Here is a 243,623-nt window from a genome sequence, read left to right as displayed (position 1 = left end):
TTTGCTTTTCCTGTCGCTGTGTCCTGGCATATCATGGCAACCTTCTGAGCCACGGTTTGGCGCAAGAACTTAACGTGGTTGCCTGTTAACAATTAACATGTGTGTAGTGTGATCCTGCTCTTTACGTCTGGCACATTCTGGATGCGGGGGAGTTGGACAAGAGCATGGGACTGATGTTTGTGTGGTGCCCCGTTGACTGTGAATGGTGTAATTCCTCCCGTGGCCAGAGTAAGTCAGTGTAAAACCTAGAGACTTCAGGGGAGAAGCACTCAACCCAGATGGAAATGTCATCTGCCTTGGGGTAAGACACCAGTCCCAGCAGTGGAAAAGATAACATGGAATTTCAGAAAAGAGGAAATCAGGCATTAGGAATATGCAATTTGTGCCAGTCATCAAGGAGTTGCCAAGCAAACTAAATTATTCTTCTGACAAAATTAAAATTTAATTGATAGCAGTAACTGCACGGCTATAACACAGACTATGGAAATGTTTGTTACGTACAGCTTCAGGATGTAAGAGTGGTTCATCTAAAGTATAAAATTAAGTAAAGCACATACTGAGTGGCCATGGTGGATCTTGAGGAGCAGCTGTTAGTGAAAAACTGCAATGGGACATAGATATTCCTACAGGTATGAAAGGATCTGTGATGTGATTGATACTTCAGTATTTCTGCCATTGCTCTGGAAGCAATCATTGAGATAAAATCTGTGAGATAGCAAACAATGATGCCAAATAATTTGGATTGTTTGATAAACAAGTACTGAAACATATTTTAAGACTGTCAATGCAGAGCCTTCTAGGTAGAAGCAAGTATTGTTGGTTCTACCCTTAGGACAGAACTGTGGATGTAGTGGAAACATTGACTGGACAGGTGGTCTCTAATATTGACCAGGGGTTCAGAGATCATGAATTTTAAACCATAAAGGAGCTCGTGTTGTCCTTGGATGCACACGTGAGGGGTCAAAGCAGCAGCTGACAGTGGCTTGAACCTCTGTACAAAGCACTGGGGAATCCTGGCTGGGAAAGCTGCCCGCAGATCTGGGGATCACATGCTTTACAAAGAGGCTGAAAAAGCAGAGAAAATGTCCACTGAGAATATTTGGAGAAAAACTCCTGATGAGCTGCTACAGAGAGGTGAGAGTGGCTGAAGTCGAAGCGTGCTGCTTGCGGTGTGGGGCGTTGTCTCCAGGAGCAATGACAGACGGGTGCCTCCACGGGGATGCTTTCTCCAGGGGCTCTCCGCACTGGGGAAGCTGTTTGCAGAGTCAGTGCAAGCCAGCTCCAGCACAGCTGGGGTAGGAAGGGCGGTGAATTTGGAAGAAGGCAGCCCTCTCGTCCTTGCATTATCTCCATGCCAGGACCAGAGCCTCCTGCCCAGTTTCATCACATCTCCTGTTCCTGCTGCTTGGGTATCTGGACACCTCTCGGGAGACTCCCTTGCCCTGGATACCCTGCAGGCAGAGGAAACCAGCCTGTGGTGGTCTCTGCCATGCGACCAACACAAGGATGGCCTGGGACAGGGATGAAGAAGGGCACTAAACCCCAGTCTGAGGTGGAGGTGGGCAGCGGGTGGTGGCAGACAGCAGTCAGGGACAATGAAGAAGGAAGGGGGTGCAGGGCATCCCCCACAGCTCCTCACCACCTGCCTGCAGACTGGTGCAGTGCGTTCCCCACTGTCAGTCCCGTGGAGGATGTGATTTGTGTGAGCAGCTGGGACACAGCGGGGGACACCCTTGTCACAGTGTCAGCTATCCAGCCAGACTGACAGGCAATGGTTAGTGTCTGCAGAGAGTAAGGTGCCCAAGGGCATTATTTCTAAGGTGCAGGAGCTGCAGGGAGGAACGGGGTGGAGAACAAGGTGAAAGTGTCTGAGCAGCCGTTTGGCCCAAGCTGTTGCCGTTGTATAATATGTTCTGGCCCTGTCTCCACCTCTTCTCCCGATGACACCCAGGATGGACTGCAGTTGCGCAGCAGGTCTGTGCTGTCCCTAAATGCTATCTCAGCTGAGAGAGACTCAACTGACCCTACTGTGCAACTCAGATGTGTCTGTTGGAGTCAGCAGGCAGCACAGCTTCCTGCTCCAGCGCTGTGCAGCACAAAGCTGCCATGATATGGGCATCTGTGTTGTCATTACTCAGCTCTCCTCACAGGACATGAGATCTAGGGCTCTAAGGGCCTTTGTCACCTGTTGTGGTAAGGCATTAGCTGTCTTTTTCTATCTGCCAGTCCACAGACATGCGGCTCTCAGATCACAGCTAACCCTTGCAGGAGGTTAAAACCTTTGTGGGAACAAAAGCACAAACACCAATATGGTGGTTGCTATTTGCTCGATTTATTAACTGCGCGATTGCTTTATATACACCTTTCTGTACATCACGAGATCTTTAGTTCCTTGTTCTTTCCATACATTGCGAGGTCTTTTGTGCGCCTCTATTCTTTCCATACGTGGCAAGATCTTCCGAGCGCCTCTCCCTACAGTCACCCTCCCAAGCACAGTGTACATCACCTCTGGAGTCCCCATCATCAAAGAAAGAACCTGCAGCATCATTCTATGCCAAGTGATGAGCACTGAGGTGTCTCTCCCACTCTGCTGCAAGGTTACTGCATCCCTGCATCATCCATGCACAGGAGCATTCCCACCATCCACCAGGGATTTGCCTTTGTCCAAGGCACAGGGCTGGGGGGAGTTAAAACAAGAAGACATCAGTTACACTGGCTTTTGGATACCAAGAGGTTCCTGAGCAGGCAGGGAGATATTCAGGTGACCGGTAAGAGATGGGACATGAAACATCAATGGCCAGAGGCAAAGATGGTGACAAATGCAAAAATAGCTTCTGTAAAATCGGAAAGAGTGGAATGCACAGAAACACAGTCAGATGTGACATAGGAGTGGGTGGGAAGTTCCACCAGAATAATTTTCTAAGGGAAAACCAGCAATCACATGTTTGAAATGTTCTGTAGGGAAACTTTCATTTTGACAAAAATCCAATTTTCTTTTGGAAAACCAGCCAAGAGGTGGCTGGGCTTCAGCTGCCTGCACATCGTGTCCCAGGAGATGGGAAACCTTGTCCTCAGGGACTTCCAGCCCACTGGGACTGCTGCATAGCAGAGGCTGGAAAGGAGCTCAGAGAGACTGGTCACTGCTTGGGGGTTTCCTGCACATCTTCACCTCAGAGGACGCTGGAGCGTGGACACAAGTAATACGGTGATGCATCACTGGTGCAGAGTGGCTGGAGATGAAGCATGCTGGGGAGCATTGGCCCCTGTGCAGCGCTTGGTGCTTCCCAGCACGTGCTCCTACCATGCTGGTGTTCAGTTCAACAGCTTGGGTGTCCATGGGAAAGCTTGCTGAGGGGATGTGGCCGTCTTCCTTCACAAGATAGAGCTGACATCCAGGGCTGTCAGAGGGCTGCCTTTATCTCTGGCAGCTCTCTGGAGTCACTGGGTCACCAGAGTCTGCTCTTGCACCAATAATCTGCAGCCCTGGGCATTGAAAGGTGTGGTGGCTTGTGCCTGTGCAGCATCTTGCTCAAGCAGAAATGGTCTCACCATTTGAAGAGGCTGGAGGTGTGCGGGGGGGGGGCGGAAATTCCCTGGCAAAAGGGCCATATAAGCTTCTCCAGGTGGCTGTGTCTCCTCAGCAGAGTCCAGGTGGTGACAGGCTTCACTGGTAGGCAGAGGTGCCCTATCAAGGGGAGAGTAAGAGCTCTGGGCTTGTCCAACATCTTTGAGCTGGTATGAAGCTAAAAAGAGGGAAGGAAAAAGGGCTCAATGACAAATGAGGCACTCTGGAACTTCCAGAGTCAGGTCTTCTCAAAACCAGGACATTGTCTTCACAGTGATGGGTGCAGAAACATGCAAGAGTTTCCATCTCTGAAACCTGCTTTTCAGAGGCAGCAAACATCTCCTTGGCAGACCACCCTTGTGTGCGTGCCCAAGCCTCCCGTCCCCCACCCAGGAGCCCACCAGAGTGCTCAGAGCTCCCCTTGCATCCTGCAGCCCAGCTCTGCATTGCCCCAGCCAGACGTGGATGGTGCCTGGGACACCTCAGTACTCAGTTCTTCATGCTGTTGCTGAGAAATGTTCATGTCTTTGCAAATGTTGAACTAGCTCCAGGGCGTCTCCAGCCCATGCAGCTCCCATGTGAACGCTCCCGTCTCTGGGAGAACAGAAAACTTAGAGGGCTGCTTTCCAACCTGCCAGATGTGGCTTTCAAAGACATCAAACATGATAAATGGAGGTGTATGGCCTCGGGAGTAGCATTGAAGGATGCTGAGCAAGCCAAACAAAGCCAGAGCTGGCCCAGTTGTGTCAAAATGGCATGTAGGGGCAAGAGCTGAATGGCACCAGACTTTCTGCTGGATTTGATGTACCTCACCATAGGAGCCAGCTGGCAGGATGGAGTGTGGAGCCTGGGTGTGCTCCGATGTGCACCAGAACAGATAATTGGTGGGTTAGGGTTCAAACACAAAATCCAGAGCACAGGAATATGACAGAAAACCTGCCCCTTTGAGAGCTGTGCTCTCCTGTCATGTGTGATGGATATTTGCTTAGATAAAAACCTTGATGCCGAAGGACAAGATTGATTGCACAAGTTCTATTATGAAACCAGCCTAAAAACAAATAACTACATGATGAGACAAGACTAAACAGCACTGCTTTTGAAAAAACCCTAGTTTTATCTCATCTCCTTCCCAGAAAGTATTGATAATGTACTTACAAATGAACACATCTGGAAAACAAGACACACAGTCTCAAGGTGGGCTTCATGGAAAGACGAACACACAGGTAGGGTTATCTGGTGAAAAATGTCATTGAGAGTCTTTGTGGCCAACAATCCAGTTCTCCAAGGCTTCATTCTCCTTCTGTAATCCTGCAAATTGCCCTTTACTTTCCATTTCAGTTGCCATGTCAAATCCCACCCCTGATCTAATGCAGAGATGTGCTAGAAAATTCCAGACAGTCTAAAGATTTCTAATATTAACTAAACACCACATTTCTCCTTTATTTGTTTTTCTATAAAATTAAATTTTGTGTTTTCAACTTCTTGAAGCAGATGAATCCTCTCTACCATGACCACTGCTCTTGCATGTGTCAAACCTGGGGAGAGAAGCATTTCAGCCTTAGATGGTTAATTTAGCAAATTCAGGAGTGTTTGAAATTGGGATTTTGTATACCGTGAAGGGAGTTCAGCACTACTTCAACCCCCAGACAAATACTTTAGTGTAGCTAAGGTTGCTATGTACCAGTTGAAAGACTCTCGGTATATCCTAAAACCAAATAGAGATAATAACCTACAGAAGCCAGTTACTTCACCAATGCTTAATTATACTCAGTTTACATAGTTTAAATAAATATTTACTGCTTCTTGGACTCAAATGTCCTGGCTTCCTCCTCTTCTGTTTCGCAGTTGCTTTGGGACGGTCCCCTGCAGGTCATTGCCCAGCTTTGCCTGAGAAGTTAAGAATGAGAAGGAAATCTCTGCATTGGACCTGATTTTCCCTTCTCGCATGTGGTGCGCTTCACCCCAGTACTGCCCATGCCCAGCACCCTTGAGCCAGGTACCCCAGAGAGCAGGAGGACACAAGGTAGAGCCACGTGCCCTGTGCGTCTGTGCAGGCTCTGCAGCACTCAACAAGTCCCCAGGTGCTCCTGCCATGCCCTCACTCGGGAGCTCCCAGCGCCCTGTCCTGGGCCCATTAGATCCATCTGTAAATGCCTCTTGCACTCAGTCTCTAGCACCCAAGGTTTCTGGGCCTCTTTCATACATCAAGGGCTGTTTCACTTCTCTTCCTTGCTCCAACCCATGCCCAGGGGATCAGAGTTCCCACAGTGCCATGCCAGATGTGCCTGAGTGACCCTTGATGCTTCACCAGTGGAAGATGCTTCACCATGGGATGCACACGGGTGTCCCACCAGGGATTCTGTGGGTGCCCTGGCCCTCCTGTTTGCACCTGTAAGATGTCTTGGAAGAAAGATATCTGAGGAAAAAGAGCAGAGCAAAGGTGGTGAGTGTTCATAAAGGAGCCAAACAGTTCTTGGATGGAGCCCTTCCTTGCCATGGAGGTAGCTATTGCTGCTGGGTTTATGCAGCAACACCCCAGGGCACCCCTTGTCTCCCATTTGTTATTCTTTCATTTTCCCTCCTGTCTGACCAAGCTCTGCCCCCTCATAAATTTCTTCAAACTTGGAAAAGGGGTTAAATACAAGCTTAAAAGAGAAGTGCTAGATTGAGACCCATCTAGTTCAGTGACTGGTAATGGATTGGTAAAGTCACCTGATATTCAGGACTTCAGGTCTACTCTATTCATGCCACCCCCTGCTCCCGATCACTCTCCTCCTTTATTTGTATCTTCTCTAGGTTTATTCCATGCAAGGTGAAGTGGTCACCATTACCTGCCCCTTGCGGTAGATCAAACTTGTGCAGATGTTTTTTTGCTCTGTTCCAAATTACACTGCTAATTATTCTTGAAGGAGAGCTATTATGCCTGCAAGCTTGTCAACTTTTTTCCAACTGTATCAGTTCATCTAATAGAAAATTCTATTGTCCTCTATGGACCTTGCTTCTTTCATATGCTTAGATCATCATGCCTACAAAAGCGTTAATAGTAATTATTCTTAACATTGCATTTGTCTATTAATTAGTACTAATTAATCCTAACATTGCATTTGTCTTTTTGAGCAGCATGGAGCCGTGAGCAGATGTATTCACAGACCAAGTCAAGATCTCTTTCCGAGTGCCAATTAACAGCTAACGCTCTCCTGTGGGTCTTCACCACGTGCATTCCATTTCACTGGCAGACCCTGCCGTTTGCCTGCTGGTCACTGAGAGATCTGTAAGGTTTCTTTTGCAGTAGTTCACAGTCAACTTTATATTTTAGCATAGTGAATAATTTAGAATCATCTTAATCAGATGATTTAGACATCTGTTCATGCCATTTTCCAGGTTCTGCGTAAATAAATGCATGCTACTCCCCATTGTAACAGCTGAGCATCTATTCTTTTTCCTTAGTTCCTATTTTCTCTCCAATTACAAAAGCAGAGAGGTTCCCCCTGTTATTTCAGAGTTATTTAAGGACCTTTTGGAACTTACCTTAGAGGAAGTGTCTTGAGAAGCCAAGTGAACAAAGTATGAACTTGTTCACCTGTTTGCTGGTGCCTCAGCTCTTGGTTCTGAGAATTGACTTCTCTGTGCAAAAGGGTGCTGACCCTTCCCCAACAGAGCACGCTCATTCCTGTGGCTCTCAGCCCCTTCACTGCAGTGTCTAATGGCTTTGCTGATCCTCAAAGCACCCATCTGGTTTTGTGCAATGGATGTATTGATTATGTGCTTCTGTGCTTATATTTCTTCGACCTGCCTTGTTTGGACTTCACTTGCCAGAGTCACCGCTTTCCTCCTTCTCCCTGTTCAGACAGGACTCGCAGCCTGTCCTGCTCTGAGGGACATCTGTTTGCTTCCAACTGTTGTGTTCGATCTCCTGTGTAACTACACTGCCATGCTTCTGGAACAGGTTTCCAATAGGTCACATATATATTTACCTGAACCTTTCATGTGAGGTCTTCAGGCAAGTCACCCTCTCTGAATTCACTCTTTTAGTTTCACCTTTTGCTTCAGCCAGATGCTCCATTTCTTTGCACTTTTCCCTTTTCAATTACTCAGTACTACAGTGGGTATTTTGGGTTGCTGCTTCTCCTGGAAATCTCTAACTGTATCTACATGACAGGTGCCTTTTCTACAGTTACCTCTTGAACCTGTGCAGTTCTTCAGACTAAATCAAGTGTTGCTTTTATGCCTCACTTTTCCACCCAGCTGGCGTGCTGAAATAGCCCAACCTGGCTTTGTCCTGATTTATCCTCCCTGCACGGAGGGGATCCATGTCCCTCGTTACCCTGTTTTCTGTGCTGGCACCTCTCCGAGCTGCTGGTGAACGCAGAGTCCTGTCAGGTACCCGATGTCAAAGCCAGCCCCAACTCCGGGGTCCCCCTTTCTCAGCTCAGGAGGACGCTGGGGTATTTATTGATCTAATTAATGTAGCTGCTGGATTTAAGATCCCTCTTTAGAGGAGCATTATTTTTACTTATGTGCCCATGAGTTCCTTTTGCTGCAGCTTGAGCTTGTTGCCTCCTTGCTGTGGCGGGGGGATCCGCCCGCGCTCCCGCCGCCGCGGACCGGGAGCCAGCCGGGGGTGCTCGGGGGGTTCCCGGGGTGCGGAGTCCTGTGCCCCCCCTCCCTGTCCCCCCGCTCCCTGTCCCCCCCCGTCCACTGAGCGCCTCCCCGGGCGGGCGCGGCCGCGCTATAAGGGGCGGTGGCGGCGGGGCCGGGCGCGCTATGGGGAGCGAGTGGAGCGGCGCGGCGGGGCCGGGGCGCGGGGCTCTGCTCTTCCTCCTCCTCTTCCTCCTCCTCCTCCTCCTCCTCGTCCTGCTGCTGCTGGGCTGCTCCCGGCCGCTGGTGCTGCGGCGCGGCCCCGGGCAGGTGGGCTACCTGCCGGCCCCCGAGCTGGTCCGGAGGCGAACTGCCCGCCGCGCCCGCCGTCCCGGCGCCCTCCCGCCGCCCTACCCCAACGGCTGGTACCGCCTGCTCGACTCCGCGCAGCTGCCCCGCGGGGCCGTCCGCAGCCTCGCCCTGCTCGGTGAGTGCCAGCCGCCGCATCCCCGACCGGCGTCCCCGACCCCCGCCCGGGCAACGGGGAAGACGAGGCTCGGGATCCTGGCCGACGTGCAGGGCATCCCTGCCCGGGCACCCCCGCTGGGGACCGGGGAATCCTGCACAACGTCCCTGCCAGGCAAACTGGGCATCCCTGCCCGGGCACCCCCGCTGGGGCACAGGGACATCCCTGCCCATGCACCCGCACTGAGGCACCGGGACATCCTCACACAGACATCCTCCTCAGGGCGCTGGAGCACCCCAGCATGGGCACCCTGCTGGGGCACAGGGGTATCCAAACCAGCACCTATGCTGGGGCACTGAGGAGCCCAGGCTCCTCGCTAGTGTGCAGCGCATCCCTGCCTGGGGGCTCTGCTGCTATGGCACTGACACTACTCTGCCTGCACACCCCTTCCAGGGCAACCAGGCCAGCACCCACATAGGGGCACCAAGGGTGTCACAGCCTGGGATTTTGCATGGGCATTGAGCAGCCCTCTGGGACACTGGGGACATCATGGCACAGGTTCCTTGAGAGTGTGCAGGGCTCCACTCTCTGGGCTCCTTGCTAGGACATTGCTCTCCTCCCAGGCATTGCCACCTGCAGCTCCTCATGTCCTGGGGAGATCAGGATGAGGCTTCACAGCCACATCCAGAGGGGTGTGGTGCTTTTCTAGGGTCCTTTCACCTTGAAGATGGTTTTGGACTTGTACTGGTGCCTTTGTCATCAGAAGGGATGTTTCTGCATTGAAACCTCTCAGATTCAGTGGTGAAAGTGTGGGGAGGTTTCTGTTTTCAAGAGCCATCCTCTTCTCTGAAGCTGTTTGGGTTTGTTTTCTTTTTGTATAATGGGGCCTAAGTAATTCAATATACACGTCCTAGAGAGGCCCCACCAGCCTCTTACGACTCCCTTGTCTGCCTGAAGCCTGGTTCCTGGCACTCAGTCCTCTGGGTCTGGCTGAAATGTGCAGGTAAAATCACTTCTGGTGGCAGAGTGACAGTAGTGTACTGGTGCCAGGAAGATTATCAGTAAATAAGACAGTTAAACAACCTGTAGCCTCCAGGTTTGTGGATGTGTAATTTAGCTTGGAGTCTGTGAGCATAGCCTGGAGATGCAGCCCTGCTCCAGAGGCAGTGAGCCAGAGGAGAAGAAAGATTAAAAATCACTTGACTCAGTGCCTGCAAGACTCATCCTCTGGGATGGGACACCTTCCAAAACACGGCACTGAGCATGCAGGAAAGCCTCATTCTCTCCCGAGATTTTGGAAGTGGGGTAAGAGCTGGGGGGCACCATGCAGCACTGCTGTCCAGGTGCTTGCTGTGGGGAAGATGCAGACCCCGGTGAGGGTCCTGTGCAGGAAAGCCCAGAGGGGTCCTCTGAGCCAGGTGCTTGGAACTGCACAATGGCCTTGGGGTTCTTTATGTCCCATGTGCTGTTCTTGCTACATTCGCTGTTTGTTTTCCATAAAATAGTGTAATTAATAGGAAAACATCAGCATGTGGCTGTTAACACTCTAATAGTCACCTGCAACAGAGGTTTTCAGTATATCTCAGGCCAGGATACTGTCCTCCCAAGTGAAGAGACATCAGATTTGATGCACAAGCCAGAGCAAAGATCAGCATCTCCTCTGGCTCTGCTAGCTCCAGAGTGCAAAGGCTGGAGGCAAAAGCAGCCTCCTCAGGAGCCCACAGTGAGGTTTTTGGGCAACTCATCAGGGTCTTGTCATGGGCACTGATTCAGATCTTCAAGGCAGAATTCCTCCAGACTGCTTGTATGAAGGAAAGGCGGGGCCTTCTTGGGGTAAAACCATCTTAAAACTTTGATGGGCAAAGCACCAGGCTGCAGGGCTGCTCTGTGGGGCATGTGGCTGGGATTCCGCTGGGCTCCAAGTGCTCTGGTCTGACCCATCCAACACTGCTCCTGTGTTTCCATACGGCTCCTGCTTCTGGTGAACCTGCAACACTTCCAACAACAGGCAGAAACCCTTTCTCTGCCTTCCCCCTTTCCTCACATTGCTTCAGGGAGCACAAGGGATCAGGCCCAGCGATGGAGAATAGCAAGTCTGAGTGCCAGGGCAACACGGCCACAGCCACTCCGGAGCCGACTCTCCACTCCTTGCAACGGGCACACCAGAGTCAGGGACTTCCCTGCGCTTCACCAGAAAACTCCCTTTTGCCGAGGAGGTGTCAGTGCTCTGGCTCACAGCACCTGTCCATCCCTGCCCGAGGAAGGATTTGCTGCTGAGCTGTAGTGTGGACAGCTCTTGGAGTTCAAAAGCAAATAGATGAAGTGTTTCTCTTTCCAGCTACCATTACCAGAGATCCCTGAAATGTATGTGCCTGTGTGCTCTGCTCTTACACCTCTCGGGCAAAGGGACAGCAACAGAGCACTCTTTACATGCAGCTCTCACTCTTCTCTGTGTATCTCTCCCTTAGCAGGGGAAGCATCCTAAGTATTTAAACACCTTTGTGAAGGCACCTTTTATCCTGCAGCTGAAATGGTCTCTGAGAACTCAAAAACCAGGGCTGAGGGTCAAAGTCATAACGGTTTAGAGATGACCAGGAGAGATTACACCCTCCCCTGCCTGGAGCAAGGCAGTGCCCCCCAGCAGGGACGTTTCTGTGCTCTAGCAGCCCCCCGGGACTCTGGGCAGCTGCCTGGCTCTGCACGGTGCCAACGTGCTGCATGTGGAACCCAGGGTGCCCTGGGACAGCTTTTAAACCCGGGCAGGGAGCTGACAGCCACCACACCGTGTGCGTTTGCTATAGCAGCTGCCATCCCAATTTTGCAAGGCCCTTTCTGCAGTCAGCATAAGCCTCCTGCCCGCAGCCCTGGGCAGCAGCACCGGCCCCGGCGCTGGCAGCTGCCTGGTGCCATCTCGTGGTTAAATAACTTCTCCAGAACAACCCTATTCCTGTCCTGCCACCGGTCTTCCACTAGAAAGGCAAGAATACTTCCAGTATTAATTTTTAGCAGGATATTCCTGCATGTCTTTGCACGGGCCGATGCCTTCCAGGTTGGGTAAGAGCACCAGTTGGTGCTGCCTGTGCAGGACGGGCTGAGCAATGTACCTGACCCTCCCTCATCTGGGGATGTTCTTACAACTTCATAATCCTGTATGTCTGCAGGGGAACAGCTCGCCGCGTTTCGCACCCAGGATGGCCAGGCCTATGTGGTCGACGCTTACTGCCCTCACCTCGGGGCCAACCTCAGCGCCGGCGGGCGCGTCGTGGGCAATTGCATTGAATGCCCCTTTCACGGCTGGCAGTTTCAAGGAGAAGATGGAAAATGCACCCACATCCCCTATGCTGAAAAAGGTGAAACATGCCCCAGATCCACAGAAAGCATCTGTGTCCTCATTAAAAGCTACTTCATTAAGGAAAAGTGGTCTTTATAATAATTCACCCTCCTTCCTGCTCCCCTATTTCATGCAGCACCCTAATTCTCCTCCTGGGTTGTCCATATTGGGGCTTAATTAAGTTCCAGATGATAACTGGGACTTTAGTCTAGTTAAATAACCTCCCTTCTTTCTTTTAATAGTCCTGCAACTCCTGCATTCAGCAGGTAGGGCATAAAAGATTTGTCCACTGCACCAGCAGGGATGGATCTGAGGTGCTACTGGATTTCAGGAATGATTCTGTCCTCTTATAGTGACAGTTTACACCATGTCAGTGCTTAAAACTGTTGCATTAGCATGATAGAATAATCCCTCAATCGCAAATTTTTCCCCTTTTAAAGCCTGAAGGGAACTTTTGGTTGGAATCCAGGAGAGCTCTAGACATGGATTGCATTGACTGTGAAGGAAGGGGATCTTACTTAAAGTTCACATGTAACAATAACTTGATCTGGCTGCACTAAATAGTTTAAATCACCAATTCTAGATGTAGCTGAAACCAGTAAACAGACTTACCTTTTGCTTGGGTGTGTGCTTAGTTATTTTCCTGAAAAGTTCAACTTTGGAATTGATTGGGTTAGCAATGAAAACTTTGATTAGCAGCAAAAGTCAATCTTTCTACTAACAGATTATTTTTCCCGAAGTGAAAGAAACATTCCATCTATATGGGATAAGATAAAAAATTTATAGATCTCACCAAACAGCAATTCCTTTTTGTGTGTGTGTGTTGTTTTCAGAAAAAAAAGACTAATACTGTCTTTTTTTTCCCATACACACTCAGTCAAGGAGCTGCGCTCAAGTGAACACAAAAATGAGCATGAATATTCTGGACATATGCAAATGCCTGCCAGAGTGCCTTGTTTCATCTGAAATGTCTGTATTCAGAGTCATTATTATCCATAGTTATTAAAAGAATGAAACTGCAGGCAGCTGCTCTGCTCCTATACAGCCCAAATGGGTCAGGCTGATTTAAACAGATTTAAAAGCCATCTGTGCTCATGCAGGTCACTTTGACAGAGAGGGATTTTGGAGAATTTGGATGAGCAGCTCCTCCAGCTTGCAGTGGGGACCGACAGCCAAGCCGAGCCACAGAGCCCAACGTGGTGTTAGGTGAAGCTGGGGCAGGGTCTGGAGCACAGGTCTGCTGAGGGAACTGGGGGGGTTCAGTCTGGAGAAGAGGAGGCTGAGGGGAGACCTCCTGGCCCTCTACAGCTCCCTGCCAGGAGGGGGCAGAGAGGGGGGATGAGTCTCTGGAGCCAAGGAACCAGCACCAGGCCCCGAGGGAATGGCCTCAACTTGCACCAGGGGAGGTTTAGATTTCATATTAGGAAAAATTTCTTCACTGAAAAGTTTGTCAAGCATTGGAACAGGCTGCCCAGGGAAGGGGTTGAGTCACCATCCCTGGAGGTATTTAAAAGACATGTGGATGTGGCACTTAGGGACATGGCTTAGTGGTGGCCATGGCAGTGTGAGGTTAATGGTTGGACTTGATGATCTCAAAGGTCTTTTATGTCTGCGAGAGGGCAGAGGAAGCCCTCTTTAAAATTCAGTGAAGTGCATCCCACCCAAGACACCAGACTTTTTTGGTCAGAAATTGCATTGATGGTCTTCTCCTTCCCCCTCTAGTATTCATTGACTAAAAGAGAAACAGAATTTCTCCTATTATTTTACCTCCCACATGACTGTACAAGGCTGAATAACAAGGAAGCACTATCTCTGTGCTTGTTTGCAAATTAGAAAAAAAGCAGTAATGAAGTCAAAAGCCTTCCAGTCCAGTAGAAGCTACATTTTCTGTCAACTGGGTACATATAAATGCCAAAATTCATTTCACTGGAAGGAGTGCAGATATATTCTTAATGCCGCTCATGATACTGCAGTATTGTAACAGAATGACATGAACTTGAAAGGTAGAGATGGCTTTTACTCTCTGCACATCTTTAACTTAAAGCATCTCCTTTTAGCTTTTGAGGAGGGTCCACTGATGCAGCAGACATCGACTTATCTGAACAGTTTTAAGAGTAGTGGAAGAGGCTGCAGAGCAGCCAGCTGTGTCGCTTCCTTAAAAAACATATGCAGAACACCCAACTAAATTAAAACCGATTTAAGCAAAATATCTTCTGTGAAATTCAGAAGCTGTTGTCCTTCTTCAACAGCCTGAAAGCTGGAAAAGTGTCACCAGAGAGTGTGCCACATGAATACCTCCCATAAAGATGATCTCTGAGTCGTGGTTCAGAACCCTCAGTGCCAGCTTCAGCCTTGGAGATGCCACTTTTAACCAATTCCTCTCTGTCCTCTGCAGTGCCAGAATTTGCGAGGGTGCGGACCTGGCCATCCTGCGAGGTGAATGGGATGCTGCTGCTCTGGTACCACTGCGAAGGGATCAGCCCAACGTGGGCAGTGCCCGAGCAGCGTGAGATTGTCACCGGAGAGTGGGTGTTCCGTGGACAGACAGAGCACTTCATTGATGCACACATACAGGTAGGGAGCCCTGTCCCTCCGTGGGGCAGGTCCTCTCCTATAGTCCAGTTCAGGGACATCTCCTCCCAGTTAACCCATTCAGGGACAGCTCCTCCCAGTTAACCAGGCTCTGCCTGCTCTCAGTCATCACTGCTCAGACCTAGAAATACATCCCTGCGCTGTACACCGAAAATATGGCATATGTTCCCCAAACACGGATCGTGAGCTTCTCAAGTAGAGAACAGATGTTCTGGGTACTTAAAAGGAATCTGTTAATTTGATTTGACTTATAACTGATGTAATTTAAAAAAAGATTTTCTAAGAATTGCGGCACTTAGTGTCAGGAGGCTTTTCAACTCATTGATCACTGGAATGAAAGCGCGCAGTTATTTTGCTGTTAATCTTCATAATCACCATCATACGCTGACAAATGTGCCACGGAGAACAAAATGGCTGTTGCCTCCATCGCTTCTCAGAGGAAATGAGTCCAGAAAAGGGGAACCATTTCATCACACTAAACAGAAGGGACTGTTGGCCGTGGTCCTTGGAGGGAGGAGGGGTTGGCCATGGGTGGAGGCTCCTTCGGGAGAGCGATGGGAAACAGCAGCAGTTTTGAAACTGGGCAATCTCTGGAGGTCCTTGGGAGATTTTTATTTGCATGCCACTGAGCAGAAAACTTCTGTTTGTAAAAGTCAGTGACAAAAAAAGACTCTTAACCTGGAGCGCACTTCTCTCTAAAGGCAGCACCTGCCTGCTGACTAAATCACAACTAAGGTGGGTGGAATAGAAGGGAATGGAGAATTATTAGAAGAAATTAAGAAGGTGCATGAGACACAGGAGATGCAGCTCTGAGAGTGTGCAGAAGAGTTGTGAAAAGCAGGGAGAATTTGGGAGATTGAGGAGATAATAATATTTATTTCATGTCTGCTTTTCAGTGCAAGCCATTGTACACAGGTCTATACTGGGGCCAGTCTGTGCTACTTGCCAAACTGGTGGAAAGCTGGTGTATTTGAGTAACAAAGCAGTTAAAACATCTCTAAAAGCAACATATTGTGGGTAGGCTGGTGGAGTTTAAAGGTTTACAAGTATGTGAAAACTAGTCTAGGAGCACAAGCACAAAAATGCTTTATTTCTTCCATTTCTTACATGGCCAAAGGACGGACTTACTTGGAGTCCAAACTGTGCAGCTCCAGAAGTTAACATGCACAGACTTCTTTGAGCTTAAAATGAACTCTCAATTTTCTGAATTTCATGTTTAAACGATTCCTATACACTAGTTAAGAACTGGCCCCAGGTCAGTCTGTGCTGAGGTCTCTTCCTCCACGCACTCTGTTGCCTCTTGCTGTGAGCATCTCTGCTGTGCCCTGGGCTGTACCGCAGTCACGCTGCTGCTTTGCAACACTGCCAGTAGGTACAGGCAGCTCACACCCAAGGCAGCTCTTGCCAATGGCAATTTGTTCCCCGATGGCAGGAAATCCCCGAGAATGCGGCTGACTCGGCTCACCTGGCTTTTCTCCATGGGCCAGGTATTCTGGGCGGATCTGATCTGAGATACACAAGGTCCAAGCTGTGGGATTTTATGAAGCACATCTGGAAGGTAAGACCCTAGCTCCTCTCTTAGCCATGAGGAGGTCAAAGTCATACAAACCAGGTTTCCTTTCTGTCTCAAATCATCAGTCCCACCTCACCCCCTCTGCTTCATCCCCCCATCTTTAGGTCCAGTCTGTTTTCTGTGTCTCTGAGGGTTTTAGCTGCGCTCCCTCATCTGTGCTCATCTCTAGATGTTCCTCACCATCTCACTGCTACCTCCCCTCAGTCTGTACCCTCCATCTCTTGGACTGAGCTGACCCTTCTTCACCCCTCCAGGCTGAGTGGTGGCCGGAGCTGGAGCCCAACGAGCATTGCTCCCGGCTGCTGGTTCAACACAGCGCAACCGTCTTTGGGAAACACGTCTCCTTGATGGATCTGACAGTTTCTGTCAGGCAGGTATGTCCTGTGCTGGTAACCACCAGCACCCTGAGCTGAAGGGCTTTGTCACCTGGAAGTCCAAGTGAGTCTTTGCCCATCCTGCCCAGTGTAGCTTTCCCTGCCAAATGCATCAGACACGTGGGTCAAAACTACACACTGGCATTGGGCTGCTCCCTGGCTGGGCAGCACAGAGAGAAGGAAGGGGTCATAGGGGCTGCTGTGCCCATAAAACAACTTTAAAAAAAAGAAATAAAAGCTAGTACGTGAGAAAACCAGTCCCAAGGGACCTTCATACCACATTGTCCCAGCACTTTACAATACTGAAGTGAGGACCTTTCCAGTCCATGGCGAACACGCCTGGGGAAGGTGTAGTAAGCACTCAGTACAGTAAGAAACATTTTGAGGATGTTGATCTGTGTGATCCAAAATACTCAGGGCTTTTCACACAGCTTTCTGGAAAGCACAAAGATTTGTCAATTTATGAACATTTATGCTAAAGAAATAAATTCATACTAAGGTTGAGAGCTCCTCCTGAAGTTAAAAGTTTGCTCATTATTTTCTTATTTTCTGGTGGTTTTGTGTGTGTTTTTTTTTTTTTTTTTTTTTTTCTTTTGGAAACATGTTTATTAACCACACTTATCTTTCCCCTCTCCACTTTCAAAAAATCAGAAACAGCATGTCTTGCAGACCAAGATCAGCCCTGAGGAAGATAATAGAAAGCTGACACAAATTGATAAAGAATTAAAGGAAAATAGAAATAATGCCACTAAATATGAATCAATGGGAACAGATATGCTCACTTTCAGTTTTAGTTGTGGGTTTGGGTTTTTCTGATGCAATGCTAAGCTTGCCTGATAAAACTATTAACTTTGTTCTCATACCTATTCCCATATTAAAAATTCAGAACAGCAAAACAAGTCATGATACAAAACTTTGATAAGGGATAGATCTCAGTGTAATTAGGGAATTATCACTAAGTGGATATTGATTGTATCTCTGTTTAATTCTTAGATCTGTGCTATTTAGCACTGATATTAACGAACAGGAGAAAAAAGACATTAAAAAAAACCTTACAAAGAGTTTGTACCTGACCAAACATTAAAGGAGTAGTAAACAAACTAGCCCAAAATCCCAGCAATATTTGCAATGCTTCAAAGAACCAAGTGTATGACCATGTATCTGTGTGTCTGGGGGCACATCAAAGAGCACAGAACAAGTACTTCATGTCATGCAAGATAAAAGGTTGAACCTGATTTCAGCTAAAACCTATAGTGACTGTTGCAGCTACAAAGGAGAAAGCCAGAGCAGGAGCAGGACGTTGTATTACCTCCATACCATGTTTCAGTCACTAGTACTGAGATCAGAGTCCAGGACCCGTGTCAACAATCCAGTAAGGCTGTTGACCTGAAGGTCATTCAGTGATGAACAAGATCAAGTGAAAATTTGGAAGCATTTCCTAGATTAGATTTTTAAACTGTTTGGGACCGGTAGAACACTGTAAACTCTCAGGAATTCCCGTGGGCCCACAGCAAAGTCATCCAGCCCTGACCCATCTGTGGATGTCCCAGGTCAATACACGGCTCTGCTGGATTTCCCCTGGCCTGGGGAGCATTAACAGTTGGCAAGTGGTCTGTGACGCATGGCCCTGACAGAGCTTGACTTTGTGCATATCATATAATGAGAAGATGGAGTAAAGGGGGCTTTGAGCACAGTTTAGGAGACATCTCAAGCAGACCTCAAGCTGTCAGAGTTGCTGTACCAGAGGGCTGGACCATTGAGGACTTTCCCCTGAGTGTGCTCTGCTGCTCTGCAGGTGGGGCCAGGGCTGGTTTTCCTGATCTTTGAACACGCTTTCCTGGGCCATGGGATCATCCTGCAGACGGTGACTCCCCTGGAGCCTCTCCTGCAGAATGTTGTTCACAAAATCTACTACCAGAAGAACATTCCGGCCATAATCCCCAAGTTCATCCTGAGAGCAGAGTGCATACAGGTAAGGCCTCCAAAGAACAGCAGCTAAACATTATTCCCTGGAGCTTGGTGGCTAGGAGATGGGAGATTGAGAGCAGTTGCCCACATGGGCTTAGATGTATGTGGAAGCAAAGCACTCGTGGGCAAGATCCTTTCAGTGCTTGGCATGATCCTTCATTTTTAGTAGCCCAAAGAACTAAACTAGAGGTTTAGTAAAGAGGATCCCTGCAGTGGGTCATGTGTTGATGGTGGCAGAGGCACTATCCCTCTCGTATGGATGAGGAACTCCCAACCTATGCAAGGATGAGACAGCCTCTCCCAAGCTGCAGGAAGTCTTTGAGTGAACTAATAACTGCATCCAGATTTTCAGCATCCCAGGCAGGTGCTTTAAGATCATCCTTTCACCTTTGCTAAGAACTGTGCCAAGAAATCCTCCTGTTGTTAAATTATCATGAGATTCGGCAACTCTTGCCCCTCCTGACAGAGGTTTTCCAGGTTATTGCCACTGGAATTCATGGAAGTGGTAAAAGGTCCCTCTGGAGGTCTCCAATATCCCAGCTGGAGCAAGACCATTGCCAAATTCAAGCATGTCAAGCGTGGCCTTGAAGGCCTCCTCCTTTGGAGAATGCCCCCACATCCTGGGCTGCATCAAGAGGAGTGTGTTCAGCAGGTTGAGGGAGGTGATTCTGCCCCTCTACTTGGCTCTTGTGAGACCCCCCTGCAGTGCTCTGGGGGCACCAACATCAGAAGATCACTTGCTTGAGTGGGGCCAGAGGAAGCCACAAAGATGCTCAGGGGGCTGGAGCGCTCCCCTGTGAGGACAGGCTGAGAGAGATGGGGGGGTTCAGCTGGAGAAGAGAAGGCTCTGGGGAGACCTTATAGGAACCTTTCAACACTGAAAGGGGTACAGGAAAGATGGGGAGGGACTCTTGATCAGGGGGTGTAGGGATAGGACCAAGGGTAACGGGTTTAAACTGACAAAGGGCAGATTTAGATTAGATCTAAGGAAGAAATTCTTCCCTGTGAGGATGCTGAGACACTGGCACTGGCTGCCCAGAGAAGCTGTGGCTGCCCCCTCCCTGGAAGGGTTCAAGGCCAGGTTGGACGGGGCTTTGGGCTCTGGGCTGGTGGAAGGTGTCCCTGCCTGTCACAGGGGGGTTGGGACTAGATGATCTTTAAGGTCCCTTCCAACCCAAACTGTTCTATGACTCTAGCTCCTTGGGTGACCTATTCCATTATTGCTCTACCCATATTGTTAGTTTTTATTTTTAATGTCCATTTTGAACTTCTCAACCTGCGATGTGTGGATGTTATTTCTCATTATACCGACTGGTACTACCAAGAAAAATCTGAATCCATCATCCCTGTAATTCCCTTACAAGCAGTCAGGAGAGTTCATGTCATTCTCTTCTGTCAGAGGTTAAAGCCTGGAAACTGCTTGGGCTGACCAGAGAGGGTTTCACTGGTACTACAGTAAAAATTGCCAAAAGATTTTCAGATGCCAAACACCTATCCCAAACAGAACTTAGCTGTGTTAGCCTGTATTGTGTAAATGCTGGATTAATATTTTGCATCTTACTAATGTGAATGAGCAGCACTAATTTCTGCAGAGACTTGCCCACAAAGGAAAACGCCATAATCTTACTGCGGGTCTGAGCAGAGTTTAAGATGCAGATGCTTAGTTTATAAAGACCTGGTTGGCTGGGCTACCCAATGAATCAAAAATCTCAGGTGGAGCAGCTCCTACCTTCACACATCTCTTTATTTTTTAGTATCTCCTATGGCAGGGGCAGTCTAAGATGAAAGTGGCTTCTTGTTTGGGAGCTACAATGGGCTAAACATCTGCTAACTGTGGACAGAGCGGTAGTGTTACAAGTTACAAACAGCATGAGCTGTTCCACACTGGACATTTGGGAGAAATGCCGACAGGTAAATCTAGTGTGCAGGTAGCACGTGCAAAACTGCTGGTTCAGCTTCACCGCCTGAATGGGACCTTTCTTCTTCCCCCAGTTTGAGCGTGATATGACCATCTGGAATAACAAACAGTATCGGCCCAAGCCACTGCTGGTCAGAGAGGACTCCAGCATCCAGAAGCACCGACGCTGGTATGCCCAATTCTACAGCGAGAAGAGCATGAGGCTCCCAGTGCAGAAGGAGGGCCTGGACTGGTGAGGACCTTGCTGTCAGCTGCAGAAGGTGGCCAGAGGCTCTGAGGTGGCTCCTGCCCACCCTGGGCTGGTGGGCAGTGGTGCGGGGCAGGTATGATCAATATAACAAATACTGGCACTGGCACAGGGAGCAGAGCCTGAGCCCTGGCGAACCGCTTTTACCTTCTATGCTCAGGGCAACAAAGTCCAAAGGGTGTAACATGCTTGCTTTTGTACCTGTGCTGCAACGTATGAGCTGAGCATGAATTTAAGAGTGCCAGAACTGTCTTTTAAGTCCCCTTGCCTCTCGCTGCTGCTATCAGTTTGAGTAGTTATACAAAAAGCTTTTCATCTGGTCTTTTATTGCCTGAAATGTCCTTTCCCAGCCAGGCCCTTCTGTTGGCTGGGGCAGGGTTCAGCTCTCCAGGGGAGCCTTGGCCAATGTCTGCATGGCATCCGAGGTGTGACTGCAGAGCCCACAGAGGTATGCTGCCTTCCTCTCTCTGGCAGCAAGCAGGGCAGCATGGGTTTTAGCTGCCTACCATGTCCTTACCATACCTGTGGGCTTCCTCGAGCCTACGGAGCTCCTGCATGAGTCAATTCCTGATGGAGCTATTGCACCTAGTTGGGAAGAAGAGGGACTATCCTGGTGACCAAACCACTTGGACTGACAACAACTCTGCAAGTCAAGGATGTGAGTAAGATCCTGCTTTGGTAGCCCCTGGATTACAGCAATAGCTTGGGTACATGGTTGGCTTTAAAATTTGTGTCTCATGGCAAGACCAAAGGTATTGCTGTCACTGTGATCAGAAATAAAGCTAACACATGGGAACTAGGCTGCAAATCTGACAAAAACTGGTCTGGATTCTCCTGTGCTTTGTGCCTACATGCTCTGTATGAAAGGGCTAAATTCTGCCTTTGCTTCATCCCCTGGAGAAACCTACAATCTCCACAGGCAGAGCCTGCCTTGTATAGTTAGCAGGACTCTGGCAGTTACTCTATGCCACAAGCCAGCAACAGCAAATGCTCAAATCCAAGAGCTTTCCAAGGAGACTGGTAGCTGCTGTTCTCATGCGCTGTGTGCTTGCTTGTGTCTTGTGCATTCTGCTCTTTGCTGAGACTTCTGGTTCCTCCTTCATCATTAATCCAGAGCAGGACCAGGAGCAGCTCTCTGCCAGTGCAGAGTCCATCACCCACCCTGGCCGCATCCCAGATGTAAGCTGTGCCTTTACCACTCACATCTGGCTATTGCACTGTCAATATTTCCCTATTAAATTTTTTTAAAAACTGATCTCATGTTCATGGTTTGTTGTTCTTCACTGTTTCGTGGGGTAAGAACACCATGGGAGGAGTGATTCCGCAGCTGGCCCATGCAGTTCTGCTCCAGGAGCCACAGGGAATCTCCAAGCAAGGAACCTGATGGCAGGAGCTTCAACAAGAAGCACTGCCCAACAGCCTGTGCCTCTTGGGAACCTGAGAGCACTAGTACGTCTCAGTGGCCCTGCCCAGGCTCACCTGGGGCATTCATCCACACCCTGCCCATGGCCCAGGAGCCCCATTTCAGCTCAGCTCTGGACCTTCAGTCCCTGTCCTGAGCTGTAGGAAGCCTCCAGCTCAGCCGCAGACATGGCCATGCCTGGCTGATCTGAACTCTGACCACAGACCAACTTCCCAGCTTGACCTTCACCCTGTCCCATCACCACAGACCTGCCCAGTGATGGCTGGGCTGTGTCTGGACACCCTCACCAGATCCCAACTCCGAGCTGCAGATCGACTTTCCACCTTGACCTCAGACCTGCCTTATCACCATGAGCTTGCCTGATTAGATAGAGACTTGTGGTTAAGCCTGTGGCTGGGCCTGCCCTGCCCGTCCCACTCCTTCAGCTCCCAGCACCCCATTCCTTAGGGCGCAGCACCCTCACAGTGACAGCGATGAAGAAGCAGTAAGTGGCAGAAACTGCAACTACCAGACCAGAAATGCTAGATTACACGGCACGGGTCACCCACACGTTCAAGGGGGCACAGGCCACCACACACAGACACAGACACACACAGGTACAGACCTCTTGTGACACAACTGCGCTGTTGCTCCCTGGCCCTTGCTGTGTTCTCACATACAGGATCTCGGGATGCACAAAACTCCAAGGCAGGCAAGTTGTTGAAGATCAGATTAGAGATGATGAGTTAAACTAGTTTTGCTAGATTCATCAGTCCTTCTGAAATCAGAAGAAACCGATACCTCCAGCAGAGCCTGAATTTTGAGCTACCGTTTCCTTTATTACTAAGGCTAAAGTAGTGTCCTGTTAAGGCAGAAATTAGAGAATGAGAAAATAAAACAGGATTAGCTTAAGCCTCTTGTTTCCATTTGCAATCTTATTTATCCTTTCAAATGGGTCTAGCAAAAAGGACCATTCAGTGCCAGAAGGCACTGACATGCCAAGGAGCACTGTTCTAACAGTCTGCTCTGCCTTTTGGCTGTGTATTATCCACTTTACATATTTTGACTTTCAAACAAATCCTAACTCCTATCTTGTTAGGATGTGAAGGCATCTAATCTTATTGTTTACTAAAATAATTTTTATACTGCAAAGCTACAGCCATTCTTATTATTGTATTGATAGTTGTATTTATTATCTTCACACTTGATCACTAGCCAAGAGTTTATCCAGTTGCCAGACCTATTATCATTCCACGTCATTACGGGTTTTTTTCCCCAACTAACAAGTTAATTACAAATTTCCCAATTCTCAAGCAAAGGTTTGGTGGTGTTTGTTTTTTTTTTTTGTTTTTTTTTTTTTTTAAGGGGGTGTGAGGGGCATTAGAAAACCCCAAAGGATATCAAAACAGGACAAAGAAAAGAATACATGAAAGGTGACAGACAGTGTACCTTGGATTTTCCGGCAGTAGGCCTGGTCTCTTCCTTTGAACCCTGGTCTATGTACTTGTTCCACTTGGGACAACTCCCTGGTTGTTTCTGGTACGTTTGGAGATGGGTCTTGGAGTTCCTGATGGCATCAGCTGCTGTGTTCCTGCATGCAAAGCTGCCAGTGATCCCCGCTCATCAGTGCAGCTTTGGGACCCTGTGAGACACTTCAATGCAGGTCAAGACCAACATAACCTCTTAAGTAGGTTAATTAATTAATGCATAAACGCAGATTTCAGTGCCCTTCTGTATTTTGGCTATTACTATAAATAGCTGCCAAGGGCCTTGTCTCATGGAAAGGAGTGAGCCTGCTCAGTGCCCAAATGCCTCTTCTCCTGGGGTGAAAGCAAGTTTGCAGGTGGCTCTGCTGATACAAGCAAATCTTGGAGCAGGCGGGGCAGAAACATGGTACATTAAGACTATCGTGCCCAGTATCAGCTTGCACCACCTCAGCAACATAAAAGCCAGCTGAGCTGAACCTGTCCCGGTGGTGTGAATACAAACGCTGCATTACAACACACCAAACCACCCCTCCAGCTGGCCAAGTAGACCTGGTTCACTTTCTGCTACATACAAACATCTCGCTGGTGAGACAGGAGCAGGTTTACTGCACTGGCAACCAAGCATGAGACAGAAAATGCTCTGGAAAACTCTTTCAGGAGGTTTGGGTGCACAAGGGATGCAGGGAGGAGCCCGCTGTAGAGCTGTACAGCTGATGAGGTCCATCAAAGAGACTGCTGCTGGGACACGGGTCACGCTAACGGACGCTTTCCCTGTTCACAGCAAGACACTCAGCACTGGGCGATGTCCCATTCATGTGCTTGAAAAATACAAAACCCCAGACACTTTTTTTTTTTTTTCCTAAAGGTTGTTTTATTGTAAAACCATAAATACAACACTGACATGAAAATCCTCAAGCAACGGATGCTTTCTTACAGTTACAGTTTGTCTTCTGCCTTGGCATCAACTCTGAAAAGAATGTTGCAGAAACATGTCTCTAAGATATCTTCAAATAACCAAGCTCTGGCCTGGAGCGCTCAGCTTGTTTGGAAGCTAAGTGGAACTATTCCTCCTCTCTTGTGGAATATTTCCATTCAGACAGCAACAGACTTGTAAAAACAGCAACATTTAAACACCTTGATTTTTTTTTTCCTTTAATAATCCTTTTCATTTGACGTCAGTCTAAGTTTCAAACAGCACTGAATTCATTTAGCTGTAAAAAAACCAAACCAAAACAAAACAAAATCCTAAAAAGAAAAAAAAATCAGAAGAACTTGAGTTGGCCTCAAGCGTTCATATATCACAATGAAAACCAGCAACTCAACCCCGTGCAATATTGCTCTCTATTGAGTCATTCGATCCACACCAACAATACATGAGACTTCAAACAGGTTTTGTTTTGTTTATTAACACAGCAAGTGTGACATTAGATAACCTTTTAAATACAGTACATGGTACAGTGCGGGGCCAGCTGCCCGCACTTTTCCCCATTATGAAGACAAAGCCAGCGGTGGCGGTTTATAAAAATATTGTGTTGCTACAAAAGTATAAATTAATGCTACCGGTATTAAGAAATATTAAACACATAAAACTTATAAGGATTAAGAAAAATATTCATTAATACCTGTAGAAAACTCTGGCCTAAAAAAGATATTTTTTGTATATTTTTTGTATATTTTTTTTGTATTTTTTAAGATGACATGAGATTCTTGCACTCGCAGGTAGAGACACACGCAGGTGCATCTGTGGTATTGCCTAGAACATCTGCATCTACAGAAAGGAAGGAAATGCACACAAGTTACCGAGGGGAGGGAAGGTGAGGAGGGAAAGGAGAACATTAATTGTCTGCTTGATGAAACAACAAGAATTCAGCTCCCAACAGGAGGTTTCAAAAAACGAACATACAAACGAGGAACAGCTTCTCTTTTCAGACTGGCTGCAAACAAGGATTTCCTGATGGTTTGGTTTGTCGGCATGACACTTTCTAGCTACGGCGTGGACCAGAATCCTCACTGTCTGGACGATGTGCGTTCCTCCTGGACTTACAGCCTTGGCTAGTCACCTGTCACGAATTTTTTCAGTTCATCCGTTATCAGTTTTCCTTTTAAATAATTAAAAAAAAAAAAAAAATTAAAGTCCCAGTAAGTTTAAAGGGACCATGGAAAACAGCTCCTAAGACTGTTGCTCCTTCCAGAATACATGTCTCCTTCCGTGAGCGGAAAGGTCCTTCTCCATAGATAGCAAGAAAAAAAAATAAAAATCCCTCCTCCCACCCCCCCAGCCCACTGGAAAAAAAAAATACCATCCTATCCACACACATTGCAGAGACCGCCACAAGAACCCCCAGAAGACTGAAAACAAGCATTCAAGGCTGATGAGGCTGGAAGTGTCTTTTTAAGGAACTTTGGTTGTAAAAAGCAAGGATTTGACATGCTTGTACTCATCAACTCCACTGTAAAATATTCCTACTGTTAAGGCTGCGCTGCTCACCTGGGTACCAAGACACGTTGACCACTGTCAATGACGCTAAAACGATGGGAAGGAAGAAAATCCTTTCAGTCAGTGGCTGATGTTGTGCATCAATGAGCCATTTACGTGACCCATTTCAGAAGCTATTCTAAAAATTTCAAACTCAGCTGCCTACAGATCACCAAACCCTAAAGGGTCTACTGGACACACCGTTGTCTAACGTGAGCAAAACTCTTCTGTCAAGTTGTAAAACAAAGGACTCTAACAGGAGTAGTAAAAAACCCAACTAACCAGCCAAACAAAAAGCAAAATTAAACAGAAATCCCCCAAACATTCAATATATAAAATTAAATTTCAGGGCAATACACTCTCATTGGTTTACCATTTCTGGCCTAGCATAAGCAAACTATCCCACAGCTCTAACGAGGCATTCAACTTGGAGCTGTGCTTGGGTTTATCTCTATTTTATTGTTTTGTTCAGTGACATTTCCAGAAGCCCCAGGAAGATGATAACCCGTGGCACAGGGACAGGTCCCATGCACTGTGAAAAGGGAGTTCTTATTGCTACGGAGCAACACCGTAAGAAGTATCTGACACAGGACACTGTGTCTCAGTCGATGTTTCTGGGTATTCCCAATGGATCCCACGGATTCACGATCATAGTGTAGCACTGAAAATGCACAGCAGAAGCAGCAAAACATTTAATACTCTCCCTCACCCCAATTCTTTCACCTTGGCAGTGTAACACATTTGCTTCTCAGCTGGTGTTTTCTCCTCTGCCCCTGCTGCCAGCTGACATCCCTCCTTCACGAAACCCGGTTAATGTACATACTGGAGTGCTGGGAAGGGTTTGGTGCTGGTGGGGAGTGGCAGGATGCAGAGGAGGATGCTCTGTGAACCCTCCTGGACCTACCGGGCAGGACTGGCATTTTCCACCTCTACATCCAGTCTCTTTTCTCTCGGCAAGGTCCAAAGCAGCCTTGTGCCTTATGGAGTGTGCTCCACGTACAGCCTTGTTTTAAACGACAGAACTCAAAAAACATTCCCGTCACAGACTCCCCCCAGATGAACAGATTTCTCCTCCCTGAAAAGGTTTCCCAGAATCTGTTTAGTGTCTTTCTGTTCATTTTCATCCTGTTACTTTTAATAATTCCATAGGCAACTTGTCCCTTCCTGCGTGTGCTCCCTCTGAATGCTCACAGGAGCTCCTCTCCACCTCCTTTAGCCAGAGAGATGCAATTAGAGATCTGATTCTTTCTTCAGTACAAAGCAGCAGTCCCAGCCTTTGAATAACTCGTTGGCTGCTCTTTTACTGTCTTTTATCAGTAACTTGGTGCTGTCTACAAATGCACACAGCATCCTCCATGAAGCACAATGTCTCAGTCACCCTGCTCCTGTGCAACAGTACGTGCTGGCTTGCCTACCGCGGGGTCCAGAAAGTGGGAATGGTCCCTCAGACTGGGAAAGGCTGAGTGGCCTCATCCACCAATATAAATGTACGTGGGAATTTCTTCTCATACTGAATTTTCTACGTTATTGCAAGCAGTTGGAGAAAACCAAACCAATCAACCTGAGACATCTCACTGAATACTGTGTTAACTCAGATACTACAATTTAGAGCTCAAGCAATATTCAGAAGCGTCTCCCCTCTATTTTGAGTCATTTCTGAGCTTTGAGTATATCTGCCACAACTTCACTGCAAAATTCACATAAGGATCATGACTCCCTGAGCTGCTTCTGGACGTATTCTCTGATCAGCAGGGGAGAACACCCAGGAAGAGCAGTTAAACCAGTGCAGGCGGTTCACATGGATGCTTAAACCAATTTATGTCAAAGTTAAACTGGTTTAACCAGCAATTAACAGACAACTGAATTAGACAAAACCTGAGCCCACAGTCAGTTTTCACAGAAAGTTTTCCAGATTGCACTAGTTCACATACAACGAAATCAGTTTTCTTATAACAGATATGTATCTTTGACAAAATGGAAGTTTACTTCCATCTAAAACTGACCCAGATGCAAGACACCAAGACCATCCTGCGAGCCAGAATACAACTACTGTCTGCTGCTAGAGACATGGGGAGAAGAAACAGGCACAGGAGACAATCCATGTTCTCCACTGACCCTCCGACTGCTGTACTCACACATAAACAACCGTCTGTTTTGAAGAGCTCTGTCTTTGCGTACCACCTTCTCAGTATTCTAGTAGCAAGGATCTTCAGACAGGAGTGGAAGGCCCTTCATTCCTTAGAGTTTATCTTCTGTTGGTGCTTGTTCCCCACCTGAAGATCATAACCCCTCTCAAAGCAAACTGTGAAGTCAGAAGTCTGCAAGGTCAGGCACAGAGTAAGCAGCAGAAACACATGAATGCCTGGAGGACACATATGCTGTTTTTGTGTTCCAACACATTTCTCAAGTGCGAGTAAACAAACAAGCAGAAGGCAAATTCCTAATATGACCTACCAGAGGATGACCCTAATTCTGAGGACTTCTCCCAGCTCAAAGGGAGCAGAATCTCATGACAGCTCTGGCCAAACTAAGAGACCCTCTCCTCTCCAGTCTACCATCACAGGATGGGCAACGCTCCTTACCACACAAGTGCTGCTCCATACCACTGAGCCATCACAGAATAGAATCAGAGAATAGTTTGGGTTGGAGTAACCTGGCAAATAGCTTCCAAAATTCAGACCCTGGTAAAGAACCTATGCTCCCTAGAATGCAAATCCAAGTCTTGAAGAGGGAAGGAGAAATAGGAGCAAAAAAGCTTGGCATTTAGGTTAAATACATGTGCTCCAGATGTGCTTCTCTCCATTTAATGAAGCATGTCAGACAAAAGTCAGCCTGTGAGCAAATACAGCAAGAATAGCCCCTCTGAGCTGAACACCCTGTAACCATGTTTAACAGTCAAGAAAAGCTGTGGCTTCTTCCACTGAGTTGCTGGAGAAGGGGACTGGCCAACAAGCTTCTCTTCTCACCCACTTTCCAGATTGCTCCTTTTTAGGGCTTTAGGTTTTATCTTGCTTTTTCAGCTGCAAAGTTGAGTTTTTAAGTCTTTGGGAGAATTTCACCATCACTAGTGCAACTATAACCAAAGTCGCCTTGGAGGGAACAGTTACTCAGATAGGGGGGAGGGCCAATCCGTCCCTCTCTTTTGAAAGCTCCAGATCTGATGCTAAAACCACACTGTAAAAAGGGGAAGGGGAGATGGGCTGGGAGGTAAGGGTGGCTGTGGCCTTTCTGTTTGCATGCCCTGGCTGTCCAGCTCACTGCTGTGCACAGCCTTGCATCAAATGGGTGCACAAATTACTGCAATTTTACCTCATTCTCAATTTCAGAGCTTTAAATCTGTGCTAACTCTGCTCTGTCCACTTCCCCACCCTTAATGCCTTGCAGACAGACAACACAATGAGCCTGAGTTGGCAAATCACACAGAAGTTAGCAGCCTGTCCCTTAGCAAAGCGGTGTTGGGTTTTGGAGCTTTCTTTTCAAAGGAATGCGAGGGTTTTGCACATTTGCCTGAGCATCGAAGAGCCTCAGAGTGGCTCTCAGGATCTCAGGAGAACCAAGCAAAAAGGTCTAACATATCATTATGAGAAAGAACTATAAATCCTGTCTCCAGTTCTGCCTATCAGCTGAGCTGCACAGTACACACTGTAGCCTCAAAAGCCAATTTTGCTTCGGATTCATCCTCCAGCCAAGTTTTCTTGCTGCAGGATACCTTGTGCTTTTCAGTGGGAACAGCAGCACAGCACAAATGCTTTTTAATTGGCACACATCTCACTTATGATTTTTGTTTGTAGTTTGGGACTTAGTTTTTGTTTGTTACAGGTTTCTCTTGTACTGCAAGTGCAAACAGATGTGTAACCACAGGCCCAGCTGGTGGCTGGGCAGGCAGGATTTGTACAGGACAAAAGAAAACCAGCATGAAGAAAAGTTGGCCCTACAACCAATATGACCATTTGCAAAAGCCACTGCCAGAGAAATAAGATGTCCAATTGCCTCTGCCTTGGCAGCTCATCTTCAAGTGCTGCTACCCTGCAGATATCAGTGGGGTTGCAGACTCTGTCTTTTAAGATATCCATACGCAAAACTTAGATTTAGGAGACAACTAGTTTTGCCCTGATGCCAGTAACAGTGCTGAGAGGTCAATCCAAATGCTACACTCAAGCTAACAGTAGGTCCCTGTTTCCAGGCTGAAAAGAGCAAGATGGCTGGGTGCAAAGAGCTATCCTTAGTGACCTTGACCCAGGGAAGGTCTCTAGCATGCAAGCTGTGCCCCATGGCATGGAAGCTGTCAGTTAGTGCCTGTCAGGTTCAAGGCATCTGCACACAAAGCCTGAGAGATTGGGTTTGCCATTTCTCATGTCTTGGGACTTGCAACTCCTATTACAACCAGAGACAGGATGGGCAGATAGATCTTGGTTTAACATCTGTTCAACAGCAGCACTTTGAAGAGGGCCCCCAGTCTCACCACTGCATTGTCAGCAACAACACCCTTGCACTGTAGTAAGTCCGTCCTCCAGAACCTCTGATACTGCTCTGCTGCCACTGTGCCTACAGCCCCCTAGCACACTACTGGAAGCAGGAGAGACTACTTCAAAAGTAAGAATTTGCTTCAGTTTGCTTCCAGGATACAAGTCCCAGTGATGAAAAATTAACAGTTTGGCACCAGAAGCTGGGAACTGTCCAAGAGGCAACAGACCTGACAGCCTGCAGAGATCCTGTCCAGCAGCCCTTGAACTGTGCCTGTGGGCACTGGACACAGCAGAGCACTGGCCTTGGTGGACAGCAGAGTGACTGAGATGTTTCTGCGTTATGATGATCTCTAATTGCATTTGGGGTGAGCCAGTAAGTGTGAACCTTGTTTAAGGGCCCATGGCCTTCCCAGCCAGAACGATTCAGCAACATAACAAGTAGTGTAATGCACTGTAGGTATTAAAAAGACATTCGTGCTACTAGAGGAAACCATTCTAAATAAAATGGGAAGATATTCTTTGCACTCAATCAGGAGCACTTACATTCAGAAGGATCTTTGAGCCCATGCACTTCTCTAAGCTTCCTTCAAACCCCAGTTTGACAAAACTGATGATCTTTGTTCCCCTGAAAAATCATACACCTTGGTTTGTCCTTGGCCTTGTGAAGGTTATTTTGAGTGTGTGTACTGAGAAACTTTTTTACAAAAAGTTTAGATACAAGGGTTCTCAATGGCAGCTGGCAGACCCTGGCAAGCTAGCTGGTGGCCCACAGACATCTGTGCTGTCACCGCTCGCTTGCTTTTCCTGGTTTCTAGCTTTCCCATATAAGCAACTGCTGTGGTTCCCATAAGGATATTATTTAATTGCAAATGGGCTACTCTAGAACAAGTTTGAGAACCCCTGATGTAAAAAAATTCACAGAGAACTTAATTAGCACTGGGAATTCAGAAAAGAAGTTATGCTGTAAAAAAATAAATCCAAGAAATGTAACAATTACACACATTTTCTGCCATGAGCTGTTTCTCTTTGTTTTAAATCAAACTTATAATCACTAGCTAGCATGTTAAACTCAAAACCGGGAGTGGAGACAGAAGAGTAACTTTTGGTTTTTTTGAAAAAACATGTATGAAACCGTTAAAAATAAAATTAAAAAACCCCTTAAAGTCTCCCTTCCTGATTTCTAAAGATATTGGTGTTCATAAAACACAGCTGCCTGATAACATGCACCATTATGTCAAGAAGGCTGCAGACAAATGCCCTCAAGGTGTACAGTTATTCAAAGGAGCAAAGTCCAGTGCTGAACTGGTCTGTTCAATGTAGTCTGATTATCCATGGCAAGATGGCCCAGGGGACAAGAGGAGAGGTGGGGTGGAGGAGAAACAAAAGAAACTTCAAGTCACTTTAGATCTCAGCTGCCTGAAGACTTTAGAACATGAGCCTCCCATTCGTCTGCCCACTTGAAAACATTAGAAAGTCTGTCAAGTCCACACACTATCTATGGAAAGGAGCACGTTCCTGGCAGAGGGCTGTCTCTCTCACGTGCTCAGCTTTCCTTTCAAACTTAATTTTATATATATTTATATTTTTATATATATATAAAAAAGCACTTGGTTTCCAGGGGCATTCATAATGAGGTCCACAGTGTTTAGAACTTAAAATTCTTTTTCTTTGTTTGGAACAGTGTTTTAAAGTTTTGTTTTAATTAAAAGACAGTCTTAAAGCATGTTGGACTTCAAAAACATGAGTTTGTTCATGTCTTCTGGACTGAGTAGCCGTCTCCTTTTGATTAAGAGAGCCTGCTCACACATATTTACACATTCGCTTCTGGCACCAACAGCAGGCACTGCTAGGAGCCAAAAGGCTAGCTTGGCTAGTTTTGTATGCTTTTGGGTAACACACGACCAGTACTGAAACAGGTCAGGGGTGGCCTGGAAAAGAGGTTCTTGCAAATAATCATAGACTTCATTTTTCCCAAACCAATCTTCTTCCTGAGCTGCTGTGGCTTCCCCTGCTGCCCGAGGCTTCTTGGTTGAAGGTTCAAATTCTGTTTCTTCTGCCCAGGACTCTTTCACCTCATTGATCAACTCACAGACCTTGCCAATGATCTCTTCGTGCTGGTATGGTGGGACGGGCCGCAGCTTCTGCTGAGGGTCTAAGATCATGGCTACCTTGTGTGCCGAATGAACTTTGAAGTTCTCCTTCAGCGCCTCCAAGAAGAGGTGGCAGAGTTTGCTGACTACGCCAGCATCGTTAGCTTTGGAAGTGAACAGTTTCTCCAGTTTGACGTAGGTGGGCAGTACCAGCTGCAAGGTGGGCCGGCTCTCATTGCTCAACTCAATCACCGCCTGTTTCACCGGAGCCAAAATGGCTGCCAGGTTGCTGAGCAGGTGTTTGTTCAGGTTTTGGATGAGGTTCATCTTCTTGGCCCTGCTGTAGAACTCGCAGATCTGCTCGTAGCGCTCGTGGACGAGCAGGAGGGAGTCGGTGACCGAGTTCCAGCAGGGCGGGGGTGAGGTCTCTTCCAGGGAGCCAAAGGTCTCCTTGGAGAGGCCTGTGGATCCTGCCAGATCTTCACAGACATTCAGGAGCTCGATCACTTCGTGCATATTGCGAGCCTGTAGTGTTCGCTTGTTCAGCACACTCTGCACTACTGAGTTCAAGGCACAGGCCGAACAACGCAAGCACATGCCTGCCTTGGAGAATGCAGAGGAATTGACTTTGCAGTCTGTGACATACACCGTCCTGATCTCTGACATCACAAACTCTGAGAGCACGTTCTGTACCCAGTGGTGGATAAAATCACCATTATCTCGAATGTCTACGCCCTTAATTCCCAGGACGTAACTCTTGATGTGGTTGCCTTCCACCTGATAAGCTGTCAGGATGTAGCAAGAATCGGGGCCGATACTCTGAGAGTGGCAAGTGACACCGATGCCAAGGCAGGCATTGCTGCCCAGGGCGCAGGTGACCTTCACCTTCACTTGGTTGTACATCCGAGGCAGATGCTTCAGTGCCAGTGTGTTGAAATTGCCAAGGATTTCGGTGACAGAGAAGGCACCATAGCGAGCTCCACTATCCACCAGGGTCTGTGCTAGTTTGATGAATTCCTTCCCACTCACCACGCTCAGAGCCCCCAGGTCAGTGCACATCACCCTCAGGAGCCTCTCGGCAATGTTCTGCCGCTCCTTCTCTGGGATCGCGCTGTTCCCTACTGAACCACTCGCGGATGCTGCAGTGAAATACAAGGAGGGAGAGAAAGTACCATATGAGCATTGCTCCTCTGCAACAGGAGAGAGGAGGAGGTCACAGAACAATTCTCAGAGACACCCAAAGAGGTGGACCATGCCCAGATGATGGGAGAGACATCTCCAACCCTGGATTTCTTCCCCCAATGGTTTCTGGAGAGAGGAACCTCCAAACACAGGCCTTGCGCTTCCTTAGAGCAGCATGAAGGTTATCTGCATGCCCTCCCTGGCGTTGGGGACTGAGACAGAGCACACACTATCTACTCACAATCCAACGCATTAACCAGGGGCATCTCCATAGTGTTCAGTGAGGAACTGCTTAGATAAGTTATAATCATGTGTGCTGTTTGCTACCCATATCTATGGGCTGGTGTCACAGCTTAGTCAGCTGGAAAGCTGGACATCTTTCCATTTTTGTGATTTGAACCTTTTCTTTGAGACAGTTATTTTAAGAGGAGTTGCTTCAGTGAAGCACACAACTGCCTCCACCATCTCAAACAGCACTGAAGCCCAAGTTTCCATTTCTTCCTCGATTTCCAGCAACCTTGCTATTTGCGGCAGATTTCAGGCAACATGAATGTAATTTTTGGCCACACCCGAGCACAAAAGCACCATGCTTTTGTATCATCTTTCCCCCAGGCTGCTCAGCCCAAATGCTTTGGAACTGATTTCCCACAGGGCTGTATTTTACCTTTTCCTGTAGTGAAGCACAAGCTCACAGACGAGCTGGTCCCTGCCAGCACAGGGAGTGACAGGTTATGCCTATGTCACACCATGATGACTGGATTAGTTTTTTAACCCCAGGCCAGGAAGTCTGACCTTGGATCAGAAGCTAACTTCTTCCAGGAGTTCCCAAATGCATCTTCCTTACAAACCTTTCCAACTGCCTCCCCAGGTTTCCCAGTACTTTTTGCATACGAGCGCTCCTGTACGGGAATGGTTGCTCTGCTCTGCAGGGTAGTACATGAATTACACATGAAATCAAGCACAGTTAGGTGAGGACAAGGGCCTTGTGCAATGCCCGTCACTGCTGCACCCTCTCTGTCACTTGTTCAAAGTGGACAGGTAAGCCCAGGATGAAAGAGCAAATGCTGCTACGTACTATTGTTGGCATTATTTCTTTGGAGCTGTGGTTTCCACTTTTCTTCAACAACAGCTAGAGGTGATCTGGGCTGGCTAGAGGCAATATTGTTCTCGTTGTCAGCTGTGGGGCAAGAGACAGGGAAGTGTTAGAAGCACAAGGTAATAATGTACACAAAGAATGGGAAACAGTGCCCATCTGCATAGCATTTACTTATGGTTCCCTTAACTAAGGTGACACCAATCCACTACGTTCTCTGTAGTTTTTAAGCAGTTTTCAGTGAGATGACACAGTACTGTCAGAAACCCTGAAAACTGTCTATGGACTTGCAACCTATGACCTCCCAAAACGTGGCTGAAATGACAATGGCTTTTTCTGTGCACCAGTGACACTGATGTCATCAGCATACCTTGAGAAATACTGCACACCATGAGGAACAGATGTTCCTTGTGCAGCCTGACTTGTGCAATTTGTTTGCTTTTGAAATTAAAGGAGGTGTAACAGACATTTATCTTTCCTTTGCCTTACTGCCTCTTTCTGCACTGCAGGTGGCTTCCCTTTTCTTTACTGTTAAGTACTTTGTTTTTCAGGCTATGCTTAACTCCTTGATATCTAAAGGACCTTATTACAATCTTCATATATGGTTTCCTACCACATTAGAGAGGGAGCCAATCTCCTCTTGGGCTGCTCACTGCTGCCTCAGACTGGAAACAAAAATTTAAAAACCCCAAGTTTCTGGAGTGTGACCAAAGATCATTCCTTCCTGTGGATGTAAAGATACCAACCACCCTAGGGGTCTTTGTGTTCATGCTCCCATTTCTGGCCTAAACACTGGCTGCCAATCTGATGGGATATTTCAAGGAAATGCAGTTAACGTCGTAAATTCTGTATCATATCCATGTGCTTTCCTTGCTTGTGCCCCAAGAATTTCTCCTCACCCTCCAGAATTAATTTTCCAGTTTTTAGTATGCTTCACTATGAAACTCTCTGAAATAGGCTGTGAAGGAACAATAAAGCACACAATGAAGAGAAGTGGAAGAGGAAGGAGAAAGATGGAGAGACTGATGACCAGACTGGACAGAAGGATGGAATTAAAAACAAAGAAGACAAAACACATCCTTTACTCATTGTAGCTGCACTCATCTCACCTGATTTTGGACATCTCTACGAGACATGTCTCTCTTCAAAGTGGCCCCTTGGGCCTTGTTTTACACTCATTGGTGCAAAACAGGCTTAAGAGTGTGACTCACCCACCCAGGAAGAACTAGATGCCTCTTGTGGTATAAAATCCATCATGCTCTGAACTCACCTGGAATCAATGACTTCTTCTCCACTGATTATAAAGGGAGTCCAAGTTGAGCTGCTCAGGTGGGAATATCTATAGCCTAGGCACACCAGCATGCAGTGAAATGAATCCTGCACCAGTGCTCCAGAGAGCAGAGCACAAATTAGAGGAATGCCTTTATAGGGCACACACAGGTGCTTTGCTCTGCAGCCCAGGCTGATGTGGTGCTGGACAGAGCAGTGTGCTGCCCGTCAGAACAAACAGGAGAGGGCAAAGTTGCTCTCGTTCATGCGTGGCACTGACCTGGGAGAGAAGGGAGACCAGCAAGGATCTAGACACAAGCAATGATGTGATGAAACTCCAGTGCCCTCTTCCTTACAAGCAAGTCCTCTCAAATCTGAGCAGCTCTGTACGTTAACTGCCGGGGCATTCACAAAGCTTGCTGATGAACAGCCACAGGCTGCACAGTTACTATTAGGTCTGGGCACTGCACTGGCCACAGACTAGATCAATACTCAAAAGCAGTCCAGGATACAACAGAACCAGGTAGACTCTGGGATTGCCCTGAGGACTGTATGTGCCCAGGGAATTCACTGGTCATCGTTGGTACCTGGGGAGCACTGCCACGCTCAGGGCTGCAGAGGTCGGTCTTTGCAGCTGTGGAAGAGATGTGAAGAGCAGGAGATGCTCCGGTGAATGCCAGTGATCAGATGCGACACACTACTTTTCTCTTGGCATTTGCCTAGACTAATTGCTCTTGAGCTAATGCCACCAGTGTCCTCAATTCCAAACATCTGTGGGTAGGCAAAGGAAACTGCTGGATGTTGCTTACTAACTTTGTTCATAGTTCAGGCCTTCCTTGTCTTGGTGAAGGGCAGGCAGGGGGAGAAACTCTCTGTATTTCCCACCCCCCCCCTCCCCCCCTTCTGTATTTCATAATAATAGGGGATTTATTATGTACAAATATCCACTGGCATTCAATATGGCATTAACAAGATTTGTGCGTTTCAGCCTCATCTTCCTTATCAGGCAGTCTGTGAACTACATAGATCATGGTTCTTTAATTTCTCTTCATGCTTCCAATCCTTTAATCCAGGTTCAGCCTAGTCATCCCTTTATTTTTTTAGCTCTAGACTGTAGGAAGGGAATTATATGGCAGCACTCGACCTGAACAAAGTACTCTAAAGGGAGTCAAAGCTGTATATTGTACAGTGTAATTACAGAACAAATTCCTTTGCCTGGTGTTCTGCTTTCTATTTCTGCCTTTCAGCCTCCAATTTATATTCTAATTGCTTCTTCTCATTGTGTAGCTGCTTTATGGAGCTATAATCTCTCCTTATTACCTTCTAGCCTCCAGGCTCAGCCCTCTGAATGACTCAAGAGCCTGTATGTCCCTGCTTTTGCTCCTTAAGACCAGCAACATGTTTCCCATCTTTGGTCACTTGTGAGAAGGGCTCAGTGGATCATCACGTTTAGTTGGAAGAGATCAGCCCTCTGCATCAGACATGATAAGCCAAACTAGACTTCTGAACACATTAACTGAGGGAGTATTTGACCCATATGGGCTTCTTGTATCTCTGCATCCCTATAATGTAACATTCCTCGAGACAGGCATATGGACTGGTATAAACTGCTACTATGCCAGTGGCCCTGGTACGTGGATCCTGTGCCACCACTTCTGCTGACAACCGCAAGGTCTCTGCACTCCCAGACTTACGAGATGTTGTGCTCTTTCTTGGATATGGAAATCCCCAAGCTCTGAGAGGCTAAATGGCAACAACCTGCGACCAGAGTAACTGCAAGCCCTGTGTAATCTCTGCTGTTGATCTGCTTAAGTACAATATCCAGAACTGAACGCCCACCAAAGCTGTCTGTAGCTTTCACACCTCTTCACTTTGTTTTGCCCTCCCACATGTAGCAAATACCATGTTGCTTGCCCCCAACTGCACAGATCTGGAGGAAAGGCTGCTGTTCTCTGCAGGGGAAGAGACATGAGCACAGGACTGGCAAGCACCATGCACAGAGATGCCACAGCAGGGGATGGCTGCTTTCACAGGGACAGCCTCAGTGACGTCTGGAGAAAGCACTTAGACATGGACAAGCTTGCTATCACTGTACCAGCGAGACATTCAGGGGGAAGCAGGCAAGCAGAAGACTGACTTTAGAGAGAAAATACAGAGTTTAACAGGAGTAATCCTGAGTTGGGGACAGGGGATTTACCCTTTAATATTAATCTCTGCTGACATTACACGAGTCAGATCAGTTACCTGCTCCCTCCAGCCCTGTTCTGTGTCCAAAATAACCCAGGTGAACAAGCTCAGAGGCCATGGGTCATTTGTAAAGGAGAGAAGGAAGAAGCTGAAGACAGCATTAGCTTAGCATTTTCAACAGCTCACACCTTGCCAGTAAATTGCCATTCTCCCCTTTGATACCTTAACCTTGGTCCCTCCTTTGCAGCTCCTCAGTGTCACTAATGCTGCATTTCAGTACCAGAGACCGGAACAAGGAACAGGATGGTCAGGATGCAGCTTGGAGGCAAGCAGAAATTGCCACTGACAAACGGTAAGAACAGACCCCAACACCATGAACTGATGGCAGCCTCTGCCCTGAGCGGAGCTTCACCACTCCTCGGTGTAACATGAAGTCCAAATACTCCACATTAACCAGCTTACGCTCTAACAGAAAATAACATGCACAAAACTCATACCTTCTTTTAAGAAATCACCCTAAATGTCTATTTGTAAGATTATGAAGATGATAAATGAAGTAGCTCCTGAACAACACACAAAGTGTGCGCTAAGATTTGCTAATGAGAACTGAACTGGAACCTAGGAACTGTATGGTTGAAGTACTCACGAGACATTATTAAAACCAGGAATAAAACTAAAACACAGAACAAGAAAAGAACTTTGATTAGAATTATTGTTACAGAATGGAAAATACGCTTTTCCTCAAGCCACTTGTCCTTCTGTGCCACCCTACTCAGGGCTTACTTGTAAAGTGAGGGTAGATGCAAGCACATCTCAACAGAGTATCTGTCTATCAGAGAACACAGGTCTGTCAAAGGTGAATTAATTCATAAACCTGTGTTAATTCACTTGAATTTTCATTCAAGACGAAAAAATAAGAAAAAAACCCTGCCAATATAAAAAAAAAAATCCTGTTTCTACACTTTTGAATATTTTGAATATTTGAATGCTGTCTTTGAAACAGCTTTGGCTTTGAAATTTTACGTCTCATATGTACTGAGATAGAAAAGAAAAAAGTGGCTTAGAAAAAAAGAAGTGGTACTATTCCTCAGAACTTTCTTTTGAAGAGAGCAGAGAAGGAAATGAACATAACTGCTGAAATAAATTCTTCCTTGGAGAACACATTTCAGTCCTCTGCAGAACTCCAGGAGACACAAGCACAGAAAAAGACTTGTGTGGGCAAAGGCTCTGCTGCCCTGAAAGGATTTTTGCTTTGTTTGCTTCAATGAGAACTACTTTTTGCAGGAGGGATTTCATCTGCTGTAGGAATAACCCATTAATGCTTATGCAATATGCATTCCCTAGATACCTTTAGATAAAGAGAATGAGTAGCTCGATGTGCTCTGTGCTAGCACTGCACGTTTCCTCTCTTCCTAAGGAAAGTGGTAGTATTTATGATAGACCGTGAGCCTTACATTGTTGCAGCCACTGCTATGTGCTCCAGCCTTTGAGTATCTTTTTCGCTGCAGGTGAAATTACTGGGGCTTTGGAAACCGTGAGCACAGAAAGCTCTATTGACACACAACGGGGTCAACATCAGGCATCAGCGCAGAATTTAATTCTCCGCTTCAAGCGAGTCGAAGTGCCCAGCTTACCTGCATGGGACTGCATGTGCTCCAGGAGATTGTTATAAAACTGGAACTGGATTCCACAAGCTCCACAGGTGTAAGGCTCTGTTTGGGAGAAATCAGTTCAGAAGAATTATACAGAGTATGCAGGGAAGCAGCACACGTGCATACTTCAGTTTGTACAGTAGCGGGGCAGTGCCTGAGGGCCCGGTCCTCGTCACCTCAGCCCACGTGTGCACATCCCAGCAGCTCCTCAGAACCGAAGCTGCGGGGCTCAGGCTGTGATCTGGGAAAGTGCCAGGGCACGTCACTGCTTTCTGGGCTGGGGTTGGGCATTTTTCCACGTGCTTCACTTTACTGCCATGAGAAGGCCCAGGATGGCAGAGGGACAGCTCGTGCACTAAAGCGAAGCACCTGCCGTTGTGTGTTTAGGGGGGGATCTCAGTGAAGCTGCACAAAGATTTGAGAGGCTACACACTGACCAGGGTTTACTAGCTCATGCCTGCTGCAGGCTTTTTTAAGCATATCCTTGCTCTTTTTAAGCCTGAAAACAAAGCACGGTGAATTACTTTTACATCCAGTTCTGTCAAATTCCAGCCTCTGCTGCCTTTCCTGAGTAAGACAAGGAGCATCAGGTTTTGAAAAATCCTGTTGCTCAGAAGTTGGGGCATGGAGAAGTGCCATGGGGGAATTCAGCTTGATTTTTTTGTGGCTGTCAACAAGTGCAGCAAGACTGGGGAATGGTGAGTGCCATTGGGCTCGGTGGCAACAAGTCGCCGGGGTAAGCAGAGGTGGAGGGGAAGAAGCACAGAAATCAGAGCTGTGCCAGAAGGCTGAGAGCAGAGCAGGAGAGCCATGTTGCCAGAGTAATATGGATGAGCTGGAGTCAGGAAAGAGATGAGTGCGGAGCTCGCTCATGAGCTGGAAGATACTTTTAGTTCTGTTCTAACAAGAGTGTTGAAAGTGCATTTTTTCCACTGAATTAACCTAATAGCAAATGTTTGCAGTTGCTCATTTAAACAGTATTAGTTGAGTGCATTAGTTGACAGATGTAGTATCAAACTACAGTGGCTGAAATACATTAACATTGCAGTTTGCTTCTATACCTCCAGACATATGAGCACACTGCTGCCACTTAAGCTGTGGCATTTTGTTTCACAACAGCAGAACGGACAAAGGCAAGCATCTGGTATACAAACAGCTTTGTATACAAATGCCTGGCGCACACACAGATCAAGGTCTATTGCTACAATACACCAGAAATGTATCTATGTTTGAAGTGAAAAACATATTCTGTATCAATGAATAAGTAAAAGCACCAGCATCCAGGACGGAAGAACCAAAATACAGGAAAGCACAAGCCTGACTTGGCTATAATCTGCAAGAAGTCTATCTCAGGTGGCAAAACCCAGAATTCATCAGATGGCTACAGGAAGCTGTGAGGAAAAACATAAAAGAGAACATGAGTGGTTTGTATAAGCTACACTTATATGCCGTAAGGTTAAACACCCTGCTGTGCCTTTCCCACAGAACCTACAGCCCTCTGAAATGATGAAGCCAGCTCCATCTGGAGGAGCTGTGCTCAGTGTTTTATTTAACTTAATGTATTTTCTTGTGATGCTATTCCTGTGTTTTGCTGTAGTGAGTAAGTTTAGAAATACTATACTTAAGTAACCGTGCTTGTGAAAAAAAGCAAAGACTTTGGCAGCTGAGTGACACCCTCAGGAATTTCAGGCCTTGGGGGATTAACGTTTCTGGCTGTTTCTGTTGAAATCATCAGTAGTGAAATGGTCAGTTGTGGTACAATGCCACAAAAGGTACAATGCAGTCTAATTGTTTAGATTCCGTTTGTAACTATCAGAGAGGAAAAGACCCCACATGGGTGAAACCATCACTCTTAGATACATATTTCAATGCCAGATGACTTGTGGCACAGACGCACCTATTTGCTGCTTATGGAGCCTAAACTGCTGAGATGGAAATGTCTCAAACTAAGTGGGTTGATTCTCCCTTCAGGTGTCAGAATTAACATTTGGCTAATCTAATGAAAAAAGTCACACTTCAAAGAGCCTGCTGAATGTTGCTGACAGGTTCCTGGCAGGGTCAGAAAGCTGCAGTGCTGCAGCCAGGGCAGCTTACAAAGCTACCACCTCTTTGCCCCATTGCTTTGCTGGAGCCCCTTTCCCTACAACAGAGTTGGAAGAACAGAACATGCTGTACACCTCGGGTGCTTCAGATTGTCTTGGAATTCAGAGATTTCCTGGGACACTTTCAGGTCTCCATGTGCCATTTAAACATAAGCAGGCACATGTGTTCCCTTCCGCAATCTCTGCCTGTAGTAACCTCGGCCAGAGAAAGCGGTGGCGAAGCAATCCATCTTTTGCTCTTCTCTGCTCCCATACAAGTACACAAACTCCACAATTTTCCTAGAAGCAGGTTTCCAAGTAGCCACCAGAACAACTCCTCCCTTAAGCTCAGTTACAGGGCACCTCACTGGGAAGCAAATCACTCACATTCGGCGCTCTCCAAGCAGCACATTTCTCACATTCGTTTTTCTCTTTTGTTTCACTATATGCTCTTATTTCTTCTCAGCTTATTGTGTCTCACTGAGCTGCTTTATCTTCCTCTTGTTATATTCTTGGTTATTTTATCACCATAAACCTGTGCTGTCTTTCTTCTAGCTCTCCCCTTGACTGACTCCCCTTCACTCCTGACCTGTCTTTTCTGGGTCCTCTCCATCTCCATCTGTCAGTCACCATCAAGGTCTCCACAGTTCTTCATCTCAAGCTCCTCCTTCTGCCACTACAACATGCGGTGTGCTCAGTGCACTCAGTGACTCTGAAACGTCTCTCATTTGTGATTCTTCTCAGAAAAATCCTTTTGTTTTTCATCTCATTTCCAAAAGCCTCCCTTTCTGTTTTACTACAGAAATGTCCACCACTGGAAACAAACCCACGTCTACTTTCAAAAACTAATTTTGCATTCTGAAAATGCCAAAACATTTTCTAAACACTTTTGAGACAAGGAGTCACAGAAGTCTACAGTTTGCCAAAACAAAAATGAGTTAAATTAAAACTAGGGATAAAATTTAAATTCATCCAACAATTCAAAAGTCTTTTCTGGGGAGGATGGAAGGCATGCTTGGGAGGATGTACAGAATCCCTGTGGGAATGAACAAACTCACTTTATTTCCCAGGGCTTTCCCAAACCTCATACGTCTGAGATTTCAACTTCTAAGCCCCTTATGCTCCACAGTGCAAAGAGCTGAGAACAGTCAGGCTGACTGGAAGGAGGAGGGTGGCATGTGTCAGTGCTAGAAGAGGAAGAGGGATCTGGAAGGTGGAGAGAAGAAAGAGTACCTGAAACCGGGCAAAAGCCACCGCTGGAAAAGAACTGCTCATCTGGGCTGGTATGCACAGTGAGTAAATCCCTGCTCCCTTTTGATTTCTGCAGCAAAGGTAGAGTTAACTGTAAAAGTTGTCAAAACCACTCTGAACACCCCTGTGAGCCACACTTGTGTCCCTTTCTTCTTCCTGGGAGCACAGCCTCCCTCTGCACCACTGCAGTACCTCTGCTTTTCCTTCCCCAGGGGCAATTTCAGCTTTCCTCTTCCCTGCCCAGACTGAGGTTTACAGCATCCAGAGGGGATCTGTTCTCATCGAGTGGTCTCAACTCAGCAAGGGGCCCACAGGTAACGAACCTCTCCTTTCCCGCTCAGCTTTGCTGGTGGCAGTACAAGGGAAGCTGGGACCCATTTGTGCTGTCCACATGAACCCTGAGAACACCTGTGCTCCCCTACAGCTCCTATTGTTTTGGGTGGCCAAGACAGGCCATACATATACAAGCAAAGCAGGAAGAGCAGCTGTGCAGTCAGCTCAGAAATGGCTCAGACTTCCAACCTCCAGCAGGACTGCCTAGACAGCCTGTCCCGTGATTCTGGAAACCTTCTCCCTCCCCTCCTCAAACTCTTAATTGCTTCTCAGGAACCAATTCCTCTTGCTGCTCCACATCTGAAGGGGATGGAAGTTGTGGCAGGAGCAACAGTACCCCCTCTGCTGAGAAAAAAACCGCTGCTTACCCCACATGCTCAAACTGGCTCCTGGCTCTCACTTAGGGCCATGGGCTTCTTAGCGATGCCAGGTGCTGTGAGCATCCTACCTCTGTTCCCTTAGCGTGGGCTGGGGAGGAGGGTGCTCTGCTTTCTCTAAGCTTCCTCTACTTGCATTCCCTTGGGCAGATGCTAAACACGTGCTGGTGCCAGCTGGTCTCTTGCTGTGTACTTGGCTTGCTAAGGCTGCAGGTTGGGACTCCAGTTCACACCTGTAACCACAGCTCCTGGAGCCCTGAGCCCTCCTGGGCTGGTACAGGACGTGGGCTACATCATCCCAACACCCCATCAATTCCCAGCGGGCACCCAGGGGTGTCGCACTCACACAACCTTCCTTTACACTGGTACCTCAAGGAAGTGTAGGATAAATTCACCAGTCTGCATGAGAAACTTTCCCTTCCTCTTCTTGTCTCCACAGCTCACTCTTAGTAACTGCTGCTCAGCCTAAAGCAGCTGGGTGCTTGGAAGGGTGGGTGTGAAAATTGCCCAAAGCTCACCTTACACAGCCACGGAAGGTGGAAGGAGACAGGCAGAGAGTTCACCAAGGCTGGCTTCAGAGCACTCCCTTTACAGGCTGAAATCCTGCGCGCTTTGGTTGCTCTTGCTTTGTTGGCCAGGCTGTGACCCAGGCACAACGTATTGCAGTGTGTGTGCACCAGGCTGTGTCCTTGCTACTACAGACTGCCACTAGTGCATCCTACAGGAACTTCATGTTAGCAAATAAGCCATTAAAATCCTGCAACACTCAACGCTAAACCTGGAGTGCAGGATTCTCACACATCACTGAACAGCTCAGAAGATGAAATGCCAGGCTATACTGGAAAGCAAGCTCTTCACACAGCCAAGACCAGAGCCATGAAGCTGGGGCAGCAGTCAGAGATGCTGCATCTTCTGCAGGCCTTGGGATACAGCTTAAGCTCTCCCATGGGTCTGTGTTCAGCCATGGCTATGACGCATTTTCCTGCAGAAGCTCAAGAGCCTGTGCAGCAGCAGGGAAAGGGCTCTTGCCTGACCCCCAACACGTGTTGCTGGGCCAGGAGGGCATCTATTCTCCATGTTCTGCCTCTTCTCACACACGGCTGAGCTGCATGCATGAGGCTTTGCTGCAGAAGGGGTGGAAACAGGCTCCGAGTCTTCACAAAAAGACAAGAAATCATGAATTGAACCCTCAGAGAGCCCCACTGTCTTTCTGGCTCTCTGTTGTTGCTGCATGTTTAGAAGATTTCTGCAAGCCTGTAGCCCAAATTTGGCAGTGGAAAGTCTGTGTATGAAATGGCAAATGTTGTGTGGGCCAGACCTGTCCACACAGCACCGGAGAAGAAGGGGAAAGGGTACAACACTGAGTATGCGACAGGTGAGGCTGCACAGTGCCTACGCTGCTCCCTTGCTATCTGTCCACCCACCATCTTTTCCAATCTCCCTCCTCCGGTCCCTCCTTCCACACTGGCTGTCCCCTTCCACTCAGAGCTTGTGGCACAGATCCAGCAGGTTTTTCTCTTGAGCCGTGCTAGCTGTCACTGGGTTATCTGCTCCTTCCACTGCCTGCCATGCAGAGGAGCAGACCCCAGGGCTTGGAGATGGCCACCTCTGAAGTGACAGTGGGATCGCACTGTGCTGAGCCAGGATCCTGACTCTGTATAGCTCTTCTCAGGCAAAATATTTGAAAATTTGGAAGGAGGAGGAAATCACTCTGAAAATGTCCTGTCTGCCAGCAGAAAAGGGCTACTCTACAGCCAACTGATCTCAGCGGAGTCTGACTCTCATTCCCAAGTTTTCCCACAATGTAGAGCGGTTACGTAGTGGGGAGCACAAGAAAATCCACTGCAAGCAAACAGTGCCATTGGAACTGCAAACACCCATAACAGCTTCTTGCAAGTTGTTTAAAACTCAAGCATTGCAGCACCCCTAAGTAATAGCAGTTAATTCTACTATCTAACACCAAAGACCTTTTCTCCCCAAAAAGAAGAGACATTTGTCTGTGGTGCACTGGGTGTTGGCTGCTGAGCACAAAGCACTCCTTCTCCCCAGGGCATTCTTCCCCAGAAAAAACAACCTCCTTTGTGAGCCAGGTCCCTCTCCGCTCTGAACAAGACATGCAATCACGTCACCCTTACTGGCTGTCCAGGTACTCTCTCAGAACCCCTTTACAGAAATCTAAAGCACCAGCAGCTGCTGAAGTCTCTTCAGTCTCTTGAGCCACAGAGAACTAACACAGTTGGTTGCACAATTTAAAACATCTTTCTACAGGGCTATTATTAGACACTTTTATTAGTGCTTTATGTATACCCAGTGAACAAGGCTCCAGAATAAGGCAGCAGGCTGTATAAGCCAAGACAGAAAAAAACCAGCATTTGTGCTTAGGTTAAATAAATCACTCTAATTCCCATGTTAACTCTCATTGCCACATCTAAGCCAGAGAAAATAGCAGAGCCCTGGTTTGAGGCCAGGAGTGAACATGAGTTGAGAGCTTTTAACAGAAAGTTTCAACAGAAAACGCCCTGAGCTGCTTGTGCATGAGTGAAACCCAGCAGCCAGCTCAACGACTGATGGCAGCACAGGGAGCAGACCCCCAGGCAGCTCTCCCCTCAACAGAGAAGACCCACATTTCAACACTTCTGTCCACACTTTGATGAAAAACAAATGCAGAAGAACTGTAAGGGAAATGTCTCAGTGTTTTTGCTCAATGTTTCCATTGGCTTTAATTAACAGTGTAACTGCATCTTCCTGTACCTTTGACATAAACCAATGACAGAATACATTAGAACCAGCAGCAGACTCCTAGAAAAATGCCATCACACACTAAAGTAAGGGGAAGTTTCTTGAAAACAGAAATTTCTGTTGCTTCCACCCATCTCAGACAACAAAAGAGGTGTGATGTAAAAAGATGCTATGAAGCATGCTTTAAAAGGGGGAGTCCTGAATGCATTGCGGTTGTTAAAATTTGTTGGCACTAATTTGATTTCTCTTCCAGCGTGAACGCTCATGTTCTGAATAAAGCTCTCGCTTCTTTCTCAGATTTGTAAGTGGAGAAAGAACAAGCATCCTCTGCCACTGCAGTCATGCTCAGGGTGCAGCACTCAGCAATGTCCTAGATTACGAGGTTGGCGCAGACAGTATCACCCTAAGATCCAGACACAAGCTAAGCAGTCACCAAACACACGGTAAGACAAAGGAAGATCTGCCTATTGAAAGCATCAAGGGCACGGGGCAGAATCTCAAGCAGAGCCCACCCGCATCCGCCCATCCCAAACCTGCTCTCCCCCCCCTGCTGCTTGCTCACCACCATGCCCGGGGCTCCCATTTCTCATCTGTGCTCTCAAGCCAAAGCAAATTGTCTCTGCAAAGGTGTTTACTGAGCTGAGCCATGAAGCCTAGTTTTCCTGTGAGTAAGTGTAATTTGCAGTCTTCAAACCCTGGTCTCTCAGAACATGTATTGGCATATTCCATAAAAATTAACTCCCAGAAGGCCTTGAGTCTAAATGGTCTAGCAGCCACATACTGCACAGGAACACCCTGAAGGATTTCTGCTGCATTTACTTCTGAAATCAGAGCCACAGAAGTGAGGCATTTTGTTCTTTGACACCTGGACTCATAATAAAAAAAACATTTATTCATGAAAAATGCTAAGAGTGCAGGCCAGCACGGCTGCAGGGTGGAAGTCCCCGCCTTTGTGCACCACAGACATCCATCACACTTACTTTGTAAAAGCGGGAAAGGATTTGAAATCAGGGGACTTGCGGTTTCTGCAAAAAAGAAAGAGATTTAAATATTGAGACTGGCAGAGACCTCGCTGCATGCTACACAGCTCTGCCTATCTGCTCACTGATCCTTATCCTTACTCTGCACTGTGGCAGGATGAGGGTCTCCATTTACTGCAAATTACGACATGATCAGCTGTGAATTTTCTGTCTCAGTGTCTTGATGGGTATCTTATGGCTGGGGATCTGCGTCTTCCCTTCCCATTTTGAAACGTCCAGAGATTTTAACACACACCCTACGCTACAGTAATGGGAACAGTCAGGTGGGGACGGCCAGCAGAAGAAAAGCTAAGGGGGCAAGAAACCCTTTACAAATGGCTTTTCTGGGGGGGCCTGAGATGCAAATTCCCAGATTCACTGTGCAGCTTCCTCAAACTGAAGCTGGGGAAGAAAAACAGGGTGTTTTAGCCTCACTGGATGGTATGCCGAAGGAGAGTTTCTACACAGCACACATTACTTCAGGCTGTGAATACACATTTTCTGTCCAGCACACCTTGCAGATTAAGGAGTGACTGAAAGGAATGGAAACCCTGCATGCTCAACGAGCCCTTGGTCAACCCAGGGCCACCTGCATCTACTCTTGCAGTGCACAGGGGCAGAAGCAGTGTTTCTCAGCACCTCAGGCCCTGTGCAGTTTCCTACAGTTTCCAGGTGAGGTCCTTTAGTGTCAAATCCCTCCAGAGAGGTAAAAACCATTAGTGTTAAATATTCAGTCCCCGATTCAGTGCATTTACGGAATGGCCCCCAGGTCCAAAGTTATGAATTGATGCATCGATGTATGAGGCTCAGGGCTGACAGACTTGAACTGGTTTGCTTGGAAGGAAAACTTAACTCATTAACCACATAGGTCAAGCACAGTGAGCCTCCATGCTAAGTATTTCAACATGATGAGGACCTGAGCTGTTGAAGAGGGCTTCAGCTGGCAGGGCCAGCCAGTAAGGAATGAAGATGAAGGCATGGATGATGCTTGGCAAAGACGTGAATAGACAGTGCTATGGAAGGGATATGTATGGAAGGCACCAGCTGGATACAGAACACTGATGACTGCTTAACACCCAATATGTGTTAATTACCCAACCTTGCACTAAGAGTGCTAGTTGCAGCTGATCAAGTGTGTATCTGGAGGAAGATTTTCACTGAAACAGGGTCCTACCTGGTCCTGCTGAGCAGCTGAACAGGGCAGGCTCCTCTAGGTACCACTGTTTCCCTATCTGTGCTCTCTGCCTCTGCTTTGGGAACCACTGTGCTTAATCAGCGAACACAAGTGTGCTCAGTGGACCATCCCACGGCTTCAGGCTTTAAAGGGCTCTTTCAGCACACCAGAGGCAAGTAAGCTTTTGAGGGTTAACACCCAACACTCTACCATCCCCCCTGAATTGAACTTGATCTGAAGAGGTACAGAGCAGTGGTGTACACCACTTCATACACCACAGTGAATTCTCAACGTACCCTTTGGCTGCTTTCCAGCCAGAAGTGCTAAAGTAGTCTCCTCAATTATGCTTGACTTCCTATACATGTGAAAACAATCGTCAGTCTGCAATATGAGTTCAGGCCACTTGCTAAACATTGCTACTACGGTATTTTAAGTGAAGAAAAACTGTTGGGATTTTTCTGGTCTTTATATTATGAGCCATTTTGTTATCCATGCACTGTAATGTCCCTGCCTCAGCACAGTTCCACCAAAGCCACCTACTCTGAGAATAGTCACAGAAGTGTCAGTTTGAATGATCAATGATAATTTGGCTTGCTCTGGGGATTTGATAATCTTTCACTCTGTAGATTCTCCAGACAGAACTGAAACAGGAGGTCACCAGGAAACTTTTTTCTGCCTAGACATTGCTCTATCACTGACTCTTTTTGCCATGTACTGTCCAGCCCCAGCCCAGTCCAGTATCTGTGCTTGAAGACTGCAATCCACAGCTCATATCGCTGGTCTGTGCCCAATTTTCCTGACTGCTCACACTCTTGCTTCAATGTCTTTCATATGTATTGCCCCAATGTCCTTCCTAGTTACCCAGGGCTCTTGAGCAACTGGCAGAATATCACTCACGAAGACTTGCTGCTAAGCGGCTTTTTTTTTTTAACCCAGGTATCTTTCTTCCTGTCTACAAGTTGCGTGTTCAATATGACAAGTCTGGAACAACTTAAACAAATGTGGCACCAGAAGTAAACAGTTAATTCCCAGAAACCTCAATTTCATGCAAATGCCCAGTGGACACAGAAACTCTTATTTATCTTGTGTTACTCTTATTCTAATGCTGAGAACTGCACTCAGATGGTAATCCTTCATCTGGGCACATAATTTTTAGGCTGCTTTGGAAAACATAGCCTATGCATGTGCAGTTGTGTTGCCCTGTGATGGGCATTGCCTGTGCTCTGCACAGGTTAGTTGCGACAACGTGGGAGATCACATAACGACTCCCCCATCTTTTCCTCACTCCTCAAACTTGGTCACCTGGACCTCCCAACTCAATGGAAAGGCAGCAATAGCAGGCTTGTCCTGTTCCCAAACCAACCAACAGGTGAGAAAGAGATTTACCAAGAGATGAACCACTTGAATGGGATTTGTATTTTGTGCTTTGGTTCAGCTGACAAAACCTGTAAGACAGTTGGGTGCATCCCCGGAGGTAGAGGCGTAGGGGACTGGCTGTGCTAACATCAGACTGTAATCAATAATCAAGAATTATTATGCCCCAAGCATTAAAGCTGCACTCACCCACCAAAAATCCTAGCTTAGAAGTCATGTCTTCCCAGAAGAAATCCAACCAGATGAGCTGTATGATCACAACTACAGAGAAACTGCAGAAGAAGATGTATGGCCAATGACAGAGAAGGAAGATCCCAGTGTTTGTAACACACCTAACTGCCTCCTCCCATATGTGCACCATTGACCACCTGCATTTTCAGTGCAAACAGCTCTTTTGGACACTAGTTTGGCAGTAATCACTGCTAAGACTCTTATTAGCCTGGCCTTCCATTCAGGTGCACTAGGGGACCTGGCATTGTAAGGGCTACTGTTACTGCAAGAGAATTCGCACATGGGACTCAACTGGACATCATGTCTGCTCCCATCACCACCAAACAAAGCTTCAGAAGAGGTTTAAATCATGAGTTTAATGCTGATTTGCACTCTGACTTTTTTTTTTGCTGCTTTCCATAAAACTAAAGGTTACTTCTCATCAGTTGCTAAGCAAGAAAGACATACTACTTATTTCTGTTTCAGAGACTACCCTGTTTAACACATGCTAAAAATACTGGGTTTATGTGGCAAGTGGTGAATGAGACATTTCTAATTATCCTGCTCGAAATAGTTCTATGCTACAACTGGATGGGAATTAGGAACGATAATATATTGTAGGATGCTGCTTATGTACATTTTCACTAGCTAAATATAACTCTTAAGGGTGTTGCACACATAGAAAAGTAAAGTGCAGCATTGAAAAATGTTTTGCACTTAGAACTGATTCACTAGAAAGAAATAGAGCATGTAACACTTCTGAAAATTTCACTAACTGCATGTTTAAAGTTTGGCCCTATGTCCTTTAAATTTTGAGAACTGGTACTTCTCAGTCTTTTCCAAAAATTTTTACTTCTAAATTGAAAGGAGGAAATTGTCTTTTTTTGGTCTCAATCTCACTTCATCTTAGCATGAACCGATTCAAAAAAGATTCTTTTCCTTGCCCCTCTACCCAGTCTGAAATAAACTCTGCTGGAAAGAAAAGCTTCATTGTGTAAATATGAATGAAAAGCACTGACATTTAAAAAACTGCAAATGCTAGAATTCGCTCCCCTGGAACTTATGACAGTAATAGTTACCTAATGCAGCAGATGAAATTGAGACATTTATACAGCTTAAATGAGTCTTGAAAGTTAAAAATATTTCCCAATTCCCTACATAATTTTAAATGTTTTCTCTTTCACATTCATAATGTCTAGCAAGTTTAGAAATCAACAAATACTGTCAATTTCAGTTAATTTTTTACTTTGGATGGCTGTACTTTAAGGTATCTAAACTAAAGACCTTTTTTTTTCCCCCACTTTGTTTTGTTTTTTTCCTTCTTGAAGTCTCACGATTTCCTTCATCCCTCTTGGCCTACAGGCAGTGCAACTGCAAATTATTCATTTTACTAAGGAGTCACCCATAGCATCCAAAACAGATCAAGGCTGGATTATGCTATAAACACTAAGTTGGAGATGGTCATTGCCCCTGTGGCTTTCTAAAGTCAAGACAAAAAATGAGACAATGGAAAGATCCAAAAGCTTGGGACAAAACATGTGTGGTTACACACTAAATCACTCCAGGGCCAAGTCTGCAGAGTCCCACTCAAATGCTGCTCCACACATTCCAGCCGTGCATGGTGGAAGAGGAAGGCAGCAAGCCTTCACTATTGAACACAATGCATGTATTTGCCCCTTTCTGGGGCTTTTTCATTTCATGCTCAGGTTGATAATCACTAGCATTTGCAAGAAGAGTATGTCACAAGCTGCCCTTCAAATACTATCTGGCCTCTTGGGAATTTAGTACAGAAGACCACTGCACATGCCAACACTCTGCAAAATGACCACCATCAAAGAGTGTTTTCTTGAAAGCAGCTTTACAGTATCTTAGATAATTAAGAGCTCATGCATCGCAACAAGCCAGTCTTTCAGGATCGGGCCATGTCCCTGTTTTCTAGACCTTGCTTAGTTCAGCAGTGGAATAATCACAAGCTTCACGTGACTTCGGACCTCTGCGTTGGCTGCCTGTCCTCCAGAGGTGGCACAAGGAAGCAATCCGCACATTTTAGCAGATACTATTTTTAAAGCGCTGTGAAACCTCCAGGTTTAATCAAAAAGCAAGTTTAAGGGGCTGTGGAGACTGTTTTCTATTAATATAAAGGATAGTCTCCCAGTCATGAGGTGGATGGCAGCTCAACAGTTCTTCTCCATCCACTCTGTGGCTCCATCACACCCTGCTGGGAAACAGACCTTCTGCTGGTAGATGGGACTGTAGCCAGGAAAATGTGATTGCCATGCAGACCAGGAACTGTTTTATGGGCAGCAAGATACTAGGTTACTCAGATAAGGATACCAGGTACCTGCATTTGCTATGACCAGGACTGGGGCTGTGCACAGGGAAAACACATCTGAAATCCAACGTTTTCTGTTCTAATTTATTCCTACTTAGGACTCCCTACAGCATTGCATCCAAGTCTATTTTAGGTGGCTTTAGTTGCTGACTTTCCTGCTTTGCTTGTCCTCCCCTTCACTCTAGACATGAAGCAGTCTGTGGCACTGCAAGTCAGGACAGTGACACAGGGAAAGAATATAATTTAGGCTGGGTGGTCTAAAAAAACCCCCCACCTGCTTCTCTGATATCATTATAACTGAGCCTGTGACACAAAATTCACATCCACAAAGAGCAAGTGGTACAGAGAATCAAACATTTATCAAGGCCAAGCCACACAGCTCTCGGGCTGCTCAAGGGAGACCTACATTTACCTCCCAAACCTGGGCACTATTCTTTACAGCAGCGGGAGTTTGGTGATCAGAAGCAGATGGGAGTGGGGTGGACAGAAGTGTCTGTCCTTCTCTCATTATCACCAGCTGCTTCCCTGCCTGTGCAAAATCTGTTGGCTGAAGCACAGGGAAGGACAAGCCAGCAATGCCAGAATTACTCCTAAGAGTTCACACCACACATGAACACTGAACCACACAGAATTTATCCCACCTACTGAAATACAGCCATGGAAAGAAGGAAAACAGGGAGGTAATGACATGTCATCTCTTCAAAGAGGAAGTTACTGAGAGTTCTGCTTGGACAATCAAGCACGCAGATGCCTGCAGAGCTTTCCATGGCCTCTCTAATCACCAGTGCCATTCATAGTGTGACATGGTGATGCTCACTCAGGCTGCTATCAGTGAGAACATTTAGACTGACTCCTGAGAATACGAAGTAACGAAAGAGAAGAAATAGCTTGGTGCAAGAGCTGGAAAAGAGCACTGGACGGGACACATAGGAAGCAGCACAAAGATGAAGTCAAGGGGGGAAAACAGAGCTAGGGAAGAAAAGAGAATGCACAACAGATAAGGGAAGGGAGAAAAGGGAAGTTTATACATCTCCATGCACCAGTCTGGCTTTGAGGAGTGTATCAGCTGCTTAATGCAGAAAAGAACTGCTTCCAACCAGAGCCCAACTCCTCTCAAACCAGTCCTGAGCAGTTCAAGTTCCTCAGGTTTCCTGGCTCAAACAAAAGTTTAGGTGAGCACCTTGCAACAATCCTGCAACCTGCCAGGCCCTAGACTAAGCCACTAAAATAAGCTGACCATACATGTGGTGCAGACAGAAACACTTCTTACAATGAAATAAGATGAACAAATCATATGAAACTCACTGCTCAATTTCTAAGAATTTCTGGCTTTGTTTTGTTTTTTACTGTGAGCTTGTACTCATGCGCTTTAAATGTTGCAGTTCAGATAGAAACAGATTCAGAAGGATGACTGTGATGTGAGCTGGTACAAGGAGATGGCAGGGAGAATCTGTGAGATGTGTCACAGCAACAATGGATCAGTATTTAATAGCAGTTCAGACAGAACTAAAGTCTTGGGACTATTCAATACAGTTACCCTTTCTTTGTGTGTGCTTCTTGTCAGTGGTTCCTAGACCCCCCTCCCACGCTACAGGTTCATTTCCTCTTCTGCAAAACTAATAGAGGGTTTGCAGCCGGAAGGTTTTACAATGCAGCTTTCTTGGTTTTAGGAAAAAAGCTGTTTGATATGAAAGAAGATAATTCTGTCCCTCCTCTGTAGGTTATACAGGGCTTGATAGGAATAAAAAAAGGAACAATCTAAGGCTGTTGCCTTCAAAGGGCCCCAGAGGAGTCAGGAATCCAAATGCTATATTGACATTTAAAGACATGCACTTAAAGTCTTTGAAACTCTTCAAACCACTCATACTACCACAGAAGACAAGACATGAGGAGTAGACCTGCTGAGAGGCAAGAGGCCACTTTCAGAACAGCAAGTCAGGCTAGTAACTCTTGGCAGTCAGTGAACTACGCTGTTTTGTGTCATGTCTAACAGCCTGGTTGGGCTGACTGAAGACAGACTTGGCCAGCCCCTAAGGACTCCTGAGCGCTGCTACCCAAGTGGAACAGGACTAAAAAGTACAAGGGCCTGAAACACAGAGACAAGCTCACCTGATGGGTTCTGCTTACACCTCTTTTCTTTAGGTTTTTCTGTCCCCGAATGAACAGCTGTAATTGTGGTGAATGCTTGGATTAGTACAGGATTGTTCCCCAAAACATAACATACAGTATTTTAGTAACAAACAACTTCTTTCCCATTCACTATCACCCACTCTGATACTGCAGATGGGTTTTCCAACACCATGTCATTCCTTTTCAACATGATTCCAGGAAGCCCCTCATTTGCTTCAGAGGCATACATAAACCCTTGCAACAACACTGTCTAACCTGCTCCAGGAAGGAATCCCTTCCCTTACCTGTCCATTCCAGTTTTGGTACTCTTGAATGGGGAATGGAGAAAGGTCAGCCTTTTCTGATGGCATGTTTTTTATCTCTACATGAAGATGCCAAAATTCTGTTTCATCTGGTCTGTCTCTTATGCATAAGAGAATGGTGGTGTCCCACTTGAAGGCAGGGGGATACACTGGCAGGGTAAAATCTTGTAAAGAAAACTCTATAAATGGTGTACCTAATCAAAATTGTCTAGGCCAGTGGTTATGTTTAGTTACTACCACTTAGACTTAAAACTCCAAGGGAGCTCCAGAAGTGAAATAGATTTTAATTCCTTAAAACACATATATTTTGGTCCCACATCTACACATCTGGTACGCCGTGACTTCCATGTAGTGAACTCGCAAACAGCTGGACTGGTTACAGTGATGTGTAAATAAGCTGCCACATTCAATGTGGCAACACTGTAATATGCAAACTGCTGTTCTATTCATAGTCCTCAAACTACTCTTGCTTGTTGCAAATGGCTTTGCTTCACGAGGACTTCACTGATGCACAGACAAGGAACAAGTTCTGCTTTATCTCCACCCATATTCCCCTTCTCTACACCTTTGCTACCCACTGAAAAACCTACGCTGAAGTATCTGGACCTTGGGAGCAGGATGCCCATATCACCTTTTTTTACAGGCTTGGAGTGGCAGGAACCCGGAGAGGAATAAGAAGAGGGCACTACCCCAGAAGGACTAGCTGCCTGCAAGCTTAAAGAAGGTACCCCAAATATATAATCACAGATCACAGCTGAATCCTGCTCTGAAGAAGGACATGGTAAGCAACAGCAGGAAGGAGTGAACACACTTACCGCTGGAGTTCTGAGAATTGCTGTTTGTTTCTTCAAAGTTGTTTTGCGCTTTGCCTTCCACTCTCCTGCTGAAAGCGCTTTCTGCTGGGTGGAGAACAAAGCAAGGATGGTGACTGGTCAATAGTGGATGCAGAACCACACAGACAGGAGGCAAGACAACATGCTCCTGTGCCACATAATTGCATACCCTGAATACAGCAGAAAGGTCAAATACCTCGTTTTGGAGGCAAATGGGCCAGATTCATTGAAGGGATAACAGGTAGATATTTTTCTTGAATGCCTTCTGGCTGAGGTGGCCTGGATTGGCTCTTAGGGAGCCCAGGAACACCAGTCCTGACTGAACCAGAAGGGTCATGGCTTCCTCCCCTGCAAAAAAACCCAACCCTTATCTTACTCTTCCTTAAGGCAATAAGCAGCCCTTAAAGCCTCTGGCACAGATGGTCTGCAGACTGAACTTGGGTCCTCATCACAGCATGTAGAGTGTCACCTACAGAAGCACTACCAGCTCCCCCTGAGCTTTCCAGCAATCTGCATTCCCTCCCTAAATACCATCCCCAAAATCTTTGAGTGGAGGACTGACTGGCTGTCCCAGAGCCTGCCCATGATGTCTGGAGAAGCTGTGGTAGATCCTCTGGCTCTCTGTGCTTTCCAACAGTGAGCTCGCTACCGCACCCCTCCCCAAGGCCAAGCAGGCAGGCTCTGCTCCTGCAGCGTGCTGCCAGCCAGTGCTCTTGGCAGTTCACTTGCTTCACACACTTCAGCAACAGCACAAGGCAATTTCCCAGTAACTGTCATGACTCCTCCAGTGTGCAGAGGTGGTTCCTGACTCTGGCAGTAGCTGCAGTGTCCTGAAATGTCCCTGTACAGCACAGCTGATGTGTCTCCCATCCTCCTTGTGCTGGTGTCCCTCAGCACAAGTTCAAAAGTACAACTAGTATGAGGTCTTGTCTCATCTCAGTTAGGTTTTCCGTATCTGGGCCAATGTTTTACTGTAGTGACTCAAGGGATAAACTACAAATAAATAAAATGAAAGGCGAACTGGCCAAAGTGTGTATAGTCTATGCTGTATGGACTCTTCCCATACGTGGACTCATTCATGGAGTCCACTGTCACTCAATGGTTTCATCTGAACATGACTTAGGAAGGCTCTGCTGGGCTCAGCAGCATGCAAATTGCATAGTGAGGGAGCTGGGGAACAGAAGGCTTTCAGGGGTGTTGAAAACTGGTATCAGATCATTATTTCATTACATACTGCTGCAGACCACTGGAGTACTCAGAACTGCTGTCATGACTTCCATAAAGAAGTCCCAGCTCCCTGCAGCCTCACAGCCTCCCTGTGCTGAAACGTGTCTCAGACACACGGCCTTTATATCTGATGTGGCTAGAAAAGACCTGAACTGTTTGAAGCTCCCAGTCCAGGAATTCTGGTCCAGCCAATCCTTTGTGGACCCTTCCAAGTCCTGAGCAGGCTTCTCAATCTACTACCTTCCTGACTCTTTCTAAAATGCAGGAGAACAGGAGAACTTATGCAGTCAAATCAGTTAAAACAGAATCACATAAAACAGAGGAACTGGAGACGTTATCTAGTCCACCCCCTTTGACAGTTAAATAACAGTAATAAGAGGCCTTAAGTATCTAGAAAATCAGATGGCACAGTGGGAAAAAGAGACCATGACAAAATTATTAGGCCAACCTACCCCCCAAGAGACCCAGGTTCAAATCCTGGCTTATGTCACAAGTAGAAGTGAGTTGGAGGTCTCCAAAAACATTTGGAAAAAATTTGTATGGTAGTTTTGTCCTCATCCTCTATTATTCCCCACCCCCCAATGTCTGGCAATAAGAAAAAATTGGTTTAATGCACTGCCTTGGACTTACTGTGCCCTTCCCACAGAGGAGAGGGCAGTTGACACAAGTTGTCTCTCCTCATACCTGAACATTTTGCATGCAAAGCAAAATTATGTGTATAGACAAAGTGCCACTCTACTAAGTGTCTATGCAAACACTGTCATTGGAGTGGTACTCCACCATCTCTGGCAATATCCAGGCCCACGTGAAACGTCTCTAACTGCAGCACTCGGAAGGCATCCCTTCTGGAGACTGTCTTCCTAATAGGTGTTATGGTCAGTGCATTTCCACCAGACATTCAAGAAGTTGCTCAGATTGGATTTGTACAAGACACTGCCTTGAAAGACATCACGGAAGTGATGCCACCAGATTAACAGGGTAGGATCCCCAGACTAATAACAGTTTCTTAAAGATCAATCCACCAGGCTCAAGCATCATGTGGTTCCTTCCTCCATACAGGAAAAGCTCAAAAGTTTTTACCCAATGTACTGATACACTTTTTGATTAGAGAAGCTGGGGAGAAAAGTGCCTTTACAAAAAACATCTCCCAGTTACTGCTCAGATGAATCTGACCTCTGACCCAGGAAGGCTCCCCATAGTTCCACTTTTGTGAGAGACGTGAAACTGGAAGTTGTATCAAGTTTAAGTAAATAATGAAAAAGGTTTCTCAGCTTTAACTTGTAACTTGATTGAACTGGACAGAAGTCAAATTAGTAATAAAATCATATAAATGTTTAAGAGGTGCAATAACAATATGGAATCCCAGGACTCACAAGCTGTAAGAAGACAGGTCACTCACTGCAACATCTGGTAGCTGCAGACGTGTTATCTAACAAAAAGCATCCTTGTTCAGCACCCTGTGTCCTCTCCCACCACAGTCACCTCTGCTACTCAGCATCTGTCCATGCCAGGATTTCAGAGGTGTTTAAACACCAGCCCTTCTTCTGTATGAGACAGAACATGTATCTATCAATTCCCCAGATTTAAGAGAGTGCTTCCCTGCTGACTGGACATATGAATGCTATGTCTCACTTCCTATTTATTAATAGGTTTTTTTCAATGCTCTTTGATTTCTTTAAGGTTTGATCTTGCTTGGAAGGAGGAAACAGGGACTATGGGAGGATCAATCTTAATGAGTCTTCTAACACCTCTGTGATGGTTCTGTACCATTAGTTTTGCTGCTGGAGTCCAATTCATCTCTTGGTAGTTCCTGTGGGGAGTGGAACACTGTGAAAACACCTGTACTTCATTTAACTTCCTCAGACACAGGCCTAGCCCTGAAATACTGGCTTGAGGGAAACAAACACTAAATGCCAAACAAAGTTGAAAAGCAAACAAAAATCCCCATACCTGACAAGCTACTATGCCAATCCTTGTCAGGAAGCTCTCCTCAGGTTGTGACACCAGGATTTGAAACAGGGTCTTTTGTACCTCATGATGAGCATGATGCTTAAAAAACCCCAACCTGTCACTGGGAAGAGGTTATAAAGACCTACTGCTGACGTACATTTTTATTTATAACATGCCAAAGGATCTAATCCTCTCAACTGCTTCTGGGAGTAGCTTTTCTGGGACAGTCACGGATGGAGCAGACTGAGTCCAGGAAGGATCAAAAGCCAACCCAGGGCAGGATTGGACACTAAGCAGTTAAGAAAGTTGATGGTAGAAAGGCAATTGGTACCTGTGATGGCCTTGCTTCCTGGGGATCCAGAATTTGGAGCGCGGAACATCTGGGATTGGGATGCCGGTGGGACACCGGAAGGGGTGCGGTGCAGGAGGGTAGAACATCGGTTTATTGTAGACGGTGTTTTTTTGCTGGATTGGCTCGCCTGTGTCTTCACTGCCACGAAGAGTGGAGATCGAGAGAACTCTGGATATGAACACTCAGAACTAGTGCCTGGACAGTCAGTCAGCTCCCAGACCGTGTGCCTTCTGGGAGGGTTGCTTTCTAACAGCCATGCTCACGAATCCCTTGCATGGGGACCTGCAGTGATTGTGGATCCACCGATCCCATGTAACAAAACTGTTTTCCCCGCTCACCCGAGGGGACAGATTCTTGAAGCTTGTTAGTTCCCTTCCACACCTTTAACTGCCACATGACCAACCCATTCCTCCTCCAGCAGGAATCACCCCATCCATCCAGGAGTACTATTGGCCTGGCTCGGTGTACCTTCATCGCTGTCCTCCAGTTCTATGTATGTAAGAGTTTGAATTTTGTGAGCAGGTTTCTAATGTGATACTCAGAGCTCTGAATAGGGAGGAGTTGACATATTTTTTACTTGAGCCTTGCATAAATGCTAGATTATCTCCATCTACATTCCTTGTCTCATTAGCCAAATACAAAGGGAAGGGGAATGGAAGGGAATTAGGAGGCAGAGTTCTCATCCTGCAAGTCAGGGAAGCCCTTTGGCCCCCATCTCCAGACAAATTCTGGTGACATGTGGAAAATTTGAGAGTATTACTGGGATATGCTCTTTGAATATATCTACATTTTGGTCTCTGCAATGCAGTGAGGATCACCAGGAATTTTCAATGCCAAAAGTCATATGAAAAGCCTTCAGGAGAACAGCCCTTTGTCTAGGCCACATGGATTATAAAAACAATTACAAAAATAGAGAAACAACCTAACAACCCCCTTCACTCCTCAGTGGCTTCTTCCACAGAAATGTGGATATGGCTCCTGAAGCCCAAGTCCCACTCCAACCATCTACCATAAAGAATCACTAAGAAACAAGGCTCACATAACCCACAGTCCAAGCTTGTTACCAGTGATTTCTATAGAATGACAGTGATATTTTAGGAGGCCTAAAGTTGGATGGGCAATACTAGCACCTGTTCATGCTATACAGTATAATTAAGAAATACTTAACCACATTAAGCAGTTCTCCATCATGGACTGCCAATGGCAGTACAACAGCCTGACTCTGAAACATGTGAGAAGTCACCCAGGCTGGGACTGGATGCTCATTTCCAAACTCCCATGAGACATTATAGACCTTCAGTGTGAACTGCTCTCATCTTCTGTGCCAGCAGTCAGCAGCACTGGAGAGTGAGGATTCAAAGCAGCTTGCAAAAAGATACTCAAAGGAAACAGTTTTTCTTTCACTTTCTGATACACAGATTCAAGATGACATTTCCAGTAAATGTTAGTATACTTCTGCAGGAGATTCTGCACTAGGTTTTCTCACAGGCAGGCTTGCTTTTGCTTCCTATACTTCCTTCCAATCTCCATGGATAATCCTCCTCCAGTTGCTGCTAAACTGCCAGCAAAAATGTAGTCAGATATGACAATTTCCTGCTTATGTATCATCTAGTTTCCCATGAGGCCCATTCCCACCAATTGCTGCTTTATTCCCTGTCCATACCAAGAGAAGTAGCAATCAGCCAACTATTCAGTGTCAGAAACAAAGAAAGAACATCACTGCAAATCCTCTGCAGTCCAGATACTGCTCTCTGGAGAGCTGAAGAAAAAAGTCTCAGTGCTACAAAGACATCCAAAACTACTTCTTTTTGCTCCCAACTTAAACAAATAGTATGTCTTCAAATTCAGGCCCTAGAGAGAAGGCTGCTCCATTTGACACTAGACAGAGACAGAGTTTGAGCCAGCAAGGCAAGATAGACCAAAGAATATTAGTTCTAGCAGTCTGGAGGATGCTAATTCATTGAAAAATAAGTTTTTGGTTCATCAGATGATGAATTCCCTCCGAAGACTAAGCAACACAGGTAGAGATGATCACATAACTTTTCAAGAACAGAAAAAAGGAGCTATCTTCACTGTGAAACTCACTGCCTCAGGCTGATGAAAAGGCCAAGTTAAAGATACTTCCAAAAATGAAAATACTTGCTGAATGGTTACAAAAACTTCTTGCCTCAAAATCTGCAGTTAGACAGCAAGATTGGAGACAGCATTGTGGGCAAATGATCCCATTACTGCTGCCATGAAGAAGTTTTTTTAAACTTTCTCAGAAAGCATCTGGGATATGCCCAGTCAAAGCTGACATACTGGAGAAGGGAGGGCAGGAGAGGAGTAATGTAGAGCCCAAGTCTCACTCAGTGACCTCAATCACTTGGTAAACTGAGTGTACTGTGCTACAGCCACAGAGTGGCACATGGTGTGCTAAAGAATACAGATGATACAGGTGATACTTAAAAATGGGGGACTCTGCCTTGGCAGCAGGAAAAAGAGCTTAATCCATTGCTGTGCTCAGTCATCATGGCTGTAGACGAGCTCCTAGGGCAATGACATAGCTAGAAAGACCGAGGAACTCTTTGGGTATGCAACCAGGGCACTTTCAAAAGGGATCAGGAAGACAATGTCAGCTCTCAGTTCCTTCACTAGACCCAGTGCTGGTACATGCCCTGCACAAAGGTGGTTAACAGACCTGAAAATATTCAGATGAAAAGACAAAAGGATAAATAAAGGACAAGAACAGCATACCTTACAAAGGAAACACCAAGTCGCTCTTCTGGCTTAACTGGGAGGTTAGTCACTATGAAGTGACTTGACAGCAGGCTATACAAAGGTCTAGAAAGGACAGGAATTTGGTAACTTAGTCCTCCTTCACCTAGCAGACAAAGTTATAAATAGGATCAGTGTTTGAAAGCTACAGCTGGATAATTTTAGTCTTAGTTTAACGAGGGTAATAATTCATCAAAATAATTACCTTAAGAGGTTGCTGTATTTTCTGTCACTCTTAACAGCAAGATTAGATGTCTCTCTAAAACATACACGTGAGCAATTAAATCAATGAAATCCTATAGCATGCGTTACTCTGGTCAGTCTAGAGATGACTGTGGTCCCTCCTGACTTTCCTGTCTTTGCTAAGATCTTCAAGCCCTGTTAATGGCAAACTGTGGCAGTAAGTAGAAAATCTGCTAGATACTTCAACATGTGTCCTCAAGAGACACATAAAGCCACACACTACCACAATAGAACAGAGATCAGATTATCTCAGTAACTTTGCTTTTGCCAGGTAAAAATTCTGGCTAATAATTTGTGTATCACATTTTTTCAGAAAGATCTTGTCAGGACAGGTAAGGAACCATTCGGATGGTTCAGATGGAATTATAGCGTCACCTCTGGAGAAAAATCTATCTTTAACGAATATGATGGAAAGTGATTCCTTAACAATGGCCTGAAATTCAATATGCTGAGTGGAAACCTCTGCTATTGGAAACAGGTCTTTCCACAGGAAAAACTCTGTGCTCAAACCTATCAAATTCTTAATGTGCTTCTTTATCCATACAAACAAATACTGCCAGTGAAGCCTGTTGCTAAGGGACTGTGGGATCAGAGAGTGGGAAAAACATCTGAACTCACAGATTTCACTCACTGAGATGGAGGAAGCAAAGACACACCATCCAACTGCAATCTGGAGCTGTTTTTTTCTTGGGTTAGGCGGGACCTGCATGGAAACTAGAGATGCTACCAAAAAGGATCCCTCTCCCTAAGAGAAAAATCCATGATGGCAGCTGCCTTTAAGAAACACAGTGTTTAAACACTTTTGATGAACAAATTGTATCCAGCATCCTTCATAATGAGAAAAGTAATTGAGCAGAGAGGCTTGATGAACTTCCTTGAGCATCTCAGGTGTCAGTGTGGATGTAGATCTGTCTGTCCCCTATAGAGTGGAGCCAAGTACAATCATGGGGCTGGAAGGGCAGGGTCTGCGACTGCTGGGGCCCATCCCACAGCCCCTGAGAGGCAAGGCAGGACCAGAGATGACAGCCAGCTTCAACCAAGAGCCTAGATAATCAGGAAGTTCAAGGCAATGAGACAGGTCAAGCTGGGAAGTCAATCCACAGGTCAGTGGCAGGATCAGCTCTGGTGAGGATAACCAGGGCCAGACATGTACCAGCGATCCTCAAGGAGGTCTACAGTGATGAGACAGGGTTGACATCAAGCTGGGAAGTCAGTCTACAGGTTGGGGTACAGACCAAGGAGATCCATGACCAGGTATAGCCATGTCTACAACTGAGCTGGAGACCAACATCCTAGCTCAGGCAGGGACCGACGGTCCAGAGCTGAGCTGAAACAGGGAGTTTGAATGTAGGTGCAGGCCCTGTGAGAGACAGGTCAGGGCCAGTAAGACCTATTAGTGCACTCAGGGCCCTGACATCACTTTAGATTTTCATCCTGGAAGCAACAGACATGGATAGCTGTGCAGATTTTAGTGCTTGCACCACATACTTCCATGACCAGGGAGTCTGTTGCCTTATATGCAGTTACCAAAAGAGGATGCAGTGAGTGCACACTCCTGGACTTACCAAGCTAAAACCCATTCTTGGTGACTTTTCTAGCCAGTCCACATCCTAAACACACTAGCTTTTCTCCGCACTGTAAACACATCATCTAAGAGCAAACACAATAGTCCACCCTCCTGCAAATATGGTTAAACCAGTTCCATTCTACAGAGCAGACACAGCCTGGAGGAGGACAGAAAGAAATCTCTGAACCCCTGCACATCTCTGTTCAGAGACATTTCTAAAACTGGGACGATGAATGTGCCTGCAATCCCCTTTTTTTGGAAACAGCCTCTGACACCTTTCTTAGAAAGGGTAAATAGGCTGACAAAACCAGCATAAATGTATTTTAAAAGAGTAATAGCCCAGTTCTAAGCGTATGAAAAAGCCTCTACTCATAAACTAACATAAGGCAACTTTTGAAGGAGACCTTTGGCATTAACAATTCCAGGGAATCCCACAGCAGAGCTCTTTTCCAGACAGCAGGTATCCAGCAGCACTGACCAAAAATTATCCAGCAAGGTCCTACTGACTCTGCAGGATACAAGTCTTTGGTTTAGACCATTTCCAATAAATTTTTATCCATTATCACAGAAAACCAGAAAGACAGGCTCCGGAAGGGAAGCTTGCACTTAAGCAGAGAGACCAAGAAAGTTGAATTGGTAATGCTTAAGCGTTTTCCTTACCCGCTCCCACTACAGCTAATTTTTCAGCATTTGCCTTCTAACCAGAAGAACAAGACCAGGGTAAAGACAAAGTCTCAGCTTTACTTCTTCTGACTGCAAGGGCCCAAGAAAAGTCAGTTGTGCTGTTCAAAAGTCATGTGTTACAGCTGCCTCACAGGACCTTGGGTTATAGGAAGAGCAGAGTCTGAGCAGTAGAAAGGTGGGAGAATGTACTAGCCAGCCTGGCTTGGGAGCTAATCATGCCCTCTCCTGTATGCTCCTCGGGGCTAGTGATTTGTCACTGCAAATCATAAATCTTACTGGTCATGGGAACTAGGAGAGAAAAAAAAAGGTTAAAAAAAAAAAGGAAAAAGAAAAGTTTATAGGGAGGGGGTTAAACCTTAGGAAAATATTATCCTGATCTGATTTTAAGTGTCCTCACAGTTAAAAATATTTGCTGAAAGGACTGGAAACCCATCTGCACATCTCAGTGACTGCTGGTCTAGCCTGCAGAAGAGGCAGCTTCTCTTGTTTTCACAAAGGCTACTGCAGAAACCACGGTGCAAAAACGGCTTCAACCCCAGCATTCAAAAGAATGTGCCTCGTCCTCCAAAACTGCTTTCCAGTAGTCAAAGTGTGCACCAGAACCCTGCAGCTGCACTCTGCTCAGGGAGAAGGGCAGTGTCTGTGTGGACCGTTCCATCTGCAGTCAGACCTGCAGGGTCCACCTCAGGCAAATACCTCTCAGAGAAGAACAGTTCTGTTTTTCTTTTGTGCTGGAGAGCCTGGACTAGAACCAGCAGCTGCAGTTTATTACTACAGAGGCTTGGGAGGGTGGAGAGATGTCCAGAGCAATAAATCCCCTTGAAATGGGAAGTACTGGAAAGATAAGAATCTACTACTGCTAAGCAGATACTCAACGTACAGTCCTTACAGCATACTGCTCCTTAGACATCTGTACCGGGGTGAACTAGAGACACCAAATCTCTGGTGTCTGGGGGCCCATATATACCAGAAGATTGACCTACTGCTGATCACCACCACTGGCTTTTCTGAGGACCCGAATTAAGGTGGAGTTTGGAGGTGCAGGGATGTTTAGGAATAACTGTTATGTGTGCAATCATAAGCATTGGGTTAGTTCCTTCAGGCAGATGGGAAATAATAAGACTAACTTTGGGATGATGGTGGTAGAGGTACTTTATGCCCTACACCTTCTACCACTATCTTGAGCCATCTCCATGCTTCAGAGAACCTGCATGCCAGCTGTCAAGAGCTACCAAGCCTTGACCCACCTTCTAAGTGACAGTCTGGTGGACTATGTTTCCAATTTATTTCTACATATGTTTGAAACCAATGCTGCCTTATTATCATAACTTAAAAACTTAACTAAAGCTGAATTTGGTGAGGAAGGAGTGTGCGCTCCCTCTGCTGGCTGCGGATGAGCAGCTGAGGAAAACCACGAAGGTTAATGAGCTCAGCCCACCCATCCTCATCGTCAGCCAAAATGCTGGCAGCTGGACAGACAGAGCAACCACGCTGGCTCACAGCATTAAAATCACAATAAAGCACAGGGCAATGCTATAGAAGAAGCATGAAGTTCAGGTGTAAAGAACTTCTCTGCAGATTTTTAAAGCATCCAAAACCAGCATGTAGCAAGAATTTGTCTCAAATATTTTACTAAATTTTTTCACTGAATTACACTTAATTGCTCATGAAAACCTCCCCTTTGTCTGAGGAGTGCAGACTGTAGTGTCCCTCCAGAGTGCAGATCGTAGTGTCATGTAGTATGCTGAGAACTGCCTTTTCCCGAGCTCCCTGAAATAAATATTTTATTGCCTGTGATTTAGTAGCAAGCTGCCAAGGTAATTTACATGATATTGAAAACCAGCTTTAACTCACTGTCTAATAATTTCTCAGAAGCTCCTAAGAAAGATGCTTCTTCCCTAGTATGTACATTCACTTATTATTTAGAGGAGTCTAAAACTTTCATGCATCACTTCAGTTAAACAATAAAATAAAATATCAAACCCCCAAGGAACATATGTAGTGGTGCATGGACTTTGGTAACAAAGTTCAGTGTCATTACAGACTTAACAGTAACAGTGTCCCTCAGAGAGATTTTCAGCTCAGCTTTACAGTGCCCTGGCCAGCATGTGATCTACATCCTGCCAGACACCATTCTGCAGGTCCAAGTGGAAGGATCCACAGGAATGATACTCTCTCCTGCAACCCTTGTGTTTACCACCGACCACTGTAAATCACAGTTTGTAATGAAATAGATCTCCAGCAGGATACTCACTAATAGGTGCATGCAGTGCCACATGTTCTTGGTAGGGAGTGTAGTATTTGTACTGCTTGCCACAGAATTCACAGGTGTAATTGCCAGTTTCTGTGAAGATGAAACAAGTACAAAGATCAGAAGGGAGTGCAGTGTCCTCTCATACAATCACTAGCTTCCTGACTTTTTTTATGCAGAAACTGACCAGATGACAAAAACTAGAGCATATTCCTCATGCACTTGGAACTTATCCACACCACCTTTTCCCCAACATAGGAAACAGTTGAAGCCAGTGTCTAGAGTGATGGACTGTGCATAAAAAGGTCTAGAACTAGACAAGCTACAGGAGATTATCCCAAAATTACAGCAAGTAAGCATGCAAACCGAAGGAGAGAATCCATTTCTAAAGTCTATATTACAGATGGTGCAGTTTTGTCTTCTGATTTCGGGCAGTCCGTGATGTGCAGACAACAGGAACAGTGAAACTGGGAAACAAGTTGTCAAGTTTAAGTTTTAAATTTTTATATTGGATTGTAGATTTCTCTTGCAGGCAGAGGGGCTTTTCTGCAATAACTGTGCTAAATCCTGCTTTGGGGGTATTTGAAATAACAAAGTAGTGCAACTCCACGCTGACACCTCCCTCTCCTACCACTGCTGGGAAGTACAGAACTGACAGCAAGCTGCAAGCCAAAGGAAAATCTAGGGTTATCAGTTGTTTCCAAAACAGAGAATTCAGAGAAATGCTTTGGCAAAGGCTGATTCTGGTTCTCCCCTTGTTTCACTCTGCTCTGATGAACCTACCACAAAGGCAGTGTGAACGCAATCACCTGCCAACTCTGTCAATACACCTAAAGACCATCTATAATTGCTGCCAGTTTGCTTTTCTCCTGAACCACTGTCCTATTCTCTTTGCACAGCTCTCGAGCAGAAAACATCACAAAGCTGCCTTTGTTATGGCCAGGGCTGTTGGTGTTTGGTTTTCATTTGAACCTAAACATATCTTTCAGAACCCATAAGGTCCCAACACTTCTGCGTAACACAATGCTTCCTGGTTTTCCTAGAGGTCCTCCAGATTTGAAACCTCTGTGCTTTCTTTTTCACATTTGAAATTGTGTAATAACTCATACTTGGGCCAATCTTCTGGAACGGTTCTGGCTCCTCCTCCTTCACTTCATCTGCTGCTATGACAGCCTGGTCATAGGGGTCTGCAAGAGAACAGAACCAACAAAAGAGCTGACAACACCTTCAGGTTTTCCTTCTACAGCTGCATGGGCACTGAATGCTCCTGCATCTGTAATGACATTTCAATCTGTAACAAGATTTCAAGGCAGAAATTATAAACCAAATGACCCCTCTGTCTGACTTGTCCCTCCTCCTCCTCAGGTACCCCAGGACTACCCTTGCTTCCAGCCCAGTAACATGCCTTGTAGGTATATAATTTTTTTAAAAAATACAGAGAAAGACTGAACAAACACATTGCAAATTCCGATCCGTATTTTTTTGTTTTTCTTCCAGTTCATCTCCTATCTAATGATGTTATACTGTCTGAAAATGGGCATGGTAATGCAGTCTGCAAGCAAGTCAGCTAACAAATACTGACCAGGGACCTTCTACCATCTAACAGCACAGCTAGCAACAAATCAGAACCCAACCCATTTTATAAAATAATTTAATTTATGCCTCGAACAATTCACTAAATCACCAAGACATGAAACACCCGCTTCTTTGATTTTCGGAAGCCTGCTCAATTGTATGTACAACAAGAGCCTGGTATCTACTAGGGCTGGGCATCAACCTACTGGCTGTAGATATGTGGGAAGGGAGAGAGGATGCTCCCTCTCCTGCTGCAATCAGTGACAAAACTCCTTGACTCTTACAAGTGTAGAATCAACCTGCTGTGCCTGAACTACTTGAAAAGGTTTGTGAAATAAAGCACACGAAGGATCTCAGCTTACCTGCCCGGTTTTCTGGGGCCCCTTCCACACTAAAAACTAACACAGAATAGAAGAAGGAGGGGAAGAAACAAAACAGAAATTAAATCCTCTTAAATGGCCTTGTTTTCCTCCTGTATTTCACGCACCGCTTCAGCATATTTCAGCCCCACAGAATAAACCAGGCTTTGTGCCCCAGTCCCTCCTCTTCCCAGCAGCATCCAGACAGGAACTATTTAAGCATGCCCAGCCCTAATATACACAGATTCTCAAGGCCTTTGTCCTGACACTAACACAGCCCCATGTGAAGTTCAGCTGCACAGCTGCCTCACACTTGTGATTGCTAAGACAACATCAGGCCCCTGGAGGAACTGAGACAAACAGTGTCATTGCAAGACACAAGTGGAAGCCATTTCCAAAGCCCTCTCATAACCCTAGGCATACCCCTCTGAACCATAGCTATGAAGACACATTTCTGACAGAAGCAGACGCAGCCATGTCACAGTGACTTTCAGTCCCAGCAATTTAATTTTGGCTCCCTATGGGAGGAAGGGAACTTGTGGTGGTGCACTGCATGAGAACACTGGCTGTTCTTAGAGCATGTTCAGATGTCCACACATTCCAGTCAAAACCAGCAATTCTTCTGGACACCACATACTGTGAAAAACCATTTGCTTTTCTGAGACACTACAGCCATACAAAAATCTTTCCAAGCAGCCTCTCTCTAAAATCCTGACAGGGCTCCCTCCTTGGCCAAGAGAAGAGCAAAACCAACAGGCTTGTAGCATACACAAATGAGGGTCTGAGTATCTGTGGGCTCTGCGCTGAGGAGCTTTAGATGCCCAGAAAGCAGGGAGAAAGCCCAAGATATGATGTTGCTGCTTCTATTTCCCCCAATATAGCAAACAGGAACACTGCTTCTGGAGGAGGGTGTCTGCTTCTGTCTGAGTGTCACCAGCCTAGGCCAAATCTACATTCACAGAGGAAAAACTGGCCTATAAGGACCACTGACAACTGCACCTGTTCACTACCATGGTGATTAACAAGGATGAAACAACACCTGTCAACTCTGAAATGTGGTTTCTCACAGAGGAGCACGTTGGGAATAATCCTGTGAAGTCAAAAACTAAAAGGCAACTAACTCTTGCCCAGCGAGTAGCCATACTGACAATTTACCTTGAGGGACTCAGCTCTAGGATATCTATCCTAACCATGAACCTTCATACAGATAAGAAAGACTGCAAGGACTACAGGTCCCATCACAGGGTATTACTTTGATGCACGGAAAGAGAATCAAGCACAACAAACTTCCTCTTGCAGCACCTGTGGACCGGGCCTCCTCTGACGAAGAGCGAGCCATGCTGTGCCATGTCCTGTACACGGTGGGCCACACGGTCCTGCAGAACCATGTTTGGCCTTTCCCCAGAATAACACAGAAAAGACTTCTTATTCTAGTTTGGGGGACTTAAACGTCAAAACAGTACTCACCATCCACGGCATGCAGGTCTCTGTGCTCTTGGAAGCAGCTATAATATTTGTATTTTTTCCCACAGATGTCACATGTGTACCTAAAATTGTCTGCAGAAAGAAGAAAACAGGCCACTTCAGAAACTCTGAGGTAAAAGGCAAGCACTGCAGACTCTGCTGCCCCATCAGACACCCCCATGCAGTTACATTCATCCCACACGCCCTGTCAAATCTCTAAGGCACGCAGACAACCACCGCTTCACCACGTCCCCTGCAGGCCCCCTGCTATGTGGCTTGGGGCATATTCTGGTTTGTTATTTCCTATTCCGGCAGCTCCGCTCCCCAGTAGAGCCCCTGTAAGACCTCACAGCAATGAAGACGCAGAGCAGCAGGCCCTGCAGAATCCTCCTTTGGAAGTTCACGGCTACGGCAGGCAAGTGCTGGTCAGGACAGGGACAAAGCGGCAGAACTCAACACTGAGCCAACCTGTGAGCTGTCAGAGGTCAAAGTCTTAGTGTGCCAACTACAACACGGACTGGGTGTGCCTACACGCTCATAGCACACGTGGTTCTCACTGCTGCTGCTCACTGACTACTAAGTGCATCCGAGATCCCTGACGGGCACGTTATAGCAAACAATACCAAAGGGAACCAACAGTCCAAAGCAGGCAGGACAGTAAGGTGCTCGATGAGCAGGAGGACTGATGGAGCCTGGTTCTGTCTACGTTTGGACCCCAGACAGCGTCCCTTCATCCCAGCAACAACAGACCCCCTTCACCACAGCTGTGCGGGGAAGACAGACAGATGCCAGAAAGCTCAAGATGCTTCTGAATTCGTTTGGGTCTGACTGGCAACAACGATCGTCTTTGGATCAGCTGTCACATCCCTGTAGGAGGAAAATGTCACTGGTCAGCTGGCTGGGGTTCCTCCATCTTCTGATGTCTGACGTACACCTCGGGGCACAGACGGCCATCCATAAGTAGTCACCCCCCTGCAACTTGCAGCATTATACTTGTCAGCCCACCACAGTAGCCGAGCGGTTGGGTGCTACTAGCCCACTGCAAACAAGGTCAAACACATCAGCTCGTGCCACAAACTATCGTGTTCTACTTCACAACCGGAGCAAGCTAGGAGTGTACCCGTCAGCTACCGTGGCTCCACAGATGAGCGGCCGTTCAGGAAGCTCCTCCCCAGCAGCTCAGCTGTTGGTACTCATGTGTCCACACGATGAGCAAAGTTAAGGCCTTGGGTTTACCTCTTCCACACCGTCTTCAACACACCAGAGTGTGCGCTTTGAGTAAGTCTTTATTTTACTTCTCAGTAGTTTTGTTTTTAAAATAAACAACTGTTCTAAGCCACTACGCCCTGGTACAGCCTCATCGCTCACTTGGGTTCACTGCTGCAGCCCATCAGCACCTGGGCTTCCAGCACTAAGCAAAGCATCACTTTCTGCCCTTTATTCTGCTTGGCAGATCTGTTATGCTATGCTGACCTACAAGAGAGAAATGCCAAATATAAAAGGGATTAAAGAGCTGGGCACTGGAACTGTGCCCCTGTGCTACCAAAAATACTGGAAGCTTAATCAGAGCACAGCAATGTTAAGCTAAATCTAAGGGATTTTTTAGGAGTCTAGGCTGAACAAGCAAGACAGAGCCCAGGCGCATGTACCGGGATGAAAAGGATTCACTGCTTCAGACAGGGCACTGCTTAAGGAAGAGGAGGAGGAAAAGTGCAACATGACTGCGAGAGCATTCCAGTGATAAAAGCCCTGGTGGGTCACATGTAACTAGGTTTCATTACATAATCTCACGCAGCCTCCTTCTGGGGTCTTACAACAGCGCCGAGGGTTGCAATCTACCCTGGACCCTTTCTGACAACAAGGGGAAACTAATGATTGCTAGTGAATATCTGTCTGTTGCTAAAATAAAATACAGTCAACAGTTAGCAAAGAAAATACATCATGTGTCATCAGTAATCAGTCCCACATCGCTGGGTGTCCCCAAGACAAGCAACCAACCTCCTTTTTGAAGTGCAAGGAGCCATGTGGTAGACAAACTGAAGACCAATTCTTCAGAGTTATCCACCAAATACCAAAGACTTTCAATACCTCCCTTTGGAGGAAGAAATCTATGATGGCCTTAGTCTGGAACAAACGTGCTTGATACGTAAGGAGACTTGTTCGAACAGAATAAAAATGAATGCTAGAGGCACAGCATTTCACAGACTCAGTACAGGCATGGCTAGTTGTATTGTCTCTACGTTTAGGAAAGACTGCAGGGGTCTCACTGTCAACAGCGGAGACGTGAGTAGCATGTGTTGGGTATGACCACTTCCTTCCCTAGGCAGTGTGGGGTAAATGAAAGCAAGATAAAAAGTACAACAGCACACCCCAAGAGATCAGGGGTTTGCTTGTTCTCTTAGGGGACTGTTTTCCCTAAGGAAGAATGACCTCCAGACATTACAGTGAAACAAGTTGTTCTGAGAAGTAAGAATTCCTTCCAGCTGGTGCTGGTACTGATCTCTTCCTCGACTCTAAAGGAGAGAACACCCACCCAACGGTGCCAAGTCCCAGAGATGAGGTGGTTTAGGGAGAATTCAGGAAGTATCCAGAGACTGCTTACAGGTAGCTGAGCTTTACCCTCTCCAAACAACAGCCGCTCTTGCAGGGCTGCACCCAAGGACTTCCTCCTCCTCACCCAATAAAGCTGTCTTTGCTGACAGCTGTCAAACACTTCCAGTGCTGTTCTCAGCAGTGACAGCTTTCTCAGCAAGAGATTGACTGAGCACTGTTAACCTGTACACTACTAGCTCCGAGGGCCTCCAAGTGCTCAGGTATGCCTGCAGGCTCAGACTGACACCCCCATCTCTCAACCTCTGATGAGATGGCACCACACACAGCCAAACTAACGCTACTTAAGCCAGTCTGCTGAGACTCGAGCTCCCTCCCGTCACCAGGTAGACAGTAATGCAGGGCAACTCCAGCAAGAGCAACAACATACAACAGGCACTATTAGGACTGAAGGAAAAATACAGGCAAAGATACCAATCAGCCCACTAGCACAGAGGTCCAGTGATGTCCCTTGTTGATATTCAGGCAACAAGTCCTACAGAACACATTCCTGCTGCAAGCTGGGCAATTGCTGTTATTACACTGCTGCAAACCTAGGGTTTCAAAATGCTTAGAAGACGTCTAGTTAAAAAACAAATTCCAACAAGTATCATCATTCCTCCTTCATGCTCATGACTCTTTCCAAGGGGAGCAGTGATTCCAGGAAGATGTCGAAGGAGTAACAGCCTTATGTACTCAGTCCACCCAAATTTAATCTTGTGAAATGCATGCACCAAAAGACAGCACTACATCTTACTATGATCCCAAGGGTCTTTTCCAACCTGAATGATTCTGTGCTTCTGTGATTTAGTAGAAACAGAGGCAAGCAACAGCTTTGTTACGAGGCTCTTCCTCGGGTAGAAAGGACTGACATTTTGAGATGGCAAACAGGCCTGGTTTTTCAAGAACCCCAAGAAGTAACTGCGGGGGACCTGAAAGCATTTCTGACCACTGTGCTTGCAAGTCAAGCGCACCTCCAGTAAAAGACAGGGAACGTGCGGCTCTTCTCTGCCTGTCTCCCAGGGCTGCTGCTGGCTGTCTCCTGTCGCACGGTCTGTGTTCAGCAGTGACTCGTAGCTGCTGAAATACCCTGCCCTAGGGATGACAGCTCACCTTTCTTTCCAGCAGTTACATTACCTATTCTGAGGTTATTTGGGTTGGTTTGCTTCAAATATTCAGCAGAGAAGAAAGCACGTCTTTCATTTTGGCAGGAAAGAGGGAGGGCAGAGAGCACAAGCCCAACAGCGGCAGGCGGAAGAGGTTTCCTTCCTTAGGCCCAGGGCCTCAGGGCATTTTGCTCTGCAAACCCAGGAAGGGAGCAATGGCCACCAGAAATGTTTTGAAAGGTGGGGCCTCCTGTGTCACAAGCTGGAAATACAGAGCACTCAACCCACCCTTCTAAGTGCAAGAATCCAAGACCACAGAAACTCTGTACAAAGTAGTTTCCACGGGGCTCAGAGAGCTCTACCCAGCATCACAGAAAGCCAGGCGGGAAACAGTTACATACATCACCCAGCCGACATCCCTGCAACGCTGACAGCGCACCCCGTTAAGGGTGCAGAACGATGGGGTCTCCACACAGCAGGCTGTGGGAGCTTCTGAAGGACTCCTCCGAGATGAAGAACAATTCCCAGCCGACACACAATTCACACTGACCTTTCAAATGGACGAAGCCACAAAAGCGCCTTGATAGAGGAGCTCTCACGGCAACCAGGCACTTTGCAGATGCTCCTGAATCCGAAGTGATCCTACTCTTACCGAGCACTGCAGCAATAGCCGTCCAGCAGGCACAGCCTCCAAATGTGGAAGGGCACAACTGCGCAATGTACACAGATTGCAGCAGCCTCCTGAATTATGCCTAAACTCCATCAGTGTTCCAGGTCTCAGTCAAGAAAGAAGCAGCAAAATTAAGGGAGAGAGCAGTCTGGACAGCACTACTTGTCCTGCTCCGTAGTGGGGGGGCACCTCTACACCAGAAGGTTTGAGAATGGCAAAGGAAGCACTAAACTCCAGGAATTCCACATTCCTGGCCTACCTTGGGAAACAAGTTGCCCAGTTTGTGAAGTCCAGCAGCATCTCTGAGAGGGAAGGGGGTTGGACTCCTTACAGTTAAGCCCAGTGCAATACATTTATCTGTCATCTCTCTATTTGAGGTTGTAATGTTTCTCCCCCAAAACAGGCTTTCTGAGCGAGGCTTATATGACAACAAAATATCAGCATCGTCTCTGCAGCCACGGCCAGTGGATCGCAGGACAGTCCATGAGATGTTCTGATGCTCAGTTTCACATTTCATAACTGTTTTCTGAAAATCTGCTGGAGTCCTTATGGGTCCTGCCGGTGATAAACACAGAGGGCTGGAGCTGGTGAACGGCTGTGTAGCAGTGCCTGGAAAAAGCATCACCTTTCCCAGGATGTCTGCCGCACTGAAAGGAACCATGAGCAACTTCAACACTCTTCGAGTATGAGCCAAATCCACCTGATCCAAAGAACCAGGAAAGGCTAGCATTTTCTGAGATATGTGCTGCATGCTCACCCCTGGGAAACACCTTTCCAAGCTGTGTCCCGAGCACAGACTACCTGAACAGCCTCCCCAGAAAAAGAACCGGAGTGCAGCTACTGCTTCCTTACAGCACAGCAGGGAGCAAAAGCATCTGGGACCCTCACTTGTTTCTGTGGATTCCACCCAGGGCAGCACAAAGACAGCTCTGGAGAGAGGCTTCTTCTCCCTTTCCGCAGTCAGAAGGGCACCTAGATGGAAAGGAACATATTTATGGCTTCCTAAGCTAGCAGGATATTCCCCGCGCAGGTTCACAGACAGTTCCTCTGGCCTAACCCTTTGGCATCTTTAGGGGCTTCCTCCTAGATGCTGGACTGGCAGAGGGGAAAGGCAGAATGCAAGTTTGCAGACACAGAGCTTACTGCCTGTAGACCTCCATCTACTCCTCATTCAAACTGTGTTCTTGCACAGAAGTTACGAGCTTTACAACTGTATTTTACAGCCAAGTAGAGAGTTGCCAATAAAATCAGTTGCAATCTACATCAGAGCTCAACTTAAAGGTGTCTAATGGCAAAATTCCTTGAAAAGGGAGCAGGACTGAGCCCAAAGTCAGCAGCAACCCCTTAAGAGGATTAAAGTATCCAGAGTTACATTAGGAAGGATTAAATAATAATAAAATCCAGAAATTTGGAAAGGACAGAAACCCTCACACACAAAGGCACAAGCCAGCTCCTAAGTGGGGGTTAGGAAAAAAACTTTCCCTGGGGGCAAACTATTCCAAGATCACTCATTTCATGATCATTTATTTCCTTCCCACAAACATTTGGCCTTTGTCAGGAACACTGGAGACATCTAGGCACACACTGGCTTAACCTAGCACCATGCTTCACAAAGCTTGTGCTTTCAAGTAGGCAGCCAGTGAACGCCATGAATTCCGTGATACACTATCCAAACCACGTGTCAGCTGAACCTATCAGCAAGATGGAGACTGAAATGCAGCCCATCCAGGGCTGTGTGCAATCCCTCCAGGTTTGGAAACTTGATGGCAGACTAGCAGGAACTTCCATAGAGAGAGGAATATCCTGAATTCATTTTTGAAAGACAGCCCCCTTATTCTTAACAGTCTGATGGTCACATACTGTCATTTTTTTTTTAAACATTTTGAGAAAAGGGTGTTTTGGGTACTACTCACTGGATGTTGAGAGAGAAAAGACTTTCCAGACATTCTCAGGATGCTACACATCCATGAACTTCCTTCTCCCACAGTTAGAAATGTGTCAAAGTTGAACCCAAACAGACAGCAAGTATCAGCAATTTAAAGCAAAAATATTACAGTGCTTCACAATTATACCCCAAAATCAGCATTATGAACCAGGATATTCAGACTCCATGATGAAATTCAGACACACCAGACAATACAATTAATGCCAGAAGATCTAGTTTCATATGTCTTCGTTCTGGTGTCACTTCAGGGCAGTGTTGGATTCTTTTTTATTCAAGCTGTAACTATGTGTAAGATAAAGAATGCTGAAAAGTGTGTTAAGGTGCTACTACCAGCAATTTGCAATTAACAGCCTCAATCTTGCATAATTTTTTAAAAAAACAGGTGTACTTGTACATACCTAACTTGTTGATGCAGAATGGTTTATCTTTTCTACCAATAAGGATGCTGAATCTTCATCTTAAGTGAAAAAATCAATTCAGTCCACATTGGGGAGTTATGCACAACACACAATAGAGGCCATTTGATTTTAAACTCTTTTGGAATCAAAATGGTTTGGCTGGCAACACACTGCTTACCTACTTCAGAACTGTTTAGATCAAATGACGTAGCACTGAAAGTTTCATAAAGGAAAAGCAAACCTCATCTTGACTTTTTCCTATTCATTTGTTCATGACTAGAAATTTTGTTCTTACTGTGATTTTCAGATGGGAATTCACGTGGAGTTTCAGTGTCTAGTTTCCAAAGTGAAAAGGAAAAGTGATAGTTAAGTGACTGAGCAGCACTGAAGAAGAGATCCGGGCTCCATAAAACCTCATAAAGAACAAATTAAAATTAAATTTTCAAATAAAATTTCAAATTTCAATAAAATTTCAAATTAAAAAGCTAGGAAGGATGCAGAACTCTCCTCTTCACAATCACCCAAGATAATCAAAATTGCTACCTTTTTGCTAAGGTTGAAAGGAAGAGGACTTAAGAAGGTAGTTCTTGTATTGCTCTGCCTTTCCTGGTTATGCACATCCTTAGAAGTGAAAATACTGAGAACTTAAATACTTAAGATACTTAAAGTGTTTTGGTTTTTTGTGTGCTATTCAGGTTCAGCGTTGCTGAAATACCAATAAGCAGCTCAACGAACAACGGTTCAGGGTGAAAGAACATGAACTAACTGAATGGCATTCCTATTTGTACACCTTGGCTGCTGCTGAATTTCAACCCATGTTGGAAGATGGAAAGTGTATTCCTTCTTAATGAACAGCGGAGGCATGTATTTCTATCTTTAGTAAAGTTCTCCTCACATCTTCAAGACAAACTGATGGATTATCAAAACAGCCAGGAATTACTAAAATTCTTATCCTTTGTTAATAGAATAAATATATTTCTCCATCAATTTTTCTGCCTAGGAACCCTCTAAGAGATTTGTTGCAAAGTATTAACATCCAGATTTCTGTAAATGTGGTCTATGTAGTATCTGGGAAAGGGGCAAATATTTAATTTGTATGGGTATATTAGCAATTTTCTGTATAAGATCATGTGAAGATCACAGATTTATGGACAACCTAAAAGTCTTCTTTTCTAAAACCTTAGATTAAAACTACACACAGAGAAACTGGTCCTCTCCAGAGCTATGGAGCTGCAGGACAAACATCAAGACCTCCCACATGACTGCAAAGTGTCATGCTCCTGAGCACACCTTATCTGGTTATAAGCCAAGACCCAGTAGGATACCTAAAGTGAGAACATCCAAAAAGAACCCTTAGCATAAAATTTATGTCAGAAGAGCAACTTCAAATTTACCCTATTAAAAAACAGGTCCAGGAACTGCTACCTGTTTCACTCAGTCTCAAAAAAGATGTTGGTGCTGTAATGTGAAGGCACTGGGTCAGACCCATCAAATAGCAGCAGAAAAAGGCAAAGGGAAATGGGTCTCATGCTACAGAAAACCCAAGAAATTCTCTCCCATTCCAGTCCTGCAAGGCGCTCAGAGAAGGAGAATGCAAGAGCAAGACAGCAGTAACCTCTGTTAAGGTGTAATGGAAAGCACTGCGCCTTGCCAAAACAGTCTTGTTCCAGGGGAGAATGAATGGCCCCAGCCCCAGAGCTGCTAAGCAACATGCTTTTGTGAAAGGCAACAACTACAGCGCTGAAGGAAGGTATGTCACACCTTAAGATCAATATTTCTTCACACTGTGTATCCCAGATCTAAGTTCCTTGTTACTTTCCTAATGTCCTCCTCCTGCACCAAAATTTATCATTCTTGGTTTCAGCCCATTGGTCATTTAAATTTGAAGACGAACATATTCATCTACCTGTTAGGCAAATGGGAATCTAAAGAGACTTCACCTACTTAAAATGCAAACACATTAGAAAAATCAAATCCATTTTCATAGCTCTCCCCAAGGAGCGGGAGAATTAGTAAATAAGAACACTGGCAAAATTAATCACAAAGCTGTAAATGACTAACCATTCACTCCGCATGTGTACGTGGGTGTGCACGCGCACACACATCATTTACAGCAGGCTTTTAATTGTGTAAGGCATTAGTAAGTTTTACCAAGCACAACAGTGGAACTTTCCATTTCTTGCTCTGGTACCCCCCCAAAAAGGAAATCAAAAGCTAAAATTTTTTTTAAGGAAACATTAGGGTTGAAAATTTGAATATTTAAAATTAATCAAGAAATGGAGATGCTAAAGGTTCCTCCTTAACCTTTTATTAACACCAGCAAACCACTTACGCATCCTTCCATCACAAGTCAGAACATTAAAGTCACCATGTCCTGTATGCGTAAGGTCTGGGCAAGAAAACCTTAATTTTGAATATATTAATTTCATGGTTTAAATTGACAACCCTCAAAATGTTTTTGCACATGTAAGGCATTAGCACCACGCCTCCACAGTTAACGTTTGCAAGGCATATTCCAGCCCACATCCTTGCTTCTAACCTTTCACTGCTTTTTCAAATAAATTCCTTCTTAGGCTGAACTTTCTCATGCTTAGTCAGAGCCCAAAGGGAAATATGCTCTTAAAAGATCAGGCCAATCATTTTTTATTTATGGGGTTGTGAAATATTTACTATGTATTCCATTTTGGAAAAAAAAAAATTGCAATTTTCCTTTTCTCTCCTGGTAACTAAATAATGTCACACAGTGGAGACCCACACTTGTCATGGGTGCTGTCCAGTACACAGGTGACGGGTTAAGAAACTGGAAAGAAAAGCCTTCTGTTTGCTGCCTACAGCACCCACAGATCCAGATGAAAGTCAGTGTCCCCCCCTACCAGTGAACATCCTATCTTAGCCCAGCATCCAAGTACAATCTAGCACACAATAAGCAAGTCTGACACTACTGTGAATGGAGAAGGAGAAAAATAAAGCTCCCAGACACAGCAGTTTTATCTAATTTTCAAAAGACACACCTCCTGACCCATCACCAATCTGATGAAAATTACAGACAGCTACCAGGAGTTGGGATACGAACACAAGCTAGAACAGATCTTGCACTGAGGCATAATGCTTCACTACATCTAGATACTTGATAAAAGGGACTGAAGATCTGGCAAAGAGAAATGACTCAGACATTGTAAGGCACCCACTAAAAAATTGTGCCACAATGTGGGAGCTTCAGCATGAGAGCGCTGAACAAGTTGACTAGTCCCCGGCAACCAGCTCTCCTGTACCAGAGCCACGGGCTTCCCTCTAGACTATGGCAAAGCCCAAGCTTGGAGTCAAGCTTTGAATGAGGGATGGTGATGATGCTCAGCTAGTAACCCCAAAACCGAGAGATACTGGGCTGTGCTGTGTGCTTCATCACGTACAAATGGACTGGAGTACCTCTTCTGAAGATCATTTTGGTACGGCCAGCATTACAAGGTTCTCTATCCTTAAAAGCAGTTATTTTTAATTCTGTGACACTGCAGCACACACTGCGCATCCCCACCTTCCCTGGTATTTGCTCTTATGTTACACAGCACAAGGAAAATGTGCCGACTGGCTTTTCTTTCCCTGGATTGCCCTGGTAGAACTGGCAGCCTTGGAGCCTTCTTGGGATTTTGTAGTTATTTGCAGTATGACTTTGGTCTGCACTACAGTAGTTTGTTACTTGAGAGGAGAGCAGAGTCTGGCCATTTCTCAGCCTCTTCTTGAGGGCCAGTTTTCAGCTGAAGAGGATGCTGAAGACTGGACCACACCAAAAGAGCTTAAGAAATCTCTGTATCGCCTGCTGCATCCTGTCTTCCCTGGAAGACTGATCTGTGTTTTCCTCTCTGTAGGGTACCAGCATCCATGTAAACCTTCAATTACACAAACTTTGTACCCTCAACACAATAACCCGACTCACTTCAATAGGGAAAGCAACGCATAACACATTAAAAATTTGCCATAAACTGGGAAGGGTGATCAAGTCTGGGAGCCACAGAAGGAAAGACAAGACTTAAGTTTAACTGCAGCGAAGAGCAGTTAAGATTGTCTGCTGGCAGAAAGGCCCACCTGGAGCTCGCAGGGAAACCACTGGGAAAGGCCTCATGACTGAGAGGTTGAGCAACTGTCTGCACAGCAAATTTCTGAACAACACATAAGAAAAACAACCTTGCGGATGTTCTAACTACGAAGCAATGAAACTTTCTGGAGCCCGTATACTTCTGAAATTCTTGCAAGCTCACAGCTACCAATGCCAGCCCAAAGCTTTGTCAGTGACAATCACCAATTTCACCTAGTAATTTTTACCCTGACTTTGTGCAAGGGGAAGGACTTCTCTTGGGATAACTAGAAGGAAAAATGCATTCAAGTGCTAGCTCAGAGGCATGAACTCTACTTTCAGGAGCAGTCAGCAGCTACTCCTAATGAACAGACACTCACTGAGCTCACATACAGCCTGATCAATGCCAGTAACTCGGCACCTCGCAGCAGGCTGAGAGCTTGTCTCTTGCATAGGGTTTCCAACACTCCAGTAAGATCCATTGCAGACCCCAGCACGTGCCACCTTTACCTGACCACAGGGGAATGCTCTTCCTCCCTCAGGAAAGCACAGTTGAGCCCCCCTCCTCTGTGGGAGACAGGAGGGAAGCTACAGGCCGTAGCTCTGTTAGGCACAGGAGTTACTGCTCTGTAGCTCGGCTCTGTGGCTGCTCCTGCTGCAGCTCTGCTCTGCCAGCTGCCACCGGCTCCTGCTCCATAGGGTGCTGCTGCTCAGGCAGGCTCCAGCCTGGCTGAGGGTATGACACTATCTCAGGTCAGCCAGTGCCTCCCACCAGCCCCAATGGCCACAGCTTGGCCGCAGCTCCTCTCCCATCTGTACTGCTGCTGTCCCCCTTGCCTCAGGCACGCAGGGGCTGCCACTCGCCCTTGGCACTGCCCATTCCTGTGTATCTTCCTTCGCAATGTCCAGTCACATAACCATTAAGGGCTCTGGTAAATCCATTCTTTTCCAGTAAATACAGTCACTTCTCTATCCGGTTCAAAGGGCAACACAGAGAGATACCAGCCTCCTTCCGGGAGAGATTCAGGCAGGACACTCGGTAGTGCCAGAACTTCCCACCTACCCCAGCACAACGGTACCATGATGGTCTGGGAAGAGCTGCTCCTCATGGCGTGTGGAGGTGACATAACACTGTCACACAACATCCAAAGATCACACTTTGACCCTCCTGCAACCTGGTAACTCAACGGCTTGGTCTGAAATACCTGGTAAATACTGTCACCTGTGGGGTGGTAACACTGATACTCAAAAATTATCTGAAAATGGGAAAAAAGAGCTCCAACACAATAGACACAAAGGAAAACCAGGTTGTTTTACTTGGGATCCATCTTGGGACGTTGTGGATCCAGCCTAGCTTTCAACCTATGGGGCTGGCCACAGCAAGCAGCAATGCAGTAGGAAAGTAGCTCCCGTTTCCACTAGAATTTAAGTCATGAGTGAAGGAGGCCATCAGGTGCTGCCAGGCAAAGGATGGTCTGGGCCACAGACAGGATCTGTTTGCTCAGGTGTCTCCCGAATGGTGGAATCCACTCAAGAGCTGCATACGAGTAACCCGCTGGCAGCATGAGCACAGGGATCTGCTTTGGATAAACAGCACAAAATCCAGCTTTTGCCTCTTAAATAGAATTAGATACACGAAAAAGCAGGAGATGGAGAAGAAAGAACAGGATCTACCAGAAAACAGCCATTAGTGGTCTTCCAACCTCCAGCAAACGTCACTGAATTGCATAGTAGCAAACTGCAACACCATTAGGAACGGAAGTGAGTGGAGCATTTGAACTGGGCTGTCCTACTCTAACTGCTTTTTCATGGTGTTTTCCTGCACACCACAGAGTGACTGGCTGGTGGCATGATGACCGTCTAACAGAGCAAACTTCACATTCACAGCTAGTACTGCCTGTGAGTACTACCTGCTTTTAAACTACAATTTGCTTGTTATGGTCCTCAAAAAAGTTGTTACTAGGTCAAGAGAACAGCCAGCTCCCCTGAACTCAGCCAACCTGAATGACACACTGGAGATTAAATCAAGGCTCCCAAAATCACCTCTTTCTGGTTCTTCCCACTTTTAACAGTATGTTATTAAAATATTCCAGGAATGGTAAGACTCTTCCGCACAATATTAATCAGCATTGCTCCATCAGGCTCAGGACTTCTCCCCTCAGAAAAGGGACACTTCTAAAGTCTCTAATAGCTAACCAGACATATGAAAAGTTAAGACACCTGATATACTTTAAGAAACCTTCAGTTTTTAGCGATTCTTCCCTTCCCATTTCTCTGTGCCTTTGTTGTTCTGCTTTCTTTCACAGGGCACAGAAACGCAATCCAACAGCGTTACACTGTGCCCAGCAGACAGGGACTGGGCTGCAAGCCCAGAGACTTGTGCTCTCTTCCTTTGCCACTCGCCCGCTGGTTGCCCCTGGCAAGTGACTTTCCCTCCGTCCTGCCTCCGGAATACCTAACTCCTCAGTAAAGTGATCCCAGGCTTATCCAGGCAAAAGGCTTAGAAGTACTATGGACTATTAGCACTATTTGGTGAAGTTGTTAACATTCAGTATTTTGAAAACAGGTACTAAAAGGCCACTGGTAAGTTGAAATCAGGCAAATGCCATATTAACAGTTGCCAGAGTGACCTTAACTCTGTCCTAGGCTGGTCCAAAGAGGCAGAGATACTATTAGGAAAAGCAGTAACAAGCATATAGAGAAAAACTTAGGTGCTTACGCACTCTCAGATGAATTAAGGTTTCACAGGCAACCATAAAACTCACAGTCTAACTGAGCTCTGCAAGCCAGTTATGGTTATTTTGGAGATGTTCTTAAGTTTATCTTGCCTACAGAAAAGAGTAAGAATAATACCAATATCTAATAGCCTCAATACTACAATCCATAATCTGTAGCAGAGTTACAGATCTGGAAACAGTCAAGACTACCACGCTCTGGAGACCACAGCAGTGGTGGTGGTAGCTCATACTCCCCTCTACCTCCTGGGGATGAGGCCCAAAACAAGCTGTCAGTGTGGAGACCATCCTGGGTTTACTTCCTAACCCAACTGCAGCTCCCAGGTATAGGCACCGCTGATCCAACACTGGTGCCAGCCTAGCTCTTAAACTGACATGTGCACTGAACACAACCTGCTTCAGGACTCAGCACAGTGCAAATATGTTCAGGTCAGAGGTGATGCTTCCCGCAGCCCTGTCTCTGGCACACTGTCCCTGCTGGTGCAGGGCTTGTTGGACCCCTGCTTGCCAGTGGTTTTATTTAGCTATCTGTCAGGTTGCCAAGAATTTCCCATGGTATGTGAGCAGCAGGAGGGAGACTGTTTTTACAAAGTTTGTAACTCCCCAAAACATGACTGGAATTTCCATGGAGAAGGATGACACAGATCTAGCCCAAACACCTTCTTCCTGAGGACTTCCAAAAGTCTGCAGCAAACCACAGAGGCTTATGAGCATCTCAGAAAAGACTGCCAGACTCTTGTACAGGAACAGTCAGTGACCTAGATATGATGTCAAACTGGCCACGCCTGCCTAGGAAAAAATACCAGATAGAAAGTGTTTTTCAAAACTTTTCTCCTCCCCTCCTCCTCCCTGCCAGTCAAAGTTGGTAGCAGCTACACAAGCCTTTTTATTAACACATTAGCACTGTGGGTTGCATTGTTTTCTTCTCTCTACATGTGGGAATTCTGGTCTTGGACCCTGAGCCAAGGCTAGGAAAGTAGCTCTCAAAGCCATGCAACTACGTCCCCATGAGCACATCCTCTCTTCAATACCACAGATCTGCATCCCTACAAGAACGGGGACAAAACAAAAAGGGAGTCCCAGAGAAACAATCTATAGACTAAAAACCCCGAAGGCTGAAAATAACCAAGCGCAACAGTTTTTCCTCAAGGGACTCTTCAAAGTGCCTTCCCAGCTGGAAATTCTAAACACCACTGTCTTTCCTCTTTAAGCAGACAGCAAGTAAACAACTGGCCTCAGCTGCGATCCAGCTTGCCCCATGGCTCCCTTCCGCCCAGGCAAAAAAGGCCAGGTCAGCCCATCCCACAGCAGCCCCTTCTTACCATCACCACTGGTTCTGCCAACCTGAAGGCTGAGGCACATTACAACACAGCTTCACCCACCACGTCAGTAACATCCTCCTGACAGGCCAAGCACGACTCGCTCTCAGACCCCGTATGGCAAGATGCAGACTTTGCCTCCCAAGAACAAAGAGGACTCGGTGCTCTCAGGGTAAGTCTGGGGAGCACAACACAGCTGACTGCCACCAAAGCTCGGCTGCTCTGGGACCAAGCCCAGGTGCCTGTGCTGTGCTCTCCAGAGGCAGCAGCTGAGGTGTCTCCTCACTTGGCACACCAGGTGGCCTTCACCAAGCTTTCAGGTGTTCACTGTCGTCGTGAGTAACAGCTGCCTCCAGAAAGTCACTATGGAGAAAACTTGAACTGCTTTTAAAAACCTGCAGTTCTAGTTATCTGAACTAATGCCAAAGACCCACTGCTGGACAAGAGACCTTCTCATCTACACCAGTTTGGGATGGATGCAGTCTATGCCCCAGAGAGAAGCACATGAGAGAAAACAAGATCTTGCCGTACCCCTTAAATATTGAGAAATTCTGGAAGAAGGCAGCAAACCATGCCTGCAGAGACCATAAATCTAGAGGTTCCAAATGAGATAGAAATAGCAGAGGAAGATTTGAACAACACAGACGTCTGTAATAGAGAGGGTGTAAACAGCCAAACTGGGTCGCAGAGGAACAGCAGTGGAGCAGCAGGCAAAACAAAAATAGCAGGAAAGGAAAGATACATAAAAAATTCCTAAAATATATGAGGAGCAAACAGACTGACAAGGCAACAAGAGGGCCATTGAGTGGAAAAAGGAGAAGAGCCCTGTAGAGGCAACCAGGGTAGGCCAGGGATTTAACCCAGCCCCAGAGGAGAAGGCACAGGGAGTAAAGAAGACAGCTGAGCTTTTTCACTGCAGCAGCAAGGAGGGGAAGATGACTTTGTCAGGAAATTACAACCATCTGCACTTAGGAACAGCAGCACTGGCCGAGCACTTTCATGTTCACTCTCTAAGGCAGGTGATACACACAGGCTGTTCTTCCACCAGGGCAAATGGCCATGGTGGATCTCACTTCCCCATCCCCTAGCCTGCTCCCATTTCCCTGCTCTGGTGGCTTGGCCTTGCCTCCAACTCTTTCAGCTAGAGGAGACTATCTGGGGATAGCAATGAGTGTGGCAAGTAAAAAGGGGGTTCAGTAATTGCTGCATAGGGGAGGGAGCCAGATTCGCACAGCCCTGCATGAAGATGGAAGCAGTCCCTGCCTCTCTTACTGCTCCCTGCTCCAGCTCCACTGCTACCACAGCAGCTCCTCTGAAGCCTGGTGCAGAGAGCAGCTGCTTGTCGCTCTCTTTCCCAAGAGCTTCCATCTGTTATTTTCAACTCTTCGCCGATCCCCAAGATCCAACTGCCACAGAAGAGGCATGGACCCTCTGGTTCTTCCCCTCTTACTCTCCATACCTCACTGTGCCCTGTCTTTCTCAGCCAAAAAAAATCCTGCAACAAGAAGGGGAAAAAATGACTTATAGAGAAAAACACCGCTTTGCACAAGGTGGTTCCCAAGCTCTGGCAAAAAAGGATACTATGTCCACTTCCTGCACAAGCCCAGGATGCACACAGCCTAGGCCCGAACACAGTAGGGCCCAGTGTCAAAACTCTGAGCAAGGTGGCCAGAAGAGCCTGGAAAGACTCAGGATGGGTAAAACACTGATGGGTAGCAAAACACCTACTGGAAAAGTGACAGCAAGGGAGGTGACAGGGGCCTGGGAAGGAGTCTCTGTTCCCTGCACAGAGCTGGACGCATGTCACTGGGTTGATGGAAAGAGAAAAGTCCCCCTTGCAGAGCCCATCTCCCCTCCAGTGGGCACCGGGGAGGGTACACACTGTGCGATGGCTACTGAGATGCTTCAGCTGAGGATCTTCATCCCCTACCTCCACTGAAGTCAGTCCTGCTTCCTTCTGCAGACAGAAAGCCAAGAATCCCCCCCACTAACCCCAACTCTTCACCTATCACAGAACTGGCCTCAAGTGGCATGGCTGTACTTTTTAATTATTATTTTTCTTTACTAACATTTTCATACCCACACAGGAAAAGTTTGGTGCTCCCAAACTGCCCTCTGTAACCACTAGAGTTGGTACCTTACCTTTCCAATGGAAACTGTGGCTCTTGCCTAACATGATCAGAGCAAAATCCAGGCTGGCAAAGACCTCAGGAGGTCTCCGGTCTGACCTCTGGCTCAAGGCAGGCTCTGCTCTGCACTCAGACCAGGTTACCCGGGACATTATCCAGGTTGGTCTTGCAAACCTCCAAGGATGCAGAAGACACAACCCCCCTGGACAACCTGTGCCACAGCATGGGGAAAAGCTTCTCCTTCAACGCAGCCTCAGCCTCTCTTCCTCCCGCTTGACGTCCATTATTTCTCATTATCCCTCCACTGTGAGCTGCCATCTTCCCCCCTCACAGGGCCTGTCATGCTGCCACCGAGTCTCCCGCTGTCACCTCTTCCCCTGCTGCACAGGCCTCGCTGCCTCTGCCCCTCCTCACTTCGGCAGCCCGGGGGCCTCTGCTGAACCCCTCTGCTTTATCAGCGTCCTCCCTCAGGGCAGGGACACCCCCACCCCCCAGCCCCAAATTCTAGGTGTGAAGTAGGAAAATCCTACAAGCTTGACCACACGCACTAGATGGGCTGGCAGCGCCAGGATCCCCTGGGGCGGCTGAGGCAGCAGGGCTCCGGCCCCCTCCGTCTCCGCACACCGCCCGGCTCCCCGAGGCGCCGCGGGCACCGCGCTCCCCTCAGGGCGGGAGGGCGCCGACAGCCGCCCGCCCCGGGCTCCGCCGCGGCCCCTCTCCCCGCGGAGGCCGCGCCCTGAGGCGGCCGCTCCGCCGGCTCTGCCCCGCCGGCTCCCGCCCACCCCCGCCGCCATCTCCGCGGCGCCGCCCGCCCTCTGCCGGCCGCGCCGCAGCCCCGGACCGCGGGGAAGGGCCCCGCCGGCCCCTCCGAACACCGCCCGCCCCGCCACAGCCCCCGGGCGCGGCGAGGGATGCCGCGGTCAGCGGGCCCGGCCGCAGCCCCGCGGGGAGAGCGCCCGCGGAAGGGCCCTGCGCCCCGCCAGGCACCCGCAGCGCCCGCGCAGGCCGGGCCCGGTCCCCCCTCACGCACCCCCAGCGCCAGGAGTACTTACTGCCCTGGGAGGCTCCTTCACCTGAGGCAGCTTCGGTGTCTGCAAAGAGAAAGAGCTGCACTTAGATCTGGCGGCCGACTCTGCCCCGCGTCCGGCCGCCCCCGGCGCATCGCTCGCTCTCCTCCGGCCGCGAGAGCCCCTCCCGGGAGCCTGTGCCGAAAGGTGCCGGCTCCCTCAGCCGGGCGGCGGGAGCGGGCTGTGGAAGGCCGGCGGCCCTCGGCGGGACAGGCTGCGGGGCCGAGCCCGGTCACCCCAAACGCTCTTAGTTAAACACAGCCGCCCGCAGTCCCGGGGAAGCGCCGCCGAAACCGGGGCGCTTGTTCCCCAAGGTGTCACAGGGGCCTGGATTCCAAACGGGACGGCTGGAAGGGATGCTCCTACCCTGCACGCAGGGTGCCTGCTCCGAGGAGCTTTAGGGAGCCCTGAGAGGGCTTTGGGGTGCAAGGGTCTGCCCGCTGGCCCGGCCTGGAGCAGCCGCCTCCCCGCTCTGCCCGGAGAGGGGCCCTGCCAGCCCACGGCTTGTGCCATGTCTCCAGGCCCTGCCTGAGGTGGGCACAGACCAGACACATCCCAGCAGCCCCACTGTCACTACTGGAACTCGTGACGATGAGCTGCCTAATTTCTACCGGAGGTTTGTTGAAATTGCTCGTGTGCTTAATTCCTAGGCAGGTGCTGTCAACTCAGGAAAGCGAGCGGTGACCAGTGCACCCAGCTCAGCCTCCCACGGGAGACGACACAGCTGTGCAAAGCCTCTGCAAGAGATGGGCCACGAGAATCCCCCCTGGGGCTATTCTGTCCTGGTCTTACTGAAGCCATGTGTGAAAAGATGGGAGAAAAAGCTCCCTCCGCTGTAACACTTGGGACCGCAAGAAGCGCCCAGCAAAGACCACATTCAAGCCCTAAATGGATGCAACGGGCAAAGCTGCAAGCTGGAAAACAAAACCCAATGTTACAAGTCGAGGATCATAAATGATTAGGGTTTCCAAGCTATTCTGAAGTGTTTCATATTCATCCTAAACTGCATATACTGTATGTCACATTATCTAATAACATAACTACGTTTCAAAATATTCCGTCTGTCTCTTGGAATCACGCTTGCATTGCTCTAAAAACCACAGCTGCAGAATGTCACAGCATTTTTGAATTTAAAATTTGCAACCTTAAGTAATGAACACTGTTTGCATTTAATTTCCTTATTTCTTAAAAATAATAAAAACAAATGATTGTGGGTTTGTGAATTTGTACCTTTCTACTTGATTAACCTGCCTGATTAGATCACTTTTCCAGGCAACGATATTAATTTGGCACAACTTCATAAACTGAGGGGCCATCAGAAACCCTCAGTATCAGATGCAAAACCCCGACAGTCAAAGCCCTGTATTTTTCCACAGCTGCTACTTGTTTGAATTACCACCTATCACTCAAGGAAAAAGCTAGCTATGGCACAATGGAGTTCTGCAAAATGCTGTCCTGGCATAAATAAACCATGAAAGATATGTACTATGCATGCACCAGACCATTTCTGTCATTTAAACAGCTTTTTAAAGTACTTTAGTCAAACTTAACAAGAATCAAGCAACACAAAGGTTTAAGGAGCAGCCATTTCTGAACTGTGTTAAGAAATGTTACTCTTAGTCATAAGACAGACTAAAGTCTTCATGAATTAAAAAAAAAAAAACCTAAAAATCCCCTAACAGCCCACTCTAAATCACCTTTGGGCTGAGACCAAGTAATTACAGCTTTAAAACAAAAGACCAATTTCTGAGAAAGCTGCAAGAGTAAGTGAGTAGGGAGGCAGCAGCAAAGCTGGCAAATAGGCAAGTTAACTCCTGTGTCTCAAGTAACTTTCTGCACCTCTTATAAAAATCTGCTGCAGACTGGGAAACGTACACAGTTAAAAATGAAAATGGGTGTTTGGGATGCAGCACAGATGGCAAAGGACACCCCCCCCCCCCCCGCCCAAATCCTATAATTTTTCAGTCGCAGATAATTATACAAATGAAGCCCAACTTTCTTCAGCTTGGAAACACCATCTCTCCTCAGGAATGGTTATTTCGTTATTAATTTTCAACTTCTCACCTCAAAATCCTTTCAGTCACCGAACTCCTCCAACTTAAAGACTCCAAAAATGTACACTTTGGAAAAATGCTCTTTTACATATTCACAATTTGAACAAGTAATCTTCCTCTTCATATTTTTTGAATCGAGCAGAACCCATTCTTGGAAAATATTAATCTGAAACTTTAAAATCTTTGAGAGGCTTTTTAACAATCAGTTAAACTAGAAACTGCCTGAAGAAAACAACCCTACTCTAGTGCTTTCAGCATCTATTCTGATGATGGTAGATTGGCCCCTCAGCTGGCACACCCATGCGGGAAGGTAATGGAGAGCTGACAGGTTCAGAGGGAGGCAATGGCAGCTAAATAATGTAAATAAATAATAAAGAAAAACAACTTGAGTAAAGTCATCATTCAGCCCAGAAAAGCTTATCTGGAAACAGAGAACTTCCACCAATTATTTGGACAGAGGTTAACCCCTGAGAGGGTTAAACTTGAGACTAGCAATTTTCTTTCATTTGCTTTCTGAAGAATTCTCCTTTGGGTAAAAGTCTCCCTTGCTTGGCCTCAGCCCAGAGGTTTTTAAATTTACTATTTGAAAGTCTAATAAACTAATTTCAGCCATTTTTTGGTGTTATCTAAAAACAAAATAATTTTTCTGACTCAAAACATGCAGATGTTTTGCTTTCATGTTGCTTAAATACGACCCAATCGTATAAAACAAAACTTTCTAGCTGACTAACTCCTGAAGGCAATCCAAACCTTTTAATGACTTGAAAAACCCCACACAGCTAAACAAAAAGCACTGTAAGCAAAACATGTTTAAGGCCTGCGTTGGATGTAGGCGAAGCAGTAACGTTTGTCAGCGCTGATCGCTGGGACAGAGCCTTCCATCGCCACCAGGAATGTGCAGCCTTTCTGCTCCAGCTGAACTCCAGCAGCTCTGCAGGAGGAAGGAGCCACAATCCTGCAGAGCTGCTCAACAGCTCACAAAGGAGCCTTTCAGTTCAGCAACATAACTTTTTGGGTTGGTTTTCTTTTTTATTTATGCATTTTAGGGAGGCAAAGGGGAAGGAACGCAACCTTTTCATTTCTTCCTTGATAAAACGTAGTGAGTAGATTTTTTTTATGTACGTTTCTAATTCTTTGCAGAACCCTTTACGTGGGGTTTTCTGTGCCTGCATCTTGGCTTTCAGACCAAAGCAGAAAGGGAGCTCGCCCCTGCAAGGCAGCACATCTTGAACAAAAGCTGCCTCAACCCTTTGCACTTGCAAACTGTGAGGAGATCCACCTCTGCCTGAAAGTCTCCAGCCAATGCTGAGCAGCACAGGGAATGCTCAAGAATCTAAGAAAATTCCCTGTTTTCCAATAGGAAAACACCCACTCCTGAAGGCAAACAAGAAAAAAAAAATCAGTCTGAAGAACCCAGGTCACTTCCAACACAGCTTCTCTACCATGGAGAGCTAAGGGAGGAGGCAGGTGGAGTTATAAAAACAAATCTAGGAAATTTCTCCCAAAATGATTATTACAGAGAAAAACATGATGTTGCCAATGCAAGAATCTTAATGTGAACTGAACAGTTCAAAGGATGAGAAGAAATTGAAGTTCTGAACAGGGCAAAACAAGCGGCTGACAAGTAAGGACTGACTGCAAGAGCGGAGAGGGTGACAGACTTCCCACCTGTTCTGACCATGAGCCACAAGCCCCAGGCTCCCATGCTACAGCTCCAAACTGGACATGGAAATGTACAAAAACCAGCTTCAAATTAACCCAGTTCAAGGAAAGGACAACTGAGACCTCCAAACCTCCCATCCTGGGGACAGAAGTTGTCACTGAATGGCGACAGTGGGGCCAGCTAAACAGATGCTTTTTCCCCGCTGTTCTGTCCCAAAGGTCCAAACCAGATCAACACAATTACTATCTGCTCTCCCATGGGCTGAACCTTTTGCATCACCAGCTCTGTCCATCTGTAGGACCAACCCACAGCCTGGCCAGGGATCATTAGTGACACAGGAACCACACAAGAAAACAAAAAGCAGAGGGCTATTCAAGGGGAAGGGCGTATCCTTCACCAAATCACAGCAGGTATTTCTGCTGCAATGTCCAAAAAGCCCCAGAAGAAAGTATCTAAAGAAAAGAAAAAGGGGCCTGAGTTTGCTCTAGCAACTCTGATGCTGAGCTGGTGAGTTTACCCAGGAACAGTCAAACCTCCAGGGAAAGGCAGACGTTCAATGACTGATGGGTGGCCCAGGCCACAGGGAAACCATCTGATGCTTAGAAAGTGCATCAGGCAAAGAGGAAATGCCAGATCCTGCCACTGCACCATGGCTCCTTCCTTTGCCCAGCCAAAAAGAAATGATGGAAAGATTCAGGATCTGAATTTCTGGCAGCTGATAACTGCACGTAACCGGCCGAGGGAGCTCAATTTTCAGTGCTTCGAGGACAAGCAGACCTAGGAAAGCTGGCTTGTCAGTGCCTTGTGGTTTTATCCCAAGACACGGACAAAAAATACGCAAAGAGAACATGCAGAGTGCAGAATCACATCCTTGGTGTATGTGTAACCACCAAGTTATCTCACATTTGTTATGATGGCGCAGTACCAGCCACTTCTTCTATGTGACTCCTTAGATACACGTGGCAATGAAAGCATCGTTCACAAAAACTTCTTTCAGTCCTGCAGTCTTACGCTATTTCCAGCATTGCTACTGGTACAGTTCTGTGTACAAGTCCCTCTGGATAGTATCACACTGGGCTTTCCTCCATATAATCCTTTCTTCTTTTTCCTAACTATTCATCACATGCACATTCAATGGTGCATTATTTCTCTGCAGACAGGTAGGCTTCCCAACTGATTTAACTGCCAGCTCAGGTTCTGTTTCTGGGATAATCATGTTTAGCGAGTTACATCGAGTTTTCAGTTTGATTTCCTGTTGAAGAGTGTACATAAGTATCTCATTTTTATTTTTATTGTCTTAAGGCAATTCAGATGCACTTGAAATGTTACTACTACATGCATATAATTGTACAGCCACATAAACCAACATTTTCTAAGTTTCACATATATAAATTGTGCTTCTTCACCACTGATGTGAAAATTACTAATACACTTCCACATTCAAAATTTTGAAAATTTCCATCTTCTATAGCTACACATTAAAAAGGCTTTGGAAGAAAAAGGTAAAGTCGTGTCTCCTCTGAGCTCATGGCTAAACTATGGATATCAATTGTACATGTGTAAGCTGATGCACCCACACCATTTAATATAAAGCTTGATTTCCTGATCAAAATAAGAATAAATGTATAAGTACAAATCAAATGGATCACACATTAGGAGATGACCTCATGCTAATACAGCCCCTAAAATTCCAGCTGAATTAAGGATCCCCCAGTGCTTGGGGATGAGAAGTAAAATAAAAGCAATCCTTGTTCCAAATCTAAATACTGCAATTATTATTGCAAAATTATTGCAGTGCTGTGGTGCAACGGTAAAGCATTGTGCATGTCAGCAAATAAATGCTGCTCACTATGTTTTTAGGGACTTTTTTTTCTTAAACTGCAGAGTGAAGCTACTTTGTAGTTAAATTTAAAGGATTTATAGGAATTTTGTTGGTATTTAGAAAGGAATGCCAGCATCGAAAAACAATTCTGCATGTATCCAAGGATACAGAAGAAGCTCTGTGATGTTAAACAGCACACGCGAAATATGCAACCATGCAATTAAAGGATGTATTATGAGACCGTGAAAAATTCTGAGAAGGATGCGCGTTCACTTTTCAGCTGTGCATTTGCTGATTTCTAAGAGTTTACACATTTAAAATTTAATATTGCATTAGCCTTCATGATTTCTGGATTTTCAAACTTTTCATTGGGAGCTTCCTTTACGCTCCTTTAGACATTCCAGTCAAACGTTTCATTGGAGACCACGTGTGCTGATACTGCTAGTTACAGATGAGGAGCTAAGCAGATGCTCCTACAAGTCTGACACAATGACCTCAGTGCTCAACTCAGGTGAAAGAAAATAAAAACCACTGAAAGGCTCATGAGATAAAGTCCCTGTTGTTCTGCTATTCCAGATACGTATTTCTCCAAATTCTACAAACTAAGCTAATGGTATAAAACACCAAGAAAAACTTTCACATTTCTGCAATTACACAACATGGAAGTGGCCAGCCTTACAGAAAACTCAAAGTCACTCCTGGCTAAGCATGAGATATTTCACTTGGAAAGTGAGCTCAGCTGACAGCAGGGGTACAGGGGTGAGTTCAAGCATCATTTTCATTTTAACATAAAAATACAGCAGTCTAGCAATGCCAATTTCTGACTTTATATCCCCCCATCCTGGCTTAGCAGCGATGGACCAAACACCCGGCTGGGCAGGGGCATGGAGCGCCTCAGGGGGATGCCTACCCCTGTGGTGGTAACTACACTGCTGGCAAGTGGTATCTACCAGGAGACACGTTTTGATTTGCAGCTCCCCCAACACACAGCAATGCTCCCAGAGCCCCATGCAGTCAGTACTGCACCGAACACAGGAGCTGCTCCTGACCTAAGAAGCAAGCTCATCCTAGGAACAGGCCCAAAGTTCATCCTACGGACCCAGCTCCAAAGTTCATCTTAGGAATGAGCCACCTGAAAGAAGCCTTACTGATGAACAGAGAAGCAGCAGAGCAATCTTCAAGACCTTCCTGAAAATAGTCCCTGAACCTGAATGCTACCCCGGGATGCCCAAAGCTTTGAGCAGGAGTGAGATACCTCTGTGTGCTCGCACATGGGTCTGGAAACAGTTGTAATACTTGTATTTCTTCCCACATATTCCACACTCGTAAGACCCTGGAAAACAAGACAGAAAAGTATACATCACCATATCAGATCAGGAAAAACAGCCTCACCACATACTTATCCATAAACTGGGGACAAAAGAATGCAGTTTGCAGCAAAGTACTTTTTGGAAGGTTCATGGAGATAGATGCAGGAAATCACTATCCCAGACTCAATTCTTTTTTCAGCCTTATTTAAGATTCCTTGGCATATTACCCTGAACTTGCATTTTCAGTATATCTTTTTAAATCTGCTAACATGAAAGGGCCACTCTCAAAATAGCCTGACTTATAATTTTATAATAATGACTAATATTTCCTATGGACAGAAATAACCGTGAATTACTTTTCAGTAAGTTCCTAGTAGATGGGAAAAAAAAAATCTTTAGAACTGAAAAAAGAAGGCAATGTGTTATCTTGAGGCAAGGAGTTTTCAAAATTTCTCAAGAAATGCACAACGTACAAATTTCTCAAGAAACCCACAGAGATTTGGTAAATATCCACCCAGAGGAAACCAAATAGATACAAATAGAACTTTTGACCTTTTTAAGGAAAAGCACATGACCACAGTAGGCTCTCTTCTCAATTTGTGTCTCTAATTCCAGAAAACACACATCTGCAAACAGTCATTTGAAATGAAACCAGAGAAACAGAGCTGGGAGAATCATTTGCAATGATGAAATTATGCAATGAATTTAGCCTCTTCTGTTTATTGGACAGGCAGACAGAGATTTCCTTAGATTTGTTATTTAAGTTGATTCGACCTTTTTTTCCACACTCCAACTTGGTGAACAGGCTACAAATCCACCTTTCAAGCTCTCACTTGCAAAATATATTGCTTTGCTTAGCTGTCCATCAGCAGCTAAGTAACTGTGATCCTATCTGTGCTCTGTGGCAAGGCGAGAACAGCTCTTATTGGAAGAGGAGGTGGGAGAACAAAGAGGCGGGAGAACGAAGAGCTGAATATTACTTTGTGTGAATGCAGCACTTCATTTCCATGGAGGCTTCCTCACACAACCTCGAAACAATCTTTTCCTGACCATACAAAACAGTAAAACTCAGGGACGAGCCACAAACAAGAACAAAACATTCATACACACATCCAAATCAATATTCCCAAACGTCATTTTACAGCAATACTTACCCGGTGCTACTCAAAGTGAGCTCTTTCCAGAAACAAAACCAACCACAATTTTTGAACACGCTATACGCGTGATCTTTTTTTCCCTTCCCATGCCCTAGTGCTTACAGCTTGGGAAGAAAACATCCCTCCTTGAGTTTGTAACAGCGCTGAATTCCCTGCCCATCACTGTTAGCGTCCCTTGGGACTGTCTTTTGAGCTTGGGAGGCTACTTTGTCACTGATGCTGAAAGTTGCTACAGTCTGATGCACAAGAGTACACATCTGAAAAAATACTCTAAAATACTGGTAATTATAGTCAGTTGACTATGTCTGATCTGCTCCATAGTCTTTTAATTATCATAGCTAGTTGTACTTTATATATGTATATACATATATGGGACAGTCATCACCTGTGGTCACCCCACACAGGCTTTTCTAAGTGAAATCCTGGACATCAGCAAGTCAGCAGCATCTGCCAGCCCTCACTTTCCATGCTCAAGGACTGATTATATTAATCACAAACCTCCAAAATTCTTTCCTGAAAACTATTCCAGCTGGAGCCCCAAAGCAGCACTGCCAGAAGACGAGCGCATTCACCATCACTTGGGCCCTACCAACCAGGACCTCTGTGCAACAGCTGAGGTTCAGCTGTACCAACAGCAAAATGCAACTGACGCCCACCCATACCCTGAAACAGCACTGTGTGTACACAGAGCACTGGAAAAACAGATAAAAAACAGTGAGGGACTCTAGGTTGAATTCTTTTTCCCATTTTCCTTACATTTGCCCCTTTCTCTGGAGATAGTCTGTGGCACATAAATGCATTTGGCTGTGCAGAAGTTCCACCCAGAATCACAGAATCATCTAGGTTGGAAAAGACCTTGAAGATCATCTAGTCCAACCATTAACCCAACATTGACAGTTCCCAACTACACTTCTTCAAGAAGAGTATATATAACCTGTACGAGTGACAGTGTGGTGCCGATACAAAACCAAACCGGTGCTGCTCCCCTTGTGCGAGGGGCTGTGCCTGGAAAGCAAGGGCAGGAGCCGAAGGCAGGGGAGGGACCAGTGTGTCCCACAGGCAGTGCTTTTGTGATGTCCTGAAGCACTCAGGTCTCAAATGCAACACAGGGAAGGCTGGGGTAATCTTCTTCAAGGGGGGGGCGGTACTTCTACCCCCCTTCTACGTGCAGATGGTGGAGCACCGGACCAGGAGGGCAGCGCGTTTGTGGAGGGTGTAAGGGAGGTGCAGTACAGTTCTAAAGTCCTGCAGGCACCAAGAGGCAACTCAACAGCTACGACTGTGTACTCAACACACCACGATTTGGGGGGCAAAGGCAGAGATCCTCACATTAAAGAAAGGAGGGATGACTTCCCACAATAAATGTGTTATTGGAGTGAAGGAAAGATGAAGTGGAGGGAAAAAATAAGACATGGCTATGTATTAAGGCCTTACAAAGAGCATGCCCGTGTTGCCTTGGACACTGTCACCGTGGTCATGGTTTATCTTGGACTTTATCCACATCGGGATGTCTCATGCAGGTTAAAGCTGTTCGTAGTAGGAGGGGAGATGGAAAAGGTTTTTGGTTAGTTGGTGCATTCAGTCTTGCCAGGCTTTTCCTGAGCCTTGCAGATGGAATTTGGGCAACACACCTGCTGCATACAGAGCTTTCCCTTGCTCCCTGATCCCTGGTTAGACTTTCACACCCTTCCATCACATACCGGACGTGTATCTCAATGCATGGTCAAAAATCCAGGTCCCTGAATATCGATTTCGTGTATATCCAACGGGAGAGCCACGTTCCACTGCTTTTCCATCTAAATCGTGCAAAAAGAAATCAGAAAAAAGCCCTTAAAGTGGATGCATTTCCAAAGAATAATGATGGCTGAAGCCTATTAAAAATTTCCAAGACCCATCTCTCCCTCTGGCTTACTATCAAGATGTCAGAGGTCACACAGAGTTTCTTAAGGCTTCTGCAGTACTATTTCATTTGGTATAACTAAGAAGAATCTAAAGTGCTCTTGAATTACATATGCTGAGCAGCTCAGCAACTGAGACATCAGCATCACGGGCATGAATCGAGCATGTGCATGTAAGATTGATAAGTCTCAAAGCAGAAGGATTCACTCTTCACTTTGTCCTGAAACATTTCTGATTTAATGCATTACTTGAAAAATACTCTCCAAAATGTTTCTTGTAAAGCATGGACCAGATCTGGAACTTAAATAGTCTTGTATAAAACTTCTGATCAACTCACAGATAACTCAAGCCCTCCAAAACACAAATACTGACCTGATGGTATTCCCAACATTAAAAAATGATCCCCATCAGCCAAATAGTCTCTCCCCCTTTCTCCTGATTTACAAGACAAGTGCCATTTTCTTTTCCTTCTAGACAGCTTCTCTTGCCTCTTTGCCCTGACACCCCTGCCCTGAGAAATGTTAATTCAATGGAGCTCTTCAAATGACCCTGGCCCAAGGCCAGCATGTGAAGCTAGCAAGGAAAAAGAAGAAAAGAACAGGAAATATTGAATCTTGGAGTTGTGCAGGGTGAGAAACACACCACCTATGAGGCAGGGAGACCTGACAGGGCCGTGGGGTGTACAGTGGACACAGGTCAGTGGACACGGAGGAGAGCAGGAGAGCAGGATCCGCAGTGGCAGTTGCTGCTGACCAGACAAAGGGATACGGCCAAGCACTCTGTTGGCCTTCTTTGCTTGGTTGGGATGCCCAACATGAGACCCCACAGAGCCTGCAAGACTTCTGTGGAAAAGCAGATGAAAGGGTAATGGTCCAAACCCACAAACATCAGCACCGGCTCTTCAGTGGGGGGACTGCAGCCACTGCCACCACCCATCCCGCTTCGCTGCATCCACTTTCATCCATTGCAGGGTTTGGGCTGCTCCAAACAGATGGAAACAGAATCTGGAGTAGTCCAAAGTGCGGGGAGAGACATGTGAATGTGTAATCAAACAGGAGGCAGCACACACAAGGCCTAATCTGATGAAAACACTACAAGTGAACAGCAGCAACTGAGCTGGGAATCCCTGTTACAAATTGCTCCAAGTAACTACTAAAAATATAAATATAGCATGCTCCTGCAGGAGATGTGTGTCTCAGACAGGAGACATAGATCTTCTAATGCAAATTTCAGCCAAGTCCTGAAGCTGAGCCCTGCAGGAGAGCTGTCTGTCCCTTGGAGCCACGTGTGCCCTGAAGCCTTCAACACAGCCGTGGCCCCAGCTCAGACAACACATCCCCCGTTTGACTGACCATCCCCAGCACATCACGAAAGGAGACAGTCTAGTGGTAGGCATTTCCACACAAAGGAGAGGGATTCATTTACTTCTGATTCCCCACCTCATCCTGCACCATGAATTCCTAGAAAAAAATAATCATTTCTGACACCTCCAATCTCAGCTTCCCTGATGAAGGTGACTAAAACCCTACCAAAGCCTTGTCTTTCTGCACAGCTGAAGTGATTTAGATACAGGGCTATCAGACCACATCACAAGAAAGGCTTCAGGGAGAAAAACTCCTGGAAGTACTGCTAAGCAGCAGCAGAGAGCATGGAGCCTTTGCTCCAGAGGCAGGAGGCACCGGCATCTTCAGCTGTTCGCAATCTTGGGCTGTTCCAGAGCAGCAGCCGAAATCGTCAGTGAAGCAGCAGGCACAGGATGTTTCTTGGGTGAGTTACACACACATCTGCAGCAATGGAAATAGTGCCTGTCTGTGGTTTCTGTGGGGGGACAGAGGGGACCAGAAGAATTGACTGGGAGCCAGTTCAAGAAACCACAAGGAACTGATATCTGGGCACCATGGTCGGTCCACACAGAGCACAGTATTTGGTGGCCAAACAGAAAAGTTATTCAGAGCCACCTCCCCAACAAACAAGAGTTATGTGAATGGCGGATGAATAGGGGCACTTACAGGGCTCTTTTCACAAAGGAATCAGCTGCCAACTGCCAATCGCCTCAGGACCAAGTTGCCTTTAAAGAAACTCAGCACGAGGCTATAAAATAATAAATATGATGCACATTTCATTTGAAAAGGCCCTTCCAGATAGAAGTTCTCCAGTTTACTTTCTACGGCTTTCAACCACCACTTTTTAACTGGTAAATAACTCTTTGTCCCTCTCCCCATGACGCCTACATGTTGAATAGTGTCCCCCCTCACCCCAGCATGTCCCCAGCGCTCTCCATAGGTATGACACGATGGTGTACATCCAAGTTAGCCAACAGCAAAAGCACATTCCCTGCTTTGTGCAACAGCACAGTCCACTCAGGGGACATCATCTGCAGAACAGCTGCTGCCTCCCAGCCACAGGCCATGGGGACAAGAGGGTCCTACATGGCAGACACCCAATCTGGATGCTTCATCAAGGGCTGGTGACCACGGCTGAAGGAGAAGCTCCGATCAGCAACAGTCTCTCCACACATCTCTCCTAGGGTGTCAGGGTCGCCTCTGCATTTCAGGGTTGCCCTCACAGCAATCAACCTCTCAAGAGCTGTGGGGACACAAAACCTCCAAATATACAGAGGGTATGTCCTCCAAATTGTAAAATCTTTAAGATGGAACCAGTTATGGACTTCTTAGGCCTTCCCTAGATGTTCTGACCCTCCCACCCAGCTGTCCTTAGTGGCTGTCCTGCTGGGGAAGGGAGGACAGGCAGGACAATGATGCTCCCAATACAGTCACTAGCTCATGACACCCTCCAGGGCTTCTTTCCACCAGTGTGGACCATGATCAAGCAAAATCCAGGAGAAAATCTAACAGCAATACCTCTTTTCTCTCCCCCTGCAAGACAAACCAACCCCAGGAGCAACACTGGGAAGCTCTAATCAGCTTTCTCCTGAGTCCCTGAAAGGAAACATGATCCAACTGCTCTTTCTTCATCAGCAACTTCCTTTTCCTCTCAGAGTCACTGTTGGGACATGCTCCATGTCCAGGCTAAGAGTCGCTTTAGCAAGAGTGGAGCCTCTCCAGGATCCCACAGAAAGCTCTTTCCCTGGAGCAGGAGAGGGCAGTCTGATGTTCACAGAAAAAAAAGAAAAAGCTTCTCATCACGGCTTGAGGTGGGGTGGGGATAGGAAGTGCTGTTTTGCAAGTGGCACACCAGAGCCAGCCAAAAGTCAAAATTATTCCCACAATGTTACTAGCAGTCAGAAAAACAAACAGCAACCTGTAAAACCTGTTTTTGAGCTAAATCTAATTATGTACAGAAAGCATCCGCTTTCCCCAAAGCAACTTTCCTCTAAACACTGCAACGGTTTCTCAGACTTTCCTCCTGACTACCTCCTCATCTACACCCAACATACCCACCACCAGCCCTGCATTTGCCACGAATTTTGCACTTGACTGATGGGCAAATCATTTAACACATCAGAAGAAGATAATAAGCTTTTTGTTACAGTTACCCTGATCTCCTTGGAGTCTTTAGGGGTGACCAGATGCAAACAGACAGCAAAAGTTAATGGAGGTCAATAAAACTGAGCCAGGACTGATGTGCCCCTTGGCTCTGGTCCCTCCAACAGAGCCGAGCTTCCAGAATAGCCCTCCAGAGCTTTGCTCCTCTCCCCACACCATGGATTCAGGGACCTGATTGATGGGGCACATTACCCCATAGCTTACCGAGCGTCTGCTGGTTGCGGACCCCACCTATGACCACGCAGATCTCCGCGGGCACATCTCCCGGCCCATCTTTTATGTTCTTCTTGGAATCTTTGGTGTCATCCTGCCAGATCACCTCTTCGATATAGTCATCTGGTACCTCTGTTTTCACTTTCACCTCAGTCATCATTCCAGCCTCTTCACTGGGTGAGGACTGGGATGTCACCGAATCGGAGCCCTCCGCTTTCGGGCTCCGCGGGCTCCTCTTCAAACACTCCCTGAATGGGGGGAAAAGACGAGAAAATATGAACCCTCATTGTTAAGCGTTCACCTTCTCATCACTAAGACCTAATTAAAAGCCCTTTTGTTTAATGCAGTTTATTTACAGTAAGTATGGGTAGGTATGTGTGTCTATCATATATGGTAAGTAATTAAAATTTAACCAGACAAAAGTAATAAAACTATTTGCTAGTAATGAAAATAACTATAACCATCACAAACAACAGTAGTAGTCATAAACAGACTGGACCACTAAACAAGAGCACAGAATTTTACCTGGTTCCTAGCAGGCCAGGAGCACAACTCCAGCACTCCTGACACCAAATGTTATGCCAGGACTAGTCCATGCAGAAGAAACACCATATTCTCCTGACATTTTTAAGTTGGAGCTATCTCCCCCTTGTGCACTTCTCCACAGGTTAATCTACTGTCACAGCCTCTCTTTTAACCCTTCAGAGTAACCTAACTCTCATCCTATGGTATTTGTATGGCCTTATTTAACATATAGGATCAAAGGGGCTCATATGTAGTGTAATGATATTTAGGGAGACTATTACGTTATGGACAGATACAAGTATCAAAGATGATGGGATGGGGAAAGGCAGAGGGAAGAAAGGAGGGGTCCACTGTATTTCAGGTGAAGGGAACAGTATGTGTTTTCATCTTGGAGAAAGAAGGCTGAAAATTTGTGGGAGAAAACAAACTAAATAAATACTCAAAACCTCTGAAAAAAATTAAGGAAATCGGAAACACACCCCCCCACCCCCCCACACCCCAAGCTGTAAAACAACATCAACAAGCGATATGGTGGCAAAAGGCAGAGGGATTTTGAGCACGACAGATGAGGACCAGGTAATAATCCAGAGTGTGGAGCCTTTTCCAAATGCACCATCCCACTGCTCATTATGGGTTCCTTGTTTTTAAGACTGGTTATTAATAAATTCCAACATGTAGTGCAAAGATAAAATAATTGCTGGTTCAGTCTATGCAGAAATCAGAAGAACTAAATAGGTAACAATAGCTTAGGCTACCCAGAAAGAGAGATTTTAAAGACTGTGACATATTTAGAATCATGTAAACACTGGGAACAGCCAAAGGTGTTTGAAAACTTTTAAAGCAGAAGTAATAGATACAATTAAGTGAAAAATAGGCTGAACTTATGGATGAGAGTTATTAGACCATGCAATAGTGAAAGAGAAGAAAATCCTACTGCTTGGAACATCATATAAAGTCAGAACAAAGCATGAATTAAAACGTTAGAACAACTAACACCTAAAATAGTTTCTGATATTGGTTATGGATTGGTAGAGAAATCAAAATGCTGCAACTGAAGGTGAAAGTGCCCAGCGGGTAATCCTGGGAGGATGGAGATGAGAGGAGCAGATGAACGAAGAGAACAATCTTCTGCAATAATTACTGCACAACCTCCTACACAGACATGGAGTTGCTATTTCAAAATGGGTCAGTCATATCACATCACCAGATATTTTATTATTCATCCCTTCATTCTCATTATGGAATGAAATGTACAATTAATAGCCCCTAAACAGAGAGAATTAGCCTTGACCTGCCTCCCCACTCACTCCCATCCTCCTCACACATACTCCCCCCACCAATGCTCCCAAAATCATCCAGGGCTTTTACAAGTCAGAAAGATGAATTAAGACTGAGAAAATGTGGTCGAAAACTGGATGATCTTATGGTAATATTATTGGATGTCCAAAAGGTCCATCAATCTCACCCGACCACAGTGTGGCTGAGCACCCATTCTAAAGCCAAGGGAAAGGGACCAGCCAGGAGCACAAGTACAAAAGACTCAGCAATCAGAAAAGGGTGGGACTAATTGCAAATCAACCAAACTCAGAAGGTGTGAAAAGCCACTGGGTGGAGCAAAAAAACATCCCTCCTTCGGTGAGGACAGTGGAGGAAGATCAGAGTTAATCCAGTATGATTCCCTGTTATAGATGGTACAGCAACCTGTACTTGCTAATCCTGGACAAAACAACATAAAAATCAATACAGGAGCCAGGTGATGTGGAATTAAAAGCTAATACAACTAGCAGTGAGGCTAAGGATACGGTTTTCCAAGGAGATTATAAATTGAGTAAGAATATAAGAGACCTGAGAGCACCCAGCTTTGCATTGCACCACATTCAGATAAAGAACAAATCAGCAGTACGTGGCACGAAGCAACAAACAGGCCACGTGACACAAGGTAGAACGCTGTCCTCAAGTGTACTGCTCCTGGAATAGAGCTATTTCCATGGGGCTCCTGAAATGGTTCACATGGGACAGATTTATTAATGCTCTGGAATTAAATTTAACATAGCTGTTGCTAAAAATCACAGGTGACCCATGGAGGGGTGGAGACCAATGGCTGTGAAAAGGGACACCAATGCCAGTGGATCCATCACTAAGCTGGCTCTGCCCAAGACAAGCAGTTGTAGCAGAGTCAAACATGTCCAGGAGCATGGGTGCACCCACGAGCAGCACCCACACACTCAGCTGTGATGCCAGCAGGCAGGTCGGGCTGCAGCCACACAGAGCCACACTGGCCTAAAGGACTAACAAAATTATCAGATACACATACCTGAGATGGAACAAGGAGGCAATTTTCTCCCTGTACAAAGTCGTGATAAAGCAAGTCCCAGCATGCTGCAGACAGACTGAACGCCTTCGTTTTTAAAAGGTGATTAGAAAAGCTGGAGACGGTTCAAAAAAGAGGCACTGAAATGGTTCGAGTCCAGGAAAAGAGACTTTATAACTTTGTGAGACCAAACAACTTCAATGCATTTCTCATGCCAAAGGGAAGACTGAGAGATTACTTGATTGCTGCATATTATTATCTTCATGGGGAGAAAATATTGTTTTTCCTTCATTTGGCAATAAAGAGTAGAGTACGAGCTCATTGCTGGAACCAATTGAAATGAGGCATGAAATATTAGCACAGATGGTGGTCCACTGGAACAACCATTTTCCAAAGGATGTGCTCAGGGAGAATTTATCTCTCCAGGTCTTTAAACCCAGAGTATCCACATCTGTCTGGCCCTGGGTTACTGGGCTCAGTACAGACGTGCACTGGTCAGACCTCATGGCCTGAAGGTGTAGGAATATATAAATTATTAGATCAGACCAATCGACTCTCAAAAACTTTTCACACATGCTGACTTTCTGGATCCGTCTCTGCCAAGAAAGTAACTGGGCTGTGTGCCCTTAAGCGGGACCTAAACCTGCAAATATTAACCGAAAGCAATACTATTCATCCAACATTGATCCCTGCCTCATAAGCCTGAGCAGGTACCTGGTGTACAGGACACCAATCCCAAATATTTCAGTCACCATCTTCTGCATGATTTCACATCACAGAAGCCCTGAAAGAAACCTGCTGATCCTCTCAAAACCAAAATAAGCAAAACCATAAAAAACATAGCAACGCTCAATTTTTACAACAACCTTACAAAAATTTTACAACAAACAGAGACATCCTCTGTCTTCAGGCACTTTCTAGGACAGAGAAAGGCAGCAGCCAGCAGATGTCCTGGGTGTGTCAGGGAGGTGAACCCACAGCCCCTCCATGCACCGCCCAGTGACCCTGCACAGCCCCGCATCCCGCTCGGATCCCAGGGAAAGAGCTCTAATGTGGCAGAAAGGGAATAGATTATAAGCATTTTTTTTTTCTTATGTATCTCTAGCAATAACAATACATCTATATATAAATGTGTGTATACGTATATGCGCACACACCCACATGCATGTATGCACAGAAGGGCTGTAGCTGCCTCTGGCAGCATCCCCGTGTTGCACCCGGCTCCTGCCCCCTCTGGCCACGGCAGCTCCAGGACACACATTCTCTGCTGACACCCTGAGGTGCCAGAGTTTTATTGCATGAGCCAGACCCTGTTTCACAGCACCGAGGGCCCCAGCATCTGGACTGGGCAAGCCAAAATGCAGGAAACACCATCTCAAATGCAAGCCTTCAGCTGACTCGCACCAGGCTGGGATCAGTCCCACACCACCTGAGAGCAGTTTTAGCTACCTTGTCCTGGCCACTGCTCTTCCACTTACGAATGAAGAGCTGTGTTCTCACATTACTCTTATTATTTCGTACCTTTCAGAGGTTTTCTAGCCACTGGCTTTAGTCAAGCTTTAGCCAAACTTCAACTGCAGACTCTCTCCTGCTCAATGTTCAGAGGAATGTTATGGCACTGCAGAATACCTTAAAATAAATGCAATCAAACAGCAACACAGTCCTAGCACTCCTTCCTTTTCCTCTGGATGTGCTACACGGGGGAGAGGAGCCAGAAGACTCTGATTGCTTCATGTGATGCACGAGAGGGGCATCACCAGCTGCTCGTAACAGCAGGTGAAGGCAATGGACCTCTTCTACCTTCCCTGCAAGGGAAGAACATCTGCTTCACCTCCATTCTGACAGCCTCCAAAGGACTGATGGACAGACCACACAGAAGAACTTGTCTGAAGATGACAAAACACCATCCTGACAGCAATGGGATCAACTCTTACTGGCCTCTTGCTAGCAGTGACTGTCCAGTGACAGTTCAATCTCTCACTCTGCTTGGACACTGCAACCAAAAAGCTCCCCAAGCATGAAGGTGGGTCCCTTTCCAGGCCAGGAGGTGCAGGGCTGACAGAGAGCTGCTGCTGGCAGCACACCCCGCGGAGCAGCACTGAAATCCCTGCCAGCAGGCCTGAGCTCTCAAAAAGCTCACACAGTGCTTCTGCTGGGGGCTACGCAGCTTTGGAGAGAAGGTGGCAGGAATGGTGGAAGACAGCTGTCCTAGCAAGAACCAGCATCTTTCTTCTGGTCCCATGTGAAATCCCATTAGTGCTCCTGCAGAGCAAACTAGGATCAGTCCAGGCTTCTGGGCAATGAAGCTCAGTTATCCAATTTGCTGCAGTGATGCTCTGCTGACCTGGGTATAATTGTCCCCAGCATGGCAGGGGGGAGCTGGGCTGAAGGAACAATCCTCATGGGACAGTAGAATTCGAAGCCTCCTGGTTCGGCTGGGCAAACGCTACCAACATTATGGAGCAAAACAGGAAAGAAAAGGAAATTACTGACACTGGAAAACTTCAGATGGGACAGAGAGAAGTACATGCATAGCCACAGCAGAACGAGGTTTCACTTAGAAGACAGTATTCACCACATCTCCATCCAGTATGGCATCAAGCCATGAGGGAACACATGCCCTGACCCAAGAGAGGTGACCCAGTAAAGCATCGTTTCTTTACCAACCCCTTTGGTCCTTGGAGCTTGCAGCCCGTGCAAGCCGGTTATGCTGCACTTGCTTGGGGTTGTGCTGAGTTTTGCCTCCCCTGCTTCTGAGCAGCCGTAAAGAGCCTCCAAATATAGATGAGGATGAAGAGCAGCAGATCCAGAACATATCTCTTCTCCAGAAATTCCCCCCAAGATCCAAGGTGACAGAGAACACACTGACTGGTGAAGGGAAGAAATCAGGCCCCAGCACCACCGTGTCCAGACCTGGTTCTGTCACTCCTCTCGCACTTGCAGCACCGCTGGAGCTGATGCACAACTCCTGGAGAGGTGTCAAAAAGAGGATAAGTAAGACTAGGAGTGAATTTTCAGTTCTGCAGATCCCAAGGCTGGAAGCAAGTCTTACTGGTTTTGGGTGGGGGCACACAGAGAGAAGAGGACCACACAGCTTCTAGGACATCAGCTAACTCAAGCACTGGTACCTGCTCCTGGAAGCAGAAGTACTCCGCAACGAACCATGAGGTGACCATGTCTCTGAGCACTGTGACCACGAAGCACAGAGCTCACACTGTGCTAACGCAGAGATCGGCCCCATCTCCTGAATTCCTGCAGGGTGACACACTGGTGCCAGTGGTGTGGTCAGAGCCTCCACCTGGTGGAGACAGCAGCGCACAGGAACTGAGGGAGAAGCTCCCATGAGTCAGATCCCCCTCCTGGGCACCCGCCCCGTCCCCCTCACGGTGGCTCTGGACACATTCCCCAGCCTCATGCCAGCACTCTTCTGGGTGAAACAATGCAATTCTCGTGTTCAAGTGTGGCCTTCCAGGGATATGCTGCGTCTGCAGGTCCAACCTGCATTTAACATCCATGGCGTGATGTTCCCTGGGAAGAGGACATGCCTCAAACAAAGCACTGTTAGTACAGGACAAAAACTTCTCAGAGAAATCAGACCAGAGATTAGCAGAGTGCACAGGCACATCTGGCTGAAACCCCACCTCCTTCTACAGGGTGCATCTAACTTCTTCTCCACGTCTTGGTGCTTTCTTGGGAAATACCAACTTCCTTTGCTGTTTAACGTCTTGTCTTTACTGAGTTGTGGAGCTTGGCAATCCAAGAGGCTCTGCCTTGCAGAGGAGAGGAGGCAGAAGCCTTGGGATCACATGTTTCTCACACCGTCACTCAATGGCATGCCTGCTTGCTTCTACAGGTGAGGTACTGTTTCTCTTTCCGAACAAACTCTGTGGATTTTAAATACTAAAGAGGCAAACAAATACTGCACTTGCATGTATCACTTTAAGTAGGCCACATCGCCAATTACTGTATTACCAGCTCTGCCATCTCACAATGCTCATTTTAACATTGCTGCCTGCTTTGATCATCAGACTTTCATCTTCCGATGACGGTACGGCCACTTTCATGTCAAACACAAGCATGGGAAGGCAGAATAAATTTAAGGAGGCCTTGATGAAGACTGATCCTGGGGAACTGCAAAGGATGGGGTAAAAATGGGTTCCTGGATCCATTTAGGTACAGCCTCCCTTGGTCTTGCACACATGATAGTTCATAAAGGCCTGAGGCTTTAGCATGGATGGACAATGCAGCAAGATAATATGGACCAATGACTGTGCCAGAAGTACAATTTTGGCTAGAAAGCTGAGTAGCCTGGATGATACCTCACCCGCATCAGCGTCAGGAGCAACGCAACGGCAATGCAAGGATCTCTTCCAGATGGAAGGACAGAAAGGAAACAGCTGACTTCACACTGGTCTCCTCTGCACAGTAACCCTCTACCCATGAAGCTAGCAGCCCCCCTTCCAGCCAACCTCCTCTGATAGAAGGAAAGGAGGAGACGGGAGTGAAATCTGAAGAGCTGCAATATGGTGCTGTTGCCATCATTGGAGAGGGTTTCTCTCTGACTGTGATAAGCAGAACTGTCAATGACTGAACGCAAATGGGGCCCATCAGATGCTGCAGCCAGAAGAAACTCACGTCTGCAGTTTGCTTTTTCTGATCTGGAGTAGCATTCTCATAAATAATAAAAGTGACTAAAAGCTACTTAAAAAACACACACTCCTCCCTTATGAAAGAATGAGAAAAAAACCCAATTATAAAAGGACATTTCTTCCAGCTAGGAATAATTTGTCATGTAATTCTCTGAAGACAGCAACAGAAACATGCATGCACTGTGCTCCCTTTTGAGTGATCTGTGATTGCATATGTACTCAGATGGCTTCTAATGAGGCTATTTTTATAGCACACATCCTGCTGAGCTTTTGGGGAGGGGCAAAGGGAGATCAGTGGAGAATCAGTCTTTAACGTCAGCTCCTGTGTATATTCTCCTCAAAAGGAGAGGAAAAGGAAACAAATGTGGAGGAGGACATACCGCTCTGAATCAACACCTACAAACAAAGCTCTTCCACCCCAGGAGCAAATGTGGAGCATCTTCAGTTTTTTCCTGGACACCACTCAAGCTGCAAAATCCAAAGACATACCACTAACGCCTTGAGGATATCAGTGATGGTGATACCCGACTCCCCCTCGGCAGAGCATCCTGTGTGCCCATTTACACTACTGCAACGCACTCCTGTACGGTCCTTGGTACACTCCTCTGGTCTGCAGGACCAAAGAGCTTCAGAGGAGCACAGTAACGAGGATGGTGCAGTGGGCACCTGAAGGAACACACAGGGCCCACTGGGACAGTGTCATCAGTATGATGTTACAACTTGCCTTCTTGAAACCCATGTGAAGTTGGCTTGTCCCATGCCACAACAAAAGGCCTCGGCTGTCAGAAAGGAAAGGGAGCAAAAATGGGGAAGGCTGAAACTGGGCCAAATTTACAGATGTCTGACAGTTTTAAAAGAACCAGAAGGTTCCTGCCATCACTGGAGCCACAGGAAGTAGAATGGACAGAACAGATGTAAATGAACTCTCATTTTACATGGAGATGATGCGAGACAGAAGAAGAATGATGTAAATTCAAAATCTGCTTGTGCAATAAATTAGTTGTGGTGGCCTTCCTACCCCCTCACCATAGCTTTTATTTGCTCCCTGGGGCAGCCCAGCTGCGTGGGCAACGTGCCTTACACCAGGAGGAGGGAGGTAGAGCAGGTCAGGAAGCAGAGGAACAGCCCGTGTCCTTCATCAGGGGCATCCCTTTTGCAGACATTACTAAGCAGAAAGATTTTCAAGTTCAGGGTTAAAAGAGATTCAGAAAACACTGGAGCTATTTTTTCCAGTGTTACAGCTGAGCACTTCACTTCTAGTCTCCATGCCTCCTGCTTCAGCTTTGAGATGTTCCCTCACAGACTTGAAAGCCAAAGTGACTGACCTACTCATCCTACCCAACCTCCTGTGTCACCGCTCCCAGAGCTGTTCCTCTGTCAAACTACATCCGCAGCTTGAGCCAGTGCCTCTTTTAGAGAGGCTGTCTTGACTTTGATGCATCAACTGCTGGAGCAACCATCACATTCCTGGGTCCCTACTCTGAGTAATTATTTTCCAAAACAGGCACCACACTTCCAACGTGGATTGCTGCCTCTGACCATTGGTTTGCTGGAAAAAGAGATCCTGTGACTGGGAATCTCCCCTCCACAGGAGAAAACAACCTATTCTGCTGCCTCTTGAATGAAGCAAAGGAAACACACTTCCTTGATGTAGATTTATAGACACCCTAAAATATGCCTTCTAATTCTTGACTCTTTCCATGAACATCTGGGAACCTGTCCACATGTTGAAACACAGACAAAGGATGCCACCAGCATTCTTTAACACACACAGTGGCAGCACATGCTGGTGCACATGTCTGAAACCCAAATTCTCCATCAGGGGATTTCATTTCTCTTTACAATTACCACTTCCCAAGATGTCACTGTGTATTCTCAAAGCATGGGTTTAACCTCTGAAAGCAAACGTTATAGGAAAAAACCTGTTCACTCCTTTTCTGAAGTTATTTTAGGGAATGGGAACTCCTTCCTCCATCAGTGGTAGAAGAGTGAAAATTTGCTAAAGAACAGAAGAAAAGAAAAAGCTGATCAGAGCTTCAGGGCGTCTTCCACATGCAGCATGCTCTTGTGAACCTCATTATTTAAGGACTTCAAGGTCACTGCCACATTCCAAGCGCTACTTCAAATCTCTGTACTTGTTTTGTCCATGGTCCTACAGGCTGTCTCCTTGGTTGGCTGGTTGGTTTTCTTCACAAGGCTGGCAGATCCACCCTTTGCCATACATGACTTTCATGAACGCACTGATCACTTGTAAGCTGACCAAAATAAGCTGAAGCTAACCAGGATGAGTGTGCAACTCTCAAAGGCTGTGAGGCCCATGCTTGAGATCAAGCAATTAGACCTGGGGATATCACACTAATTGGGCATGCAAAGAAAATTTCTGAGGCAAGAGAAGCAGCCCAAAACCTTGTCCTTATCTAGGACATTTAAGTTTGCTGCTTTCTGCCCCCCAAATAAACTGAAATCAGAGCATGAGACCACATCCTTCTGCAGGCAGAAGGATAACAGTAACTGCCATTTAGGTGTTCCTGGAAGAAATTTGCTCAATAAACACCAGTATTATTATGGGATTCATAAATTTAGAAGGACCTAAAGGCTTTTTAGAAGAGAGATGCCTCAAGTAGGATCACTACCCGCCTCTAAGGGCAGACAGCTCTTATAAACAAAAACAACAGCTTACAAAATCCCCAAAATAAGTAACACAACGTTCAGTGGCAGCTTGTGGTGTGGTGTCAGTGCTAAAATCTAGGGAAAACAAACAAAGCAGCATACCTAATTTTTCCAACTATCTTGGTCTACTAAAACACACAACCTTTGCTGACAACAAACACCACTTCTGTAAGAATAAGAGGAATTTAATTGTGCACTCATTCCTCAAGGGATGCTTGGCAGCTCCAAATCCTTCAGAAAAGGTAAACTACAGGACCAAATCAGGCTGCCTCTCCTCTGGAAATTAAACATTAAAATACAAACCAGAACAATAGTCGAGAGCCACAAAGAATTCCTAAGGTATTAGCAAAACAAATTCCCTTCAGACCTTATTAGGAATATCTTGAGGATGGTTTGAAGAGGAAAGTCTAACCAAATATAAAAAAAATTTGGCTTATCCAAGAGAAAACAAACGCACACTGTTTGCCAAAAGCAAAAGAATTCAGTCAGATAAAAAATGCCACATACAAATGATGCAGGTTAAAAAAATAAATTTAAGATGATAATGGAATAGCTGCCAGCATCTTTAAATTTCCAAGCACGGAAATGTCAACAGAGGCAAAGAAATTCAGGGAAAAACAAAGAGAATATATTAAGGGTTTATTCATATCAGTGGAAGAGCTTTATGTTGCTTGACTAAGAAATGACTGAGGGGGTGACAACTGTCTGCAAATGTCCACAGGTCCCCCAACACAGCCACGAGGAGCCTATGCTGGACCGTGCCACTGCCCCCGCACGGCCGCAGGATGAATGGGATAAAATGAGCAATGGGAAAAGACAGACAGAAAAGGAGACAGGACCTTGGAACTGGGTAAACTCTCCAACTGGGGAGCAATACAAATGAGGTGGTAGATGTCCTGCTGCTGCAGATACACAAGCACTTAACGTAAACAAGCTCTGAGGCTCTACACCGTTATCAGAACAACGCCAAGCTGGTCAGCAGTGGGGGTGGCCCAAGGAAAAGGATTTCCTGGTAGCTACCACGTCTCAGTATTTTATGGCTTCAGAAAAAGACGTTTCTCTACCTCACACCATCCGAAGCCCTCTGAGACTCTGGAGTTTGGCAAACTGGTGTGCACTACACAGAAAACATGCCGGTCCTGTGGGAGCCTGGATGTGTCTGTGTGCTGTTGCCTCTTTGTACGTGTACATTTGACCTTCTTTCAGGTTTCAAGGAAACCTGCCTGGGTTGCCCACAGCTTCTGCACTTGGTCACAGAATTATCCGCTTCTCTTAAATCGGCTGGAGGGGACTCTTTTGGGGGAGGGGAGTTGTGCTGGTTGGTTTGTTTCCTTCTGTTTGAAGATGGCTGGTGAGAACCCTTCAGAGAGCACCACAGCTTATTCAGTACCTTGCCTAAGTATGACTAGTTTTCTCTTTCTACCACAGGATGGGTCTGAAGCTCTTTATACCCTGGGACTGAAAATCCCACAGGCAGCCTTTTAAAGAAAGGGGAAACAATTATCATTTTGCTTCTTGGAAACACTCAGTCCTCGGCCTGTCCCTCCACAGGGTGTGCAGCCCTCTCTTGAAGTTCAGAGAACCACAACTTCCAGCTTGGGCATGGATGGAGGTTGTCCTCCCCAAAGGCTTGGGGACCTGGTGAGGACTGATCAGCTGGATAAGAAGCCTGCAGAAGAGCTGGTGCCATCCCAGGGCAGATCCGCCCTTGGGTTACAGGAACTGCTAGGGAGGATGTGACTGCAAGGACAGAGCAGGCAATGTGGGAAGGAAAGGGAAAGATGCCCCCGGTGAGGCTGGAGAAGGGTCAGCTGAGAAGAGCAAAGTAGGTGCAAACACTTTTCAATACCTTCTCCTCCAGCTGGAAAGCCACATCTTCTAAGGTGGAGACTGAAACAACCAGACTACCTAAGCACCTGGTCTGGTGTGATGGAGAAAACTGCACCATGACAGAGCTGGAAGACCTCCACATCCCAGCCTGAAGCACCCTCTGGAAACACGCCTGCCTGCACAGCACTCTGCCTCCCTCCAGGCCAGCATCACAGAGCCCTTCTGCTGGACCTCCATCTCCAAGAGACCTCCCACCCTTTTCAGGACCTCTACTACAGTGCTGCTAATGCTGCAATGAAGATGAGACCCATCTGTGACCTCACAGACAGCTCAAAGCCCCAGAAGGTCTGGGATTTTACCTCTGTTTCGGGAGCGCTTTTCTGCACAGCTACATCTGTGCTGCGAGTGGGTTCCCCGGCTGGTGACAGCCCTGGTGCAGACGGGGGCTGAGCTTCCAGCTGGCTCCGTTCCCTCCGCAAACAGATGCAGTTCCTATATCAGGGTCTGATTTATTCAGCAGGAGTCTCGCACATTAAGTGTAGTTAAGTCTGAAAACAAATCTAATGACTTTAAAATAAATAGCCAACAGAGGACTTGAAACTAAAATTCTTCCTTCCTCTGACACCCACCATATAAACAATAATAATTATATAAAACCGTGTCTAACACATGACTACACAAGGCTCTGGTGACCAAGAAAAGCACACGCTGCTTGTCAGACATAATTGCACATTTGGTTTTTCAATTATTTCTTGTCAAGATCCAGAGCCCACCATCTGAATGCTGACATTAATTACTGGTAAGTAGTTAGGTTTACAGTAATGTTATGGAGACTCCCAATGATTACCCCGAGGTCTGCAGCTCCAGACGCTGTTCCCACACTGCCCTCCCGTCCCTCCAAGCCCTCCAGGACTGTCACACAGACTCACACCAGTAAGTGACACCAAATCTGGTCCATCATGGGCAGAAGGGGATTCAGAAGAAGCTTCAAGAGACTCTGCATCAGATAGCAGCAGGGTGATGCCCTGGCAACGTGTCTCCTCCACAGGAGCCCATGTCAGCTACTGATGCCATGTCCCAGCTGAGTTCCTTCCGAGCCCCTCTCAAGCATCCAACTCTCAGCTAACTGCCCATCATGTAAGAAAACATCCTGCCTTTTACTGGCTTCTAATTTGCTGCCTTTTGATTTTGTTGACTGACTCTTTTTTACTTGCAAAAGGAAGGAAGAAGTCTCTGATCTACCTTTTCTGGAGTGTTCAAAAACACGCACAGCTTTGTCACGTTGTCATGTCTCTTAGGTGTCATCTTCTCCAAGGCAAACGGCAATCTCTCTTCTAGCTCCCTTAAAGGAGGGAGGTTTTATGTTCCTAATAATTCTCTTCACTTTTTAAAATTTCCCATTAATAAGCATACAGTGAGGTACAGAAACCACACAGAAGTTAAGAGGGTAGGAGAATAGTGAGGGCTTTCTGCCACCACCAACTCTCAGCAGCAAACAGCTGCATGCACTGAACCATGTTATTTCAAAGGCAGCAGACAGGCCTGATCAGAGCTGTGGGGGGATAACACCACAAAAATCCTGTGCCTTCAGAGCTTTAAACATTTACTTGAAACAGAATAAAATCAGTTCAATACAATAAATAAATTATAACAGGATCAACCCAATACTATAGTCACCACATTAAGATCAAGCATGCTGTAGTAACCCCCCCAAAAAAAACAGTTGCAGAAGATAAACTTGTCCTGGCAACCTTATTTTGCTTGTATTTTTACTGATATAAATTAATTGTTAGAAGCTTCCTCAACAGCTTGCAATTAGTGAAAGTTTCAAGCAGCAACAACTTTGAAAAACATCTACCTTGTATCTCCAGCCACTAACAGCCTCACAGATTGAGTCAAAGCCACATTTCAACCTTCAGTCACTCACAGAGCTTTTTTGAAATATACAATTTTTATTCCATTTTATTTTTTTTAAACAGACTTGGTCATTTTCCCTTTTTTGACCACCTCTTGTTCAGTCAGGCGGATGCTGAAGTGGATTTTGCTTCCACTTTTCTATAAGAAGATGTGATGGCCAGCCTCATACTCCTCTACAGATGTACAAAGTGATAAGGGAGGGAAGTTCTGCCACCCCAACAGCTGCTCAGGTGCCCACCCTTGGGGAGTCCATCGCTCACACCCAGGAGGATACCCAGGCCCCAAGGGCACCTCCCTCACTGGGGGACCCACAGGGGACACCCCAAAGGGTCAGCTCCCACACGGAGAACACGCCCACCGACCTGCTCTGCAAAACCCTCTGCCAGGAGCTACACAACTGAATAAGAAGTCAGAATAAAGACTTCCTTTGGGAGAAGGAAACAATGCCCAGTTCCTATCCCTCACTCCTCAGCCTATGCTCTCCCAGTGCTCCATTCAGGCCAGTTCCCAGCGTTCCGAGAGCAAGCGCTGCTGGACCACACTGATGAGCCAACCCAGAAATAGAAAAAGAGAAAATTTTCCTCTGGGTAAGAAACCCAATGCCAGCGCTGCTCCCCACTGCCAAAATCTGCCTGCCCAGCCTCCCACCCCTGCCGAGCCCAACCCAGGCTCCACAGAGGCGACCAACGCCGGGCAGCGCTGCCGTACCGAAAAGCTGCTGGTAATGAGGGTATTGCATTCTGGAACATCGAGCGGTGGAGCTCAATGGGCTCAAGGGTGCTGGGCAGGGACCACGGCCATCACAGCTGGGAACACTCCGTGCACCTTCAGCAGTGGGAGGTGGGGGAGGACCCGCACCACAGCCTTCTGGAGATCAGAAGAATGCACTGGGCTTTTAACGTGGAACAATGTGGTTCACCTGAGGGATAAAACTTCAGCAGCGCTTCCAAGTCTCCTGGGAGAGGAGGAGGGTGCTCTGGCATAGGGTTAGCAGAGAGATGGTATCACTGGCAGCGCAAAGGGAAGGACATGAAATGTGGCTCAAGCTGTGAAGGCAGCAGGCAGCACCAGGGGGAGCGTTGGTGCTCGTTGCTTTGCTGCCAGGGGCTCTGGGAGCCCAGAGAAAAGCCTTGTGCCTCACTGGGGTCTTCCCCAGGCAGGGGAGTGGCACCGAGCCCTGCAGAGGCGACCAGCAAACCTTGTCCAGGTGTACCCACCGTGGTCTCGCCCCGCACAACGCGGAGACAGTGGCTTCTGCCACACTGTCACAGCTTCACTGCTTGTGCCACTGCAGCGGTCAGGGCTGCCTGCACTACTGTGCCCTCGCCGAGGGAGGGGCAGGTAATGCTAATGGCAATGATGCCAGGACGCAGTGCTGCCCCCTTACCATGCTGGCTTCTTTCCACAGCAGCCAAATTGGTGGCAGCCCATTCATGTTAATGTAACCCTAAAAAGCACCTCAGGTGCTCAGCAGTCCCCACACCCTGCAACAAGCTGTGCATCATCTCACCATGTGATGGCATCTCCCTGGCTTTCCTACCACCTCTCCAACAATCACGGATGTTTCTGTGCTCTGCTGCAGCCCGCTGTCCTTCTCAGGCCACACACTTGCCTCCTTGGTGCATCTTCAGTATTTCTCCCGTTTTCAGTCTGGCATCTCTGATCTCCTACGTCTCTATGTATTTTTACCAAGGAATTTCTGAAACCTGGGAGGTGAGTTTGCCACTCTGTGATGGCAGACAACCAGGAATCAGCCTTGAGCATGCTCAGGACCATCTGAATCCTACTGTCACCAAAGACACACTTTGCTCTTGGCTCCCACCACCTCCCCAGTGTGTCTCTGCAGAGGAAACCCAGCTAAAAGGAATTTGTGCCTGGCCAAGAAAGAAAGCTGCCTCTTCTTGCATGCTTTCACAGCCCCGGACTGACCCACCAGGTAGAGATGGAGAGGAACTGAGAAGCAGCATCTCTAGTGCATCCCAGCATGGTAAGATGCCCTACAGCATGAGCAGGAGGTGGAGAGACCACAGCACAGGGCAGACCCAACCTCTGCACGTCCTTCTCCTTTGTGCCAGGCCTTCCTCGTGCTGCTCATGCCAGGGCTGCGTGTCTCCTCCCCGCCCCATGCAGGGCTGCTGGGACATGCCGGCCAGGAGCTGCTGCATGCCCGGGGCACCCGCCATGGCCATGTACACCGGGGGGGCAGCCAGCGGGCAGCTGGAGCAGAGTCCCCAGGAGGGATGTTACAGGGCCACACCCACCAGAGACACCCGTCAGGAGGATCAGAGGGTGCTGGGATACCCCTCTCCTCTTCTTCTGCATGGGAGCAGGGGGGTGTCCACATCCAACCGCCGCAGCATGGCCGAAGAACCTCATTCTGCACCCCGGCATGGGCACGGGGCTGGGGAGGACTCAGCCACACCACACCACTGCATGCAAGTCGTGTCTCCTTCCAGCCCCCAAGGCCACAATGATCCTTCTTGCATCTATCTTTTTAGCAGAATCCAAAAAAAGGTGTACGGACACTGTGCTCTAACGGCTCCCAGCTCAGCCCTCTCCTGGGGTCACCCTTCACCACCCATCTCCGAGATGGAGAGCCGCAGCCGAGCAGAGCTGCACCTGCCCACGTCCCACCCAGCAAAGAAAACCATCACCTACCTGCTGGAAGAGCTCCTCCGCCCGCTGCTGTTGCTCTCCTCGGCCTAAGGGGACAAAAGACATCAAAAAAAAAAAAGGCTGTTTAGGTTAAGAAAGGCAAGACCACCCTCCAAACTCTTCCTGCTAGCACACTGCACCCAAACCACCTGGGGTTCTTCCCTCCTGGGTGACACACACCCCCCGTGCTCGGCGCTGGTGGGACGTGGTACACCCAGGTTTGCAGGAGGCTGGGGCAGGATTTCAGACACAGCCCCACCACGGAGGCGATTTTCTGAGTTGATACCCTCCTGTTGCTCACGTGCAATTATTTTATTGCTCTTTATCAAAGTTTCAAGTAGCGATCCCCCCTGTGCAAAAATATACCATGTGCAGGAGGGAAATAAAGCAGAAATAGCCAAATTTAGTGCTGTATCCAAGATGAGATGTCCTCGCTCCTAGATTAGAGGGGCAGGTCCAGAGCACCTCCCTTCGTTAGCGATGACTTGCCTAATTGAGCCCCTCTGGGCCTTCAGAAGGGGCTGAGCAGGGAGTAACCAGGGTCTCCTCCTTCTCACCTCCTTCCCCCGGCTCTCTGATGAGAGGCTTCCTTGGAAAGACAATATTATTCCAAACCCAGAAATTTTATTTCTGAATTTGTGCAAACACAAGTTAAAAGATATTAGCTGCATTTCACATTTTGTGCAAATGGCAGAAACAGGCAATTCATGTGCAGCAGGATGGGGGCTAGCCAACGATTTCGATAAAATAAACCCTTTTTTAATTTAAATGCTAATGCACTGAATTAAAATTTAATAACTGAGGAAATTGAAAAGCCGAGCAGGAATATTGGAAATAAATCCAAGCAGAAACAGCTGAAATTAAAAATTCTAGAGAGTGGGAGGATAGCAGCTAAGCTGTCTTATATGATTACATTTTTTTTTTTTTTTTTTTTTTTTTAGAACGAAGGGGGGAAGGAAAAAAAAAATCCTATCTTTGGCTGGCTGTAGGGCAGTAAATCGAGAGTGCTGTGATTTATTGCTCAATTTTCCTGAGGGAAAAAGGCTTTCTTTCATGCTGAAATATTTCATAAATTTCAAGCCAGCATAAATTCTTAATTTAAAAGTTATGGAGGTCACATTTAGTGCACTGGTACAATTCTGAAATCTTAAAGGAATAGCAACCAAAAACTGCAATTTGATTTTTTTTAATTCTTCATGTGAAATTTTGTTCAAAGGGATTCTCCAAGTTACACAAAGCAGAAACACATCCTGGTTTCTGAAGGTTTAAGAAATACAGTGGAAATGAAGAGATAAAAATCTAATTCAGTTACAAAAAGGTGGTATTATTATCACCATTATTATTATTATTATTATTATTATTATTATTATTGTTAGCCACTTGAGGAATTTCTGTTAAAAAATTTCCTCCCTCCATTGCCTGGGAAAAGCCAGAAGGGAGGAGCTGACAATGTAATTGCTTCTGTTAGATCTCCAATCTTTTGTGAGCACTGATATGTTCATTTGTTATACAGCTGTTCAGCTACAGAAAGGATGTCAGAGCACCCATAATTCAAAGCAATCAATCAAAAATTAATGATTTGTCATGCTTACACAATGAGAAAAAAAAAAAAAAAAAGCTTTATGGGTTCCTGCAACTGGTAGATTGCTCAAACCTTCAGGGCATTTTCTAGAAGATTAGATCTGTGTGTATGAAAAAAAAAAAAAAGAAAAAAAAAGAGACTTAATATACATCCAGGGCAGAAACTTTGTGGGGTGCTGGGGTATCGGTGTTACTCGAAATCCCCTAGAGATGAGGTACACTACAATCCCCATCCACTTAAAGAGCTTTCTGCACAACCCAACCTCGCAAGTCACCCCATGAACAACATTCCCCAATCACAGAGAAATTGCTCAGGCTCCTGCAATTGTAATTCCATGTGAAAAAAAACCCACTGAATATAAAGGTCGCCTGGAGGAGTGCTTCAGAAACCCGCAAAATGCAGAAGCCAAATCTAAAGGCACAGCCTCATCTCCATCTTCACATCATCTGTGGGACCACTCCAGCTGCAACACCAAGTGTTATCTAAATACTACCAAAAATTAAAGTATTTCAGTTTGGGAAGTACGCAGCCAACCTCAACTCTGGCAAACTGAGATTGCAAAGTTATCCATCCTCCATGTAAGCAAGAATTTTTTAAACTATGAATTCACTTTGGGAACACACCGTGCAGGGATCATGCTCCCAGTATGAAGCATATCGATGTCCTGATGCCGTGTTTTACTCCTGTTTATACACACGTGTTAGTTGGTGCCTCTGGTGTGATTTACCGCTCAACCTAACACAAGTATTACTCTGTGAAGGATCATGCATGTAATTCATTTTATGTTCCTTTTCATATTTGTATTTGGAGTTGAGCGAATGAATTGCTGGAAATAAATGACGTGGTGACTGCAGCCTCTGTGATTCCTGACCGTCACTAACGAGCTGCACAGCACCTTCCAGGGCCAATATACAATTTTATGTTTTACTTCTTTGCTTACCTTCCCCATTTTGTGTGTGTCTGCCCTAACTGATTTCCACTTTCTGTCTTTTTTTTTAGTATTATTTTTTATAATGTCATTTTTTTGCTTTTGACTTCTTTTCATGGACTCTCCTCTCCCAGAACATAGCACATACTAGTGCAAAGGACAAAACATGCATGAAGAGCACAGAAAGGGAGGTGAAACAGTTTGACCCCACCAGCATTAGGGAGTGTCTTTATTTTAAAAGAGAAAATAAGGAATTGCAAGAGCTCTCAGTCTAGATGGTTTCACACAGCCAAGATGCTCTTGAAGACGAGGCATCTCCTGGGCATCTCCCATGGGGGAAACAAGCAAAACCCACCAATGGACATGAGCAGAGTTGCCATGGTTGTTCTTGGGCTGCAAGTCTGCTGTTGACTACTCAGTTTGGATCCATGAGACCTAAACAGCAAGCCAAGTCTCAACGAAATCACATCTAGCTGTCTAAACATTTCTGGATGTTTAAATCACAGAATCACAGAATCATTCAGGTTGGAAAAGACCCTTGGGATCACCGAGTCCAACCATCAGCCCAACTCTACAAAGTTCTCCCCTACCCCACATCCCCCAACATCTCATCTAAACAACCCTTAAACACACCCAGGGACAGTGACTCCACCCCCTCCCTGGGCAGCCTATTCCACTCTCTGACCACTCCTTCTGTGAAAAATTTTTTCCTAACATCCAGTCTGAACCTCCCCTGTTGCAGTTTAAAGCCATTCCCTCTTGTTCTGTCACTAATTACACCTGAGAGAAGAGACCAGCACCAACCTCTCTACAATGTCCTTTCAGGTAGTTGTAGAGAATGATGAGGTCTCCCCTTGAGTCTTCTCTTCTTCAAATTAAACAGTCCCAGCTCCTTCAATCGCTCCTCATAGGCCCATCCTCACCAAAGCGGCCACCAAGAGACAGACACCTTCACACACTGCTCCAGTTTCCAAACATGCAATTAACTGGCAAATTTGCTGTGCTAGCAATTTGTCTTGGTTACAAACTCTTTAAGAACCACTTTGTTTAGTTCAGCACTTGTGCAGTGCCAAGCACAGTGAATCCCAGCCCATCCTATAGCTGCAAGATGATTTAATCATAAACCACCAGTAACTGCAATACCCAAGACCACGTGTCCAGCCTAAGCACAGGAAGAGAAATTCCTCCCATCATACATGGTACGCAAAGGTAAAAAAGCATAATAAAGAAGCATAATGGCGTTCTCCTCAAAGTTGGCAAGAAAACCACAATTGCAAGCTTAGTAAAAGGAAATATTTCAGCAAAGTGCATGTAAGTTGACCTACATAAACCATCTGATGTGCCTCCGCTCTCCATGGAGATCAGGCAGGGCCACCACGGCACGGTGTCCAGGACCCTGTGAGGTGGCTCTGACCTTCAGCAATCACAAAGCAAATCTCAAAAATAACCTTGACACCAAAGACCTACGGACTCGAATCGGCGAACGTGTCTTTGGCACAGAGCTGGCAGCAGCACTCATTGTGCTGCCCGAAGAACCAGTCATCGCCCCTGGCTGGACTCCCCTGGAGTAGCCTGGGCCACAGCCACCTCAATGTTCAGCAGAACTTCTCCACCCCGTGGTGGCACCACCCCGGCCTTCAGCCCTCCACCCCACCTGAAAGGCGACCTCCTCCTCTCCCGCTCTGCTCAGGGCACACTTTCAGCACACAGAAAGACTGGGAGATGTGTCCACATATTTTAAAAAATCTGGCTGAAATATACTTTTTTCCTTTTATATTGCCCATTTGGAATCAAATGTGAAGGGATGATGCCTTTTGCAGGCCACACTACTAATCCATTTAAAATAAAGTGTTGCATTTAAATTCTAAGAACTGGTACTCAAGGACTACAAATACTGTAAGCAAGTTGAAGCGGTGAATTGCTGGAAATCACCACTTAACCACCAGCAACCAGAACGTGCCAAAGTGGGTCAGATCAGCTTTCGAAAAAGTAGTGTCTTTGGGAAGGGCGAAGAGAAATCTCCTGTGCACCAGTTTACCCAGGTAATTTAATTTGGTGACTTCTTCATTTATAATTGAAAAAGCAGAGGAGCAGAGATTGCGTCTGCCTGCCAGTCGGCAAGTAGGGAAGGACGGACACGGGGCTCTGAAACACAGGCTGGATAATTAGTCATACAATCTCTCATGTAAAATAATTTACAATTCAAAATATCATTCCCTAAAGCTGCTTTTGTACGTATTGGGTATATTTAAGGTAGTTTTGTTTAACTAACGCTAATAAATATCTTTTAAATTAAAATGCACAAAAGCAGAATCTGGTTTCTGGCCATATGCTCCTCAACTCAAGTTGTAAGTGAAAAGTAAATTATGTGCTAAATAAGAAATGTATCAGTCAACATCTCCTAATGGGATAAAGTGTCAAAAATTAGGAGTCCAAGCAGATGTATAACTGACCCGAGAAATCCATGTTTATAGAAAGGGCTACACTATTTTGGGAAAAAAAAAAACCAACATTTTAACAGTTACTGCAAAACAAAAAAAACCCAACCTAAAAACCATAAAAATATTAAATCAGATTTTGGAAGATTTAAGCATGGGCTTTCTGCCTGATCACTTAAATGATGATTAAAAAGAATTATTCAAATCACTTGGATTTGCATCCATGTACACCACGCTCAGATCTGCTCCCACAGGCGTGACGCCCAGCGCAGGACGGGGGTGCCAGGACCCCCACATCCACAACTGCCAAACCCCTCCCCAGGCGGGAAAAGGTTTTAAATCCATTTATTTATTTGTAGACAGACACGCCCCCACGATTTGCCTCCAAACTTCACCCCAGCTCTGCTGAGGGGAGATGTCCCTAATTCTGCATGGAGTTAGCAGGAGGAGAGAGGAGCTGAAGTGAGTACCTTCTGCTCCTCTCTCAGAGCAGGGAAAGTCAGCTTTACTTGCCAGTTGCGCTGTTAAAGGGCTGAGTTGTTTGTTTTACCTGAGGAAAAAAAGAAAAAAAAAATGCAAACCCCACAACCTACTTTCCCCAAATGCTTTCCCAAAGACAGCTGAATAATTTTCAGCAAAACACAAAACACACGTACACCTTAGAAACAAGCCAGCAGCACCCAGCGTGGAAAATTTCACCCCAAATAATTAAAATTTGGCAACAGGAGAAGCAACTGAAAACAGGTCTCACAAAGGAATGTGCCATAAAAATAACTGCAGGCCTGCCTACCTGCGCTGTCTGTTATTATTAACTTCAGAGCAACAGAAAATGCAGGAAGTGCTTTTCTTTTTTTTTTGCCTTTTTTTTTTTAACAAAGGGCAAGACATTGGCAGTTTCCTATTTAATTTTCATTAAATGGCAAGAAAAAAAAAAGCCTCACATCGCACCGAAACATCTGCGGAGCACAAGGACCCATAAATACGCCTGTGCCCTGGGTTTTTTTGGATCTTTGCTTCCTCCTGCCAGTACAGCGTATTTTAAGGAAACCCAGACCCCTGGCTTTTGGATGGCACCACAGTCCCCTACATCACCCCCACGATGCCCTTCTCACCCCGCCTCAAACTCAGTGATGTCCCCCAAAATTTATAAAGAGTGGGAAGCAATGTTGAGCCGAAGGGTGAGCTGAGCAGGAGCCGTGTCCGGGTGCTTCCCAGAGCCAGGGCATCCCCTGCACAAAGGGAAATGATCTCCAGTGCTGTAAGGCTGCTGTGGTTTGTCCCGTCCTCATCCTTTGCCTCTGCAGATCCACAAAGGGCAGCCTCCAAAACAGATGAATTTTCCATCAGGGAGTAAGTTCGTTCCTTGGGTCAGAGGAATGTGCTGCCTATTTCCTCAGCTGCAGCTTCCCCTCAAGAAACAACCAAAATAAAAATAATTTTAAAAGTATCTGCAAGGAGGAAATCTGAGCTCTACCCAAGGCATCTTCTCCGGTCCCATGGCAGAGCTGAGCCCCAGGAGCGAGGATGCCCCCGTCCCATCATGCCCATCGCTGGGTCTGCAAACACCCCCCGTCCCGACTGTGGGGCAAAACTGCCAAGACACACACAGGTTGGGGATGCCAGCAGCAGCTTTAAAAAATAATAGCGTCAAAGTTATTTGTGAGCATGTGGGGGAATTTTGCCCTTTTACTCAGCTGCAGCCTTGCTGCAGGAAAAAACAGCGTGTGGATGGGCTGAGGTCAGTGCTTCTTCCTGCCGCAAGGGGGAAAACCCAACAGTAAAAAAAAGACTGAGATTTTTGAACCCTCTGAGATGACAATAGTGGGTGTGTTTTCTGCTTGAGGTTACCAGGTGAAAAAGGCAGCGACTCCCATCCCAGCCACAGAAGCCCGTGCAGCTCCCGCCCAGCCAGGGACGAGCTCTCCAGCCCGCGAGAAGGTGACGGAGGCGCAGAGGACGGGTGCAAACCAAACCTGCCGGGGACATGGCAGATGATGCTCAACACCTCCACTGTCAGAGCGTGGCAACACCTGAGACACGGTGGTACCCCCAGCCCACGGACCACGCGTCAGTGTCAAGACCACTGGGTTCTAACACTGCGTACAGGAAAGTCTCCAGCAGGAGAGGAAGGTGCTCGTTTCTCCTGGATGTATGCGTTACTTAAACCCAGCTTTACAAAGACTTATTTTAACACTGAAATTTCCCAGATTCACTCATGGGAAAGTGCCAAGGTGACTGTGACCTGCAGGGACACGACCTGTCCCCAGCACGCCTGTGACAGACAGACAGAGCACCCCAACGCTCGGCACTCAGGGACATGCCCCACACAGCTGCTCTGAAGCTCCGTGTCTGGAGCATGTTTGTGCAGAACAGAATTCATGAGGTTATTGAGCAGCCACCTCACCCACACAAGCACTTCCATCACATTTACACAGGTACATGAATGCCTGTTGGAGACCTTGGCTCAGCCTAAAAGGAAATATAAGCATTTTGTAGATAGGAAAACAGCATCACCCAAGCTTGGCCAGGCCCCTGGCCACATCCCTTTCTTGCTGGTGGCCAACTTTCCAAAGAGGTTACATGTCAAGGAAGACCTTAAGCCAGCAAACACCATCACCGAGGACAATGGTACTGCTGGATCACAGCGCTCAGGCAAGGACAGCCAGGACCTTCCACCATGAGAGAGCACGACAGCAGAGATGCCCTCGCCCCCCGTCCGGCCGTCCCGGGGGAAGCCAGGGATCTCCCCCAGTCCCACCCATGGAGGTGTGGAGCAAACCCCCTCCCCCGTGCCCGTCCCTGTGGTACCAGCGATAATTAACAGCTGATATTTCTCAGTGCTCGCCTTCTCGCAGTTCCCAGTTGCCATGAAGCCACTAGGTGCCTCCCAAATACTAATTAGTAACGAACACTAATGATGAAACCAGCTGGAAGGTTGACCAGCCCAACACAAAAGTCAGGCATGAGCACAGGATTTCACTGGAAAAGCCGAGATGGGAATGATCCCCTCTGCTCTTGTAGTTTCACGTCTGACTTCACCCAGGGGCCCTCTCTACGCTGATTTCAATTCTCTTTGTATTGGCAGGAGAGTTATTTTTCTTTTAACTTTTTTATTTTTTACACGTTTGTTTTTTTTTTTCTTTGCTTGGTCTTGCACTCAGTGGGGCTGGGTTTGCTCAAACTTCAACTTCTCCCCAAACTTATCTGGGGCAGAGAAAGTTGCAGCATGAAGTTAAACTTTTAAGTAGGCAAATAATCATAATAAAAAATAATGACGAAAGTCTAGAAATTATTCTTATTCAGTTTCATTGTATTTACTTCTTGTCTACTGTTTATTATTTTCCCATTTTATAATCTTAATTTAGTAATTAGGCTGTGTTGCCTGCATCTGCCCAATTTCTGAGCTGTCTCAGTAACTCGTAACTACAGGTTCTTCTAAGAAGTTTCAAACTGAAAAGGTCAAATTCCTGCTGGAAAAGTCACACATGGGATTTTGCTAACTAGAAAAGCCATGCAAACACCAAAATCAGTGAGGCAGTGAAAAATCCCGTCACAAAATCACCACCAGCCTAGCCAGGCACTGAACCACACCAGTGCTTTTCCCTCTTGAAATGGAAAAAAATTGCCTTTGAAGGACTCCAGGTTTTCATGTCACCTACCATTCGCTTTGGCTCCCAATACTTCAGATAGTCGTAGACATGTTTAAGGGCTGTAAGCAGTTGCGTTTGAGTCAAGGGAATATACGTATGAGTAATTTTATGAACTTGCTGAAAGTACTGGCAGAATCTGTGCTTTGAATTTCAATTTTTCTCCCGTGGCAGCCCAGGGAAATTCAAGTAGCACTTGCTAGCAGAAGTAGACTGAAGAAAGGGAACATTAAATAAATTTTAACCTAAAACTACAATGTTCAAACAAGTGTTAAAAAGCTTCAACCTGACATACCTTCTTTTTTTTTTTTCTTTCCCCCAAACAGTCATGAAATTAAAATTATGAATTAAATCAATGCAGCAAATTGGTCTGGATTTAAAGAGTTACTCCTTGATTATAAGCAACTGAAAAGTAATCAAAATATTTTTCCATCTCCAGTTGCTCAGTGCTCTCCTTACTCTGTGCTTTACGAGAAAAATAATCAAATTGAGGGAGAAGAGGAGAAAAGGCATTACTGATTATTTCTGAACTCTCATATTATAAAAGCTGGAAAATAAGAGTGACCGGGCAAAACAACAGAATTATCTGCATCAAGCAGTTGTTTACAGATGGTATGAGTTTCCCAGCAAAAGAAACAGCTGGAAATATTTTTAAAGAATAAATGTATATGGAATGAAACCTTGGGGGGGAGGAGAGGATTATTATTTTTTCTTGGGGGAAAAAAAGGGAAGAAGGAACCATGCAATAGTATTTCAGAAATCCACCCATTTTTCCAGGTTTCCAATTTCACAGGAAGCTCTCAGGAAATCAATTTTTTTAAAAATCCCATTACAGGCACTTTTCCAAGTTGATAAAACAAACATATCTAACAAGCTACAAATGCACATCGAAAAAAAAAAATAAAATTGGACTTATTTATACATGGTTCCCACACATTTTACTACAGAAATGCTGTTAAACACATTTTGTTCAGGCGTTTGTGAGCAGGCACATCTCCTGGCTGTGTGTAGGTAGGCCTTGCTTTGAAATGCTGTGTCTGATGGGGCCGCAACAGCTTCCACCGCAGGAGCCACCCCCACGGCAGGATCTGCCAGGAACCATCCACCTGCAGAGGTCCAGCCCTTCCCCACTGGAGGCTGATGAGATGTGGTGGGAAAGACCTGAAAGTTGAGTTTAAGATGAACCACTCGCAAGTGGAGCGGGCTGGGAGCACATGCATGAGCTCTCACCGCAGCTCGGCTGATGGGAGGCAACCTGAGAAATGTTTTTATCTCCACTGCGCTTGGAAGAACTCAGCAGAAGTTGAACGGGAACAGTTTAATCTACACCAAAATAAGCCTCTATGCAATCCAGTGAGAGCAGAGGTTTGCAGTGGTTGGAGACATGTGGCGGGGAACTCACCCTCACAGGCAGTCCCGGAGTGGGGGGGATGGTCCTAGAGCTTGGCGTGGTTTGGCCAAAGTGAAGACCAGCCAGGAGACACCTCAAGCTCTCAGACAGCAGGATGTCCAAATCCAAACACCCGTGCAGGTGCAATGCTTCAACATGGACACCATGCAGGACCCTCTTCTGCCATCGCTTGCCTGCACTCCTGATGCATGTCCAAGCACGACTACCTGACAGCAAGACGGCCCACCAGATACAGGCCCACCTGTATCATGGGCTGTTGTAGATGCTTAAATCCTGCTCTCTGAGCATTAAAAAGGATGCTAGGAAAGAATTAGCTAAGCCTGTATCAAGAGGAAAAACCATCTCCGAACTCAGTACCTCCCATCCGCCCATGAAGCCTCCATGTCCCATTGCTGCTCCCCAGCGTGAGAAGGACAGAGATTCACACGGATCATCCTGCTGGTCTCTTGCAAGAGTCTATGACCTTCAAGAAGCCCCAACCCAACATGCAAGGAAGAATTAAAAACGAAACCAAAACCAACTCATGTCAAGAACATCCTCAGAGGACTGCTCATGCTGGTGGGACATCCACTATGGATGTCAGAGACATCCACCGTGGATCTCAGAGCCAGAATCTCTGTGATGAAGCACTTCTTGGAAGAAACTTTCATAAGACTAAAACTTTGCCCTTTAAATCTGTAGAGGCTGTGAAGCATGTCCCAGAGGAGCTGCAGCAGCTCGTAGTTAAGTCATCTGTGTTGCAGTGGGAGTAATGTGATCCCTGGGCAGAACTGTACAATTTGGAGCTGGTTTTACCTCTTTTTTGCTAAGTTTTGGAGAATGCTTTGGGTCCCTGCATAATTAACAGCACTGCACAGATGCAAGGTACTGCCAATGTTCAGCTTAAATGTGAAGTACATAATGAAAAATTAAACAACACAACAATCCAAGGCAGAAAATTAGTCTCCAGAATTAAAAAATGCATAATTTAATAAACATCACAGTGAGGTAGTGTTAGGAACAGGACCATGAGGAGGTCCAGTGTTGGCCAAGGGTCCCCTGCAAGGCTGGTACCCAAGAACCCTTCCTGATGCTATAGCGGGGAAGGCTGTCCATTTGCAAAATACTAATTTTTATCCTTATGAACAAAATCCCTTGTAGCATTTAGTGATAGGCTGTGAGGTTGAAACAAAAACATTTATTGTTGGGAGGTTAACTACAGGACGTCACCTTCTCTCCCAGCTTTGTATGATTGGCTTTTTTTAATAGCATGAAATGGTGGTAATTTTACTTTGTAAAGGGAAAACAAAAAGTCAAACCACATCGATCTAAAAGTAAGAAGGGGGGAAGGCACATAAAGCTGGATAATTTTTTCAAACTTAAAAAAGAGCAGTAATTACAGGGGAAAAATTCAGGAAGAGTTTAGTCTGCCTGGCTCCCTCAAAAATAAAAAAAAAAGAAAAAAGCAAGAAAAAAATCGTAAAAAGATAAAAGAGAAAAAAAGAGAAAAGAGAAGGAAGGGGGGAATATGAAGGAAGTTGGAGAAAAAGCAAGCTTAAAGTAGAAATCTTAGAAATTCTGCTTGCAAAATAACTCCCATCAGCCAACCACAAATCCTATAAATATCACCAGATCAACTCCCCAAGCAGATATAAATCAATAAACAAACAATCTCCAAGATTAAAAACAAAAAAAGAAACCAAAATAAAAAAGACCAAAAAACACAGAAAAGCTTAGATGGTCTCAGCAAAGTCGGATGGGTTTGCTGGCTTCCTGAGCACAATAGCAATTTAGAAAATAAGGGAAGAGGAAAACCAACTTCTCCTGGGCACATTTTAAACCTGCAGCAGCAATCCTGCTGAGACATCGCTCCTCTCCTTGAGAGGACCCAAATACTGCCCAAGGGCAGAGGGGACAGTGGCCCCACAACCAGAAGTCCTCAAACCAGGTACAGCATTGGGAAGAGCGGGATGTTACCCCGTACCATCGACCTTCACTGTCGTCATGAATGGACATCTCTGAGCCATCGGCAGGGCTAAAGAAACTGTTTTTCACACAGTTTGCACGGGACAAACATCACTCAGACCCGACCTGCGTGACCTTCAATACTCTCTAGTTCATGGAGCTGAAAAAAATGAGGGCACAGAGCCGCAGGGGAATAATTTTCAGCCAAAAGTGTAGCTATAGCCAGACCGACCATTGCATGGATTAGTGTCATTTTTGCTGAACCATTCATACAATAGAATATGACACTCACTTTCAAAAAGTGGAAGTGACACAGTCTGACATATAAAATTTTCTGATTCATACAGACAAAATAGCTGTCCTATTTATTTTTTAAAGCAAGAACTGCAAGATGTGCTCAAAATCTAAATGAACCACTTGGAAACCCCAGATTCTGTTCAACTCAAAACTATGCAACCCCAAAAGATATTCTTTATTTTCTGTTCAACAATAAAAATTAAAATCAATACATTTTTCTTTTGTCTAAACCTGAAAATGAATTTTTCAATTTGTCAGAGCTTCAAGGAAACCAAAAAATCTATTATTTACACAGCCCTGCCACCAGACAGATTTGTCGGAGCAGTGCAGGAGAACTGCCACCGTGATGTGAAAAAGGTACAAATCTTCTCACAGGATGCATTTCAGGGTTGAATTTTGCAGGCGGCATCAGCAGTCCTCTGCAAGTCTGAAGGCCAGCAGCTGCTGGAAAGTCTTTTGAAAGGAGAGCCAGCACATGTGATTGCCTCTCCAAAATTCAGATGCAGCCTTGGGTCATGAGTAAGAACTAGACAGAAATCCCCTAGCCCAAGTGTTGAAGCCCGATTTCCCTGCCACACAGGCTGCCGCTGCCAGATCCAGATAGGGCTGGTTCTGCCTCCAAGTTGAGCAAGGATCAATGAACCCACTGAAATGGATCTGTGGTCCTTCAGATGAAAAAAAATAATTAGACCAAGGACTGTTTCCTCCTCCAGATGAGTCACCAGAAGTCCTCCGGCCACCAGCCTGCTCCAGGCCCCTGTGGGTACCAATGGTAGAAGACGCTGGGCTGGGAAAAGCTCACGTGTGCCAGCTTCCACAACAAATGATGCTCACATACATTTCATGCTGTGGCAGCCCCACAGAAAATTATTCACCTTGGGTGCATTGTTTTCCACTCAGATCATATATAACCTCAGCAGCAGCCATGGGTATTTTCTACATGAACTGTTCTGCACCCAAGAAAGAAACATCGTACACCACAAACATCAGAACTGGCTTAAAGCACATCATCTCCAATAAATTATTCTACGGAGTATCTGGAAAATTTCTCCAACCCAAGAATTGCTATCTGCACATAACTCTCCATATGTCGGATTAGAAGTATGGAAAGCTGTGACAATTCAGGGCATCTGTTTAAAAGCCTAGTGGATACTGGACACTGTCCTTGAATCCCCAAACTCCATCCCAGGTGATGGACCTCTACTCTGATGCACTTTGCCCCCACACTGTTGTAAATGCAATGGAGGACACAAGGACATTCCTGATTCTAGGAGAAGGTTGGCTGGAGAAATGACATGAGAGATGCACATCCCCAGGCAAGGGCAGGACAGGGTGTGGGGAGTCTTTTGGGGAGCTTCATCATTACAAATACTCAAAAGCCTCTTCAGCCTTCTCCTGCTTTGTCGAGCTGGCAACTTAATTGGGGCATCTCCAAGTCTTCAATAATGCCACACATCTCCTCATTCACTGCAACCCATACCTGAAGGTCTGAGCAGACACCCCAGGCTGGAGCTATGGACGATGTTTGCTAAAGCTACAGCAGGTCACAGATCTGCTCTGAGCCGGTGGACACCCAGAAGTAAGCCATGATACTGTATTTTCCACAAAGAGCAACAAAACGGGTAATCCATATCCAGGCTCAGAGAAATCAAGACAAACTGCCCCAGCATGTTTGGGCACAGGCTCAAGAGCCCAGTAAGGTCCCACGGACAAGCTTTACCCTGCCAGGACAAGCTGAATACCTGCAACAAGCAGAACAGTGACTGAACTGGGATGTTACTCTGAGAATATCCCCTCCTCCCACATTAGCAAGCCATGCGAAGATGTTATTCAAATCAGAGAACATCCATCCAATTCTTTCTCTTCTTTAACTAGCATTTATTTTAAAGACAGACTGCCAATATCCAGTTAATTATACTGTATTCCTTTGACAACCACAACCCCCAAAAAAACATATGTAAGGGACACCAATTCCCTAGATACTAGGAAAGATAGTGACAACTTTTAATTCCTACACTGGTGGTTTCAAACCAAACCACCTTAGAAAAAATGGAAAATTCTTACCAACTAATGGTTATTTACTGGTGTAAAGAAAACTAAACTATCAGACGCCTTCTCCTCCCAGCTAAATGAAGCTCCTGTCCATGAAGCCACAGCTCCAAGAGATGCTCACTCTACTCGTGGTAGGCAGTGTCTCCAGAGAAGCCAAGGAATGGCTTGTCCAGGGGAATATCTGCTGGTATCACCCACAACGCCTCCTCCAGGCACTGCTGAACACATGAAAAATCATCTTGAAGGTCTAATCAAAGCTCTGGAAAAAGTGATTGTCTGAATATTTTCCTGTCTCAGCTCCCTGCCCCCAGAAACTGAGGTGCCTACACAACATGGCCAATGTGAGCAGACAGGCAACACGGCCATGCTGCTATGCACATGGCTCTGCTCAAGGATCCCAGCTGCTTTAGCATCAGCTTATACCTAACTCTTTTCTTAAGAAAGATAAATATTGTTCTATGTTCACCTGAATGATCCAGAAAAAATAGTCAAGCTGGTGCTCCTCACTAGATCTAGATGATCAGTCACTGCCACTTGCACACTGAGACAGGACCCTTACAGCTCTGAGATGCTTGTCCCAGGATCCACAAACATGCGCCAAACTGCCCGAATGGCACCTCTGTGGCCTTACTGGAATTAGCATAGGCAAAGGGGAGTGAAAACTAACACACTTTCTGCAAAGGACAGCAGTGCCTGCAGTCACTTGTGCCTGTACTGCACCATCAGTCTGCCAGAGTCACCCGCTGACCTCAGAAAGTCACACTTAGCCAAGTATTTGGGTTCCCCAGAAAGATCTGGGATGCCAAAGCAGCTTCCTGACTCCAAACTAGGAGTGTCTTCATAAAACTTTGTGCCTTGCAAACAGAGTTTTGTGGCCATTGTGTGATCAGCAGAAAACCGCGAAAGTTATTCTACTTGCTACCATGAGGGCACAGCTACCCTTCAGGTGTGCCTCTGCACGGGTAGCAAAGGAGTGGCACAGATTCACTACAGTAACTCTCCACCACTGTTACTGTGCAGTGCTCTATCTGCTGCTCATACATATGGTAAGGCAGCAGCTTGCAGCCTCAGTGTATTGGTCTCTGGTGACTAACTGCCTAGGTAACAAAAAAAAAAGAAAAACTTCTCATGCCACAGCTATGCAGCCACTATACTGCAATACGAAGTGGACATACTCTCGAGTCTCCTGGGATTACCCGAAATTTGCAGTAGGGGGAGGGTTCAGAAAAAGGACATGCAGAAGGTAAAATCCCATGGTGCCTGGAAGGCTCTTAAATGTGACCTCCAGGCTTCCCTGCAGCCACTAATGGGCAAAGTCTGCACTTTGCACAAATTATCACAAGTATCAAAAATATCTTTACATCGCAGCTTTTATTTCCATATATTTGAAGCTGCTTTCCCCTTTTGTTTCTTCTCTAAACTGGTTAAAATGAGCATTAAGGGATATAATTATGTTGTTAGCTTAATTGCCTACTTAAAGCAGAATCTACAGGGGTTTAATGCAAGATCTGAAAATGGGGGGAAAAAAGGGAATTGGGATATTAATGGATGTAATTTTAAAAATGAACCTCTTCTGGGGAAAAGTGAGTTTGGGGCATGGGACAGAGTGTGTGGGGGGAGGAAGCGGAATCAGCCCTCATCGTTTTTGTCGGAAGGTTTTGTCAAAATGCAAATTCTTGGCCCATTCCTTCTCTAGCAGTCTAATTTTGGAGAATTTGACCTAATTAATCATTAACCACCACACACACAAAAAAACCCATCCCTCCTTCAGTCTGAAACCTTAATGCTATTATTGGCGTGACACACTTAAACTCAGGATAGGGGCTGTTATCTGGTACGTGCCCGATGCATGGACCAGTCCAGCCGGGAAAACTCTTGCTCCCAGATCACCCAACAACCAACCACTTTCCACAGACAGATGAGCACAAACAGGACAAGGGGGGGTAAAAAAAATTGGTACCCCGCCCTTATTCTGATAGCTGCTGTCTAAGAAAAGTCATGGGTGTCAACATGCAAAGGCAGAAGGACGCTCATCATACCTACGAGCCAAACCATCCTCTCCCACACATGCTCATGCACGGACCGTCTTTTGTATTTATTTAGAAACACTAAACTAAATCTTCAAAGCTTTCCGTGTTTACACTGCCTCATTTAACTAATTTTATATCAGACCCAGAAAAAGCACAGGGTAAAGCCTGCTGACGAGCAGAGCAGAGCACAATGCTCTCAGAGGCCGAGCCAGCTGCACGTTGCCAACGGTCCCACCACTTCCCTGGTGTTGCCAGTGGCATCGCACGGCTCTGGATCGGGTGAGACTTTTAAGGCACCACCAAAACTGTTCTGTTCTTCATTCGTGGTCATAAATGCCTCTCATTTCTACATTTCTACTCTCTTCCCCTGGAGAGTTGCCATGGCTGGTATTGTCTCCAGTGTCTCAACAACTGAGATGCTGCTTGTGGAGCATGTTTGGGCTCCTCTAACTAAACCCTAGAGATTTAGCTTCTCCGGCACCAGGGTTTGTCAGACCTAGAATTAAGCTCAGCACTTCTCCGTGACACCTTCCCTTCCCCAGCTCAACCGCTTTAGTTAAAGTATGGCTCTAACTAAAGTCCCCTGCTCTGAACCTCCCGTTTGACTCAGAAAGTTAGTTTCTGCAAGTTTTTGATGACCTTTCCCCTGTCCAGTGTTCACCACAGTGATTGGACACGTGGGGGACACAAAATTTTGGGGAAAACCCCACCACCACCACCTTTACTAGGTTTCACTGACTGTATGACCCAGCAAGGGAAAACACTCACAAAAATTCAGTAAATACACATGGGAAACACTGATCTGCTCCTACAGAGATGGAGCAAATCTTCATCCACAGCGTCTGCTCAGAAATACAGGCCGAGCAAAACGGAGCACCACCATGTTCTTGTTCTCCCAGAAAGAGAAACAAAATGGTGATCACAAAAGAGATGTTTTCCACCCAGAACAAGAGCTCCCCCAGGCTCTTCTCCCTTGCCTACACTGCCCTTCCTAAAAGTTTATTTCAATAGAAATTTGAAATCTTTAAGAAAACTTTTTATTCTATTTATTATATTATTCAAATAGTCAATACTCAATATGTTATTTCAAATATTATTATTTGAAATCTTTAAGAAAACTGTTTTATGTTATAAGCAGTTGTTTCCCTACAGCCTTTTGCAGACCCTGCAGAGAGACCATTGCTGGGATTTTGGAGACGGATGGCATTTGATGTGTCCACACAAGGGAACATCACACTCCCAGATGAATTATTGGTGTCCTCAAAAAAATCCCCATAGAATTCATGTATTTCAGTGTCTCTTTGGGAACACAGAGGAAATGTGCATTGTTACTAAGTTCAGTATTATTAGAAGGAACATGTGTATAGCACAAATTAAGGACTTCAGAGAAGCAGCCACCTTGGATCATTTCATTAATATAGTAAGTACTTCCTTTACCAACGTAAGTGGATTTCAAACAACCTGAACTCCACTTAATTAGATGGATTAATAAAGCACCAGAACTAAGATATCAGGTTGAAAGGGAAAATGTGAAAGAATTTGGAAATTAGCAGATCAAGTGAGAAAAAGTAAACAAGGGGATGGATGCATCAACTGACAGGATTGCAAATCCGGGGGAGTCCGATGGTGAGTTCGATCAACCATGGCCACTGAGCAGCAACAGCATCATCAGAACAATCCAGCTTTAAGAGCCCATCCTGGAAACCTAACCCCATGCATGGATTACATTAAAATCACATCGAAAAATAACACAGTTGCAAAATCTAAAGCTGGAAAATGCCAAAATTTTGCTGGAATCCACCCTGTGAGATGTGCCGCCAGCCTGCTCTGTGTTCTGATGCGGCCCTGAGTTGCTTGAACACATGCTGACTTTTCCATGGGACCCTCAACTCTTCCAGCTCTCACTCCGCTTCAGAAAAAAATAAAGGGGAAAAAAAATTTCTAGTAGCCAGACTGACCTGGTTGGGGCCACTGCTGGATGACTGGGTCACTGATTCTGCAATATTTGCATGATATTTTTTATTTAGAATTAAGTTTTTTTGATAATTTTCTAGAAATTATTAGAATTCTTTTTTTCACCCTCCCATATTTATGCTTTCCTTTGTGCCTGGGTTTGGGCAATGTGGCGACACCAATGACACAGGAGGGTCAGCCCCCCAGCCCTGCTGCGTGCCACCCCGGCTGCACCTTCCTCTTAAGGCTTGGCTGAGCATTTATAGCTCGAGTACTTTCCGAGGTTAATAATTCAGCTGGATCAGGGTGGTTTTCCACAATGCCATATCCCTGGAATACAATAAATTCTCCCAGTTTTGCACTTGATGCCCAACAGCAGTTTTTGCCTCCTTCCCTGGAACAAAGTGCTCGTGACTGTGCCAGCCCTGAACCAGCTGCCCAAGCCCAGAGGGTCATTTAACCACAAAAAATCCTAAAGATCAGCAAAAGATGAAAGACCCCTCAAGGGAAAAGGACCCAGAAAGGCCGGGGTCCAGCACAACGTGCTTTCCCCTACACCCATGGCAATTTTTTGGGCTCGCTGTGGGCAACCCTGTCTTCCTCTGAACCCCATTCATCAGTCAGGACAGTGGTAGTTTTTGCTGCAACTTCTGCAAACAAATTCCCCCCCTTAGGCAGACACCTGGCTTGGAAAATTTCAGCCCAAACACTTCAAAAGTTTTGGCAGACTTCTAAAGAGTTGAATGCAGGGGCTCATTGGAGTTGGGCAATCTTCACCAGCAGCACTGCTGCCAGCTCCGCCTGCAATGCAGCCACCCAAGGGAAGCAAAGGACAAAATGAAAAAAAAAAAAAACCCAACCCCCCAAAAAAACCAAACACCCAACAAAAAAACAGTAAAGAAAAAAAAAAAAGCTGAATGAGTCATTGTTCGTCAGAGGAGAGGAGGAATCGGGATTTTTTGTTTGTTTGTTTGGGAGGGGGGTGGCGTGCTAGAGATACTGTAGGAAGAAAGGTTGTTTTGTTTTGCTTTGTTTTACAGATATATCACAGGAAAACTCTTGTTTCGAGATTAAGTAGAGCTATTAATGACGAGCAAAATGGCTGTCAGTCACGGCCTATATTCCCTGAGTAATGAACAAAGTAGTATTTTTATTATACACAAAAATAGATGGGCCCTCCCACCAGCAGCCGCCAGCCCTGGGCTCTGCTGCCCAACGCAGCAGGCGCCCAGCGCTGGGACTGACCCTCCCGCGCACCCGGCCCAAGCCCCAGCCTGGCCCACACCTCCCCTTGCACTTGACTTTAGCCGGGGAAATAAAACCAAAGCCAAAATGGGGCTGCACACGTGAGCGGTTAATTCAAATCGCTTTAACTATTTGTCGTAGTGAGGGCAACATGAGGATGCAAGAACAAAGCAAGCAGTGGCATAAGATAGCACGGATCAGGCAAACTTAGGTCCAAAGGGTCTTTTCAGGGCTGTTTGTATAATTTTTTTTCCTTTTTTGATTAAATCAAGAAGAAATAACATTAACAAATCATGAACACATCACCAGCAACTCCTGCTCATTTATTGTCAAACAGAACTTGGAAATAAATACAAAAGCATCGCTAGCCCCTGTCTTTCTCAACTGCTATCAGGAGAACAAAAAGAAAAGACGTTTGGGCAATAAGGAAGTAGGGAAGAATTTAAACAAGCAGTTCTGGTGCAAACCCACGCCCCGGCAGGTGCCCGGTCCCAGAGGCACCGGCTCTGCTCGCAGGCAGCCGCCATGCAGGTGCTTGGTAAATCCCATCCCACATGGCAGCACATTTGAATTTTGGGAAAGCCTTTAATACCTCAAACTCATAAAGTCTTTCACTCAAAAAAAAAAAACAATTAGTAAGCCACTTAGGGCTTTATATGGCCTTTTTTTGGTAGTTCTTATTAGAGTTTTAGCAATTACACAAAAATAAGTGACTGGGAGCTTCTCCCCCATGGTGCACCCATCTACTGAGCCACCCAGATTTTGATTTATTGGCTGACAGCAGAGATAAAAGTGCAATGTTGTTTAGGGGAGAAAAGCATGTTCTGCACGATGGAGAGTGGAGAGGTCTCCATCCCTGTCCTTGTCCCTGTCCTGGTCCAGGCCAGTTTTGGAGACTCCCGAGCATGCAGAGAGTGAAGATTTTACAACAGCTCTTGCTGGCAGCATGGCAATGCCGATGTCATGAATCATGTCTTTCCTTATAACGAGAGGAGAATTAAACATAAAACATTAACAGTGAATTTCTTGACCTACACAAGGAGAATTTCCCACGGCCGACAATGCTGTAAAAAAGGCAGTGAAGATAATTTCCTCTTGCACTGGCACCAGTAACCTGAATTTTAAGGTCATCTTACAACATGTTTTGAAATATTTTGAACCAAAATGTCTTTTTTTTCTTTTTTTCTTTTTTTTTAATAAATGTTTCTGTGGTGCATCAGAGCTTGGTTTTGTTGGCGTTTTTTGGTTTCAAAGGGGAACTAATCTATCAAGTCTTCTTCCGAAGGCAGTAGTAGTTCAGCACACACTAATAGAAGTGGAAATCAAGACCAGGCCAAGCGACATAATTACTTTTCAGACGAGTGAACGTGCCGGCGATGGAGTAGCCCATCTGCTGAGAAAACGAGTGGAACAACTGCTTCAGGTTTTTTTTGAAGCAAAGGTGCAGCAACAAACCCACAAAATAGGTTTCACTTCCAGCAGTCAGCGCCTCAGAGACATTTTTATAATCCTTGTTTTTCTTAGATTATCCCAGTGTGGTTTTTCTCCTGTTTCCTTGTTGAGCACTATTTAACCAGCACAAAGTATGCAATCATTAAACCATGCGACACAGAGCCAACTGGTCACCCAGAAATGACCAACAGCAGCAGCCAGTCATTTCTGAAATAACTGGTTTGTTGGTAAATCGATAAAAATAAAATCGCCTTTGGTGAATGTAATTTGAAGGTAGCGCTGGGTGCTCTGCGGTTTGGTTTCAGCCTTGCAATGCACCAGGTCCCGGCACGGGAGTGGGGCTGAGCCGCACTGGGTCCCCACTGCACGTGGCCGCACCCTCCGAGAGCGACAAGATGGATGCAGATATATAAGAAAGATGCAATTACAAGCATCCCTGTAGTGATAACCATTTTATTTAATAAAAAAAAAAAAAAAGGGGGGGGGGGGGGAATCTGTTTGGAAGCCTGGCTCTCTGAGCTGGAATTTCTCTCTCCTGCAAGCAGCAGACTTACAATGAGTAAAGTCTGTCTTTAAATCAAATATTGCAAGTTAAGACATACACACATTTTCCTCCATCCGCCTGCTGATGCACCAGGGAGCAGGGCAGCACCACGGGTGCCACCAGCCAAGGCTCAGCTCTGGAAGTGGGTAACATTTCTCCAATTCCTTTCATGTTCAGACTCTCTGAATCTGAGCAGAGCACTGGGGCCCACTGTACAGATTTTGGAAGGAAGCTGGATAAAACCCAAATGCACTGGTCCTGCCCGAGCGCTGCTCACTGTGCCAGGTGAGCAGGATGAGCACCAGTGGTCCCCTTGCTCAGGTTGGGCTCCGTGCTCACTCCAGGCATCTACAAAGTCAAGTTATGAGCAGTCACGGGGCAATCATTAATCACACAGGCCAACAGGCACCGAGTCCACACACCTGCCTTGCAGGGGGAAAAAGTCATGTGAAATAACACCTAGGGAACCAGCATGCACACTATCCTCGAGAGGCTCTGATTTAACAACGAAGTGCCCATTCCCATGGAAAAAACCCAATCAGCGTGTGCAAAACACAAACCCACCACCTTCTCCCAACTTTAAAAGACGTGTTGGAAGCAAGAAGTGAGCACTGTTGTGACTGAGGTGCCCCTGTCTCAGCAGGTCCCTGCGCCACGTCTTGCCTGCCAGAACCAGAGCGTCCTCCCTCCACAGTTTCCCCTGCACCAGGTGGGCTCACAGGACAAGCTGCATCTCCCCCTTTTTTTAGGGATTCAATTAATCAACTCGCTGTTCCTTCACGCTGGCATTTGGACCTCAGGGCTCCAAGGTCCTCCAAGGCTAGCAAGTCAGAAAACTCTTTTACTGAAAAAAAATCTTTAAAAAAGTCTGAGAGAGGTTTCAGGAGCAGCCAGAGCCCCTCTTTTGGCAGTGTTTATCCATTTAGCTGAGCTAAATTTTATGGAACGCGACAGCAGATGAGCATGGGTGTGAAGCACAATCTGTGCCCGAATTATGGAGAGTGTAAATACAGGGGGAGCAGGGGAGGTCCAGGTCCACCCCTGACTGGTGTAGGGACCCACTGCTTCATCCATTTCTAGCGGCACAGGTACATTGTTCCTTGTTCTTCCCATTTCCAAGTTTCCTAAGTGCACTGAACCAGTTTTTCCTGTTTTACTTCAAATTAATGGTCACCACCAAAGTGAAAGCAGTGCTGGGTGCCTGCAAAAAGCACCAGCTGTAGTGCAGCCTGGTGGAGCATCTCCTGGGCATCTGTGCCAGGGAATGCAGCAGAAATGGCCTTTTGGGGCACTGGATGCCAAACTTCAAAGCCTGTGCCAGCACCCCCTCCTCTCCATGCAGTGGGCACAGCAAAACGTCTGCTAGCCCCTGCCACTGCCACCCCTCAACCCCCCACACCAACATGGGCAACTTCCAGGAGCCCCAATATCCCATCCTCCCCGGGGAAGTACCCACGTTCCCTCCAGATCAGTGCCTGCAGCTCCCCTGGGTCCCCCAGGACAAGGTGTCGGTGCCACTCCCCAGCCATGGTGCAGCAGCAGGGAGAAGGAAGAGGAGGAGGAAGAGATCTGGTCCAGCCCAGCGAGCTGTGCTCAGCCATGAGCTGGGTTCAGCCACACCAGGTTTCCTTGTGCACAAGTCTCCTCCTGTTCAAGCAGCATCAAGTTAGAGCATCATCACCCAGCAGGTCTCAAGGTCTTCTCTAGCAAAGACAATCCTCCATGGTAATGCTTTCTGTTGAGGGAGCAGTCGCTGCCATGCACAAACCCAGTGTTTTGGCTATTGGCACCATCCTCATCCTCCTCGAAACACACCCCAACCACCCTGACCTGTGCAGGGACTGAGCCTGGGCCGTCAGACCTGGATGGGAAGATGAGCCCCATCTCACAGGTCCTGGGATGGCAGCAACCCTCCAGCACACCCAGCAAGACTTTTAAATAACTCCAAGGCAAACAAATGGTGTTGAGCCTCTTCACTTGTAGGGGCTCAACATGCCAGCCATCACTTAATATTAGACCGGCCCTTCGTTTTGACCTGCTATAGGACAAAACATTGAGGCATCTGATTTTTCATACTCTTCTGTATCTCTCTGTGTGCCTACATGGAAACTAGTTTTGAAATGCATTAGAAAATACAACTACCATGGAATCACCAATATTGCTGCCTTGCTTTCAGTGGAAGAAAGCCCAAAATGGAGGCTTTGCAATTTCTCAAATACAGAATTTCAGCTCCCAAGAGATTATTAATTTTTATTAAAAAAAAAAAAAAAAAGCTGCAGAGTTATTTTGTAACAAAAATATTGAATGTCCAAACTAAGTCAAAAGTTAAACATGCCACTGCCAAACTTCTGCAAGGCCCAATTGCTATATTAAGAAAAAAGATCATAAACCAAACAAAACTCCAAACAACCTACGGGCCATGATAACCAACATCCAACAGCAATACTTCTTTCGCTATGTGTAAATTTCTAATTATAACCACACACACAAAAAATACTTCCAAATCCAATCAGAATCTTTCCCACCTCGTCCCCAGAGATCAAATTTACCCAATCACAGTTTTAAAAACTATTTCCATATGTTAATTATTTCCTGCAAAATATTAACTCACTCCTCTTTTGTGTTACAGTAAAATTCATGCAAAGGCCTCAAAGTCAGCCTCAGCTGAGCACCAAATTACAGGACTTTTCCACATTTCAGGACCAAAATAGATGCTCACAAAGCAAACCATAAACCCAAGCAAACTTCTACCCAGCCAGGTCTGTCCTCATCAGCAATCGCATGACTGAGCTAATGTCTGTTTAAACATTCAATTAGGACGAGTAGGAACATGAAAGTATTTATTGATGCACACCAAGGACAGCATGTGAGAGACTTCCTAGAAAAAGCCTCTTTAATTAAGGTCCAGTTGCTCTTCTGCACTGATGAAGTTGAAGACCTGGGTGATTCAGGTGGTTTCTGGGGATCCACCTCATTCTCCAGCTCTTCCTCCCTGTCCTTCAGCCCATGCAACCTGTTCTCTGCTACCACAAACCCAAGCACTCCCTCCAACCTGCTGCTGGTCCCAAAATGAATCCTCCAGCAGCCTGACCAAGCTGGTACCCAAGAGGTAAAGCACACACCCAACAGCGATCTTATTTCTTTTTTTATTTCTTTTTTTTTTTTTTTGTGATAGCCATTTATCTCAGTTCTGAAGGGCCAAAATGACCCAAAAGCCTCCTGCCTGCTCAGAGATAGCTCGGGACTGGAGATGAGGACTGCTGCTTCCAACAGCAGGGAAGGGCTCAGTCGCCTCCAGTCCCATAAACTTAAACCGATCCATAAGACTGTTTGCTTTGTCAATACGAAAGTACAGCATAAAGCCTTCAGGCACCAGTTAAATCTCGACATCATTGTATTTATAGTTATGAATAATAAGAGCTTTTCCACAGCACTACAGCAGCAAGGCATAATTCAACAGAAATTCAATTTTTAAAGGATGATGAATTGTGATACACTGAGATTTTTATGCTCCTATGACTATTAAGAAGCCCATGATATTCAGTTTAGAAAAGTAAAAATTGAATAGGACAAAGTATTCTTCATGACTCAGATAAGAGCACCACTACTGGCATCTGCAGAGATCTCCATCGCAACCAGGCAGGAGATGGGCAAGTTCAGATGACTCCAGGGCTCTGTCATTGCTGATGTCAGCTGCGAGTTTGGAAATCACTGAGCATCGGCATCTTCTTGAGCACCTCCCACAAGAGGCCACTGTCCCTCTCCTCCAACACACCACGCCATGCTAATTTTGCAACTCTCCTTTTCCTAATTTCTTTTGCATCTCTCCCTCTGATTCATCAAAAAAATGCTCAAAGACTGGTTTTAAAACCTTCTCCAGCCTTTCACCCAGCTACTCATCATCTAGCCCATCTCTCTGACAATGTCCCAAGGAGCGAGACAGTAACTCCTGCACAGACAGCATGCTGCTCTACATGTATCTGCTCTCTGATCTGTTGGTCCTTCTTGAGAATCACAGAAAAGTTTTGCCCAATTACAATTTTGCATTCGCTCATTCAGGGTGCCTGCAGTCCCTCTTCTTAAACCAAGCATTGCTTTTGCCTTCACAGACCCAAACTCCCCTCTTTTGTTACGTCTCTCCACCGTGTGAGTTAATTATCTTCTCCTTAAAGCATCACCAGAATTCACCTCGTGAGACTTTGTTCCCTTAGCACAAACCAGTCCTCGGGATGAATCGCAGCAGCAGAAGCGATCCCCTGACTGTGGCACTGCCATTGTCAGCTGAAAGGCAGAATGAGGCAAAGAAATTCTGAAAGGAGCAATTACAGACCATCCCGTGCATGAGGATGCTTCTGCTTAATTTGATCAGCCAGTGGCTGGCTTTTACCCTAAACTACAGGAGTTTCTCTCTCTAATAAAAGCTTTTATACGCAAGCAGTATTAACAGAGGCTTTTAGCATCCAAATACAGATGTTTCAAAATTCTGACACTTAAGTTTCTAGCAAGTAGGCTCCACAGGTACAACAGTTCTACGTGTCATTTTGAAGAGACTGATTCGCCATCCAGCTTCATTTTATCCATAAAAGCAACAAAGTATTTCAGTCCAACGCATGAAAAACAAATGCTTTTTCACAGACCATCACACAAACTGGCTTGTGCAGGGCACCCTGCTGCCAAGCTCTTCAGTGCCTTAGGGCCCTACTTAAGTCTAGAAATCAGGCCCAGGGCTGATTCCTGGCACTGTATGGCAGGTTTGTGGCACAGGTTAGGGTCAGTTGCTCACTGTGGACCTATGAGGACACACACACCCCGCAGGACCCGGACCCCTCCAGCACATGAACTCACATCTTGTTTTGCAAATGCCCAGCAGACCCAAGCTCTCCATCCCTGTGCATGTGCCAAGGGCACACAGACAGTACCTGCCCACAACACCATCAGAGAAACACCTGAAACAGTAAGTCAAGTAAGGAGACCGATGTCAGAAGAGGCAAACAGTGTAGATATGACCCCTCCGCTCACCAGCTTCTCATCTTCCTCCCAACCACATCCATGGACCTCCACTGCCCATCCTCTCATCTGCTGTTTTCAAAGCCTCCTGCCCCAGAGCTCAGGAAAGAGGGTAAACAGGTCTCACTGTCTTCAGCACTCCCTGACTCCCAAACCCATACATACCCAAAAACTCTTATTCCCCTCTAAATCTCATCTCAAGGCTTTTCATCTTGCCAAGCCTTTCATTTGACTTCAGCGGCCTCTGGAAAAAGCTCACTGAGCCTCTTAATGATGCTGCACGACACATCTAGCTCCCATCTAACAAAACCTTTTGTCAACGTGCTGGTCCCACAGCAGGACAGCTCTGTTCAAATGCCTGGTCCACTGCAGATGCACACGGGTGACGCAAGACTCCGCCCATGTCAGATGTTACCCACCAAAACCTACCGCGTTCTTCCCCAAGAAAACACCACAAGGTCTACCTAGAGAGGCAACTGATCCTTAAACATCAGCACTAACGGGGGAAAATTCATTGGAAAGGTAAATTTAATGATGCTCACAGCCATTCAACCAATGGGTGCTGCCAGCATGGCTGGAGGTAACTCATTTTCAGCCACCAAAACCCTGTCACCAAGCACCCCAGTTGCACCCAGGGGGAGGCACAGAGGTGACCCTCACATGTGCCATCTCCTCCACGACGTTGGCAGCAGCGTTATAACCAGAAGAGTTATAAACAGATGAGTTATAAACAAAAGTCTTTAAAATATGGATCTAGGCAGGAGCTATGAAGACATCTAAAACTTTCCCGAGTGCTTTCAACCCAATCCAAATTGGGAGTTGTAGGTGACTGCTCTGATTGCCCCCGCTGCCATAAGCCCTAGGGACAGCAATGCCAACCCGTGCCCAGGCATTTCATGGACATGAAACATGCTGGGGCTGACCCATCTGTGAAAATCAGACAGTGGAACAGGCTGCCCAGGGAGGGGGTGGAGTCCCCATCCTGGGTATGTTTAAGGGTCATTTAGATGACATGTTGGGGGATGTGGTGTAGGGGAGAACTTTGTAGTCAGACTGATGGTTGGATTCGATGATCCCAAAGGTCTTTTCCAACCTGAGTGATTCTGTGAAAACATGGCCATGACCACGAGCAGCGTGGAGGGACACTCGTGCCTTCATTTCCCTTGGACTATTCACAGGTTCAGGTCCTCCTCCTTAGACTCATTTCAGACTCCTAAACAAGGACTGGGTTTTTGATGGACGTCCCTAACACATCCTACCACATCAAATGTGAGCAGGGCAGGTCATAACATAAGGAAACAACAACATGGCCTTTTAACAGACATGGAGCTTCAAACCAGCTGACAGTTCAGTCTGTTTCTCTAAGAATCACATACCACTGTCCTCCCTAACAACAAAGGTGGAAAAAAAAATGAAGGAATGGTCATTACTCTGTGATGCTGCCAGATCAGAAAGACTCTCATACCCATGGCAGATACAATGAACACATCTCAGACTGAACAACATGGGCAAAGCATTCAAAATAATTTTTCTGCAGGTGTGAACACCCTGTGCCAAGCTGGCTAAAAATGTCTTAGCAAGACGTTCAGGCCTGTATATGTCTTCATATGGGAAAGAAGAACAAAAACCAGCCTTGTCAAACAGACTTGGCATTACTTCCTGGTAAGATTTATGGCTTTGGTTGAGAAAGATAACTCTTTTAGCATAAGAGACTTAGTTTTTTGCAGAGCTTACTACTGCACAAGATGTTGATTCAAAAAAAGAAAAATCAGTCCTAGAACAGAAATCAACGTAAACACATACTAAGTGGACTAAAAAATAGCTACCTGATACATTTTGAAAACTAACTGTAATGAGGGAATCCTCATTTCTTCCAAGAGAAAGCAATCACTGAAACGATTCAATACCTATCAATGATTTACAAGCAGCTAGAAAATCATTCCCAGTCATGTTTGCAGAGAACATAAAATTAAAAATTAGTTGCACATAATTAAAGAGGACAGGTCACTAATACAATGCCATCTGGATCGATGGGTGTGCTGGGCTCATTTAAACAAGATGCATTTTTAAGCAGCCAAACACAAGATTGTACAACTAGGGGAGGAAAAAAAACCAAATACCATGCAGCAGAAGTGTCCTGGAAGAACACCTGGAAACCACTTAGTTGCTGTGATGTAGACCAGAGAGGCTGCTGCCCACGTAAGGCCATGGAGAAGGAGGTGTGGGGAGTTCAGAAGAGGATGAAGAGGCTGTGCAATGTACTGACACCACCAGTGGCATCGTTTTGTGCTGTTTCCATTTCTCATGCAACCATCACAAACAAGATGGGAGAGAAAGTGGCATATCCACCACCCAACTCATCATATCCTACAGCAGGTATCTCAAATGTCCTTGTTGACTATGAACATGGACATCTAAAACAGGGAGAGACTTTCCTTAGTCTTGAAATCAGGATTACAGACCTTTGCCTAAAGATAAACCCACGGGTTTGATTGTGGAGTTGCTGCTCTGGGCAGTGCAGGAGGTTGCACCTGGATGCTCATGAGCCTGTCCAGCCCTGAAAGCTACAGGTCCATGAAAGGCAGACAGAGCATCATCTGAATTCACACTAGTGCCCTTTAGACATTAAAGCTAGCCCCATTTTCCTCAATCCTTCCTGGACTGGACGACTGCAGTCCAAGAGCCTATTTATTTTTGCTGAATTAGTCAGATGGGTTCCTGTCAAAAACAAACCTAATTCTCCAGCAAATCTGATTACATCTAACAAAAATCTGCATAGCTTGGACTCAGAGATCCTGACTTACCGTTGCAGAACCCAAGGAAAGAAAGAAGGAATGAGGTAGCAATTATTTTCTTCCCATTTTATGTCTTATAAACCCCTTTTCCTCCTTGGCTGCCCAATTTATTTTTTATTGCTGCCCTAGACAGCGGCTCCAGAAATGAAACACTTAACCTCTGCAAGTTGCTTCTCTTAATGAATACGCAGCAGTTTGCTATTCATTACATCCAAAGGAAAAGCCAAATCTGTTTCTGCTGCATTAGCCAGCACGGCTGCTAAATGCTGCACGGAGAGTAGCCATGGCGACCTTCTCGGAAAGAAAACTGGACTTTTCCAAAGGCTATTGTCAGTGCTCAAAAAATAAAATAGAAGCCACTCTTTTTATTATTATTATTATTATTATTTATTGATACTTTGGAAGAAAATTCAATGCCAGTGAAAGATGGCAGACTCACAGGAATAAAGAATGAGTTTATCCACAGACCAAGCATAATATACTCAAGGTGTTGAGAGTTCATTGTTGGGGTACCTCAACCACCTTTATAACAACACAGCAATCAACCTCCTTTTGTATACCTAAATACCCAGAACCTCTGCTAAGTCTACTGGCCAATGACCAACTGGTTGCTTATCTACAGCCCACAAAAAATTTGATCTACCAAAAAAAAAAGTCTACCAGGAGAAAGCCATCTTGAAGCTATGAGATTTTTTTTCTACCTCTAAAGAGGACAAGGACAAGGCAAATTATGATAGCGTCTATGGAAAGAGCACTCCAGAGGCTCAAGCAAATGTCACTCAATCACTCAAACCATTCAAAGCTATGAGAAACACCAACCAAGATGTCTAAAACATCCTGATGTCTCCCAAACAGTAGTTAATAGTGACAATTTTGATACGAGCTGATGAAATCATTTCTCTTCAGCTCCTGTGATGGAAAATCTAAGGCAGATTATACAACTTGCCTGGAGCCACAGAAAAAGATGTTGTGAGAACGAGACACTTATCTCTTGAATTTCAGTCTTGTATTTTATTCACAAAATCACTCCTTTCTTTTGGAGAGGTTATCTAAGAGCCTAGGGTCATCCCCAGCCTCTCCTGGGTAGTCAAAAGCATCAGAAAGCCAATAGACACAACCTGGCCAGTAGAAGGAAAACATATTAAGAGCACTCCAAAACACAGCTATGGCAATTATTATTAAATGAAAACAGGGTCATTTGATTGCTTTCCAAAGCTAAGAAGGGTGTTCCAGGATGAAGGGATCCAGGTGGTAAACTCCATGATGGACAACCCTATCCCAAGATGGTTTATGCAGACTGACAAACAAGCAACTATAATATATAACCAGACACTGCTCTTTGGAGTCAGTTGGTAGCTTTCCCTCAGAAAAAGAATGGTTTCCTGGATTGTTTCCATGAGGCAAGTAACACAATCAGACACTGCGATCACCTGCTGAGCAGAAACACAAACTCAACAAGCAGAACATCAAAAAGTTGCCACAGCTTCCTGCTTCTACCAAATATGACGCTTGGGCTTGCCAAAAATACATGAACGCCCAAGACCCAAAAGCCTGTTCTGGCATCTTGTTAACCATCAGAGTTAAGACCTCACTCTGTGCCACCAACCAACCCAACAAGCACTCTCCAGTGCTCCACCAAGGTCCAGCCTTCAAACAGCCAGAGCCCAGGCTCCAAGTCACCCCCTGACACAGTAACTGCTTGAGACAGAAGGGATACTTCCCACCCCATTCCGGTAATCAATCTGGTGGATTTGGTCTTCAGGCAATTCAAGGTATGCTCAATTCCTCTCCAGCTACACAATGCAACTGTAGAGCTTTCATGGCCAGCAGTGACAGGACTCCTACAACAACAGCAGACAATGACACTTGCAAAGGCATCCAGGCATGTTAGCCAGTCATCAGCAGTGTTGGCCAACACATGGGGCTTGGCATGCAAACTGCCAGATCCACTACTTCTGGTCTTAAGGTTCTAATCTATGTCCCTGCAAAGCCAATGCAACACCTGTCTTCCTCCAGCAATGTGTAGGAAAACATAAAATCTGAATGCAAAACATAAATCTCAACCCACTTGTGTTTGGTGAATACAAGACATTTTTTCTTTGACCATCTTCCATAGCTCTAAGCTAACTGGCAAACTCTGCGGAAGGCCATAAACAGTTCCCACTACCTGTGACTACCCACACAGGGCCTACAAGTCTGGGTGTCTCTTGTTAGTATCAGTCAGAATGATCACCAACTCATTTTTTAATGAGCTGTAGAACAAATCAACCAAAATAAGCTGATGGAAAGGGCAACTACACCTGCCACACAGACCTGCACTCTTCAACATCTTACCCACACACACCACAAAGCTGTCTCATTTCCTATGGCACTTATTTTCAGAGTCAAATACTTAGTCCATGGTTTATTTTTATGCATTTAACTTCCAGTACTACACAGCTCCTATCTTTAAAGCTTCTGAATATCTAATGAGAAAATCCTACTTCAAACGACGCATTAGCCATGTAGCTGAGAAACTATTCATCTCAGCTAGTTTTAAGACAGACAGATGAAGACTGCCAGGCACTCTACGATGAGGTTGCCTACGAAAGCCAGCCTAGACTCTGTAAGCAAAAGCTATTTTCAAAATTACACACTTTGGTTTAAAGGTCTTTTGCCTTTCCCTGGCTCTCTGGCATTCAAACCTACCACCCTGCAAGCATCACCAGGAACCTGGGCTGCTGGACAATGGTGGTCCTTGCTCTCCCACCAGTAATCCTGCTACTGCTTAGACATCCCTTGTAAGGGCACACAGATCAGCTGCAGAACCCATGGAAAGAGCCCTTATCTAGTCGAAGTTCTCGGCCTTCTTGAAAACTGGACGCCGACTATGTTAGAGCAGTTATGCACAGGTACTGGATAGCAAAAGCTTTTTATCATATGAGGAGATACATTTGGAAGCACCAAATAACGTTATTTTTGCTTTTTTTTCTTCCATTTATGTAACAGAAAATACAAGTGTGATGTGGGAGCACCTTCATCTTTCACAGTCCTTGGAGGAAAGGCCTACTCCCACGCGGACATGCACTTTCCAGGACACTCTCCTTTACAGAGGAGGAAAGCTGCCAAACAAAGCTCAGCACCACTAAGGAGGCCCCAGCCTGCTCTGCCAAGCACTCTCAGGAACTGCACCAAGTGATCCCATGGCAAGACGTTCAGCTCCCAATCTCCAAAAGCTCCAAGATACTCACACAAGTTATTTCAGTTGCATCTTACACCATAGAAAGGCAGGATGGGAGCTTACAGCAACTCAAATTCTACAGAAACAAAGACTGTAATGTAACAAGGGCATTTATCTGGACCCCCCCTCCAGAAACTAATGGAGAACTTCTGAAGCATGGAGAGAACTGCACCAACTGAAGCATCAGAAGGGACAGGCCCAGAAAGCTGCTGGGTGGCAGGGGAGGACTTGCTAAAACAAGACTGCTCCTTCCCAAAAAGCTCCTCCCAGCTCCACCATGCTCTGTTCAATGCACAAAGCTTTTCTCCAACTGACCAGATTTCAATTTTATTTTTTTTTCCCAGTCTTCTCAAACATTTTGGAGGTGTGCATACTCCTACAGACTTGCTTTTTCCCAGTAACCATCTTCTAGCCATGTACAGCCCATAGGGGTGCCTACACCCTCCCAGCGACAGTCAGTGCTGCCACTACATCCCTTCCCCATCAGATACGGGTGGGCTCAGAGCACAAACATCACTCTTAAGAGCAGGGATGATCTGTGTTACAGGGCTACAAACTGAGAAACAGCCAAAGGTCCACCCACACCACTGCTAGCTCAGACAGACCAGCTACCCATTAAGAGCACTCTTAGGACTTTTTGCCCTTAATCCAGTCCTGGAGGATGGGAACCACAGACCTGAGCTCATCCTGCATTTACACACTCACTGCCATGGGCTCAGACGCTTTGAGTGCCTGGTGAAACCTGAGAACAACATCGCAGAGTGGGTCAGGGCTTGGGGTAACATTTCCACACAAACCCATGCCAAACTTTTGAGAAGTAGGGGTATCTTCCCTTTGCAAAGTTATGCTATCGGTCTGAAGGTGGCCAGTAGTAACAGCTTCCTGACACGTGCTTCCCAGTGCCTGGCAAGGCACAGGAAAAAGGAAACACAAATTGAATCTATGAATAAATGTGATGTTCAATACTGAACTGAAAGATAAAGGCAATAGAGGACCATTTTCAAGACTCCTACTTTTGGAGCAAGCAGGATCTCAGGGAAGGGAACAGGAGGGGTGCCACACCGCATACCAAACATGCACGGAGGGCATCGCCTCTGCTCAGAGCTCCATCCACCTGCACAGCACTCACCTCCTCAGCTCTCTCAGCACATCTCACCCCCTATACCACAGCTACGCTTCCAAGAAGATACAAAACCTGCCTGCTAGCCAGCACCAAAGAGTTCTGCATATGGATCCAATCCACAACCAACCCTACTCTCATGGCTGCAATGAATGGAGACATCCTGTATCAGAATGAAAGCTGCTGGGCCCAGCTGAGGCTGTGGACACAATGTGAGCCCCACTGTTACACTCTCCTGAAAAGAGATGAAGGCTCAGGCTCTTCACCTTATTCCAGAAAAGCTCTCCAAGTGCTGCGAACAGAGCAAGCAAAAGCAACGGGAGCTGCACATCCCAGAACACTTGAATGAAAAACGCCTCTCTGCCTATTCTAGCGTTTCTTAGAAGAAAATAGCTCTTCTCAGAAAGGAAAGCATCACTGTCATGCTTACACAGCACAGGTAGACATCCTGGTTCAGGGTGCAACTGAGCAAGATGTCAGCAGCCCTGGCCTTGCTCCAGACCTGTCAGTCTTTGTGCACCAAGCAAAGCTCGCGCTGGCTCCTGTATCCTCTGTTCAGCCTTATGCAGGATCAAGCCCTTGAAAAAATGCCTGAAAAACAGCAGGACCACTCCTGTGCAAGAGTGCCTATGTGAGGAAGACTGAGCAGGCTCAGACCATGGGCCCATATAAACCACTATTCTGTCCCCAGCAGTCACTAGGTTAGGAAAGCGTATAAAATCAGGAAAAGCCTATGTGGGACATCTACAGAATCACCTCCCATCCTCCAGCAAGCTGCAGCTCCGGGGCTTCATGAGCAAGAAGTGTTGCCTTTGTGCTTGGCCGCTGTTGGCAGGAATTTCTTCCATGAATTGATCCAGCTACTGCTTTTTTACTATTTTATAAATATAAAACCTAACACCCGGCTCTCAAAACCAGACAGGATGGAAGCGGCTTGAAACATTCCCATAAAAATCATCTGAAACACCTTGCTTGTTCAAGTGTCAACACATCACAGGTGTAGAAGAAATGGAGAAGGAGCTACTGAAAGGCAACTTGGAGAGAGCAGAGCCATCCAAACCACTTCTTGGTGCACAACTTGACAAATCCTGCTCAGCGCACCAGCCCCCTCCCCCCTGCTCGGGAACATAATTAGAAGCATTAACTAGTTTTCAGGCAGTAGCACAGTGAGGAGGCGGGTTCTGTGGGTGAGGGCTGAGAAGCCATGCCAGCGAGCACGGCCAGGTACCAGCGGAGCTGCTCCGCCAGCGCACAGGGATCGCTGGCAGCGACGCTGCGGGGACCATGTGCAGCTCGCGCTGGTTACACTCGCACTCAGCACCAGAAACAGGCTGCAGCCACATCTCTGTATGATTTTTTTTTTCCTCCCAAGCCACACACTGCACTGCCAGATCACTGACTGGGCCGGGGGGTATTTTTCAGCTTTGGGTTTAGGGTTTTTTGCTGCTAAGAGGGACACATATTTTGAAAAACAAACAAAAACTTTGTGGCATGCTTGACTGTTACCAAACATTTCCAACGTGTGAGAAGGTGGGCTAAGCAACATTTCTGAACCAAATGTTCAGATTCAAGAGACTATTACAAGCTGGCTGGCAGCCCTTAGTGCAAGCCAAGGCGCTGAGCAGTCCCAGTCCCATACGCACACTATTACGCACCTGCAACTTGCAGTAGGCTCAAAAACAACAACAACAACAAAAAAATCAGGATTTCTTCTTTTTTTAAAATTTTTAAATGAACTACGCAAATTTAAAGACATTAAACCTTCTGCTCTTTTTTTTTACAATTGTTTTTTAAGGCACAATGTGATAGCACTTCACCAAGGGAAATATTTTGCTGAACAGCTCATGGTCTGAATTACCTGAGAGAAGACTTGAAAAGGCCAACAGGAGACCAGCTTTTAAACCGTTATCCAGCGTTTGGACACTTCAGAAACAGTGTCGAGTAATTTAACACGTGACATTTATTATTTTAAAGCTGCTGGCAGTACAATTTGCAAAATCTATTTCAAAATCTATTTCTACTAGAAATATTTTCACGATTTAATAAAATTAAAATGAAAACTGGGCATAAGTTTAAATACTGCTTTCACATCACTGCCTCCAAAATTTTACTGTGCCGTAGTGGTGGAGGAGAACCAAGAAATGAAAAGCAAAAGTGACCTCAGCCTGCTTTCATCTCTGAAAGAGATGCAAAAGAGAGTTTTATATGATGGAGATGTTGCTTCCCTTGGGTTTCGGAACCTTTGTCTCTGCCAGCAACCTAAGGAAGGAGTTATCTGGTCCACTTCAGCGTTGACTTTTCCCCAAACAGATTTGGATCCCCTATTTTAAAGGTTCAGTGATGCCCAAGCACGACAGCCCCTTGCCCCTGAAGCCCATGGGGGGGCCGTAATGCGGCAGCACAGGGACCCCCCAGCGCTGCCCGGGGGGCTGCAGGGAGGGCTCAGCCCCACGGGGCTCCAGGGCTGAGGGGTGCTGCGGGGTGTTGAAACGCAGCGGCAGGGGACAATGCCAGCGAAGCCGGCCAGCTCCTCCAACCCCGCGTGCTTGAGCATTTCACAATATGGGTGAGTTTTGTGAAACTTTTTCTCTCTGTAAATCAAACTCAGTTGTTTACTATTGCAAAACATGTTTCTGTACCTAAAGGGAAGCCCGGGCTACAGAGACAGTGGAAAAAGCTACGAAGGCAAAGCACAAGTGATTCCTCATCCATCCATCATCCATAAACCTGACCGCTACCCAGAAGCCAAAAAGCCAGGTAGGCTATCACAACCAAGAGCACACTTGGGTGCCACACAGAGGACCTACTACATATAAATACCATTTATGACCCAGCTCCATGGATGTTTCCCACCTAGCGCCCCCCCGCAAAATCCTGCTGGCAAGAAGTATCCACATGCATGCTCGCCGCCACACAGTCCTACTAGTACACGACGTTAACCTCAGATAAATGCATTTTCCAGACCCTGAAGTCTCTCCACCAGTTTCTGAGCAAAACCAGATAGTTGGTAGTATCTTGTGGAGAACACAGATTTATTGCTCCTTGTAGACCTCAAAGTCCTGTTGCCTCAAGCAAGACAGAGCTGAAGGACCCTCCTGCACATACCCAGCATCACCAAAACCTGCAGTAGCGACTCAGAGCAGACAGGGAAAATGCAGTCATTGTCTTTGATGCAGGGGATGACAAATAATCAATTCTTCATGGAGTAGGAGGGGAATTATTTATTTCACGGTTGCTGTGTACCTAAAGAGAAGCCTTGGCACCGAATCTTAACTATGAATTGAATGCTCCTACGAGACTGTGAAGGCACTATGGGAGATCACACAGGGTTACCATAAATATATTAAGAAAAGAAATGGGGAGCTGCTTCTGACAAACTACAGTAGCATCTCATGCAGTCCATTACAGACTGCTAAGTTCGGGGAAAATCTTGAATTTTCATCAGAGACAACCAAAAGGTCAGCCTTTCTTATGGGATTTCATCCATTTGAGTGCCCTTTTGAGCTACAATCTTGAAATTAGGAATAATTCATTCATTACAGACTGCTGATTACAGGGGGGGGAAAAACAGAAATTTGACATTTCTTTCCAGTTCACCAAAAGGTCAGTCTACTGATTTACAAAATTTATATTAATTTTAACTCTGAGGCTGTCACATTGGGCATGAGGCATCCAATTTGGAGAAATTAAGGTCACTTGGGGTCTCTAGTTGCATTTATCAGTTTGAATGCAAAAAGTTCTCAAAGGCAAAGGCAATGCTGAGGGAGCCAACAGTCAAAGTCACCCAAATTGGGGACGCCTGCCAATTTTAACACACTAAAATGCACTTCCGTTTAAGAGAACCCAGGCTTCAAGTCTCTTCTCGCTTCACATTGCCTGACATCAACTGCCATCGCTTCATGAAACAAAGTAAAATTTGGGCTTGAACCATCTCCCATGGCAGACCCAACAGTCCTCAAGTCATACTGCTACTCGTCTGGGCTCACACCAGCACCGGGCACTAATGCCAGCAGCTCTGCTTGTCACCACCAGCCAGCTCAGCTCCTGGAAATCCTCCATTCAGAGGTTAAAAACACTGAGACATGATGACGATGAGGAGGAGGCTGCATGGAAGTCATCTTCCTGAGCAGCTGGAGCAGAGGAAGGTATGTTTCAGAAGTGACTCAAAGGCCACAGAGAGGAGGGTGGGAGGTGTCTCCCACAAACATGGAAAATATTGCAAAGCTGCAAAGCACGAACCAGCCCTCAAAGGCACTGCTGGAGCTCAAACAGCCATCATGACAGCCCAAGCGCAATGCTCAGCCGTCTCGCACTGCCATATGGGAGCAAGAAGATCAGCAAAGTTCAAGCGATCCCTCCCCAAAAATATCAAATCCAGTTACCAACCTGCTGAGATTCATGAGACCTATTATCTGTCAGTCAGTCAGTCATTCATGGAGATTTACAGCCCTAAAAAGTCCATCTCATGCAACTGCAGGATCCCTACCAAAAGCTTGAAGCTCCTCCTGTCCCTCCTAAGGAAGCTGTTTGGGTAGCTCTTCGTCAAAAGGTATGAAAAAGCATCCACATATTTATAAAGAGCAGCAACTAAGATGGAGCAATCCCAACACCCCTCTTCCTGCCGTACTCACCAGCCCAGACCATTTCTCACATCAGGAGCCATCCTGGCCAGGGGATGTCTCTCAATTTTGGAATAAAGCTACAGTCAAGGCCAAACCCTCAGCTGGTCTAAACCAGACCCATTCACACCAGCCAGCGCTGCTGTCCTCAATTCTTTTTCTAATGGAAACATCGCTTTTTTTTTTTTTTTTTTTTTTGTAAAGACACACTCATAAAGACTTGAATGGAGGTCTGTTCCAGCTTACCAGTCAGAAGGCTGCTCCGGCTGCTACAGTCCGTCCTTGCAAACAGGACCTGTGTGCACTCAGTGCTCTGCTGCTTCACACTGACTTTCTAGAAAGCACGCCTGACATTATTTTCTTCTTCAAACAGAAAAAATTAAGAAAACCATCTTGACATTGTGGTAACTTTATGCTCCAGCTGTAACCTCTGCCCATCAAACCTTTGTCCAGTCTACCCATGTTTGTGCTGTAAGTAGATTTACATTTTGTAACTTCTTAAATATAGGAAGTTGGACTTACTACTTTCCCTTTAGGAAAAACAGTTCAATATGTAGTCCCACATTAAAAATTGGCCCTGGTACAACTAGATTTTAAAATAAATTGCTACTTTTTAAAATATCTGAAAATTCTAGTTCCTCTTTGTATTTCATTTCTTCGGGGGAAAAAATACAAATCCAAACCACAATCAGACATTTGCCTTTTTTTTTCTTTTTTAATTTAGTAACTTGTGAATTCATGCATTGACCCAGCTGAAAAACGGGCAAAGACTGTTAAATTCCAGAGCCCAGGAGATATTCAGTTAGTCATTCAAGGCCTTCTGCAGAATTTAAAAAAAAAAAAAAAAAGAGAGACATAGTGAGGAGGAGAGGCAGATTTGTAAATGATACTTTTAAATTAACAACCGAGAATGGGAAAAAGGTAAACTGGGAAGAGATCAGCTGCTTGCTGCGCCACAACGGGAAGATGGAGAGTGGGCTGGAACTCATTAGCCCAATTACCTAGTAGATTGTTTTGGCCAAATTTGAAGGCAATAAAAGCAGTGAGAGAAACTAATATTAGGTAACAGCAAAGATGGAAGAGGTGGGGGACAGCAGAAAAAGAAAAGGCTTTTTATGATTTTGCTCATCAATCTTTAAAAGGTTCCCTTTTGCAGGGAAGCACTGAGCAGAGACAGGAATGTGGTAAACAACTGAAATATGGCTGGGGGTGCCCATCACTGCGGGGGGCAGAAGCCACTGCAGCGGGCACTGTGGGTCCGTGGGGCTGTGGCCATGGCGGGGAGAGAGTGCTGGCACCCCAACCAAGGGAAAAAAATATGACTTGAAATGTCCCTGCCTTCCCTTCCTCCTGTCCCTGAAAATCACATTCCGTTGAATGCAAAAGCATTCTGAAATTTTACTAGTTTAGGGAAGATTGAATAAGCATGTAATTAAATTAATTACAGAATCACTGCTCTGCATCCTACTGCAAGAATAGCAGTGAATCAACCAAACGGATTCAAAATAACTTCCTAAACGCTTTCCAGTCAAATAAAACTTCAAGAGCTGTTTGAAACCACTTACAGTGCAGTCCAGAAAAATCCACCTTTCAACCAGTTTCCTTCACCCATATGGGAATGTGCTCCTAAAGGGCATGACCCGATGTAGAGCATTTCCCTTCCTAAATAAGCGGCAGCCACTCGGAGCCAGACACCGCCTTTGCCTGCCTGCATCCCCTGCCTGCATCCCCTGCCCCATTCGCTGCCGTTCAGCCACTATCCAACCTGGTTCCTGTGGACAGCCACTGCACATGTCTAATTAACTGCCCCTCTGTACAAGGAGGGGATGGGAAAAATCCCTCTGTGAGCTGACAGCTAAAGGGTGTGTGGCAAAGCACATACACAAATTGAAGACAGGCACCTGATTCCACCAGGAAAGGTGCCACCAGCCCCACGGCCACTGATGGCATCCCCTTGCCTGCACTGGCACCAGCAGGACCAGAACTGAAACTCAGATGTCTCAAGCGAGGGTTGTGCGTGGCCCCACATGGCGAGCTGTGCCAGCACGGCTGGAGCAAGGTGTCTGGCTTTGGTCAATGGGACAGAGCATCACTCCACTTAGCTGGCGATGTCTAAGATCAGAGGACCCTCTTGCTCCACTACAGGAGAGCAGAAGAGTGCAACCAGAGGCAGATTTGCTACAAAGACCACAAGCTGCATACCAGCCCTGGCAAACGTGAGACCATGAGCAGCCACACGGCCACGGGCAGAGCAGGGGAGCAGGCACAGGCATCTACTCCCCCAAGAAAAGAGGAATAGCTTCACGTCGCCTCACCCACACAGTTGGGGGCAAGGCTGCCTTTCTGTTAATGCGTAATGTGAAGACAGTTTCACAGACCACCACATCCACCAAACACAGCTGGACAGCTGCCAGCAGCTCTGGATGCGGTGGGACCATGGTGGTGCAAACAAGCCCCCTGTGCACAGGGGATGCCGCAGGGCTCACTCGCTGCCTCCTCCCGCAGCTCCGTCCCCAGCAGAAGGGTCCAGGGAACAGGACTGTGGGTTTCTGGAGGAAGCCATTTGATGACCTGATGTGAGCTCTCTCCTTTGGACACTCACCCCCATTTCATAACAGAGAAGCTGGCAGCCCCCACTCCTGCTGTGCTGTGGTCACACCGATCATGCCAGCTCAGCCCTACAAGGCTGCAATGTGACACATGCGATGTGTCCCCCTCCAGCAGCACCTTCCAAAGGTCCTCAAGGCATGCACAGGCAGAGGGGTGACCGTCACACTGGACTCCACGCATGGCCACAGCAGCACACAAGACTGCTCTGGGGAAACAAAGCGCAATGGCTCAGACTAGAAATCAAAGATAAACGCTAACCCGGGTGACTGGGCTCAAATTCAGTGAAGTAAGCTCTTCCACCAGCAGTGCTGCTTCCAGAAAGTTGTCCATCCACAGCCTTGGTGGCTTCAGCTAGTAATGAAGGCATCAGCAGAGCCAGCTTTCATCCCCTACCCTATGTGAGATACTTCCTCGAAACCCACTCAAGGTGCCAAAGGTAGGAAAAGTCAAACAGACAACACCTGCAGGGCTGCACCCCCACTGCACAGGTCCTCAGGCAGCAGGACACCAACACCACTTCTTGCTTGCTCAAAGAGAAACACATCATAATAAAATCCAAGTAAGAATTCCAGGACCCACACTGTTTTCAATAAGGTGATGGTCTATTTGTCCATGGTAAATCTCACCAACTCCCCAACAAGCATGGACACCACCTGATGTGGCCACCCATGATCTACATCTTCAAAGAGAGGAAAGCCAGCAAGTTACTGGAGAGCAACCAGCTTTGAAGGCTGCAGCTAAAGCTTGTTGACCCACACAGGGATGAGCAGATCAATAGGGGATTTCTCCAGTCTCCTGGGACTGCAGGAATGGCCTATCTTGTCCCCTCCAAAATCTTATTAGCTGCTAAAGTAGCTGGCAGCATGTGCAGCCACACGTGCTGCCTGATTAACAAGATCTGGTCACAACTAGCCTAGAAGCCACCAAGAGCTCAATGATGGGACAAGCTCCACCACACCACACACATCTTCCCTCAGCCCAAACACAGCTGCCGTGAGCATCAGGACCTCCAGCAGTGCCCAGGACACATATGTAGCTACTCCTCTCCCAGCTGGCAGTGACACAGGGCTCCCAACAGGTACAGAGCATCTCCTGTGCCACTGCCACCCTGGATGGAGACCACGCTCATGATACAGACTTTAACCACACAAAGGCATTTCTAACTGCAACATTAAAAGGTGTGAAATGTTTCCTTTCCACACAGGCATGGCCACCTTCAGGGTCTGAAAACCAAACCTCTCCTGACACAGCTACACCAGCCTCCCAACCCCCCCATGAATTGATGGTCTGGGTCTCTCTGGGGCTTATGCTCCCCTGTCTCACTCCTCATCTGCCCCCTCAACCCCACATGCAATTAACCACATTTGCCCATGAAAATGCCAGCAAATATTTTCACAATACATCTGAGAAGGTTTAAGAGTGAACTGGATAAACTGATTGGTAAGAAATTGCCAAGACCAGATAAGCCTGAACAAAACCTCTCAAGGAAAGCCAACATGAAATGGCTGAAGCATCCCCTGTGCTGACCACACTCTGACGGGGGAACAGGAGGAGCAAACCCCATCCAGAGACCTTCCCACAGCTCTGCAGATGGAGATGCAAGGGACTGAAGACCACCAGTGGAAAAACAGGCAGAAAGCACTAAAATCAAGCAAACGCTCCCAAATCAAAGTTGAATTGCAAAGACAGCAATAGATCCCTGTTTTATGTTAGGAAAGGGCCCAACCTCATCTCAGTTGGCCTTTATGTCTTAGATGTACAAGGAAAACATCAGCTCTGTGCTTGTTAGCCATCAAAGGAAAAGAGATGGTAAGGAATTCTTAAGAAAGGCAGAACAAACAGAAAACACAGTTGTGCCATGTACACATCCCTACCACACCTACATTTTGAACACAGCCTGCAGGTTTGGCCATCCTGTTCCAAAAAAAGACTATCTCTGGGGAAGGCAGATCAGCAGCAGAAATAAAATGAACGAAAACCTTTCAGCTAAGAGGAAGCAACAGGCAAAAGGAGATGGGACCCTTCAAGGGGCTGAAAGATGCTTAAATGCATCATCCTCAGCACTGCACAGGATGGCATGGGAAGGACGGAGTCTCGCACTCCGGCCTGGACACCACCAAGCCGGCAAAGGCCCCAGCTGGCACGCATGGGGAAGAGCAGAGCCCACGGCAGCACCAGTGCTGCAGTGCCAGTGCAGACCCCAGCGCACAGACGTTCCTCCCCGCGCAGCACGGAGGCGTTTCTGTCGCAGAGAGGTGCAGCGTTCTGTACCACTCAGTCCCATTACGGCTCACTGGGGAACGTCCTTTGAGTTAGAGGGAAAGGAAGTGGGGGATGAATTATGCGTTGTTTGACCTCGGGAACGGAAATCCATCAAGTTTCACTACTTCATCACTCTGGTGCTGCCGGCCACGGTGCCAAGATTTCTGCTGGGACCGGTGCAGAGGCAGGGGAGAACATGGCAATGATATTTCAGGCAGAAGCTTTTAAGTATTTGTAACTAGGGAAATGGGGTACAGAAGTACAAAATATGTTTTCTTAAATATTCAAGCAGGTTATTTAACATTTTTGAAGGACAATTTTTTACATATAAGCACTTTAAACCAATAAAACCTATTTCCACATTCTTCAGTTTAGCTCAAAAGAATCCCAGTAACATGTAGAAATCTTAATGTAAATTTAAGCAGCACAGTATGTCTCAATAAACCATCAGACACAATACTTAAGATACCATACACTTAGGGTAACCAGGTGTAGCTCTGGCCAGCATTTTACAGGAAAAAAAAACTATAATATAAACGTAGAAGAGTGTGCCTTATTTCAAAATTCAGGAGGTAAAAGGCCTTCTACCTCGATCTCCAGCGCTCGGTGATCAGCAGTCCCTGTCCTCACGGTGTAGCCAGGATGTCAGGGAAAGGGTAAGGTAGATATTGACAATACAAGCCAGACTAAGTAATAAATTCTCATCATAACAGAAAAACCCAGCTGGTTCATTCATGTCCATCCCTGTGGTATCACCAGCAAACAGAGCCAAGTTTGCTCAGAAATGAGTTTGGTCCTTGGTGAAATTAGGTGCTGCAGTCCATTGACACTCTTCTGATAAAGAGATTTCTCAGAAAGAACGGCATTTCAGGAAAACTGCCAGGTTGCCCCAATTCTGGGGCTTTACCCTTTTTCCTGAGCTATGGTGCTAACCAAAAGCACCAGGCTCCTCCAAAGTTGGGAACAGAAGGTTGAGGTTGCTTTCATCTCATTTCCTGTTACCAACCCTTTATACACCCTGGCGAGCTACAGCTTGGCAAGTCACTGCAAATTTTGGAAGAAATAGAAAGACGTGCTCTACCATCAGCATCAGAGCTAGAGCTGCCTGGAGCACACCTTGCTTTCCAATCCCTTGGGAGAAGACAGGTCAGACCACAGCACATGAAGGCCCCCCTCATCCCACAGGCTCCAAATTAGTAGGGGACAACTCAGAAGCCCCTCGGAAGCCCTGTAGGAGGAGCACCCACCGCCAGAGCACAGGGGTGCTGGGCTCCTGCCTGCGGACATGGGGTGCCTGTCACGAGCTCTTACCCCCCCCCACCCAACAGCTCTGCTCTCTGTGAACCAAACCAGCTGATGCATCTAAAGGAACCTGCTCAAGAACCGCTTCTGCGAGTGAGTGCAACTGCGCAAAGTCAACGTCTGAACAGTGCGGCAGGGCTACAAAATTTCTGGAGAGGACAGAGGGCTGGAACAGGCGAAGGGAACAAGCCTAAATGTTTCCATGTGCCTTGTTGGAGTCTTCTAGGACTGCCCTGAGGCTGCAGAGGAGCAGGCACATCAACAGCTGCAGGAAGCAGGAACATACTGAGACACAAATATTCTTATATAGCACGCGCTAAACCCAAATTCTCCATTTGACTTCAGCTTAAGCCTAAGATCCACCAGCTTCCTGGAAAACAAGTACTCCAATGGCCACTGCATGGTTACAGCTGACTGCAACACAGCAGCTTACCAAACTCTGCCGTGAAGCCTGCAGGTGTAAACCACAGGTAATATGGTGAAAATCCAGTGGAGGCCTACCTGCAGCTGGAAGGGTAACAGTGTTGCTTGGAGGTGGTTTTCTCCCAGGACTCTGTGGCGAGACAGGAGCTTGCAGGGGGTCTGCTCCAAGCCCCGTGGAGGTGGGGTATGACAGGGCAGAACCACGACCCAGGGGACCTGGCACTGCTCCAAGGCTCAAAACCCAAGATCCTGCTCCTGTCCAGAGCTCTGGCAACCCTGGGAATAGTTTATTCTTCAACCATTTGTAAACAGACTAGAAACAGTGTGACTCTACAGTGCTCAGGTACGTGAGACCTGGCCTCAGCCAGCAACGCTGAGGAGCTGATGTAACACAAGCTGAAGAGCCACCACTATCAACTTGTGCCAGAAAATGGTGTCAGAGCCCTGACGTTCTGACCACAGAGGGATGACGACTCCAGATTTGGTGCGAGTCTGAACCATGTCATGCCTCAACGCACGTGGTGGGCACAGAGCCCAGGCCTCTGTTCTGTACCGTGGCCATGGCGGCTGGGACCGGCTGCAGGCAGGGCAGCCATCCCAAAATGGTGGCAGGCACTGGCAGTAGCACGCCCAGAGAGACAGCGAGCCTGCCTGACAAGTGGGTAATTAAGACACAAGATATCAGGTTTTGCTGAACGATGCTGCAGTGACATCCCCACCCACGTCACAGTAACCCCAAGACCTGTGTTACAGCAGGTTCAACCACGTCCATGTGAGCTACTGGCCACACTGGAGCTGTGTGGAGGAAAGCAGCTGGAGGAAACTTCTCCCTTCACATCCACACCATTGCTGAACTTCAAACCTCTGGTTTTAATGCCACAGTCCTCAGACTCTTGCACTACACAGAAGGTGTGCCCTTGAGTGGCTGAAGTGGTCTAATGGTGCAGAACATGGTGCCTTCCTCCTCTCACCCATCCTCCTCCTCTGCCTGTTCCAGCTTCCCACTCACTGCTCCCCGACAGAAGCCTATTTACTCACCAACCTGGCAGAAAGCCCTGCCTTTCCCTCCCCTCCATAGCTTTTATTTTAATGTGCTTTTCCTGGGTTAGAGAGAGAAATCAACTCACAGAAGGCTCCAGCAAACACTAGCTCACGAGATAGGCAGCAGAAGAGCATGGACAGAAGGCAGAGGACCAGCACCTCCGTCTTTTGGCAACTGCATGCTTTTGGCTGGGCTCCCTTCCCCATCTTGAAGGCTCTGCTTGCCACCCACTCCTCCCCTCCACGGGTTGACTAGCAGGGTCATTAACATCCAACAAACGAGGGCTAAGGGAGTTCACACCTCGAGTTATTCGGTAAGGCTGCTGGCAAACTTACGGAGACTATAACGTGCTGGTCTGCCTTCAGATTGCACTTGGAAAATACTCCTCATAAAAAACACATAGCTCTTTTTAAAGGAAATACTGGATGCTTCTGAACGTGACTGCAGCAGGCAGCCACAAAGGTATGTCAAGCCAACGAGTCAATGGGTTGGATCTGGTAGTCTGACACCATGTCATTACACCACTCCAGCAGCAGCAGCCAAGCAGGGAACAAGGCTGAAGTGCTGGCCAAAGCCACGGTCCTGCCGACGGATGCCAAAAGACACAAGAGCATAGCCAGGAGCATGGCAGAAGGATCTCCAGAGGACACATCAGCTGTTCGCTGGAGGTCAGAAATCACTCATGCAACACAGTACAGTGCTGAGGGCTGTTACGATGCAGAACACATCACGCCAAACAATGTGCAAGATTGTGGGTAGTTAGTCCCGCGCTTGCTTTCGTAACAGTTGATGCAAACAGGTCAATCACTGAAAGCTCACTGGAGTGAGAATTCTACTGAAAATTATGTTATCCAGCCTTTAAAAGCTCCCAACAGTCCTCTCATGGAAGAACTGGTGAAGAAAAAGGACTGATCTATAGAAATGGAAAGAAGAGAATTTCTTAATTTTAGGAATAACATTTCGCTACAAATCCAGTGACTGGGACAGATCAAATCCAGCGACTGGGACAGATCAAATCCAGCAAGACCTCAAAATAAATGTCTCTGGAGGACAGGACCTCTGCAAAAACTCTCACCAACAAAACAGAGAAGAGACACAACAATTCATGGAGAGCACCTTTGGCAACATCTTGGTCTCATCCACCATCGCTACTCCTACAGGCAGAAGGTCTATGCAACCACCTCTTCTCTGCCAGAACCTGAGCTCCAGGGACACATTTTCTCACAACAAGGTCTCCTGAGAGCGATGAGTCCCAACACAGTGTCCTGCATTCCAAGGTGATGTTGTTGCAGCCACTCACACCTGTGCCATGATCCCAAAGACACATTAAGAGCTCCTTTCAGTCACCTCCTTCCTTCCACCTTCATTGACATTTGGGCTGATGGGAGACGCTACCCAACTGCAGTGTGGGGGGAGAGCAGAGCTATCAGCACTGCAGAGGGATTTCATTTTTGCATTCTTTCTGAACATCAAGCAAGTCAGTGAGTTCCACTGACCAGGCTGACCCCAAAAATATTAACTATATCACCACATTTTTTAGCAACATTGCATATCTGTCTCACCCTTAGTTTTCTCCCACCTCCTCCATGAACAATTTCCCTTTTCCTACTCAGGCCTGCCCTGAGATCCCTCACACCACAGCAGCATGGTGCACTTTCTAACAGAGCCCTCGAGCATCCCTGCCCTTCATCCCTTTAGAAAACACCCAGACTGCTATCTCCTGCTTTGTCCTTTGTTTCGTTTCACTAGCACAACTTACAATGCTGAAACATCGCTTCAGACTCTCTAGTAATTCTCAGCCCATCTTGTATTGTCACAGGCAGCGACAGCAGACATTTAAACAGCAGAAAAATCCTGTAAATTTACATAAACCTATCCTCCACCTGAATACACTGGTGGGATCTTACCCCAAAGAGCAAGGAGCTGTAGCTTTGGGGGTGATCTGGGCCTTCATGCAATGACCCAAGAGCTGAGTCTTATGGTTTGAGAAAGGTGCTTATGGCAAATCTGCCCCATGGAAACAGATGTTTGTCCTCCACTGACCCTGCAAACATGCCCTGCCCAACCTGAACCTCAAGCCAGTAACCCAGCCTGCACTTGACACAGCACTTGGCCACAGTGCCACACAGACAGGTTTGGGCTACACAGGGTCTTCACGTCTCATGGAACCAGCACAGGCTTCCCTGGACACTTCTCACTGTCCATCTACAAACAGGAATAAAACTTCCTGGCCTCCATGCACCACAGTAAAAACAGCCTCAAAATTCTCTGCTAGTCCTATACCAGAAAAGCATCTTGGTACACTGGATGAGATCCTTCTGCATTCAGCTGATGGTGGACAGAAGGTGTCCCTTCCCAGCACATTCCTGGCTTCATAATCCCACAGCAAATACTAAGGATGCACTTCCCAGGAAGCTACAGAAACAGAAAGAAGCTATCACACTGTCTAGAAAAGAGATTTAATCTTATTTTGAAGCTTTCTGCCTCAATTATCTTCCATGAAGAGCAACAAAGGCAGATCACAACATCTGAAACTTTCTCTAGGATTTGTTCACATTTTTCCGTTTCCATGCAATGAACCAGCAGGGTTGAGATGAAAGAGTCCAGCACTGCTGCACATCCAAGCCAAGCTACACAACAAGCCCTGACACTTCTACCCCACAGCTTAACTTCTGCACTCTATAACTCAGGCTCCTCTTCTGGTTTGCTCTTGTTCCAACCTAAGCCCCTGCATCAAGGGAAAACCATCACCTCCTTGTCACTCTTTCTGCTCTTACAGGAAATCACCTGATGACTGGCACCATCAGCTTGGTCACCATGCAGCAGTCAACCATGGGATGGAGACAGCAAGCTGGCTAGCTAAGCCCGGCATCACTGCAGGGCAAACAAGGAATCTGAGACCAGGTCTGCCAAAATTTCAAGGTTTCACTACTCACAGGACATATTTCTGACTTTCCTACAATGCAACCTAGGTCTAACAAGCTACATAAGACACCAGGACTTGAGGTTGGGTACTTCCATGACCTGTCATATCTGAACACTTAACACCAAGCTCTCCTCTTCCTACATCCAAGCAAGTTACTGATACTGAGTTTGCACCACATAAACACACTCAGAGAAGCTGGAATGAAAGCAGGTCCTCCGATGCAAGCACACTCACAAGCAATATGTTCACTTTCCTCTCCAAAGCAGTCTGGGATTTGAAAACAGCAGAGATGCCAGCTCCAGCACAAGTGAGGCTTGGTGCAGCAACCACATCTCATTAGCAAACCATTCCCTCCATCGGCATCTCTTGCTTTCATCTCTTCTTTGGCTGGGCTGATGGCTCCAGGACTCCACAAGCCCTCCTTTTCTTTTCCAGTACAACACACAACTTCCTTTGCTGCCGATTATAGCTGTTGATTTACAAAAGCTTTTCCTCCAGATCTACATTACTTTTGCACAAATATCTCCCACATATTGGTTTTTGACTTTAATTTAACTTTTCTCCCCTTGAATCAAATTACCATTTTCCTCTGATCATAATTTGGTTGAATGAAATATAAAGTTGAAGGATATCAGATTTGAGGAAAAGAGAAAAGTAGAGCACGATGACAGATGCGGCGTGCTCTTGTCTTGCTTTATTTCCCATTCAGTCCAAAAGTCACCCTGCTCTCATTAGCACTTAATGCAGGTGAAAATAAAGGGGTTTAATATTAAAACAGCGTGGGCACATGGAAAATATCCACTCCGAACCTGTTGGAACTTGCCCAATATCAATGCTAAGCTCTTTCTCTGTACGAGGAGCTCTTTCACTCATAAGACTATAACTCCTTATCTAGGCTAATAACATTCAATATGAAACTCTCAAATCCCATTTGAAAACTTAAGTATTAGATATTTAGGACATTTCTCCACTTCATTAGAAACGCAACAGCTTAAAGAATACCATCCTGCTACCATCACGATCCAGGCTACTTATCTGCTGGTTACACCCGAGCCCCAGGGTGTGAATCCAGGGTGCTGCTGCCACTCTCCCACCCCACCAGCTCATTTAAGTGGAGGAAGGATCTTGCTAGTTCACAGACTGCAAAGAAAGGAAGGGTTGTGCAAGGGAACAGCAACCAGGAGGCCCAAGGGCCTCTCTGGGACGAGGACACGGAGCTGTGCAGAAAGCGGCATCAACGCCGTGCACAGCTGGACACCTCATTCAAGCAGATGGAGTTGGCAAACCCAAGCTAAACACACGCAGGCAAGGCTGCGAGTCTGAAACGCTCTGCGTAAATGCTGTCATGTTTTAAGGGACAAGGCATAATCTACAAACAATAGATCTGGTCACATTCCCGACAAGGCGAATTCCACCCTCCAGTCAAGATGTGACACCAGGCATCCGGCGCTCGCTGACATGGAAACTCGGTCTATTGGCGAGGCACTGCCCGTGCAACCACAGCACCCCAGGAATATAACTGAAGAGCCCTGCACTGCAGCCGCTTGAAACATTGCTAATTTCCTCCCACATTTGTTGAAATTCAGATTATGGTGAAACACAGGAATTCAGACCCTGGCCTCCCAAAGTATCTCTGACCAGCCAGCATCTTGGTGGACCCAACAGGACATGTCCACCACTGGACAGCCTCCCTGCCGCAGGCTGTGACAGCTTATCTAGCATAGTAACACATGGAATCCATCCTCCTGACACAAAAAACAGAACAAAACAAGGTCTTCTGGCATGGCTAATCCTACTCTCTAAATCAGGGTAAGCAGGCATAGAGCAGCCCACAGACCTGTCTGCCCCTATAGCAGTCACCCGAAGAATCAGCAACTTTCCCAGTCTGTAAAAGTCAAATCATTTTTCCAAATGACACATTAACTACAGTGTGACATCAAGATAGAAGATGGCTTTTAATTACATATACAAAGGAGTTCGTAACACTCCAGCTCTACTGCAAGGGCAAACTGCTGAGAAAATCAACTCTGATCAAAGCTTCCAGGACCCTTCTGTAGACCATAAAAAAGAAAATCTAGTGAGCTTACTGAGTAACTGTATAAATTGTCCCCGGGTTTTTATGCACAAGACACATGAACTTCTAGCCAGAATGCATTTCCTTTGTGGCACTGCCTTTTTTTCTGCTTTATGTGCCTGTCGAATTTAGGGAGGATTTTGAAGGGGAAGCATACAACAAACACACATACACAAAACCAGTCATTTTTAGAATGTCCACTTCCAGATGATGAGCTTTATGTTTCTGTGCGAAGTATTTTATATACACACTCACACAATATATACAAATATATGCATATTTACACGCACACACATATGTATATGTAGGTACCTGACAGTCATGAAGGTCATAAGAAGCAGCTTCAGGACTGTCTGTGGCATGAGATCATCTCTACACTTAGCAGGTGAGTGCAACAACAAGGTATTTTTGTTGTGCAATGAGACGACTTCAAGCTTCCTGGCAAGCTGCACATATCTCTTAGTTTAAAAACAATATCTGCGCAAAATGAACACGCCTGAGTGTTTTGCAACTCCCTTTGCTGCTCATGGAGCTCCCAGCACGTGACACAAACTGGGTCCCGGATGCAGGTATGCCCAACACCTACCAGAGGCATAAAACACCCAGCAGAGGCATTACATAGTTCATTTACAAATATGCTATTCCAGTATCTCCTGCATCCAATTGCTATAAGCATCTTCAGTGGACAAGTTTCCTCTGCTAGCTTCTGTCTGCTCTGAATATATCTAAAGAACCCTTTGAAGTTAAAATATACTTAGCAATTAGATCTTCTCTATTTCTTTTTGCCTTCCTAATTATCCTTTTAACTGCCTTCTGCTTATTTTAGTAGATCTTCCTATCCTCCTCCTTACCAGACTGTTTATACTTTTTAAAAGCCTACTGCTTACTGCTTCGAATACTGTTTACATCTGCACTTAGCCACCTCAACTCAGTTGCTGCTTTTTGCCTGATTTCAGACTTAACCAGGGGAAATTTCCTTTTTGGTCTATACAGCAGTTTGTAATAAATACCTCCCCTTTTTTTCTACAATGTATTTCCCCTGTATAAAGAAGAGGGAATAAAGTCTCCTCTAGACCACGAAGCACCCAAGAAAAACCCTTATTATTATATATTGCTTTAAGCACACTTCTCTCCACCACTTTGTCTATCACTTTTGCATTAGGAATATTAAGCAGATTATTAACGACTACGTCCCATGTGTTCCCTAACTACCTTATTCATTATCATTGCCTGCGTGAAAAAGTAAACAAATAGCCTTTTGTGCTCAATGTTACAGGAGATTACCTATGAATTTCATTAGTTACAGCTCTACTGGGGGAAAAAAACAGTTGCAAGCACTTTGGTTTCATGCAAGCGATTATGCCAGGGTGTGTATATGTGCAATGGTCCAACGCTGGCAGAGGAGATTTTGGAGCACCCCTTAGGCTTTGGAAGTGAGAGTAATTTCGGGTCTATTCGCCAGAGGCCAAAGAATATATAAAAGTGAGGCTCACTCAGTATTTTCTCTGTTCCTTCCCCAACCACCTGCTACTGGACACTGGGAAACAGGATACCAAAACAGAGAGACAGAAAGTGAGGTCTTTTGTTTGAACCACAGCACAGCCATTCTTTAGAACATAACAGCAGCTCTCCCTTGCCTAACTGCTAAACTCTGCCAGAAAACTCTGAAACACATATTCCACAGATGCAGAGAATAAGCAACAGCATCGAGATACGCAGCATCCACAGTTTCCCGTGGTAGTTTGTTCTAATAGCTAATCTCCCCTGCTGTTCAAAATTTCCACCTCCTACTCTTAAAAATATTTTTGCGTCTTCATTTTGTCATCTGAATGTTTGTATCCAGCTTCCAGGTATTGTTTCTTGCTACGCAGTTTGCTAAAACGAAGGGCTCTGGTACCTGGTTTTTTTTGGGTTTGGTTTTTTTTTTAAATCCATGGAGAACTGGCTCCATGAAGATAAAAATCAGCAAGTGAGATTTTTTTTTTTCCAGACCCTCATTGTCAGGGAGAGTTTCCTAAAATATGGTGCATGTTCCCAAATGTTTAGGAACAAATACTGATGAGTATTTCCTTTGACTCCTCGAATCACTTCACTCCACTCACACAGTCTGTGTCTTCTCCAACTTTTCAACATCTCTTAAAAAAACAAGAGAACTGAAAATGGGGATATTGTTATTAAAGCATAAGCAACAGGAGAGGACAGAATAGCCATTCTCACATAGCTCTCTCATTCTGCACACCCATGGTTTGCATTACCCCTTTCCTACAGACTCAGTGTCATTGCTTATGCTGCAGCAGTTGTCCCTTTCCTGCCCCAAAGCCTGGTTTAGCATCTCTGCTCCTCCTCTGATCTCCCCAGCACAAAAGCACTCCCTCCAGCTCTCACCTCCAGAGGCACAAATCCTACGATTCCCCACATCAAAGTTCATCCAGTGGAGACTAACCAATAATCTAAACCCCTCTGAACAGCTAGATGCCCTTATTACCTCATTTCCATCAACACTCCAGCCATCTGCAAGCACAACCATTAGCCCCCAGCACTGTGGGGCCATTGGTCATCCAATGTGTCAACCATATCGTCATCCAAGACCCCGTCCACAACCTGTTTCACACCAGCTTGATGCTACCAGAGGGGTTTTTTTGGTGCATGACACCAAAACAGACATTTTGCCAACAAACAACACACCCTCCATCACTTCTGCTAAATAACAACTTCAACTTGATATTCCCATCACCTCCTCCCCTACATTTTGTGCACTTCTTTGCTTTTTCAGTCCTCATCCCCAGGCTGATGTTAGGCTAAGACAGTACAACAGTACAACAGCAGCATTTGCCTTTTTTTCTGGAATATTCTCACTATATCCAAGTTTTACAGCAGAAGAAAAAGACATAAACCCCATGGCCAGATCCCACAGGAGTCCCCAGCGAACATCATCCACACATGCCGGCTGGAAAACACTCCCACCCCTCAGCCCCTGCTCAACACCTGCCCTGGTTAATGCTGGACCTGGAAGCTCTTTTGCACACGGGCTGTGTGTCATACCTCTTCCTTACAAATAGGGAACAACAATATTTATTAAACATGTCTAGTTTTTCTGCTTTATTATGCATTTTGCCTCTCCTCAGTAGTGATAAGTCTACACAAACCATTATTAGAATTTCTTTTGTTCCCAATACAAATACTTTCTTACTGCTCCTTGCACTGACAGTCACAGATTTTCTCCCTTGTGTTTTTAACTTCCTTTATCAATTTTCTGCACTTGATAACTTCTAACTCAAGGATAACTGTCATCTCTTTCTTTTATTATTCTCTTTTTTTTTTTTTCCTTTTTTTTTTTCTTTTTTAATTCTCACCAGCGCAGTGCTGCCCAGCTCATGCAGGAGCTCAGCCTGCTCACGTGGGAGGGTGGCCAGCGGGAGAGGAGGCAGGAAAGGGGAGCTCAGGGTCCTGCACAATACAAGCTGCAGCCTAGTTTTAGAACAGTACTAAACCCAAACTACGGTTCTCATTTCATGGCACAGACCATCCTTTGCTAAAAAGCACCTGTGAATGACACAGAGGACAACAGAGCCTGCAAAAGTAAAACTCAGGACCCACAGGGTGCCTTTTTGTGAAATCCCACGAAGATCCACTTATACAGCCAGGTAGGTTAAGAGGGTTACAAGGTGTGATCTGAAAGAGGGCTTACACCAAAGAGGATGGAGCCTCTACAAGAAAGCCAGATGCCATCAAAACCAAAATGAAAACAGATGACAGCATATAAAGGCCTATTTAAACTAAAGCCTGAGAAAATCAAACAAGGGTAGAAGAACATCCAGTTTAAGTGAAGCATTTTCCATTGATGAGATCATAAATGTACTGCATCCCTTAAAAACATTAGAAAAAATCAGGTGGGAAACAAAAGATGCAAAGCATTACAGTCCATATCCAAATTATGTAGGAATGATGGAGTTGCGTTGCCAGAGAAGCAAAGTGCAGCCCAATAAATTAAACATGATTATGTCAACTGACAACCGAGAACCTTTATGGACTGAAAGCCCATCTGAGAAAGACAGAGCACAGCTACGGCATGATGGGTGAGCACAGAAGGATGCTCAAAATGTCAGGGAATACCAGAGAGTCTGCAGGTCTCTGCCAAAGCAGAAAATACAATTTCAGTGACAGGAGAATTCAGTTAATCCCACAGAGATTTGCAAATGTGAAAGCAGGTTTGATGCAGAAATGATGCTCTAGGTCCCACACAGGACCTCTCCCCACACCGTGTCCTCAGCCCACACACATCAGGGAACGCAGCTGCCCAGGAGTCCTGCCGTGCTCTTCACACTCAAGGAGCCTTGGCATAAGCAGGAGGAAACCTGGCACCGCCAGGGATGGAGGTACGGCTCTGTGGAGCCCCTCAACCCACGCTCAGCCCTGCTGCTCCTGCACCTTCTGGGCCTGGTCACACAGGCGTGACTCAAGAGACAACCACCACCACCACCAGCCGTGCTGTAGAGCCCACCCACAATGCAGTCAACACCAGAAATCTTCAAAACACAAAAGCCACACAGAAAAAGTCCACTACACTAACACTTAACTAAAGAAAAGGGTACTTACATGGGAAATGGGATTAGAAGAGTGTTAATGAAACAGCTAAAAGGGCTTGCAGGTGAGGTGGAGAATTTGGGGAAGATGATTATCACGTACCAAAGTTACAAAAGGACTTGTTAAACAAATAAGCATAGTTTAACATCAGAGTGAAAATGGCCATTAGAAACAAAAAGATATCCTCAGAAAGAAATCAAAATTAGGAGAATGTAAACTCAAGGAAGCTACACTGAAAGCTGTAAAAAGCCAATCCAGAAAAAGATTCTGAGAAACAGATCGCTGAAAGAGTAAAACCTGATTTTAAAAGAGAAAAATCAAACACACAAGCACCAGAAGCCCACCAGATTCTGGTATAAATCAAGCACTGAGGAAAGATATATCCACAGGATAAAAACTTAACTTCTTTGCACCACTCCTCACTTGTGACAGAGCTCAGCAATTCCCCTCCTGGACTCTTCCTTCATCAGGAATGAGCTGAGTATCTGCCTCAAACTGAAGGGTCACCATAAAAAGATGCAGGCTGTAACAGAAAAAAAAATAATCTACAGGGCCAGACAGTATCCATCCAAAAGTCCGAAAGGCACTGAGCTATTAAAATTACCTAGCTACCACAAAACCACTGCTATCAACCTAAGAACCAGAAAGTAAAGAATGAGATCCCACCTTAGAAGAGATACAAGGAACTACGAACCGCAAACTTCATTTTGGTAGTAGAACAGTTAGTAGAAACAGCAATTAGAAAAATAATACTAAAATTCACTGTTCACATAGATAAAAAAAGAAACACCAGGAATCAATACAGCTTCTGGAGATAGTCATAACTCACAGCTACGAGGACTGTTGGCAAGAGTCAATGTGCCAGTAGGAAAGGGTGAGGAAGCGGTGTAGCATACCTGAACTTCCAAAAAGCCTTGGACATGAAGGCTCTTACGGCAAGGACACTCACAATACCTTCATATGCACAGGATAAAGTAAGAAGTCATCTCATTATCAACTCATTAAAGGATGGAAAATAAAGGGCAGAAATAGTTCGTTATCACAGTGGGGTCCCCCAGACATCTGCTCTATACACCAAGTAAGATCTGGAGAAAGTAACACACTGGAGGAAAAATAACGACATACACAACATCAAGGTATCTAAATCAGACATTAGCATGCACAAAAGCAATCGAGGAGACACCGAGGGCACTTCTCCAGCAGTGCGAGCGTGGATTTGATGGTAGCCAGCAAGGCAACAACTAATTATGAGTAAAGACACAGAAAATGGGATGATGCATAGAGCTGCATCCATAGCACTGTGCATAGTTTTGGTGATCCCCCCTTGAAAGCGACTGCAGAAATAAAACAGGAAGAAAGGAAGCAAAGGAATGCAACAGGGGTGATCTACTGAAAGAAAATCCCATGGCGTGTACAGCCCCCAGGATGGGCAGGGAGAAGGGGCACGCAGGGCAGCTGGGTCACTGCTTCCCAAAGCACAAAGCTAAACCTCAAAAATAAACCCCACAAGCAAGGGAAAGCAAATATTTTTCACGCTCCTATTTGCCTAAATAAGTCACAGATGTTGTAATTATCCAAATCATTGCCTCAGCAGTCGGTAACGCCAGGCTACTGAAAATCCACATAGCGAGGGACTGCAGCACATCCTGGGGACAAGATACGAGGAGCCTTCCAAAGGGTGGGCACAGCACTGCGAAGCAGAGGTGTGAATTAAACTGCTGCACGCTACACCTGCCCGAGTGGAAAAGAAAGCTAGTACTAGTAAATCACCTGCCCCGTACCTGGAGTTATACAGGACACAGGTATAAGACAGTTCCTGCCCTACAGAACTTGCTGGCAAAGCTGCAGGCTCACAGGGAAACACAGAAAAGAGTTTGCAATACTATTCTTCACACTGATGTAGTTGGTCACCACCCAACACCTGGTGATGCAGAACTGGAAATCAAAGCTGCTGATGGCTTGAGCACCTCATATCAAAAGGCATCCCCCATACAGGAGAGGGCACAAGAACATCTAGGGAGGGTAGGAGAAACCACGGACCTGAACACGAGACAGCAGCGAGCTTGTGCAAAGAGACAGATCTGGAGACGTGGCTTAGAGCAAAATTGCTTCGGTCTTGAAATACAGGGACAGCGAAACACAGCAATGCAGAAAGTCAAAGGAAAATACCGGAGGATGGATTCGCAGACGTGTCCAAGAGGGGAAAAATGGTTATAATCCAACATCTCACCTTCCTCATGCTGAATTATTATTAGTTCTTGCACATAAATTAGTAATGGAGCCTGCACGTTTGCTGGGTCCTCAGCTTTGCTGGGAGATGCTCTTCAAGTCAGCTTTGGGTCACCTTTGAAACCCCTAAACTATCTCCAGAACGAAAGAACAGTCCCAAATTCTTCGCATTTACAACTTGCTGCTATGTCTACTCGGAAAAATCTAACACAAATAATTGGACAAAAAGTTTTAAAGTTATGATGTCCCAAAAAAAAAAAAATGCTTCTGCAGTTTGCTTTTGAAAAATTTCCTACTGCTTTTTTGGGTTTGTGGGATCATTAAAATAGCTGAGCTGGGAACGTCATTTACTTCGTTGGTTTTGCTAAGAAAGAGTACCTTCTGGGATGGAACAGTGGGGACGTTTATGGGGGAAAAAAGGCTTTTTGTGAACAAAATGGATTCAACTATTCATATGCAAAATAGACCAAATGATTATTTATAGAACAAACTATTATAACATGATCAAACTTCAAATATTAGGAAAAAAAACCCACAACACTTGGGCATAAAAGAAACTAAACTATATTATTCTTGGTGCCAGAATACTTCTAAATGAAAGCATGCATTAATGGAATATCTTCCTTGTATTTATTGCATAAGAGCTCTCTTGTCATAGAGAGAGTTAAGGTAGAGGGATGGTGTGTTTTGGAAACAACACTGGCTGAACACTTGAAAATTACATGAATCCAGAGGAGAAACGTAATTTTTTTTTTTTCTATTTTTGGGTGTGAGGAAGGAAGAGGCTTGAAAAATGTAAATATTCTAATGCCATTTTCCCTCCAGAACGATAGTTTACTCATTATGATATTCTCTTAACAAAACTAAATCCTTCTGTCCTGCAGAGTCAAAGGGATAGGCTGAAGCACATTTTTATATTTGAATTTGTAATATGAATTAGGTACCATTTTACTGCAGTCAAAGCTACTTGTGGGGAAATTTAACCACAAGCCTAAATCCCTGCAGGACTGGTCCCTAAGTGAATTACTAAGCAGAACAAAAATTAAAGCACTGAAGATTAAAAAAAAAAAAAAAAAACAACAACCAAACCACACATCCTATGAGGAAAAGTCAAGATACAAATGGAAAATTCCTTCCTGGCTCCATGGATGCTAATTGCATACCTTATGCTAGGAGCTGAGTATCATAAATTTCCACATATATATTTAATTAGGTTAATTTGTAAAATGTAGACATATGTCTGCTTAAAGTAGACAGGAACATTTCATTTTATACATTTTAAATATCACATAATGAACTACAATCACAAACACTGTTTATGCGGAGTAGGAAGGCCAAAGAGCTCTCCATAAAACAAGGAAAGCACAAACATTTACAAGTCAGACAAACAAACATCCACAACATGTGACTGCTATCTCCTCGGTGTTATCAGAAACCAAAAGCAAATGGAGCATTCTCAGTGAATCTACTTTTTACCAACTAAACCAATTAAGGCTATGGCATTTAAAAAAAAAAAAAAAATACATGCAAGGTTTCAGGAAAAGGGCCTCCTGTTTTTCTCTATTCTGGGGTGGTTTTTCTCATTTACAAATGGCACCACTATTTCCACCGAGGATGCTCCAGTGGACTCATGCCTACATCCCTCTGATGTCTGCAAGCATCTTCCAGGAGCAGGAATTGCACTGCTGCTCTCAGATCACGTGTGATACAACTTGGACCCTGCAAACTTGCTCCAGATGTATTTTGCCTCCACCTAATGCAATTTATTTGGATACATTTGTGTTTTTTATTTCTCGCCCAGCATCCTCCCTGGCTCCTGGCTGAGCAGATCCCCCTCCAAGCCTGTCTCTCTGGCAGCATCCTAACAAACCCAATTAAGGAGAAACACTAATTCCAACTGCTGTTATCACCAACCAGCCAAATTTATAGGCCTCTAAAAGACAGATAAGAAGGTGAAATATCCCTTCCTCGGACTTCATATGCAGTATGCCTCAGTGGTATGAACCATAACCAGATAGCCAACGCCACATGCCCCGAAGCAGTCTGAACACAAGAGAGCCAGAACACTTCCGGGTCTTTAATTGTTAACTCCTTCACTGGCAAAGTTTACCTCCAGCCCTGCTAGCCCACACTGGTCCCACCAGCTTGTGCCCACCGCCAAACACCCAGTCGGCAACCCCAGGGCCACCGACTGATGGGTCCCAATCCGTCCCCCACTGCCGCTGACACGACAGTCATTCCAAGAATGCACCCGGGCATCTCAAGAGCCTGATGTGGGCTCCTGTCGATGGCACCACCCGATTGCAAAGATAAATCCTCCTGATTCCCAAGGGGATTTTCAGATCCCCTCTGCTAAGAGTCCGAGTCAAATCCAGCTGTGCCTCCGTACACAGGTTTCAAAAATGCATACAGAAATTTAAAAAGGTATTTTGTTTCCAGCAAATCATTATCCTGTGTCCTTACAACCCTCTCTTCCCACCCTTAAAATTACAAATATCACAAAAGCCGGTAAAAGCTCAGAATAAAGCACATCAGACCTCAAGTGACAGATGTACACCCAGAAATCAGTAGCTGTTCTTGGGTTTCAAGCAATGGACCTACCAGAGCTGTCTGCACACTGCTCACTGGGATGCTCTCAGCTCAGTTTCCAAGCTACATCCAACAGTCTGCAGACTTAATAGAAGATAATGTACAAATCTGCTGAAATAGGGTTTCACCCATTCTCCTCTCATGTAGCCAAGTAATTAGAATAATAATTAAAAAAAAAATCTCACCAAAATACCAACACCTTGTTTTCAGGCGTGTACCCCAAAGGTTCTGCAGCACCCAAGCCCTGCCCAAGGACCACGACCACGCTCTCCTCCCAAAGGAGCTTTGGGTTTTCCTCCAGGTTCCCCTCCTGGCTCTCCCACACCAGCAGAACTCTTGGCTTTGGCTGCAGAGTTTTGAAAACTGAGGTTTAATATTTCTAAAAATAGGTCCAAAGCAATTAAATACTTGCACTAAAATTGTTCTCAAGGTACTGGAAGCAGAACCTAAATGACGGGCCTTCAATGCAAGCACACCCAACTTCATCTGAAAACTCACTTCTGCTGCTATTTTCAGGAAAGGCAGGAAAGGATACCTACACCCACACAGAGTAAAAGATGAACTTCCAAAAAATTACCTGCTGCCTGAATGCATCTAGTAAAATGAAATCACAACAAGTATTAAAACCTGAAGACCCTGGAAACACAGTGGTGCCATCAGGGTACCAGCACTGGGACGTGACCACGTTTGGCCCCTCGCAGCTGCTCAATGAGAGCCTTACTCAGCTCACAGCCAATGGAAAGGTCTGACAAACATGGCTCTTCTCACTTCCATCAGTTGCCGAGATACTGAACCTGGTCTGATAACACCCCTAATCTCCAAAACAGGACAGAGGTTACAGACGGCTCGCTGAGCTCCTGTGTTATCTGACACAAGTGTGGCTGAGCCCCTTGCCAGTATGGATCCAACAGCCCACGCAGCATCCCAGACTCACCGGACACCTGCACTCTCCATCCATGAGTGTCTCAGACACGTCCATATGCATAAACACGTACACACCTGTATTGATCCCTCATATATATGGCGACTCCTCGATGGCTTCAGCAGCAGCCCCCAGCCTCTGCTCCACACACTGACGTTCACGTTTCCCTGTGTCAGCCCGTTATCAGCACAGGCAAAACCTACAGTCTCTACTTTTCCACTTCCAGCCTTATTTTTCACATTATGCCAGCCAAACACAGATGCAAAACAAACAGGAGTACTGTAAATTACAAGTAAGGAAGTCCTTGCCTATACAATTAAATCTTTGCAGGTACAGTACACCAGATAAACCATTAAGTGCCCACTGAAGAGTGCTTTGGCAATACAGGTGAGAGAAATAACGACAGACTCCCAAGAAGAGCTACTCTATCAGAGAAACTGGTATGATGACATTGGTCCTACCCCCAAAAAGCATCACGTGTGGCCACCCCAGGCCCTTCACGTGGGGACAGTGGTGGGGACATGCACAGCCCCCCACCTGCCAGCCCTGCCAGGCTGACACAGCTCCGCAATTTCACCCCAAATGGACCGTGTGGCCTTCAGCTTCTCTGGAGGCAGCACAACTCCATTGAACACAAGTCTCATCACCCGGCAGGAGCCACAAACTCTGCCCTGATCTCATCCAAGAGTCACCTGGGCCCATCCACACCCACCGAGGCGCAAGCATGGGGGTTCAGTTGGTTCAACCTCCCCAGGAGGCACCACATGCCCTGTGCCCCCCACATATGATCTTCGCTCCCCAAGCTGCCTCACAGCATCCCAGTGTAAGCATTCACAGATGGGTCAATGAACTTGAACTAACATTCAATTGCCAGAAAGAGTGAAAAAATGTAGGGTGCAGAAACTCTTCTATATGGGTACAGAGGTGGTTTAAGTAGGGGCACATTGTCTCATCTGCTAATATCACTTCTACACAACTCATACCCTCAATGCTGTATCCTTCCCCAAATACACCTCTCTGAATAAGAAACTTCTTTGCAGTTGCACTTTCAAAGAGTACGGAAGAGGATCTTCTCTACTTAACCTCTTTTTCTGCCATGTCTTACACTGCTCACTTTAGAAGCAACAAAGACTCAAAGAAATAAAACACAAGTAACGCAGAAAAGCCACCATGCAGCTTGCCCGACATCTCCACGTGCATTTACATACGCAGTAGCGTCGGTGTACGATATTCGCATTACAGGAGATCACCTTTGTCCATCATTTTGGTATTCGACCAGCATGCACACATTTCAGAGGCTAGCAAAGCAATTTCTGTGTGGGAAGAGCCCAGACTGCTGACTCCAGCCCAAAAGGAAGACCAACGCTCACTCTCAACTTCACACACCACGTCCCACCAATGGCAATGAGAGTACTCAACAGGACAGAGCAAATAAGGCCCAAGACTATGGGAGGATAGATTCGAGGCCTAAATACCCAACATCAACCAAGGGAAAGCAATCCTGCCTTTATAAACACCCTGTCCAAGGAGTGGGACATGACAGCTTTGATGTCTTCAGCATGCACGTGTCTTGGGAAGGGACCTGCTCCCCAGGAAGGGCTTCTCCTTCAGACCTTCCCTTCTTCTGAATAAGACACAAGCCTGCAGCAAATGTCCCACAACTCACCTACACATGCAACAGCTACAGGTGCATCTCAGCTTTCCCGAGACCAGGCACCAAACTCTGCTCCAGCCAGAGCCAACCATGCTGCTACAGCCACAGGCTTTTCAGAGAACCAACTGCTGCTGAAGCCACCCATCAACTCAATCCGCTATTATTAAATTTTGTATCCTCTTGATTATGTCCCCAAGGGAAAAGCTCTCTCTAGATATATTATGTCCTATATATTATGTATTTTATTATATATCTTATATATCTGACAATATATATATTAATTAATTTCCACTCCTTTTCTGCTACAACTTTACCCCACTCCCACTGTCGCCACAGCGACAAGGTAACCAGGAGCCACGCGCCATGCCTCTCCCACACAGGGCACACAGTCAACCCCTTCACCGTGCACCACGTGCCGCTGCCTTCCCAGGTCCTTCTTCCCACTCCTGGTGCCATGGCTTAAAAATTCAGCTCTCACGAAACTGCCGACAAGGCAGAGCCACTGTGACAAGCTGCACCAGAGTCGCGTACCACTGATGAAAGACGCATCGCAACCGGTTAGTTTTCATTCAGTATCCACGGTAAACAGCATCATTCACTTCTATTCCCTTGCTCCAGACAAATCAATGATTGTTAATGTAAAGTCAACACGTCCAGATGTAGTTTGCATACTAGTTAACCACTAAATTGGCTTCATATAGTACAAAATAATCAAGAGACATTCAAGGAACCAAACAAAAGCAAAAAGGAGGCAGATGACTAACAAACCATAGAAGACCTTTAAAAACTAGAAATTTCTTCCCCAAAACAGACGGTATGGCCAAACTGAATCCATAAATGTGAAATTCTAAATATATGTTAACCACAGATGCTCAGAAATTTAGAAATTACGAGACATAAATATCTCCTGGTGCCATTTACTCATGTCCCTCACCAAAAAGCAACAGCAACCTCCAGCTGCGCCCACAACCCCTGTCCAGGCACCTCTTCCCCTCGCCCTCCCCTTTCAGTGCCCACTTGGCACACGATGTAGATTGTACAAATAGGGCCTAATCCTGCAAACGGCACCTCTGTCAAAGTTCACGTCTATGGGCAGCTCCCCACGACTGCAGGACTAACTCTGTCCCTTTCACAGCTCCCAGCACCATTAATACACAAATAATTGCTTATGTGGATCTGAGTATGAACTGAAGCAACCCCCAGCGCCCTGCATAATACCAGCAGGTTGAGGCAGGATCCAGCAAACCCTTCTGCATATGCAACATGCTTCCTGCACGCACCTGGTCCCAGAGAAGCTACCTGGGTTGGGCGACCACATGCTGCCCTGCGCGGACAACACCTGCACCGAGCCGCTTCCAAAACCCGAGTGATGCCCGAGATGATCAAGCTGGGGCTGACGGCGGCTCAATTCGCAACGCCAGGGGCCCCGAAAGGTGCAATTCCCCAAACCACGCTCCCACCCAGAGCCAGCATGGCCCCTAGGGGACTTGTGCTGTGGGGAACTGCACCACGGGCAGCAGCCAGCACCAGGGGCTGAGCCCCACCACACCACGGTGGAAAGGTCCAAATCCTTCAAGAGGCACAGCATCCAAAGAACCTGGCACAAATCCTGAATCCGTATCAGCACAAGCCTTATGGCAGGTTTCAACCTTCCCCCTCCCCCCTCCCGCCCCCAAAATTAAATTAATCTAATTTTTAGAACACTAATTTCACTACCACACTTGCATAATTGCAAACTTGACTGTGCATCACCAGGGCCACGAGACTGCACCCGTGAACTGAACTATTCACGGCGTTGCATTATGGCAGTGATATATATTTAAATTATTCTGGAGTTATGCGAATAGCGTCGTAAGGTTTTATATGGCGCTTGTGTAAATATTATCTACTCCTTTAATAATATTATGTCTATTTTCATCCAGGGATGAAAATATGTCTATTTTCATCCTCACTGAGGATGAAGTACTTTAAATTTTTCGTTTTAAAAAGAATACATTTCAGTTATGTCACAAGAAATCTGTTGGTATTGCTCTGCTGGCCTCCCTTCCTCCCCCTCCCCCTTCCAGGCTGCCAAACAGCACTTTTTAACATGATAAATATCGATCAACTTTCCAGGAGGAAAAAAAAAAAAAAAAAAAAAAGAAATCCCTCTGAAAGCAGACTGCAATGAAAAATTATGAAAAAATTTTCAAGCAGGAGGTTTCTCCTGGAAGGACATGGACACACAGAAAGGTTAGATTCAGAAACCCATTACAACCTCAAGCGTAGCTTTTCATCACTGGCGGAACGTATAATGGAAGCCGTTGTTTAAAAGAAACTGATATACACAGAGTTAAAGACTGTAAAGGTTGCGGTACACACACCTACGGTATGACAGCATCCCCACAAGTTGCAGCCGAGTACTATGGCATTGCATTTTCATCTCTGCAGAGGAGACGTGCAACACGCAAACCCATTTCAAATATCGACAGAAAATTCACTTATTCCCAGAACAGCTGAAAATGGGTTAACACAGATATATACTCAGGCCTTTCAAGTTTCAATTCCTCTATTTTAGGACAGCCTGAGAAACTTTAAAGATATAACTGTAAAACGCTGTCACTCTGACCCAAAATTGAATATACGTCTTTATTTGTAATTAAAATGCAGCACCCATCAATGTGTCCCCCCCAATCCCAAAGCACAGCCATAGTGCTATTCCCCAGATCGGGGGGGGAGAAGGTGTGGGACTGGGCAGAGAAAAAGCAGCATCAAAAGATCTCCGTTTGGAAAAAAAGTATGAAACCTTTTAAAAAAAAAATTACAGCTAACCAATTTCTTTGGGTATAATCACAGAGTAAGTCAAAGTTACGGGGTGCAGCTCAAGGAAGGGAATTCTTGGAGTGTAATATGGAAAAGCCACCACGCTAAAGCTTCCTGGATGAAACCATGAATAAAATATTTTCTGGGATTGTTTAATCCAATTTAGAGCATTGTGTGTAATTTTCACCCATATGTGCGACCCCGCTCTAACTGCACCACTGCTGGTCTGTCACCGTGGTACTCCCTTCATTATTTGCTAAAAAAGAGATTCAGGAAGAGGGTGGGTCTTCTTCATATGGGGGGGGGGGGGAGGGGGGGGGAATAAAAGCAAAAATATTTCAGAGTATTTCAGACACTTCAGAGTATTTTCTCCTCCACCCAAGAGTTACCCTGCTTGGCAAATTTTTTCCAACGTCCCCCCCACTTTGAACAACCCAAAACGTGAAAAAAGGGGGAGGAGAGTCAAAAACAGCCCCTGCACCCTGAATTCACCAGCCATTCCTGCCTAATTTCCAGCAAATACCAAGTTACAGTGAAATAAAAATCAAAACAGAAAAAAAAAAAAAGGCAAAAAAAACAACAAACTTTTCAAGGCTTTTGAGATTCAGATTTAAAAATTCGTTCTGGATTGAAATTTAATTTTTTTTTAAGCGTCTGGATTTCAGCATTTGCGGGTGGGTGCCTAGAAGCTCCAGAAACTCACTTCGGAGTTCAAAATTTAAAAATGCCTTTTTCAAAAAAAAAAAAAAAAAAAACAAAACCTGCTGCAGCTGTGGAGCCAGCCATCTTGCTATTTTGTCCCCATTTTAGAGAGGAGACTGTGTCAAGGTTGGTAAAACTCAACGTTGACCTAATCTTTCCCTTCCTCTCCCTCCCCCACTTTTGGGTGGAAAGGCCATGTATCTCTCCCATATTGCTTTTTTCTTGAAACAATGCATCTTTCAGTGCTCTTTTGTTATTTATTTTTAAAAAGATCAATACCAAGACCCCACTATTCAAGGGCAACCCTACAATAATAAACCAGTGTGTTCACAGTCCAGAACTCACAGGCACCCCGTAACAGCAAAATAATAGGAACATAACAGCATTTAAAAAAAACAAAGCCAAAAAAATTATGAAAAAAAGATTTTCAATTCAAACTCCAGAAAGGCTTTATAGTAAAAGTCAAGGAGAAAAAGGATTTTGGAATTGTGAAAAATATCATGGCTGAGCCCTTTAAAGGCACTTTAGTTTTACTGCTTGAAAAAAAAAATCAAAATCACTAAATCTGCAATTATTTTTTCACAATATTGTTAATTATGCATATTCATAATATCATGGCGGACCTTCTAATAAACCTGTGTAAATACAAGATTTATAGGATCCACAGTATCTGGAGTTGTTACAGTGTGTGTGTTTAAAAAAAGAAAAAACAAACCCTACTATGGAAATTTTTTTCTTTACAAAAGAAGTAGGAAATTAAATGCTGGAAACTATGTTTTAATTATGCCAGGAGAAACCATCAGAAAAGCCAAGAAATTCAAAAATAAATCTGACATTCGACTCTTAATTTTGCTTGTCCTCGTGTTTTCCTGGACTGTGTTTAGAACCTCATTGTTTAAGAGCAGTTTTGCATGAAATCCAAAATCACCAAAAAAAAAAAAAAAAATTTGGGTGTGTCCACAGCAAATTTTCTATGCTCTAATTTTCCTGCAAAACTCCTCATTTGAAACAAATAACTTTAAGCACTGCAGCAAAAAATCAGTTTTGGCACTGCGTGCTGCACAAGTTCAAAATTACAATGAAGTACAATTCATAATTGCTCCGTAACAGCAATTCTCCCACTTTCCCAAACTAATCACTTTATAGCAGCTCATCCAGGGGTGCCCATCTCAAACTTGAATTTACTTGCATTTCCGAGCACTCTGCTGCTCCCGGGCTCCGTTCTCCTCCAGAAAAGGGGGTGGGGTGGGGGTGGGGTGGGGGGAAACCTGAATTCATTCAAATTCCAGCTTAATTTTCATTTACATATTAGCTGGGCTTTGCCTTCACAGGGACAAAAATGAAATTTGCGGGGCGAGCCGGACGCACCCGGGGGCTGCGGCGGGGAGACCCGGCCGCGCACCGCCCCGCCAGCCCCAACTTTCTTGAAAAAATAAGAAATAGCAGAATATTTCCTTTTTTTTTTTTTTTTCCAATTTTAATTTCTTTTTTTATTTACGAAATAGTCTCCTCTAGGTGGCGTCGTTTTAATGGAAAAAAAAAAAAAAAAAAAAAAACACCCTACCGTTCGGGAGGAAAATTAGAGAAGGGAAGAAAAAAAAAAAAAAAAAAAAAAAAAAGGCAAAAGCCCCGAGAAGGGGAGCGGGGGAGCGGCAGGCCGCAGGTCGGCGGGCCCGGAGCGCGGAGCCGGCCGGGCCGGGCCGGGCCGGGGGCAGGCGGGCGGGCGGGCGGGCCGGGGTGCGGGCGCCGGGCCGGGCCGGGCCGCGGCCGGCGGCTCGTGTCCCCGCCGACATGGCTGCTGCGCGCCGCTTTGTTTTCCGCCCCGGCCCGAGGGAGGCGGCGGGGCCGGTGCGGGCCGCGGCGGTCCGGGCAGCCGTGCCCCGGCGGCGCCCCCCGCGCACTGCGCCAAAGCGCCGCCGGCGGGGCTCCGCGACGGGGCGGCTGCGGCTGCCGCCCCTTCCCTTCCCTTCGCTTCCCTCCCCGCTCCCGCTCCCTTCCCTCCCCGCTCCCGTCCTTCTCCCGTCCCTTCCTCCCCGCTCCCTCCGCCTCCCCCCGGGGGACGCGCCGGCCGGCCGCCGCCTTACCTGCGCGCCCGCCGCCGCCGCCGGAGCGGAGCCGTCCGGCTGGTTCATGGGGCTGGGGCGGGAGGCAGGCGAGCCCCGCGCCGCCGGGGCCTGCGATCCGCCGCGCACAATGCCGGCGCCGCCGCCGCCGCCGCTGCCTCCTTTCCGCCCTCCCAGGAGCGGCGAGTGGGGGCGATGCCCCCGCTGCGCGGGTGGGCGGCTCGCCGGGCTGCTGCAGCCCCCCTTCCCCCCGGGGGCATGGGCCGGGGCGGCCGCCGCGGGCACGGGCGCTGCCGCTAGCGGCGCGGCGCGCAGGGCTGGGCGGGCGCCTCCCGCTGCCGAGCCCGCGCCGCCGCCGCCGCCATCACGAGCCGCTCTGGGGGCAGCTCCAGCCGCAGCGCGCTCGCAGCCAGCGGCGGCGGGAGAAAGGGGCTGAGTCTGGCCCAGCGCGGGAGCCGCGCCGCGCCGCCGGCCGGCCCTGCGCTGCCCTCCGCCCCCGCGCGGCCCCGGCCCGGCCCGGCCCGGCCCCGCGCTCCGGGCACTGCCGCGCCGCGGCCGCCCAGCCCGGCCGCCGCCGCCGCCCGGCGGGCGCGGGGCCGCTCCGCGCTGTGGGGCCGCCGCCGCGGCGCCCCCCCGGGGGGCGGCAAGGCGGCGGGGGGGGAGGCGGGATGGGGCCCGTGGCCGGCCCCCGGGGAGCGCGGGCAGAGCGCCGGGGCCGGGCCCCGCGGGCGTCGAGGCGGCCTTCGGGGCCGCGGCGGGGGGCGAGCGCCCGGCGGGCCGGAGCCGGGCCGGGAGCGCGGGGGCTGCGGGTCGGCGCCCCCCGGCAGCCGGCGCCGGCCTCTGGGGAGGGGGCGGCCGCAGCTCGCGGCGGCGGGGGGGCGAAGCGGCGCCCGAGCTGAGACGGGGCCCGAGGGGACGGACGGGACCGGCCGAGGGCCGGGGCAGCATCGCCCCTGCCTCGTGCTCGGCCCCCGCAGCGCGCCCCTGGCCCGCGGCTCCACCGGCCCCCCCGGCCCCGAAGCGCCCGGCCGCTGCGCGCGTGTCTCCCCCCACACGCTGGGGAGCGGTCGCGCCGTGGGGCCAAACGGAGGAAAGACTTTTCCCCCCCCGCCCTCGCCGCGCTCATCCCGCCGCCGCCTCCCTCCGCGAAGGGCTTCTCCCTGCACGTGCTCGCGACGCCCGGTGCCGCTCGCCCAACTCGGGCTGTTTTGCCCCCAAAAAGCAGCCAGCGGTGCGCTGCTTCCCCGGGGAAACAAATGTGCAGCTTCTGCCTCTGCAGAACCGTAAACCCAACTGCACCTCGCGCACACCCGCTCCTTTTCTCCCCTGTGAAGAACTGCCAAAACGAGCCATTAACGGTGTTAATAAAATAACCTGAACCCGTGGATTTCCCTGCCCCGGCCTGTGACACCCTCTTTCCCAGGAGCTCCACAAAGCTAGACATTTGGGGGGAGTCGACACAGGTTTTGTTCTCGTTGCCCAGACTAAAGATAGCTTCAAAAACATTGCGAAACACAAGGTTTTTTTTTCTTAATATCTCTCATGCAGATTCCATTCCAAAACGCCGTACGGTCAGATAATGTAATTACAGAGCTAAATAAAAACAAAGGGGCAGGGGAATTGCTGGAGACGTTGGGCAAGGGAACATGTTTTCCGAATGAGCTTAGAAGGGATGTGGGAAGGCAAGAGGCAAAAACCACTCGTGAGGCTCTTTCACCCCCAGCGTCGGCATGAAAAGGAGCCAGAAGGAATCCCCCGTGACCAGAATAAAGCAAAGTTGGGTGTTTAACGAGAGAGTTTGAGGAAGGTTTGGGGGAAAAATGACATTTTGTCATGGAGTTTGCAGGCTGAGAAGGCGCTCCTTGCTGAAGTCAAAGCCTGGAGAGAAAAGATCCCCAGCCCTCTGTACCGCCATGTCCGAGGGCCCGTTTGAAGCAGTCGCTGCGTGCTTGTCACCCTCTTCAGCTATAGAGCATCACAGCTCACAGCGCCTTGGCCAACCATTCATCACCCCTGCTGCTGAAAGACAAAACTGTGACTCACTTCTAGCCTAACCCTCTTTTGCTCCCTCTCGGTACATCTGGCACGTGGAAGAGCCTCCTGCCACCCCGTGTCCATGAGCCACGTATGTAATTCATCCCTTTGCCTTCTTTTGGCATCTTTCTTCCCTCTGGAAGGAGAGTATTGGAGCTCTCCAAGCTTCCTCAGCCCAAACCTTCTCCCATCTCTTCTGACCATGGACACAAGAGGGATGCAGGAATCGAGCAGCAACCAAGAAGCTGCCAGAGGCACCGGTCAGGTCTTTTTCATGTGTATTTTAAAATGGTCTTACAGTCTGCTTTGGCTGTCCAGCTAGCACGGCCGTCGTGCTAGGTGATGGGGTTGGGGACCCGTGGGAGAGAGCGGCCAGTTCTTGGTCAGATCTCAGAGTCTGACATGTTCCCCCTGGGGGATCTGGTTGCTGGTCAGTCTTGGCTTTGGGAAACCTGCCGTCCAAAACCAGCATGTGTTTCTACTGCTGAGCGTGGATTTCATGATGTTTGCACACAGCAAATACCATCCAGAGGTGATCCCTTCTGCCTGAAGAACAGGCCATTCCCCTCTGTCGGGGTGAGGTCTAATGCAGTATTCCACAAGTCGAGACATTTTGAGTGAGGAAATTTCTATTGATTAGGTCCAAGGAATTCCAAGGATGTTTTAATCCTGGCAGGGTGAGATATCTGTTGTGTCACTCAGGCTGAAGTCCCTCATGATGAGGTGGCCTTTTCTCCTTCATGTAAGGGACAGACGTTTCGGTCATGCCAGTCTGTCACTCTGGCAGCGTTCAGTGGGCCCTTCTGTCCTGACCCATAACAAGTTTTTGCTTTATCTCCAAAACTTCCCCATGATCAGTGACCGGAGCCTGAAAATCCACATCCTTACTTTTTTTAGTGACCTCAGACCTTCATTGGGTGACAACTATTGATGGGCCCAGCCAGTCAGGAGCTCTCCCCACCACATTTCAAAACTGACTTTCTAATACAGACCAATCTCTTTTTCTTTCTCATTCCAGTTCCCAGTGTCAGCGGGCAGAGGGCACAGTGGTGCTCACACCTCCGCAGGATTCCTAGCCTGGGAGCCCCAAATTCCTCCTGGGACCTCGGTGGCTGTGCAGCACCAGGCTTGTCATGAGTAACTCTGTGACTTCTCTCTGCTTTCCCACCTGTACAACAGTGCAGCAGCATGCTCCCCTATCTCCAGGGAAGCTCTATACTCATCGCAGACTGGAAATGCCATCCTGGTTGGAACCAGGAGTAAGTTCCTTGTAGGAGCCCACCTCTCACATGCTGGAGGAGGTAGGGTCCTGGCTGCAATATGCAGTAAACTGATGTGATAATACAATTAAAGATCATTATAAGGCACACACATCCGAGGGCTGGTTCTGCAAGCCTGATAATCTTTTAGTGTGCTGTATTTGCATGTGTTGCCCTAGCGTGTTTTTAAGGCCGGCAGCACAAACCGTCCCTATTCTATGAGAGTGTCGCAGTCTGCACAGCATCTCTCACAAGGTGATGGAGCACCCAGGGAGTCTGCGTGCTGCGGCATAGGCTTCTGCTTGAGCTGTTGTGTTGAGGACATTGGTAAAAGGAGAAGACTGCTGGGTGAACGAGTTGTTGGAGGTGCCACTTAGCCCCTGGAAAGGGTGTTACAATGCACAACTAACTCTGCTTTGCAAAAGTGAAGTCGAGGATGGAGTTAGGACACACTGGAGGTGAAGCCCAGCAAGGTGATGAGGATTCTCCATAACACACTTGTGTGGTTTCCAGCGAGGAGCCTCTTCACGGGGTATGTGCTCAATAGTCTGGAGGAGGAAATTATTGATAGCAGTCTGCTTCAGTGAACCTAGAGCTCACGATCCCGTTAATCCCAGTGCAGCTCTCGCTCATCTGCACCACAGGTTATCCTGACAGGGTGCAGGGGATCCCTGTTTCAGTGCTCACTCTGGACTCTGTGTCCAAACTGCTGACATCAAGCCCTGTGCTAGGGCAAAATGCTGAATCCTTCTCATGCGCTGCCATAAATAAGACAGAGTCGGCAAACCACAATCAGGAAATGGCAAAAGGACTATTTATAATCACTGCTATCTGCAAAGATATTTGTGAGACCAGCAAAAAAAAAAAAAAAAATTCCCCACTTCACTCTTCCTGACCCCAGCACTGTCTATTTGCTTCAGTCTGAGGCATTAAGGCTCATCAGAAGTGTTGGCCAACGGTTGTATAAAAGGAAGTGTTGGACTGTATTTGTCCCTGTAAGCACTGAGCTGCTCCTTCCTTTTCTAGCTGTGATCCCTTTCGTCCCCTCCTTTGCCAGGACCATGTGTGCTCTGAGAACTCGCTGTCAGTGACCACAGGTCCCCCGAAAGGATCTGCAGTGACCTGAAACCCAGCACAGACTGGTGCTCTCTGCAGTGGGCTGATACCAATAACGTGCTGTGTAGAACAGGAGCCCCAAAGCCATAGGGTTCTAGGGACAGGAATTTTCCTTGCAGGATGATTAGCAAGTTCTTCATTTGCATCAAAGCCTCTTCAGACATCTCAGCGGCTGGGTCGTTAAGGTTTGGGTGACCGTGGTAAACCCCTGTCGCGGGGAAATGCCGGTGAAAGCTGCAGCCTCTGATTGCGGAGCCGATGGCCTGATTTCAGATGCACGTGGTGCTTCGCTCGCCCTGTTCCTAGTGCCTTTGTGAAGAGGCCAGAGCTGTGCGCGTCTCAGGACGCGGCTGAACTTCAGGAGCAAACACAAGGGTGTGGGAGCATTTATAAGCATGTAGGCACGTATTTTACCTATATGAAAAAAGAAACCTTTGGTTTTAAGAGCATTAAAATTGTATAAACATGACACTGTCCAGAGCAAACTGTGAAGCAATAAAATCCCAAGCCGTGGGGCACCTCTTACCCGTGCTTTAATGACCGCACAACACATTTCTGCTGATGGTAAGAAGTTTATTGCTACAACAAAGAACTTTCCTCTGCCTCCAACAAATAATGCAATGGCCACCTCCCAGCATGGGAATCTACCCTGCCTTTACCTGGAGGTGCAAGGCAGAAGGTCCCCACTTGGGGGTCCCCCAGATGGGATGGCAGCCAAAAGTGCTTGGCCACCTGCCTCTACGGGAGGAGGATCCTTGGAGCCTATCTGCCCTCTCTGGGGCTGCACCGGAGGCAGCGTTTGGGTGCGAGGGCTGCGAGCAGAGCTTGAGCAGCTCTCCCTTGCCTGGGAAATACATACTGGGCTGAAGGAGAACGTTGCCTGGCTGAAGCCCCTGGGCACACTCAGCCTGGCTGATGACCTCAGGAGACACTGAGGGTTGCTGCGTGTGTGCCGGCCGCACGTGCAGCGGGGCTGGGGGTACGTGCGTGCTTGGGGTACAGCTCAGGCTGTGCATTATGCCGAGGATTGCATTTGACAGGAAAAAGGTGTCCAAGAAAATTCAGACACTGAAGCAAAGAACCTTAATAAATGGGATTTAAATAATAGATTTAGCTGAAAATCCCCAGAAGACAGATTTTTTATCCACACATCAGGTGCTGTAAGCTTAGAAAAAGATAACAAAATGTTCCTCAGACAGAAAAGGTTGAGTTTCTGCTCTAATTGAAAAATCGTATGTGGTATTGATATTCCTAGAGAGATGTTATGTTAAGAAGGAGTTTATACTGAGAGATGTATCATCACTATTTTGGGGTAAATTAGATTAAAGTGATTTGCAGTTATCCCCATGCTAAGTAGTATAAATGGAAGAAATTGAAAGTTAAAGTCGTACTTAAAAGAAGTGCCTGCAGTTCACTGAGGAAATCCTAACTCTACTCTGCCATAACACATAACCATCGTCTGAGTATTGGAGAGGAATTGTAGCTTTCTGGGCCCATAATCAGATTCATCTGTCTCTTCTTTACAGTGTCATGGCAGAGCAGAATTAAGAATATTTGCATGCCTTAAATTGAGTCTTTCTGCTTTAATTGTGTAATTATGGAAATCACTATTTAGGGATCCGTAGTTATGGCTATGTTGAATTTTGCACTTCAGGCAGGCACACAATCTCTTCGTTAAAGAGTATTCCCTGCAAAATCCTGGCATCTACTTTTTGAATATCGAATACATGTCCTGGGTATGGATTTGCAAATTCATTAATTAACTTATCAGTTAAAACTAATTAAAAATTGGTCCTTTAGCAAATCTAATGCACTGTGTCAGACCTGTCTTTTTTTTTTTTTTTTTTCCTGAAGATCCTATTAACAGAATAATGCAGACCAAGCAACCTTCCTGTGTAATTAATATTCACTGAAATCTTATATATAAATTTCACTTGGAGAATTTATTTTACAATGAATCGTCTCTTACGAGACTATACCTCCTAACTGAAAGTTTATTAAGCCCAGCTGGTGTGCAGGGCTTTCCTTCCATTTCCCTGAAGGATTTGCCTCCCTTCCTGCTCCCGTGGTCACCGACAGTGGGGTCACGAGCGCAAGCCCTGACCATGTTTGCTGGTGTGCTTGTGATGCTCGACCAGAGTGAAGCTTCACAGAGCAACAAGCTCTGGAGGTTTGTGACTGTTCTGGAGTAAAACAAAGCAGCCAGACACATGGGCGAGTCAGGCCAAAAGCATTAATTTGAATAATGAACATGAGCTGCCTTTGAAAGTCACGATAACACCTATAGTACGTGGCATGTGGGCCATGGGATGGGAGGTTGCAGAAGTGAAATATTTCCTAACTATTTTTTACCATCACAAATAGAATATACTACCATATACAGGACTGAGCTGGTATAATTAATTTTATTAGCACTCATATGGGATGCTCCAAACCATCTACTCACGGCTTCACTGCGTGTGAGTAATGTGTCCATCCCAGACGCACGCCAGTAAAACCCTTTGTGCCGCACCGCCGCAGACAGCATCACCTCTGAAAACAGCCTGTAAACTTCCATGGGCTTATTCAAGACAAAGGGCCCAACCAAAATGTAACATATTGTCATTTATAATCCTGCCACAGCTGCTGAGCCACCCCAGGTAAGTCTGGGCTGGGCCCAGTCCAGAAAATTGTGGATCCTCATCGAATGGCACTTGGTAAAACTTAGGATTTCTTTAATGGTTATATTACTTGAACATTACTCAACTCTCACTGAAGTTTGCTACCCCCCTGAGATGAACTGAGAGGAAAAAAAAAAAAAAAAAGGTAAAATTGAGTAAGTCAGAAAAGGACACATCTGAAAACACATTTTTAAAATGAAGCAGCAGCATGTAGCTCTCCTTGGCCGAACCGTGCTGAGTCCCGCGACACCACGGGCTTTGATACAGAGAGTCCCGTTCCTTCCCCCAGCACCCAGCTCTAGCGGTAAGTAGCAATTGGGGATTTTCACCCTCCCCGGGGAGCAGGGCTGGCAGCCCCATCCCACCGTAGGACAGAGCAGCTCCTCGGCCATGCAGGACCCTCCGGTTCCCCACCGAGCCGGGAGCCCCTCGCCGCCAGCCCCTCTCCCGGCCCTCGGCACTTGTCCTCCTGCTGCGCTGCTCAGCCTGTGCTCATAAATTAACAAATTGCAAATACAACATTAAATAATGGCAAACGCATACTAACAAACAAACAAATAAATATTTCCAGTGCTTTATTAATAGAATTTTGACAGCTTCATTAGGTTGGTGAAATTTCAAGATACTTAATGAAATAATGCTTCATCCCTTGGCTTGTGATATAAATTCTAATGAAATGCGCAGTTCCAATTCATCACCAACAAACTGTGATGCTCTGCTCAGAAGGCACTATCATACTGCCAAGGTTTTCATTTCCCTGACATTATGATCTTAACAATTTTATTTTAACAGTTAGAATGGTAGTGCCTACTAAGTTAAACAGTAGAATAAAAGATCCCTTTAGAAGGAAAAAAGTATATGTTTAGGTGGAAGAGACTTCAGAACAGATTATGGGTTGTTTTATATTCTAAATATGACACATTAATATCTACTCATTTAATACTATAATTTTTTTAAAGTTCCTTTCGCTGAAAGATGATCTTTATTTCTCTGAAAATTGCCTAGTGGAATCCCCACTTGTGCAAATGATAAGTGACTGCCGCACACCAAGAGCGAAATGCTCCAGAGCTCAGTGGAGCTGCCCTTAAATGAACAAAGTAAATGGAAAAAAATTAAGTAGAATTAATATTATTAAAGATAATAATATAAATTATTAGTAGTATTCTATTAAGGTCAGATTAATCCCACTACAATTCAATTGGAATAATACATGCAATTTATGCAATCACAAATGTTTTAACATTTAAATTACCTTTTTGGCATTCTGGAAAACGGTATTTTACGTTCCAGAGCAAGGCAGACACCTCCCCGTGCCAAGAGCAGAGCCCCCCGGACCCGCTCTCCTCCCGGCGGCGGCTGCTCCCGCCCGGGGGGGACACGAGCACCCCGGGCCGGGCCGGCGGGGAGCGGGGCCGGCGGCTCCCGGGCGGCACCGGGAGGCTCTCGGCCCCCTCTAGGGGCTGAACGACGAATCGAAGTCTGAAATTCAGCCGCAGCCTCTGATCCAAAGCGGGGCCTCGGCCTTTGGATGCTGAGGCTCGCGCCCCTGGGCTCCGGGTGCGGGGTACCGGAGGCTGCTCCGCTGCCTCTGCAGCGCTGGGAGGGGTCAGTTCGGAGATCCTGACGGGTATTTATAAACCGCAGAGGGCCAGGTGTAAATGCGCAGGGCTCGCGCTGTCCCGAGGCCGTGGAGCTTCGCTCTCAGCATCTCTGCCCCCTGGGTTTGGACTGGGGGCATTTAAAGACGTGTAGATGTGTCACTTAGAGACGTGGCTTAGCGGTGGGCTTGGCAGCCTTAGGTTTACAGTTGGACTCGATGATCTTAAAGGTCATTTCAAACCGAAATGATCCCATGGGAAGGGCGCGATTCCAAACCAGGAGTGTCAGATCAGTTTGCTCAAGTGGGGACCGGTGTGGCTCGGTATTTGGTAAAAAGTCAGGCTCATAGTTGATGTCTTTGGGGAGGCACCAAAATCTCAAGGGTCCCAAAGCTGCTGGTTTGAAAACCTGCCCCCGAGCAGGGAGGTCCATCAGGCACAGGAGACCCGTCCCCAGGGCTCTGAGGAGCGCAGCATTGCCACCAGCTCCACCTGCGGCAGGCGGAACCCAACCCTGCTCTGAAATGCTTTGGATTCATCTGGATTGTCCAGAGAGCAGAACAGCTTGGCAAAAACCAGCTGCTTCAACTTTCTGATTTCTGAAGCAGTTTTCTTTCCTCCTTTTCCACTTGCTGGAGAGACTGGAGGCTCTTTGAGACAGGGAGGGTCTGATGTGATACTTGTGCACAGGCTGGCGAGGGAGCCCTGTTCCCAGGGGGGATCTCCTAATACTGTAGAAATGCAAACAATAAGTAATACAGCATTACAATTTTAACTCAAAAGGAGCTTTGTGGCTGTCTGTGGGTGCCGGATCAATGTTCGCTCCCCTCATTTTGCAGCACGACGATGGTACAGTCACTGCAGTGGGATGGTGATGTGGTTGTGGGCTTACAGGCTGAGCCCAGTTCCAAGCACTTTGCAAGCTCCCTGGGTGCCCGGGGGCTGTTGTCTCATGCTGGGTCTCCGTAGGAACACCATTACCAACACCTGCGAGGGAGGGCCCTGCACCCCATCACCATCCCACCCTCTGCCCACGTGCCAGGGTGTTGGGGCTGGTGTAGCTCAGTGGCGAGGCCAGCGCCCATGGCTGTAGTAGCAGGGGGGTCTGTACAGGGTGGAAAACCTGCTCACAAGCTCAGGTGAACACTTGGGTATGGACACAGGGCTGGGGGTGACACAGCTGCGGCTTCACTGGGGGCGGGACCCGCCCTACCTGCAGCCGAACCCTCCGTTGTGTCTACGTGAGTGGAGACCTACACTAATCCTGCTCTCTGCTTCATTGCTTCTTGCAACCATAAATATATCAGAGACTGCAAAGGGTTCAGCTATTTTAATAATGGTGGTTACACAAATAATCTCAGTTTTAGATTAAAAATAATCATGATTTTGTCTGCTTTTTACAAAATGTTCTGCAACAGCAGGCCATAAGCCAGCAGCTGTCCCTAGATAAAATCTATACAAAGTAAGAGAGGGCAATTTGCCATGATTTTTAAAGACATGGGTTTTAAATACTGTAAGTACAGTGACAGAGGACAAGCTCAGGAAAAATGGAAATCTGTGGCATGGTTCACAACCATGACCAAAGGGTGGGAAATGCCGTATTTCAGAGAGTCCATGCAACTATGCAATGTACCATTCCAACACTGCCCAGAAGCCCTCAGAGGAAAAAGTCTTTTGTAGACTCTCTAAATTTAAGCTTCCTCCAACGCCCCAAGGAGCTTATGAGCTACTTGACCAAGATAATGACACTCCGACATTTTTGGATCTTCTCTGTGTCACTGTTATTAATTTTATGATCTAATTTATCATTCTTATCATCTTCTTCAAGTAGCTGGTATATACCACAATTAGGGTTCTTTTTATTGTTGATAATAACAGCTCCTATTATCTATAACTCATCAGCTAGATTTTTCTTTAATGCATTTGGCTTCCCTTACCAATTTTCTACCACTCAGAAATCTTAAATTATCTTGATTACTACTTTTCCCCTTTTTTGCCATTCTTTATATGCTGTTTCTTTTTCTAATTGCTGCTTTCATTTTCACCTAGAAAGACCTCAAAATCAAACACCATGCTCTTAAAATTATAGTGGAAATACAACTTCTTAGTCAGGTTGTGAACTCTTAGTGGGAACTTTTCCTTTTTCACTCATTTACTTCCATGTTTATTTTTTATTTCCAGTGAGTTTCACTCATCTCTTTATTCAGCTTCACCGATCCAGGGACAAGCACCAGGTGTATATGACTGGTTGGGACTGTCTTTTATTATCCCATAATTAATGTAATCAGGTCATGATCACTGGTCTCTAGGCAACCACCGATTTCTAGTTCAGTGATCAATTCATCTTTATCCATCATAATAAGATCTAAAATAGAATTACCTCACGTTAGGTGCTATCCCTTTTGTGTTAGAAAATTATCATATATAATTTTTAGAGATGCCACTGATGTTTTATTACTGCCTGCAGGAGGTCTCCAGCTTTCACCTCCCACAGTAATGTCTTGCAGAAAAGGGCAAGTTTTCTTTTGATACCGTACAGACAGGTACACCCAGGATGGGATATAATGGCATGTACCAGCCCACAAGCAGCCTTTTCTCACAATGTTAGTTAACACATTGCACCATGCACATGTTACTGCTTATCAAAATAGTGAGACTTGCCCCTTTATGGCCAGATAAGCTATCACAACCATTTATTCTCTTTATATTCCTTCCTGTCTTGCTTTAATATGCTCATGACCCCCTGAATTTCTTCTTATGAAGAAGATCCTTCAATCCTTCATAAGACCCCCCCCCAACTTATCCACCACCCTCATTGTGCAATGCCAGGCAAGCACACATCTTTGGGCATGAATGGAAGAGCTTAAAAATTTTGTCTGCATCAGAATAATGGAGGGAATCCCATCCAGCCCCACTGTAATGTGCCAAGTTATAAAGATGTTTTGAAATATTTTTAATCAGTTCAGGTAATTCAAAATTTTGAGAAGTGTAATGAAAACTGGTGATATAAAGAATCAAGCTTATTGATTACAAGTGACTTTTAAATCCACATTGTCATTATATTTCTGCCCATTATTATTTCCTCTAGGTTAGTTTTAGGCTGAAAAAAGACTGTCTGGCTCTAGTCTTTGGAGCTGAGATTGCATCTTAGATCTGTGTAGGTCCTGGGAAAGAACTTCTGTTCCTCTTTGGGATATTTAAATGGGGTTGTAAGTGAAACGGTAAATAGATCTGTAACAGTAATGCTCAGTTTCACAGGGAGTCCTTTGTTATCACCAGGACCAGGGCTGGAACAGAGCTGGTATCTCCTGCCGTCTCGAAGGCTAGGGTAAAGCTGTTGAAGTTTTCTGCATTAATCTGGGCAGGGACACATCCAGTCCTGGGAGGTGAGGAGCAGATGAGCTCATCTGGGCTCTCCAGCTTCTAGAAGGTGTGTCCTCCCAAGGTCAGTGGAAACCAACACGCAGAGCATCTGTCCTGGATGTCCACAGACTTGGCATGAACACGTTACCCACTTCCACTCATGACAAATACTGTGTTGTGTCTTGGCAGCCCTGTGGCAGGGTGTGTGGGGTCATCCCTTGCTCCATTGGTGGCAGACATCATGGTGGTACTGTGTCCCTCGGAGGCAGAGTAAGAAGCAGGTCTCTCCTCGAGCCTCGCTCCATCTCAATGTCCCACTCTCAAATGGAAATACTAAAAAACAGCCTCTTGTGTGGGAGTCTGCAAGGAAATATTGTCAAGACTGCATCAGACTGCCTGAGCAGAGGGACAGAAAGATAGCTAGATGGAAAATAATTAGAATAATTATTTGAAAATCAATAACTGTCTGAAACAGCAATCAGTTAACCTGGAGACATTTCAGGATGAGATCTATACTGACTGGGCAACTGAGGTCCAAATAATGACTTAAAATTTGCCCTGGATAACATTAAATTGTCTTTCACCCTAGGCTCACCACAATCAACAGCCAACCCTGAATCACCCACTGCCCTGGTTTCAGAGGTGGCCAACTCTGGGAAGAAGAGGACTTCACCTTGTTAAGGGCTGCCCCAGGTCTGCCATTGTGGAGGAAGAATTGGAGACACTCCTACAAAGAAATCAAGAGACACAGAGAGAGAAGCACATCTTGCAGGGTGAGGACTTGCCTTGTTCAACAAAAGAAATCCTGGAAGGAAATTTTAGGGCATTTGGATAGGTAGTGCCAAAACAGGGGCAAGCTGGATCTTGTCTACTGCAAAACAAGAGTTGTTTATAGGGGCTCCTGGAGGCAGATCACCTCTCACAGAGCCCTGGAAAATTGTCTGGTTTATTCTTGAACTGTAACATGTTTCTAGGAAGGGCTGAGTAAAACTGAGGGCTGTTTTCTCAGATTAAAAAAAAAAAAAAACACAAGTGTGACCTTCTGTGGACTGATTACATGAAAACTGCAAAACCAGCCTTTAAAATGTTCAGCAAACCCTTTTCTAGAGTCTCTGCTTCATACCCTACTGGACATCAAAAGAAGTAAAAAGGGTGGAAGAAGCCCAACAGTTGACCTAAAGCAGAGGCTATGTTGTGATGTCCCTTTTGCTGCTGCTGCAAATTCTCAGCCTACTTTCTGCAGTTGCTCAGGTTTTTTGTGCCTGGGTGAAGGGGAAGGTCATTTTCAGGACCAGCAATAGACACAACTCACAACACGTTTATGTTGTGTGGGACCAACCCTCTGTCTCAGGTCCCACCTGATATAACACACTCCCATCTGAGCCCTCTGTACCCTCTTTTGAGATCATATTCTGTGCTAAGTTTGTAAAGTGTTTTAGGATCCAGGGATAGGTGTTAAATATTTAAAGCTGGCAAAGGGGAAAAATGAGCAGGTAGCTGCCAGCTGCTCTGCCTGCAGCTGGTCGCTCTCCCCTCGAGGAGCCTGGACAGTCCTCCCTCCCATTTCACATTAAGTTATGCTTTTTTTTTTTTTCTCTTTGACTTCTCCGCAAAGAGAACATAGGGATGGACAGACAGGAATGTTGCAAAGAGCATAAGTTTTCCTTTTAATCCAGCAACCTAAATAAAATTAATAGATTTAATTTAATTTTTTTTAATGTATTGATAGTCTCTAGCTAGTCCCTTATTGTTTCCTCAGGGCTTGAATTATGGTGCAGTTATTCACACTGAGTTGCATGGACGGCACTCGGCTTTCAGCCTTGTGTCTGATAATGCTTCAGGCATGAATTATTGTACTATAATTCACACCTTGTCATATCTTATTGCCCGAACATCCCCTAAATGACAAAGCTGGATTCATTAAGTAGAAATTCAGTCAAAACTTGGGAAAGGCAGTTGATGGCAGGAAGGACCATGTACTTAAGATCTTCATCTGTGTTATTTCAGTCTAGAAAGGAAGAGCACCAAACAATTAACACAGGGGAAGAGGTTTATACATCCGTGTTTAGGTGCCTGTGTGTAACTATCTTGGGTCGAATTTCTCCAAGAGAGATGACTTTTCCAACTATATGCCTGTTTGTGGTCCAGATGTATTGACCAGATGGTCCACAAAAGGCTTTTCAGCTGTCTGGTTTCCCATGCAGATCAAGTAGTTTGCTTCATGGGGACATCAGCAGCCATTTGCATGTAAAACATGCTCACAAAGTGGCCAAAAGTCTATAAACCTCTTCACAGATGCAAGCACAGGCAGTCTCCTTGTACTCTCTTCTGCACACACTTCTCCTCCATCACACCTGCTGTAAGTCACTTCTGCCAGACCTTTGATGTGTCTCCGAGTCCCAGGGCTGACCCACAAGCCATCAGCACCAGGTGCCATGACAGGAGGGAGGCCTCAAGACCAGACCATGCTGAAAGCACCTTTGCTGTGCTCTGAGCACCCTCCCTCCTGCAGCCCAGCTCCATGCCACCGCTGGGGCTGGATGGGGACGGTTGCCTGGTGTCACACACCCACCCCTCAGAGCACAAGTACAGATCCTGCCTTCTTGGTGAGCAGTGTGTCCTTGGAAAGGCATGAGCCTGCTTGGTGCAAGGAGTGCATCACTTCATTGCAGCCTGAGTTGATAGAAAGGCACCCATGAAGGAAAAAAGCAGATCTGGGGAGAAAATGTCTGTTTTGACAAATAGGCGGCTGGAAAATCAGCAGGGACTGGAAGATATCTCAAGGAGGTGAATCTCAGCAAGTCTCACCCTGGGCTGTGCACAGTGAGCCAGCCCGTGGCAGACGGTGTAGACATCTTTCTGCACTGAGTGTGCTAAATGCAGTCACTCACAGAAGCAACATCTTGGTGGTGTTTGGGGTAGTCGAGAGGAATCAGTGCCAAACATCTAGGTGCTTAAAACAGCACCAGGCATCTGCTGTGAGTCAGATAATTCACACCCTTGATGCCCACTGCAGCTTAAAACACTTCAGTCGAAATATTGCTTTCTGCTGAGCCAACTTATGCAGGAAGCAGCTTGTGCTCAGATGGTTTGTGTATCCCCCCCCCCCCCCCTGCTCCTCCAGCTCTCCCTGTCGTCCTTGCAAGGTATGAGCTCACTTTCAAACAGTTGAAGTGTGTGGCAGAAAATGTGACCACTTCCCCAACTACTAGTTCCTGCCCATCGACCAGCCCTGCTAGCTGCAGGGGCAGCGGGAGCACCCCCAGATCTGCTGCAGACAAAGCAAGTTAACACATTTCTTCCTGCCATCACAGCGGCACTGGAAGGGACAAACAGGGAGCGACAAGGGGCTGGAGGTGACAGGGTCTTCTCTTGGAGTAGATCAGTTTCTCCTGCAGAAACAGGGCATGTGCTGCTCAGGAGGTCTCATGACAACAACCAGCGCTTGAAATGTAGCACCAGGACTTCAGTGTGAGTTTGGCAGGGTTATGGCAGATGCCCACACTGCAGAGCTCTGGGGCTGTGACTGGCAGGAGCATGCTGACTGAGCACTGGGCTGCCTCACTGAATGGGAATGTCAAAGAGCGGGATGTACCTTGGACTAAACCACCTTCCTCAGGGCTGCAGACAGGCAGTTTGGTGGGACAGACTCCAGACTGTGCTGAGACCCAAATCTCACGTGGTGAGATTTTTCATCTTAAAACCAGGGGAGCATGTGACAGTGCCCACCTGCTGGCCTCAAGCTCGAGAGGTAAAACACTACATAGCACAGGTCGGAATCCACTGGCTTCCCCAGGTTCTTGTTTGCCAGGACATTTATGCTGCTTTGAGTTAAAAGAGCAGCTGGAGAAGGTGCAGGACAGCCTGTCCCAGCTGTCATCCTGGCATAGTGCAGTAGTAGGGAGACATTTGACAAAAAGTGACACAAACATAGACGATATTGCAAAAGCAACAGCCGTTTGGCTAACTCCACCTGAGGAGGCCACCTCTGGCTGGCACCTGGCCATCAGCACAGATATAAGCACAATGCCTCATGCATTGGGGCATGGCTCACCTCAGGATGCCACAGGTCAGCCCAGCGGTGACAACCTGGACCACAGGGACCCTCCAAGCCAGCTCTCCATTGACTGTTAACGCAGCAACAAGCTCAGATAGAGGCACATCTCAGAGAGGTTAGAAATTCCACCAGCTGGCACACATGCTGTATCCAGCTGGCAGAGGAAAGAGCACAAAGCCCTGAAGAGGTGAAGACAGCCAGGGAAACCCAGGCACCGTGTCACCCTGGCAGGTCTGGCAGTGTTTGTGCTAGCACATGAATTCAGCTCAGTGCTTTCCGGGTGGATGTAAGCACCTCTAAAGCATCAGCTGCAGAAGTGTAAATAGTGTTTACTGGCAACTGGGAATAAACATGTGTTACCACTAGTTATCCATTAATCAGTAGACTAATAACCAGTTAAGGCAGGTTGTTATTTAGTGGTTGAGTCTTCTGTGTCATCCTGCATTATTATAATAATAACAACTGCTCTGCACGCTCCTGCACAGCACCACTGGTCACAGCATCATCCAGGAGGGAGCGCAGTTCAGCCTGCAACTATCCTGCTGCCTCTTTCACCCCTCACTGAACCCTTGGTCCTGCCAAGCATGGTGGCAAAATACCATAAACCGCTATGAAACCAAATGGTGGTGTATATGTCAAGTCCAAAAAGGACTTATTAGTAGGACAGTTAGCTGTCACAGACTCGAGACAAACCTTCGCACCACCTTGCACCGAGAGCGAACCTGGCTGTGAGATGTGGCAGCGAAGAGCTGTGAGCAGGTCAAACAAATCCAGCCAAACAGCCCTAACTGTGGCACACAGCCACCTAATTTTTCTGACCACAAGGAGCACTTCAGCCTGTTGAAATCCCCTTTGGGATATTCTATGGGGCTGTCATTGCAAGAAAACAGCCTCTTTCCTCCAGGATTGTTGACGTAGCTTATTACTGAGTACTCATCTGTTTGCAGATGTTCTATATTTTCCTGACATGAAGTTTCTTAACATCCCTTTTAAATTGTCTTTATGCTCACAACGTTGATGCATAATCTCTTTTTTCCTTGAGAAGTTACTGTAAGTGCCTCGTGCAATGATGAGATGAAAGCCTTCTTTGTGTTCCTGCCAATCCAGTTTGTATGCTTCTGTTTGTCACCTGCAGATAAAAGCTCAGGGATGTTGTTTAGAGCTAGTCTGTGAAGTAGAGACTCAACTGGAGGCAAGGACAGGATGGAAATATTAGCAAAGCAACCACCTAATTCTTGACAATCCCAGCACCAGCCATTGTGAAGCTCTGCCCAAACAAGAATCCCTACCTAAAGCCTCTTAGGGTGGCTTAGGTGGGTACATTACACTTCAAAGAGGGTACACACATGGCCAGTTCCTGTAGCTCAGCTGATGAGAGGTAGCTCATTAAGCTGCAGTAATCTGGCAGGACTGTGTTTACTTATATCTCAGCTGGAGTATCACATTTTGCGAAACATTTTTTTCCAAACAGAGCACATACTAAAATGTTTTGAACTGTGTCAAGCTGAAACCCAGTCATGCAGACCATTGCATGGCTTAAAAATGACATCTTTAAATGATGAAGGTGTGCCTATAGATCCTTTCATTAAATATGGGACCAAGTTTCCTTTGTTTAGCCAATTGGAAACTGGGTTAAACTAAAGCAAAACCATTTTGTGACAGACACAAAGATGATCTAGGCAGACGCTGCCGTGTAGGTTGTTGTACTATAGGTTATAACCGTGTAGGTTATAACATGTATGTTAGTTTATATCCTAAGTCACCAGTGCCATGACTGGGGACAGCTGAAGCTTTGTCCCCTTGGTGGCTCCTCTGAATCCCTTTCCACTTTCACACACCACAGTACCCTTTCTATCATCATCTGCCTGCGTTTGCTTGCCAGGAGACCCCATTGTTGCTCACCCCTAGGCTAGGACAGTCCCTCAGTACCTTCTGTAACAGCTTCTCCTGTGGCCACTAACAGGGTGGCCAATAAACCCCCAGTGAAGAAGATGATGTCCATAGGAACAAACCATCTGAAAAGCAGAGAGACCAGAGGAAGACTGTCTTTCCAAAGGTCTTACCATCTTATGGCCACACAGACAGGACCTTCACCCTCTCCAGAAGGCAGACCTTTAAAAAGTCACTTGAAGACACTGCTGTGTTCAGTCATTTACCCACCAGCCAGAAAGTCATACCTTTTAATGTCCTCTCTCCCTCTGGCACACTGTATGTTTGCCAACTTTTTAAACTACTCTGTAGGAGACCCTGCCCAAACAAACTGGAGTTATTTTCTCTCTGTCTGGAGAGCACTGAGCTGTTACACCAACAAGTTGTGTGGCTCAATATGAGCAGGTGTGTAGAGTGAAACATGTGGCACAGAGCAGTCAGCACCCATACTGTGTGTGTTCTGGCAGGGTTATTTTGGACTATGTCTGGTGTGGTCCTGTGGCACATTAGTGGATGGAGAGCATCAAGTGTTGCTGGGGTACATTTCCCGGTTTCATTTCATTTGACTTTGTGTGCTCTAAGTCCACTGTATGAGGTGAGCCAAGTATTTGACTTTGGTTGCACCAATTTGGGATTTATCAAAAAGAAAACTGATCTGACTAACTTAGAGTGCATCCAGACTTTCTGCATTGGTGTGTGTATGTGGGGAATATCATGTACTAGAGAGATTTTTAGCTTAGTAGGGAAGTGCATGAAAAGAACCACCAACAACAGCTGAAGTCAGTTAAATTTGCATTGGAAACCAGGCACAGACTATAGCAATGAGGGCAATTAATCACTGGAATAAAAGCTGTTTAAGAAAGAGCTTGAGCTCTGTTTCTTGGTCCTTTTTGCTTAGGACTGGATCATTTCTGGAGATGTTAGTCCAACAACTCCCAGCCCAGTGAGAACAGGGTGAAACAGGGGTGTGTGGGATCTAAAACAGAAATTCCTTTCTGGTTTTGGTTCCAGTGCTAAGTGCAGTCTCCTTTCCCAGCAGATCTCATACAGCCAAGGGATTGTCAGCCAGATTGATCCCATCCAAGAGGGTGCTACCACGTGGCCAGGGCATGGCGGTGTGGTGGGACGGTGCCCTGTGACCACATCCACACTGCCTCTGCTTTGTGTGCGTTTGTGCTGTAGGTGAAACCTCCACTCAGATCTCCCAGCTCTGAGTCACACCCAGAATCAGCTCTTAGTCTGGACTATCACAGACAAACCTGTGACCAGAGACACATTGTGCCTTTTTGTATCACTTGGCAGGTTGCAGTTCTGCTTGGTTTAAATGAAGTGCTTATTGGGCATAAGAGAGGTGAGGGGTTTTTGCAGGGCTTTGTACAAAACACTGTAAAGTTTTGGGTTGGCCTGATTAGAGTGGGAACATTTTTGAAGTTTTGAAGACTTCCTTCATTTCCCACTCAGATCTAATTGTGTTAGCAAACACCAACAGCATCCTGGAGGTAGTGAGAGAAGAATAGCATTATTTAATAACCACTGAAGAACAGAAAACATGGAGCGAGAGAGTCTTTATCTTAAACCACCAAGAAAAATGTTGTTCCCCATGACTTTAGCAGAGATTATTAACATAGAATAAAACTCTTCAGAGAAGCACATTTCTTCAAGAAAGCCTAACATTGGCTTGACAGTCTCTACTGCAATAAGCCACAAGAAGACCTGGGTTCTGTGAGACACCTGGAATATGAGACTGCTGTTGCATTGAAAATACATGAGAAAAGCACACAAAAGAGCAAGGAAGTGAGAAAGATCCCCATGAAGATCTCCCAGCTCCTCCCTGTCCTGGTCTGGTGGTCAAGCGAGATGGTGTACAAGAAGAGCTTTACTGGCATGACTTCAAATGATCATACACCACTGGGGGCTTCTTTTAATCCCTCCCTGCTTTCTTCCCTCGGACAGTTGGGAAGAGATTGGGATTACTGCATTTTTATCTGGTTTGCTGGGAGAATGCTTATTTGCATCCAGGTAGAACAATCAATCCTTTAAAACATACAGAATATACAAAGATAAATAGGTATGTACACTGATGACATAACTGTAGAAACTATGGAACTGGAAGGAAAGTGCTTCACCTGGACCTGTAAAGGTTTGTTTACCTGTTCAAAAGTTTCTTCTGATTTATCACACTGGTGGCCAGTGTGGCCAACAAACAATATCAACAAATGATCCTCAGCATTAATGATGAATGTTTCTTCTTCCTCTGCTACATCTCTGCCCCACTGCTGTCCTGCTCCTCTTGGCACCCCCTGCTCCGGAGGGTTAGGCAGAATGCAAACTTTCAGGATTTTAGAGCTGTTTGGATTGTGTGAAAAATGTAGTGGTGGGGTTTTTTTGTTTGTTTTTTGGTTTTTTTTTTTCTCCAAGGTAGACAAATAGTTTGCTTTTCCTCTTCTCTCCTAATGCAAATGTGGCCAAATTGATTTCCCTCCAACTTTCCATAAAGCAGATGCGTTCCAAGAAGAGAATTTTGGGAAAAGGTATAACTTTGTGAAGACAGAGTGTTCTCATGGAGGCTGAAATAGTCACTTTAGCTAGAACATTTGTGGCACGTGGCCTGTGAAAGGTAGGGATTAAAACTGAGGTAGGTAATATCTCTGAATGGGATCACAGAATAAAGAGGATGGTAATCAAGTTAGAGAATTTACTAGGCAGATCAGCACCTCATAATGCAGCTCGAGGTAGAGATCTCAGCAGAAAGACGAGTGTAGGCTGGAGTGTAAGAGCAAGCGAGTCTCCCGGCAGAGTTTCCCAAGCCTGTTTTTGTGTCCATATCAAGCCCGAGTGATGCATTTGATGTGCATTACACTCCCCAGTCTGGGCTTCACTGTGGGGAGTGGTACAGGATGTTTCTGTACCCACAGAGCAGACAGGACTTCTGCAATAATGAACACAAGTGAAATGCCAATTTAAGTTAGATGCAAACACAGGCTGAAGTTTGCTCCAGGTGGTAGGATGGATAATGCTCACAGTTTGGCTGATGTTTGTTTCAGATCTAATGAGGGTCTAACATTTTTCATTTCTTTGAGCTGCTTTTATGCAGCAAGGTCAATAAAGCACCTTTGCAAATCAATTTAAACAAAGGTGCAGGGGCAGATAACTCTGAACCCCCAAATACTTAAAATAGCTGCCACATCCATAGCGAAGAACAGAGGCTGAGTTATTTAGCTCAACTTTGTCAACTAATGAAACAGCCACTATATGGAAATGTGCTTTTTCCATATATTTTTGCTGAGAACTAGTTGAGATTAATAGAGGCCAACTCTGTCTCATTTTAGTTTTTGTTTGAGTTGCCTCAAAGATTTGTTTATTTACATCCGTCTGAGTGTTGGAATGTAGTCACTCAATTGATACCACTGAAAACTAGGCAGGATTGGACTCTGCATCGACAGACCTATGAAAAGGAGTGAGGAATGCAGTTGGCTGGGGGCACTGAGAGGGGACTGTAGGGGTCGGATGCCCAAGCTTCAAGGAATCCCTAGCTGGGCAAGCAGGAGATATTACAGCTCCCAAAGGTCTACCTAAGTGTAGCAGAACATCTTTTGGAGTGGCAGGAAGGTGGCTTATAGCTGCTATTTTAGCCCCAAACTTCACATGGCGGGAGAGGCTGTGGGATCAGTTGTGGAGTGGCATTGGCTGGGCACCATCTTCCATCTCCTTCCCACTGGGAAAACAGAACTGGGAATCATGAGGAGCAGACAGCAGCTCAGGATGCTGCTTGTGGCCCTGCTGCCTGCTCGGTTGGGCACCACTAGCAGAGAGTGAGTGTGGAGATGCCGTGGGTGCATGTGGGCAGGAGGCTGCCCTGGGGTGGTCAGGGTGCCCGCCGGGCAGGGGAGCAGAGCAGACTCTCCACAGTGTTGCTCGGGCAGGCCCACAAGCTTTTTCTGCAGTTAACCTGTTATATGGGACTTCCCAACCTGTGTCGGGGTTTCCCAGGGGGGTGGGGTTTGCTTCTGCTGGTCAGTTGTTCCCCCAAGGCAGAAGGTGCATGTGAGACCCTGGAGATTTAAAGTGGTCAAATGTTCAACTTCCCTCCTGGAGGGAACGGCCTGCTCAGACCAACCTGGCCAAAAGCAGGGGTGCTGTACCCGTGCAGAGTGCTACCTGGAGAGCTGGTGTCAGCCTCCAGAGCAGCCACAAACCCTCTGTGCCTTGACTCTAGACAAGCTGAGCTTGTTCCCACACTGGTTTTGGGAGCCCTCCCTGAGTCTGAGGTCAAGTTTCCCGTGCTGAGGGCCATGCTGTCCCCGGGTAAGGAGCTCAATAGTGTCATTCTCCATGCTTGCAAGCCCAGCTGGGATCAGAGCTCAAGATGTCATTCAGTCAATGCGGGGTTTAGCCCTGGTCTGGGGCTGTGAGCTCATGCAGACATGGGCTGAGTGTTTGGCTTCTTTTCCAGGCTAATGTCAGGAGATTACACCACTGAGTCCCCAGGCATGGTCCTTCCCCGGGAGTTTGTGCTTTGCACTGGGCTGGGAGGTGCAAACCCTCCAGCGAGACAAAAAGTTTTATTCAGCCTCGCTGGAGATATCCATGCGAGGATGTGCCCTGTGGGTGGCTTCGCTGTTTCTGTTTTGCATTTTGTGCTAATGGTCTCTCTGACCATCTAATGAGCAGTAAAAAACTCCTTGGTAGAAGTACAGTGAGCATCCCCAGCTCTGATTCTGTTCAGCTCTGCAGTAGTGATACTGCGCTGAGATTGGGGTGGTACGCCGGCACGGGGCTGGAGTGATGTGACACACAACCCCCGTGTCTGCCCCAGCCCCTCTGGACCACCTGGGGACTGTCACATTGCTGTTCAAGGTGCCCAAAACCAGACACCAGGGGATGAACTGGGTCTGACGGAGAGCTCAAAGGCTGCAACTCCTAGCAATGCCAGTCAGCCAGAGCAGCAAGAACCAGTTGCTGTCACTGGAAGAACGGATGCTGAAATTTTAACCCTTACAGCAGAAATGTGGTTCTGGATCAGTACGGTGCAGTATTTACCAGACCTGATGGCTGCTCTGCTCAGAAACCCCCATGGCTTGTGGGTGGCCCCCAGGAGAAACACAGCTGCTCTGGCTCACAAGTGTCGGGTGAGAGCTCCGAGCAGCACTCAGGTGCAGGGCAAATCACTGCGTTTTCTCTCCTGTGCTGGAAAATTTAACAAATTCAATTTCTTAAAATTGAAGTATACCATCTAAGATGAAATTTGAGTGCTTCAGTGTACAGTGTACAACTAGAACAAGACAGAAAAGTAAATCTCCCCTGCAATGTGCCTTTCAATATTTTAAAAGTGCAAAAATGTCTGGCAGAAATAAATTTAGCACATTTCTCGAGTGTTGTTACTTTAGCTTTTTTATTTAGTTTATGCTCTATTTCATAAGGTATATTTTATGAATGAATACTACACTGCAAGTTATATAAAATAAACCTGTAAATGAGTAGTCTTTCTAAAAAGACAATGAAAAAAGAACTTGCCAGTAGATGGAAAATGTTGTGCAGTAATTACTAATATTAAATTTGTACAGAAAAGTTAGTTATGACTTTCTTCAAGTATTTCAACAAATTAAACCCCAAATACCTATGGAAACTTTTAGAGGTCTAGGACAGTTCTGGATCTTGATAAATCTGCTTTTTAGGACACAAATTTTCATCAGTTATAACATTAACAAGAAAAGCCATCACTCTGGGTAAGGGTACTGTTCAGAGAAGCGCCTTTGCTAGCCTAAGCACAAGGAATTCTCTTCACATGCAGGGAGATTGGGTTTCCCTGTTGGTAGTTGCAAAGATCGTCATAGTGTTGCCTGGATGCTCGGAAGATCCAGGAAGGGAGGAACAAATACTTGAGCCCTCTATGAGCTGGTCTGTTAGACACTGCAGAGAGGCCAGTGAACCTCTTGTGACTGCAGCTGTTGCAAAATACACACTCTCTGGAGCAAAGCAGCTGAAGAGACCAGAAAAGCTGCTCTGCTGGGCTGCAAGAGCCGGGTGCTGACCGTCACCATGTGTTGCTGCTTGGCTCGAATCCCCGCTTGATTCACGTGAAATCTGTCGCCAAGATGCCATCAGAAGAGATGGCAGGGGAAGGTCTGACCTAAAGCAGGTGATGCATTAAGTGCCAGTCAGAGAACTTGGCGCACAGGAGCTGATAGCACCTGTGCAGAGATCGTGATGTTAAAGACTGTCGAGGAGACCCCGCTATGGGCAGAAGTGCCTTCCCAGAGTGGGGTCAGCGTGATTCGCCTCTGCTGCTGCTGCACGTGCACAGTAACCCAGTGCAGAGCCTTACAGAGGAACACCCATTTCAGCCGCCTCTGGAAACCAGAGCCCTGACACTGGTGGAGCCTGTGGAGCCAGAGCTCCTCACTGCCTCTTCGGGGCAGCCAGCACATGCATGTATGTAGGCAAAGCACCACATTTCCACCACTTGCTCCCACGAGGCTGAGCCCTTCAGACACATCCCATGTCAGCCAGGACCCTCTGCTTGGCTTAGTATGGCAGACGACCATGACACCAAGCAACAGTTGTGAAGTGCAGCTTGTCCAGCTCCAGATACTCAGGTCTGATCAGCTGGACCCCTTCTGGTACCCTGATCCCCATCCACAGCTTGGCATGCCCTAGCCCGACTGTGAACTGAAATCACAACAGAATGACCAGTTTCTACGCTTTCTCTTGCCAAACTTGTCTCATCTGTGTGGAGTAGAGTTCACTGACCTCATTGAGATGTGCCATGTCCCCTTCCTCTCTTTGCCACATAAACAGGCTGCTGAGTATGGCATGTGATGGAGAAGAGAGGAGACATTCACAAGGCAAGAAGAGATATCACCCGAGATGTCCCCATCTCTGCAAAGGCTCTGGGATGGAAATAGGAAGCAGTAAGCTCCGTGCCATGGCATGGTACCAAGATGGCTCTGGCTCACCTATGCTGCTGGTGGAGTGACACACTGGAGCACAGGAGCTGCCTTTTCATCTTGGTGGGGACAAAACCAGGTTTCCCCACAGACCTAGAGGGTATCCTTACGGTCAAAACACCATAAGGCATGAACTTTGATAACATGGCTTCCGCACACTGTGAGCCTGCTCTGAAGAGCTGAACTTGCAACTTTCTGTGCATTTTACTGGGCCGGGCAGTTCTCACCCTGTGTGAAGGGGCACAAGCCAAAGCATTTTTCTGTGCTGCAAGGAGGACAATAAAGACAGAAGCATGAAATGCGAAAGATATTCATTGGAAAGTTCTACCAGTCTAAATAAAACTGATTTTCAAGCTTCACGCCTTATCATCTGGATTTGCAGCTGGCAATAACAGAAGCTACTGCCAACCAGCGGGTGCTCTGCAGATCTACCCAGGTGGGCCTTCTGCATCTCCTGTTTGTATTTCATCAAGGGAGGCTCAGTGCACCATATCAATCCTTTGCCCATCAGATAAGAGTGTAAAGTACTCAGCTAATGCAAATGTATAGTAAATCAATAACATGCCACTACTAATACACTTTAATTAAAGCACAACAGACTGCAGCTCCTCTGCAATTGCAAGGAAGGAGATTTGGCTGATGTGGCATCAGGAAAACGCAGCTCATAGATTTGAGGATAAAGGAAAACCTGTCCTAGAAGTGGACTGGGGAGTGGGAGAGATCCGAGCAAGGAACGGTGGAGTTCAAAGGGAGAAGGCAGAGACTGGAAAACAACAGCATGAGCTGTGTTGCCATCGCACATGTGGAGAATAGAAATATCCTGTGGGCTGATGGGGCAGGAGAAGGACGTTGTGGAAAGCAGCGTCTGTGGAAGAAAGATGAAACGGATGGTGCCTCACAGCTGCTGGAGCTGAGATCCTGAATGACTTAATAAGATCTCTCTTCACAAAGGGAGTTTTAGTAAAACAAATACAAATTAGTAGTGAGGCACTCGCAAGACAAAACCAAAGAGAAGTCAGGAGGTAACGGGATGTATTGGAGACTGTGGACCAAGGCTCAGCGCCCGCGCAGGCCTCTGCACCCTCCCAGGGGTGAGGGCAGGACTGGGCCGTGATGCAACAGCCATACTGTGCCATATGGGCAACTTCCCCCGATGTGCTGGCCCAGGACTTCTGCAGGCCGGGAGGTCCCTGATGGGATGGTGGCTCCTTTCGGGTCCCACCAGCTCTGCCCTCGCAAGCCTGCTGTTGAGACTGCTGCCACTGGGAACAGCCACGGTTTTTAGAGCAAAGTGAGGTTTTCATATGGCTGCACAATCCCAGAAGTGAGTGCCTCAGGGGGAAGCTGCTCATGTTTGTATGTTAATCCAGCCCTCCTGGCGACTTCGTAGCATATAACATTTTGCTCAGATATGTTAATTGAAATTTAATTGAAACTGGTTGGCTGGGAGCTCTCAAAGGGCTTAGGGACTGGAGAAATGACAGTCAACCAAGGAGAGCATTGCACTGCAAGGCAGCAATCTGGGCTCATTAGAGCCTGGGCTTGGTCTTAAAATAGTTATCAATTCTCTGAAAGCAAGCACAGCAAGAGTATTTGTAGATTGCTCTTCATTTGGAAGAGGAAAAAGAATGAATGGACAGCACTGTGATTTGAAAGGGCCTAGAGAGGTAGAGAGAGGGTTTGTCTTGATTTTTTCTCAGTGCTGCGGAGGAAACAATGTGAAAGCAAGGTGCTATCTGGGTGAGAAACCAGGAGGCAGATTTGTGGAAAGGTCCGAATGCATGGAGAGAGCTGATGGGAAGGTGAAGATGGGTTTACAGGGCGATATGTTTGCAGGAAAGGCTGGAACAATTTGGGAATGCATCCCAAAGATCCAGAAGAAAGCAGTGACCGTCCATCTAGGGAATCAGTTCCACCAGAAATATTCCACCAGCTGGGAATTTTTGGAAACTTCTACCAATCCAGACTGGCAATGTTGGAACCATCAGACCTGAAGCCTACGAGCAGCTTTTTGTGATTCTCCATAGGTTGTCAATTCAGACTTGGAGGTGATGTCTCTCACCAACCAGCCCTGGCTGCATCCCTCCCCACCAGCATCTTCCTTTCCCTTGTGTGGGACTCGCTTCTCCACACATATCAGACCCCTGGAAATCCCCAGGCAACAGCAGCTGGATAAATGCAGAGGGAAGGTTACTTGTTATTGATAGGCTATTCCTGACATGTCTGAATGAAGTACCCTTGTCCTTGGCTGCTTCCATAAATGATACACGGTATTACACCCACTGCCTGAAATTTGAAGTAAATAACTAAAGTTGTTATGGAGCAGGATTACCCTGAAATTTGTTTCCATCCTATCATTGTGATTTGGTTGTCTATGGGCATTAGCTCCACAATGTAATAAGAAAAGCTTCTGAAATACCTTTGTGAGAATTAGGGTTCTGTAAATTAACTGATTACTGATAAAGCCTAATTATAAATTAGGTCTTATTATCAGAAGCTTCTGAACTACACTGAATGAATTAAAGCTGTAGGAGCAGAAATATTTCAGTTAACCATGTGAACTCTGATAAACATCTGAAGAGAGACTGTGCTCTGCACTGCTCCCTGTCCAGGCCCAGGGCATTAGTGTGAACTTTTACAAAAACAGGCAGGACTGTACCCTGAGACAGCCCCTGCCTGCACCCATGAGTCCGGTGCATTCAGCTACAACCTCCTCTTTACTCCTTTCTCTGCTGTTTGCCCAGGGAACAAGGCAATCCCTTCCCTAGGGCTGAGATCATTTCTCACCTGGTTGCAGTAACACCCAGCTGGCCCATTGCTCAGATGCTCAAGGGAGGAAGCGTGGGGCTGTGGGAGGCAGCGAATTGGAGGACCCAGAAATAGCTTTCCTCTCACTTTCCTTGGAATAAAATCCTAATTCTCACAAGCCACTTGCTAACCCTTGTCCTGCAAATCCTTGCCTTGGTGGCACTGTGCACACAAACACAGGGGCTGTAGAATTGGAGTTGAGAAGATTTGTTCAGTGATTTTGTCCCAGCCTAACACTTTGTTTCTTACTCACTGGAAAACCAGCATTTCTCTGCTTGCTTCCAGCTGATCTCTGTCAACAAACCACTTCATTTTTCAGGAAGTGAAAAGTCTTTAAGACATGTCAAAATATTCTATGCTTTTCTTGGTAAAATTAGTAAAACTGGCTACTCTCAAGATGTTGGAATGCATGTCCTGTCATACTCTCCTTTACAACATTTCCCATGTGCCTATACAGGTGTGTATGGGAAATAGAGGGAGACCTGGGGTGGTGACATCAAACAAATGAGAGGCATCAGCACCAGATCCCTGGGTTCAGGGTGCAAGGAGAGATTGCTGAAAGGGCAGCCATCCTGGAAGGGCGGTTGGTGGCAGCCCTGCCAGCAGCAGGTACCTCCTTGAACTGGTTCTAATAGTGCATACTAGGTGGGTTTTTTTGGCAGAAATATTGAAATATCTGGCTTCAGGACCAGTTTCTTCTTCCTTCTTCTTTTTTTTTTTTTTTTTTTTTTTTTTTTCGACTCTGATGCCCTTGGGTTTTGAAGTCAGAGCTGTGTCTCTTGATTCTCCTTTGCCGGTGGACTCGTTCTGCTGTTGCACTGTATTAAAGTAGGAAATCCTTTGCTTCATAGGAGATTTCTCTCTGTTGACGGGGATTGGAAATTTACGAATGGAGAACATGAAACGGAAGGATCCTAAGCATGTGCCTCTCAGTACAAGGGCTGTACTGTGTTCATGACAGTCCTGCTCATGAAAGTTTTTCTTCCCATCTAGAAATCAGTTTGGTTTCCTGCCTGTCCCACCCAAACCCCAGTTCCCTGGGGGCTTGGATCCTTCTAGGTTACAGCCTCCCTTTACCTACGGACAACACATCCGCTCTTGTGCCACCATGGACTCATAGTTCAGAGAGCTCCTCTCCCTCCCTGATGTCCCCCAGGTAGATTTACAAACAGTAAACTTTTTTTGCTAACCTGCTCATATCCAGGTTTTTAGCTCATTCCTGTAAGAAGGGGTCCCCATTCCCTGGCAGCTGTGAGTGCAGGATCTTGAACATGGGCAAGGAGTCCAGTTCAACAAAAAAAAGCGCCCAATAGCCAGATCTGACACAATTCAAGCCCTTTTTTTCTGTCACTTTCTCTCCTATTCCTCATTCCCTATTCATTATTTTTAATCAATCTCTACTACCCTGACTGTTGGCCTCACTCTATCAGGAGGACAAAGGCAGATCGTGTCCTGTCCCATCCCGTCCCATCCCATCCCGTCCCATCCTGTCCCATCCCATCTCGTCCCGTCCCATCCCATCCCATCCCATCCCATCTCGTCCCATCCCATCCCATCCCATCCCATCCCATCCCATCCCATCCCATCCCATCCCCAAGCAGCACCCAGAGTGTGTGTATTCTCTTTTGCAGATGGAGACTAGAATCACTGTAGCACATTCAGGGACATTTTTCTGAAGAAACCCATGCTGCAGTGCTCTCCTGAACTGGATCTCTGTCTGCAAATCCTTCAGTTCAGCTACTTCCAATCCTACTTATTAGGAGAGCAATTCAGGGCAGTGCTTAAGAAGTTTAGCTTCTCTCAGATATATGATTTGAAAGATGTGAATATTCTCATCGCTGGACTGAAAAAGCTGCTGAAGGGCAGGGATTCATGGGCTTCAGGCCATGAAGAAACATTGCAACTGCTGGTCAGACCTTCTGCTTAGCAGGCCAAAGACTCTCACCAATAATCTATAGTTCAAACCCATAACTGCTATTTAATGCCTCTGAACAGATGACAAGACTTGATTTCAGGGCTCCAAGTGATGAAAAATCCACTTTGTCCCCAGGCATGCTACTTCCCTGATTAGTTACCTCACTATTAAATACAATAACTCACTATTAAATATACTCTATTTCTAGCCTGAACATGTCTACCTTCAGTTTCAAACTGTTTCTTGTAAGTCTGCCTTTTCATACTCTGTCCAAGAACCATCCGCCGTTCAAGCTCCTCTCCCCATGGAAGAACTTGAAATCTACAAGTTATATTTTTGGACTGATAAAAAAGTTTGCGTGGTTATTTTTAATTATAATACTGTTTTCCAGCGTTTGAATCATTCTCTCCCACCCATCCAACATGTCAACAACTTTTTGGTAGAGGAGCACTGCAATGGGATATGATTTCCAGCTGTGGGCTCACCAATCGCAGGTGGGTGACTGTGTTGCAAGACCCATATCTCTGGGAACAGTCCACTTTTCTTGCTCTGGAGTGGTGGTTTCTTAAGGAAAAGGAATTCTGACTATAAGTGAAGGTATAATCATACATCTGAGAGAAGCCAAACTTCTTAAGCGCTGCCCTGAATTGCTTTGAAGTTATGCACCTGAGCAGTTATTCCAAACAGGAATCTTACAAAATATAATGGTCTTCTAGGAAAAAGGTAATGACTGTCAACCAAACACCTCTCTGTGTATTTTGTGGTCACCTGGCCAGCTTTGTTGCCTAGAGAAGGCAGTTACCTGCCTGTGGGAAGGGTGGTATGTGTGGTGGCTCATACCCTCCATCTGTAGGAATCAGAAGACTTGTGTGTCCTCATCCCCCTGTGCAGCAGGGCATTGCTTCATCCCCACTCTGCTTCCTTACAGCTCTATTTCAACTTCAGGGTGGCAGTGTCCTGGGAGTGCTTTTGGCCACTCTTGATGCAGTAGTAGAACTCTATCCAGCAGGGCAGGAAAATGTGCAATTACCTTGGGAAGTGCACATTCTCAGGGAGGTGATTGCTGGATGCCAGCTGGGGAGCAGGATCCAAGGGCTGTGAGCATGCTGAGGAAATAACACCCACCTGCTCCTCCAGTATGGAAAAAATCATCATTTGGCTTTCTAAGGAGAAGTTCCATGTAAAGCTATTTTCATTCCTCCCCAGCAGAGCACACAAATGGAATAGGATTGTTTTCATGATGACAAGGATTTTCTTCTTCTCTTTGCCAGTGCAACCAAACATTTAATTATAAAAGCTCCTGAAATTAAGTAGATGCAAAAATTAAGATGAATATGCTCATTTTTGCCAATACTGTGAAATGCTTTTACTCTGAAAGACTCATTTCATTACAATATACTGTAACGGAACGTTAACACTCACATAATGACCTTAAAAACCTGCTTAGAATGCAAAAACAGGTCACTGCTGTTCACTCTCTTAAGAACAGCTATAAAGCCCTACAAATTGAGTTTACAGTGAAAACACTTTAATTATAGGAGCACAACATATGATACCATAACTCTATGGCTCAGCATACAGTCTCTTCTAGATTGCAGTCTACTTACAGGATATGCATCTGCCTGGGGGTCATTGAGATGTGTTGCTTTCCTCACTTTTCTGTGCTCTGGAACATTTGGAGAAACAAAAATTCTCATTTAGGAGGATTTAGGTTGCTGCTACCGTGTAGATTGAAACTGGTCCAGTTAAATCAACCCATACAAAGGCATTTTTAGCGTGCTTGCAGTAACCTATTTCAAATGACCTTAAGCTTCTTCCTCATTATCTTAGGCAAGCTGAAAGAGGCCTGGCTGATACAGAAAAGAGAGTACATGCTGCACCCTTCCTCAGGCTGAACTGAGTCATATTGACATGACACCCTACACTAAATGGGCACAAGTCCAAGCACAGACGAGCCCCAAAGGGAGCATTCACCTGACCTCCCATGGAGAGGAGAGTAGAGCAGCCCAGAGCATCATGTGTGCTGAAGAACAGGTCTGTGGTGGGAGGAAATGCGCTCGCAGGATTTGAGTGTTCTGACTCCCCACATCCCACAGGGAGACTTGGGGGTAAGGGCCTGACCTCAGAAGGCTGTGCACCTCCATTGACCCCCCCTCCACAAAGATGCCAAGCAGTTAGACGTAGTACAGGGCAGTTACACCTAGACCAGCAGTCTAGGGCTAAGGAAAACTACCTGGAATAGTTCAGCTGTAACTGCCTCATCTTTCTGGAGGGAAAAGTTACAAGGAAACACAGTGCAAAGCATCAAACAGCTGTCATTTTGATCCAAATGTTAATTTGAGATGGGTTCTCCTTGGCCTCCCAGAACGATGGTGCCTGGCATGGCTTGGCAGGGAGAAATGAGAGGCCGTGTTGTCAACAAGTGCATCGTGTAGGGGAAAAGGTATGTGAGCCATGAAACAAGTAGGGGTCAGCAAACTTGCAAGACCTCCTGGGACACATCTGGACTGCTGGTCAGGTTGTCCCAGAGGTGCTTGTCCTTCTCCATAGCTCATACAGCCAGATGCCCTGGGGATGGGCTGGTTTCACTTGCACTGCACATTGATGTGTGACACACTTGTAGACCTGATCCTGGCAAAATGAGTCAGAGGGTGCACCCTGAAATAGAAACATGAGTTTGCAACAGCAAGGGGTAACACTGGTGGGCAAGGTCTCTGGCACATCCCTCCAGTGTAACAACCTATGTGCACACCCATTGTCTAACAGCAATAGAAATAGTGTTCCTTGTGAGCTCCTCCCACCCCAGTACCGAGACCAATGCCAAGCAGCTCTAGACCACAGAGTAGGTAGATTTGAATTTTCTTTGCTTACTGTTTATCTTTAACATACACAGAGATCGCCAGGCTCCAGCTGAGAAAAGTAGCAAGGGAACCATGGTGCTCGTCTGTGTCAGGAGGAAGGATGGATGTCTGCAAGGCCAGTGTGGAGCACCTTCATTTCTTCAGTCCTTCCTGAATCCAGAAACCTGGAGCAGGCTGTGGCAGTTCAGATAGCCCACACCAGGAAGGCTGCCTGGTGTTTTTCCCGTTGGAGCTCTCCTCAGTCAAGCTGCAGGAGCTGCAGGAGGAAAATGTCACCAGCTGGCTACAAAACCTGTTAAATGCCATGGCACAGGGAACCCCAGACCTTGCTTTGAAACTCCCTTGTTAAATAATGAATTTCCTAGTAGCAGCGTCTCAGGAAGGCTTAGCATGAGAGTGCCAAAGAAGTGACCCTGTGTGATCAAGCATCTGGAAAACGACAGAAGAATTTGATTAATCTTCTTAATTTGCCACTGAAAAATGCAACCTTTACAACAGGATGGTGAGGATGCCAAGCCACCTTGTTTTACCTAGGTCTTGAAAAGACATCTTCACATGCTTCTCAAGGAGGGAAAACTCATGTGAAGACGCAATTCAGAGGAGCTTATGGTGCACCTTGCAGGTGAGATGCAGAGACATGACCCTGGTGCAGAGGGCACAAGAGGACAGAGCTCACATAATATCAAAGAGCCGAATAATTTTAAAATGTCTTATGCTCCCTTCCTTTGTCATAGGCAATGGCCCGTGGAATTGTCAGGCAGCTGGAGTGTTCCAGGCAAGGCTGAAGGGAAATGTACAGTCAACAGAGTGAAGACCCGAGAGCCATCAGTGATACTCCTGAGAGGGTTTTCTTAAAGATGTCAAAGACTGAGCACAAATCTGTCTAGAGCAGCTGTCTGACATTTCTTCACCTCTTTCTGCTCTTTTTTAGACAGGTTGTGGCTTTTGTGTCACCCTAAATCAGCAAAACAGTGGTGTAGAGTACACAAAGTAGCATTGTCTGTGAGTGCAATCAGGCTAACCATACCTTGCCTTTCCAACCTCCTGTTTCCAAGCCTTGTAGCTTAGAAACTTTTGGGACGGATATTTTCTGGGCTCTGTCTCTGCTCCCAGGTGGGTTTCCTCTGAGAATATTACAAAAATAGTGTGACTGGCATCAAGTATCAGGAGAAAATAGTGACTCCCTGCCCATCAGAACAGTCCTGATGACCTTGTCTGCAGCTGAAAGTAAAGAAACAGGCTGAAAGAGGCAGAAAGCTGAATGCTAGGCTGGAGATCCAGGGTCTGTGTGCTGCATAAAATTTGTTTCAGATACAGTTGAACTCCCAGTAAGTCTCTACAAACTGTTGTAAAAACATATGGATGATGTTTTTCAGTTATTTGGTAGAATGGGTGGATGGCGTACAGCAGCCACAGCCTTGCTACCGTCTGGATGAAAGTAGGCATGAGAAGTTTCCTCAGGACTGTTGGGATTTTACCTTGTTGTTAACAGAGGCAAGGAAAATCTGGGAAAAGGCAAACTGAGGTTCCCTTGCAGGCCGTCAGGTTTTTGTCTCCTGAGTTGTTCTAGGGAGTCACTCGTTACAAATGCTCTTGCGGGCACTTGCCCAGCCTGGGACTGGGGACCAGCGAACAGTGCTGAGCCACACTGGGGCTTGCTCTTTCCAGCAGCTCCTGTTTGCCAGCAGCCACATTCCTGCTTTGTAAAGGGTCAGTCTTTTAATTTTCTCCTTCAGATCATAACTGTTTTCAGTCCTGAGGATGCCTGGTGCTAAGACACTAAGATAAACACCAGCACTGGCTGCAGGATAAATCACTGTCTGTGGGCTCTCCTGTTGTCTGGTGGGCATGGTAGGTAACTAGTTAGAGTAGTATGATTGTAGCTTTATACACAGTGTTCATGTGGAGTTGCTTTTCCCTCAGTATAGGCCATTTCAGTAAAAGCAGGAGTTAAGGCAGATGCTTGGCACAGATGGTGCTGTGACCATCCTGTAAAGATCTTACAGCCTGTTTAAAAGTAAGATTTCTAGCACTGGGATGGGAACTCGACATCCCAAACTGGCTGCTGTGGAAGACTCCTTTCTGAGCCAGGCTCAAGGGAAGTACCCGGGTTAGCAGCGGGGTCCTCTCCACTTTCTGACTGATGACCCAACAACAGCAGCCACAGAAGGACAGTCAAAGACAGAAGAAGTGGAGAGGGGGTCCAGTGAGGGGCAGAGCAAGAGAAAAAGGGAAAGAGGGGTGTCTCCACACCTTCCCAGTCCAAGAGGACCTCAGAGTTTGTGGGGTCTGCTTGGCACCTGGGGCTGAGATTTTGTCAATCTGGGTTTATGCTCCTCCTCCACAGTGATAGTCCTTTCTCCTGTTCAGCCACCTCCATGGGTCTTTCATGTCAGCGTTGCTGCATAACACACATTTATTTTGTAATTTTAGTGCATGGTCAAGACAGACCTCGCTCCGTTGTGTTATTCTGCAGTAACTGGGATCTATAATACATGGAATATTCACCATTTCTTTCCACAGTCTTGCTCACGGCATAAGGAGGAAGGCCTCTGTTGTGCTCTAATCAAACAGTGTACACTGTACACGCCATAAATCTGTTGTATTTACCTCCATATTTGTAGTAAAATAATGCTGTATCTTTGTATCTGGGCTGCCAAGCATTAGTGTTCCTTTAGTGCTGTCATTGTAGGAGAAACACAACAGCAACAATATACTATTATCACTACAAAGTGACAGGAGTGTAGCTATATCTGTACTAATGTGCTGCACTGTATGATAATTACAAATGCTTTTCATGCGTACACTTTTTTTTGAAGAGAGAGAGAGAAGTCTGAAGAGACTCTGAGCCGGTAGCACTGCATGAAAACCCTGTTCTCCAGGAGCTGCTCAGCTGATAACCAGCAAGTCATTTCGTAGCTGCAGCCCCACCACCATCACCTTCACATAGCCTGTCTGACGTACACTCTGGCCCGCACTCAGCCACGTCAGCCTTGTTTTATCAATAAAGAATTAACAAACGACATACAGAAAGACTGTTTTCCTTTCAAGACACCCAAATCAAGTATGCATTTGACTGGCAAAACAGTACTTAGACGACAGGAGCGGACACTGAATCCTTCGGTGCAAATGCGTGTCAAGGCATGCACATGTATTTCTTCTGTACCTTATGTCAGGGTAGTATCAAGCAACATCTATTACATCCAAACATTTTAACATTGATATAACTCTCACTTTATACTTCAGCATCCTAAAATAGCAGGTTGAAGAGATTTCTTATACTCTGATGTTGATTTTCAATACATGTTGCAACAGTGATGTGTTGATATTCAGGCTGGGTTAGCAGGCTGAGTTATTTCTAAGCAAGTGAGCCTGGCATAGGTCCTAGGCAAGATAATGGTACCACCATAGACTGCACAACTAGAAAATCAACAGACGTTGGTCCTCATGGTTTTATAACGATTAGATCCTGTCAAACAAGTCCGATTTCCTTTTGTGCTGGAACTGGAAGTTGGTTTGAGAAGCACTGGCCTGGATGCAGATGTTTGCACTGCACCTGGCAAGGCAGCTAATGGTGTGATTGGGATCACATGGGCCCATTCACAGGTATTGATGTGAAGCCAAGTGTAAGCTTATACATCTAAAGGCAAAAAGATCCTTCTGGAAAACAGTGGCTCCAAAAATGGATCACCGAGGGCAAGTAAACACACGTAAGCTGCTGGTGCATGAAAGGTTAATGTAGTCTGGTGTATGTTAAAACAGGGACGAATAAGAGTAAGGAAAGATTTATCTCCTCCACGTGCAAGTGCTCATGTCAGGCCCAGATTATGAGACTCCAATCTGATGTTCACACTTGTAAAAGGCTACAGGAACAGGAGAAGTTTCAGAAAAGAGACACAAAAATAGTTTGAGGATGGGAGAAAGCGCCCTACAGTGAATGATATTTAAAAGCACAATATGTTTAGATTGTAGAAAGAAAGAGTGAGAGGTGACTTGATTAGCACATAAGTACCTTCACGGGGAGAAAATACCAGGTATTAAAGGGCTCTTTAATTTAATGGAGAAAGGCATAATAAGAAGTAATGGCTGGGAGCTGAAGCCAGAGAAATTTGGACTAAATAAACCGTAAGGTTTTAACAATGGAGTGATTAAACATTGGCACAAAGTCCAGAGAGAAGGTGAGTGTCCTCTGTCTCCTAACAGCTTCTGTTCAGGCCTAGGCTTCTTTTTTGGAAGACATGCTCTACCCAAACCTCAAGGATTTGCCTTTTTGCAGGGGTAAAGCCCTTTTTCATATTGATAAAGGCATAATCTCCACAAGGCAGGGGGACCTCTGGCTGAAAACTGCTGTGGAAAATTGCTTTCCTGCCTGGATGTGCCAAGAGTAAAGGGACCTCTTCTAATGAAAGATACTTTAATATCACATTTGGGTCCACAGGGCTTAAGGAGGTGGCTGAAGTGCTGCCAGGGTTTCAGCTGGAGTGATGCAGTTCAACATCTCAGACGATTCATTTAACCTGAATGATCTCCCATCATACCCATTGGTACCTCATTTTCCATTCCTTCTCCAGCTCAGACCTTCCTTCTGCATTGACAGATGTTGCTGTCAGGGCTTACAGAGAATTTCACCCTCTTCCACCCAGAAGCAATTCCTCTGAAGCTGAATCTCTCCCTGAGCTCTGCAGAAGATGAACACGTGCCATCTCAAGGCCAAGTCTCAGGTGCATAAACCGGCCCCAGCCCAGTGATGCGGCTGTGGACTGAAGTGTGCTTATTCACACAAATGGGAGATCTAGCTTCAATCCCATTCATGTCTTCCTTTGGTGACCCCTTTGAATTCCACACTGGTTAATGTTAAAATCGTCTGCTATTAAAAAAAAAAAAAAAAAAAGCAGCTTTAATTGCCCAAGTTGTATGCAGGATGTTATCTTTGTTGTTGTGCTGTGAGATTTTCAGTGTATTTCAACTTTCCTTAGCAGCAATATTGTTGTGACTCCCTTTGCAGTACACATGCGCTGGCATTCATTCTGCATGTAGTTGCTTGGCTGTCTTGAAAACACTCTGCTATCCCTCTACCTATCTATAAACATTTCAGTCACCCAGTTATGGAGCTAAAACAATACCAGGTGACTTATGTGACGGCTTATTCACCATAGTGAGTAGTGGAAGAAAAATACCACTGTGAATAGTTCAAAGGCCATCACTGGATAGAAATATGTTCCCATGATAAGTACATTTGTAACAACAGAGCACATTTATACAAAACAAACTGTTCAGAGTTAATTTCTGAGAGAAAAAGAAATCCAGCATTAATGGAATAAGTGGCTAATCATGTGTCACTCCAGCGGCTTTAGGGAACTACCACAAGCCTCGCCCATTTTTGCAGAAAGCCAGTAATGTATCTCAGTGCTTAACCACTAGACTGAGCTATTGCAATGGACTGCTGGTGGCACCAGAAAGGTCAGGGCAGCACACATATTTTAAGAGAATGTTTTAACAAAGACAGACATTTTGAGAGGCAGCCACCCACTTATTTAAGTTTCCTGGCTTCCAGCTGCTGTGGAAGGGCCACAAGGTGAGACACAAAGGTGCAGACCTCATAAGGTGTCTAGCTAGGCTCCTGGTGCCGAGTATAGTCAGTGGTGGTGGTGTGTGTGAGCACCCTTGGCCCAAGGAGGAATGGGAGAGAAGTTTCAGGCTTAAAGTATAATTTGCTAGTGGGGACCTTATGTAGCAAGATCTCAAGAGTGTAATTTCAGAAATCCTCTCAGAAGCAAGTATGCAGCAGAAGAAGTCTCAAGGCATGTATCAGGAAAATATGTAAGCGATCGGGATCTGGGCCTGTTAGAAATTCAGTAAATTTTTTTGGAATTGGTGGAACGTACCCATGAGATGCAGGTTCCCACACAGCTAAAACAGACCTTGGCTGGAGATGGCGTTTAAGAATATGGTAAAAAAAACCCAACAGCTGAACCAATATCAAATATTTATGTGTTAGAATTAAAAAAATTAAGATAGGCGAACTGGAGAGTCAATTCTGAAGGAAGGTATTGGCTTAACAGGTCTTGTAGATACCTGACAGAGAGAGAGTAATCAGTGGGACATTCATACTAGGGGTAATTCATAGAGTAACAACAGAGTAACTGACATCAGTGGAGAAGAGACACTTGGGAGATCTTAAAGCTAAGATCTTAAAGATAAGGTAAAGTTGCTCGCTGTATCAATAAGTAGCATGCAATTCCTGTGGACTGAAATTTCATGCATATGTGGGAAGAAATGGCATGGTGGCTGTACGCTGTACTCCGTGGGTAGGCGAAAACTCCATGATGGTGCACAGGGTCATCAAGCACTGAGTTAGTTGGTCTCTCAGGGCTGAAAACACGAAAATAAAAGACTTCAATTACCCCCATGGTGATTAGTGACTGTTACAAAGGGGTGAGCTGCTGAGACTACATTTTCAGGCAGCATAAGTGACTGTTTCTTCAGAGAATAGGAAAGAGGAGAAGAAGCAACCTTTGATTTAGTATGAAGCAGTCCAGGAGACCTGGTTCAAGGTCTAACCATCAAAAAGCAGCTCCATAAGAGCAACCATAATAGACTGAAGTTCAATACTCTATAGGAGAGGGGGGAAAAAAGCAGAAATCACTCTGATAAAGTTTAAAAGGAAACTACAAAAAATATGAGGAGACTAGTTAAAAGGGAATTTAAAGGGAATGGCTAGAAGGGTAAAATGATTGAAAGTGGTGGGGATACTTTTGAAAGACATTGTATTAGAAGCTCTGGAACGTTATTAGAAAACTTTAAATAGATAAAAATAATTCTGGCCATGGTTATATAGCAGCATAAAAGAAGTGAGTAGTACTAAAAGGATATTTTTCAAATGAGGAAAATAAACTCTGGCAAGTTAATGTAAATCCATACTAACATGGCCCGACGATGTTTTGAGAAAGAACTTGCTAAATACATAAAAACCTAATGATAATGCTTTTTCCAAGCATTAAAAGGTGAGTATATGCCATAGGGCTAGTACAGCTCACGGAAGATCAGAATTCAGTGGGAGAACTGTGAAAGAAAGGGCACAGCAGGAAAGTTAAATAAACAGAGGAATTTACTAATGTTCCCACATGGGAAATTTTCATTACAAGGGATGAGTATAAGGAACTGTTTTATATTTTAGGCTTGAAATTAAAAACTGAATAATAAAAATTAATCAAGACCAGATGGTATTTTCCAAAGATCTGTGAAGGAACGAAAAAATGAAATTCCAATCTATTAACTGTTCTGGGAAATCTGTCACTTCAATCTACCTAGGCACTAGAAATTAGAAGGTGGAGAATTTCTTGCCAATTTATTAAAAAGAGTTGAAGGGGAAATATAGAAAGCTGTGAAATGGGAAACCTGATTTTTTAAAAGGAAAGCTGGAAGACACTACAATAAAGAGCAACATAAGCAGGCACATAAGGCAGAACAAGATGTTATCTCATCAAAAATTGACCAGCAGAGCACGTCTAGAACCTGGAGGCAAGAACAGATGTAACCTTCAGTAGTTGGATTTCCAGAAAGCTGTCAATAAAGTTTCCCCAGTCACAGGATAAAAGGAAAGGTCCTTATATGGTATAATGGCCACTTAAATTACATGAAAATATGTAGGAATAAAAACCTTTATGTCTCAAGAGGGTAATGCTGGAGTCAGGGGAATTGGCCTACAACAGTAAATTAAACAGTGCCAGGGAACCTTCCTGGGCAGTGGAATTCACTAATTACAACACCACACTGTTAATTTTTCAGCCTGGCCTCTGGCTTGTTTTTTTCCAGCCAACTCACACCACACTGAACAATTCACAGGCACTACAGGGCACTGGGTGCAGCCCAGGGTAATTTCCAATGGTCAGAATGGGTATGACCAGCCTTTTCTGGAGGGTAGGGAAGTATTACCAAGTATGGACATGTGTCATGCTGTGCCAGGTGTGATATAAAGATGAATACAGGTACTATATGAAGAGGCATGAAGATTTCATCTTTATAGAGTTCTTGGGAACATCAGTGCAGTCCTTGGTAGTGCTCATAAAGGAAATGTTAGGAAACAAAGAAAAGATTAGGAGCAAGCAGAAAACAACTTACTGGATGTAGAAATTCATGGAATGACCACATTTTGAATATGATGTATATTGCTATTGAAGCTGCCCTGAAAATCCCAGAATCTTAGAATGGTTTGTGTTGGCAGGGACCTTAAAGATCATTTAGTCCCAACCCCCTGTCATGGGCAGGGACACCTTCCACCAGCCCAGGTTGCCCAAAGCCCCGTCCAACCTGGCCTTGAACCCTTCCAGGGAGGGGGCAGCCACAGCTGCTCTGGGCAACCTGTGCCAGGGCCTCACCCCCCTCACAGGGAACAATTTCTTCCTTAGATCTCATCTAAATCTGCCCTCTGTCAGTTTAAAACTCTTACTCCTCATCCTATTCCTATATCCCCTGATCAAGAGTCCCTCCCCATCTTTCCTGTAGCCCCTTTAAGTACTGGAAGGCCTCTATAAAATCTCCCTGGAGCCTTCTCTTCTCCAGCTGAACCCCCCAACTCTCTCAGCCTGTCCTCACAGGAGTGTGCTCCAGCCCCTGATCATCTTTGTGGCCTCCTCCGGGCCTGCTTGAGCAGGTCTATTCCCTTCTCATACTGGGGGCTCCAGAGCCCCAAATCTTTTGGCAAACTAGAAGAGATTTAGAGATGGGCAAGAAGGATAACCAGAGATTTAGAATAACTTCCACAACAGGAGATTTTAGAAGGCTACCACACCTCAACTTGGATGGTTGCACAGGAAAGAGAAAGATTGTGGTGGACAAAGACCTACAAAATCATGAGTGACACAGAAACAGTGAGTACAGAACAGTTACTCTTTATTTTCCCAAACACAAATCACTGCAATCAGCATCTCAAATTATCAGGCAAAAAGTTTAAATCCAGCAAAGGGAAGATCCCCTGAGAATTCATAATTACACTTCATAACAGGATGTCTGAGCATGTCATGGAGTCCAAAGGTACAAATAGGTTCAGGAAGCAGGGAAACTGATTTATGAATGAGAAGGATGTTGTCTGAAACACAGTGATGCAGAACAATGTTCAGCAAAAAATCCTTGCGCCAGATTCTGCTGGAAGCAGGGAGACTCCTCAGGAAAATGCTACTCCATTTCTTCTGAGCATGCCGTGGTAACCAGTGCTGGCACAAGCAATAAGGAGGATGGATCTTACCCAGGATGTTTCTTCTTCCACTCTTATTACATCCTGATGTGAGTTTGGTGACTTCCACAGTTTAGGGACCCTCAGACATGTATTTTAACAGAAGCACTAATTACAGTGGTGGACAGTGGTGATTTAGAATTTCTGATGAAAAGGAAAAGGTTGATGTTTATTCCGTTTAGAGAACTAAAAATACAACCAGTCTTTAAAAAAACTGGGACATGTATTTGTCAACAATTTTTTAGAATTAAAAAATGCGCTTTTTAAAATGTATGCTGGTGTCACATCTGATTCAACAGTGACATGAGCGTATTTCTTGGTGTGGAGGGTTTTTTTTCCAGTAACTCCATGTTCTAATGAGCTTTTCCTGAATCACTGAACAAGCATCATTGACACATGCTTTGAGGACAGGACCAGCCCTTGACAGTGTCTGCACAGTCACTTGGCTTTTCTCTTCATTCCTCACACTGTTTGTTGCCTTGAAAGCTCCTTCTACCAGGCTGTTTGATCCTGGTGAGCCCATAGTCAGGTCTGATCAGGAAAGCAGTATGTCTTGCATAAGCATATTATATCTTTTATTTTAGGAGCTTGTCACAATGAATTGAAAAAAATTGCTGTGTTAGGACACCAGTACCCCACCAAACTCAAACTCACTTGAAATAATAAATAAAGGGTCAGATTCTTGCATGGCAAGTTAGCCATCTGTGGCTCTTGGAGGCATCTAAATCTCACCAGTGAATTGTCTCTGACATTCCCAGCAGTCTATTAGATTTAGATGGATGAAGCTCCTTTGTTGTATAGGTGACCCAGCTTGCACATGTGCAGAGCTCTGCCCTTCACCACCTCTAACTGTGACCAGACCACCTTGCAATTCACTTTCCTCCCACTGAATGTCTAAGTTGTGCCTCCCCCAGCTGCAAAGCCCTTCACGCTTTTTATGCCTGCAGGTGAGGAATGAGGTCTGTGGAGATCTGAGCTCAGTTATGACCAGGCTGGGACAGGAGGCTGGAGAGGCAGCAGCCCAATGAGCTGGGGTGAGGAAGAACTGGAGAGGGTAGATGAGCAGGGAGATGCTGCTGCATCCAGGGACTTGATGCCCAAAGTCCAGGTTGGACAGCCTTATGAAGCTGGCTTTCAACCTCCCTATGGGGGTGATGAGAATTTTTCACCACCCTCTGCCCAAAATCATGCAATTCTGGGCCACATATATATAATTTTTCTTTGCCTCAGAACAGGGAAATCATCAGTCGGTGACCAACCTCTAAATGGCATGAGCCAGCAGGAGTAATATGAAACCTGCCTGGTCAAAAGCTGCGCTCAGCCTTCTTCAGGTTCCTCAGGGATTGAGGGTCTTGAATTCTGTCAGAAAAAGGGCAGGAGAAGAGGGCTGGCAATCTCCTTTTCCTCGCAGGGTCATTGGCCTTCCTCCTAGAAGTTCACTCTCCCTCCTGTCTCTGAGCTGGGTCAGCCTCCCCTGGGCTGGGGAAAATCTCTGTTCCTCAAAGCGAAGGGAGCAGCATTTGTGCTGAGAGCCCCTGCTGTGCCTTCCCCTTTGCAGCCTGGCTCTGCACGTCTGCTCGGGAGCACCAGTGCTGAATCAAACCGGGCTGCACTTTTCCCACTTTAGTAATTTAGATAAAAGTAACATTTTGTTTGAGAGCAGCAGCAATTATACCCTGGGGTTTGGGATTAACATAATTAATACTTTCTCGATCTCCAAATGTGTGTGTCGTCCCCCCTCTCTTCTGCTACAATCAGGGTCTTGTCTTTCAGTGAGGCTACAGTGGGTAGCATTCCCCCCAAAAGTTACATAAGTCCTTGTTAGGGAGCTTTGCATGTGTTTAGAAAGTAGCACCTTGGAAAAGTAAAAAAGAGAACTGTTTCGCAAGGCATTAGTGTCTGTATCACATGAAAAGCCTGTCACTTCACCACCCAGGAAACTAATGAAGATCCCAATTATACAGCAATAAAATATACATATGCAGTACAGAGGGGCTTATACATTTTTAATTTTTTTTTTTTTCCAAAGCCAAATGCAGAAAGAAAATTCTAATTAGTGGCTTTGTCATTTTTAAATAAAAAGGTACACGGTTGCAGGAAACACCCAGGATCTGCGTTTCACCCCGCAGCAAAGCTGAGCACGGGCAGCCTGCACACCCCGCCGCAGGCCCAGCACCGTCCCCCTCCCGCCCTGCCAGCAGCTCGCCTGCAGGATCCTGGGGGAAGGAAACCACATGTTTTGCCTTTGACCCCAGCAATTCCCACGCCCTCCACATCACATCACATCACATCACATCACATCACATCACTATCTAGCCAGACCATCTCTTCTTGTGTCTCCCTCTCCTCACTCTAAGGAAACCCTTCACTGCTTCAACCAGCTTTGCATCGCTAATGAAGGCTTTCCCTTCCGCAGGGAGCTCAGATCAGTGAAGACCCAGCAGTAGGTCTCTGGGCGTCTCCATCCCCACCCTGCAAGGTGGCAGCAGGATGGCATTAAGCATCCAAGCTACTGGCTGCACCCTCCAGCTTGTGTTTGCTTCTCCCTTGTGGTTCTCAAAGCCGGAGGGACAGTTGTGATTGCCCAGCCCGACTCTGGCCTCAACAGGGAAGACCCAATCATCAGTTGCATGACAACAAGACAAAAATAGGACAGAGCTTCAGCAGCAAAACCAGCAACTTCCATCAAAACTTCTCTCCTTTCTTCCTGGAGCAGAGCCGTGGAGATACTGGGGACTGGTGAATAGTCCCCCTATGCAAAAATTCCTAGCAAAGGGTTTTTTTGAGCAAAAGTGGAAACCTACCCCTTCTCCCCACCCCTTTGCAGAAGTCCTCCATTATGTGACCATTCACTGTTAATTTTCTGTGGTGCTCCTGTCCCCTATGCCCTTGGGAACACAGTGGACCTGCACCGAGGAGCCACGTGCATTTGTCCTCCCTGCGGGCTCATGTCCCAGCTATGATCCTGCTGTCTCAACCCCCTGCTGCCCTCCAGTCCCACCCTCTGATGGGGACCACGGGGATGCAGAGGAAGGATGCCTGTTCGCACCTCAGCACCGTCCACTGCAGCCGGAGACAAGATTTGCAATCGCAGACACCCACCCCAACTCTGCAGACAGCATGTACTGTCCAGATGGACTTTCAGACAGTTTAGCTGCACCTTCATCAACTTAAAAAAATGAGATTTTTTTTTCCCCTGTATTCAGTAATACATATAAATCTGTCTGTTGTCCACAGGAACAATAAAACGCATACCTAGCCAGACTGCCATCCCTCCCAACCTTCAAATGTTGCTCCAAACCAGGAAGGTATTAGAGCTATTCAACAAAACAACTTTAAGAGCTTTTAAACATTAGCTAGCAATATATTTCCCTTAATTGCATCCAAAGAAATGATTGACCTATTTGAGATTCAGTTTCCAAAAAAGTATATATAAAAGCATCAGTCTGAGACAGGAACTCAACTTGGAAAGTTTCAGACAAAATGCTCAAGATCTGGCAAGGTTTTAAGCAATTCAGAACAATGTTTTAAAATGAAGCTGTCAGGCAACCTGAAGCATAGAGCAGTTCTGCCAGCTTCTCTTGTAATAAAAATAAATGATCATTTGTTTCTTTCTGAAGTCTAATATGCAGATGAGTGAATATATCATGCAATATCCAATGTCCTAAATTCCATCATCATTTAAATTTTAAAGTCACTAGAATACCCTAAATGCAAGGGTAAAACAATAATTACTGATAATAGCATAATTCTGAAAAGTTTTCAAGCATGCAAAAAGCCTAGAAATTGTTATGTTGACATTAAACAGCAAGTAGACTTTGAGCATATCAGAGTTGTGACGGTCATAGGATCATTTTCACCAGACACAGCAGGAACTTTAATCTACCATGCAGCTATTTGGGAGAAAAAAAGAATCCTTAATTTTTCCAGCTACAGAGGTATAGAAAACGTTTAAAACTCATATAGTAACAACAGCAGTTGAAATTTGTTTATGGAACCAATTAAAAGATGTTTAAGAAAAATTTTCAGGGTAAAATTCACCCTCACATAACCCAGCTGAGACTAACGGGCCACTTAGTTCTGGCTAAGAGGTGCAGGTAATGCACAGATCTCCTGCTGGGGTGTGCCCAGCTTGGGTACCCTGAGCAACACACCCAAGACCTATCAACTGTCATATGGAGTTTTCCTGTTCCTACATGTTCTGCTGAGTCTCTCTGCAGAAAGGTAGATATGGTCCCCTCTCTATTTAGCCTCCTGTAGCGATACAGGTACTTTAATGCTGCTTGAGCCCTAAGAAGAATGAAATGACTCAAATCAAGTAGACGAGGGCCTCTGTTTTAATTTTTTCTCTCTCTAAATCACTGTTGATCTTGATATCTAGTATATACCTGACTGCCTTCCTAATTACGGTTATCTTAGCTTCTACGTCAGTTTTAAATTGCAAGTTGAACTGGAATAAAAAGCAAAGAAAGTTTAATTAATTGGTTAATTAATTATTTCTCCCTCTTTTAATAAGAAGATAATATTCACAGAAACAAAACAGGGGCAAAGATAAATACTGCAGCTGGTTCACCACTGCAGTGCTGGTCCTCATTGCTGGTGGCTGCTCTGTGGTTGTGTGCCCTTGAATTCAGAGGCTTTTCCCAGGTTCCTCGATCCTCCCACTACATGACGGAGCTGTTAAGCAAGCAACAAGAGTTGCTCCTGAATTGGGTAAAAAGTGTCACAGGGCCAGCACTAACAGAAAGTTTGGAAGAAAACAATCCTAGAGGAATTTTTTTTTTTTTTCTGATTGTTTCTCAAAAGCCTGCAAGCAGCCAGGACTCCTGTTGAAAATGATGCCCAAGGAGATGAAATTAATGGTGCCCAAGGAGAGATCTACTGCTGGCAGGTAGTACCCTGGGTGACAGCCTCCTCCAGGTGGTGTGACAAGAGCTACCAAAGGCAGTTCTGAAATCTGCCCTGTATTGGACACAAGAATGTCCAGGGATTTGCAGAAATCATGCCTTTGCAGAAATCGATGCTCCAGCAGCAGCATTTTAGGTGAGCTGGAGTGTGTTTGTAAGAAGTCCCACCAGCAGGACACTGCCATAACCTCAGGGCCATGAAACCAAGCAATGATCAATGAATGCTGGATAGATTCTGCCCAGCTGAAAAAACCCAACCCCCTAGATACATCAAGGGAGGAGGTTGTATAACTACATTGCAGCTAGTGAGGCTATCAAGGGAGTTATTTAGAAGTCAAGGTATTTGCAACACTGATATCCAGCAGCTGAACATGACAGATTTGGAAATAGAATTAGCTCACGTTTTTTTTCCATCCAGGTGACTTTTCCATGCGGAGGCAACTTCTGAAACATGATTTTTCACATGGAGACATACAGTAAAAATGTGATAAACTTTTTCCTGTGGTACTATTTACTAAATAGACCAAACTGCATTTGGTCTGCATTTGATAGTCTCAAAACAAGTGTGTGGAAGACTGCTTAGAAAGAATATGTAAGGCAAGGATTCGGAGCTTTTTGGAGAGGTCCTACCATGGCCCTTCAGAGAAGAACTGAAGATAACACAGAGAGGGCAGGGTCTGGGCTGAGGACATGCTGAATAGGCTGTACAAAGCATTTTTAATGAGAAAGAACAGAAAAGCAGTGTTAGTGCAAGCAGGAAAAATATTATCGAGTGAACAAATGAGATGAATAAGTTGAGATCTGAGGTGAGGAATTGGGACAAGGTGTGTGGCAGCAGTAGAGTGTATGGGTGAGCCTACAGCAAGGTTGGGGTGGACCAGATAAACAAAATAGTTCAGAGGGAACACATGGATCATGGAGAAAGGGTAGAGAAACCATAGACAATTTCTGGTAGAACCCCCAATAATTTCTGGTAGAACCCCCAACAGGGTGGCATTTGTTGAATTAGTAAACGTCAGTTCAAATTCAGATGGGAAGGCTGAGCAGTTTCCAGCTAAGCCATGATGAGACTGTGACTGTGAATGTTTTGAGATTTCAATGGCTCTGGAAGCACAGAGCAGGGACCCCAAAGGACCAGCCTCCTGTGCTGCAGATTTCCCTTCAGACCCTGCTGTGTCCCCCATTCCCCCAGAACGGGGCGCGGAGCTCACCTCTTGCTGGACAAACATTTTCCAATACACGGCTGACAACTGTTGCCCTGGCTGACACCCATCTGCTCCTGTGCTGCTGTTCCTCAGTTTCCAGATTCACTCTTCTCCTGCTTGATTATTTTTCCCCATTGTCTTTAGGGAAAATGACGCCACCCTTCACCAGCTTTCTTTGTGACAACACAAGCTTGTGTCATCTCTTTCTTTCACACAGCTGGTTGTCCCTGTGGGGCTGGGGAAGCCTGAACCCAGCTTTGCAGTGATGACCAGTTGTCTGGTCACCTCACACCTGTAATTCCTGACTTCTCTTGAAACCATCCCAGTCTCACTTTTGCCTTTTCCCTGGTCACATCACATACTGGTTCTTGTGTTGTTCGTTAGCAAACGTTTGCTAACGAACAACACAAGAACCAGTATTTGAATTTGGAACAATTCCCCTAGTGGCTTCCCCCCAGCCAGCCCTTGCAGCTTTCCCCTAACTTGTCTCCTAAGTACCTTTTCAGACTGGTCCTGGTTGTCCCTTACTGTAGTTTAGGTAATCGTTTCCTATATGATGCAGAATCAAAAGCTTTCCTCCACTCTGAGTGGTTAGAAGTACTACATTTCTTCATCGAGAAAACCACTTTTTTATTCAAAATTATCAGGTTAGTCTTGCACCATCTAGCTTAATAAACCCATGTTGAGCTCTAACCTCTTTTCATTTATCCCACATCTTCAATTCTTCTCTGTCCAAATTGGCTCTAACAGCTCAGATACCGCAGGGATCAAACTAGCCAGCTGATAGGTGCCGGTTCACTCTTTTCCTTTGCCCTGGGAACTCCCCTGCCTACTCTTTGTTCCTCCAGTGCCACCCTCAACTTAGTAGATTTATTTGAAATAATCGTTACTGGACCTGCAATTTGATGTTCTGGTTATTTTTAGATGTCTGGGGCTGAGATTATTGGGCCCCCTGGCTCCAGTGCATTGAGTTGTTCAAAAGTTGCTCCTCCGCGGAGGTGATCAGCTCCGTTTTCATACCCTCATTGACAGCAGCATCCTGCTGTTGCGTCTGCATTCAACATTTTCTTCATTAGTGAAGACTGACACAAAATATATACGTAGCTTTGGGGCTATATCCAGAAGATCTTTAATCTTCACTGCAACTGATCAGCAAACCCCCGTCTTTCTTCTCTTTTTATTCATAACACGAATGAGTCCTTTACAATTTGCTTCAATTCAGTTTTAACTCGGCTTGACTCTTATCAATTTGCACTTCTTTTCTACATTTTCTGAGATTCAAGATGTAGGTTTATTTGCTGCTCAGTTCTTTCTTCCTATCCTTGCAACCTCTCTGGTCCTAAAAGACTTTTGGAAGAAGTTACTCATTGTGTTAAACCTGGAGCCCAATCCTCCAGGATTTTTCCACTTGCTTTGGAAGCCCATGCCAGATACTTTTGTGTATTTGCTTTCAACACATACCCATTGTTTCCTCACTTATGTCCCAGAGCTGCTCAGGACAGTCATCTTAGTTCATTTGGCTTATTAACCTCTGCCCTTTGAAATCAGGAGCCTTAGCTGCTGATAAAGTGATGATAAAGTGAGCCCTCCATTTGTCTGAACTAAAATATTTCAAAATAAAATGATTTAGTAGTGACTGGCTCTGATAGTCAAACCCAGATGTAATGCTGTATCAACTCTCTGTTGATAAGAGAGTTGTGGTGAAGTTGTGTTGCCTATCGCAGGCAGGAATGTCTGGGGTGGTCCAGCCTGAAGGAGCATGTCATCAACTGCATCTCGCCTACCAGAGCACAATTCTGACTCTGATGGAAGGTGCCCAACCTCTCTGCTTGCACTGTAACAGCTCCAGTGTCAAAAACAAGAAACGTCATTTCCCTTCAGTACTTTCCAATAACCTGATTTAAGAGGCAGAGACAAGACAGTCACTTGGAAGGACCACAGATGTGTCCCTAGCTTCTCTCAGAAGTTAGGCATTTCTTCTTCTCTCAGAAGAAATGACATTTCATACCATTTCAGGTGGCTTACTATTTTTCTGCAAATAACAAAGAGTGGGAATAGGACTGAAATTACGAGATGCTCATGATTAGGAGCAAATGCCACTAACTTCTCTTTGCTGGGAGAATGATCTGGGACAGGGGTGGACACCAGTGAAGTATTTTAGCAATGACAACAGAGTAGAAAAGCCCTTCTATTTCTCAGCTTGCTTAAAAATCACAGCAAAGTATTACAGCCATACCCTATCTCACAAGAGTTTGTTTTTCCTGTGTGCCACCCCTGCATCTCCACAGCCAGTACCCACTGGTGCCCCCACACTATTTGCCCTAAAGCCTGTTTGAACTATTCCACCTTGATCAATTCATCTCAGCTACTTACACCAGCAACTCAGGAATACTAAACATCATTAGCCTTTATCTCAAAATACACTTGTCTCAGGAATTTACCTGTGCTGCTTCTCTGTTTCTCCAGTGAGAAATTAATGTGTCTGTCAACAAGTGCCCTTCCATTAAACCTGCAGTTGTTTATTTTAAAATAAAAGTAAGCTGCCACACTGAGCATAAAAACATGCAGCGTTTTATGTGGGAATCTGAAAGAATATTATATTAAAATGCACATTTCTTTGCTTCTCTTCTGAATCTCATGAGACTCTCTTCCAGGGAATTTCAGCTGACAGGTGCTTTCCTCCGCATTAATGTGAATCAAGCCTTTTCAACTATAAAAGTTTCTTCATGTAATACACAACGCTTTAGTGAAGTTTGACTTAAAATAAACAAAAGAACAGCTCTTTGGCCCACTATCTCCTGTGTTCCTGCAGTAAAACCTGCAATTGTACACCCTGGCCCACCAAGGCAGGTCTAGAGAGATGTGGCCAAGCACAGCATCCTGATCCTAAGCTGGTGTAGATCCCTGATCCCAGGAGCAGCTCGATGGAGGGACGGCATTCCTGAGGGAGGAGAGAGGGATCCCACCAACACCTGTGACTCTTTGCATCCCCATTGTGGGCTGAGCTGGACATGGGACAAGTCCCAGACTCTCAGCAAAATCTGCCTGGCTCGGGGGTGTCATGAAGTTTGAGCAGTATCATCCACCTCTATCATGGCCCACTCAGGGGACCCCACACCTGAGCTCCGCTCTCAGATCTCCTGGTCTGCGGAACTCCAATTTCAGCCCCACTGCAGATGGAAAAAAACTGGGGACATCCTGTGCTGGAAGTGTAGGTCTTGCCGACAAGATGACCCTATGCATGGCTCTGCTGAGCGTCTGCAGGTAAGAAACCTGCCGTTCCTCAGGGAGGGGCTCTTGTACACCGGAGGGTAGCTGAAAATACTGCCTGGGCCTCTGTTTTCTGCATTCTTATTTTATTTTTCTCTGCAGAGTAAAATATCAACTTTATACTGATACATACTCTGCCCTGATCCCTTATCCAGGTCAGAGTCTCCAAATACTTCTGTGCAAATCAAACTCAAGTTGAAGAGAATGGTGGGAGCTTGGATGAACAGTGGGTCTCCTTGGAGCATGAAACGTGGGCGCTGGCTTGTCAGAAAATAGCTGTGATATGGATGTGTGTGTTCAGCCCGTGAGGCTGCTGTAATTAAAAGTCCTCACTGAGATTCTGGCTGACCCTTAGCTTTATACACACAAGGATGTCAAATGTCAAACTGTCTCCCCAGCTCCAGCAAAACTGGCCTGATGAGACAGCCGCTAGTGAAAGTCGAGCAGTCTATTGGGACATCTGGCATTCAGCGTAATTGTTTATGAGACAAAACTTGCCAGAAGCAGCAGCAGGCCAAATTGGAAAGAACTAATGGCTAAATATTGGGGAATTATCTGGCTGTAGCAGTATGGCCCAGCCTGTTTAATTAGGAGCCTGCGATGAATATAGAATCGCTGTTAATTTTAACCCACCGTGCCTTTCCTGTGGTGAAGCAGTGAGAGTATCAGTATTACGTGATTTGGTAAATGATGGAAGGGAATGTTTAATAGTGGTGGGGTTTTCTTCTTTATCTTAAGCACTTCACCCTTCATCTAGCAGACACACACCCACTCCAGCAGGGCAGCTAAGCTGATGGCAGCAAACACAGCAGCATTTGGCCCTGGGTACATTTTCCGTGCCTTCTGCACTACTCCAATGCCTGACCATTGCAGATGGAGCATCCCTGCCTGGTGCTGCAGGCTCCCAGCCCCATCACAGTTTCCCTTCTGCGGTGCAGCCCACCATGGGATCCCCCTCCGCAGAGCAGGAGCCAGAGCATTGCTGCTGAGGGGAGAGCTGGGTCAGGGTGATGTGGGGCAGGATGAGGGTGATGCATATGCTGGGTGCTGCTGTGAGCCTTGTCTGGGTGGGCAGGACAGGCAGGGGCCATCTCTGTGGGAGCCTGGGGCAAGGGGACTGCACTGGGGATGAGGAGGAGGGGAAGGCCAGGAGCACGGAGGGGGTTGGGATCCGTAGGTGGAGGAGGTTTGGGGCAGGAGAGAGGTGTAGTGAAGGGGGAAAAGCTAAGGTGTAGGATGGGGCTCTGCTGTGGGGCCAGAGCCATCGGTCACCAGGGCTGAGGGTACAAAGGGCTCTGTCAGAGGGGGCTGATGTTACTGGAGGATGCTCCTTGCCACTGAAGCGACCCAGTTCAGGGACTGGGACACGGGTGTCAGGATGCTGCCTCCACCTTGCACAAGGGGAATGGTAGTTTTGTGCGGGGTCACACATGAGCTAAGCTTCTTCATTGGTGCCAAGGGTGTTCATATCATGTGCTGTTCCTCTGCTTACAAAACAGTCGCTGAAATGATGTAGGAAGAATTTGTGTTGTGTACTGAGAGTTATGTCCTCAAACAGCACAGCTGGGTGCTCCCCCAGAGCAATGCTGCCTGGGAGTGCTCTCCCCTGACCAGGGTGACAGCTTAATGAAACAGCTGTGGAGGCCATACTAGCTGGTGAAGGAGGCTACTTTATTCCAAATCCATAGTTTCCTTCAAACATGAGTGCTGCAATGCATAGGAACTCAAGGAACACAATGACAAATATACTAAAAAGCATCCTGTTTGTGTCAGGACTTAGTTAGAGGAGGGTTGTAACACTGACCTGTGAGCCGATGAACTTGGTTTGCTCCAACAGTCAGATAAAGACTGGCCTGATGAGCGATGGAGAGCCCACCAAGCCTCAGCAATCTCTTCTGAGGCATCTCTGACTTCTCTATAATCTGTTCAGCCTCAGCATTGCATGGGGGGGGCTGTCTGTATGGCACCTGGATGACAATTCAAGTCAGGTTGCTTTGAGTGAAATCTTCCAACTCGTTAAAGGTGATGACGTTTCCATGCTCAGATACTGTGTTAGCATTAACCCACAAATGGCACCAATTCCCAAAGAGCAGAGGTGATTGTGGTAGATGACCCTAATAAGACTAAAACCATCTCCGACTTTTGTAAGTAAGAAACCACCACAGCCTGGAAGTCCATTCTCTCAACAAGCCAAATGAAGCCAGTCTGGATGCTGGACCATTGCCTCTGGATACTTTCCACAGAAACATTCAGCTTTCAGCAGGGTCTGGGGCACAACTTGGCAAGAGAAACCTGCACTTATAATTCTCTCTATATATTAGCACTGATTTGAGCAATCAGGTTTACATCGTGGCTAATGTTCCCATTTTCATACTTTCATATCTTGAATTTCAATGTTCTCAAACTGCACCCAGTGTTCCTGAAGTGCAGCTTTGGTGTCCTCTGGAAATGCCTGGATGACATTAGACAATGTTGTGTGTCAGTGCAGTATCGCAGGAGGGTGACACTGTTTGATTTCTTTCTTAACTCAGGCATATGACTTTCCAAATGTTCTTGAAAATTCCCTGTCACTCAGCAAATTCATCCTCCATTGGGCTTATGATTGAGATGTTGTCCAGATATAGCATGATGCATGGAATATGGAAAGCAGAGCTACTATGAAGGGTTGAAAATTTCCCCTTAATGGAAGATTCAAATAAGATCTTGGAAGCAATACAGAGGCCTGAGACAGGAGGATTTCTACATGCAGGACTAGGTCTGCTGCCCCATCATGTGGCATCTTTGGTGTGCTAACATGCATCTTCCAACAAAGGCATCTTCTACCTTCCTCTGGTGTGTCTGGTCCTGGCCAGTCTCAAAAACAAGCACTTATTTTGAACCATCTGAGTAACTCTTACTATTCATCTAAGAAAATATAAAATAATGATGTCTATTACTGCACTGGGAAACAAGCCAGACATCTGTGAAACTTCCAGCCTGACCCCTCAGCCTAACCTTGTTCTTCTTTCCTCATATGCTTCACTTCCCTGGGGACCTTCTTCCCACAATCCAGGGGAGATGACCTGAAATTTTTAGGAAGGAAGACTTCTGCAACAGGTTACAAGTAACCTTTTTACTTAATTTAAACTTAAATTTATCTCATATTTCAAAATCTGAATGCCCCTGGCTGTAGAGCATTTATATGGACAACACAAAATAGAGTGTTGTAATGAACTGCACTTCCCATGTTATTTGTGACAAAATATTTTTACTGGAAATTTCAAAATTTGTTAGTAGGACATCACTTGGCTCCTGCATCTGCTGAAGTGAAATAAAACTCTGTGTTTTTACTAATAGCTGTGAAAATTCTTAGCAGGCGTTAATAAGTAGGAGAAAAACCTTTTCTCTCTTTTGCACCCCCCCAAGGAAACCTGCTGCCTGCCTGTCCTGTCAGGCTCTGCCCAGATCTCCAGGACCCTCGTGCTCTTTTCTCACAGTGACAGACAGGTGAATCTTTCTAAGACAGGGGAGGCTGGGTTGGGATGCCCCTGGTGAGGGCAGGCCAAGGGGATACGCAACATACATAGAACACGGGAAGAGGACGTAAAATGAAACAAAGGGTACTGGGGTAGGTGGAGCTGAGCACTGGAGGACCTGAATGTGCCTGGTGTGTTGTATGAAGATCACCAGGGTCTTTGAAATCCTAATGTTAAAACCAGGTATTTCTGTCTGTGGGTATTTCTGTCCAGGTGAAGGAGAAGCTGGGGTGGCAGGAGCCCTGGATGTGAATCCCACACCGGGCTTTGCAGAGAGCAGTCCAGATGGCTGTCCAGAGCCCTCCTTGCCCGCCTGTGACCAGCTGAATGTGCTTCCTTCAAAAAATGTTCCCTTTTCCAACAAACCCCCAGCTATAAACCAGCCTCTGCAGCACAGATACGGGCCTTGCTGGAGGTCCTGGTGATCCTTGTGCTTGGGAACACTCATGGAGTCTTGCTTCACGTCCAAGGCATGGGGTAACAGCGGGGGTAAAGCAGGAGGCAGAGGTTCAGAGGGGACTGTCCGCCTGATCTGGGGTGCATCCCCCAAACACAGCCCTCGCCCCAGGCACCAAGTGCTGCTGCATGTGGATTTCATAATTATCGGTTTTACGGACAATTTTAACATGGCCTGCAGCTCTGTGAAGATGAGCTGCAGGTACTATTCCTCCGGCAGGTATCTGCATCGCCGGTGTGCACCTGTGCAGATGGGGATGGCTGTCCCCGCATGGCTGCAGTGAACGTGCTTCCTGCTCATTTCCCACAGCATCCGTGTCGGGAGCCTGGCGTGGTTCAAATAACGGTGATTACAGCCTTACATTTGCAGTGATTCAGTTAACAGCCTGATTAGTAAGATACTATTCCATTTTATAATTAGATTAATGAGAGCTTTCATTCAGAAGTTGTTATCTCACTTAATAATGACCTCACTGATTATTCTATCTCCTTTAACTGACTGATTTTGATTAAAATAAATATAGCTCACAGCACCTGGAAATTCATTCTTCTATTTAGAAGGAATCTGATAGAAAGAGATTCCCTTTTAAGAATTTCTTGAAAGTGATCAAATATTTTGGTCTTCCTGAGGCTGAATTTTCAAGTTTTTAAAGATGTCATTTTTGAAATATTTGATGATAAAATATTTATTAAGCCCTGTATTTATATTTTCAATACATCTGTTTCTACTTGGATTGTTTGAACATAATTTCAGCAGAAATATATATCTGCATGCTGAACTGATTTAAAAGAGCACCCGCAAGTGCTTATATACACACACACACACACACGTTTGCACACACACATAGACAACATACTGTTGAACCTCACTATTCATTTAATCCTGTACCTTACATAATGATTTCCTATTTAGGAACAAACACTGCCATCAGTCATTTAGCCAATTGAGTTTATCAGATCCCTGCTGCTTATGATGTTATTTTGTGTATTAATCTATTTTCTAAAAGCGGTAAGAATTAGAAAACACAACTGCTAAACACTTTAATATGAAAAAGGCAGACAGAGTTAGCAGGTTTGTAAGAAAGGCAAAACATCTCTGATTACCACGGCACAACAATTAGTGTCAATCACAAAATCTGTGCTAGTCTGGACAATTTCAGTTGTGTCAGCAGCAGAGCGAAGGCGAACACAACTGCTGACAGCACCTGGTTTGGGAGGCGCTGCCGGCCCTTCACAAGACAGGAACCACATTTTATCGAAAAATATCTAGCTTTTCCAAAGTGTCTGGTCTGGGGACAAGCAGCCCACAAAGGAA

At 46.3% G+C, this 243,623-nt stretch overlaps 2 protein-coding genes across 3 annotated transcripts; one reads left to right on the top strand and one right to left on the bottom strand.

Annotated features, from left to right (window-relative positions):
* The first annotated feature begins 8,329 nt into the window (after positions 1-8,329).
* Positions 8,330-21,733, top strand: LOC141968875 (cholesterol 7-desaturase nvd-like). Its single transcript, XM_074924120.1, has 7 exons — positions 8,330-8,630; positions 11,771-11,959; positions 14,336-14,514; positions 15,965-16,090; positions 16,360-16,479; positions 18,275-18,451; positions 20,440-21,733. The coding sequence occupies exons 1-7, from the start codon at positions 8,330-8,332 to the stop codon at positions 20,599-20,601; spliced, it is 1,254 nt and encodes a 417-aa protein (XP_074780221.1). The 3' UTR covers positions 20,602-21,733.
* Positions 21,734-24,362: 2,629 nt separating this feature from the next.
* Positions 24,363-187,389, bottom strand: ZNF618 (zinc finger protein 618). 2 transcript variants are annotated; one of them, XM_074924112.1, is made up of 15 exons: positions 187,198-187,389; positions 118,712-118,755; positions 102,143-102,399; positions 98,234-98,329; positions 95,322-95,399; positions 88,513-88,551; positions 70,504-70,593; positions 69,040-69,075; positions 68,212-68,289; positions 67,102-67,195; positions 59,580-59,827; positions 56,054-56,137; positions 39,899-39,976; positions 34,791-34,892; positions 24,363-33,672 (listed from the first exon to the last, which is right to left on the bottom strand). In XM_074924112.1, exons 1-15 carry the CDS (start codon positions 187,243-187,245, stop codon positions 32,159-32,161), a joined length of 2,886 nt encoding a protein of 961 aa, XP_074780213.1. In that variant the 5' UTR covers positions 187,246-187,389; the 3' UTR covers positions 24,363-32,158. The 2 variants fall into 2 exon arrangements, with proteins under 2 accessions (XP_074780213.1, XP_074780214.1); XM_074924113.1 differs by lacking the exon at positions 98,234-98,329 and adding an exon at positions 54,916-54,972 and having other exon boundaries at positions 59,580-59,768; positions 67,106-67,195.
* Between the last annotated feature and the right edge of the window lie 56,234 nt (positions 187,390-243,623).

The sequence above is a fragment of the Athene noctua genome, chromosome 20 (assembly GCF_965140245.1).
Source record: "Athene noctua chromosome 20, bAthNoc1.hap1.1, whole genome shotgun sequence".
Lineage (NCBI taxonomy): Eukaryota > Metazoa > Chordata > Aves > Strigiformes > Strigidae > Athene > Athene noctua.
This window is presented reverse-complemented; position numbering and strand designations above follow the sequence as displayed.

Excerpts from the sequence above, each read along its gene's own strand:
- ZNF618 (XM_074924112.1), bottom strand. The coding sequence starts at position 187,245 with ATGAACCAGCCGGACGGCTCCGCTCCGGCGGCGGCGGCGGGCGCGCAG. Across the intron at positions 69,076-70,503 it reads AGACCTGCATGCCGTGGATG|TTTTTAGTGTGGAAGGGGCC; the intron begins GTGAGTACTGTT and ends ATTCTGTGTTAG. Across the intron at positions 68,290-69,039 it reads GGCCCCAGAAAACCGGGCAG|ACCCCTATGACCAGGCTGTC; the intron begins GTAAGCTGAGAT and ends GTTCTCTTGCAG.
- LOC141968875 (XM_074924120.1), top strand. The coding sequence starts at position 8,330 with ATGGGGAGCGAGTGGAGCGGCGCGGCGGGGCCGGGGCGCGGGGCTCTG. Across the intron at positions 11,960-14,335 it reads CATCCCCTATGCTGAAAAAG|TGCCAGAATTTGCGAGGGTG; the intron begins GTGAAACATGCC and ends TGTCCTCTGCAG. Across the intron at positions 16,480-18,274 it reads TGACAGTTTCTGTCAGGCAG|GTGGGGCCAGGGCTGGTTTT; the intron begins GTATGTCCTGTG and ends GCTGCTCTGCAG.